The following is a 288,358-nucleotide window of genomic DNA, read 5'->3' as shown; positions in this document are numbered from 1 at the left end:
TTCTGTCCATTTTAATAGAAAGTAATCAAGAAATGTCATTAGCTGATGAGGCTGCTTTCTTTATGATCAAGGCATTTTTTAAGTAAAAGTGCTGAACAGTATTTTTTTTAACAAATTTTGTTTTTCATTAATGAAATAAAAATCTGCAGGGGAGGAGGCAGCATAGAATGAATTATATATTCTAGATTTCATTGAAATGATTTAGTGCTAACACATGCTTTGTGCTTCAGATGGAATAATGAATCTCATGTGATTTAGTACAAATGGAGTTTGAGCCCACTTCTGATTTCCAGGGGTGGGAGGAGGGCTGTTTATCAGAAGCACTAGCAATTTTGATTGTATTTATTTCTTACCTCTCCTCAGCACTGCACCTCTGTGCTGCTCCCTCTATACTGTATAACTCGACAAGTTCAGAAATAGGAAAATAAGATGCTTGTATTTTGCTTGTATTTTACTTGTCTTGCATTGCATTTGCTCTATAGATGAGCTGTTTCCCATGAGAAATTATTTTGCATAACTCCCTTAACACGCCCAACTTGCTGGCTATCTTCTAGTGCCGAAATACATCTCATGTTTGAATATGTAATGAACCTGCATTTATCCTGATTGTATCTGCAGGCTGCACACTCCATTAGTGAAAGTCTTCCAGATACCCAATATGATATTATTGTTTTTGCCGTAGTAAAAAGGAATAGAAACCTGCAAACTTGTGCCTCATGGCCTCCAAACTCATCTTTCTGTCCTCTGCTAGATACTCGGGGATTGTTTGCTTTCTCAGCACAAAAAATTCAAGAAACCAGGTGTGAACTCATCAGTCAACTACCTCTGCATGAATCTATCTGAATATTATGCTCCTTACATTCTTATTTGTGTATTAGAAAGGTAAAGGTGATACATTTAGAAGGGTAAAGGTGATACACATCAAATCATGTCAAACTGCCTACAGATGTATTTAAAAGATCTTTAAAAGCTGTATTTGTAGTAGATCCTGTTGAATGCAAACATGTATGGAAGTGTCTTCCTTAGTTTATTACAAATTTTTACAGGTTACCATTTACAGGTTATCAGTTTAATAGCTAAACATACACACTTTAAGACCTCTTTAAAGCAAAGTTTGAGTGAAGGGCTACATTCAGTAATCACCCACAGCAGCTAAGGCCTGTGAGCACATTTGTCATGTCAGTGTCTCCATCCCATTCTGTAATAGAAGAATGCTGCAGCCTTCCTTGCTGTTACCATGAGTGGTGAGGAGAAAGAAACTTCTGACCCTACTAGTAGCCTGGGGGACTGACTTGTAGAGGCTTGATATGTCCTGTTCCTATCCATAAATAGTATCCATATCTCTAAGGTCTGCTCCTCTGTCACTCGATTAATAATACTCCAGAAGTAGTGTCTGCAGCAGATGAGAAGACAGACCTTGTTTTCTTCCTAAACATAGGCTTATGCCCTTCCATGGGGTTTCCTTCTAGGCCAGTGTGGTCTGGCTGTTCAGTGGCATCTTTGCTAAGCGTTGCTCAGAGGCTTAATTATGGGACTTCTCCGTGCTTTGCACTTGTGCCTGCTTTTGCACATCCGTGTTGCCAATCACTTACCTAAATCTGACAGTCATAAGCTCCCACTTGAAACAAGGTAAGAGAACTTATTTCATCCAGCTGGAACTCAATACCTTCAGAACAAGTTACGTGCATTTAGCCGTGGTTTGTATTTAAACTAGTATCTTGTCCTGCCTTATTCAGTTTCTGAAAGGTTAACATGTATTTCCTCAGGATCCACAGACCAGAGCAACATCCACCTGCTCATTAAATGAACCATTGAAGTTTATGAACACTATGTTCATAAGCTGGCTTTTTACACTACACCTAAGTGCAGGAAGATGAGCTACAAAAGAAGCTGTTTGTAATGCTGCATCTATTTAAGTCTGCAACAATCAATAAGGCTCTACTTAGACTCAGTGTCTGTGATTCTGTAGCCATAAACAGTAAGTTCAGGCATTTGAAAACTACTGGCCTAAAAAGTAACAATGGATGAACTTTTGAGTTAAAAAAAAAAAATCTTTCTGGGGATTTTTCTGTAGGTCAAGTGTAATGTGCTCTGAGCATCACCACTTGATTTCCAAAGCAGCTTCATGCAATTCAGAAGAATTTTCTTGAGCATAATTAAATGGGAATAAAACCCAAGGCTCTAAGGAAGATTAACCTCTGCTCCAAGAAACAAGTAGGAACCTGAGAGTATGCCAGTTACAGGTATATGAGCGTATGAAGAAGCAAGTGTTGTATTCTGAATGAGACTGAGCTGGGAAGTAGTATGCAGCTATGGAAAGAATCATTTGGAAAGATGTACAGAATTTTATTGAACTGTGATACTAGAACACTTTCAGTGTCGTTTTTTATACTAGGGCTAGGATGTGCTTAGTAAACATTTCTTCTGAATCGTGATTGATCTCTCTTTATGACTGGGTTTGTCAGACCTTTCCCACTGGTGATTTGGTTTGGTTATTTATATGTTCTCATATGAGATAGAAACAACAAAGAATAACATGATCGAAGTTCTTTTAGCTATTGCTTTTCTTGTAATGCTGTCAGAGACTGTATTGTCCAAGGCCAGAGGTCTGTCCAGCTCAGGATCCTATCTCCAATGGCCAGCCATAGATGAGTAGGACAGGCTTTACTTACCTGGTAAACTCTGTCCAGCACACTCTATTTTGATGTCTTTGTCCAGTACAGGTACCCTGGTGATTGGGGGGGGGGGGGGGGAGTCATACTGCAACACTGGTCCCATTAACAAGATACAGAGGGACAACAAAACATTCCCCCCCACACCCTTATTTTCTGCAGATAGTAGGCAAAGGAAATTTCGGACCTAGAAATACCCTGCTCTGATGGGTAAATACTTACTCTGATGTGAAGTAACTAAGCAATGTTGCCATCATCAAAAATCAGGTGAAGACAATTTGAGAACTTACTACACAGTGTCCAAGAAACAGTTGCTAGCAATGTTGGCATTCTTCTTCCATTGCTACACAAAATAAGAGTTTTGCATAGGCCAGCGTAAGTTAACTTAAAGCATTGTATCTCTGCGAGTAGAGTGGTGAAGGGATAATTCTTAAAACTTGCTAGCTTGGTTGCTTTATGTCTGCCCAGTCTTTTCAAAGTGGCACAGCCTGGAGGAAGGGCAAGATGGATACTACAGAGGAAAAATGAGGTGGAATGGGTGGATAAATCATGCTTCAGAAACGTGGCCATCGACTGCTCACCTTCTTGTGTCAGGCTGCAGGTAACGAGTTAAGACAGAGTCGGAGAATGGAAAGTGAAGGTGTGGAAAGTGTGTGTGATCTCTGAGTAGACTGACTGTCTTTAAGGATTCAAGGCTTATTTCTTTATAGTCTTATCTCAATCATGCACTTGTCCTTGATCCTACAGTGTGCCTGTGTGTATACATACATACACACACATGCACTCACACACCTATAGGTTTTTACTCAAAGGCTATGTACATATCCCTTGAGAATTACACATCCAAATTGAATCTCAGTGTTATTCATAGTCTTTGTGCCCGTACCCCCTAACCAAGACTCAGTTGCTTACTTGTTTCCCGACTGAATATACAGCTATAAGCTATATTGAATCTAAATCATATTTCCCCGTAACAGCATTGTCATGTGAATCTAATGGTTACATTACTGGGCTAATAACACATCGTGCAAGTCCTGGTGTCTCCAAATCCTGCAATGTTTACCTGCAAACAGAAGGCACAATTCTGTAGTTAATCCTTCATAAATACCCACTGAGAGATTCCAGCCATCATCAAACACCTATCTTAAATGTTTCTGTGAGTGGCTTCCTTCAGGTGACTCATTTTCTATACAAAGGACTTTTCCACAATTTGGCAATAGCATGTTATGTTGTGTTGCATGCGGTTACATATCTCAAGCATCTTTATCTATATTACATCTTACTGTTTTGTGTTGCAGGTAGCAAATGCAGGATATACAGGGTGGAGATACAGAAGTGTGGAGATGCAATTATTTCTTTTAGTATTAGACTTGAGCATTTGCTTAACTGAAATATGATAAGTCTAAAAATGAGAATTTGACCAAAATCTCCTCTCTCTTTTTGAATCAAAAAAACCCCACAAACCCTTCTTGTCTTTAAAATGGTGGGGTGGGGAGTTTGTTTGTTTGTTTGTTGTCTAGAGAGGCCTGATGTGTTGACAGTGCTTTTGACCCACTGTGTGAATAGGAGGTTTCTGTACTTTATTCATTGCTTCACTGATCCTGACTAGATGTTGCCAAAACCTAGGGATTAAATGACATGTCCAGAATACCATGAGGAAGAGTTTTGTCTCTATATTTTATAGGTGCAGAGAAGCTAGAAAAGCTTCAAGTTCTACTTAGAGATTTTATCTCACTGGTGTTCTGTATTTTATAAGAAGTCTGTTAGATCCTTTTCACACTTCTCATCACCCTTTTTATGTTCCTGATACCTCTGTTCCTGTCCTCCCTCTCAAATCTCTTCTTCCTTCATATTCAGGTTATTGCAGGGTGGCTACTGTGTATTTTCTTGAGTAACTCAATGTGAATCCTTTCAAAGACTTTAAATGTCACTCAGGCTGCTGGAGGGGATGTTGATGAGCAATATATAATTTCTTTTTTTTCCTTCCCCCCTCCCTTTTGTAGCTCTATATGAAGTATTTCTGCTTGGCAGCGTGGAGCTTATGTAGGAACACCTGAGTTTATATACAGTTTACCTGTCTGCGGTGCTTTGTGCTTCTAGAACCGAGTGAGCTCCACAGTTCGTCTCTGGTTTATGCTCGTGTTTGTTCCCTTCGTACTCTTCCATGTCTAGACTCTGGACCAGACGCTGGCTGAGAACTGAGCACAGCTGGAGTTCAGTTAATTAGACCTGTTTCCTTCTCTTACACCTACTATTTTTAGGGGGGGGGAAAGGTCAAGTTTCAGGAAACATAGGCAGAAATTAGGACCTATACTATAAGCATTGTCACTGTAACAGAAGAAATAGGAGAAATTGTTAACTGTGGAAAACATCAGACCTGGCTGAAATATATGGTGTTAAGTGCTGGTACAGTCAGAGCAAAAGAATGATCCATTGTCTTTGTTTCACAGTTTTCTTTTTTCAAACAAGGAGCTAGATTGTAGTGCTGAGATCACAATGGTTATACAAAAGAAATTGCTAGTGCACTTTATTTGCTTTCTCTGCTTGGAAAATTTTCAGTTTAAAAACATTTATTGTTTAGCAAAGATTGTCCTTGTCTTCTGCTAGATTTTGTCCAAGCTGTTCTAGAAGTGAATGCAGTGCTGTCAGGGGAGGGATTTTCTCTTTTCTAACTTTGTACGAAGGAGCTAGGCACCAGAAATCAGAAGGACCTTAGAGGAGCCATTCTGGTACCCAGTGTGTTTGCCCTTGTACTGTTAGGAAGGTGTGGTGCTCAACAATAACTTGTTCCTCCTGTTTAAATTGCACCCACGGAACAGGGGTTGTATTGCTTCAACCTGGGTTAGCAATTTTTGCACTGCAGCGTTCTGTTACCAACAGAGAGGAGTCACATCTCCACCCACACAGCCATGACAGCAGAACTATCTATTTTAAATAAGATTATACAGATAATGTCACACTGATGCAGTTAGGGTGATTTGTTTTGTTTTAGTGGGGAGAACGACACAGTGAGGCACTGGCTGGCCCTGCACCTGGAGCTCACGCTAAGAGTGCTTGACCAGTGGAGCCTTTTGGCATTCTTCTGCCAGTAAAGTGATCATGGCACGGTGAAAGTAGGGCAGAAACCTAGGGTAAAACTTGCTATGGCACCTTAAGTCGTCACAGAATTACAGCAAGGAGGGTATGCTGCTTTAGTGAGCTGCCGCTTAGCTTACGCTAAGAGTGAAAGTATAGTTGGCACTCAAGTGGATGAGCTTGGGGGAGTAGCTTGCGTGCACGCTCTGCTCTGGTGAATCTGCCACCAAAACTGTTGCTTAAGGTGTACGGAGGTGGTTGGCCACTAGGGCACTTGGACGAGGGCAATGAAGTTGAGAGAAAATATTAACTGAAGTTGCTGGGCTCAAAAGAAACTTTTGAGCATCAGCGTAACCTTATCAGTGGCTAACCTGCCTTTGAAAGTATGGTTTATACTCTAGGCACTTCTGGAAATTTTAACCCTCTTTTCATGAAGAAGAGAAGAACAGTTTCTGATAATTGTGTGATGGTCTTTTCAAAGTGTGTGTCAGAGATTTACTTCCTCCATCATGTTAATGCTTGAATTATCAGAAATCTTGCAGTTTTGCCAAACTAAAATTAGTGAAAATCACTTTAAATATTTTACAGTTGTGCCGCATTACACAGTAATTGTACACTTAATACATGATGTACACTACTACTTGCAAGGAAAGTTAATTTGCTTCTTAAATTAGCAAGTTTTGTTGGGAAAAAACTAAAAACTTCATACCTTGTATATGTGTTTATTTCATATTATTGCTAACAGCTTTAAGTAAAAAGGTCATAATTCAGTAAGGATGAGAATATTACACACTTAAACCTAGTTTAAATGTCCTTTAAACAGTTCTGAAAATGTTTCTCTTTCTTTATGACTCTTCGTTTGTGTATCCAATAGCAGTATGGACACCCAACAAAAAACAAAAAGGGGTCAGAACTCAAAACAATCACCTCTAGCAGTTAGTATGTATATTTGCAGCCATTAAAGGGAGTGAGACCCCAAGAGATCTTGAGGCATGGTTACTCTGCTGCTTGAAAACGTCGTGCTGTGCACGTATAAAGATTTTTGATAGTTCTTCTATTTTTAAGCCAGAAATAAATTAAGTCTTGCTTTAATTTTAAGTTGATTTGAAGTCAATAGGAGTAATCACTTACTATTAAGCATGTCTTTAAGTGGTTCCTTGACCAGAGATAATTTAAGGTACTTTATTTTCCTGAAATGTAACCCAAAGCTCTGCTGTTGCGTCCAACAGAAATCAACTTAATTCAGGTTGGATTTCTGACCGTTCAGTGTGGTGGTACTGGGGTCTGTGTATTGGACTGTTTCTAACTAGCATATTCCTAAAAATGTAAGTTTTCCTTTTCCAGCCAAACACAGCACGATACAGAATTGCTAATGCTCATAACTTCTGTATTAAACTAATGACAAATGTTTGATTAGTTTCTGGGATCCTGTGTGCTTTTGCAAAGACCTCTCTTAAAACACTAGCTACTGCGCTGTCAGGAAGTGTTAAGACTGTTCTTCTGGGGAGTGCTGTGTCCTGGGGTTCAGCTGCTCCAGCCTGCTGGAGTTGCTGTTTGCCTGAGACAGTCAGCTCCATGTCCGTTTTCTTCTGTGTCTTTGGATTTTGGAAAAAGTGCCGCCTTCCTATTGGAGGCCCAGGATAAGAATCTCAAAACATCCAGAGACTTTCTCTGTTGCTCCCACTTGTGTTTCTGACCATTGCTCCATACGGTGTTGCTGAGAAAGCTGTGGCTGTTTCTGGGCCCCTAAATCTGCCTGGATTTTTTTTCCAAGTATTTTCTGTTTCTTATCTTTGGGGACTGTGATGTGAACATCTAACAGCAGCAGTCTCAGTGAAGAGAATGTCATCAGAGGCCAGCTTGCACTTTATTATTGTGTAATTGTGTGACCCAAATACATGTCAGAGTTTGCCTCGGCAGCCTTTTTACAAAACTCTTTTATATTTTGACACTCTTTTCTGTCAGTGCTTTTATTGGGAATAGCGGGTAGCTGTGGTGACATGTCTAAAGCTTCCCTCTGCTTAAATTCCTGCCTATTAAACTGTGTGCTGTGGTCAGATATCGTGAAGATAGTTGTAACATGAACAGTGAAAGGCTTGAAATAGGCAATCATTTCTTTATCCGTAGCATCTTTCTATTTCCAGAGAGGAAGAATATTAATTCAGGGAGACTCTACAGATATCTGGTTGGGTGGTAGCTTGTTTGTGTGTGTTTTTCTTTGCTGCCTCCCCCCCCAGCAAACTGTACCAGCAACAAATCCACACCTACTTTAATTCAGCTTAGGTTTTTTTTTCTTCTGTCCTATCAGTGTTTCTGGTGTTTTGTTTAATGCAAAAATCTGGAAAGTTCATGTCATATCCCTTTAAATTTTTTAGGCAGTAGCATAGAAATCAGCATGTTTTCTTCAGGATACCTTTCAATAAAATTTAGCCACCTTTCAAAAAAATCAAACCTACTAAGTAATGAGCACTAAAAGTGCTGATAAAGCCCAGGGGGCAAACTATCAACCCACCATGTGATCAGATCTCCAATTACTTTCTTTCCCCCTTATTTGGAACTCAGAAATGAATTCTCCTAGTGACCTGAATTCTGGAAAGCTGGACACTTCTGTCCCTGTCCTGTGCTCTGCTGAGGGTTTCCCAGTTGTGCGAAAGATGACCTTAAAATTCTCAGTGGTTTCTGCTAGCCTTCCCTCTCTTGCTTAAGCCCTCCAAGGAAACCAAATACATGATCTAGTTTAACCACATGGTGGATATACTCACTTCTGTTTTTACTTGGTAGGTGATGGTTGTCTTATTTGCCCTTCTGCTTTGTTCACCTACTGCTTTTGTGGAGGTAAGATCATCTTATCCCCATCTTTCACATGCCTCCTACCTGTAGCTTTTGCTAACAGTTTCCTTTGCTGTATTAAATGTATTGCAAACTCTTCTTGATTTAAAATTAATAGATGCCTTTATGGGTTATTCATCTGGTGCTGAACCATACCCTTTGCTCCTGTGAATTTGTAAATCTCCAGTTGTTCCTGTGGTCCACCATTTGCCTGCTATGCTAGTTTTCAAAACATTTGAAAAGTTGTATTATTTACTGCAGTTGCTACAAGTTTCTTTTCCTAAATGTGTAGTATAGCCTTGGCTTCTGTTGTTTTGCACTGATTACCATTCATATGCTGTTGGAGGGTTTTTCTGGGCATAAGCTGACTTTGTACTCTCCATGGTATTTTTCTTTAGGATGCTTTCCTGTGGTAGAGTTCTTCATCACTGTGACAGTGTCAAAACATCATGTCAGAGCACTGTGACTAGACTAATCCAGAAACTTCAGTTTGCTTTAAATGCCTGTTATTACAAAACAAATTTCAGTTGGCTGTGCCAAAAACTAATTCTGGGTCTTTCAGCACATCTGAGGGTCTTATCCCAGATTCATCCCAACAGCAACTGAGTTTCATATAAAGAATTCGGTTAACACCTGCAAAATTGCTAGATAGGCTGCTGTACTTTTTTATTTTTCGTTTAAAAATGTCTCACCTCTCCTTTTATATGGAGCACAGTTCTCTCCAAATGCCCGTAATACAGCTTCTTCTGCCAAGTTAACTGAAAACTATTAACATCATCAAGTGCTTCAGAGTCAACTATTGTCAGAAATAAAGCTACTGTTGGTTTTCTTTTCTGTTTTCACTTGCTGCTTGTCGACCAAGAGAGAAGCAGTGTTTAAATCTTTTTCCTTTGTCTCCCATGCCTCTGGAGAGTTTCAGTTCTACTGCAGCTTATTTGTGGACTGCTCTATTTGTGAAAATTTCTGTAGTTTATTTAGTTGTGGTACCATTTGTTGTTCAGGAACCAGTTACAGTGAAGAAAACAATCATAGGGGTCCTCCATCTATCAGCAGCTGCTTCCCAACTGACTCACATTGTTTAATGTGAAAGTCTGCATATTATAGAGCACATTCCAAATAATTTAGGCCAGAACCTAAGTTCATTATAAAATCGGCCAAAATTTTCATTAACCAGCTCAAGGAAAATAATAGCTAGGGCTATTCTAAAATAAACTGTCATTCAGTATTCCTTCACCATGCCATGCTTCTCAACCCTTGTTAGTCATACACGTATCCCCCGAATCCTTTTTTTTTTTTTTTTAGGCAGTGGGAAGTCTCAAAATGAGAAACAAACTTCTTTCTGAGCTAACTTCACTGCACAGATATACTTTGTCATTTCTGGAGGTACTGTCGTACTGGATGGAAAACCAGCTTTTTCATTCTCCTCTTCATCTCGTCTCTGCAGATTCATACAAGTAGCCAGCAACTGGTGACCAGTAAATATTTTATTATTTTATACACCATAAAATAGTTCATCCAAAATGTATAATTAAATCAAAAAAAAATTATTCATTTTAACTAGCTTTTTCAGATTTCTCTGTAAAGTGAAATATGGGAGAGGTATCATTTGTCTTCAAGGAACTTATCACTACTTGAATAATAAAATTCAGAAGTAGGAAAATGGCTATTACATGTGAATAATTGTGTTGAGTGTTTCCCAGTTTGCTTATTTGATGCTATATCAAAATATATTGCAATGTAAGCCATGGGATTGAATATAGAAAGATTATCTTTAATTAGAAAAAAACTTTTATTCTCCTTTAGATAATGCCTATCAAAAATATATATTTTGTAAAATATGCACTTTATTCAATTAGAAAAGCTCAATTAATCAGCAAGAGCCAAATGAGTTCTGTTCAAACTAATGAAACATAACACCATTTACTCCCTTCATACATTCATTTCTTTAGAGGTCAATTTTGTGACTGTGCTGCAGTAAGGCTATTTCAATATTCTTTTTTTTTTTTTAATTGTGTTCCAGTCCCAGCATTTAGAGTGAAGTTCCAGAAGGATTAGTCCATCTTGCAATTAGTGCATGTAAAGCCACCAGAATACCTGGTAATAACAGCTTCCAACAATAATGGATGGTTATTGAAATAGAATTCTATCTTCTGTAGAAATAGTGGGGAATCAATAAATTATTATTCTATAAATTATTAAATCTATAGACATAAGATGACCATAAGTTGAGTTCCTTCTCACTAATTGAGGACATACACCCATTGTTACCATCTGTCTATTAATTTAATAATTTAGTGAATAATGGATGCTGCTAATACAGGGTTGAACATGATGATATCCATCTTCAGTGCTACTCCAACATTAATGAGCTTGACACCACATCAGTCAACTCCATCCTTCTGGCGAATGTCTTTATTTAGCATAGTCCAGCAGAAAGTATTGTCTGGACTTTTAAGTCTGGCGTGTCCTTCACTTCTGACAATTATCTGTTCCACCAAAAATTTGGCATCACAAGAGACACGTTTGGTTTTTCTGAGGAGTGGGTTGGGGCAAGGCTGTAAAATGGTACCATGAAAATAAAGAAAGGGAGGGAACGAGGCTGATGTGTTTAAACAGCAAAGTAATCCATTGTAAAACTTCAGACCTGCTGTGGAGAATCACTAGCTCCTGCAAGAATTACATTATTCATGTAGTAGATACGTATACCTAGTAGATATTCCATTATTCACATAGTAATCTTAAGTTTGATAGTAGATCTCCAGATTTGTTCCTCATATGAGATTGGAAGAGTTGTTTAAGCTCTCTTAATGCCATCTTCCCACATTTCTAAAAAAGATGAGCATTCTTTTCAGTCTTTTCAAACTCTGTTGCATCTAGGTTTTTGAAAAGTAGCATATTAAATACTATACTTTGTTGCTGATGAGAAGATATCGCTTGTCTCAACTGCTTATCCAACTTTACAATTAAACCAAGTTTTACTTAAACATAACTCCTGAATCTAACAGAAGTCATCAATGTTATTTCCAGTGCTCTGAAAAGAACATTTTCTGGTGAAGTGAAACTTCAAGATAGCTCTGTGCTGTTTGGTTTAACACTGATGTACATCATTAAAAGCTAACCCAAACCAAATGAACACTTACGTGTCCCTGTGACCTCCTGGTTTGTGTTGTACAGAGCACAGACTGGTTCTTGCAGGCCATATTGATTATATATTATTGCATGCGCCAAATGATCTTGAACAATCACATTAACTAGATAAATGGCCAAAGTACATTTAATTGAATTCACATGCCTCTCTGCAATAAAGTAAGGAGATGTCAGAAAACAAGTTACACTTGAATTTGTTTCTCCTGTCTACAGTAATTAATCACAATTTTGTTTTTACTGCTAGATAATCACAGTCATAGAGTCGATGATGATATCAAATGTATGAGGATGTGGGGGAAAATCCACTATCAAGAAAATTAACTGAGTTATAGCAGGCTTGGATCTAAATGAATAAAAAGGATGGAGAACAAGCATGAACTATCATACAATAGTAATAACTTAAATGTAATAGTTCACAGTTTTATGCATTTGAACTTCCATTAGTAAATGGAGACATGTAATGGCTGCAAATGAAAAGTGATTTCATCATACAGTGGATGTTATTAAGACTTAATATACAGTTACCTGTGCAAGGTATCTGCAGCAATAAAAATGTGTTACTTATCTCTAGCTGATCTCTGGCTCCAGGTCAGTGACTTCAACAAAAACATTAAAGCACGTGCATCTATCTTATCCAACAAGGCAAAATTAAATATTTAACTATAAGGACATGCTGTGGGACTTTAGCATATGCTTTATTGTTTTGCTGACTAAGGATAAATTGCAAAATCCAGGTGCTTACCTTACTGCCAAAAATGTTTTGAAATTGCTAGAAGATTTTTCTGGAGCAAGATCTTCAGAATTTTACTGCCATTGTCCAGTGCACATGGTAGGTCTTTGATGGCATCTGCAGTTGTGGTTAACAGCATACAAATAACTTTGATATAGCTACAACTGTGGCAGCATCAGCACGACTGGCCTTATACTCTTCTTGCAAGGAAAAGTCCTATTAAAGGTATTCAATAGGAGTTTTCCTTGTAATTGAATGCAATTTTGTATTCTAATTTGGACTGAACTACTGTGATTGGAACCCATGAAAAAAATGTATAAACATTCTTTTTTTTGGGGGGGGGGGATGGAACAAGCTTGTGATGAGCAGCAAGCAACGTGTGAGGAAAGATAAAACCCCAAATAAATCCCATCTTCCCCCAAACCCAAACAATAGGTATGTTAAACTGAATTATAGTATCACGTGTCACCAAAAGAAGTGGGTGAGACTGTTTTCTAACATTGACCAACAAGCTGCCATAAGAACACGTATTTTTCTAGATGTGGCAACAGATGGCTCCACTTACCAAAAGAATACAAACTTACTTATATTTATATTCTCCTAGTCTTGCCTTCAAACCAAACTCGCTTGCAACTGAGCCCATGGGGGCAATTAAAGCACAGCCTGTGGTTACTGTGGGTTTCAAGAGAGGCACACTTGCATCCATGAGTGGTCCTTGCTGTTTTTACCTTATGCAGAGAACTGTTGGAAAGCCTGTGCTACTGGTTAGCCCTCAAAAAGGTTACTGAAGTAGAAATGAAGTGACACATATGCTTTGTGCTGTCATTTTAAAGAAGGATGAATTTTACCTTCTGAGCAAATTGTGCTAAATATGCAACAGAAGCTCTACCTCTAAATCAAATATGACATATTTTAACTACAAAGGGATTAGTTTTACCACTGCATATGCCTTTTAGAATTGTAGAATGTATGTTTCCTGTAAAATATACAGTATACACATTATATTTGTGTGTTAAGAAAAATAAGGGGGAGAGGGAGAAGGAGACAGCAATGCCAGAATAACACCCAGATATGTTAACCATGAAAGTATGAGTAGGTAGCAACATTATGATTTATTTTAATAATGGCATGGAAATAGACTTACCCTGTCATAAACTTGTGGGCAAGCTGTTTTTCTCTTATGCTAATCATAAATCACCATTTTGCTTTTATGCTTGAAAAGAAACACCTCGTAGTACCTCAGGCTGTAACTAGGGAAAGAATAGTTTTCATCCAAAGGTCAAGACTGAATGTTACAGAAATTTCCATTTTTATGCCATCGGGATGCGGATAATACAGTATAGTATTTAGATCCAGATCACTGTTAATAGCTCTGGTGATAGAAACTCCCCTAAGGGTGAGGGGGTTTAAAAAGGAAATGTCAATGCCCCGCTCAGAGAGAAATAATTTTCTGTGAGACCTAATACTGATTTAAGTGACCACCATTGGGATGTCATGGTACATGTGTGTGATGTATCATCAATACTGCAACCACAAGTAACATTTATCAGAGACAGCTGCAAACCAGATGGAAAATACTGAGTTTCTCTAACTCCGTTCATTAAGATGATCTCGGTTAAAACCCAGGAAATCTTAGAGAGCTCTGAAACATAGTCCTCGGCTACTGTTAGCCCAGTTGTTATATTCAGCCTAGATCTTGGTCCTTTTTAACTGATCCCATGTCACTAACAGAGAAGATCAAACAAAAAATGTTACTATGCTGACAATGCTGTCACTGTCTGAATGGTCTGGGATGTAGGTGCAACACAGTGAATTTTGGTTTGAAATTGGTCCTATGATTATTTTGTGGGCTGATATGAAAAATACTTGATATGGCTTGTGAAGTTGCCGTGCTGTCTTGCAGCCTATTAATGATATTACTGACTATCCTTGCCTGTGAAAGGGAGGACTGTTGAATAGGTCATAAAAAAGTACATCTTTGCCTCCTCCTATCAAAGAATATGTATGGTACTCTGAGAGTAACAGCTCAGCTTTTTTGAGAATCATGCTGCTGTTCATTTTTAGAAATTTTTTGTTCTTTTGAGGGCCTTGGAAGAGCAGCTAGATTCAGGAGAGCACTGTGACATCTCTGGCCACTGCAGGCGTGAGACATATCCTTTGGGTTCATAATTTTAACTTATCACAAACTCAAATGGGCAGAAACATGGGAGAGAGTCTATATATACAAAGGCGATGTCTTTTATTTAGGAATCAGTCCTGTTTATTTTTTCTTCTGCTTCTACAGATCATTTGGTTTTAATGAAGATGAGATTTTTGTTATTTCTGTGAACACTTGTCACTACTAATAAACTACCAGATTACTTGGATCCTACTGGATCAATTACAGCTGGTCCCATTCACAACAGCTCCAAATGCACAAATTTCTTGGAGGTTATTTGTTCCTTCTCCTAGACTGAGAATAAAATTTCTTCCTTTTAACCAGTGCTACAGCTTCTCTCAGAGGAACTCTCATCAAGGTCACCTGCCTGCCCAATTTACATTACTTATTTAGCTCACATATTGCCAAGATAGAAAAAAAAAAAGTTAGGTTTGTGACAATTTTTTGGCTACCTTTATAGAAAACTTGAATGATTGAGTTACAGGCTGACTTGTGTGCTCTTCACCCTTATTGATGCTGTAGAGTAGAAGCACCTCTAATTTTGAGATAAGTCTTCATAATTCTGTTCTGGAATTGTGGATATTTCAGAATTATGTTCCTATTTGTTTTTAAGAGATTCAAGAAAGCATCTAGAAACTTGTTTTAGATGTGAAATGGGAATCTATTTTACATGTGATCTGTTAACTACATGAAGAAAACTTCCAGAAGTGCAAATAACCTGCACTGTACTAGGATGTAGTATGTAACTATACCCCTGTGTCTGATATTACTGTTCTGTTATTTACCAGGAGAGCTCTCAGTAGAACTGAGTCACTATTGTACTATTATATTAGGCTCTGCACAACATGTATCATGCTACAGTTCTCACTGCCAGCATTCACTCTGGAAAAGGGAATCTTTTAAGTTCTTAATAATAATACCTAATTAACTTAGGGCTGAGGTGTTTTGAGCCTAGTTCAGCGTTGCAGGTCAGATAGAGGAGTGAAGTTTCTTCCTTGACTTTGCACAGACATATTAAATGTAAATAAATCCTGCTCTGTTTGTGGGTTATAGATAATTTACAAACAAGTATCCAGGAAGGGACTTGGAAGAGGAAAGGGCCCTGGTTTCTCCTCTTCTACACATCAACCTCAGTCCCACCCTGGTGGGGCTGCTGTGATGTTCAGAGCCAAGGAAGATGCCCTCATCACTGCTGCCACGGTCTTCTTCCCTAGTGCTCACAGTCTTTTCCAGGAAAACTTGGACTTTTTCCTGAGTTTGTCTGAGAGCTGCTTCCAGAGCAACACAGTATATGCATCACCTTTACTCAGGGCAATGTCTAAAGGTGCCATCTATTTCTGAAACTGTAACAGTAATAATAAAGAACAAAACAGACTAATGTTGCTACTAACCATGGTGTAAAATGCTAGCAGTCTGTAATGTACTGTAATTAATGCTAATAATCACTAATTAATGCATATTTTAAGTGATGAGAAAGAATGTGCTTTCAAAGTGCTGCAATATCAACTGTCTGGTTTTATCAGTGATTTGACACTGAAAATGCTCACCAAAAAAAGCATCTGTGTCTGTACCACAGTAGATATCTTGAGGGCTATGCAGAAGTCAGGAGACATTACTTTCCTGCAGTGTCTAGTCAAACCTCAAGAACACAAGTATTGTAGACCACAGAAGAAAGCCCATATGATTTTTTTTTTTTTTTGCCATGAAGATGCTTTGAGTAACATACTAATCAGATACTCCGATTCACCATTTTGCAAGTTTGTTAAGAACCATTTACAAATAATAACATTAAAATGCCTTTGGAATAATGTGAACGCATAAGCCAGCCATAGTGTCTGCATGCACAACAAATACTTGCACGACTACAGTGGAGAAGATATTTTATTTTTTTAAAATACATTTTTATTAATAGGAAAACTTTCTGGTGGGCATCTCTGTCTCCTTCCATAGGAGAGCCTCTGACCTGCTTCAGCACGTGTGCTTATTGTTTCTATGTGTCTCAATTTCTGTGCCTTTTCTGCATAGGATGAGTGTCTTCTAGGTCTCAAAAGCAAAGCTTTCTTCTACTCATAGAGTTGCAACAGTCCTATGATTGTGGTATAGTAATTATACCATAATATCCTGTGGAGATGGTTACCCCAAAGCCAGTCATTGCTTCAGAGTGATTGTTTCTGCTCATTAACAAAGCCAGCTGTGAACTACATGTTTTAATCTGAATTATGTGATTGCATGAAGTGTGAAATCACATATCATTCTGTAGCATGTAGAGTGTGAAGAAACTTCAGCTTGAGATTCAATACTGTCCTACCTGGCAGGAAGGGCTGTTCTGCCTTGCCATGGTTTAGCAATTTATTTAGGACTTACTCAGGTACTAGAGTAGGCACTGACTGCCTCTGTTACTGTCTGGGCAGGTGATGATTGTCATGGGCCATGCCCAAATGTTAGTAGCATTTCCAAAGCAGGAGGAGAAAGTCAGTATGTGGGAGGGACAAGAGTAATTTTTTCATTAGATCCTCTAATTACTGACTTTCTCCTCCTGCCTTGGAAAGGTTAATATCTCCTGGAAATGACCAGAAGTGGTATCACCTGCCTAGACATTAAATAGAAAGAGTTATGAGTAGTTAAAACTACTTCTCGGCAGCTTTGGGATTAAAAAATTGCATGTGAATGGGAAAGGAGAGCCTTGTTTGCAAATAACCTCCCCCAAATGACATCAGATATAAAGGGAAGGATGAATATCCAGATCCTCAAGTGTGCATGTAACCTGATAGTTATAGGATGCTGTAGAATTGGATCTCCAGCCCTGAGTGTGTGAAACATCTGTATCAGTTTACCGGTAGAGTACTCGAGAAAAGAGAAGCCTTTGGGTCTAATCTAATTAATAGGTGGCTATAATATATGTGGTTTTGTTTCATTTCTGTTCACCAGTTTCTATAAGGTTTGCAAATGTGCAGTGAGTGTTTGGTTTCTGCGTGTGCCTGTCTTTACTCTTTTAAGGCAGTGACAAACACAAAGGTGTTCAATTCCTTTGCACCTGAGGAAACTTGAAAGTGCACCTTGCAATACGTCTGCCATGTCTAGGGCTCCAGTACAACTCTCTGGGATCCCCAAAGGTTAGAGGAGTGCTCAGGCTAGCTTAAGAGCTGATTGTGACTGAGGAATAAGTATTTTGCAGTGATCACTGCTAGTCAGTGTGAGCTCCTGGTGTGAGGCTGATCCTCAGGAATCCTGGGGGAACAAGTAGTAAATGATAAGGAATGAATGACATGTGGGGAAAAGCATTATGAATGTATTCGACTTAATTATAGATTAACTTAAGGTAGTGACTGAAAAGGGATGGCGGAACCACCATTTTTGTGGATGGAATTTTGGAAACTGTTCAAGACCACTTCTTCTTTGCATAAAATTAAGGCTTAAACTTTTTTAACTACCTGTCATGTTTATTAGAAATCTGAAGTGGGGTTTTGTTTTCAGTAGGGTTTGTTTTCTGTTTTCCTGTTTTCTGTGAGAAGTTAGGTGTTTATAAGGTACTAGAAGTATTCTTAAAAGGAAAAAAAAGAAGAATTTCAAAGTGAGACAGCTCCCCCCCCCTTTTTTTTAACTCATCTTAATCAGTTTGGGGTGTTTGCTTCTTGACTGTATTTAAACCTACTCCATTTGATTAAGAGAAACCTTGCTTTCGAAATTCCTAAAAATTAATCAATGTAAAACTTAAAAGCAATGTAAATTTTTAGTTTGGCACTATGTTTACCAACAGCTATAGAAAAGGAGTAGAACAATTTATTAGGCACCAAAAATATATTTGTAAAAGATTAAGTACAGACACTCTTCTGCCGAACAGTTTTCAGCTCAAAGGAAAGACACTGATTAGACTGACAAGAAGTGGGAAAACCAGAGGAGTAAAAAAGCAGGGCAGGGGCTTTTATGTATATAAATCAGTGAAGAAAAAGAAGCTCTTTCAAGATATTTGGAAAGGTAAATAGATGATCGTTTGACTATGGAAATACATAAAAATCACAAAGGGAAGAGAATATAATGATATTAAATACTGTTTTATGAATCATGCGTCTTCTGTTGTTTCCTTTGATTAAAAAAAAAAAAGAAAGAAAAGAAAAAAATGCATAGGATCAAACCAGTAACCTCAGTAACAAAAAATAAATCTTTCATGAATAGTTGTCGCAGTTCAGAATAGGAGCTCTGCCACCATTTCTGGGTTTCTGTAATGATTTTCTAAATTTCTGGAAATGGGAGAGTCGGGTCAGTCGGGGAACGGAGGTCCCTTAGAGCTGGGGGGGGGGTTGCAGTCACAGCTCTGAGCTCTGCGGCGGGTGCCTTGTGAAGCATCTCACACCTGAGCCCAAGCCGGGCAGCTCTGGTCTTGGTCATTGCTCCCACGTTTCCAGCTCTCGTCCACCCACACTGGCAGCTAACAGAGAGCCTGGAAGCTCTTGAATAAGTATTTCCCTTAGGAAGCCAGAGTATTGAAATACATTGACCCATAAATCCCTTTTATGTTTCCAATGAAACATTTCAGTTATACTGAGCTGAATTTAAGGCTGGGATTTGGGCCAGAGGGGAAAGAAGGGATGCATGTTTTCTCCATGAAAAATTTTGAAAGCTTCTTTGGACAAATCTTCACTCTCTATGCGATAAACTTTTGCGTACTCCTGATCAATATTCAGGGACACCGGAGTGAGTAACGCTAGCGTGCCACAGCTTGTCCCAGCGTGGCTGGCAGGAGCGGGAAGGATACGTTGGCAGTTCTGGCAGCAGCGCTAGCTTGGGGAGAAACGCTGACCCAGGCAGGCGGGTGCAGGCTGGCTTGGCGTTTGGTGCTGCTTTAAAATCCCCGTCTAGCTGTTAGTAGCCCCTTGTGACTGTGAGCGCCTGTGACAGGAATCAGCCCAGAACGCTGGGTGCAAGTGGAAATGTTTTTGTTTAGGAGAGGCTGAGCAGCAGAAAAGGGGCATAAACATTTCTTTTTTATTGTATATTTAATGAGCTAGGGAGAACTGGTCAAGTGGAGCCATACTTTTTTACTTTCTTCGTGTATTTACCTTATAAACATCCGAACCAGCTTTGAATTTTCTTTCTGGTGTTTGAATGGTTCAGGCAGAGATTGCTGAGGCTCTGTTTACCATAGCTCAGATATGAAACAGCTGTTAGGCTTCTGGATTTTTGTAACATTGTTAATATAATTAGGTTGCACACCATTCACTGTTCCAATCTAATTTTTGCAAGGATGCTGCTTTTGACATTCTTTGGAGAACATCATCTTCCTGCTGCATATTTGAAGTTTAAACATCTTTTTCTACCACCTGAATGATTTTCTTCTGTTTTTCTTTTGGAGAAAGGTTTCTGTTTTAGAACTTCGTCTCACAAGAAATCGTGTCCCCCAAACATTCCCTGCTACATGCACATTCAAAGGGTGCTCAGTTCAGAGGCAGAAGCCTAATTGTTAGTGAGTCACTTGTAATGTCTGATTCTGTTAAATGTACTCCAGATGAGATCTGGGCAAGAATAAAAGGAATTTTAATTCTGAATTCCGGAGAAGAGTTTTGTAGTAATAGTTTGTCCAGACAAGGAAGGAAACCCTTTCGTGGTTTGCACGTGAACTTATTGTTTTAAAATCTCCTTTCAAAAGAGCAAATTTCACTGTTTAATGTAAACTGCTCTCCAGTTGGGTTTAATTCAGGATAAATGTTTTGGCTTTTTCCCTACAGGCTTCATTTGCTATTGACACACATACAATGGTTTGAATGTTATCTTGTTTTTCTTTGTGTTCTTTAATCACCTGCTGATCTAGTATTTCCTCCATTTTTTCTTCTTGTGTAAATAATCCCTGACCTCGGCTCACCCCTCCTTGCACGCTGCAGGGCTCCTGGAAGATTTACATGTGGTGCTTCTCTCTCCCTCCCCTCCCCTGCCCCACCTTCCCGCCCACACAGTGGCACGGCCTGAATGCTTGTTAATGACATTTACATATTCATGAAAATAGTCTTAATATTAAAGTTTACAGGTTTTTTTTTTCCTATGTGCAAACCATTCTTAATGCTATGTCCATATTAAAGATTAGTCTTCTGGCAGTGCAAATGTGCTTTACATACAGAACAAAGACAGCTTGTATGTGTGTTTCACCTGTCATCTAATGATCTCAGACTACTTACGAATTTGATTCAGGTAAGTTTCATAACCATCTCCCATGTTGTATGAGTGAGGTAAGCAGCACATTCCTCATTTCGCAGGTGCAGGCAAATGAAGTGACTTGTTCATGAACAGACAGTAGTTCTGTTGCAGAGCCCAAAATGTCTCCTCTATGAACCCAGTCCTTAACAATGAGACTGGGGGTGCCTGAGAGAGGATTTTGCTGGACGTAACATCTTCTACAGAAAGCTTGTGCAGAACAACTGCATTTTCAGATTACATCCAGGAATGCTGTGGCTTGCATGACTAGTACAGGGGGCAAACCCTAAGACTGCCAGGGTCCTGTTTTCCAGACACTCCTTGAGTCTACAGAAAGTCTTAAAAATGGGGCTGAAGGAGCCTCAGGAACTTATTTAGTCTATCTCCTTGTCCCAGAAAGAGGTGTTCCTGAGAGATTTTTGTCTTACCTGTTCTTTAAAAGTCTCCAGTGATGGACATATTACAACCTGTATTTCCCAACTGTCTTAATTTACCTAAAACACACTCATTGCAGATGTAAGCCCATTTTTGCTTGTCCTAACCCAGCAGACATGGGAAAAGGTGCGTTTCCCTTCCTCCGTGCCTCTTTTTCCTCATTTTCATATTTGAACATGATCATAAAGTCACCCTTCTTACAAAATAACACCGGTCCTTAGCTCATTCCTTGGAAGCTGTATTTCCAGCTCTCTAATCTTTCTTCTTGCTATCCTTTGGAGTTTCTCACATTTCAAATTCATGCAAATTGGCTCCCTATTAATTGATACTCCCAACAAGGTCTTTTGCTTTGTAGTTGCTTCATCATGTAGTTTGGGACATTATATCAGCTAATATATGAAATCCAGAGCAACCACCATTAAAGAAAGTAAGGAAGTAAGGAATTACACTTGTCGCACGTTGTTTCCTGAATTTCATTGACGCCCATTTAAATACTCCAGTTTTATTTCTGTTAGTGGATATTTTTGAACTCTTTACACTTCTGTCCATCACAGCCCCCTTCTGTACTCTGTGTAGGTCATCTATCTTGTTTTTTGTTTGGCTTTTTATTATTGTTATTAATGTTGCTTTTCTTAGTGAAACTTAATGTATACCTGCATGTAAGTTTTGACTTTCCGTATTACTTTTGGATTACCTCATCCTCTTTAACTGTGTCTCTTAACACAGCTCTACCCACTTGAATATGCCTGATCATAACCTAAGAACAAGCCAGAAACACATTGCCAGTGAAAACTCCACTATCTGGTGAGTAACGTTTTAATGCCAGTGTTACTGTCCCTTATGTTATGAGCATATGAAGAAAATCTTCTTAGAACTCCCTCTGAGCACCTTTCTCAAGCCTTTCCCTGCATCTGCTGCCATCATCAAAAAACTGCCCAAACCTACTGCTCTTTAGTCTCTGTTTTGCTGAAGCTCAGAGGATGTGCCTGTGCAGAGCTACTTTAATTTAGCTAATGCAGGTAACATTTTAGTGCAATCAGAGATCCAGGCTTCTGGGACAAGAATTCAAGTCATCTGTATTTAACTGCTTGTTTTCATTACGTTTTGATAGTATTTTGGCTATTCTAGAAGATTAAAGTTAACATGAGAGTGCTGCATTGTGTTACAACTCTCTTTTGCTGTTTAGGCATAGTCTGTAGCATCAGGAAACAGAAATTTCTCTCTCCAGTGTTGTCAATTATCTCCATCTTTTTGTTTATCGTTAGTTTCAAAAAGGGAATACCCCATCTGAATCTCCAGAAATATTACTCTAAAATTTTAATATATAGCATATGGTATCGTCCTCCTTATGCTCTACCTAAAGCCTCCATGAATTTACTTTTTTTCCCAGCAAGCCTTCAAATATCCTGTTTAGCACATGCTCAGATCATCTGCAGTGACCATTCTACTTCTTCCCACTCCCTCTTATTAGACCGTCCTGTTTTCTAAGATCTTTATATCCTAACCTGTTGCTTAATAACATAAGTTCTGTTTCATGGGTACAATCAATATTATCTTCCCTTATTTCAAATAGTCACAAAATGCGTGTAGCTTCAGCCCTGGTAGTGACATCAGTGTTTACTAAAGGCTGGGTTTTTTTGAGTAACCACCAGTCCAGTCACCATCAAGTCAACTGAAAGTCTCACTCCTTCTCTCTTAAAATCTATAATACAGGCCTTTAAAACAGGCAGATACTGTAACTACAACATGAAAAATGAAGCCCAGAATGCTAGAAGGATCTTTTTTTGAATACAAAAAAAAAGTATTTTTTAAGTCTAGCTTCATCATTTTGTTTATTTCTGATAGCAATGAATTGTAGTGTGCTGCTGATCTTAATACCAGCAGGTTAAAGGTATAAATGAAGGACATTTCTTATCATTAGTTCAGCTCAAAAGGATGTGCATCATAACCACATTTCTAGTAGACATTTGAGTGAAGATAGAATAGTATTTCAGATAAATAAAGGGAAACATTAGTGTGCAGATGCAAAGGGAGCTTAAAGCTTTTAAGGATTTAATAAGATTATCAAGAGACACAGAAGAAATTTAAAGAATGGTACTGAAGGGGCAGGGGGGAATGTAGTGAACCACGTAAAAAGGTAGTTTATCAGACTCTAAACCTTAAAGGCACGAAATGAAAAATGTAGTAAAGAGAATAATTAATGTGTAAGGGAGCATAGTACACTTCAAACATGGAAATATACTAGTTAAAATCAGATTATTTAAGTAATTCAGACTAGCTCCTTTGTGCTTTTGTGCTGCCCATTAGATATCTGGAGAGGGAGCAGATCGTCTTGTTTTTAAAAATTTAGTTTGGTGTCATGTGTGAAAGTTGAGCTCCCTCTCTTCCCTCCTCGAAGTTGTGCTTATTTCTTTTATTAGCTGGGACTTAAATAAAATTTACAGTGATACCTTGGTATATAGTAAAATGTGCTCTAACTTCTTGGGAATGTGCTTGCTGCTGATACCTGTGGAATGCTAACAACCGAGGTTAACAATCCCAGACCTGCTGCATGGAGGATTTCACGCTCTTCGGACAAAAGCCACTGATTTCAGATTTGTTCTGGCAGGAGTCTGTGTTTTTTAAGCCCTTTGGTAGTGTATAGCCGAATGAGCAGAACTCCAGCTTCATCGTATCGCTCTCAAAGGAATATTTTTCCCAGGAACAGCCGCCTTACTCTGTCAAGGGAACTAATGAAACAACACTGAGCGTTTGTTAACTAACAGCATTAGTGAATAGTGAGTAACCAATTTATATGGCATGCAGCAGCTCTTTATGAAAGCCTTCATATTTTGGTGTTGTGGGTGTAATGATGAGTGTTATCACAGCCATCGTCAGAGACAGACTATTCTGTTTATCTATTCATCCTGTTGAAGTAAGCAGAGAGAAACATGGGAACCATATAGCAGAGCAGTAGATTGGCATATGATAGTAAGAAATCTGCTGCAGCTCTCGCTGCTGTTTTGCAACTGGTTAGAGGCACAGACAGCTTAACTGTTGACAATTTACGTGGTTTGGTTTGTAACAGCCGCTTTTCTGCTGTCATAACTAAGGACAGCAGATGTTTACATCAACAGGGGAATGTCTGAAAAGCAAAACAAAAGCCATCCTAACTGCCTGATTGCGAGCCTGGTTCTGCAGCCAGCGATACGGATGGGCACATCTAATAGCGTCACTGCAAAGAGAAAAGGCCAGTGCTCCCTTGGTGACAGATGAACAGATGTCCCACTGAGCTCCAGCAGGGGCTGTGGGTAGTCACAGTTCAGTGGTCATCAGCTGGCTGCTAATGTGTGCTGTGCAGCGGGTCGCTCAGAGGGAGTGACCTGAGGCAATAGTTCCCCAAAAGAAAATATTTTGAGCGGGCTCCCAGGAGTCAGTGAGGGTATGGCAGTGCCCAGTGCTGACATGAAGCGTTGTACGAGGCACCATGGCTCTTTCCATAGCGCAGTGTTGCACTGGGAAAGGTAGCTGCCTCGCAATGGGACGTAGCTAATAGTGCGCTGAAGTTGGCGTGCTCAGCCGGGGAGTCACTTGGGCTGCTGAACTCATGGGAAATTCAAAGGTAGGGCTGTGGTTTGAATTGCGCAAAGCCATATGGGAGTCTTTCTCCATTAAGGGTGGCAAAATGAAATCATCCCTCTAAAGTAGACCCTCACGTCCTTTCCTTGGAGACTAGAGCATGAAATCTGTCTTTTTCATTTAAAAACAGGAGCAGATGGTGCTGCCCACACCTCTTTCCAGTCCCTTTTATTCCTTAGTCTTTTTATTAGCAAACTTGCACAGGACGTGGAGACCTAAACATGCTTCTCTCCCTCATAATCTCAATGGAATTCAAACTTACATTTTTTCATTTCCTCCCAGAAGAGTCCCCCGCCCGCCAAGTTTAGAGATAGTCTGGATAAAGGGCAATATCCATTCTTGCCTGTGCCAGCATGCAGAACAAAATGATAAATATTTACAGAAACAACGTGCAAAACTCTCCAATGGTTAAAGCACATGGTTCCATCTTTTACTTGTTGACTAAAGCAAGTGATTCTGTATTTCAAGCTAGGGAGTCTTATTTAGCCCTGTGAATTGTAAACGCTATTTTTTTGTGTAGAGGGTACATTTCAACAAGAAGCATAAAGAGCATTTCCACCCAACAGCAGCCACAGTCCTGATGATTTTAGCACTAGCTAATATGTTGTAATGGGTTCAGACAGAAGGAGGAATGGAGCTTCTCTATCATTCCTCCTCTTGTAATGCTCGGTTATGGCATACAACAGGAGGTGAAAATGGCAGTCACATCTATCTTTCAGCAGATGCCAATCCAATAAGTGCTCAAGGGAATCTTAGGATATATAAGCAAAAAAGAACACCTTAATTTCTGGATCCTGATCAGGACTGGGTCTGAGGTAGGCCAAAAGGCTACAGAAGATCTGGGCATTACCCAGTAGCAGAGCCTTAGACAACCAATATACTTTAAGGTAAAACTGGGATACTTAAAAATTTTAAATGCTTCAAGGGTTCAATGATGTCTTGGTAGACAGATTTCATAAGCAAAGTTTTGGACATGTCCAGAATATGGACACTGAAGTCCTGTATGTGTTTACAATGTTATTTTTTGTTTCTTTTTTGGATCTAGATGTGTTTCCTGTTTTGCCAAATATCTGACTTCAAATATGGGCAACACCAGTTGTGTGAAAATACCCTGCCTTCATTTTTAGAGCCCCTGATGCTTTGGCCCACCTCTCAGAAATATTATAAGTCAGAGTGCAGTTATTGAAAGGGACACATCTGAGTTCCTTTGAAAAAAAAACAGAATAAAGTAACATTGAGAAGGATGCTGCAGATTGAGGTCAAGGTACTTTTATTAAACAGAACCGTTCAGTGACTACTTGCACACTCCATGCCTTCTGCCAACTCTATTAGCTACTTGCTCTGAGGAGTAATACATTCAACCGAAAAAAGAAAAAAAAAAAGAAAATACCATTCCTTGTTCAAACATCCTGCAAATGCCCATTTGAATATATTTCTACACAAATTCCATATGTTGACAAGCTTGTATTTGAGCAAAATGGCATTTCCTAATCCTGTATTTGATTTTCTCTGTTATGGACTAAATCCAATTGCCTAGATGGGAATAAACCTTAGTAAAAGATTATATTTGTCTTTGTTAATCATGCAGAACACCCACAGCTCAAAAAAATACCAACGTGGGATAATGCAGCCTCAATATCCATCCTAGCAAATAAATTCTAGATGAAATGGGCCCCATGCTAATAGGCAAACTGATCATTTCCTCATGCAGGAAAACCTACAGTAAAACTTTATAGGGTGTGTTCTTCTTTTCCTTCATGATTTTCTGCAGAGATTTTTCACCTATCTTTTCATTTCCACAAGCCCACATCATTTGAAAGATTTGCATAGTTCATCAGTGAGCCCTGTGACTTTCCCATTTTCCTCACAAAGATGACCTAGATATTTCTCTGCGGTATCTGGGCCTCATTATGGTTGGACAGAGTCATTCTGCTGCAGCTGCCCTGGTGTGAGTTGTGTCCTATGCCCCTGAGGTTTACCTTTACTGGGAAATTAACCTGCTAGAACAGGACTTTGAGGAACTGTGCTAACGAATGCACTCCTAGCATGCCTTATCCTTCTTTCTGCTGACTGCAAGATCATCTTTAGCATCAATCTTAGTTAATATGACTCTTCAGTATTGTGAGACCCTGATCTTCTTATCCTAAGAAAAACAATGTCTTAGAGGAGCAATGTTTTCACAAAGATGAAGATGCACAGGAAAACAAGTACGTCTCTGTACTACTTTTCTGCCTGGAGACCATGAATGTTTGTTTATCTGCCTGCCCTCCCACTCAGTGCAGAATGGAAGATCCCTTCATGGAAGGTGACTCAGTTGGTGTCTAAGCTCTGAAATAAAAATGTCCAGTTCTGTGTATTCCCATTGCTGGGTCTGGAGGCTCACTACAGGCCAGCAGTTGGAAGTACATTCCAGATCTTGGTAGGACTGGCTCTCACTGCCTACTTTCTCTTTCAAAATCATCCCTTCCCTCTTGGTGAAATAAATTTTTCACGTGATATACAAGGAGATGATAAACTGAGGATTCTGCTTTTCATCTTGTCCAGTTAATAAGCTAATTAACAATATTGACTCACACACTTACCATGAACAAACAAGTACCTTTTTTTCTCCTAACTCTACTGCTTTCCTTCTACACTATGATCTTTTACCCTTTTTAATTCAAATTCAGTTTGGTTTAGAACACATTTTTGTCCATCAATCAATGTTTCCCACCCTGTATTCTCTTTAAACCAGGGTTATCTCTGTCCCTGAGTTATTCCTTGTTGATGAGTGGGTCATCATCATTTGTGTAGACCCATATGACTGAAGTAGAAGTGGCTAAATTGAAAATATGTTATCTGATTAATTTACCTTTTGACTCTGTTGGTGTTTGCCTGTTGTTAAAAAATCAATTGTACTTTATCCAAATGATTTGTTATTTTCAAAATCCATTTGCCTTTATTTAGTAGATTTCTTTAAAGACAAAAGACTTACCGTGGTTCGTGACAACTTCCACAGTTGTATTAGGCAGGACAAAATAAATTTTTAAGCAGAAAAACACTTGTACACCAAGGCACAAGCTGCCTGACTAACTGCAAAACTTCAGCTGTGGTAATCCTTTTGCATTTTACTGGAAAACATTTTGGTAATGATGCCTTGTAGGACTGGGATATTAATTAGATGAGTCAATAGTTTAATCCAGTGTACCAGTTCTTATGTTCTAGTCACAAACACCATCTAAGAATCTTAAACAGTCCTCCCTTCAAATATTATATCCAAATTACCTGTTTGTATCACTGATGATAACCAGTGACCACTGCAGCAAAGATAGATAATAGTAGGAAAGAAGTAGGACTTCGTTTTACATCTCTGACTAGCCATTGCTCATCACTTGAACTGTGGGATTATTCAGTTCCTATCACAGAATACTTTCTCCTTGGAAGAAGAAAAATAGGAAAGGCTGAGTATTGACTAAAAAAATAAATGTTTCAGAGAGTCTTATAGGATTTGGGGGATATTCAGAAAAGTTCTTGCAAATAAATCACTGACGAGCTGAGTATACATGAAGGACTAATTCTGACCTTCTTGAATAACTATAGCGCCAACTTGGTACTTTATGGGTATGCTAATGAATGACTTTTTATAATATTTTACTAGATCTAATTTGTAGCATTCTTTCATGTTCCAGGCAGCCAAGTTACTTTTCCCTCCTAAATGTAGCTCTAAGATTACCTTTCCCTTGTAATCGCCTGTCAAAAGAATGTTGTGAAAGCGTGATGAAGAATGATGTACTGAAGTACATTTTATGGAACTGTGTGCAGCACTCTGTGATATTTTTACTTTCAAGTACAGTGCTAAAGGTTCTTTTTAAGAGAACTGAATGCTCAGAAGAGGTGCTGTGTTGACTTTGAGCAAAAGGAGATAATTTTTTTTTCAAATACAACTAATACCATCCAAACAATAAATGTACAGTCTTTCAGAAACTGCCTAACCAGTGCATCTCAGCTGTGGCATAAGGAACTGTCTCTTTGTAAAAAAAAAGTGATTAATATCCCACAGTTACCAGGAACCTGATGTAAAACCCAGTTGTATTAACTGGAATACTTCCAATAATTTCTGGAAATTGCTAGAATGGAGTAACGTTTTAATTCTGGTTTCATCCAACACAATGCTTTGCAAAATTTACATATTTTGTTTTGTGAACTTTAACATTTGGGTTGCTTTTTGCTGTTTCATTTCCAACTCTTCTCCCAAATCAGGCTTCATTCACAGTTTCATTAGGGTAGCTATTTTTCACAGTGAAAAATGCCTAAATGGAAATTGCAATGTTTTTGATGGCAAACCCATGTTTTCTCAGAAAAGGAGTCTATTTTTGCTTGACACCTGTCCCATTTCTCTGGGAAAATAGACCAATTTGTGAATTTTCAATGAAATCTGAAGAACCTTGAATTTCAAGCTCACTTTGTTTTGTTACAATACTTCTGTCACACAACCTCTTGGAGCTGGACCAAGACAGAGAATGTATTTCACATATGCCATTAAGTCATCGGGGTGAAACTCTGGCTGAACTAGCATCAGTAGTTTTTATTAATTTCAGTGAGACAAAAACTTCTTTGGTGAGCAGGCAGCTAATGTAAAAACGTATCCAACTGTCAGAGAATCTGGAAATTCTCTTTGAAGGTCTCCACTACCTCTCTGGCTTTCTGTGATCACACCGCCAGATGAATGGTTGACTAGCATGTTCATAGATAGAGGATGTCTCAAACACATTTGTATGAAGAATATTCTCCATGAATATTTGTTTTATAAGTCCTGTCCTAGCTACTTCAATTGCATTTTATTTTTTAGCACTTCAGAGTTATCCAGAAAAAAAGTCAAAAAGGAAGAAATCTAGGAACAGAACCATGAAACTTCTGTAGAGACTTTACTGTTTCTGTTTTCAGAGCAGACTTCATGAAGTCCACAAGCTTTACAGATGTCCTCTGTCCTATGGGTTCCACTCCATAAGTTTGGTGATCAGCTGTTTGTGGAAATGTTGGATGCAATGTAAGAGGGATGCTATGAATAGAATTCCAGAGAATGTCACAGTAGTAGAAAAGACATGGATGCTTCAGGTAGGGTTTTGGCAGAGGAGGGTGTGAGGAGTAGTCCAATCATTTACAAATACAGAAGTTCCTCTGAACCCAGTGACGACAGTCAAGGTCTGTTCTTTTGGTTGGAAATCTTTTACCCTCTTTGTCCACCGCTTTCTGAGCTCAAGAAGCTGTCTCGCATCATGATGACTTCCTCATGACTGTTCTGCTTTTAATGCCACATTATGCAAATTTCAGTTCATAGCACTTGCTTTTACAGAAAAGGTAAACATATGTGGATTTTTACTGAATCGTAGCTATATTGTACATTGCCTTGGACAATACATTCCTTGTTAGTTATCCCCTGTGATGGTAGGCCTAGGTGTTCTTTTCTCTTAGCTTGAAAGAAAAGCACTTAATACCTGAATTATCTCTATCCAGGAATGTATTTGTCTTTGGATCAAATCCTATTCTGACAGCAACAGCAAATAACTTTCAGCAAAAAAATCTTATTTTACTAGGTTTTTTTTAACTAGTACATAACAGAAGTTTAATTTATTTTTAATTGTATAGAATGGAAACAGAACTTGTAAAAAGAACATTGTTGTACTTTGTCAAATTGAACTGTGAGCAAATTTGTAGTGCAGACAACAAATTATGAATAGCAAATAATTTGCAAGCATTCCATAGGCTGAAATGATACATAAAACATGGATTTCTAAATTATTAAATCATGACTCATATGCTGTGAATAATGATTTACAGAGAGTACAAAAAGAGAGAAATTTGCTAGTATTAATTGATTGCTGTTGATGATTCTCTCAGTTCAGACCCTCATGATCTGGGCAAGATTTAAATTGGTAACAAGTATTCTAAGTGTTGGAAATCTATGGAAGATACCTCCAGAGCATCTAGTCCTCTTCCTATGAGTTTTTAATTTATTGTGTTCCCTTGACTTCAGCAAGGCTTTCGACACTGTCTCCCATAACATCCTCACAGACAAGCTCAGGAAGTGTGGGCTAGATGAGTGGACAGTGAGGTGGATTGAGAACTGGCTGAATGGCAGAGCTCAGAGGGTTGTGATCAGTGGCACAGAGTCTAGTTGGAGGCCTGTAGCTAGCGGTGTCCCCCAGGGGTCAGTACTGGGTCCAGTCTTGTTCAACTTCTTCATCAATGACCTGGATGAAGGCACAGAGTGCACCCTCAGCAAGTTTGCTGACGATACAAAACTGGGAGGAGTGGCTGATACGCCAGAGGGCTGTGCTGCCATTCAGAGAGACCTGGACAGGCTGGAGAGGTGGGCAGAGAGGAACCTCATGAAGTTCAGCAAAGGGAAGTGCAGGGTCCTGCACCTGGGGAGGAATAACCCCCTGCACCAGTACAGGTTGGGGGTTGACCTGCTGGAAAGCAGCTCTGCAGAGAAGGACCTGGGAGTGCTGGTGGACACCAAGTTAAGCATGAGGCATCAATGTGCCCTTGTGGCCAAGAAGGCCAGTGGTATGCTGGGGTGCATCAGGAAGAGTGTTGCCAGCAGGTCGAGGGAGGTGATTCTCCCCCTCTACTCAGCCCTGGTGAGGCCACATCTGGAGTACTGCGTCCAGTTCTGGGCTCCCCGGTACAAGAGGGATGTGGCACTACTGGAGCAAGTCCAGCGAAGGGCTATGAAGACGATTAGGGGACTGGAGCATCTCTCCTATGAGGAAAGGCTGAGAGAGCTGGGCCTGTTTAGCCTGGAGAAGAGAAGGCTGAGAGGAGATCTTATCAACGTGTACAAGTATCTGAAGGGAGGGTGTCGAGAGGATGGGACCAGACTCTTTTCAGTGGTGCCGAGCGACAGGACGCAAGGCAATGGGCACAAACTGAAACACAGGCAGTTCCATCCGAACATGAGGAAAAACTTCTTCACTGTGAGGGTGACAGAGCACTGGAACAGGTTGCCCAGAGAGGTTGTGGAGTCTCCTTCTCTGGAGATATTCAAAACCCGCCTGGACGTGATCCTGTGCAACGTGTTCTAGGTGACCCTGCTTGAGCAGGGAGGTTGGACTAAATGATCTCCAGAGGTCCCTTCCAACCTCAGCGATTCTGTGATTCTGTGATTTCAAGATTGGTTTATGTGGTCACTACCAGGATTTGCAGAATGCTCATGATGACATTTATGTTTATTTTGAATAAGAATGCTACCTTAGCTCTTAAAGGCAGCATACCCTTATTTATTTTTATGTAGTATGATTTTTATGGTTAAGCTTAATCCTTATTAGTATTTGTAACTTTCCTGCAGACAGTTCTGAGCACATAAGTAGATTGTGTTGCCTGCTGTTTCTTGTTCCAACTGATGATTAGAAGTCGTGCTGAAATCAAAACATTTCCAGCTAAAGGAAAAATTTTCATTCACAGACTAATACGTGGTTGGATGCCTAGTCCTAACTTTTTAATGCTTCCATTAGATGCCTTTAGGCAAACCAAAGGTGTTAATAAATAGGACAGATAGCGAAAACAATCAAAACCCTACTGAAATAGCTACAGAAAAGCAATGAAAAACATTTGCCAGTGCTCTGGACTATTAGACATGCATTGCAAAGTCACTGCACAGTGTAACTATGAAGCAATAAGATCACTTACATGCAAAACTGAATTGCTTTGTAAGGCTACATTTACAATCTGCACCTTTTTTTGGCCTAATATTCTCCAAAGAGATTAAATTGACCTGGGTCCCAGTCTCTGATGTGACTTCAGAAAATGAAGTGTACCATTTCACAAGTACTACAAGATACAGAAAATAAGCCATGATCTGGCCTAGCTAAAATTGCTAAGAAAAGCTGACAGTACTGTAATGGGAAGTCCCATGCACTGGCAAAGTAGTTTCCCTAGCCCAAAGGGATAAGAGTATTTTATATAATCTAGAAACCAGTGTGCAAGAGGGCAGGGGACCCTGGCCTTTAACTGTGCTACCAGCCCAGTTTAGATCATATTCCAAGAAATTGTGGCCCTAAGAGACTGAGAAACAGATTGTGTGGCAAGAAACAGGAGAAAACCCTTGTGTTGAGCATGAGGAGGCAGGTGAGCATGAGGCTCATAGTTGCCTCTGGATGCTGAGGCAGCCCGCAGTTGGACAGGAATAGCACTGTTTCTCTGGTTGAGAGTAAACAGAAAATCTTGTGACAGAAGTAGAGTGGGAAGAAGCAATATAGAGTAGGGAGCCACAATGCACAGCAATGGCAGAGAGACCAGGAGGGGTGCCAGAGGCAGAGGGATAAATTAGGGTTCCCAATTCGCAGTGTGGATGGTAATGAGTGGAAAGCCCTCAAATCCATTAATGAGCACCTGGCCAGAGTGGTAGGAGCGGAGGTGAGGAGGCTTTTAAGAATTTTAAGACTTTTGTCTCTGCAAGCAAAAGCCTTTCTAGGAGGGCCAGCATAGCAGGCTATGAAGCTGTGCAAGATTGCTTTTGTTAATGAACAGAGGATCATGGCCACTTATAAATATCAGGAAGCCTTGCCAACAGGTATTGAGGGATGCCAGAGGGTTTTATGGCATCTTGAGGGACAGATCCCTGCATGCATGATGCAATCTTTGTGGCTTTTGAGTCTGCCCTCAATTTTGGACCTTGACAGGCTGTGTGGAAGAAGACTGACAGTGAATTGGTGCTGATGCTTTGTAAAACCCAGAACGTAGTGTACTGGAAACCCTAGCAGTGTTGCACATTTCTTATCCTGTCTAGTTATAGTTTGGCTGTTCTAGTGCGATGTCTCACATTGGCAGAGAAGTTGAGAACTGGTGTCCGTGGTCTCCGCTCCCCTTTTCTCTGTCTGATGTCAGTACCTGTCTTAAAAGCATCGGAAAGTTATAATTAGAATAATTTCACTTTGTACAAGGGTATGTGACTTTACACCTGTATATGTGACTTTTCTCTCTCAGTCTTTCTCCATTTTCTTATCAGACCATCTCACTTGATTGCATCACTTAGTGTTTTAAGAGAACTATTTATAACTTTTAAAAATAGTATGTGAAATTGCCTTTAAGAGATTCTTTAGTACACAGGCGGGTAGATGGCTGCATATGTGTGAAGAAGAAAGGAGAATAACGTGGTTTTGCTTGTTTTACTAAATGATCAGAAGTGTGTTTTCCACAAAATTAAGTAACTTTTATTCCACATGCAAGTCACAAAGTCTTGTTGGTATTATTTATGTGCACTCTGCTAATTGTGTCCTCAGTGTGCTGGGCAGCACTGGTGGCAGCATTTAATTATTTCACAATACCAAGAAAGTATTATAACACCACCAAGCACAGAAGGACTGTGAAACCAGGAGATTGGTGGGATTTCACAGGGCCACTGCCCTCCTAAGATGGCTGGTACTGTAGGAACTTGGAGAAAGTGCCTTGCCTCAGAGCAGCTAAAGGCTAAAGAGAAGAACTGTAGGGAAGAGGAAGGTGCTTGATTTGCAGCGGCCTGCAAAGGTTTCATGAGGGGAAGCAAAGGAGAGGAATGGTCTAGGGGATAGCTGAGGTGGATCTTTCAGGAACAGAGAGGGGGAAGTGGGAGCAAACAGGCAATCGTGACAGCAGAGCAGATGGAGGCAAAGTGACAAAACAGTCTCATGATGTCGTTGCAGCTCCAGTGGCTGCTCCTGCCAGCTTTGGTATCTGCCTGCCTCTTCCCAACAGCCTCTTCACTGCTGCCTGCTTACTCACAGCTGGCGATTGTCTCTGTGCACCTGCATCTGGAAAGTCTCTGCTAAGCTTCACAGAGCTGCTGGATAAGAAAGCCCCAACTGCATTTGCATCTTTCCTCTCCTCTACCATTCCCGTTTCAGGGCACTGCTCTGTATCAGCCTGCAGGTGGGCCTGGTGGATCAGGCTCTGACTGCTGGCCTGCAGCAGTCTGGGCATCCCTGCAGCTTTACCTTTCCAGGAGCAAAGCCCTCTCGCATAACTAAAATCCCAACTCTGAAACAAGTTCTTAACAAACATGAGCACAGCAGAACACCTAAGGAGGCTCTGACAGAAACTAAGGCTAGAGAAAATGAAGATAGCTGGGCAGTGTTACTGCAGTGCTATTTTTTTTCTGGGTTCTAGTTTAATTTATTCTTTTATATGTCCTGAACATTTGTAGATTTGATTTAGACTCACTGTAAGGCAGGCGATAGTGCAAGTACAGACTTAAGACAAGGAGGAAGATGTCAGTTATTCATTTATTCCCTTGGTGGGGAATAAATCTGCCCAGGCAGACACGCTCATGTTAAAATGGAATACAGGGTTAACGTTGTCCCATGTGCTTATCTAACACATGGATGGACCACTAGAAAATTCATTGATTTTGAATGCTGCTGTCTTTTAACAGGTTTTGGAGGGAAATCCTGTTATGACAAAGTCTGATTGTTCTCGTTGCCCACTGCAATTTTATTTCACAGGAATGAATGAAATCAGGTTTCTGCAGTCCTTCAAATTGCAAAACCCCTCCCCCAACTTTGTTGTTGCAAGTGATGCATGCTTTTGGGGGGGGGGGTGTTTTTTTTTTGCTGAACCTGTATGCTTTAACAAAAGAATCTGAACTAACAGTGCTAAAAGGCTTCCCAAAATTATTTGATTCATCTTAAGAATCTACTTTTCTTAAAGATATGTTTATTTAAATCATGTGATGATCAACATTTTCACTGCTAACTGCTCTGAAATATGAATCTGGAGTAAAACATCTCCGCAGACATTAGGTTTGTTTGTGAAGGAGGACTGGAGGCAAAGGTAAAATTTCATAGCAGCCCAAGTGTAGCTCAGGGCCTAGGTTACTTTGCAATCTTCTCTCGGCACGCTGGCTTTATCATGCAACTTGGGACTATTAGATCTGCGTGACTGTAGATCCGCAGCCCTGTTTGTTGCCCTGAGCCCTGACAATTCTTGTCCTGTTTCAAAGTGATCTGTTGGCATGGAGGTCATTTCTATTGCATGGAGGAAGTTGAATAAACTCCTCTCTGAGTGGTATTTTAGAATTTCAACTTCTGTCTTAACACTAGAAAGGTCTACACTGTGCATATCCATTTCACCCCTCATACCTTTGTCCTCGTGGGCTGATGTATTTAGAAGACTGAAGGGAAGTACTTCAGAAAGATCTTCCCTAGCATACATGTGTGCCCACAAATGCTCCCCAAAAAAACATATATGTCATATATCTATGTAAGGTATGCTCAGAATCAGAGAGCAGGGGCATTCTGGCACAGTATCCTTCCATTTGTCTCAAGCACCTTACTGGAGGGCATCTCTTCGGGGGGCTGATTCTAGCTGTGGGTGAGCTAAGTCACCCTCTGAAAAGAGGAGCGTCAGTCTCTGTCTGTTATAGGAGGAATCCAGCACAAGTGGGCCCCTAAAACTAGAATGGTGGTATGAATCCAGACCTTTGTCTTCCTCAAAATAGAGGCATAAGCACTAATGAAGCAGGTATAATACGATTTGTTTGTTTTTTTGTGAAGTTATCTCTGATGACATGCACTCCTCCTTGTGGCTTACATGGGTAACAGGTATTTGAGCAAATGGAATGGAACTGTATAAATAGAACTGAAGTAGAATGGGAAATCTCAGATCTGAAATTCTGTCTATTCGGGGGAAACCCTGAACAAATTTTGCTTTAATTTTTTTTTTCACTTTTTGTTCTGCCAGTTACAAGTGTGTGAGTTCCATTGGGTTGTTTTAGTTTTGTTTTATGCAGCAGAACTATGCCAACATTTTTTCAAGCTACCTTTCCTCTTCCAAACAAAACAAAAAAGCTTTATAGTATTATTACTAATATTAATCAACTCCTGCACTTTCAGTCATGAGCCTGTAAATATTTTCCCGAAAAGCTTTTCCCTGTTTTTATTTCCAACTTTTTCCAAAAAAGGAAATACAAAAATTTGCAAATCTTTAACGGAGATAATTGCAAACCATGTTAAAGGCATATGGTACTGATGCTCCCATTAGCCTCAGGATGCTCTTTCTCCATTTTATTATACGCATGGTTAGTGTACCCAGCTATACACCAGTGTTTTATGTAATTTATCCAGACTTTATCTAATTTATAGTATCTATAGTGTCTACCTAAAAATATTGGCCTGTTGACATGCCTATGAGAAAGCTCACAGAATCACAGAATCGCTGAGGTTGGAAGGGACCTCTGGAGATCATCTAGTCCAACCCCCCTGCTCAAGCAAGGTCACCTAGAGCACCTTGCACAGGATCACGTCCAGGCGGGTTTTGAATATCTCCGGAGAAGGAGACTCCACAACCTCTCTGGGCAACCTGTTCCAGTGCTCTGTCACCCTCACAGTGAAGAAGTTTTTCCTCATGTTCGGATGGAATTGCCTGTGTTTCAGTTTGTGCCCATTGCCTCGCATCCTGTCGCTCGGCACCACTGAAAAGAGTCTGGTCCCATCCTCTCGACACCCTCCCTTCAGATATTTGTATACATTGATAAGATCTCCTCTTGGCCTTCTCTTCTCCAGGCTAAACAGGCCCAGCTCTCTCAGCCTTTCCTCATAAGAGAGATGCTCCAGTCCCCTAATCATCTTTGTAGCCTTTCGCTGGACTTGCTGCAGTAGTGCCACATCCCTCTTGTACTGGGGAGCCCAGAACTGGACGCAGTACTCCAGATATGGCCTCACCAGGGCTGAGTAGAGGGGGAGAATCACCTCCCTCGACCTGCTGGCAACACTCTTCCTGATGCACCCCAGAATACCATTGGCCTTCTTGGCCACAAGGGCACATTGCTGCCTCATGCTTAACTTGGTGTCCACCAGCACTCCCAGGTCCTTCTCTGCAGAGCTGCTTTCCAGCAGGTCAACCCCCAACCTGTACTGGTGCAGGGGGTTATTCCTCCCCAGGTGCAGAACCCTGCACTTCCCTTTGCTGAACTTCATGAGGTTCCTCTCTGCCCACCTCTCCAGCCTGTCCAAGTCTCTCTGAATGGCAGCACAGCCCTCTGGTGTATCAGCCACTCCTCCCAGTTTTGTATCGTCAGCAAACTTGCTGAGGGTGCACTCTGTGCCTTCATCCAGGTCATTGATGAAGAAGTTGAACAAGACTGGACCCAGTACTGACCCCTGGGGGACACCGCTAGCTACAGGCCTCCAACTAGACTCTGTGCCACTGATCACAACCCTCTGAGCTCTGCCATTCAGCCAGGTCTCAATCCACCTCACTGTCCACTCATCTAGCCCACACTTCCTGAGCTTGTCTATGAGAATGTTATGGGAGACAGTGTCGAAAGCCTTGCTGAAGTCAACTCAGTGTGAAACTGTTAAGGTACAGGATTAAAACTGTCTTGACACAAGCAGGTTAATTTTGATTCTATTTAGATTCTTGGAAAATTAGAGCAACAATTTTGGATGAGGGAAAGGGACACATGCTCATGATATGCTAACTTAAACTAAAAAAAACTAAAAAGAAAGCCCACTTTATTAACAAGAACAAAAACAAAATCCCAGAAGATTGCAGACAAAATAAAGCATAAAGAGGGTACAGAGTCTCTGAAATAAACAGGGAATTTTTCTTGAGTTGGGTGCACAGTCAGAAGGGCACAGGCTGAACCTGGCTACATCAGTATGTCTTCTCGCAGAGAGATCTAATTCTTATTTGTTCTGCCTGAGAAATATCTCATTTTATTTAAAGAGAGCTGAAGATAAGAGAATGCAAGATAGAGATTCTTCCTCTTGGGCAGAATCAAGCTGAGCAAAGGGAGAAATGTAACCCAGCTGTCTGCAACTGTCATGAGTCAGAGCTTGTAATCATTTTATAAAAGCATGGGCCATTCACAGTGATACACAAATGCCTCTTTAAGATTATTCTATTGCTGCATGACCTCTCGGTGACCTGGCTGAAATGGTCAACCCATTGAATTTTTGGCAAAATGCAGTTATTTTCCCACAGATGTGAGCAAATTAGCTAGATGTGCACTGAGCTCGGACAGCCGTGAACTCACTGGGAAAATGTCTGCAAAATAAGAAAATCAACCTTGGAGAGTATGGGGAAAATAAGAAAATGAAGAGCATGATAGAGATCTGAAAGGTTATTACCAAGTTATATTTCAGTCACAATATTTCTACATTATCTGACAGGGTTTACAACCATTTTAATAAACAACAATTGATACTTAAATCCAAGACACATTTCAAGTATGTCTCAGTTGTGATGTGACGTAAATGAGCCTTTTAAACGTAAGAAAAATCATGCAAAAGACAATGAATTTGTGGTTTTTTGAACATAGGTGAGACAACACTTAAGCTGCCTTTCACCTTGAGGTAGATTTCTTGAGGTAGAGAGGCCTATTGGACCAGGTGTAAGTTTCCTGAGAAACTTTCCTCTCAGGAAAGGACTCTGCTGACCATTTGGCGACTCTGGTTTTTCATTGTGTGATTTGGAATGATCCAGATCTCAATGTCCAAAATGAAGTGAAGCCACTTGGCCTGGAAATCTCTTGAGTAAGTTTTCGTGTGTGTTTAAAGTGTTATAACGTAACCCCTATCCATGAGCTATTCATCTGATTTCATTTTTGAAGCACCAACACTTAAGCAACTCGAAGGAAAAAAAGCAGTCACCTCCCTTCTTCCATCCCAGGACTACCTTTAAGCACAAGAAAAACAAATGCCCTTTTGAGATTGATTTCAGCAGTTTATGAACTGATTCCCTCCCATGATGGCACAGGGGAGGGGAAGAAGTCACAGGCTGCAGGACAATAGCATTCACATGAGGGTGATGCAAGAGAGATGTGTCCAACCTCCTCTTGCGATAGGAGGCAAGGAGGAAAACTTCTACTTTTGTGGGCCGTCTGCATTATCCAACAATATGTGGTCTGGTCAACATAAATGAATACCTCCTAAGAACTGCTGGGTCTGTGTGGTGTTATAATGTGAGAGACAGAGGCTGAGCAGCTGTAACCACCCAAGAATAATCCCTAAAGACTATTATGTGTAAAATGCCTTGTTAGTGTTATGCAATCAAAATCATAATAGTAAAAAGCTGGAGTCAAAGTACATATTTGGCTGAATACAAGGGGTGCAGCAGCCTGCTGGAAGTTTCATTTACATCTAAATTAGTGTAGCCTATTCCTGAGTCAGGAAAAAAAAAAGCCAGAAATTAAGTAAACTGAATGAAGGAGTTACGTGTTTAAGAAGGAATTGTGTTAAGATCTTGGATAACTTTGATGTAACTTTAAACCCATAAGGAAATAGGGACTTGTATAATGAAATGTATCTTTCAAGTTACATGGTACTATTAGTATATTTATATCTTTCACACCAATATCACAACTTCAAATGCATCTTGAAGAAAAGAGCTGCTGGGTCCAGATATAAAATCAAAAGCTGGTTGAGATCTATGCCCCCAAAAGGTCATGCATTCAACAAAGGCATGAACATGTTTTTTGTCATGTGCTGTGTTACTTACCATATTTTGTATTCTATCCAGCATGCTATACTTGTTGAAACTATTTATAAATATGTATGTTCATTGGATTTTTAAACAAACAAATTGGAGATGTGAGTTTTAAAAGCTTATTTGAAGGTAGTAGAAAGCATTTGCTTGAAGAATGATTTCTTTGGCTAACTAAGCAAGCATCCATTACTGATAGCTGTGGCAAGTGTGCCATGTAATTAAGGTTGTAAAATGGTTTCCATTTAAACTCCAGTCCTGTGCTGGGATATGCCAGCTCAGGCTCCTGTGTTTCTGGAGAGTTCAGTTGGTTTCAACATGACTCTTAAACAGGGATGTGTGGGAAGTACTCGGCATAAGTGGGAACCCACACGTGCTCTAAAGCAGCAGAATTGCAAGGAAGTGTGTGGCAAATTAAAAAGACACACACATGCACGTGCATGCTTGCACAGCCACAGGCACAGTGTGGGGGAAATAGAGATCTCTCAGATTCTAAAGCAAAGTCAACTTGACAGTCAGCCTTCCCAAAACATTTTATTTTGTTTCCTGTGACCACTTATGCAATGAAACACAAATATTTGCCTGTCTGGTTGAGGAGAAAATAGCACTCTTAAGTATTTTCATGTGGGTAAGGAGACAAACTAAACACCTGAAGCTCACAGCCTGGAAGAATGGGGAAGTGAGATCAGTACAGACTATGCACTGGGGACAGAGGATGGTGAGAAATTAAAATAGTAACTTAGATAACAGTATAATTACAGATAGAGCGATAGGGAGGAGAATGAGCTAGCATGAGTGACCCTAGAGAAAGGGTATGATGAAACAAAGTGGTAACATAATCAGACCTTTGGCTAAGAAACTTGAGTGACTGAAGTTGAACCAGGCTCTGTGACTGCAGCCTTCACAGACAGATCTGTGGACATATGTGTGAAAGATACTGCTTTGAGTAAAATCCACTATCCTTTGTATTGCTTCATAACACATACCCTCGCAGGGTGCACCTCAATCCTTGGGCATGAAAAGATAATAAAATCCAAGCAGTTGGCTAAAATATAATGCTGTACGTGGTAGAAAAGGTAAGGTATAAAAATCCCTGGGTCTGGCTGCCTTCTGCCACCTGTTTTGGTTTATGGGTGGATGGGTTTTTATTTTTCTTTCATGCTGGCATTTTGCTAGCGCACCAAAGTTATGAGGCAGTTATCCCCTTATTTCTCATTTGGTCGCTAGAAAGAATTAAACTCTTCCAAGGATGCAGAGGAGCCCAAGGATGATTCTGACAAGAAGCCTGAATTTTCTGTTTTCAGACTCATTTGGGAGGGACTTCTCACTGTAGGCTGTTCCCTCTCAGTTTTCTTCCTTTTCTAAGTTAGAACAGATCTGTTTCCTTGATGATCATTGGTTCTAATAGTAGTAGAAATTTAGGGCTTGTTATTATCATCTCACAGAAGACCCTTAAATAAGGAAATGGTATTACAAGTAATGGTAGTCATTCAAATGATGGAAGTTGTGCCAATGCTGGCGACCTTCAGGTATCACCAGAAAATGAAACAGAACTCTGCAGGCACATTCCTTGTTTGAAAGAAGTGTTCAAGTTAGTTTTTAACTGATGACAATAAATGAATGGAGAAGGCTGAGGTTAAATTGTGAAAAATAGGACATTGAAAGCTCAGCATTAAACTTTAATGTTTCTCTTCTTTGTTTAATAGTTTTTTCTTTGTAAAATATTAGAAGCTGCTTTTCTCAAAGGAAGATCCCTCAATTCCACTAATAACATTTTAAAATGCTAAAGACCTGTATCTTTGAGTACAAAAGCATTAACTAGTCATGCATTTTGAGAAAGTGGCTTATGTAACTAAAGTGATTGCACTGGCTGGAACCTGAAAGAGTCTACCTTGGGGACTGTGTCTCCCAAAACTTCTGAGGCAGGGAGTAATAATACCACCACCTGTATTGCCATGTGTTCTGTACAATTTAGGCTGTGATTTTTCAGAGCTGTTGAACATCTTCAACTTCCCTTGAAATAATTACAGACCTACAGAACATCTTAGAAAGTTTAGATTTGACTTTGGCTTCCTTGTGGTTCAAAGGAGCTTTTATTCAGTCATTTAGACTCCACTGTAGTGTTTATTACGTATTTTCAGATATGGATTCAGACTGAGATTACAGACTCCCCTTAACCTTCAAAATTTAGATATGGGGAACTAGTTTGCATCCGCCACTCAGAAAGGATCTCTTGGTAACACCCACCAGCAAACTTGGTTTGCAGAAGCATGGTTGTAAGTTTCAGGAATCTCTGATTTATAATCCAAAGCCAGTTGCATATTTCCTTATAAGCCATTATATCTAACTATTCAGAGAAAAATATTAACTCTGATTTACTTTTGCAAAATGCATTTTAAAATATTTTACATCACCATTTACAATACTACCCTAATAGTTGCAATACAGACCCTGGACACACTGTAGAGTTTAAAGGACATGCCATAGGGACACACCATAAGTTTAGGGGAAATGTTCGGACTTTATCAGACACCAAGATGCTGAAACTTCAGAAACTTTTATTTATACCTGCTTCTAGGTGTAAAATATAAAGATTAAATGAACTGTCCTATTAGTTTAATTTAGAAATGTGTTGATGCTTTCTGGGTGTTATTTTCCTCTTAGCCATCAAGCGTATTGAACTTGATGCAGGGAAAGCGTGACGCCACAATTTACTTGGTGGTGTTTGTAGATTTTAGGAAATGGAAAAGGCCTATTAGATCACCAAGTCTGCTGTCCTGAGGGGATAATGAAAGATGCTACCTTTTTCCACTGTCGCATCCAGTTGATCGTGAAAGCCTCGGCTGATGGAACTTCCATCACATCCTGCAGCTTGAGATGTCTCACTGGGAGAAAAATAAATGCATCTCACAAGGCACTCAGAATGTGGAGTCTCCATCTTACAACTATTCTGCTACAATAAATTTGCAGGATAGACAGGAAATGTGTGGGGGGAGAAAAGGATTTTATGACCTGGCCAAGTCACCACAGGACAACAGTTCCTTGTATAAGGGCCCTTCACCCTGAGTGCGCATCTGACCCTAATAAAAATGCAGCTGCAACAGTGGGGGTTGCCAGCCAGAGGGGAATTGTCAACTCCAAAGTGAAACCAGGTGGCAAGCAGCCTGGTAGAAAGTTTGGAAACTGCTGCCACAAATGATAGAGCTCTGATTGCTGTGCTTTTTAACAGCAATTAAGGGAAGAGCAATGTTATAATAATACTGTTGAACACATTATGAGATGGAGGGTGAGTAATACCAGGTTAATGAGATAACAGGCAAAACTATGGTATTGTTATTGGTCACTGATCAGTGATTTACGAAAGGTATAACACTGATGATAAAACTTCTCCCAGAAAGTGTAGTAATGGTGCAGTTTTGGAACAGAAGTTATGGTATATGTCAGAAATGAGTAATGTTTTGTGCTACTTTTTTATTTTCAAGCTTTTGTGACACAATGTGAAATCCCGTGGTATAAGTTTGCTTCCTTTAGTACTTGAAGGGATGAATGTAAGATAAGAGTAGGAGGAACTTTTGGGATTAGCAAACAACACTGGGAAAGAAATCAGGGTGGTATAGTGACTTTATTCTGGATAACTGACAGCCTGTGGTGTGGTGTGGTGTCATTCTGTAGTGAGGGAACATCTCAGCAAGAGCTCCACCTCCTCTCTCTAAAGCTGGTAGTTAAGCCAATTAAAAGTGCACAGAATCAGCTGCAACATGTGCTTCTAATGTACCCCTTTAAATTGAATTATTATCCTCCAAGCACACTGGAGCAGTGTGTACTGTGTTAATCAGGCACCAAGCAGCCATGGACAACTTTGCTTCTTTTCTTGTTCATGTCATTTGCAAGGATAAATGGAAAGGTTTCTCCTTGGGCAACTTAAGGAAACTTTCAGATGCCATAGGGTGTGTCCACTAATTTCATTAGCACATTTGTAATGTGTTGTAAGTGTGGTGTCTAGGAGTTTAGACTGCTCAGAAATTATCAGCATAATGCAAGTAGTATCAGAGAAGAGCAAACCCTATACCCATGCCCACACAGGTACGCAGTGCGGATAAGCAGAGAGGCAGCTGCTGCTTTCCAGAGAGGATAAATACAAGTGCTGTAAAATTTGGAGCCAGTGATCATAGTGAGTAGATGAGCTCAGTTTAAAGAAAAATAATTTAAGGCAGGTCTTTTCTGCATCCGCCAGTTTGCAGAGCTGGTATTTTTCATTTGCAGTAAGCTAGTGTGCCACAGAATCGTGAGGAAATGAAGCAGGAGAAAGTGAGCTGAGATTTGTGAAATGGACAAATACTAAAATTAGTAAAGGCAAAGACTTCAGCATTATCCTCTGAAATGTTATATATGTAGGCAAGTATTAAGCCAGAGGCAAATCTGCTCCTGGGATGCATAACATGCTGCCAGATTCGGAAAATGAGAAAATCAATCTAGTATCAGTTGTTGCCTAGTTCTACTCCCTTTATGGGCTTGTATTCATGTATGAAAATACAGATCCTCAGGTTGTTGTGAATAAGCATTAATTCACTGCTTTCAGTGTGTTTACACCAGTTTACTCCAAGTGAGAGACTGGCCTCCACCTAGTGAAGGTAACAACATCAGTGATTTGTCCTTATTTCTCTTTTATGAGAAATGTATTCTAACAGATGAAGAAGCTAAGTCATTTGAAAATACAAATAAGATAGGTCTGCCTCCAGAGCTTACTGACTGCAACCACTGTTGTTACTTCTGCTGCCTCCTGCTCAGTGGGAAAACGTGCGTAAGTTCGCTTGTGCAGATAAAGCCCAGGTGAACTCACATTAGTAACATCCAGTATTTACAGTCTGGTCGTGTTTTATTTGTTCAAAGAGAAAGAAAAGAAATTTCACCTCACATTAGAAGGTTTTGGTTTTGCCATATATGTCGGGGTTGGTTGCTTGCTTTGAGGGGTGATTTTTTTTGTTTCAGTCAGTTCTTACCAGTCCAAGGCCAATTAAAACAAAAGGCAAACTGAATGTCCTTGTTCTGCAGCTGATGACAGAAACTGCCAGGCAGGGTTCCCAGTGCCTCAGAAGCAAGAACAAATCTGTCTGGGATCCTACAGACACTGCTTTGTTTTGGCAGAAGTTCGCATCACTGCTGTTGTTTCAAACAAAATAGGTCAGGGTCAACAATTTGGTGTTTTTCAGTGAAACTTTGTTTCCTCTGAGAATTTCCAGATAGCCATGCCTTGACGTACTGGAGTTAAAAGGGCTAAACTACCATCTTGCCAAGGCTATTTCTCTTCCAAATGCTTGATGAAAATACAGTACCACAGGTGCTCTCTACCTTAACCAGAACATTTCAGAGCATTTGACTTTCTTCTGTTCACTTGACGCTCCTTCCCCGTGTTGTTGGTCCTATGAAAGAAAGAAAGAAAGAAAGAAAGAAAGAAATGAAATAAAACAAGGTGGTCCTGCAAGCATCTGTGGAAGGGAATTTTTTGCATTCCTTGCTAAACATGAAAGCGTTGGAGAAAGAAGTGACTGGAGCTTTACTCATGGGAATGTTAGAGACCAGTTCCTTCCTCCTTCCTTCCTACTTGCTGTTTGCTTGTGGGCAACATGTTTGAAATGTGGTCAAATAGTCTGCAGCACGATAGAGAAGGGCAAGCACCTGGAAAGCAAATGGTCCAGCTTCTTATGAAAGGAGCCCTGAAGTCTGGTCAAGGCAACCTCAACAAAAGCAATAGACCAGTTACTTGTGGGAACCCTGGGAGTGGTTAGACAGTTGTCTTCAGGAAATCGTGTCTTCTGCAAACTGTAAAAGGCAAAGGGAGAGAAAGCTACTTTGCCTTCCCTTCACAGAGCAAAACCTCCTCTGATATTCCAGCTCTTCTCTGCTGGATATTCAGGGTCAGGGCACAGGTTACGTCCAGTGCGGTCCTGCCCCTTGGAGGCCTCTGTATAGCCATGGGAGAAAACAGAAGGACTATTCCTCACTCCTTGGCAGTTTATCTACCTTTTCTGAGTCTCCTGTGAAGCAGTAGCAAAGGGTCTGTGCTTATGTGTAAAAGCTAGTTATAATTTAGTCTTGTGCAAAATTCTCTTCTCACCTCATGCACTTGAGCCTAAGATAACACTGATTTTCCAGGTTACAGGGGGGAGCTTTGTCCCTATGTTTTTGGTTTGGTTTGTATTGCATGTTCCAATCCATTCTAACATTTTTTTCCCATTTTTCCTTTTCATTCTGTTCTAGTCCTATATAAAATTTCAGATAAGTCTTGTTTCACCTGAGTCTTCTCTGACCTTTCTTTACAACAGAAATGTGGTCAACAGTTTTGTTTCTTTCAACCTTATACCATTCCTTCTTCCCCGCTGCCTTCAAGATTCTGCTCCAAATGCTCTCTGATTAACTTGTATGTTACCTTGGCTTTTTTGGCTAACTGGGAGTGAATCCTAAAGTGCCTCCCATGCACCCCAGTGCTTTCTGCCCTCGCACATTCCCATGCAAAAGTTCCTGCCAGAGACTTTGAAACAGTATCCAGTCATGTCTCCATCACTGAAAGCTGTCTTCAGACAGGAAATGGTTAATAGCTTTTGATTTAAAGGCAGGCAGTGAGGGAATGGACGTTTTGGGGTTGGTCGTTCCAGTCTAAGTGTAACGTGTTTTGAGCGGTTACTCTGCTTTACTCACATCCCTGCTAGGTATTATTGTTTGCCACTGGGTGGATATAACTAGCTGTTGTTTTCTAGTGAATGTGTTTCTTACGTATTTCTTACGAGTGACAGCAAACACACATTTTCCCATGTGTAAATGTAGAGTCATGTAAGGTTTGAGCTCAGACTACAGTTAAAATGACATTGGTATACGGAATATGTAAGTATAAACTGTCAAAGTGCATTTCTCAGAAACCAGGGCTCCCTGACTCTGGTCTGCAGATATTTATATACAGCAGGATCTGGCCACTCACTAAAATTGTACATCTGGTCATAGAAAGCAGCTTCAATCTGCTGCTCAGCCTTGAAGGAGTGCTATATCCCTTTTAACCAAAGGTGGGGGGGGCAATTTCACACACTGATGTGCAGTGATCAGTTGGACATATCACTCAAATGTGGTTGTTCTAGCCTTTCTTCATGGTTGATCTTTTTGATGCTTCATGTCTTGGAAAAGGTGTTTACATTCTTCTTCAGACATGTTTCACAGTGTGAGGGCTCCTTCAGTCAGACCTTAACTACACACAGAAGATAAAGGAAGTGTGTGTTGGCCCAGTGACAACATGAAGAATTGTATCATAAGCTTCAGGTTATCTTTCATACTGTAACTGAAAGTGCCTGTTCACTAGATAGTATTTTTGTTGTGCTGGAATTTGCATTAATTCTCTTCTCAGGTTTTGCCTTTTTTGTTTTGCTTGAGTTTTATCTTTGTTCTGTTGAGAGATGTACAATTCACTTAAACTTTAAACAGAAAAAAGGAGTTGTCTGTATATTCAGTTTTTGGAGGGGGGGTTCTATCTATTCCTGTGTAAAATAGGTTGTAAATATTTGACCAAAATTCAAATGTCAGCTTTGTAGCCTGAATACCTCATCTACAAATTAAAGGCATATTCACTTCCCCACTTTATCATACAAGGATAGAAGCATTGCCTCAAAATCTAATTCCAGCTTTGAACTTCTGCCAGAGATCAGGCTAGCAACCTTCCTGATCTGATCAGTCCAGCTTGCCAGCCACAGATGGGCCCCTATCACCTCCTGTCAGGCTGTGCATTAACGTTGTCAGTCCCAATATCCAATTAAATGAGCTCCACTGGGGCAAAACAGCACGGGATGCAGCGTGCTTTTGATACTTTCTCCACATCTCTAGGTGCAATTATTTGGCTTTGAGGAGGAGACTGTGCTCAATCGGGATGACAAATTTCATTATCAGTATTAATAATAGTAATAATCGTCATAACAATACTGGTCAGCTCAGAGCCTGATACAAACCCACTGAAGCATCAAACAAGCTCTTATTATGGAGTGAAAGCTTCCAGAGTGGTGTTTTGTGAGGCTTAAAAACCACTACAAAGGGTGTGTAGTTAGATTTCAACCTTGCCAGCCTTATCTCTGTTACTTTAGCATCATCCTTCTCACAAAGCAGTGGGCATCCTCCTTTTTCTCTCTCCAGTCAGCAGATATCTCCTCCCTCTTGGCCCCAGCCCTCTTTATTTTCTTAAGTGTTTAAACATGTGAAGTAATTTCTTACACATATTAATATTACTGAAGCCTGAAAAAAAGAAATCATCCAGACAGTGTTAAAGTTGCTTGTGTTCTTCAGTACTCATAGTAAAGAGGATTTTGAATTCAGCTGAATGGGAGCTTCCATTAATGTGAAAGCCTTGCAGCTCAAAATCATTTGGTCTTATTAGGTAGGAGCAAGGATGGGAAAAGAAAAAAAGAAAGTGATGCAATAGCACTTTGCACATAACTGCATTCACACACTTGAAAAGCATTTATTTTTGAATAATGTTCACAAGCTCCAGCAAAGGGAAGAAAAAAGAAGAGAAGTTGTTGCCCATTTATCAACTGGAGATTTCATTTTAGCACATTTAGGAACCATTGTTGCGCCTCCATTTCCTCCATGTTAGAAGCTCATTCTCTTCAAAGGGGGAAAAAATGTGCATGTATTATTTTTTGAAAAGAAGACCATATTCTATTCCCAGTCCAAGGTATAGAAAATCTGACTGTACTCAGGGCTGCTCCATACTGCTTCCTTAACATACGTTGGCCTTGGCCTGGAAGTTGATCTAGCAGGACTGGGATGAGGCTCTGCCTCTGCCTTTCTATGTCATTTGCATTCTGTGTTGTAACAGTTAATTTTGATGTTATTTTTGTGTGCGTCCTCATTTTCTTCAGCTTTTTTTCACCTTCTTGAATCCATAGAAATTAGAAACCCCACAGAAATTAGAAGTTGCCCATTCTCTTGTTTTGTCACTTTTACTCACCAATAGGTTTTTTTTTTTTTTTTAGTCCAAAGTCCACCGTTTGGGTCAGAGCAACCCTGTAAGGTTCTTTTACTTCACTCATACTCTGAATTCAGTGAGAAAGTGTTTGAATCTAGCTTTCTAGAAAGCAACTTCCCAATCTGCACTGTGTTCACATATGCATGGAGTTAGTATCCAGCTGAGGCAGACAACTCATGATACTTTTCTTTGACCTAAGAGCTCATGTACAAGAACCCAGATTCTAAAACAAAGAAAAGTTGTTCTGCCTTCTAAGTGCAGACGCTATTGAATTCCCCTTGATGCTCCAAAGTGGTCTTCCAAGGCAAGGTACAAATGTTAATTTGGGCAGTGTAACGGTGACAAGTTGATGTATGTTCCTCTGTGTGTATTCTACAGACAAATGAATCCGTTACAGCCCTCATTAGTTTAAGCATCCTGTGTTTGGGTCTGAAAATCCCTGCATTGTCATTCCTTAGACAAGGGGACAGCTTCTCCAAGAGGCTTCTGTGAGGGTATCACATCAGGAACCTTTTCATTTCGTTTAGTTTTGGTTTTATTTTTGTTGATTGCAGGTCGTTAGCACCCAGAATTATTTTTGCTGTTGCAAATGCTCGGAGAGAAGTACAATATGACCCCCTGCAAGCTACTTGGCTGGGTTTCTGATGATAATGGTTTTGTTTAAACAGGTGTTACCAAAGACATGGAGATCAGGAATAGAATGGCTGTAAGGGCTTGCCAGGAGGGTGAACAGTGGCCTCCATGTGGAAAGTTTGAATGTAATGTAATTATCAGGGTATTCACCCTGGCAAAGGCTTGGAAGCATGAAGGAAAAGAGAGTCCAGTCTTTTTCCACCTGACTGCTAAGTAAGCCCATTTGAAAATAGGTTCAGCACAGGGCTTTCTCCCTCATAACTCTCTTTTCTATTTCATGAGCCTGCAGCAAAATTGTAATCCTTTCCAAATCCCTCCTTTAGTACAGCTGCCTACGGAGGGAGCATAAAGCCCGGTAGCATTTTCAGCAGGAGTTCTGGACTAGTACGATGTTTCGGCAAAGACAGTATTAACATCTGTTTATCTGTGGTTCACAGTTTAAGTCTCAGTGGGAACTCATCTGCTGGGGGAAAGCATTTCAAGGTCAAGTGAGAAACACACTCTGCTCCACCCCAGGTCATGGAGGGTTTATTTTCACTGTGTCTTCGTTGTTTTTCCTCCAGCTAAACTACAAAGTCATCTGGATTGAAAAATACACGTTGTTCATTGTGCGTGAGACATAGGTATACCATGTGTGAGAGGCAGCACTGTCATTAACCTTTTCTCCCCTTACAGACAGTTATAATGCCTGCCATGAATTCCTCTCTGAAGAGAAAGGTTATGCTGATATATAGGCATATATATTTTACATATATATATATATATATATATATATATATAAGGCTTTGATGGGAAGATCTTTTGTTCTTCCTTCTGTCTTCCAAATGCAGCCAGTTATCTTTGCCTGTATTGGTGATTTTGCCTGTATTGGGCATAAATCATTTCTGCTGAGCTGCAGTGGGCTTTCCCCTTAAAAGAACAAGAAAACCCTGGTTGTGGGTTCAACTGATATAAAGTTGGTCAGGTGGCAACTTTAATTTGATCAGAACATTTTGTAATTGTGAAGCTGAGGTTTGTGCTCGGGTTGTAAAGGTTCGAAGTCTTTGCATAGACTCCAGGGTAGCACAGAGCAGTATTTATTTTAATGTTATTATTTCTACACATCAGGAAGTGGCTGTTTGTTCTTAGGCAGTTGAAATGGAGCTAAGCACTACTGTTAATATTTGCCTTTCAGCGGGTTTTGACGGTGACCTTCCTTCCCCAGTTCACCCAAATGAAATTAAAAGATGGAAGGAGAAAAGTTGTAGGTTCTCGAAAAGGACTTTCTTCAAAAGTCATGCAATAAGGCTGGATTTTAAAATGGCGCTTGTTAAATTTATGATCACTAATAACATTGGTAGTTACAGTATGCAAGCAAAGATAAGGCCACTCTAATTTCATGCTTCAGGAGCTGAGATGATTGCCCACGGGGGGTCAGGATGGATATTTTCTCTCCATGCATATACAGCACCGTACAACTGATTAGGACCCATAATCACCCACACACTTAAGGACATGCCCAGCTTTAAGCACATGCTTAAGTGCTATGCTGGACTGGGGCTACCAAGCTTTCTCATAACCATGAGCAATATTAAGAATTCATGTAGCATTCTTCAGTTTCCAAATCTAGAAATACTGAACTAAGTTCTGCTCATACTGATACAACTCTGTTCAGTTCTGCCTGGTATCTTTAGGATTGCCGATGCCTGATTGTGTTGCCTGATGCGTTACATAACATGTTTAAATCTCTAATCTTCCCCAAAAGGACTACATACACAAAACATGAACAATGCAAGTCATCCAAAATACTCTGGGAGTATTCCACTAATATCAGTAGCTTTCTCTAATCTTAGTTTTGTGATTTTTTTTTTTTTTTTTGAATTTCTAATATAAAGAATCATTGGTGATCAAAGATAGGGATAACACACTTGTGTGAAAGGTAAAAACCAGTAAATTAAAATGAGTGTCTTCATCTAGAATTAGAATGTTTGTGAGAAAAAGTGGTGGAAATGATAGTAGAAACTAGTCCTTGATTTCAAGAAGTTGCCTAGATATGTCAGGAATTTAATATAATGCAAAATTTTTAAAACACTTCTGTGAGAGAAAAACAGGAAGTATTGCACTGTTCCCATCTGACAGATGAAAAAATGAAGGCAAAGCAATTAAATGTCTTGGCCAAAGCCTTAGAGTGATTTGGAGAGATTGTGTCATTTGCCAGAATGAGAAGCTAATTATTTGATCTGTCTTAAATGACTGGTCCTGGCTGTTCCCATGGGAACAAAAAAGAAACTAATCAGGTCATACCTCTATTTGCTTTACACAAAGAGGTTCTATTGTACTGTTGAGTGGTAAATGTTTTACAGTACAAGTTATATTCACATAGTTGTGAGGAGGAAATTTTAGTGATTCTGGTGCAGTTGGATTTGTGGTAAATAGTATGATGTTTAGAAATTTTGACATCATAAATAAAAGCAGTACTTCAGCCAAATATTACCAGCCTGTATTTCCTTAGTGGCCCAGACAGCCTGCAAATCACAGGATTTGCCTTCTTATGTCAGTCAGCCTTTGGATAGAAGAAGCAACCGTTTCGGCATTGCATCCAGAAGAGATGTGCACCTTGTGCAGGTTTCATTTGAAAGAAATCCATTTATTTTGGGGTGGACTGTTTGATGTTAGGTCACTGTAATTTTCTCCCTCACCCACGTGCTCCTGTTGCTACTCCCCTGGGTTCCTCCAAGGAGTGAGAGTACAGTTTAGCACTTTCTCATTCTGTGTATTTTGGTGTTATTAAAATCCAATGTTTACACATTTTAAAAAGCAAAGATTTGCAAATACAAGGCAGACTGTTGGCATTTGAGTGAGACTGTCTGGCAAGCCAGATGCCACAGACAGAAATGGGATGCATTTTTTGCTCTGTCCCTGAGTTACAGCAAGAGAGTAACACCATAAATGGAAGACATTTGTATGCCCTCAGCCTTTGATCAGTCTCTGGGTATATCATTTCCTTACAGCATGCGATGTCAGTTATATGATCCAAACAATATAGCTAGGGCAGGCAACAATAATAATCTGAAAATCGCTGCTTCATCCTGGCAGAGAATTGCACACAGTGGGAACTTGACTGGTCCAAAACTCTCTCTGACTATTCTCTTATATGGTGTTTTATTGAATTTCTAATCTGTGGTGGATTAAGAAATGAACTCTTTTCCACAAAGTGTCATATCAATGCAGTATCAGCAAAGCAGCACTTGAACAGGTATTATACCTATGCATTTTGGCAAGGGAAGAGGAAAGGGGTTGGTGAGCATAGTGGGGCTATTCTTACTGCTGGCTTGCTAATAAATGCCTGCCTTCCCTCTGTATTTGTGATCTCTGCATCTTGAATTGGAAGCTGGGAGATTGACACTTCTCTGGCTGAGATGTAACATGTTCCAGAATTTCCTGCGTAAGAGCTGCAGCGACGGTGTTTTCAATGTACTGTAGGTGACAGCCTTAAATTAAACCATACAAAGAAATTAGTCACACCAAAAGCTCAGTGTCTCCCCAAATTTGTTGATTCAGACTGGTCCAATTTTGAGCAATTTTCTTAGCAAGCAGCAGTGTTTATTCTCAGTAGTGGCCATTCATTTATTCCCATTAGGATAACATGGGTTTTGGAGCTAAAAAGTAGTAATGTGACAGAAGCCAATTACCCACTGCATGCTTGGCTACATGGGTATGGGGAACACATGCTACCTAGCTCAACGGTGGTTCTATCCACCAATTTATCCCTAGAGAGAAGGGTTATAAAAGACACAACAGGAATCTCTGTTTAGTGAGACCTATTTTTAAGTGATTTAATTTCCAATAGCCAACTGTGAGTGCAGGATTTTTTTTTATTATCACCATCCTAGAATGTTTTGTTGCTCTTTTTCAGCTGTGACTTTCATTTTTATATAGCTTAATATCCAGCTTTTTGTATCACCTTATGGTTAAACATTTATAAACAACTGGAGATTTTGAACAGATGAAAAAAAAGATATATATGGAATAAAATTAGTTGCAGACAGTCTGTGAAAAGTGGGCCTCAAATCTTCGACTTGAAATGTGGTGGGAGTAGGTGTCCCACATCTGTAATCATGAGTCTGATTATGCCTTTGTTACAGTTATTGAAATTGGATACTATGCAGAAATAAGCAGCTAGGCAGGAAAAAGACACTTTCATTTTCTCTTTAGAAATTGACTGTATTAAAATTTGAAGTTCAAGAAATGCCTGTCAAAAAGCTTTGTGTTTAGAAGTATCAACAGTCTTCATAACTTCTGCCCTGTCCTTCACTCTTTCTTTTTTTTTTTAGTCTTTTTCTAATGTTAGGTTGGAATTAATACTTCCTGATTTTATGATTTTGCCATTAGTTGTGCTTTAAAAACTTACTTTGGTCATGTTTTGGTGGTAGCATGTCTCAGAATGCAGCATCCCTGAGGAACTGAGCACTTAGCCTGTGTTATATTGCATCATAATATGATATAACACAGCTTGAAACACACACTCCAAATCTGTGCCCTAGAGTACAGTGTGATTACCTAAATAATGACAGAAAGAAAATGAGGAGGTTTCAGAAAGTTAGAACTAACTATCTTCTGAGGGCCAAACTGACTTTCCCATCAGGCCCTCCTCCTCAGCAACAGGAGCCAGGAAAATAAAACTCCGTTGGCTCAAGGTGCAACATGTTGTGCTCTGTTTGTCAGTGTAGGTGGGATAGATGGACTTGGGCTTAGAAGGACATGGGCTCTGCTTTCAGAATCTAGCCGTGTTCCCAGCTTGCTGTTGAACCTTCTCACAGCTGACAAAGTTGTGGGAGATTGCAGGAGGCGGGGAGGGTGTGCTGCCGCATGACTCCACCATATTTGGGGAGCAGGCATACCTAACAGCTACCCTGAGCCCATAATGGTGGGTAGAGGAATGCTGGTCCGGGGGGCAGGATAAGATTTGCGATTCTGGAGGTATGATTTTAATTCCTTCCTCCATCTCAAGGCAGATGTTTGATGTTGTAAGTTGCTTAACTCTATGATTCTGCACTTGTTCATGGCAGATAATAGTAGAACCCGGTTTCCCTGGAAAGAAAATTATGAGAGATTATGAGAAATAGGGGGTACAGAGAGTTTTGGAAACTGGAGAGATAGAGTGCACTGAAAGCTAGTTGTGGAAATCCTTATAATAGTTGCCCTTGAATTTCGGTTGCCTGGTGTTGGTAGCCTGGAATATCCTCACTGCTCGTTTTTTTTCCTCTCCGACGCAAGCGCCCTCCCAGCAGAGGCTCAGGAGCTTTGCTGCAGTAACTCTTCAGCAACAGAAATAAGAAGGATTAATGGAAAGTTGCTAGGGGAAGGAGAGCTCATTTGTATGCACTTCTTGATAGACATCCCCATTGCCGAGCCCTTCTTCAGAGCACACCAGCAGACTCTGTGCATTTGTTTCAAGCCAGACCTGACTTGTCTGACATTGGGCTAGCAAGAGAATAGGAAGCTGGCATGTATTTCTCTCTCTATGATATAACCATGATCCAAGGCTTTCCTTCAGGTGTTTTTCTGTAAAACAGCAATGAACAAGAAAAAAAGGAAAGAAAAAATTGATCTGACGTTTCTGCAGTACTTCCTTGTCCCGAAGGACAATAATGTTTCTCAGGATCTCTATATACCCACCACAAGTGAAAAGCAGCTACTTCCCAGGCAGCGGATAGCAACCAAACAACTCCAAAGGTAACCACCATTAGAGGAAGGACATTTGAGCTACCATTTGCCCAAGGACATTTAGAGGAAACCCCTGCTGTTATGAAGAGTGCTGTGGGACCATTAATCACCAAGGCTCAGAGCAAAATGCTCGTTGATTGTTCACAGAAGTCTATGTCAGTAAGAAAAATATTGTGTTCTCTGATTTTCCGGAGAAGTACTCAGATGTGGGTTACAAAAAGCAGGGTAGCAAGGAGATTCTCTCAAAATAGGATGTTCACCACCTGACTTCCTGAATTGAAAGAATCACTGGTATATTCCTAAAAAAAAGGCTAGAAAATGTTAAGTCAACAGATTTTTCACAATTTTGTTAGTGCCATCTGTAAAAAATGGATGAATGACCCTGCTATAATGAGTGATTTTGCAGAGAGAGAGACCATCAATCACTGACCATTCCTTAGCTATAAGCATTTGTGAAAGAGGTAGATAGCTTCGAAAGGGAATACTTGTTGCTTCACCTTGGGTGACCTGATTTTAAACCTCACTTGGGTTAAACTGCACTTAATAATGTGATTTATTTATTTATTTAGATAAAAAAAAAATGATGCCTATTCATTGTTTTAGGCATCCCAATAAGATTAACCATGCGATAGATGAAACGAAATAGTGTGTCAACAGCATTAAAATCCATTCCAGCTGCCCAGCCAGTCACTTTTTCCCTTCATTTTCTCAGGTGCACACACCCCACCCTGTCTTTAACAAAGACACTCAGGCAGCAGTGACAGTTTTGCCCCGGTAGGCTAGGGATAGAAATGAGGCAAAGTTTCTAGGGAGAAGTATTATCTCTTACTAGACCAACCGATGCTGCTGGGAGGAAAAAAAGAGGAAACAAAAGCCAGGCTGATACAGGAGGAAGATATATTGCATTATCTCCCATAGTTTCTGTTTGAGACCTGAAGATGGACTTGAAAACCTGGAAGCTTATCTGTTATTGCTAGTTGTATCAGCTGTTTGGACCATGTCTAGAAAGTCATCAAATCCAAGCTATTTTGATGAGCGTGTTCCCGTGTTTCTTCAAGGGAACATCCTGTCAGCCATCCCTTCCTACCTGGAAAAATAAAGGAAACTTGTATTTTTCCTGATGGCATTGCCGGGGCAAAATGCTTCTATAAGAGTTATAATCTGGTTGAGGTGTTACAATAAAATACTATGCAATAAGTGATGGTCGAGAAGGGACAAGGTGATGCTACAGAGATTGCAGTCAGGTGACAGAAGAGCTTTACTATTTGTATTGCACCAGATCCTACAGCTCAGGCAAAACTGGGGTCTTCGGTGTTCAAGGCGCTGTAGAACTAGAGTAGATACCTCCAGCTTAGGTACTAAGCAGATCAGAAGGCTGGCTTGGTGCCTAGGCTCCCTGTCCATTAGAACTATATGTGACAGAAGAAAGACCTGCAGTTGGTGCCTAGCAGCTGCCTGGTGTTCATGGGAAAGACTCAGCAGAAGGGTAACAGCCCATTCTTGTAAGGTGGAAGGCAGGGAGGTGCCACGATGCACTAGACTGGTCTCCTGAGAGTCGTGCCACACAAGTACTCTTGGAAGGAGAAGTGCCGGAAACCACTCTTTTCTAAAATAAATAAATAAGAAGAAAAAGTGTCAAATACATAAAAGCAAACCAATGCGTCCTTTGATACCTGCTGTTTGTGTAACTGAGTAGTAGTGAGAAAACCTACCAGGTCTACCAGGCTGCTATGTGTAGTCATTCATTCAAATTCTAGTCTCCTGCTTGCCAGGAGCCAGTCCTAATACTAGGTTGTAGGCTCAGCAGATGGAAGGAGAGGGCTTGCAACTGCTGTGTGACAAAGGGCATTTCTGGCAGAGTGGAAGAAGATCTCTTCTGTAGCTATTCCTAACTATTTCCAGTAACATGCTGCTCTATCTATCGTCCAAAATGAAGGCTCACTCAAACACACAAAAAGGTGCTGGGGAGATACCCCTCTAGTGCCTCTGCAGCAGCCTCTCTTGCCTGATGAGAGATTGTGTCAGTGGGATCGTTGCTTTGGCAGATACAGTGGATGTAGCTGGGCTACATCCATTTGATTTGACTGGTAACCTTCCCACTGCCACACACATTACCAAAATTTATACCTCAGATGCTGCACCTCCTTCCTTTAATTTACTGTTCGACTCTCGGAAGTAGCTGTAGTCCTCGTGGTAATGACATATAAGGTGAACACTAGCAAGAAGCACCAGAGCAGTGTTAATTGCATGGTGGGCTGCCACATGGTGGAGAGAAGGACAAGTCACTCTTAAAATGTGTAGCACAGGCAGAGGAGAGGACCAAAAAGGAATTAGTTCTATCTTACACTGGATTTATTTTATATAACCATATTTACATTATTGGATTTATTCCTTGTTTACATAAATGGAAGTAATACCAGAATTAGGTGCAGCTAAGGATGTCTGATCAGTTAGATGTTTGATTCCCACTCAAATGGGTTGCAATGCTGAAATTCTAATCTTCAGATAAAACTTATGCACACCGTTAGGTCATGCAAGGTATTTTAAGAAGGAGAGACCTACTATAATGCTTTTGAGCTGGAAACTTTGGAGTTGTCTTTGCTGTTCTTTTGCCTAGTATTTTCATGAGCATTTTCATTATTATGCTAGGCAGTAAGGAGTTAGCTAGTAAGAGAGAGAGAGAGAAATTTGAGGTTAAATCTGTGATAGCTTTAAAATCATGAACAATTTTGAAGTATAATTAAGTTGAAAAGGCCACAAAGGAAAGGTTTCTAATTTTAACATAAAATACACAGCTTTAGTTAAAAAAAATACTTGGCAAATTTTACAGAAAGCAATTGTAGAAACCACATAAGACTCGTAACTAATATATCAATTTTTAGAAGTCATAAAGATTGATTTTTTTCTTAAAGGACTTGCTAAAAGACTATTTTACTTTGAGTAAGTTTTCCTCTGCATTTCAAGTCTTAACTTTTTAGTACATTTAATTTTTTGTCTTGTATTATTTATCCAGAGTGGGAAATGTAACACACTGGGTGCTAGTTTTGTATAATTATGGATTTAAACACGAATTGTCCAAAGAGTTAAACCCAGATTGACTAACATTAATGCAGATAATTTTCCCGACTACAACATGGCTGTGTGCAAAGCCATGCTTGTTTAATTAGCTTAAGATCAGGGTTTAGGTCTTCTTTCACAAGTGAATCAGTTATCCATTGCCTATAAGTTGTACAGAATGCTAGCTAGATCTAACAGTGACAATTAATGAAATAAAAAATAAACATAGGCATTCATATTCAATTAATCTTTATACAAGGTATTGAAAATAAAAATGAGTATATAGACAGTTTGTTAGATACAGTTTACAGTGTTGGCTCACAGTAAAGATAGCCATGAAGCCAAACTCTTGTGATTGATTTGGAGCTCTCGTTGTCAGAGGCTGGAAAGGAAAGAGGCAAATTTGATGCTTCAGTGCCGTGTTCAACATCTCTATCTTTGTCTGTGTTAAGGCAATGGTTTTAATTCTGACACTGAGTTTTTTGGTACACAACAGGAGAGTGGAAAGGAAATCAATATTTGAAAGTTTTTCTAAAGTGTGGTTTCAATTAAGACTGTAGCAAAGTAATAACAACTTTAGTAGTATGATGTGCATTATTGAAAATACAGTAATCAAGACTTGCCACACTAGACCTGCAAAATTCTTTTCCTTAAAATACAGTGACAAATTTAACTATTGTAGAGGTGAATATTTATTTAATGATTAGGGTTTTTTATCCATAATGGTGCCTGCTTTTACATGATTTTACATATCTTAACCACTTGTTCACAGTCAATATGCTATGTGTAATAACAGTGCAAAATTCTCATTCTGAAGAACAGAAGAATAACTGCACTGATTCAAACCAAACATCAGTCCAACCTAGGATACTGTCTCTGATGGGGATTAATTGTGAATGCCTAGGAAAAAACTGGAAGTTTAGGACAAATAATGGTACCTCCTTGGTATATGCTTCCAGTTTTAGCTATCTCTAGGATGGGCACTCCTAAACAGAGGTATTTATTTCTGTATTGAATAGTGTTTGTTGGATTTTTATTCCATGAATTTGTCTAATTGACTTCTTTGAAATGATGTAAACTTTTTAGCATATACAATATCCTGTGACAATGAGATGTATTCTCTTCCACTGATAAATAGTACTGTTCTATATTATATATGGTTTTCTTCCCTAAATTAAATAGTGGTGTGCCAAATGGTTAGCAACCCTGGATTGCACGTACACTTCCATTGAAAAAAAGATTTGGTATGTCTTATGTTAAGCCATAGCAATTATTTCTGTGCAAGACCCAATTAGCCTTCAGCTGCCTGTGTAAGGTACGGGAGAAGTTTGATGCAAGTTCTCCCAGAAACACCTATATACAAGCATTATCAATGTATTAAGGAAGGGGCAGATGACAATTTGTAACATGGGTAATTGTCTTCCACTCACAGTTTCTTTTGCAATTTTGTATGCAATGGATTGAGGACTCCCTTGTTTAAATTGTATAAATCCAGAGTAACTACTGTGGTGTTTCATAGGTGTAACACAGACCCAATTTGACCCAGTATCGTTTTTATTTCCTGACCTCATCTGTAGCAGTCTTCTGCTAAGCAGCTGCCAAATTTCATCACAGCAGTGGGTGATGTTATCTCTGCATAGCTTTTGAGAGATACACAGCACTGAAAATACTATATTATGCTTCTCAGAAAAACAATGCTCAGGCAACATTGGTTTCTCAGCATGGATGCAATTGTGCAGTGAAACAGGGATTGAAGACTTGTGTAAGGTTACCAAACTCTGCCCCTCAAATAATTCACTTTTTGGTTCAGGTGGAAATTCTCAGTGGTGGATGTATGAAGTCACTAAAGGCCCTGAAGCATCCTTAGTTAATATGTGCTGCCCAAGGTCCATGTCACAAGATAACAGTGCAACTATTTAGCTTGCTCTTCCTTCTCCCTCTTCCTCTTCCTATTGTGGCTGTCTCCATGGTTCTCCATCAGTGCAGTAATGTTTTACTGACAGGGTGTCAACATCAGTTTGTTTGGTTTTTTTCGGACAGTGCTGGCATTTCCAGTGCATAATGGCAAGAACAGAGTAAAAACCTCAGCTAATTTTCAAGAGAAACCTGGAGGCTAGTTCAATTTGCTCCTGGACGACTTTAATTTATGTGACCAACATTAATTGTGAGTGACAGATTAAAAAACTCATGCAGGTACTGATCTAGGAAACATTTCAGCAATAACATTTTCTAATGGGTTACTTGTTCCTGAACAATTTCTCCACTGTATTCTTTTAGACAGAAAACATTCTCTTTCTGTTTTTGCCAGGTGCATCGTCCACCTCAGATTGCTTGGCTATGCCTACGTCTGCTGATCAAGGCAGAAGAAAGACTAGTCCTATTTATAGATTAATAGATTAATAACCCATGTATTATTCTTGACTATCAATGGGAGCTCTGAGGGAACTTCTTCCCTGCAGAATCCCTCTTGTGTGCTGTCAGTCAGGTGCTGGTCCAAATCTGTTCCTCCTTCTTCAGATATGCCTCTTTATTCTTTTCCTTTCTGCAGTAATCAGCAATTTCAGAAGTCATGATTTTCAGCAACTGTTGCTTAAAATCTGTACGCTAAATAGTCATGGACATACATATCAAAATGCATCAACTGGAGTAGCCTTAGGGATGTTGTAACTTACTGCTAACTAAATGGGCAGCATGGATAAAGATGGCTTTGATGCCTAGCTGGTCTGGATATGCTACATTACTCTGCTTCATCGTTCTGTCTCTCTTTCCTTTCTTTGCCTGTCTATCAAGCTTCATTGGCTGGGAGACTGCTGGAGAAGTGCACTGTGACCAATCTCACCAGAATGCCACTAGTTATGCACTCCCTAAGCATCCTTTCACAGTGTTTCAAATACACATGTTGCTGAAAGAAACCATGGGGAGCAACCAAGTCCCCTGGGTTTTCAGTTGTTTGGTACCACCAGAGTAATACAATGTGGCAGGAACATATTCTCTGATCTTTATTCCCTTGAGAGTCTACTAGTATTGTTCAATTAATGGTTTAGGTGGTTTGAAGGCTTGCATTAGAACAGTAGGCTGAGTTCACCTGTTCTTTATATGCTTTCATCTCCTAATTAACCAAAGATTTTATTTTATTATAGCATAGGAATATTCCTTACTGACCAGTTTGTACCAATAATTACTGCACGCAGGGAATAAATCTGGTTCTCCTATAAATGTAAAAATAGTCTTTGTCCCCACATGTCTTTGTCTAAGGCAGCCTGAGATCACTGCACAAAAGGGGAATAAACCTTTGTTACTTTACTGCAGATGTAATGGCTGAGCTTAAATGAGAAATCTGAAAGAATAAGTAGGCAAAAAACAGTATGGATGGACACATTGGTTTTCATCATTCCTACAGAGTCAGACTGATCTGTCCTAGTGGAGCTATTATAAATTATTTGCCATGAAACCTATAGTTAACTGAAGAAGGTCTCTGTATTTTGTATATCCCTGACTCTAGGAGAAGGTTTTGTCTATGGACAGAATTACTTCTGTTTGGGAACTCACCTGCCAAAGACAGCTGTTGGTACACAGTAGGAGCTAAAAAAATGTAAGGAAGATGGGTTTGGAAAAGAAAGGGTAGACCCTGAGGAGAGAAAGAAACTACTTAAAACCTTCGACCCCTGTCTGTCTGTTGCCTACCTAGAAGGGAATTTTGGGGAGAAGCAAAAAGTAGCAGAGAAAATGACTGCAAGCAAGTTCCCTGAGTCTATTCTCTAAAGCCCCACCATGTTATCAGAGGGAGTAATCTAGGTCCCCTGAATGACCTGGTTACAGTACTGGGATTTTCTGGTGATACTGTTGGATTTTTTTTCCTTAAATTTGGAGTGATGACCCTGATGGCATCAGTGTGGTCAGGCCATTATGAGAGAGAATATTTTTTCCTCTATGCTATAAAATATTAATGTCTTTGAACTCCATACTAATAAATAGAAATTAATAATACTGTAAAAAACAAGCGTCAGCCTGGCTTGGGTTCTTGCAAAACAAAGGGGCTTCAAATGTCATTCTTCACCCATCTGAGCGTACTGATCTTTACATGTAAATATTCAGGAAATAGTGCTTTTTAAGTGTCATAAAAACATTTATTTTGCAAGCTTGAACTCCTGAGCAAGGGTTTTGAAAAGCTGTCCTAGAACTTGTGAATGCAGCTCGTTAAGGGCAGTAATGGAAGTCATGAGAATGGAGAACAGCCTAGACTGATGGAAATGACAGTGCTTAGCATTTCAGGACTTTGGATAATATTTGGTTAAAGTGGCCTTGTCAAGGTTAATCTTCCTTGAACAAAATGAAGAAAAGATCATGCTTAAAGCCTTTAGCCTGATATTTATTTTAAAAGAGTGGTGGTTTTCTACTGACTGCTTGCAGTCAGTGGAAGTGGTTCAGAGTAGTGCTTCCGCAGTGCATGTTACCATTTCTACTCTTGCTTTATGGTTGCAACCCTGCCATCTTCTTCTAGCTAGAAGACCACAGCTTCTCCTTTTGAATTTGGCCCTTTGTGCAGTTGCCCCTGCTTCTGTCTTTAGATTAAATGTTTGCACCTTCCTTTAAAAAAAGGTTGTAACTTTAAATCATTTGCAAACTGCAGGAAGTGAGCAATGCAGCTATTTATTAGGGTGAACATTTCATATGGGCAAATGTGATACCAGTGCTCTAGACATCATGGGGGGTTTGAGCTGAAATTAAAGTTGCTGGCTTTAACTTGGGACTTGATACATGGGGAGATTTCTTCTCTGCGCCACGCTGTAGCATCTGTAATCCTTAAATTGAAGCTTTTTCATTATGAAAGACAGGAGCAGCTCTGGCGGCTCTGAGCAAACTGAAATTGCTGCCTGTCCTAGGGTCAAAAATTGCCTTTCTGTGGTGGCTTTGCAGGCTGCTAGGAAAGCCAGTGAGAGTATTTGGAGAAAGCTGAGGGCAAACTTCTTACAGCGATGATGGGAAAGGAAGGGATTTCTCTAGGTTGTTGCATTCCCATCGGAATGATTAGTTTAATGCTGCTGGATTTCATTGTATTGTACAAATTAATGAAGGTGCTGGGGGAGCCTGAAGTCATAGATATGTCTCTTTATTATTTTAATTCTAAATAAATTCTGTGCGTGCAGCAGCAGTTTGTATAAAAAGCAAGGGAAGTGGTGAAACTTGACAAGACTGCCTTCTAGCTACAAAATGACAGCTGCAGGCAGATGAGAGTTTATAACAGAGATTTCCAAGCACTGTTTTTCTATCATGCTGGTATCAAAACAAATACTCTTTTGTCAAATACATGTTTTGATTTCTATAAATAGTGACAAATTGGTATTACCTCAGTCTAGTTTAATATAAATTACCTGTGATTTACTTGTATTTGCCAAAGGGTCGTATTGGCCATGACCACAGAGATGAGTCTCCCGACGTTGCGAAAAACACCCTCTAATGCACAGCGCCTCATAGCGGTGCCTGGTTCCTGGGACGGGGGCTCAGACCACCATGTGCAGAACAGGGTAGCCCTATGCAGATGGAAAGGAAAGTAGTGTAAAACAGAGAGAGCAGGCTGTCAAGACAGCCGATTGCTCGGGGGGCATTTGTCCTGGGTTTCTTTGCTGCAAATAAGGGGCAGGCTCTAACAGAAGTAGGGTGTAGAGAGCTTTTTGGTTGGGAGTTGGCCAGGATTTCCATTACCCAGAAGGTGTGGCCACAGGGCTGGATTTCTGCAACTGAGCTGGTGGTTCATCTTACCTCTGCAACCCTGCCCTGAGGGAATCTCAAGAGAACCAAGCTATGTGAGAAGAAACTTTAGCTGGCCTGAAGCCAGACAGGGTAAACTTGCAGTCATATACTCTTTTATTTTGTGTGGCAAATTACTTTCCCTTTAAATAAAAATTATAGGGTTTATTTACTTGCCCTACTACGATTCTGTCCTGTTCCAGCTCCTTTGCATTGCCAACTGTACGTAGATGCATACATACAGCATAAAGTTAAGTTGGCAGCAAGCAGTGTTGCATAAGTGATTGAGACAAATGATAAAAGCCAGAAGCTCCTGACTTTGGTGAAGATCACCACTCTGGAAGCATTCAGTAATTCCTGGCGTCTATGTAACGGTCAGATAGTTGGCCAATTCTTGTAATGGTTTGCGTAATGTATATGCAGGTGTACCCTTGTACTTTTCACAATTTGCTAGAGTGAGTTATTAATGCATTATTTATAAGGTGGATAACGGGGCAATCAGTCTATGATTCTGCCTGTCTAGCTGAGCATACTGGAGATTCAGTTAATAAAAGGTAGTTTATAGCCCTTGTTGCTGAGAACTGATATTCTTATAGTGTTTATTAACAAAAAACCAATTCCTTTTTACTCCAAGTAGAAAAAAAATCTATGATCAGAGCATTTCTGTAATCAAGTAAACATAGCACCTTACAATGCAAGAGAATGCAGGCTTTTGCACTGCAGATTAATTGTTGGTATTTACAGGCTTAAATGCTAAAGGTTAGAATTCTGAACTCTGCATTAGTTTAAATTTAGAATGCTGAATTTGAGTCACAGAAATATGCAAGTATAACGAACTGTAGACCTTCACTCAGGGAAAAGGCAAACTTTTGAGAGGGGAGCTGAATCACTTTTCACTTACCTCAGTGAAAAACTGAAGTAACTCTGCAGAGGGCAGAATCTGCTCTTCAGTGTCTTTGATTATATATAAACTTTCTGAGAAAGAAACATTCAATACCAAGAACATCAATGAAAAAAAAACTGTTCTTAGCAGCTGTGCAGTGTACCAGTTCTTCTTTTTTCCACATTTCACCCCATGATTACACAGACATGACAGAGTTAAGAGGTTTGCCAGGCATGCCACTCTGAGAAGAACAGCTTGGCGCAACGTATCTATTTTCTCAGCAGATAAACATGATTTTTTTCCTAGCGGGTGGTTTCACAATTGTATTTGGGCAGTCAGCTTTGCATATGGATCCCAGAACACCTGCCACTCAAGAATATATTTATAGAAACTGTAAACTAATTAATTCCCTTAAACATCCCAGTGGTTTTTAATGACATATTATGATATTCTATCCAGCAGGGATTACATCACTGCTTTTCTGGAGCTAATTTGCTTACCTGCTTCCCTCTTTCCTTCTACCTTTCCTTTCTTCACACCTGCCTCTAAAATAAAAGTAACAAAAAGCTGGATGTGTTCCTGAAAAAACACATGTCAAATCCCACTCTCCTTGGAGACTTAGGGGCCTGCGGGCAGGTGCCTCCCTCCATCAGGAGCTCCTGGGTCTGAACCTGGGAGGATATCTGAGCACCAAAGCCCTTTCTTTAAGAAATAGTTCCACAAGCCACAATGCCTGCGGCTCGCTTTCCCACAGCTCTGAGTCTCCTGGCTGCAAGCTCTGACATTTAATAGTGAGCACACTCCTTTGCAACTTTTTTTATATCTGGGGCATTTGTAGCCTTTCTCTTTGTGTGGGTTCCCTGGTATCTAATAAAGAATGAGCTCAAACTGCAATCTCTCCCTCGGTGAGAAGGACAAATGTGCTGCTGTTTATCTGCATGAAACCTGTAGGAACTTGATACCTTTGAGACTACTGCCAACCTGTCAAATTTGGCAGAAATTGGCCGTGTTCAAGCAGTTATGAAGAGGGAAATGGACAGGCAAGCACATAATATGACTGCATAAGGTCATTTCCACAGGCACAACATATGCCAGGCTAAAATCTGAGAGAAATTTGGGCTTTTCTTCCAAAGATGGGAAAGTATTGTGTTCCTTCTCCACAATCGTTTCAGTCATCTGATAGCTCTGTGGCTCTATGCCTGTATTGCTCCTTCTTTTCCTGACCCAGCATTAAAATCCATTTTTCAGTCTTAGCAGGAGACCACCCTAACTTAGCTTACAAGTGTATTGTGAGTGACTGGTCCTTTAAGCTTTCCTTTTGGAGCACTTCATACTGTTTGACATTAACTATTAATTCGCTGGGTTAATGTGAGAGTAAGCATTGATTCTTCAGTCTAGTGAGTATGAGTTTCCCAGGGAATGAGAATATCCTGCATCTATTCCCATTTCTAGTTTATATTAGTACAGAAGTGAATTTGTGAGGAGAGGGAGAAAGGAAAAGCGAAGGAAGGAGGGCTCTTCACTGGTACACATGCTTCAGGTTATGGTGCAGAAGCCACAGTGCTTTTGTCCACCTTTTGTTCTTTCTATCTCCAGCCTTCCAACACAGCTCCACACACCCACACACAACCAGATCCTAGCTACACCCATATGTAATTGTTATCCCAGATGAGAGCTTAAATCTTACCAGGGCTTAGGTTGTTCTTGGTAGTATAAGTACAGTGCAGAATTAGCTCTTAGGGACTTGGATTCAATGTCTTCCTCTATTGTGGGCTTTCTGTGTACTTCTTTTGGAACCCCACTCTTCAGGAGAGGTCTTCATTTTTCTATGTGGACTACACAGAGGGAAAGTCGGGAGCCTAAATAAGCCAACCATGACCAATATCTTAAAGCTAATTGCTGTTAGGGCCTTCCTTCTGGTCCTCTGTGGCTCTACTTTCCTCTTCATAAAATGGGGATTATACTCTGCTGATGAATACATTACAAGACTATGAGTTGTTCATATAGTCCAACTACAGTAGCTTTGTACCTTACATACATAGTATGCTTAGGCACTGGATAAGCACCTTCCATGGATTTTTCTAGAATAATCTCTACTGCGAGCTCTTTGGATAGTTGTAAAATTCAATGAAAAAATTAGGCTGGTGTGCTGACTGAGCAGATAGCAATAACATCAACACATTTACTCACATAATAATGCTAAAATGCCTGAGACCTTAATCAGACATTATCCTACTGTGTATGACTCTGGTGTAATCACATAATTATTTATTTCATGAATATGTTTTCTTTTTTTTCAGCAGATACAGTATTTGAGCTATAGCATTTAACAAGCTCTAGTGAACACAATTCCATTAGATACATCACCATAATGGAAATGTGCAAGTTTCACCTCATTTTTACCAACCAGTAAAGGCAATTCATTGTCCTAATAACAAAACTGACTTCAGTAACAATAGATTTGACAGCAGAATACATACAGAGTTACTTCTGGGTGGAGAAGAAAGTGTTCAATTGGATAACAAATACAGAGCATAGCATTTTTGGAGGGAAAGATATTCTGGCCAGAAACAAAGGTGAAAACTAGTGGACAGAAGAAAGGGGCTGTTACATTAGTGAGTAAACTAGGATTCAGATACTTGGGCTTATTTCTGAGCTCTGTCTCAGATTTTCTGCTTGACTTTGGACAACTGAGCTGAAGATACTGCATTGCCACTTTACTTAAATGGGGATAATACTTTCTTACTTCCTTAGCCATGTCTGGTTAAATGCTAAGCCTTGTCAGAGAAAGACTTACTCTTACCTTGTGCCTATACAGCACCTTGCACACAAAGCATAGCTGAGGTCCCAAACTAGTAGTGTGGTATGAACAGCTCTTGACAACAGGAACCGTTCTCCAAAACCAGAAACAAAAATCAGCTGAACACTGATTTTACCTGCACACCAAAATGGCTCAATACACTAAACTATGAGAAATTCAATTTACCCAACCATAGTAACCCCATCAATCTAAACCCAGTGCACTTTTAAAGGAGAAAGAGAATATTTTAGACATCCTTTTCTTCTCAACAATTGCTGTGAGCAATGATACGCATCAAAGCTGTGACATAGGTCTGCAGCTCTCATTCCTAGCTGACGTTTGTGTTCATGCTATCTGTGTTTGTATGTCCAAGATATACAATTCCCAAGAATATTAAATTAAAAGCATATACTGATTGATTTACTTACTTTCTGGTGTCACTCCTTACTGTTTGGAATAGTACACGTGCTTGGCCTCTCCTGCATCTGCAAGATTAACGAGGAGGTGTTTTCTCATAATTTTTCTGTACAGAGCCCTCAGTGTTTGACTGGTCTGTGTACACCTTAACTCAGCTGAGATGAGAAATTTGTATTCTGGATGAGGTACCCACAAGGCTTCTTCATGTACTACAACATACTTCTTCAATGGATTAAATCGTTCTTCCTTTGTATGTTAACTGAGAGAGAAATTCTCATTTCAAATGTAATTTTCTCTCTACCAAGTATGAAAATAAATACAACTTGTCAGCTTCGTACTTGTCATGAGTCTACATCCTAAGTTAAGGATTGCCCGTGCTGGTAATAGCAAAAGTAACTTTATAATCCACAATATTCTGTAGCTGCATGCACAGAAGAATACGTTTGTCACTTCTGTATTATTTAGTCACTTTTTGCATCAGTGAAGCAACACTGTGGATATTTCCCAAAACAAGTAAAGCATTGTAAAGGTTTTAGCAAAGCCTTGGAAGTGACTGTAAGCTGTTTTGGGCTCATTGAAGTCCTATCTCAGATCCATCAAACTCTTTGTAATAAGACAGCAGAACACATTACACTGAAGACAGTTCAGGTGGCTCAAGAATAATTGTCAGCTGATTTCAATCTCTTTCAGTCTAATCTTTTTGTATTGGCCTGGTTTGTAAATAATGTGTATCAGGTTTTTGGGTGTAAACCAGTATTTGCACCTCATGTTGAATTTCAGTATTTGAGTGAACAATATGAATTCCCTTTTTGGCCACCAATGTCAGTGGGTGAAATGGGAGCCATTAGACAGTATACTTCTTTGTGAGCTGGACTGTTGTATGTAAGCATATTTAAAAGCATATCCATCTGAGGTGAATTCACATCATTCTCATTCCTCGTCCTCACAGACAGGTAGGGTTTTTTCTTTTTTTTTGTGACAAAGAAGTTTTGTAAATTTATTGACACTGATATTTACATGAACATGTGTATAATTCTAGTGTAACTTAGGCCTTCCTTGCTATATTACAAAAGTCTCTTCTACTATAGTTATATAGGTCTGGCTGTGTAGGAAGAGTCTTCTTCTGTAAGACAATATGTTGACTGAGTAGTTGCATCTGACTGGGTAGCTGGGCCATCCTCTGAATAACCTAGCTGAGCCAACAGAGGCTCTTTTCTGTCCGCATGCTGTTTCCACACAGTACAACACAGATAGATAGGACAGAAAAGGGGAGGACATGTTAAATTTTTCACACCCTGAGCCAACATACCTACATATGTGGAATTTTGAAATGTAGACTTCAGCAAAAGGATTAAATCTTTAATACTTACCAAAGAGCAGGTATCACTTCTGCAATTTGACAGAATAAACTTAGTTGTTAGCAGTATTTGGCCTAGGCTAAGCATCAGATTGTGGGGGTAGGGTTTAGATTTAGAAAGTAATTTCTTCATCTGTCTTCTTCCTTCCTGCTATACCTCATATGTAATAGTTCTTAGAATTAATGTGATATATCCAGGTATTGTTTCACACTAATTTGATGCTGTTGCTGTATAGCATGGAAAGTAAAGATGCTGACAGAAATCCAGAATGCTACAGGGAAAATTAAAAGCACCAAAGTATTCATTGAAGTACCCTTTCAATTTGATGAGTTGCCAAATGGAACTAGCTGGCAAAATTGTGACTAAACAAACTCGTGCTGGAATTTTCTCACTTACTGAATTTAAAACGTGTCATAGATAAGGTTTCATTTCAGCAAAGAGTCTCCAAGAAACCTGGCGAGGTGGCAGCTCATTTCTTGCCAGCTTCTCTGTCCTCCTCCTCAGCAGTCTACTAAGAAAACTGCGGCTGCACTGGCAATCTTGAGGCTTTAGAGCAACCAGTTGTTTTTTCCCTGACTGGTCTAAAGTCAAGGCACCTTGACTTTTTGCTGTTTGGGGCTTGATTCTGAAGGCAACCAGATTTCAAAATATGAAAATCCTCAGAGAGATAGAATTTTCTCTTTCCACATAGCTCTATTGACAAGACAACCCGACCATAAGGAGTAGTTCAAAGAGACTGGTTAGTGCTATTTATTTGAAATAGAAAGGTGATCAATAGGAATATCTAACAATGAAGTGGCAGGAATGTATTGCTTTATGATAAAGCGATTTTCAATTTGATACATTGAGAAATGAATGTAAAATGAAAGCCTTCAAGGTTAACTTAATCAAATGTCATAAAGCCTGTGTGATCACTAGGCCTGATCAGCTGTTTGACTGGCACTGGCACAGGCAACTTAAGAGATGAACGGATCATACTAACATATTGGAGTAAGGATATGGGTGAAATGACCTTGTATTGCTTCATGATGAATAGCTAAGCTACTGCAGAGCTATCAAACAACAGCAAGAGATTTAAAGAAAGACCCCTTTTACTTCAAAATGCACATTTCATCAGCCAGCAGATAAAAATGCTGATGGAAGAACTGTGTCTTGTGGAAAAGACATAGAATTGTGCAAAGTTTTATACAGAGAGAAGGGCCCAAGGGAATCAGCTTGCTCAGGTAGGTTGTTGGCTCTAGGTAGATGAGCACCTGTATGCCCCACAGTGCTTGGTATGAAAGCTGCAATTTTTTTTCAAAGGCAGTATTACAAAAATTCAAAGAGCAAATATTACAATTTCTGTTTGGGCAGTGAGAGGATTCTTACCCTGATTTGGTTAAAAATGTCATATTTTGACCAGAAGCTTTACATCATTGTCCAGGGAGCTGGCTGTCCCACCAACAGAAGAATGTATAAAATACTCCTTTCTATTCAACTGGTCACTCCCTGAAGTAAAAACATTTGACTGAGAGGCTGGCTGAGGCTGTTATCATATGGCCAGTGAGGGTGTCTCTGGGCTGGTAACAATTCAAGCCTTGTCAGTGGCAAGCTGCCTGTTAATTCCATTTCTTTGAAGTCCTATTTAGAGAAGGCACTGTGAAATCCAGAAATGAAACAGCAATACAGCTGTCAGCGTCTCAGATGAAAATTACCTGAATGAACTTTTTCTGTATTTCAAGGAGCCAGTCACTGAAACTCTAAAACTCACTTCGAGAAGAAATGTTTGTGCCACAAGCATAAGACTTGTTTTTCACAAGTGAATCTTTTGTTATCTTAAAGGTAGCTGCTTCTCATAAACTGCATGCCTGTGCTAAAGGCTTTTAAATAACTGAAAAATATGTTGAATACTTTTTTCCACCAGCAAAAGTAATGTTTAGCCTCAAATCATCAAAGTGTTTAGATAATGAATACCCATTGATTCCCCTGTAAAGGAATACAGGAGGAGAGAGATTCTCAGTTCTGATTTCTTTCCACTTAAATCATAGCTATAAAAAGTGCATTCACAAATTGCACGTTGGAGGCATCTCAGTTTATACATTTTATATTGCTTTTATTTTGACTTAATGGGCATGCTGTTAAGACCAAGCTCTCAGTGGGTTAAGAGGTGTCTAAGTGGATGCAGAGAATATCTTGGGCAAGAGCTGGAGAGAAACCAAGTGCAAAGCAGGTGAGCAGGCAGCATCCTGGCCGGTACTCAACTCTCCTGAAAGAGCATGTACTCTAGAGTATAGATCTAAACCCCTTGCTTTGCGTTAAGCTTAAGGGGTGCTGTAGCATGCCTCGTGTTCAAATTATGGACCCATTGCACTTGGTCTATTAACAGCAATATGTGCTCATCAGAGAATAGCCGCACGAATGAGTAAAGAGTTCAAAAACATGCGTTATGGTCAAAGACGCCAACAGGCTCAATCTGTTTATTCTAACAAAGAGAAGGTTAAGAGGGGCCTTAATCACAATTTTTAAGTAGCTACATAGGGAACAGCAATGTGGTAATACAAAGCTCATCAATCTAGCAGAGGAAAGTATAACGAGCCAGTGTCTGGATAATGAAGCAGGATAAATTTAGACTAGAAATCAGGTACAAATATTTAGCAGTGAGGGTATTTAATCTTTGGAAGAACTTAAACTTGCCAAGAACTGTGGTGGATTTTTCATTGCTACAATTTTTTAAATCTAGTTCAAACATAATTCAGGGAATCTCTATAGCTTATACGATGCAGGACATCAAACTAATGAATAGGAATGTTGCTTCTGGCTATATTGTGCACGAATTCATTCTGTTGCACAGAGCTTTCTGTCTCTGCAAAGGCAGGAAACTTGAAGTACCTGATCATGGATTTTGGCTAGAGGTATTTGGGAATTTTTCACCCAAATGATATTCTGTTGTGAAGTGTAATTTCCAAGGGGGAAAAAGCATGGTAGCAATTTTTTGAAGTGTCATATTTCCCTGATGGAGAATTAAAATTAAAATTGCTATTTTATTTCATGTTAGTTGACCTGAATCAGAGTATTGATTTTTGTTTTGACACTGATCTAAATTATTTTGCTTCAAATCAATATTAAATAAATATAAAATAAAATAACATTTTGCCATAGATAAATTCCAACTTTATAGAACTTATTTTCTTCTATAGGCTAGGGTTTTGATCAAATGAATATTCTCTAGGGCATTTCCTGGAATCATTAGACTCACCTGAGCTAATGAATGCTATGGATGGTTTTATTTCATTCCTGATGCCTGCTTGTCTACTTGCCATGGAGACTGCAGGCACAAGTGGATAAAGGGAATAAGAAGATGAAGTTTAATGCTAAAATAAAAGTGAACAACCAAACCATTCATTTTTAATAAATTCAGATGTTTTGACTGACTATGTCAAAATGGAACCCTTTGACATTTCTGAATGCATTTTATTCCTTTAAGTTTGTTTGATGTTTCTACCCTGCTTCAGGATCAAACCAAATCTTGCAATAGTAGAAATATCAGTGTTAGAAAGTCTTTGTTTTGCTCAGTTCCTGCTTTTGGTTTCATTGTTTGAAATTTTTGTCACAGATGACTGAAGTTCATGGCAATGCCAGGTCTATTATGTAGTTGTGTTTTTTCTTTGTTACAAAACAAGTAGATCTTGGAGTAAACTTTTATGGATGGAAGGGATGCATATTAAGATAGGTGAAACCTGAAGAAGTAGGTGAAACTTCGAAGGCTGAGCTGCTATAAGCAATTCACATAAAAATTAGAATTCTGAAATCCCTTGGCTCCTCATGCCTGCCCGTTTTCCCTGGAAGGCACCATCTCTCTTCCAAATTAAAAAAGCAAACTAGTTCCAGCTAGCCTTTAAAATGCCTTCTTTTCATTGCCCTTGAAAATATTGTTGTAGGCCCAAGCAGGCTCGGCAGTCTCTCTGGGCATTAAGTTAGAATTTATGGAGTTCCAGGGAACACAGAAAATTAAGTGTTGTTGGGCTTTCAGGACGCACTTCTGGAAGTAGAGACTGGTACTAAATGAAGTAAATCTTTTACAGCAGAGAGATTCAGAAGGTGGATATAGGAGGGATGCAGAGAGGAATTAAAAAACGTTATGAGAGAACTGTGGTAATATTACGTCAGAGAGTGGTGACCACAGCAGAAGAGAAGGCATAAGGAATAGTTGTATTAGAATTAGTTTAAAAAGAGGAACTATGAGTTTTGAGCATTATTTTAAAATAAAGTAGCATTTTTAGTATTTAAATTTTGTGTTTCATTACAGTGGAGGAAAGCATTCCTTCTTGTTTATTCCTCTCCTTTCCACTAAAGATAGGAAAAGGAAGTACTTTTAATAAAGTAAGATTTAGGTTTTCCTTATCAAGAGAAAATGGGAAAAGGATTTAAAATGATAACTTTTTTTACTGAAGTTTTCATTAAAATGGGAATATTGCTTTTTTTTCCTTCTCCTGAAGCTATAATTTAGATTTAGTCAAAATAATATGTTCGGCTATTTCTTTTCAGTTGACAACTTCAATTAAACAAAAAGTGTAAAAGAATTTAGAAGTTATGTTCTCACATGCAAGACAAATCATGTGACTTTTTTGTTGATTGTCTTGTTGATAAAAGTGAATTTGGTAAGAAAAGTTCTATTTTGAAGGAAATTCTAAACTTTTTTTTTCTTCTAACCTGATTAAAGTGCCAACATTTTGGAATTTTTTATAAAGGAGAATGTTCTGAAGATATTTTAGGACTTACACATTATCTTCCTTATAATGAATAATTTAAATGTGCAATTTATTAAAAATATGTATTTTTCAATTTTAGGAAAAGTCAGTGACATTGAATCATCAGGAAAAATGAATCTGACATTTTCAACAAATTGTTGCTAAAAAGTAGTTGCTATGTGGTCCCAGAAATCTAGTCAGACTTACTCTACTTCCTTCTCAAATCTTTTTAAAAAGGCATATTTTTGAGAATTTATCAGCAAACAATATACAGAATGCATATCTAGAGCAATTCAAGGTGGTGAAACAGCATATCGATCAAGTTAATCACTAGATAGATTGCTATTCACAATGTGTCTTGTCATTTGGTTACCTTATTTTCCTTGAGATACTGTGGAACATTATATAGTGTTATGTGGTTACTTGGTAAGCAGCTCAGGTCACTACTTTTCATTCAAATAAAATTATTTTTAATAGAGCTGATTGAACTATTGAACTGAAAGAATATTAATTATGAATTCAGCTGTTTCTTCTGTTTGTGAATCATTCATGAAATAGTCTTGATTTCTGTGAATGCAATTTTTATTTGCCAATAGTCACTGAACAGTTTCAAAGAATAACTTAAGGATTTTTTCGGGACTATTTGCCTGGACATTATTCTTTATTTATGTCAAATGATTAGTCATATGACATACTTCAAGCAACCTGACTGGAAGACCAACATGTCTTAATTATGGAAAAAAACAAACCCCAAAACTATCAAGAATTAATTCTGTTAAAACGCTTCAGTCCAAAATACTTATGCACAAAATGGTTAGGAGAGCATGCATCTGTCCTTTTTGCTTGAGGATTTGGTAACTTTGGCACAAATGAAAACTCAGCTCATTGAGCCAAATAAACTGCTATAAATCAGCTATGCATACATGGCAGATTTTATTTAATGGGAGTGTATAAAATATGGAAATATGTTTATAATTATAATCAAGCACCCTATTTTATATGACAGTGCTGATTTTGGACTCCCCTGAGGTCCCTTCTGGTCTTTACATTTAATGTATTAATGTAACATGCTTTTGCCTGTTGTTTTATGCCTAATTATTCATTCAAGATGTGCATTATTCAAATGATGTCCTGTTGCTTTCATTTCTGCTTTACTTGCATACTTTCCAGTTAACAGCACCATGGCACTTTTGCCCATGCAGAAGTCGGGCATGTTTTATCCCCCTCCATCAGAGCTCCACCTCCCTGTTCTCAGCCCACCCCTTCAAATGCAAAGTAAAAGCAGCAGCCCTTTAGGCCCAAGCTTTATGTCCTCAAATAACTTGGAAATTAATCTGCACAGAGGAGAAAATGTTGGGATTGTTTCTTGTTACCTCATTTCAAATGCTGAAACTAATTAAAAAGAAAAAAAAACCTGAAACAAACAAAAAAGCCCATTTAAGACTTTATATATAGTTGTAGCGTCCAAAACTTGTTGCATATGGAGTCTGCTTCAGTGCAACAGATGGCCTGCTGAGCTCTGACCAGGTTATTTTTATAAACCTTGAGTCCTGTTACAGGTTCATTAGGCTGCATGCTGCATCTGCCAATGTCTGCCAAGATACATACACACATTCACGGGGCTCACAGATAGCCTGTGTCCAAGAACAAATCTTTTGACTGGTTGATAATGAAAACAACTCTCCAAAAAACCTGAGAACTTTCTAGACATGCAAAGTGTTTGTTAGATATCTGATGTTTTGAGGGATGTTCTTTGTATGATTTATTATTTATTGGAGAATAGTATTGGAAATACTTATTGAGGGAAATAAATAACTTTAAAGTAATACAAAATAGGGTAGTATTTCTTCGTAAGGATTGGATCACAGTGGGTATGGATTTTTCCAAAGTCCTGATCATTTTCAGTTCCATCAGAAATCAATAGAAAATGCAGCTGCTCAACACCTCTCTAAAATCAGACCCTCTAGGAATCTGAATAGTAATGGCAATTACATTATCAAGGGCAAAATTACTAGACCTATAAATTTCTTGCTTCACAGTTATTCTCTGAAAAGTGATTTTCTAAAAACGATGTCTTGGGGTTTTCAATTTTAATGCAACTCAGGGACTTTGTAGCTCACTTGTTCATTTCAAGAGAACACAGTATTGCTGTTATACCAGAGACCTTAAAGTTAATCCTTCCCCCGCCACCCCCCCCCCTTTTTTCTCACAGGCATCATCAATGAAAGTTTTTTGGGGTATAATTCTATCTCTTAGTTGCCCTAGCTATCACTACCCTGTTACGAGAAGAAGGAGATAGAGGGCTATAGTTAATCAAACAATGAATATCTATCAACAATTTCATGCTATTGTGAAAAAAGACAAATACCATATTGGGTATGTAAACAAGACTAGCATTTGTAAGGCACATGATGTAATTCTCCCATTCTCTTCAAAAGTGGTGAGGCTATAGCTAAAATATTCAGTCTAATTCTGGATACTGCAGTTCAAGCAGGGATTGGGATTAGGAGAAGAGAAAATAGAGGGAGGTGAAGAGAAAACACTAATCAGAAAAGACTGAGGGAAATGGGTTGTTAAGTCTAGACAGGCTGTGGGATTGCTGCAGGTTGAGAACGGGCTGCCATGAGGACTGGGCAGGTGTAGTGTGTCCTGGCTGCATTACAGGGGTTGACCAAACCTTCTTAGGTCCTTTCCAGCCCTGTTTTCATTGATTCCATGCTTATTTTTAAAAAAACTTCCACAGATCTCATTGGCTTGAACCAAAATATTGCAAGAGAGGTTCAATGCAGCAAGAAAGAGCAGGATCTGTTCCTTCTCTGAGCCCACCCCCGAGCCACTGACCTATTTGCTACTCCTGGGCAAGAACATTTTCTCCCTTTACTTCATCTTTTTCACAAAAAGTCTTGAAAGGCTTTGGCTCTATGCTTGACCTGTTTGAGCTTGTTTTTTTCCTTAAAAGCAACAAAAAAAGAACCCCTAAACCTGCGCAAGAAAATGAATTTCTATTCTGTTCTGAAATGGTAAGAGCAGCTCTAATCAAGCAGTCCTGTTTCAAAACCCATTCTCACAGAGCTGCTTCCTGTAGATGTTCAATGTGGGCAAACTTCGCATTCACAGGCTGCAAAGGAAAACAACAGTGTGTAAAGACAGACATGTCTGGCAACTAGAAGAAGACAGAAAAAGATCCCTGGTAAAATGAATTGAAAGTAGGACTTCCTGTCTCACAAGGTTTCAGACTAGTTTCCTATTCTTAACAGGGTTGTAATGTTGAAGGTCTCAAAAATATTTCCAGACTAATGACCTAGGTTGGAGAGGAAAGGATGGGGTCAAATGAATTTTGTCATTGATTTCATAGCAATTCAGAGTGCTGTGTACTTTTCAGCCTAAATTTCCAAGTGTTACAGTGTTTCAAAAAAGTTTGTTTGAACTAGAATACCTCAACGGTAAAAATAATTTTTAAAAACTTTTATGAGTTATAAATGGGGGAGCTTGCAGAAGCAGATCCTTTGCCTGCAAACGGTTTCAATTTTGATGAATCAACAAAACAGATTTATTGTGGAAAACTGTGCTCATAACCCTAGAAACTTGTTTGAGTAAAATAGTAGAACATAACACTATCTGAATGTATAGGCACCCTCTTGACTGCGCCTGTATTTGTCACCTCATTCATTTCAGTGGATGCCTTGTCAGCAGGCTCTTGATTTCCAGATTTTTGTTGCAAATTACAGCTCTCCAATGTCAACTTTAACCTTGCTTCTGTCTTTTTGTATTATCTGTATTCTTCTTAATTAGGTGGCAAAATTCATTCCCCTTAAATCAGCATGATAGGGTAAGAGGTCTATATCCCATGCTCTTCAGTGCCAAAATTTTGTTAGTAGAACGGCATTTGATTCCCAAGAAATTGTGTTGTCCTTTCTTTGTCATAGTGTAGTCTGTGGTAGTTTAGACAACATCTTTGCTGACTTTGTGGTTTGTTATGACAGCTTGTTTGTCCCTCTGAGAGACAGATACCAACCTTTTTCTCATCTATAGTTATTCTTTGGCATTTCAGAATTTAGAAGGCAGCTGTGTTAAATACACTAGGAACCTCTCCTAACCATTATCAGAGAGACCTCTCCTTCTGTGTAATAGTACTTGATAAATCAGTATCATTTAGCTGTCTCTGGGCATGGCCTGCAGTTTTCTGGATTTTTGGTTCATTTCAGAAAGTGTGCCGATACTACAGGAAAACTCATTCCTAAGTTCTATTAATACAGAACATCTTTTTACTGCCCTATTTACAGGCCTCTTGTATTTATTATTGGATCAACAGATAAGAAGGAAGGGAGCAGAAGAAATTAAAAAAAAATGCATTTGCATTCTTTCACTATAAGGAATGCATTAAGAAAAATTAAGCCAGCAACAGATGATTCAGAAATAGTGTAGGGATCTCACAGCAGGCTATCTCTTTTGGGAAGGGCTATCCTGGTGAAGCCAAAATTATTTCTATGCGTTGCCCAAGCTTAATTTGGAATTAGGATCTATCTCAATCATTAGCAGGTAGACAATGAATTATTGAAAATTGTTTCCAGTATTTCCTATCCCATTATGTTAGGCCATGACAGGTTATGCTGTGCTTCATTGGGTTACATAGTATCACATTGAATATAAAGCGAATCCTATTTAACACAAAATGACTTGGAAGGAGTGGAGGAGACAATGCTCAATGCTGTGAGTGATTCTAAACAAAAGCTTTTTCACCACTTAGAAACAAAGAGTTGCTTTTGGTGTAGGATGAGATAACCATATCAAGTAGTCACCATAAAGCTACTAGCAGTAGTTCATTGATTGCAAATACTTTTGAGTACTTCTTGGATCTGGGCTTCACAAGTTGCTAGCCTGGGAATGCACATAAAATGCTTTATATGCAACCGCTTAGTATATGCCAGCTTGATTAGAAGGCTGGATGTGATACCCCTAATTAAAAAGTGAGATTACCAAGAGAAAACCCTGCTGAGATCCCATTATGATGGATATTGAGATAGTGAAACAATTACAATGGTAGTCCATATGAGTGTCAAAATAAATGAATGAAGTCTTGCCAGTGGAAATTATAACGCTGTTAAACAAATGAAATTAAATCCTGAAAACAAATAACACACATAAATGTGTCAGTTCTGCAGTTCTGACCAAAGTAGGGAAACTGAGCTGAAACTATTGGAACAGTCTACCAGTGCATTTAGTGGATATCAGAGCCACAAGCTGTTCTAGTCATGCCTGTGAATTGTTCTAAAATGGACCTACTGGTACAATAATATGCCTTGTTTCATTGTTCTGCACCTTTCATTTCTATTGTATAATTATTAGAATAGAAACAACCTGGACTGATGGAGCATAAGACAATCCGTTTTATCTCCTCTTAGCAGTCCTGAAGAGAAGCTGGGTTTGGCTATCTGAAAGAACTTCAACCATTAGCCATTATCAGCTTCAATATAGACTTCCAGGAGAGTAAATCACTGAGGACCAGATCATCAATGCCTTAATTTAGCAGAAGAAAATGAGCAGTACATATATCATGGTGAGAGGAGTCCTGGTTAACAGTGTGGGTTAAATAAGATTGCATCCATCTTTTGGAAACCTGCTCCCACAAGTTGTACTCAATTGCTTATAGAAGTTCCACTGCTTTCTAAGATGTTTTTTATTTTTTCTCAGCCCATTAATCTGTCATGATGTGATGGAATGTGCAGGATTCCAGAGTTGTACAAATATGGGAACAGGGCTGAACACACCAGTCTTATGCTGACGTAACTCCTAACCAGAAGAACAGCTCTAGATTTACCTCCTAAGTGAGGGAGAATCAGGAAGCCAGAGAGATTCAGTTTCAATAAACCACCGGTTAGTATAACTAGAAAGTTAAGAAGTCTAAAAGGGAACTTTTAGACTCTTAGGACAAAAGGGATACAAAACATTCTCTCCCTCTCTATGCTTGCCTTCTCTAGCTTTCTCAAATACAGGGAGTCTTAATGAGATGGGGCGCATGCTAATTTTTCATTACAATTCCACTGTGTCCTAGTTCATGGTCAAGACCAAATACAGCAGTTTTCAGGCATGTAAGATTTTAAGGTAATTTTTGAAGAACCTGGCTGGATAAATTCAGTCACTTTAGGTACCACAAAGGTGCTTGAGCACGCGCCTAACTGGAAATGTGCAAGCAGTCACACCGACACTGGTGGGAGCAGGCTTCTGCTATATCAATGTTTTGCCACTCTAGCAGACTGCATCCAGCTTCTAGGCTGCTTTTGCAGCTCAAGGAGTTAGACATCCTCCAAACAGGGTTTATAAGCAGTGGGATATTAAAGAGGGAGCCCCTTGAATAACAAATATAAAAAGTGGACTTGGGTATATAGATTAAATCCTCTTCCTCCACTTCATTCTCAGGCTTACAGTCTTAACTGCATTCCCAGGGAGATCCTTTCTCTGTGATTTAGAATTAGAACCAATCTTCTTCAGGTGATGTGCATTGAAGCACATTTTTTTCAAAAATCAAGGAAAGATTCTGCTTTCTTCCAAAAGACAACTGAAGAAAAGAAGCACCCACCCCAGTCCCTGTTTGTTCAATAGCTTTGTAGATAGAGCACTAATTGCAAGACAAGGAAAATAAAATCGATGCATTCTTTTATCCAAGGGATTTCAGACCTACATCTTCCAGGAAAATGAAGTACTTGGACACTGATCTTCAACATCCTGGGTGAGCCCAAAATGACTAGTTTACAGATAAGAAGTGGTAGTGCTACTACTAGGTAGTCTCTTTGTAGACTCTGATAGAAATTGGTGGATGATCTAGTAGGCCTGTTTTGAAATTATCAAAGACGGTGTGCACAGTTTTTGGCTCTGAGACATTTAGCACTGATGTACTCAGAAACAGAAAACAGGCTGCTTTGGAAATTCTTGCATAAAAAGTGTGGGCATCTGAGATTTTAGGTGGCAAGCAGCAGCTTTGAAAATGCCTTTTGTACTTTAGTTGTAATATAGGTACCTAAATTATTTTTGTGAGTATGGCTCATATTCAAATACTTCACTGAATCAGCCCTTAATTAATTGAAAATCTGAGAAGTATAAATGCATTAAGGGTTAATGTTACAGCAACTTCAATTAATGATCCAATACAATTCTGCTTAGTTACAAACACATTACAAAGAAGATGCAAAACAGCCATTATATGCAGTCACATATAATAGTGTTATTTAACATGTGACCCAGCGGCTTACATTATCTAGTGCAGATGTTTTCAACTGAAATAAGCACATAAAACTTGCCATCTCCTGGCACAACTGGTAGAACATTATTTCTGCCAGAAAAATAAATTATGTGCTGCACAGACATTTCATCTGTCACGGACATGATCCATAAAACTGGAAAACTTTTCTCTACTGCAAATTTGTCTAGGTGAAAAGAAATGAGAAGACAGTGCATTTTTCACCTTCATCTTTTATTTTAAATGTCTCTGACATATTAACATATACAGTTGTTAAGTCCCTTTATTATTCCTCTTATCTGGTAAGAGATCAAATACTATGAATTTTGTTACAGCTGGTTTTAAATAAAATTTCCTTTGATAAAGGAAGAGACAGGTATAAATACTAGAGCTCTGTTCCCCCCTTGTGTGATCCAACTTGATATGTAATTAATGTAATATTATATAAATAGCAAATGATTAATTACACTACTATCAACAAAATGAAACATTGTAGTTTTTAATTTGCTTAAGGATTTTAGGTCCAGTGTTGTTGACAGTCTCAAGCTTAGAGAATGAGTTTTTTCCACAAATAAATTCCTCTTGTAGTTTCAAACGGATAAGCTCCTCATACTTTATCTCCAGCTACCTTTTCCGTAGTCTGATCTATTAAGGAACAAATCTCACTCAAAAGCAGTGGCTGCATTTCTGGGTGGGTTAAATTAAATGTAAGTGCTCTGCAACTAATTTTTATGGCATTTTGGGATCCTTCTGAAATAAAGGTAGTGTTTAATGTTGAAGAGTCATTTTTAATTATAAATAGGAATAATAGTAGTGACTTGAAAGGAGTTCTTTTATTTTAGTAGGCAATAGTCTTATTACAAAATAGCAATAGCAAGTTATTTAAGTATAACACTAGTTAAATGTCAGACACCTTTGCTCTTAATTATTTTGCTTCATCCCACTGGAGCAGTAAGCAGCTGTGTTACAAGACAGTCAGCTACTCTTCAATAATAAAGATGCTTCAGTGTGCTAACTGTTAAACTCCTGGATTTGTGAGGACTTAAATCAAGATGTCTGAGAGAACAGGAAATAAACATGTAAGTGTAGTATTGGATACGATGAACTTTTCACAGAATAATAAGCCTATTGGACATAAAGCCAAACTTTTTTTTTTAGCTCTTTCTGCCTCTTAGAAAGTCCATCTCTATAAGAAATGATGTATCACCCGTCTCCCAGCAGGATTTAATAGTGAGTCCTACCTTTGGAGAACTAAACACAAGCTGCAATTTATGTCTATAGAGAAGGGGGAAGGGTTACTATCCTCTTCTGTCTACATTTAATTTGTAGAATTTCCCTTTCAGTACATTGGAGATGACATTTGCCTATGATAGAAAGAAGGGTTTTTTTTCACCAACTTTTCTTTAAGTTAACAAAATAAAAATAGAGCCAGATGCTAACTAGACATTGCGGTTCTTTGAAGCAGAAATCATCTTTTTCTTCCTGTTTTTTTGTGGTACTTTGCCCAATGTGATCATGACACATGCATAGTAAAATCACAGTAATGGTAATCTAGAGTTCACATTGACTTTCAAAGATTGTATATGATGCTATGTTAGGTGAGGTGAAAGGTTTGAATAGCTCAATATCCTGTGCCTAGCAATGGTCATTAGAGAATGCTTGTTGCACAGAGAGACAGAGTTCATAAGAAGGTGTATTGATGTCTTTGGCTTGGAGATTTTTTTGGTGTATTGTTCCACATCCAAAGTTGGATACTTTGCCTTCTGCTCTTTGGTGGTTTCCTCTTGCCTATCCTTCATTTTCATGCTCTGTCTGCTCCGTAACACAGTTGAAAGGAAGAAAGAAACAGGAACAGGTTGAAAGACTTAGGTGGCTGGTTTTAATCATGTGCCTCATATTCTCTGCTTTCCATTATACTGCCCTCTTCCTCCAGGCTACAGAACCAGGTGTGGAACATTACTACTGATGCCTTTTTAATTGCAGCATGAGCACAAGTGTTGTGTGATTTGGTGGTCTGTTGAAAGCCCTGGTTTCTGGACTCAAGTGAATAGGTAAGAAAACATACTTTTTAGTAAGTTTCTTAGGCCTGGGATTATGGAGAGAAAAGCTTAAAACTCCAACCTAGGTGTATTTTAATGGTGCAAAGCCCAAAAGAAAAATAAAAAAAGCAAGCTTTATTCTTCTTTGGCCATATGATATATTTGGGGGGAGGCACGCTCAGTTTTTAATACTTGTTGGCAACAAGAATATATCTTCCTTTTTGTAACCTGCCCCTCCTTTCTCATATATTTCTGCCAGCAGAGAATGAATGGAAAAAACTAGCAAAGAGTGGTGGGAACAATTTTTAGAAAATCCAGAGTGAAGAATGAAAGATAAAAAGTAACAGTATTAAAAATTTTAGAGCAAAGATTTTTACTGACTAAATAGATACCTTCGTGTGTGTAATATAAGGTAAGGTAGGAGAATATTTATACATCAAAATGTAATGCAATACAGAAATACGTGAAATTACTTTAAACAATTTAGTTCAAGTATCGGTAGCAATTTAGACCCCCATAGCATGGAGTTCAGCATGGGATAATGTATCCTGATAAAAAGTTAAGTGAGTTAACTTAAGGCCGAATGGTGTATTTCTGCACTGCACTGCAGCACAGGCATCCACAGAGAGTATAATGTTATGATTTGGTTATGAGGCATTGATTTGTACAAATTGCACCTCATTTCATGCATGCATTCTCTTACTGGTGTTGGTGACCTAAGACTGAATTGCAGTACTGCAATGGTAGCATGAAAATTTCAGAACACAGCCTGATCTCTCCTGCCTTGTCTGTCGTCGTTTGGTTAGCCACCATTAGGAAATGCATTAATAAGAATTTCTAAACCTCAAATAGCAGTTTAGTGTGTCTACCTTGGGAAGTTACCAACTAGATCTCAATCCAGACTTGCAGAAAGCTAAATATTAGTGTTCTGGTGACTGTTTCCTGGGCTTTTGGAAAAAAAACGGGACAAATTCCAGCTGAAATTCTTCTGTGAGGTTTGGGAGTGTGACAAATATGGGGACTTACAGGAGAAAATTACTCGAACAGTGATTTCTATTTTTGGTGCAACATGGCTCGTCTTCTGAGCAGGTTCTGTAGCTCTGGAAGGTCATGCTTCAGGTCAAGAATAGGTACTTAAGAAAACAGTGCTAGTAGACCTTACAGATAACAATATTACATAAATATGAGTGAGTAAGCACTACAAATCAGGCCTAAAATTCCCACTGATCTATATCTGCCACTGTGCTCTCAACACCTGTGACAAGAACTTGGATTTAAGGCCTTCTGGGGTTGCAGAAAGGCATAACAGTGAGTGTGAAGCAAGGCAAATGTAAAGGCAACTACAAAAATAGAAGTCTTTCCTGGTTGAGGCTGGGGTCAAATCCAAAGATCACTATTTCTGCAGTTTCCCTGTTTAGTGTTTTAGTTTGCTGGGCAATGGGCCTTGTCAATGGGTATGATTCCATGTTCAAACTTTCCTAAATTAAATAGAAAGCATAAATGAAAAAGACCCTTTTGGGATAAACTATTAGGATGATATGTGCTCCCTATCCCTCCATTATACAAGAAATGGGAGGTTTGTGATCAAAGCACTGCAAAAAGGAACCAAGATTCATGCTTATATCCTAGTAATACAAGTGACCTTTGTACGTGTTTTTTGTTTCTATGGGTTTTTTTTGGGTTTTTTTTGGTTTGTTTTTTTTGAAGGAGAAATTTATAGCGTGCAATTCTCTTTCTTTGCAATAGGAATAATATAACTTCTCTTACCTATTAGGCTTGCTTGGACAATTGTAGTGAATACTGAGATGCACCAGTGATGTGGCAGCTCAGAGAAATTATTACAAATAATTTTAAAACCCTGAAGATACATTATTCTCGTGAACAATCTTAAGTGAGAAAAAGCAATTATTTAAAAAATAGTAGAGCTTCTCAGTTCAACACCTTGTAAAAATTCTGTCTTGCCCTGTTAGGGGCATACACATGATATTTTTTGTAAAGTATTTGCAATAATATCTATTGAAGAGCAAAGCTGCTCTCCTCTGGCAAGCATGAGTAACGAGGTTGTCACACAAATGTCTTCCCTCTCTCCACCACCTTCTCTGGGATGCAAAATTTTGCCAAGGGTATGTGAAGAGCATTTGCTCACTTGCAGTTTCTGAAATCAAATGGACTACTGGTGACATAGGAGCTATTGAGTTCTAACATCAAGGTTTAAAAACAATTTCCATCCCCAGTAAGCAAACTTGAACAGATAAACTACTGCTTAACGAAACATTGTCAGGATAGATGCAGTTTTCCATGTCAATAGAAGGGGAAAGTATAAGTCAAATAATTTACTACTTTAGTATCTTCTATATCAATATCTATATAGATAGTTAATAAGTTGACCTGGTTGTTCTGATAAATGAACTGAATCTTTCATGTATGTTTGTTGGGGGTTTTTTGGAGGAGATTTTTGGAGGGGAGTATTATGAGGCTGTTGAAACCAAAAACTGAAGTTTTCATTTTACTCATAGCTGAGGTATGGATAAAATCAAGAGCAGCAGTGGGTTTAGATATTGAGGGCTTGCTAAAGATGAGATCCAACATTGTCCTGTAGTTGCTTGACCACTGCAACAGAAGAACGGGGAAGCTGTTGACATTGCATGTGCACCTGTCTAGTTGTTTAGAACTTCTGTTGATGTCCCTGCTTCCGCGTCTCATCCATCCTGCAGTTCTGTCCCAGGTGCAGATTTAGTAGGGACAGAGAGGGAACTTCCACTGTGTTAAGAACTGAACTGAGCTTGATCTTATATGGACATCTAGGGCAACTTTTTTTACAGGAAACATTTTTTAATCTGCCTGGTAGGTGAGTCAGAACACTGGTAGGAAGTCATCTGGGGTGGCATTATCCTTCTGAGAGAGGGAATGTACCCTGGTCCAGACCATCTACTGCTCAACAGAGTTGCTATGACCGTCACGGGAGCATAACTCCTGCTGCTTAAAGGTGACAGAGATGCCATTTTTGCCAGGGCATCCTCTCAGTGGATTACGTTGAGTGTTTCAGAGATTTCCTATTCAGATACTCAGTCCTCCTCTGTTAACACGAAGGAAGATGTGTGATAAACTCCAGAATTTGGCTTTTATTGCTTAGTTCTTAGTTCTAACATCCTTAGTTCTTTGGTAATATTCTGAATTTTTAACACAGATCCTCTGAATTTTTTCCTCTGGATTTTTTTCAGTTGCTTGAAGGACACTTGAGAAAGCATGCAGCTTCCCCTGGAAAGTACGTAGTGTCTGAGGGAGCACAAGGAGAGGCTTAAACCTACTAGCAGTGAGGACACAGAGGTCCTGTAGGCAATTACTCATTTCTGCTGGTCCTTTTTTTTTTCTTTATTTTTATACTAGATTTTATTTTCCTTTTGGTATTTCTCCCTATTCCACTCTCTTTTTCCCCAATATATTTTGTTGTTAAATGATTAAATGATTATCAAATGGGCAGAAGATTTTTCAATACTTTTGTTGCCACAGTGACTGGATATGAGGGCAGGAGAAGGAATAGAATTTGAGCATCAGAAAAAAAAATGAATCAAACTACTTTTGCTATTAGGGAACTTTGTCCACAATACACTTTTTTTTCTCCCCATTGAGATTATTTTTATGAAAAGGAAAACAAACTCTTGTGGAAAAGAGGGAAGGGAAAGAAAACTTTCATTTCTTTTACTAAATCTGTTTATTAAAGAATTTTCTAAGTTTTTAGGGTACCAATTTGGGACTGTGTCTATAGTCAGTTTTTACTTGATCAGACTCCTGTGTCCCTTTGAGTTTTAGAGGGGCTTTCTTTCAGCACTATGAGACTTGTGTATCGTGCTGGGGAAAGGAAAAACACAGTCCTGGGCTGTGACTTTTTTTTGCAAGCTAAGTGAATAGCTACATAACCAACAGTGTCTGCACTGTCTGCAGAGTGCTTGCAGCAGAGGGGGTTTAGAGGAGGAAAAGTCTGGAGAGAAGCACTGGGAAAGCTTCCCCACTGCCTCAGTGAAAGGCAACCTTACTTTGCGTACTGCTTTTTCCCTCCACTTGTTTCTAGTTATGTCTAGTGTGGAGAGAGGAAAAGGGGAGAGGCATGGAATAGTTTTTTTGCTTCCTCTTTTACACAGAAATGATGTCCAGAATCTCCTAGATAAGATATGGCTCCATCTCAGCAGAGAGGGTGCTGATTCAGGCCACAAAGTCTGCACACAGAGACTCTGAGCCATCTACAGACCATTCTGGTCCTGGTCCCTAGTCCTGTCCTCATCAACCCTGAAAGACCAATTATTCCAATTCAGTGGTCTACTTACTGTCAGAGCCTATGCAAATCAGACAGAATCAATCCCTCCTCCTGCCCTTCTGCACAGCCTCTCTCCAGATAGGTCTTCCATAACTAGAAAAGAGCCGAGGCTTCAGCTGGGACCTATAGGGCTCCAAGATCATGGGTATGAATTCCAGCTTGGTACCCAGCTTCATGCCTTCCTCTGTAGGCATTCAGCTCTCCCAGGTGGCTAGGAAGGAGGTGACCATGTTGCAAAGCAACCTGCTTATTCTCCCCTAAACCCCTTCATTTAACGTTTTGTTTGTTATGTGCTGAATTACTATGAAAGGTTAAATTGTTTAATGATGGTAGGTAATTTAAGCATCCACAACTTTTATATTTGCAAGTTGTGTTTCTAAATAGTTCAGAAACTGCAGGGGTTTAGTTCCAGAAGAATAGATTTTTGTATTTATTTTTTTTTTTTTTGTAATCAAGAGTTATGTTTTAAGGAACTTAAAAAAAAAAAAAAATCCACTTGATTTTTTTTTAAGTATCAAAATGGGATTGGAAATAACATCCTTTCCCTTAGTTGTCATTCCTAATTATTACTCTTATGAGGTCTGGGTAGAAATGAATGCATGGACAATGGTTTTGGTAGAAGGCATGAACATATTACATCTTGGAGATTAAATAGAAATACAGATGGAAAGCCAAGACTGGACAATTATTTCCCCATTTATAGAGTCTGGCTGATGTCTTTGTCAGACAGGTGTGCAGCATTGGAATAGTCTTGATGGGAACTAAATTAGCTGCTTAGTCTTTCCAGCATGAAGAATTGACAAATTGAATATCACCCAAGGGAATGGGATGGTTTTTAAGGTTTAGGACCTGGCAGTTAATGCAATTTTTGGAGTATCTAATTGACAGGCGTGAGGGTTCATAATATTTCTCTTCCCATGGAAACCTTATTTTTCTTTCTGCAATCCTGATTCTCTAACTGACTGAATACTGAAAAATGTTGAAGTTAAGGCAGAGGTAATCAGACATGTTATTATTGCTTGTCATTAGGTCATTCAAGCTTGTTTGAAAATTACCAGGCTCCATCCAGCTGCAATGTTGAATTCCAAACACTCGGCATTATTTACCTTTACTAGGGAGACATTCTCAAACCGTTGTTCCTGGAAACATCCACTTATCTTCCAGCATTCCATGTCATTCCAGGAGGTACTGATGCTCCTTTTTGGATGTCAGGCTATGGGAGCAAATCCTGTTCATGTTTGTTCTCCAGCCCCAGCCTTTCCTGACCAATTTTCATTTCCTGGGCTGCAATTGTAAGTTCTGTGCACAATCCTATTCTTTCATTCTAGCATTCAGGACATTAGCAGGAGACATTTCCTTAGCTGGCATTTTGCTTTGTGACTTCCAACAGTGAATGAATCTTTTTTTAGTGTGAGCCCTTGGTAGGGCTGCTATGGCTAGATTCATCAGAAGTTTCGTTTTTCCCTTTTTTTTTTTTTTTTCCCCCCTAATGGTCAAGGTTCAAGACAAAAAGGATTATCTCCTGTCTGCATTTATACCTATAAGCCTTGATGGGTGTTATTTTGGTTCATTTGGTTATCCAAAATGTGGGAGAGTCTATGTTAGGTTCTATATATTTGTTCTTTATCAACATTATTGGTTCCTTATTGCTTCAGTATAAATAGCAACTGTCATGCAAGGGACCAAAGAGCATCTTTAATGTATTCTGGTGAACTTTCTTTGTGGCGACGTCAAGCTTTGAAATAGGTAGGCTCTTATTTCTGCAGGAAAAGAGCAGTCTGGTAAAAGAGCATATTAATAAGGGGATAGGCTCAAATTCTCTACCCATCTCTTTCACATAGTTGAGGATTTATCTTATTCTGAGTATTGCTGTTAAAACACAACAGTATTTTCTTTCCTACAATTTCTTCCTCTCATTTTCTTTTCCTGGATTTACACTGATTCCTGCAAAGTCTGCCTGACTTTACATGGATGTAGAAATAAGAAGTTGCTGCATAACACTGATCTGCTGTAGTGACTGAGTTGACATTACAGTGGTTTGGATCCCACTAGCTGGTTTTGAAAATGTGGTTGTCTTGAAGGCTGTCAGATCCTATGTACAGATGGATGTCAGATGTTCAGTCTTGTCTAATTTCAGCTTGCCTCAGCAAGTATGTACATCCATTAAAACAGACACTACCTGGTGGATGTAGAAGGTCGCATGTCTCTGAATTGCGCAGAATTCATAAAAGTCTTCAACAACTGTGGAGTCCTCTGTCTAGGAATTACCTATCCATCCCCATAACAGACTGGTGATTTTAATCACTGAGAACAGGGATTAGAAACTTCTCCTATTCTGCTGCCTTTCACTGAAGGATCATCTTGAACTGGAGTCTGCTAAAGAAATTCAGCACTGAAAGCATGTTGCCACAGGGCTTGACATCCTAGATTTCAAAGAGCCACACTCCTCTATGTCTTTATTGCCTCTCTTTTTACAGGTCAACACAGCTAGAGAACATTGCCTGAAGTGACAGTGATGAATTATGTAGTATTGCTGTTAGTGTGAAATGGAGTGGCTATAATGTAATATATGAGCATCTTTGAAACATTAACCAATTCACCAATGACAGATGTGGTAATGAACATATGGAATTAAAGTAAATAGCTTTGTATGTAAGCAATCAATGATTTGTAACAATAAAACTTTGTGGTGTGAGTCCTCATATTCTCTATTGACTCATGCCCTGGATAAATTACCCTGTTTTACCTCTCACTCAAAAGCCTTGGGCCTGCGGATGTTTCTTCTTTTGCCGTAAACTCTACCCTTATCTCACTGCTTACGCTTGTCACTTGATCTTTCTCAGCTGTCCTTAACATCTCAAACCTAGCAAAAGCCAAAACTCCTGGTGTTCCACGTCTCATCTATATAGACCAAATACCCTTCTCCCCCTGAAGGAACAGGTTAACAAGAATGGTTTTATACTTTAAAAAGAACAGGCTTCCAAGTTTTCAGGAACTTGCTAAGTGGTGCACAGGGCAACCTCACTTTTGTCCTTGAAAGGACTGATGATAAGGTGAATGGTAAACTGCAGGAAGTGGTGAGGGTGTAGAATAGTCTGTTGCTCACTCTGGGAGCCTTGATCTTGTTTTTTTTGTTTTTTTTTTTTTTGGGGGGGGGGGAGGGGGGTTCCAGTCAACAGCTCTCAATCCATTTATTTCCTTAAAAAAAAAAAAAAGACTTAGGCCTGTGATCCAGTTCATCTATTATCTTTTCTCTGACAATATCCAAAGTTTTATAGGGAAAGTGCAAAATATCTGTATTCAGTTGTTTGTGTATATTAGTTATATTTGGCTTCATATTCTTTCCCTCTCAAAATGCCAAAATTAACTATTATAGTCCCGCATATTCTCTTCTATTATGAAGTTTCAGAATTATTTGAATCAGGAACTGGAAATCATATTGCATTCTTTCAAGATTTTCTTGCAACAATACTTGAATTTTTGCTCTTTATTCATTCAGTGTAATCTTACTTCATCTCCTGCTACCAGTAGTTTGTCTTCCCACACAGGAGTTATGTGAGAAAACAATGTTGATAATATTTTTTTCCCCCTTTACCTTCCCCCTTCCTTTTCCCCCCCCTTTTCCCAGTGACCTTTTCTAGCAATCCTTGTCTTCTCCTCTGCTTCCGATGCCTTCCTCTCCTTCTTTATTTTGCTTTGATTCCTTCATTAAACTTTCCTATTTTTTCTGTCTCGGTTATTTATCAGATGATATTGTAGTTACAAAATTCACAAAACCTGCAATGTGTAGACTGACTATACTACCAAAAGGACAGATGCTCTGCAGAACTGTAATGATGGATAAAAAGTAGGGTATCTTCTGTAAGCCCAGAGGCAGGATATCTTCTCTTACAGATCACTGTCTTCTAGCCCAGACCATTGCATTTTATGTTGCTGCTACTAAGTCATTCTCTATTTTAGGCAGAGCAGTCATAGGCACAACTTTTATTAAAAAACAAACTTCACAGCAGTTGTGTCCCTGAAAAATCATATTATTTGAAAAATAGGCTGTATTTTTATGTGTTACTGAAGACGGCACTTTGAGGCAACTGCATAAGCAATAGTTGTTCACCCAGGGTTAGCTTGAGCCGTATGGCTGTTTGCCACAGGCTGAAACTGCAGTTTGTTACAGCCTTACAGTATAAATTATACATGACAGCTATAGAGAAGGGTTTGAAAACCAAACTGGGGGAGAGGCTTGGGACCAAATCAGCCCTGAACAAACCATTTCAGACTCCTGACAGGATTCTTCACTGCAATGAGAAGTTTACAACTAAAAATGACTACTAAGGAGAAGAACTGAAAATAGAGAAGACTCTTAGAGCAGCTGTAGGGGAGGAAAGTGAAAATGAAAGGTCACTCTCTGAACTATGCAGAATAATGAAAGGCAGCACTACTCAGTTACAGCCTATCCTCTCCTGGTCACTCAGTTAGTGACCTGAAAATAATACAGATTCACAGTCTTTTCTCTCCTGCCAGTGTGGTCAGTGACCTTACAATAACATCCTGTAATCCATTAAAAGAAACCTATAAAAAAAACATTAGCAGTCCCACCCCTTGAAATTAAAGCAGAGTGGCAGGGAGTCATAAATAAAGGCTCTTCTAAAGTGAATTAGCCATCTCTGCATTTGGACACGAAGATGGGAAATATCTCTCAGAGGTAAAAGTTAAATGAATGCTGAAGTGACAAAATGAACAGAGTTGGTTATGTTTGGGATTAGGCTTTTTTCCCCTCCAAAATAATTTTTTTTTCCAGGGGCTCTCAGAGTGAAAACCAAACAATTCTCAATTGTCCAGTACAGTTAGATTCTCTGACAAAACATAAGCTCTCAAGGACAGTCTGGAGTTATTTATAATTGACTGATTAATCTCTTGACACTAACACTAAGGTCATTAAAGAAACGTGTCTGGAGGAGGATTAAAATGTATATTGTCAGAGTTTGAACTAACTCAGGCTCATGTCTTCTGAAATCCTAACTGTGTCAAAGCAAATTGTATTTCAGTACCAGGAAGCTGGAAATAACAGATGTATGGATAGAACATGTTCAGATGCACTTCCAGGTTTTAGCTAAGACAGTGCGTTTGTGTCTCAGACTTTATCTGAATCTATGGCTGAGAGTGAACTTAAGTGATTGCAGGGTAGTCTCAAAGAAAAGGAAGAATTGGTAAGTAACTAATTAATAGTGCTGTATGATATGGGTTTTCAAGGATATCTTATGAAATAAAGTGCCATGATAGCACAGCTTAATGGGGCTTGACCTAACAATGAAATACCATGTTCTGTTAAAGATCCTGCAAGCTGCTTTTGATTTTGTTTTTCCTTTAAGAACTGTTTTCTCCTGTCCCTTTTTACAGCATTGTGTCTGGTTATTCATTATACAATTTAGTTCCCAGACTTCTGTCTTTGGGAAAGAGGCAAGTGCCTCTGATTGTGAAATGATTTTTTTATCTTCCGACTGGATTTGGAAGAGGAGATCTGATAGGCCTTTCTAAGAGAGTGCTATGTGATAAGAAAAGCAGGGCAAAGACATCAGGATGTCTTTTGTAGGAATGTTCATAAGGAAACCTGGCACTTGGTTCTGGACCATTCTTTGAATAAAATGAACGGTTGACTGAACTTTCCATTCTTTCTTTGAATATTCAAGATTCTGGGGAGTTTTAATAATTTTTCTCATATAAGTTGTGTAGTTGATTTAAATCAGGTGCTTCCATTTTCTTTATTGAATTTTATAGTAGTTGAAAATGAACAAAGACATTATGGTTTACCCAGAAGTACTGTAGCTTATTTGCAAAGTCATCTTTTTCCTGGAGCATCCTTATACATTTAACTTCATTCTGGCTTTTGCATGTGTTTGAGCTTCCTCAAGCTTCATACGGTATCTGCACTCCCACCTGGCACAGTGAACTGTGTTGCTGCAACCAAAGTTAACAGTGGGAAGAGATTTCTAGCACTGTTTCAGAAACGTAAGCAATAAAACAGAAAGCTTGTGGGATTTGAGCAAAGTAATCATTGAGTTCAAAATGAACATATTCTGTTTTGAGATCAAAGAGCAAAGTGAATGCATCTGTGTGGGTGCTTGGGATGTAGTTTTGAAACGACGTCAGTTACGGGTCAAGAAGCACGGCTTGCTCCTATCAGGAGTATGCACAGAGCAGGCATGAAATTTTAACAGTTGCTTTGCCCCTTAGTGTAGAGAACATCAGAGAAGTGTGCAGCAATAGAAACAACATTCTGAACCTCTCAATTTGAGCTCAGTCACCTTAGTGGTGAGATGTTTCCCATCTCACAGTGCAAAAGTTAGTAAAATAATTTGCATTGGTAAATGGGCAATGAAGAAATAAAAAAAAAATTAGAAGCAGTTGATATGGCTTCTCACTAACATTTGTAGGTACTAATAAGTTTAATTATAATTATGAAATCAGTACAGAAAGGAAAAATACATGAGTTATTTTGTTTATTTTTTGGAGAAAAGTTAAAGTTTAACATCCTCTGCTGTAATTGTAGAGACTAGTATTTTGCTCAGAAGAGCTACAGACTGAAAGACATTTAACCTCATTATGCACTAATATCAGAAAAATATTGAAAAAGTAGAAACAAGGGTTAGGGGACTGAAGGAATTGATTTACAAAATAGAAGTAAAGCAAGTAGGTGCAATTTGCTTAAGCAGTGGCAGACCTGTGGATGAATAAGTCTACAGACATTGGAGGAGTGTACCCGTGAAGAAGAGAATTAGAATAAAAGGGGGAGTAATAGAATGAAGTCAAGTGGAAATTTAGGCAATACATCTTGGAAAAACTTCCTCACATTGAGATTTATGAGTCTAATAATGTCTCAAGGGAAGTGGTAGGAACTTCATCCGTTGATGTATTTAAAACTAGGCAGGACCAAAAGTAGTAAACATGCATTACACTTCTGTAGAGAAAGAAAATGTCAGACAGCCCGTTATGTCTTTTCCACAGATAGATGCTGTGATTATATGAATCTCGGTATGTATTCTTATCATATTTTGAAAGATAAGCACATTTGAACCTTATCAGAACTTGGACCTGGATGGGAGGGGAGACCTTCGAGGAAATTTTGGAGTCCTGTGGGAGAGTGACCTTTTTGCTCAGAATCAGTGGACAGAAACAACTTCCCCAAATCCTGTGTAATGAATAGGACACAAGGCACCATCACAGTCCTATCCACTATCTTGACTAAGATACCCATATCATCTTATTTGATGGGATTTGAAATGTCTGGTTTTTCTCCCTTCCAAACACAGACAGAATTCTTTCTGAATTTTGGAAAAAAAAATAAGGATTTTTTCTTTCTCTCCCTCTTACTTTCTTCCCCTTAACCTTTTAGTTCCATATGGGACAGAAGGGAAGCAAAACATTTTGTAAAAGTCAATTATTCCCTGTGATGTTCCCAGGTGAATTAGGTGTAGGGAAATTCTTTTTTCTTTTTTCTTTTTTTTTCTTTATTCTTTTTCTTGCAAGGGTTGTATTTCATTTTTGCAGATCTGAGAAGGATGAGCAAATCAGAAAACAGAGAAACACCCTAAATTAAGGATTTTTCTCTGGGAAACTAAGAACATTTTAAATTCACCTATTGTCAAGGATTCAATCTTATCCTGAAAGCAAGGAGAGATTTACTGAGACATTCATCAGGAATAGAAATGGGAGCCTATTTATTTTATGCAGGCAAACAGTGTTCAGTGTATTTCAGTCAGGCCGCAGCTGAAGCCGGCTTCTTCACTTGCTTATGCTGTTACATTGCTGCTTATGCTACACAGCAGGCTATGCTGGAGCTCACATAACACATCCAGTTGACATCAGTAGGAAGACCAGGGAGAGCGGTGCTGATCTCCCCAAACATGTTGCTTTGGCCGCTGCTATTAGTATGCTTGCTGAGCAGCACATGTCTAATTTAGACATCAAGTCAACTGCAGAAAGAAAGGAAATCATACAAAATACCTGCGGGTATCCTGTAATATGCAGCTGCATTTCTAAGCTAAACGTTCAGGCTTGAATTCTTCCCATTGACGGCATGGATGGAAGCTACATCTGGTGTACCTCAGCCTCTGGTTTCCTTATGCATTAAACTACAACTTTCACTGTGCGAACTCTTCCTGATGGAGACACTGACAACACAGCCTTAGAATAATCCTGTTTTAATAATGTTCCCATTTGGAGGCAGTCTGAGGAAGGTGTAATCGGCAGTCACGCTATGTAGTTGCTTGCCCCTTTAGGAACACCTGCTAAGCTTTGATCCTGGCAGCTGGTAATGTACTGCACAGTGTGTGAGAGCAGCTAAAAGACTCAGAGTGTTTCTTCTTTTTCACTGATTTTGAAGTAATTTTATCCCTCGCTTTTGAATCCTATTGAACGAGGGCACCCTAAAACATTTAAAGAACTTTCTGAGAATCTGTCCCACTGAGGTCTAGTTTTGATGAAGGAAAATTACTGGGCAAAATCATATCTTTTCTTTCAGGGATTTTGTTTAGTGTGAGCAGTTTATTTGTTAGAGAAGAAAATCCAGTAAAATTAGATGGATTTTGAAATGGCATCAAAAGTATAAGGTAACTGGTTAATCAGTCTGTTCCCAAAATGGGGCAGGAAAATTATAGCTCACAGTAGGAGTAATTCCCTAAGGGATGTGGTCAGCAATTAGCAACTTCCTGATCACTCTTTCACCCTGCTGTCACAGCTGAGTTGTAATGACACTCTTCCCATTGAAATACATCTTACTCCTTTAATACTCCAAAAAAGCCAGTGAGGTAGCTGATGGAATAAGGCGCTATTTGTGGGAACAGATTCTATATGCAAAGCACTGCATTACAGACATCTTTTCCTTGCATACTTTTTTTTTATTGCTTTTCATACCAGTGACTGTATCTGTTGAAGAATGTAACTCCTCCCATGTCAGAAACAATCTGGACTTCTGCTTCACCTTTAACAATGTGTGTCTTCTGTAAAAACAAAAAAAACACAAAATGTGTTATGTAGTTAAGAATTCATTACAGACATGTAGTCAGTGTCTTCTCTTCTTAATCCATAAACTCTGGTCATAGATCGGAAGCTGCCCAGCTTCTTTTTCTCCCTCTTGTTTTAGACATATTGCATTGACAGGTTCGTATTTTTTTCCGAAGTCGCACAGTTTGTATGTGTGTGCATGGGCGTGGGTGTGCGAGAGCGAATGCAAACCGTGCGGCAGACGTGAGTCACTTTGCGTTGTCGCCTGTTGGAAGGCACTCAAGCCCTAGGTTGTAAAAGTGTTGTGCTTTGCTCCCTAGATGGGGGTGCTGTGTGGTTCAGTGCTGCAGCTGCTGCTTTGATACTTGGGGCACTATATTAGTTCGGTCTTTTCTCCTCAGATAATGACTTTAAGTATACACTCGTGTACCTGACAGCAGAGACCACCTCTGCTGTAGAAGGCAAGCCACAAGCCTTCGAGGCAGCAGACAGGAATGTAGGTCCATAGTGTCAGCATTTTAGCTCTTTAATTCAGTGGGCAAGGGAAGCCAAAAGGAGAGAGATTCAGTAGAACTAAGGGCAGGCAGACAGGTCATGCACGTAAACAATTGCATGCAGGGAATGCAAGGGGATAAAGTAACAGAAATCAGTATCCAGCTACCTCTGTTTTAAATAAAAGTGCTGCTGGATGTGAACAGCAGAGAGAAGCAAACCTTTGCAGAGGACGTCTCCTTTCAGTGTTCTCCCTGATTATGCAGGTTTTAAGTGTTGTTAATTCAGATGGAATATGTCCCGCAGTTCTGCAGCTGGGTGACTGACCCACTTAAAGCCCTTCTGTGCCACCGAACTACTCTTGTAATTCTCTCTTAGCCAGTCCTTTAGGTACACTGTAGATGCCTCCCTGCCTCAGACTCTGATATTGCAAAACCCCTGTAGCTAGCATCTGCAGCAGATGGAACGCTTATCCTGGGATGAATATCCAGATGGAAACAGATCAGTCAGTCATCCCTACAAATTACATTTTACCACTCTGTGTGGTGTATACATCTGCAAATTGTTGGTAAGACTCTTGTATGTCATGTAGGAATGTCACTAAGCTTATAAAAATCTATTTTCTGTATAAATCTCCTGTGTATATATATACTGTTTGAGAGAGAATGAGAGCAAGAAAGCATATGAGGGCAAGAGATGAAATACAAATTCTGTTGGCTTGCATTTAGGATGCTTTTGTTAAATGAAACAAAGAATGAAGTATGTAAGTAACCTGCATCATCAACAGCTGCATCCTTCTTTACACAGAGCTGGTATGACTAGAATGCTACACTGGCAATGTTTTATGACATTTTGCACCACTTATTTCTCTGTGTTCACTTCCGTAGTCACCTTTCTCTGAAGTGTTATGATTATGTGTTTGATTAATCATGGCTGTCTAAGATTCTCAGAATTTAGGATAATTCCTTATATTGATCCACCATGTACTTGATACTTGGGGCATGTATGTGATGTGTATGTGGCTTGTATGTGATAATACTGTTCAAACACAACAGAAGGATGTCTCCTATCACAAGAATAATGTTTTATGTATGCATAGCATTTCACAAAAACGTGGACCCTAAACTGGCAGTAGATGGCAAAGGTTAGAAGCACATGTATAGGAATCACAATGTATCTATATCTAGATGATTCAGGGCTCCAAAAAACATAGAGTATTGTGAGTGATGATAAAAATTTTAGAGGATTTATCTCAGCCAATTTCATTCTACATGTTTAAATTCTAGTCTGGTGATAGTAACTGAAGAGCATTGCCAGGGTGAAGTTGGGAGTTTGCCATTAAACATTGATTTTCCCAGTATCTCACAATTACAGCAACATCTGTGCTAAATAACTTTTTACTGATAGTCTGCGGAGAGTTCATGGTCAATGTATCTCACTCAAAGGTCTCCTTCCTTACCTGTGAAGGAGGTTGTTGTAACGGTTATGCAGTATGCCACTCTGTAACAAGGACAGAGATTCAAGGTTGGTGTACTGTTGTTGTTCCTATTTATGCCATCTTTGTAGATGCTTCTTATCTTCCTTAGCTGTACCAGTGTATCTGTCTAGGTCTCATAAAGTATTTTCTTGACCGGAAGAGTTATACATCATTTATTGATTGATTGATACATCATTTGTTTTTCTACATTCATAAAAACCTGATGTATTTAAAAAAAAAAACCAAGCAAACAACATCAAAGGTTCAAGCGCATGATGGAGTTGTACAGTATATTGCTGCTGCTTGAGCGAAGAGAAGTAGTGTCTCGTTACAAAGTCTTTAGAGGGGACTGCCAAACTGACCCTTCTCCTATCTCAGTGCTCATGTTTCAGGGATGGCTTCAGGTAATGGTGAGAGGAAAAGATTAAAACTGAAATAGTCTGGCAAGCAAAATAAACTCCCCAAACTTACTGTTGCAGAGCAGATTATATCCAAGGTTCCCAAAATGCTTTACATGTGCTCATTAATTAACCAGTCTTTGCAGCACCCCTGTGAGATGGTTATGTACTATCTTCAGCTTCAATTTTATACATGCAGAGAGTTGAACCGACTTGCCCAAGGTCATACAATAACCCAATGACACAGGTGACATGAAAATGCAGGTGTCCTGCATTTCCATTTCTATGTTGGCAAGCTTTGTACTGAGTGTCTCTCAGTGCAGTCTGAGGCCTTAGTGGTGGGTTAAAATACCACAGTGCAGCACTTGCCTAATGAAGAGAGTTAAAGCAGTAAGTAGTGAAAAATAGGGATGGAGAGAAAAACTTTTCTCCGTCATTAGAACGTGCAACTCCCAATTCACTGCTGTCTGCTCTGTGCTGTCAAGGATCCACCCCCCCCCCCCCGATTTGGGGAGGAGGAGAAATAGTTGAAATCTGGATTGCCTGTCCCCACAGTCTGACTGGGGGCCAAGGCGTGCTCCTGTAGCCCTGAAGATTCGGCCAAACTATTTCCATAAAAGTTACCTGAAGTGTTTGTGAGAGGCCAAATGGGGATGGGAAGTTATAGGAGTAACTGTATGAAGAAACTGTTCTGAAAACTGTACAAGATAAATGCACACTTGCTTAGAGGGCGTAGCCTGGGCTTTTTTTGCCCCCAAAATGATAGTTTCAGAGAATAGTACCAGGGCTTGTGTTCTTTATAGATATCTGGGTTGCTTATTTTACTTACTACTTGTATTTTTAAAAGTTGCCTTCAAATTGCGCTTCTAAATCTAAAAGAATAAACTACCCTGGGAGCATTCTGCCTTGTCTGCATGATCTGTAATTCCAAAATTATCTGGAACTTTCTGTACTAGTATAAGTTGTTCTCTAGTTATTAAGCTATATTGAGGAAACCTTCTTTCAGAAATATCTCAGAAGTAGTGTAAGAGAAAAAAGAAAGGTTTTAGCGTATTCCTTTCAAACAGGCAATGACAACTTCCAGAATCTTCATAGAAGACAAAGACTGATGAAGCTCTGACATTTTTAAAAGCAGTCTCACACTTTTCCGTATATTCTGGCTTAACATACAATGTTATCTAAGGCAGAGAATTTTTGTACTTAATCTTAAAAGAGATAGAATCAGGAATTTCAGTAAATTCTTTTAAAGTGTTTGTTTACAAGGTTACAAGGAGTAACTGAAGGTACAATTCTGTGAATCATGGATCAGCTGTTTTTTGAACCCCCAATAGAGAACCACAGGATGTTTATAATGCTCAGAAAAGAGCTATTAAATGGATTTTTAAAGCATCTTTCCATTCATTGGTTTATAATATATTTATATTTAGCATTTCAGCTAGTATGTAGGTTTCCAAACAACTTGCTTGATTGAAAATTTCTGGATGCTCTTGTAACACTGAATATTATAAGCTAAGTGGAATATTACAGGATGATTCAGTCAGGAGATAATTCTCTTGAAATCCACTGTTCAGAATACTTGAAGTAATGTCTCCCTTCAAAACAAATATCCTTATGATTATATCAGTTTTCAGTTCAATACTTGCATGTCTATTGCATCTTTCTCTGCAAATATCTCTTCAGCCTTTTATGATCATTAGGTGATTTACTGTCCCTATCTTGGTGAGGGATGCCTAATAACAGTTGTAATTAATAATAACTGGCTTTTAGAGGTCATTCTACCCACCAATGAAAGATTATTATCATAGAGTAGAGCAGCTGGCTGGTGGCATGCAGGTGACAGTAAAGGGTGCATCAGAAACCTGCAGCTGCCAAGGGAATAGATAGGGGCAAAAAGTACTTCACTGAACTGGGATCTGGCCAAGATGCCACAGCAAATGACCTACCATGATCAAGTAGTATTATGGGAGCTTTTGCAACCAAGTTATGACATTAACAAGGCAGTTCCTTCAACCGTGGACAGAGGGAAGCATTTATGTCTGAAAGACATTGCTCCCTCAAATCAAAGCTGGAGAGAAAACTGTAAGGTTGCACAGGAGCCTTATGGACTGCCCAAGTCCTGTATCACAGTGAGGCCACCCCTTTCTCCTCAGCACATAATTTGCTGTACTAGGGCATCCCCTGGAACCATTTATATGATGGGCCTGGGGTGAAAGTGATCAACTCTCCTGTGTTAATGCTGGGTTTCTACCTGTCTTCCATGGTCATACCTCAGTCAAAACCCATGTCAGCAAAATTCCAAGTCATGGAGATGACTTAGAATACACCAAAGCATGGTACCAGTAACAGCGTAGCTCATCTGCTGGGATGGCATTCAGCACCTGGGGCCTGTCCAGGACACACACACACCTGGACAGGGTGATATAGGTGATCTCCCATCCATTTGTGGTCCCCCATATCCTCCTGCTCTTTATCAGCAGAAGATAATCCTGCCATCATCTCTTGGGTCTCAGCTCCATGGGAAATACCACTTGACATGCCTGCTGTTTCCTCAACCTATATAGCTGCCTGAGCAAATGACACAGCTCTCTGTAGCTTCTAGTAGGTGTTTCTTTCCTAGGCTGCATCTGCTATATCCAGCCAATTTCATCTGAGTCATGCTGCAGCTTCATTTCTTTCCCAAGTTGTTCTCTGTACCTTGGCATATTTACAGGCAGTTGTCTTTTCTCATATTCCCACCTGCTGGTGCATTCTCATTAGCCCTTTGTTTGAGCTATGTTGTTTGTGCATTTATTCTGCAGAACTCTGATAATATGTATCTGGGAGATCTGCCTCATGGTTAATCAAAAAATTTCAGGAATAGTAACAATACCTCCCACTGTCATGGTTGTTTTTGTATGTAAAGCATGCTCATGGACTTTCTTTACTTTCAGTACTTACAGTGACTGTTTTAGCTCCCCTAAATAATCAAAAGACAAGAAAGACAAAAAAGAAACAAGCTTAAACCACTTTTTTAAATTGCAACAAGGCACTTTTTATCTGATATATCTCCCTTCTTTGAGCCTGTACTTCAGATTTTGCATATTATATATGCATGGTAGAAAGGGAAAACAGGCTGTACACTGCTGTTTCGTGTATCGGCAACAAAACTGTGAGATAAATTCTGAATGCAGAATTTTTATTATTGATGACAGTGTAATTGAAAGAGCACAGCTGGATTTTTATATCATGTTGCATAGATCTAAATTACTACATAGATTATGAAGTAGTGGAGAGTCAACTGCTATCTCTTTTTGCATTTCCTGTTGTATTTATGGGTTGATCTAGGTTTTCATTCTTTCATTACTCTTTCCATTTTATTTTCTGGGAATAGAGATGTGGGGGGAAGAAGGGATATCAATGACAACATCCTTTTAGTCAGCTTTTCAGAAGGAACCTGCAGGCATCTTCACTGAAAACACCATTTGCAAAGTTGCTTCTCAATTTTCCAGGCTTCTGCAAGATCAGCTACAGGGGATGTTGAGGAGAGGAAGAGAACAACTTTTAGAAAAATATTGTAATATGTGATTTTACAGTTTTAACTTACAACAGCCTCTGAATTTTATGTGCCTATGTAATTTTCTTCAGATCGAACTTGCTACTCTCTTCCTCAGTAAGGGCTAGTATGTAGGCTTGCAACTTCAAATTTCATTCTTTTTAAGGCTTTTCAGAGCATATGTCCTTCTCTCCCACACCCACGTTCATATGAGTCAAAAACAGCTAAGTGCAATTTTCAAGTAACTAAGGGTTTACTCATGTATCCTGGATGTTTATCTGTTTTGGAAGCCTAGTCTGCAATGGAAAGGAGAACCATATTTAAAGCTTTTATTTTTTGTTGGCAATTTAAGAAGTAGGGCATAATGTTCATAAGCATCTGCAGGGCAAAATCTGCCTTATCCCAACTGCAAACCTTTTCTGAACCATTTCTTTGATTTGCGTTTGTAGAGCACTTTGCTAATTCACCTGTTCCTTATAGTATTTATGTCAGCAGCAGTAGAAAAGAATATTGGGTTTTCTGAAGGGCTCTAAGCTCTCTTTCTCCTCTGTGTTATGCTATTAGCCTCCTCAGACTTTGTGTTTTTTGTCATCGTTGTTGTTGTTGTTTAATTTCTGTTTAGATTTGGTTTCAGCACCAAATTGTTTCTAAATGGTTTCCTCAGGACTGTGTTCCTGAGGCCATTCTTTAAGGCTGTTACTGCTTGGAAAAGCCAATTCTCTGTAATAAGTTTACTACATTGCTCTGATCTCTGGTTTCTAGCAGAAGGCAGAGGCACCATGGTACAAGATCTCTGCTTTAAAAAACAAAACAAAACAAACAAAAAAAACCCACAAAACCCCCTGTCCATTTGAGTCTAGATGCTGCCACCTTCTGATTCGCGTGTTCAGTGGTTGTTTCTAGATCTTATTGTCCCCACTGAGTGGCTAAAGAGAGGGATCTCCAGGGTGATTTTCAATGGATATTCAGCATGTTGTGAGTAAGACTGAGACTTTCCTCAAAAACAGACTTGCCTGCCACTTATGAGCATGTGTTACAACAGCTTATGCAGCTTGGCTGCCCATGGCTATGTGTATGCCAGTGGGCATGAGGTGGAGCATGCTGGCTTGTGGCCACTCCAGAGAACCTTTAGCTGGCATGGACCCTTGCTAGCAGGTCACAGTGCAGCACCCATGTAAAGACAAGACAAATGAATAGGAAGGAAATGACCTGGATGTCCTCCTTCAGGAAGGAGGAGGTGTTTTAATTAGCAATGCAGGAAAAAAGTTCTGAAAAAGAAAGTGTTGGCATGGAAAGCTCCTTTGCTACACTGGCAATTGAATGCCACATCAAGTACTGCTTCACTTGTCAGTGCAGTAAACAAGCACTGATTTTTCTGTTGTCTTAAGATGGCACACTGTAAGCTATCTTGTTTCAGAAGCAATAACATAAGCAGTTCTGGAATCTATGGACCAATGCTGGGGCTGTTATGTGATGTGCCAATCTGCATATGTCTTCCTGCTCTTTGACCAGAGCCCAGAGTTTACCTGGAACTGTGAGCCATTACAATGTAAATTTTGACTTTTCCCTGCAAGAAAATAGAACCAGTGGGATGCAAGGGAAAAGGCAAATCGTCTGACTGTAATCTTACTTAGACTACCTACAGTAGATAGTGCTTTGCGGTCAGTCATTTCTTGCTGTTTTTCTGTTAGTGTGAGTGGGATAGCGTACTAGAGAAATGTATCCTGCACAGTAGATATGATACATTTGAGAGGCTGAAGACAAGTTATGTGGCCAACCTTTTAATAAATCACAATGTTTCCTAGGAGGCTGTATGCCAGGTAGCACTGGCCAAATGTGTTCCCTGTGCCACTCTATTGACTTTGGTGGAGTTACTCCAGAGATAGATTTGGCTCCTCTTCCATGCAAAGGTGGTGGAAGAGACTGTTTTTATTTAACTTTTGGCAAGGCTTGTGACTTAGTTGCAGTGTGTTTTATGGCCTTCCCTTCTGACATACACTTTTAAATATTCTTAATAAATTCAAATTGGAGCAAGTATCTCAGAATGCAGAAAACTAAAATGTAAGTTATAGCTTTGACCTATGCCAACTTTGGAGGACTCGTCAACCTAGCATTGGAAGTAAGAGATGAAGACCTCCAAAATTAAAATGAGAGTTAGGTATTTAATAAAAAAAAATTATACCTATGCATTTTATATCTTTAGTGGGTTACATAAATCATTCGCCACATTTTCTTCTGCACAGTATATATTTTTGAATGGCTTTTCCATAGAGACACCCTGTTATTTCTTTCCACTGAATATAGGTATAGATGACATTATCTTCCCCTGAAGTAACTCTTTGCAACTCTCTGCTCAGCAACTAATTGTCACTATTGTTACTAGTAGTACTAATAATACTATTTATCACAGACTGCAGAACAGTTAACTTCTGGATTTTCTTTAGCACTTGGTGGTACTGCATCTACTAAGGTATCAGTGAATATAATAGTGACAATATCTATTCCTTTTTATTCACAACACCCCAAAAAGTTATTCAAGATGGTCCCCATCAAACAGCAGTACACAAAAAAAGAAGGCTACCCAGGAGGCCATACAACCCAGGGGTCATAACTCTTACATTAGGGTTTGGTCCACTAAGTTGGAATGTCCAGATTTAAGTCTGTTTCTGATTTCAATAACATTGCCCACTTCTGGCAGGAGAAAGTCAAGTAGTAAGAGCAGCACTGGAATGCTGATTTGCCCATTTATCACCCTCCTCAGCTGCAAGGACCATCTGCGTGCCCTTAGTCCCCAAGGGCAATTGGTAGGGCCTTTGCTAGAGGGTCAGTGATATGGAGATAGACAAGATATAATGATAACATGCTTGGTTGCTGCTAACTCAGAGCAGATATGAACTGCTGTAGTTCTGATTGGAATACCAAATTCATCAAAGACTATTCATAAATGCAGGTCAATGCTGATAGCAGCATGTGCATTGAACACACCTCAACCTTTCAGAAGTACAAAGGGGATTTTAAAGCTCCACTAGGTCCATGGCTACCCAGGGTCTGTAATTAACTTTGGTCCCTCTTCTGCAGCAGAACCTAGGTCCTCAGTTCTCATCAGCTGCAAATTACAGAGGTACTCTAGAAAGGAGTAGAGTAGCTCTCTGAGTCTGATAGCCACTGGCACTAAGTAGAACAACCCTGATACTGCTCTAACTTTTATTTATTCATTTATTTATTTTTGAGTAGAGGATGTAGGAAATTCAAAGGAAAGAAGAGAGGAACAACCAAATCTGTCACCATGTCCTCTGTGGCCCTCACAAGCAGTAGGCGGACCTCTATTCTTGCTGGCCTTGGTTGGCTCAGCTCTGGGAGAACAGTCAAGGCGTAGGGTTTTCCTTCTTCTCTTTACCTCTTCCACACCAAACAGATGTGAACAGTTTTGTCTGAAACACAATTGGCCACCTTTCCTTCTGCAGCGCCTAGCATGGCTTCGCAGCAGTGCAGCTGAAAGTTGAGTGCAATCTAATTATTTCTGTTGAAACTACTGATCTATAAAGCTGCCGCTTCTTTTTACCTTATGCACCTTTTGTGCAGAAGCAAGATGTGCCTGCAAATGTAACATACCTTCAGAAATGCTGAAGCTAATAACATCCACCCTCCAGCATCACTCCTGTTAAATTATGCTGTCATTCCAGTGCATTCACACCGATATCATTCTGCTTCATCATGAGGAGATCCATTTATTATGAGCAAATCCGTCTCACGTACACACCAATTATTTTACATAGGATGGATTGGAAGCAGATCCCATAATTATACCCTAGTCAACCAGTCAAGTCTATAAACAAAATCTTTCACTCTCTTACTACCCTTTTTCCTTCCATCTATTATTCTTTGAATGTTTACGGGAGTTGTGTGTGCATGTTTTAATCCATCAACAGCCATACATTTTTCAAGCCCAAATACCCTAAAACTGTGGTTATTTTTCATAAGGTTTCCAAATGCCCTTCCTGTTTTCTTCTCCTGACAGCCAGAGCAGAATAAGCCATCATTAAAGGCAGCACAGATTATACTGCTAATTAGCAATGTGGTTGGTGCTCTGGAAACCTGCATTTTTTTCTGCTGCTGTTATTGGGAAAGAAGTTTAGTGGGGAAATTCCAAGCTCAGCCACTTCATTTTATTCTGTTTACAGTCTCTCCCTTGGTATTCAGTTTTTCCTCTGTTAAAACAACAGATTAATTTTACAGAATCAATGCCATCTCTGTCAATAAAAGGTTTAGTGTGTTCGTGTTTTGGGTTTTTTTTTTTCCCTTTTTTTCCCAAATATGCTGCTTTGGTTTGCTTGGGGGTTTTTTTGTGTTTTTTTTTGTTTGTTTGTTTGTTTGAGGTTTTTTCCATTCTGCCGCTGCTACTAATGCTAATATCTGCACAAAGTTATGTTATCTTTCTCACCAAACTTGGATCATTTTTTGGATCTCTCTGAGATGTTTCATGCAGTCCTGTAAATTTTGCCATGTGCCATTTTGGGAATGTTTGATCCTACAGCTCTCAGCCCAGTGACAAATGGCTTTCCAGGCCTTAGGTGCACAGAAGCAATAAAGGCCAGCAGAGACTGCAATATAGAACTTTATTGACCTGTAAAGCTTCAAAGGAAGATGCTGGTAGGAGTCTACCAGTTTCCCATGTTTCCCACAGATAGGCATTTTAAGAATGAGGGCTGTATTAGCTTTTAGCTGACTTGGACAAGAATTTTTTTCCTTTCCTGTAGAACTGTTAGAGATTTTAAAATAAATTAAGTCCAGTCATATTTGGGATCAGCAGTGCAGAAAACAGATTCAAATCCTTGTTCTGCCTAGTTCCTGTATCCCATATGAGCTCCCTAGCCTGCTGACTGCTTTGAGGTATCTAGTCTTTCATGGAATTGTGCTTCTACAGAACAAATCACCAGAGTAAGGATCTGAACCTGGGTCTCCCACGTGCCCTTTCAAGTGCCATCAATGATGGAATTAATTACACTTGTTCCCCAAGAAGAGAAAAAAGGAGGAATATGAGCCAAAGTCTTAATGCCCTTGCTTGTCTCTTCTACATCATGGCACGTACTTAGGTTCCTTCTTGCCTGGATTGACCAAGACCATCAGCAAAGTTTACACATCTGGCATACTTTTTGAGGGTTACTGCCCAGGCTTGTTCCTTGTTGGTATTCAGCCCAGCCTCCTCCCCTGTATTTCTGACTTCCAGTCTTAATTCCTGTGCCTTTATGTTAAGCCGAAGTACAGACTGGCACAGAAGCTGTGCACCAAGGAAGGAAGAGTTTTCCTCCAGTGCCAGCACTGCAGAAACCAAGCCATAAACCCAAGCAGGCAGTAGCATAGGAGGAATCTGGAGAGATGGGGGCCGAATTTAAGCTGGATAAGTTCAGGTCGTAGCTTGATTCTATTACTGAGACCTGTAAACCTGTAAGGCTATAGATAGGACATGAAGTACCTCAATGATTCAAAATATTACGCGCTCAGGGTAAGAGACTTGAGTTCCTAGGCTGCCTGTTTTGTGAGTCAAGAGAAATCGGTTTCTCCAAAAGGCAGTGCAGCACCTTGTGCAGCCTGGAGGTAGGACACCTGTGGGTCCACTCTACAGAAAGGTTCAAGTGTGGCATCAAGTGTGGCATCTCACAGCTTATCAGCTGTTCTCACCCACTCTTGTTTTTCTGCCTTTAAACACTGAGCTGTTAACCTTCGGTGAGGTAGGTACTACTGTAGCTTTCCATCTTGTATATTTATGTCAATAAAGCTTTTATTTAATGTATTTGCCACACTTGGATGGTTCTGCTAACACCCTTCTCAGAATAATTCCCAGTCTGCATTTGTCAAGGAAACTAGTGCTAAAGCTATGCTAGAAACAACCAGGTTTATAAATAGCAGGAGCTAGAACATTTAGTGGGGATAGAGTCAGTAATATAGTTGGGGGGGGGGGGGAAATCCCACTTTCTGTGGCCTCAGAAGGTTTCCTAATTTGTCTCTTTCCCCAGAGGAGAAAAAAAACAGGTACATCCAGAATTTCTGAATAGCAAGCTGAGTCACACACACTGCAGAAAATATCCAGAAACTCAACTAGTGGAGTAAAAGCTTAGCGACCAGAAGCTGCAACATCCTGATAATCAATGCTATGTCCTTTCTTGACTTATAAGAGTCTTCCTCTTTTTTTGTCTTTCGTTTCCCTGAATATATTAATTTGAGTGATGAAGCTTTCCAGCACAGTGTTTAGGAACAGATGTATTTGCTAGAGAGAAGCACCAGTGGGCCTTGGCACTGAAAAACAGGATGCTAACCTTTAAGATTGTTCTTCCTTGGCCTCTTGTGTCAGCCTGATTTCTAGCTGAGATATTTGCATTTTCTTTTGTTCAGCATTTGTAAAATGACTTTGAAACAGGCCAAAATGAGAACATTGAGAGTGACCCTTTTAAGTTTTGGACTTTAGGTACTATTTCTGATCTGTACCTAGAGTTTGGTCCTAAGTTGCCTGCACATCTGGTGACCTGGCTTTTTGATTCAAAAGGAGGAAAATCTTTTGCAAATAGTTTGCAAGATAGTAGCAATTGGATCAGAGCTAGAGTGCTATATCTCAAAAAGTGGTACTGAGGTTACTCTGCATACAGTCTTAGGGATGCAGCAGGCATGGTAGTGGAAGCTGTGTTTAGCACTGTATTCCTCTTGAATCTTTTTCCATGTTCAGCATGGTGATCTGTGAATGCTCTGACATTTTTGAGTATCTGTACTTCCTGGGTATGGATTTCTCAAAGTGCTGTTGAATATATATTTGAAGGAAGCAGTGACAGCTAGATGAGCAGTGGTATTGATGTTATTTTCTGGTAGTTTTTTGTCCTGACCAAAACAATATGCACATTCATTCTAAAATCAGCAAGTATTACTAGCCAAGAAGAGAAAGTGAATGTAGATTATTTTGCTTAGAAACTGATGCATTTTTTTAAGAGAGGTTAGCAGGGGCCTTTTCTATTGTCAGGGAAATTTTTTTTTCTTCATTTTGAGTCAACTGAAATAAATATTCTTTCTTTCTGCCATAGAGTAAAACAATACTGAAGACTGCTCGGGTAGCCAGGGCTTGACCAGTGTCCTTACTGGGGGTACACACTCTGGGGCGAGCAACTGGGTGGTATAGTGGGTGAATATGGTGGTTCCCCACAGTGGGAGAAATTCCCTCGTCTGTGAGGTTCTGCAGAGAAACTTCCAGTCCTTGGGTTGAACTGGGCTGCGATCATCTTTTAGTAAGCTTCCTTGTTGTGTGATGGGCATGGGTAGTGGTAGTTTTCAATACATGCCAAATTCAGACCGTGAATAGTTGTACTGTCACAGCAACTACTCGTATGCATAAATACCTTGCTGAACCAGGGCTCCAGAGAGGAGATGGCAGGGTTTTAGTGTACTACACAGTTTCCAGCAGTGTTAGTTCATGTTTTACAGACTCTGCTTGTTCTCATGTGCCTGGGTGGATGGACACAAAAAAAACATTAATTATTATCAAGATAGAGCCCTTAAATGCAACAGTTTAGCAAAGGACTGCACCTTTTAAACAAGACTAATCAGTTGTGGCAACAGAAGGGCACAATATATGAAGCCCTTCACAGGTCAGAGATTGCTGGCTCTGTGTATGGGCTGTGTTAGGAACCTAGCTTGCCTTCCTGTACATCCTGGTCAGGTTATGGAAACCCAGCTGAGGTTCACAAATTTGTACTTAAGCAACCAAAACTGAAGTGCTTTGATTTCTGAAGGTGCTGAGTGCCTCCTATTGACATCAGTTCAATTTGTCCTTCCTTAGTATAACGGCACTTTTTTTTTTTTTTCCAGATTCTTAATGTGTGAGTGGATTTAGGAGACTGCCTTTAGCCAACCAGATTTGACTTACATTAGTTATTTTTATTATTAAAAATACTAGTTATTTCTGCAGGCCACCTGCATCAAACGTGACATTGAACTGATCCAACAACTCTGTAGCATGCATGAGTAATCTTTCCCTGCTGTAACTGATGGATTTCTTATTGTCTGTGCTTTAAGCATGTTTCTCTGAATGCTAGCTAAGTTAACCCTGACAGTTAAAATCCTTAGCTGAAGTTAGTAAGACACTTTCATACAAAATTACATTTTGAGAAGTCATCTTTCAGCCCAAATTCAATAAAAAGCAGTGTTGGCACTTATAATACCTGTGGGTTAAATTAATATTCTAGGTTTCAAAAAAGCATTTTCCAGCTGAATTTCTCAGAATTAGAGGTTTGCCACTTTCCTATTTAAGTGGAAAACTAGCTATGTTGCTCTCTGATTTATGAAAAGGGGAAAATTTTGCAAATGCAGGGCTCCACTCACTCTTTGATTTGTAGGCTTTGCCCCTCTTCATTGTCCTTGAAGGCTTTGATTCATCTGATTGTCATTTAAGTAGCTGCCCTCTCCCCTCCCGCCCTCTTCTGTAGCTATAATTAGCTAAATATATAAATATTACTTCATTAGCTCATGGAGTTAAGTTACTAGCTAGTAAGTTTAGCATATGTGAGGCAGCTGGGTGAAGAGATGAGCAAGTTTTTATATACCTGCAAAAATAATTAAAAGTGAATAAAGTGAGTTTGCCCCATGCAAAATAAACAATTTCAATCTGCAGAATCAGTGTCCTCTGGCTTTGTATTATTTATAACTGCATGTTCATACAGTGAGAAGTGTGGTGTTTATTATTCTTCAGAACAAGATTTATAGAGACGACTGATGAACCACAGCATATGTGGAATGCCAGCTTCTAAATTTATTGGATTGCAAAATAAAAGACAGCTAAAATAGGACCATGCTGTTTCAGCAAGGGTAGCTGGTAAGCTGAAAAAGAAGGGACAGTATCCAGTCCCATGCCATTTAGACTACAGGGATTAATTATACTGAAAATCAGCACTAATGCAGTGAAGAATCAGCTTTTTTTGGCTCATAACAGCTTGTCTATATGGTATAAATTGTGAATATTTCAGCTCGTCTGTCACTGGGGGCATATAGCAAGGAACTAAGAGATTCTCTAAGCAGGAAATAAAGACAACCTGGCATTCACCCTTCACCAAGCAATACTGGGTCTCTCTAGTTTTTACGTAGCAACAAAACCCAAGCTGAATAATGATCCAGCAAATCACAGGTTGTGCAGTGAAGAAAATAAAAATCCGCAGAGCTTCAGGATGGCCTGTTGCCATCCTGGTCAGTACCTCTAATGAGTGGGTTCATCCATGCAGAACAGTTGACAGAAGAAATTCCAGGATGCCTCCACCTGCCATTCCCCTTTCAAACAGTCCTTTAGCAGTTTGATTCCCCAGGGTTACACAAAAAAAATGGCAATTAATCCCAGAAGAAGGATTTTGATAGACAGCATAGATTGTTTCACAGTGCCTGGAGCACGCTGAACCCGGAAGGTCACATCTGCATCAGTGACCTTCAGGAGAGGATGGCAGTGCCAGTGTTGGCCACGTCCAAGCCCTCAGCCCTATTCTACAGTGTGGCATTAGGATTTTTCTCTCGAAATCAATGTCATGCAGTAGGATCACCAAGTGAACCTTCAGCTTATGCAGACTGCTACCTGAGTTTGAACCTACAGTCCGCACACGGCTACCTCATCTTTGAGTTCCAATTTTCGTAAAGAGATAATCAGTGACAGATTTCTAGAACATCATATCCAACCTTGAGAAAATCAAAGGACTAGGAACCAAATGAGAACAAATCCCTGGTATAAGCCTGTTGGTTCAGCAGTCAACAATATCATTTATGCGGAAGTTTTATTCTGGTTTTATAGTGGTGTTTCGTTGCTGCATTATTCCTTAACAAAAGGTTCCATCATCCTTCAGAAACTGTGAGTTTATCCAGAGCCACTGTTCCAGCTGACTGGAAGGGGATATATAACAAGGAAGTGAGACTTTATGAAAGATAGCAAACAAAGGCAGCCATGCATTCAGTTTGCGTTAAATTTGGTTATCTTAAAACCTTGCATCACACAACCACAGTTCCTTTCCTGATCCTATAGTAAGAAAATATGTCAGTCTCTTCTCTGCAGTTGGTTGCCTGCCCGTGACTGCCCCATTTGAGATCAGATACACACTGAGGATGAGATGCAAAGATATGAAGTGAAATCAGAGGACCGCACAGAGAATCATCATGAATTAGCAGAGCAGATAAAGTCAACTCATTTAAAAAAATAAAAACTTCATAGAAATAGTAACTGCAAATTGACATTTGGATGGAAATTTTCAAAGAAATTCAATGAAATAGTCAACAGGGGTTCAGAAGAGAGATTGTCAATTCAGTTTTTTCAGTAGTTCTTTCACATCACATCATGTAAGCTGTTGTTATGTGTTTTCCAAAGAAAAGGATGATATTCATTTTTGGTCAGGAAAAGTACAGAGGAGATCTTTCCCAGTCTGTATGAGAACAGAGCAACCAATGAAAGGGTTGGGGCCCTTCAAGCTTGACTGACAATAGGATATAAGTGTGTAACAGAGTAGCTTAGTGAATTTTAGCCAAAGATACAGCTGTGTAAGGCTTGGAAGTTTCCAGTTTTGCTCTTGATGTGGTGGCTGTCATTTAATTTTACCTCACTGAATAGGTATTATAAGGCCAGGTAATCCAAGCTGGCCTTATGAGGTCAGGCTAGGAAGCTAAACAGATGAGGTGCAGTCTTAAACCAGTGCTCCAACAGTGACCCATGCTACTAAACTTTTAGCATGCTGCCTGGCACAGTTTTGGCCCATGGCGAATAGTACTTTTCCAGCCAGTGCCTGGGTACGATTTGGACAAGAGTGCAGGTCAGAAACTGTTTTAAATAACTGATATGGATGAAGCTGCCCCAAGTGGGGTGTAATAAAAAAGATAGTTTAGTCATATAGACATAAGACATACAGCCCTATTTGGACCAGAGAACTGACCCTGGACAACTTTATTCACTAGAAAAGACATAGTCATTCTTGCTTCAGTTATCTTAATTGTATCTATTGGGCAAGGGTGGTGACAGCTGTAAGAAAGCTGTACACTGGAAAACAAGTGTGTCATCTTTTTCTGTGTTTTAGTGCTTTTATGTTCTCATCTGGTTGTTTTTAACAAACTTTGGTTTTAGAGGAAGGCAGCAGGTGCCAAGGCTTTGAAGATTTTGCCTGCTCTTTTTGCGTTTTATTATTTTCCTGCGTACCAGGGACAGCATTTTCAATGAAAGGACATCACCATGTTATAGGTCAGCATCTGTTCACAGGTGCTACCATGTACGCTTCCTCATCCATCTCTAATTTGCTTCACAGAGGGCTGCAGTCATCTAGTCAGTCAGACATCTACATTGTGGTTGACTTCACCTGAGCGAGTCACCCCAGCTACCCTTTGGGAAGAGAAAGTGGCTGGTCCAGTAATCCATCTCATCTTAAAGCAGACACCTAAAGCAGATTGGAGAAATGCCTATTATAAAAAGAGCCTTGGAGGAGAGTCTTGGACGTAGATGCCTATATTGTAGACAAATAAAATCAAGTGAAGTTATTCCTACCCTAGAGGTCTTTAGTTCAATGTGGTCTCAGACTTTTGAAAGGCATGAATTTAATATAAAAAGATGAAAGCTCTGCTGAACCCTTCACATTGTGCTGTATTTCCGTGAAGCAGCTCAAGTCTCACAAACAGTGGATCTCTTGTAAAATCTCAGCTGGATTTTTCTTTGGCTGTCTTTACTTAGATTTGCCCAAGTCAGACGTGCAGCATGTATCTTTCCAAGGCACTACACAAGCGTAAGTATTTGCCATAGAATAACTTTATATTACATACCCTAGACACTAAACTGGAGATCTCTGTTACTGGAGGCAGATATCTCTTTCACTGCTTCATAACTGGTGATAAGCAACAAGTAGGAGCATTTGAAGGCTTATTCCAAATACCTATACCAAAGCCTAGGCGCTTGCTGAAATAGATTCAAACTTCTGCCTAAAGGATCAGGCTGTAAATCTCATGCAAGTTGGCTATTTACTTTTTTTTTTTTTTTTTAGACTCCTGGTATTTTGGGGTTTTGGTTGAAATAGAAGAATCCGTGTCCTTTCAGTATTTCAGCCAGACGAAAGCAGGAAATGCAGAGTAAATCCAAAATAAAACCACCAGCACCATTGTTAATAACTGGTATGCTCGTTAGCAAGCTCAGAAGAGATGCCAGAAAATGAATGTATGTATACAGAGACAGTAGCAGACTTGAGACCATAATTTGCAATGAATAATTTATTCAATTAATTTAGCCTGCTTTTCTGCTCAGAGAAACAGATTACAATTTCCTTAAATTTATCCATTATTCAAATGTGTTCAATAAAAAAAATATATTTTTTTTGCTCTATAGACTGATTACAAATATTCTAGTATTGAACTGGGCTGCTTAGCTGTGATTACTCAGAGAACTCAAATAATATTCTTTCTTTCACTTACTTTTTTTTCCCCTTCCACTAATTGGATGAACCAGCAAGTACTTATGGCTCTCACATTTGCCTGTGGGAATTTAAAATTTACTGTCAGCAGATATTCAATGTGGGCAGCTTTAAGGTTGCTTTCTAAGAAATTTTTTTCTGTCCAGGAAAGGTCAAAAGCAGCAGAATCCTGTCCCATTGATACTAAGGGTAGCTCTGGCCAAGAGCTATTACTGTAGGAGAAGCTAATTCTTTAAAAGACCATAATATCCACTGGACCTTATTTTATTTAGAGGTGTAAGTAGCTGGGGCAGGAGTACAGTTGCCTATGTTACACTTATTCTTGGCATGTTATCACCATGGCTATCAAACCAGGCATTTTTGCTTGCTTTTTTCCCTTCTTCTCAGACTAGCTTTCACCTCTCAATTCACTTTAAGTACATTTTACAAATGTTTTTCTGAACTTCCGTAAAGGCTGAGGCTGTTTTAAGATTCAGTTGGAATTTAAGGCTGCTGCTTTATTGACATGGCTTCTTCCAAACCCTAGCCACAGGTTTTGATTGCATTAAAAGGAAAACACCATGTGGAAGGAGAAAAAAAGAAAGAGAAAAGGAAGAAGGATGTTACTATCATTGGTCTTGAAATTCTTGGGCACAGCTGTATTTCACACTAACAGAACTGCACTAGTATTGTTGTTGCACACCTCCAAAAAAATGCAGGCTACACATATTCTTGAAAGATTGAGGGTATTTTGAAACATAAGTATATAAAACAAAAAAATTTTCACACTGGCTCTTAGGAGGAGTCAATCAGTTTCAAGAGATTAAAATAAAACCTTGAATAAATCATGTGTAATTCAGGATTTGGATCCAGAGAGAGAGATGTCACGAACCCTTAGCAAAGAAACTAGAGGGGGATAGTCCCTCAGAAAGGTGGGAGTTCTGGTATCTGCATGTAGGATGGAGACACTTACAGGCTGCTTATTTAGAGGTTTCTGAGAGACACGATGCTGGCTTGCAAGGGGGAAGCTGTGAGGAAAACAGCTCTACTCCTACCAATATGACGTGAAAGGCAAAGGGCACGCTGTGTCAGGCAAGAATCAAAACAGCAGGACTCAGCAGCACCTGCACAACAGTGACGTGGTCTCCAGGCACAGGAATAGGCCAGGTTAGTGCAAGATAAATTCAGGAGTCGTGGTCCGGAGTGTCTGTATCATGAAATGCCGTGTGAAAGGAGGAAGGGAAAAGGCACAGCCTGCGGGCAGCAGTGAGCAGCTGTTAGGACAAGGCCCTCCGATTCCCCGATCCACAGCTCCTCAAGCAGCTCCTGCAGGGTGGGGGTTAGGATGTGGCTTCCCAGTGAAGAGGAGGAAGGTCTCTGTGGCGGGACTTGAGCAGACCCCAAATCCTCCCAATGTTCATGCCTTCCTGAAGACGGGCGCCTCCCCTCTGTCTGCCGGTTTGGCAGCTCTGCTGCGGGACCAGTTAGAGTCCAGTCAGGTGGCTGAGCCACATGCTCCTGCAGGCAGCATCCCCCCAGGCACCCAGGTTAGCAGCAATGTCAGACTCTTGACATGCAACTGATACATCGTTCTGCAGCCCAGCAGGCGAGTAGCGTTTGCAGCCATGGTAATAATGAGAACTGGGACATTACACACAAAACCAATAGTCTGTTAGCGTTCACTGTGATTTTTAAGCAAATTCTTTTTTACTGTGTTGGCATCTTTTTTTGTGCGTGGGGTGTATTCTGTCTTGCAAACAGGAATATTATTCACAATAGTAAATATCAAATCTGTATTGCAGACTGATCTCAGGAAGGCTCTTTTTTTTTTTTTTTTTTTTTACACCCACTACTTAATCGTTAGCATTTGCACAAACTGCTTCTTCCATAGGTTATACTTGGCCAACCAAGGAACTGAAATGAACCCTGTGACTTGTGTTCAGTAAAAACAACTGAAATTTCAAATCTCAATGAACTCTGCACAGGCAATGCTACAGACAAGTGATGAATCTCAGTGCATACTTGTGAATAATTAATACCTTTTTAGGAGACTCCTGGCCTCCTTGTGGACATCCTACAAGAACCATCAGACACACTGTTGAGAGTTTTTTGTGTGTATCTGCCTGGAACTAAAAGTAGATCATGACTTAAATAATGCAAGCTTCAAACTAGATTAATGCTTATTTACTAGGAGCTCTGCAAAAAAGATTACCTTTCTGTCTTCCACACCATAGTTTTTTAGGTGAATGTCAGTCTACAAAGCTGTAAAATAATGGATAGTGATGCTACTCAAATGTCTGATGAACAAATGTAGCAGCATTTGATAAATGAAGTGGCAGAAAGCAACCATAAACAGAAGGAAACATAAGCCAAAGGCCACCAGTAGTCACATCAGAGCCTGGAATTGCTTCTAAATTTCATTAAAGAGGACAAAATAATAAAATATAAATAAGGCAGTACAAATGAACTTGTAAGACTTACTTTTCTTCAGGTGTAGAACCTCTAAAAGTGCTAAAGAGAATTCTTAAGACATCCCTGTTGGGCAGAGGACTATTTAAAGAAATTCTGCCCAAGGAAGGCTTTTTTTCTTCTTTTTTCCCCCTTTTTTTAATTTTTCTTTTTTCTTTTTTAGTCTTTCAGAATGTTCTGAGTACTTGAAAAAAGGCTTTTAATGAAAGTCTTTTTTAAACAATAATTGATGGGGCTTGTCTTTTGGTGCTGTAACTTTCTGGGTCCTGCATTTCTGGTCACACACTGTGACTGGTTTTGGGAGGCAAACAACTATCAAATCAGGTAGCAGAGCTTGCTTTGCCCATGGAAGAATCAGTGATCCCAGCTTTCCTTCCTCTTACTTTTCCACGTTTGATTCAAGATTGAAAAGTATCAGACCATGAAGGAATGGTGGAGTGTTCAACTTCATATTGTTGTAATTTTTCTCTCTAGTGTGTTATGAGTTCTACTCCTTATTTAAAAAAAAGAAAAAAGAAAAAAGAAAAAAGTCTGAATTCTTTCTGGTTCCATGTGAGTTCACAACGGATACAAGGAACAAAGGAAAATGTGACTGCAAGAGATAGTTGTATCATTTTACCTGCATGTGTCATGGATTTAGATGTGACATTTTTGGACTGCTCATCTGGCAACACAAGATGTATTGGAAGAACAGGGACAATCCCAAATCACTGTACTGTTTCTGCAAACACCCAGCTCAGCTGGGTGTTGTGCTGCCAACAGCTGTGACAGTGCAGTCCCCTGCCAAACCACTGGAATTGCAGGCAGCCTGGAATGGGCAGAAATTGAAGGATTAACTACAAGGAAGTTACTGCGGTTACCTGAAGTAAACTCCCTAGCACAAGGATCTCCTATCACTCTTGAAGTGTTATATTCTCCTAGGGAATCAGTGCAGCATACCTCATTTGCTGAAATTTCCTGCTGTACCTTGTACCTTCCCCACATTCACAGCCTTGAGCTTGAAGAGACTGTGCCAAAGTCTGTTGAAATCTTTCCGAGGGTATACTGGGAAAGTGAGCAATATCTCCAAATTCACGTGGGACAGCTTCTTCCTTTCTTCTCTGTTGCAGTTCATGAGTTGTATATGACTTGGAGTTAACTTGTTAAAATAGTGGACTCTGACTGAAGAGTGATGCTTTTGGGAGCACCAGTGAAGTCTGTGGGAGTTTTGGAGCATGGATGTGGGTTGAGTCCACCCATGTAAGATCATTGCTGGGGTTGTGATTCATTTTACTAACCACCTATTCCATGCTGGAGGTAGTCTGGCCTTGTTGCCTTTCCCGTTAATAGTAAAACTACCAATGAGTTTGCTGAAGAATTTTGAGGCCTTTTCTGGCCAACACTTTATCAAGATCCTTATTCTATGATTTCTGAGATTATATGAGTACATGGACAATTTGTGAAAATCACAGATGTTTTAGGCAATAGTTAAAACAGGAAGAATGTTACTCATATTTGTTATTTTCCTGTTTAACGCACCACATATTTTTGGGTTACTAATTTGAAAAAATGAAGAGAGTTATATGTTGTTTACAGCCCAGGAAAAATTATCAATAAATCGTGGAAGTGAATAGTTCATACGTAGCATAATCTAATAGTAGCTTTTTCAAACTCTGGATTAAATGCTAATAGAGTTAAAAAATTAAAAAAAAAAAAAAAAAGGAAGCAGTTAAAAGTTGTTTACTAATCAAGAAGGAGCATTTATTTTTTTCCTGAAAGTTGCTATGTAGAGATTCCTAACATTTGCTGAGCTTTTATTTTAGATGGATTTTTCTTTTTTCAAACTCTTGAATTGTGATTAAGAATATTTTGTATGAGTGACTTCACAAACAATTCAGCCTGAAAACTGTTTCCTGGTGGAGTGGTTTAAACAATTTGGGTACAAGACTGTGACGAAACTGATGGAGCATCTTCAACGAGAAAGTTTTCTTCATGCATTTGCTGCTTTGTTTGTGTGTTACCATTTCTGCCAAGGGGAGTTCAGAGCATGCAGCCTGTAAGGTCCAGATTGAAATTCACAGGGAGGATTATTATTACTAATGGACATTTTCAACAGTTCCAGTGTTGCTTCGTTTCCTCTGCTCAAATATATTTACAGGAAACATCTATTTTTACTTCACTCTTCTCATTATGGCTTCCTTGCCTGTCATGCGTACATGTACATATGTGACAAAAAACCCTCCTTCGTGTCCCCTGAGTGGTACCATATGCTGACAAAACCATATTAAATTCACAAGCCAGATTTCATTGGCTATTTGCCCTCAACTTGAAAAGCGATTTTTTAATAAATATTCCTCAGCACCACCGCTGCTTTCAATCTGCTTAGCCTCCCCCAAGGTAGCTAGTAAGTAGGAAATTTAGCTTTCAACCCAGAGCAGAGCCTCAGGTCAGTTGTTTGCAACAATTGCACAATTCCTAAATTAATCAGCAACCAAAATCTCACAGATTGCTGGGAAAATCTCTTTTCCCAGATGTGTTTTGCTCATCTTCATTTACCCCTGCTCCTTTTCCTCCATAAGCAGTCTGCAATCCATCTTTACTGTCCAGACCCCATTGCTTTTTTAGGAGCTTTCAGACATGAGTGCCCAGAGCCAGGAAGATTTGACATTTCAAAAGGTCTTGACATTGTTCAGAGGATTTTACCCAGTACTGGACAAGTGCACCCAAACTCAACAGTGGGGCCATTGTACCCTGCCAGTTGGATGTTAGCTCTTGCTTCACATCACTCCAGCCCTCCCTGCCTGACAACATGACTTAAAAGGTCATGGGTTCAGTATGGGTATTATATAGGCTGAAGCCTGCTGTGACTTAATAAAGAAAGGAAGTCTTTAGCAACAGAGCACAAATATTTGTGTTGCAGGACCAAAAATAATTTAAATCAGACCGAGTCCCAGGTTCGAACTGTGCATGAATTACTTGTGCAGCAGACATTTTTGGAGTCATTCCCTGTAAGTTTGTTTGGTAACTTATGCCTGTGCACTGCTCACTTACAGCAGATTGCAGCTAGAGCTTACTCCATTCTCTCTTCCCCAGTTCTTCCCATACCCCTCCCTGTCACACCAGTTTGCCTTTGCTTCCTATGTGACTGCTCTCTTTGTGTCCTAATCTAGCCTTTCATGCAGCCTCTCATGGCTGGAACAGCTTCTCCCTTCATGTATGCCAAATTCCTTTCCTCATCACAAAATGTCTAAAGATGTGACTGTTCAGCCCAGCATTTGGCTTGAATGCTGCTAGTGCCATTCTTGGCTTTGCGTGGCATGATATTGTGCATTTACGTTGCAAATCCAGTAGGGAAAGAAGCTCTCATTTTTTATCTGGCCCTGCAGAAAGGTCTCAATACCTTATTGCACATTGCATTCACAGTATGTTTTCTCTTACTCTGCAAGTGATTTAAGAGGACTACTTAGAGTATTGAATTTGTGATTAAGGAGCCCAGAACCTGTCCATAAAGCATGAAACAGCAATGGCTGCACCGTATAGGATAACTGGTCCTTCAAAACTCTTGCACTTAAAAAATGAACCATACCTCCTGGCATGCACCAAGGCAGACAGGTTAGTTTTAGTTAGCTCTAGCAATCTGACAGGTTCAGCCAAATCCCTTTCCCTCTCTTAGAACCTTTTTGTTTTAGTATTTGTTGCTTTACTATTTCTAAGATTAGAGGCTCATCAGAAGGTCTTAAAAACTGATTCTGAGTGCTTACTGAGAATCCTCAGAGGCATCTCTAGTGAGAAGCAGAATATGGAAAAAGAACTGGTACTTGTGGAGTTGGATGTACGTTAGTTACCCCACCTGCCGTAGAGTACTTCTTTATTCACAACATTGGCAGTACAAAGTGTGCCATGACATCAAGAAGTGCATCAGCGCAGAACTAAAATCCGTAGGATAACAGAACCCAAAAAGGAGGCAGGGTACATAAATCCAGACTTGGAGAAATCAAAGCTTCTGCACTTTCAGTAGGATCGTGACATTCAGTCACCTGTCTTGCAACATATGACAGAAACAGCATGAATAGCAATATCACACGACAGACAGCATGGATACATAAATAGTAGGCCTGTAGTGGATTTGCATGTGTTGCTTTGGAAAAAAAATATGTGCCACTTGTCTGTGCATACTGGTTTTCTGAAGCCATTTCCCATGGCTTTTCTGTCACTACTGATAACCATAGTGAAAGTAGGGCTGGATATGACAGCTGTGATGGTCATGCCCTACAGATACTAAAATACTCATTGTGTCATGGCAGATTTGCTAAAAGAAGCTAGCAAAAGACAATGTTTTGGAGACTGATTGTAGGAGCTGCTTAAGGTTTAAACTACAAAGTGAGCATCGCCAGGGTTCGCTCATTTGACATTTAGCAGGTTCAGGTCTTTAGCATAGTGTTTTTGCATTTTGTACTTCTACTGTTTCTAGCAGCTTGTGTTAGGGGATAAGAGAGGAGGTGAGAAGTAGCAACACAGGAAGGACTGAAAAATGCATTTATCAATTTAACATTTTCTTGACAGCAAGACCTTCTTTTGTGCTTTAGGAAACAAAAGTTAATGTGGAAACTGTGTGAAGTCTTTTGTGGGGATTTGCTCTGCATCCTGTCACGCTCTCCCAAGGACACCATTCTGACTGCAGGCAAGTGCTGCTGGATGGCATCCAGCTCCTTACCCCTCCTCGCCGCCCACAGCTGGAGTGACGAGGCAGGCTGTGCCCCGGCTGTGCTGGGTGCGAGCTAGCTTTGAATCAGGCTGCTTTCCTTTTTAATGAGTCTTGTTAGTGAAGTGTTTTACTTTATATTTTCCTGTGAAAGAACATGTGACTCACCGTAATGAAGCAACATGTCATTAATCCATCTGATTGCTGGAACCTGCTCAGTGAAAGGAATATACCTAGGAGTAGTAAGAATAATAGCAGTGTACAGCTCTGTGTTTGAATGCATACACACAAACACAGAAAGATCTTTATAGCCTAGCTACAGAAACTGAGTGGCCTCTGAGCTACATTTCTCCACTTTTCTCGGATTCATTTATCATGTGTACTACTGAGTGAGATTTCTTTTTATGGTTATGCCTTGGTTGTGCAAGAGTCTACAGCGTAAGAGTCACACTGTACTTAGACTCCCAGCCCCCTAAAGATGACCAAGTACTTTCAAATGTTAATTAAATTGTGCAACACCTTTTGTGAGGTTGGATTATTGCTGCTGTAACCATTTCTTTTTAAACAAATACATAGACTGAGATTAAGGAGTTTACTGAGGGTCATGTAAGGCGTCACTGAGGTGAAGAAAACAAAAAACTTGTCTCTTGAACCTTTTCTGCAACCATTAGGGACATCCCAGCACCACTATAGGGAGACTGGAAAAATTTAGGAGTGACAATTTAAAAACACAGGAAGAGACAATAGGAAATCTTATGAGTAGGCAAGTCCTATCTGTCAAAGGTGCCCTTCTTTTGGCTTTTCTGAAGTTAAAGCTAAATCCATTTAGTGTAATTAATTAATTACATTAATTTAGCTTAATTAATTATTAATCTAAAATATTGATTCCAGAATTTTCAAATCAACTTTAAGAATGATTTTAACCTGATTCAAGTCTGTGTCTATATAAATATCATCTGCAATTCTATTACACAAAACTAATATAACCATTCCAGAGCTTTTTCTAGATGACCCTATTACATGGGCAGGGGTTTGAAACATTTTTTGTAAAATACTTCAGTTTGGGGGAAAGAGCTTTCTGATTTTTATTAGGCAAAACTCCTATTGGCTTTAATAGGAATTTTGTTTGAGTGAAGATTAGTGGAGATCACAGGATTTTGTGCCCATTGTTTGTAGAAGGAAAAAGATTTTTCATCAAAGACAATGATGCTCATCATCTTTGAGTTCTTTTTTCCACTTTTTTTTTAGTTTAAATGGATAGAAGTAGCTGAATCTGATTCCCCTGTAGATTTGGTCACTCACGGAGATAAATGAATCTGCAAGAGAAAAAAGAAAAGAACAAGGAACCTTGTTCATTTCTATGTTTCTCTAAATCTACAGTATTATATTGTATCATCACTGATATTATTGTAAGACTAGTTTGAAAAAAAAAAAAACCTTTTGGTATTCAAACACTAGAACAAACCAGGCCATTGAGAAAGAAAAGAATTCTTTAAATTGTGGATGTTCCACTTCACCAAAAGGAGAAATCTTTGCATTCACTCCAGTATTGCTTCTCTTAATGTGAAGAGCCTTGTCATCTAGAGGATAAATTATCCAAATGCTAACTGAACTTAGCCACGACCCTTCATTGCCTGTGTTATAGAAAATACGGCAGATTCAGTCGTGAGGGAGTCAAGGCCGTGTGCTGAGCACATTTCCACAGTCCTCAAACATTTGGATTCCTAGTGAACTCCTTTTCTGCTTGCGTTGAAGTAAAAGCTTCTAAATCTGTGGCTCAAATGTGTTGCTGACCAGCCTGTTCTTTTCTATCTAGCAGTGAAAAACAGGCTTGACATTGCTGAGGTATTCCCTACACCCCCAAAGAAAATAGGTATTTTTTCCTGTCAGGAATTAAGTAATTGCAATGCTGTTCAACAGAATGAATGCAAGCTTACACAAGTATTATGACATGTGAATTGTATTTTCATGAAATGAAGATCATAAGGCAGTTTATCGCTAGTCCTAGCTAGAGCAACTGCTTCCATTTTCTGTAACCTTTGATATGGAAATAAACATTAAAAAGTCTGTTGTGAAGTTTCAGGCTCTAGTAATCCCCCTTATTATAATGACTGACCTATACCTATTCATCCTGAAGTTTATGCTCATTTAAGTTACCTCTATAGATAAACTCTACACATAATTTTGAAACTCTGAGCTGCTTCTGAAGAATTTAATTATAAATGTTGAACTCAGCAAAATAGCATACGTGTTTCTGGAGAGAGCCTATACTTTTGCAGACTCACAAAACATAGGCTTTTTTGATGCACACACCATACTTTCTCTGTTCAAAGCACCTTCTGAGTAACCACTATGTAGCTATATATCAAAGATGCTTATATCCAAATGCACAGCACAGTTATTGGGGGTGTGTGTGTGTGTGTGTGTGTGTGTGTGTGTGTGTGTATTTCCTGAGCTGTATCGTGTTTAATGAGTGACAAGCAAAGAGTGAAGCTTAGTTTTCTCTAATGTGTCAGCATCACACAAAATATTCTCTTCAGTCCATTGGGTATCTATCCTCTGATTTTAAGAAAGAAGAAATTACAATAATAAAGAAAAGAAGTGTTAGGTTGTGGTATGGCAGTCTTCCAAGTGGTTATGATAAACCAGCATTGTTCGCTGCTTGGGAGGTTAAACAGAATTATGCATTGTTCTAAAGCAGCTGGGGAGTGGTTCCCCAGGCTGTTTCGAACAACAGTATTTTAAGGAGGTATAATAAGATCTAGTATTGCTTTTAATTAAATTAGCCCAAAAGGCAAAAGGCATGTACTTGCTAATTTTCAGAACTGCAGCTGAAAAGCAAACATTGCCAAGGTGAGGGCAAAATGACAGCTTTTTGGAAGCAGCATTTGTGTGAGGGAGAAATCTTTTTATCTGGATATTTTTCATTAGACACTAGACACAAAATATTCCTGACTTAATGCTTTCAATAATTGACTTAGTGTTATTGTATATTCATTTCAAAGTTGTTGTTTACCATCCTCTTTTCTCATTGTGGGCAACGAATGGTGAAGATGTTGGTGAGACGCCACCACATGGAAAAAGAAATAATGCTTTGCCCCTGAGAGACCTCTGGCTAAAAGCTTGTGCACGTTTCCAGTATGCTTCTAGGTAAAGTGCAGCTTGAAGGATGAGAGTGACTATTCATCTGGGTTATTCTGGGACCAAACTTTTGGGGTTCAACTTTTCAGAGGGTGGGGGCACAGCACTTGCTGAGCCAGGTCCTGTCATGAATCTCAGATAAGGCGTTTTGTCATAGCATTTTGTGCAATGTCACTGGAATCTGGATGAATTCTGGATGTTTTAGTATAACCAAAGTATATATGTACATTGCACGCATGCTGTATAATAAGTGACTTTTGAAAACTAAAGCATTTCTTGAAATAAACTGCATATCTTTTGTTCCCATCCTTCTGATGCTTCAGGATGCAACTCAGTTGCTATAGAGACTTTTCATTTGAAATGAAGGAATGAAAAAAGGGCAACTTAAAAATCGAAAGGGCTGCTGAGCTCTTTATAGCTAGCAGGAGCTCATCAGCAGTCCACCAAATAGCCCAAAATATGTGAGAAGGCCACTAACCTTCCTACACATTGTGGAGCTTTCTCCCTTCCTACCCATAGTTAGAGGACCCTGTGGATCTGACTTGTAGCAGTGGGATACCCATCTGATAAGCCATAGCATAAGGAAAAAAGTACAAGTACTTCCCCAGATCTTCAGTCATGCCTTTGGCCCACTGGGGACTCTGGCCATTCAGTTGTAGATAGAAAATATATTTTCAAACTTTTACCAGAAAAAGGGGTAAGTGTCTTTAGTGTCTTTTGGAAAAGGATGACCTTATTGTTGAATTTCCTATATCTTTAGTATCCGAGTCCTCTTCTTAGCTAAGATTCTTAGAAAGACATAGGTGCTCAAACTCTTGATGTTTTCTGCAAGTCTGCTTTTGCTTCAGTCCAAACTGAGACAAATCCAAAATCCATCCAAGTTCATACAAAGTATCCTAGTGGCAGCTTCAGTGAGCTTTAGAGCAAGGCATATATATGTACAGGTAGACTGTTTGCATATATTACATGTTCTTTTTCTCCTTATCATCCAGTGTCAATGAGTGAATATTAGTGCTATGCTCTTGGTGGCTGGGTTTATTTCCATTTTTAAGATATATTCAGGAGACATTTTCCAATTTTGCATGAAAAGAAAACTGATCCATTTTCACATGTAAATGTATAATGCTCTTTATGCATTGTGTTACGTCTTGGGGATCCTTTGATTCCTCCCTCCCTCCCTCCCTCCACCTTTTACCAAGCCTCCTAGGGGGTGTTCATCAGCTTCTAACTTGATAATTACACCTTCAATTATTCGTATTCGTGCTTTTAGGTACAAAAAGCATTTATTTGATTAACACTGCAAAGTTGTCTCCCATTCTTCTTCTCCCTTTTGCATATATCATTGTTGTAACTCCAAGGACGCATTTTTGCTTAATTGAAAGTTCTCTGATATGACAAGAATCACTTATGTCTGGAAGAGAAGATTTTTGTCATGGAGGGAGGGAGAAAGTGTTGCCAGACCTGTTCTGTAATTATATCTGTTGCAATGAATCACTTAACTTTGATTTCTGTCTGCAAAATTGCATATTTATGGACCGGCATACAAAACTGTAAGACTGATTTATACAGCATTTATGTTTTTCTCTAAATAATAGGAGCAGCATTATTATTGACTTGATGATTTTTGCTTTCAAATGTTCTTTATTTCTGTCATTGCTTAGCTGCCATTCATTGGTTTCCTGCTGGTCCCTGAAGTGAAAAAAATAATTAGAAGAGCAAATGCTAACTGGACACTTATCCAAAGCTACCCAATAACACTCTCTCTAGTAACACTCTAGTGTTACAGTAGTTTCAATTCCTCTAGTATTTTGAATTGAATATTTCATATCATAGGGTAAAGGTAGAGATTAATTTTTCCCTATTTTTTACTTTGTCAGAATATTATGGATTGAGATGATATGCTGCAGAAAGTGATTTTACAGATGTTTTGTTTGTACATGTGTACCCAGTATCATCCTGGAATTGGCAGTTCGAAATAAGGGAAGCATCTGCATATAGTAATTGCCCCTCAGTATGATGATAAGAACTAGCAGTTTCCAACCATAAAGAAGGCAGATGTGATGCAGAGATGCATTGGGAGGGTGTTCCCAGTGGAGGTAGGGAAAATATTAGTGCTATTTTTAGGTCACAGACAGAGCAAATGCATCTTGTGTAGTAAGTGACTTTTATTCAAGAAGATGAACAGAAGCTGGGACAGTTATAGAGAAGGACTGTTTAGGGCACTGGAAGACTGAAGAGCTGTCTCACAAGAGAAGACGGAAAAGGCTTGGTTGGCTTAGCCTAGCAAAATAAAGTCTGAGAAGGATCTGATTGCTATTTATAATCATGAGGGAGAGTACAAGCCACAAAAGCGAAAAGACAATGTTGATAGAAGATTAGGTGGCATAATTTGGCCATGAATCGCATTTTAAACTTAAAACAAGTTTCTCCCCAGCAGAGGAATGGAGTGCTGGGATCCAAGAACTGAATGCGTGTAAGGTAGGTCTCAGTAAATGTCATTAACGGGATTACATGACATGGCTGAGGGGAGGGGAGACCAGCCTCAGGGACCTGCAGGATGTTTTCCAGCCCTGGGTCCTCTAGTCCTATGTTCATCATGGTGTTCTTGAGCCAATAGTCTGGCTGTGCAGTGAACAAAAATGGCACACAGTCTACCAAACACTTAATAACTTAAACGTGAAAAAATTTGTTGCATTCACTTCAGCTTTAGCTAAACTCTCCTGTTTCCTTGCATTGTGAAGAGCAGAAACAGGAAAGCATGTTGAGCAGGATTCTCTCAAAGAGAACAAACAAAAGAAAACAACAAATAAGTCTGCACAGATCTTTCTAAATGAGTGTGTCTATATACATTTGTACCTCTCCAGTTGGTGCATGTTTATACAGACACACATTTAAATTATTAAGCATATAGGTAGGTCTACATTATGTCACTGTGGCTTTTATTATGTTTGATGTGTTTTATTGTCTATCAAAATATCCTTATTTCCTACTTTAATTACTTTGTGTTTCCAATCTTCACTTGTGACTATAATCCTAAAAAAAAAAAATCATTTTCCCTTTTAAATAATTCTTTCTCTGCCTCTTGAATTATGGCTACAAAATGCAAAATGACAAATCTCAGGCTCATTTTCAGAATTCACTATAATGTTGTAAAGGTTTGCAGTAATGTAAACCCAGCACTGCAAAAAATATAGTTAGGTAGTCCATTCCCTTGGGGGTCTGGAAAACAAAAGAAAGTAAAGTTATTCTTGAAGGTCTTTGCTGGGCTTGTTTCTTTCGTGTGTAAAGAGCTTACCACATTCATTCATGCTTTCGTCACCTTCAGACTTGTTAGTGCAGCCTTGTGGTTACATAAGGTGACCACTGTGAAATTTCATCTGGTGTTGAATACTTATAAATATTTCAGACATGGAGCATATTAAACTGATCTTTCAGGATCTGTACTGTCTTAGGAATTTTTTGCTTGCCTGTATGCATTTGTTTCTTTCCACGGTTATTTATGGGGGATAGTGTTCATTCTTAGGAAGAACTAAGAGACTTACTCAATTCACCTCTGATTTTCTAGGGGAAAAAACTCCAGAAAACTCTGAACCTTTCTTTGATCTCTGTACTCTGAAATCTCTGGTCAGAGTCATTTTTTGAAGGATCTCGTCATGTTCTTTCCTCTCTCTCTCTCTCCCTCTCTGCTGCCTCCCTCCTCACCCGTCAACACACATAAAAGCCCGTAGATTTTCATCAGTTTTAAAGCTTAAAACACACTCCCAAAGCATTCTGCCAAACAGCAGTAACTTGGGCTGGACTTTCCAGATCACAGTAAACAGAGGTTTAGATTAACTAAAATTAGACTAACCTGTTAAGCAAGTGACAGCCCACCAACAGAAGTCACTATTGCTTTTCTATAATGCAGTTATACAAACCTTTGTACTTCCATGCTTGGGATCATGTAAAGCTCGTAAGAAGTCATTGGACCATGATTCCTGTCAGACCAAGTCACTTAAATTCTCTCAATCTTAATTTCCCCATCTATAAAATACAGCTAATAGCACACCCTAGAGTTTGCTAGTACCCATCAGGATAGCTGCAGGTGATGTTTGCGGAAGAAAAATACTGACTTCATTGCGCAAAAGAGGAGCCTAAGGACCTGACTTGAGAATCGTTAGGTTTTGAAGGGCTGCAGAGAGAGAGAGGGGAAAGGAGGATTGTTTCCTGCCCTTGACTGCTATGTACCCCTGTGGAAAGCTACATCAGCAGCTGTCTGATGATTCCTGAATGGTGCAGGGTGAAAGCATTGGTCTTTTGCCACTCTTCTAATCTCCAAGCCATAGTGGTGATTCCCAATTAATGAAACATATTCCCTAAGGTACAAAAGGCATCATAAGAGAGCACCTGCAGTCCAAGTGTTTTTGAAGACTGCTGATTGTGGATGTTAAGAAAATGTCAAATTTTCAGGCAGGTATCCCTCTGCCAGTCTCTTCAGTTGTGCTGCATGCCGCTGTGACCCGCTGCAAATCTTGGTCCTGGGTTCTTAGCCCTTGTGTCACTGGTGCCACTTGCCTGATCTCCACTTGCACGTCTTCTGAGCTCCTGACTTCTTTTTTTGGAATGGGACAATAGGTTTGCTCTACAGACTTAGACTGCCCTCCAAAAGCTGATTTCTTATGGAAGCAAGACTTCTGTTCTCACATCATCTCACGCTAATGGTATTTTGGCCTGCTGTCTGATTCCATTCAAATTTGATGTGCGGTAGAATGCTGGAACAACTTTCCTAAAAATTCTATGGAAAGAGGTGGGTGAGTACAGGAAAAAGTGCCTTGAAAAATGAGGAAGGCTTTAATCCTTGTTAGACATCCAAGAATCCACTGAGGAAAAAGCCTATATAAGCACTACAGCTGCAAGGAAAAATTCAGCTGGCACTTTCACCTTCTTAACTGCCAAAGCCAATTAGCCATGAGCCATAAATTTGCAGGAAATGAGGCTCATTAGTCTTGGTGTGTAGGGAACTACTTGTTTTACAGGGATTAGCACTACAAGGACTAAAATGTGGCAGGGGTGGGTGTAGAGTTTAGGCTCCTGGCCCCCACAGCTGTGCTTAGAGCAGATCCAGCCCTGGAAGCCACTGACCCAGCAGAGTTGCATGATGAGATCAGAAGCTCAGCCTTCATATAAAACACAGTTATTACATGGCCTGAGCCTACAGACAGTTCTCTGAGGTAGCCATTGACCATTTTGCTGAACTCTTCATCCCTCTCAAGGTGAGGCGAGGGCCACAGCCATTGGGTCATGGGAATTTCATTTGGACAGTATTTAGAGCATGTAATTAATGTCTAAATTAGGTGGATTTTGGTGATATGTTTCCAGTACACTTTTGATCTGACTGCTGGTTATAAAAGCACCATTAGGTGCCTCTGTCCTCTGGCAGCTTAAGACATAAGTATCTTCATATACAGCTTGCCTAACACAAAGTGAAGCAGAAACTCCTCCATTTCTGACTGATTAAAAAATGCTATCCTGAATTTTGAGGGTATGTTGGGCTGTATTTCCCATCTGTAGAATGCATTGCCTTGTAGAAATATTACCTGTAGATAATGCATGCTAACTTGCTAGGAGAGGCTGGAAAATATTGCTACGCATGTCCTGAATATTATCCAGTAACAGTGTAGTATAATTACTCTTTGGTGCAGTCTCATTTACAATGTCTTCTAAATTGCTTTAAAATTGGTCTTCTTGCTTTTGAAATGCTCATCAGTGAAGTAGGTTAGAGTCTACCTAGATCCTGCTCCACCAAGTTGCTTAAGCATGTGATTAAGTGCTTTACTTCATTGAGCTTTTAATGCTCAAATACATAAACACAACTCTGTTTCCAGAGGCAAATAAAATATAATGCTATGGCAGGTGATGAGGCTCGTATCTACAGTTCTAAGATGAATACGATATTGTTTAATTCATACTTAAGTCTGAAGGCATTTGAAACGATCAGTACCTTAATGAAATGATAATTTCATGCAAAATGTCTGACCATTATTTTTCCTGAAAGAGGCCACAGTATTGGCCACATATCTTTATAGGTCTCCTTAAAAATGAATTATTGGCAACTCTCTTTATGTTTGAATTACATTCCTCTCATCCCAAGTGAAAAACAAGCTAAAGAATGATTACAATAAGCCATCATTTTCCATAGCAGAATGCAAGGTAGCTTATACTGAAACATCTAACATGCAGATCCCCTTTCCAGTGCACTTTACATACCAATTTCATTAGCAGGTGGAATAGGGCAGCTATGCTAAATGAGTAAGGATTTATCCTTTCAATCCCTCTTCTCTATCTGATATTTTGCAACCTCTGTGCAACACTTTAACCTCATGATTCAACTGTAATGATGTTGTGCATTCCTCAGAGATATGTTTAATCTTTTTACTTAGATAAGTTCTTGGCTTAACGTTACAGTATCAGACAGCTGAACAGGAGTATGCATTTAACCTAAATGGCATATCAAAAGGAGTGTGTCTTTGCCCTAATATTAACCAGAATGGTTAGCACTATTAATCACTCGTCTGAGAACTCTGCTGGCTAGCAGAGATTCAAAATATGCCCTTGCAGAGCAACACAAGCCTAATCCTGCCCTCTAATCAAGTAGTGATATCATTTCAGCTGGAAGAAGATTAGGTCCCAAAAGTATAGTCGCTTTTTTTTTTTTTTTGCAAGTATTTGGGCTTTAACTGCCTCCCTATAATGGCATCTCAGAAGATAACAGAGTAATGTGCCACAGAGAGTTTCTTACAGCTTTAGACTTTCACTGCCTCTCTGGTCTTTGTAAGTGTCTGAAAAGGGGCCTGATTTTGAGAAGTACCAAACACTCCCAGCTGCCTGCACAAAGGCACGTCCTTCAAGACTGGTATATATCACTGCTGTTTTCTTGTGGTGTGAAGGCTCTTAAGAACATATGAATTAGACTAAAGGTCCAGATAGCCCAGCTGGATCCTGTCCCTAGAAATGGCCAGTAAAGGAGGAGTATATGAACAGAAACATTCAAGAAGTGATATTTCCCGCAGAACAGCCTCCCTGCTGCCTATCGTGATCTTCCCCAGCCTCAACTTACACATCCAGGGAATGGGTATCAGTGAAGGTGATGCTGGGGCTGCCAAGGCTTTAGCAAGTGTTTTTCCTCTGGACAACTTCCACACACAGCAACTTTTTTTTGGGGGGGGGGGGGGGAAACTAGCTGTTTCATAGTCTTTACCAAAGTGGACTCATTAGAGCTCACATTAAAACCTAAGGGCTGAATACTTCAGATAAATCTTATGGTAATCAGAATTGAGAGTGTGATAGAAAATTACCCCTCCTCACCTCTTGAACTGCTTTGGAAAAAAAATCGCTCTTATTATTGACTTAGTCTTGCTTTCCTTAAAAGCAGATTTTGGAAGGAGATACTGCTGTACTTTTTGTACAAATGAAGGCTAAATGTAGTGATAATGCAAAAAAAAAAATCTTTGGCATGAAAATGTTTTGGCAGTGAAGAATCAGTCTCAAAAGTTGGAATATCATCAAGGGAAAGAAGTTACATGTTTAAGACTGTGCTTAATTACATATTAAAAAGATTAAATTAGTCATTCAGTCAAACAAAAAAGGGGGGAAGGAGATGCTTCCTGGGGTGGAAAAATACAGCAGTTTAATAACATAGTAAGTATCATCACTGTTTTGTTATGATTGAAAGCCTTTGTTCCACTGAAGCCAGTTACAGCTTTGTTATTGAGTTTACCGGGATTAAGTGCAGGTCCCTCTTGGTTAAAATGAAGGTGGAAAAAGTCTAGGTAAAAAGAGCAGTAAATAGGGTAAATGTCTGAATCTGCAGGCATATTTTGTTGGCTCATGATTTCCATGAAGGGAAGGGTCTTTGAGAACCATTTTTGAAAAGTGATAATAAAAAGAGAAAACACTGGGCAGAAATGTTGTTATAGTGAATCAGCCATTGCTTGGAGTCTGGTGGGTGAGAAGGAACTACTAACTCAGACAATGAATTTGGTTTCTCTGTCTTCTAGTATCAGTTGCTATTCTCCTCTTCTTGCTTCCTATGTTCACATATGTAGTATTCAGCTTTTAGGAAGCTGCATATGGTATATCGTCTGTAGGAACACTATGGGCTTACCAAGGAGTTTGGGGAGATTGAACTGAGTTTGGGGAGATTAAAAAGAAAAAAAGTCCTGCACATTTCCTGTGAAAACTCTGTGGTAGTATTAGGCTGAGACCTCAGTTCTACAGGGCTAGCAAACTTTTCAGGAGAGACAGGACCTGAAAACTGCCTTTCTGACATATATCCTTCTGACAGCTATCCTTATCTCTTTGCATCCTTTACAGTTTCTCCATTTTCATTTCCCTCTTCCTTTCCTCCCTCTTTTTCCCTTCCTTTTCCTCTTCTATAAACTCCGTTCCCCATTCACTTTTCATTGTAGGACTAGAAAAATGGAAATTTTACTTCTGTTTTCTCCTGGGAGAAAGCCTTTGATAGAAATCAATATTATTCCTGCAGCGAAGACCCCATAGCAACATGGAATTGCAGTGCTAACTGAACAGACAGAGTGCAGCAAGGGAATTCCACATAGCCATGTGTGAACTAACTTCAGTTGAGTCACCCACAGAGATGAAACAGTAGAAATTAATTCTCAAAGTCTACACTAATTCTCAGCCCTTTTCAGGATTACATCAGAGTAATATAAATATCAATATATGTATTAATATATATAAGGAATTGCTAATAACTTCTTAAAGCATTCTTAGTGCTAAGGTTGAAAGTGAAGGGTGGCACAAGTCTAGAGATGGTATACCTAACCTATGTAGTTACTCTGTAAGTGAGACTGTAAAATTTAAGAATTCCAGTTTTCATACTTGGCAGTCTTTTTTCACATCATTTTCTCTGACCATTGCAATGGAGTACTACCCTTGGCTATATTTTGTGAACACACCTCACTGGACCAGGTGCTCGGCTAAGTACAAATCAGAACAGCTCTGTTGGAATCAGTGCAGCACTGATGATCTATACCAGCCTGAGGGTCTGGCCTCTAATGATTCCAGGAGAATATGAAAGCTACCTTATATCAGAAGTGAAGAGCAAGTAATTTAAAAACTAAAGCTACTTTAACCAAATCCTGGAACTATGCCTAAAATAATAATTTCCATCCTGTGTTTGAACTTAAACATTCAGGAGTTACTTTGCATTACTCAAAGGTTTACTTATGTTCATTGCTGCAAGAACCCCTCCTATAATACACACTACAACTGACATAGATCACAATCACATCAAAGTAAGTTAGACTTCAGAGAGGATAGACAAGAGGATAATTTTCACTTACATAGTTTCTTTCATCCAGGGAGTTCAAAAAGCATGTATTCATTAGCTCTAAACACCATTCCTTATGTACAGGTAAGCATAAGTACCAAGCCCACTTTGCACATAGATAAATTAATAGGTAAAACAAAACAGAGACAGTAAAATGCCATATCAGAATAACAAGAGGCACCCAACTTGCATTAATGGTTACAGTCTCTCTTTGCCCCAGCCCAAATTATTGCCCCTGAGGTCCGAAGGATTACTCCTAGCATCTGACTGATAATATTTAGGTCCTCCCACAGTGAGGGTTGGTTATTTGTCAAGGTGTCCTTACAATGTTCTGCATATGTGGCACATGAATCAAATATCAAACATAAAACCAGACACCAAATAGAGATATAAGATAAATGCGTATCTTCGGCAGAAACATGTATGCTGCAGTATTTCATTAGATTGTCACCAAAGTTCAAAGTGCAGTCTTTAGGGCAAAAGGTCTATGAACTTCTGGCTTCACAGAAGCATGTGACTTTGGGGTAAGCTTTTTGTATGTGGCTGCACTACAAGAGCCTGCAGTTCATGCACACTTTTGGAGGGAGAAAAGAAGGAGGAACAGCTCAGTCCATTGGTTCGAAGGTCTCTGTTGAGCAACAGACTAACTCACAAACTAAAAATAAGTACCTGAACTTAAGAGCAGAATGGAAATCTTATATAGCACTTAGAACAGCTGACCACAGTAGGCTTCCTAGGCACTGCACAGGAGAAGGTTCAGAGAGGTAAAAATAGTCAAATAAAACATTATTGATTATATCTTGGGAGCAGCTTCTATAAAGGAGCTCAACAACATACTTCTTGCCGAAACTGTGTAACTGGAAGGCACAGAGGATTTGGAAGAGGTTACAGAGCCTTTCACCTCAAGGTCAGTGGTTGCATCTGGCTTCGAGTTCATAAATAGTAAACACGCCATTACTGCTGACAGCTGCTGGTAGATCTTTGTTAAATAAGCTACCTTGAGTAGGTGTCAACTTTCTGGTAAGCAAACATCCTATGTAACAACTCTTCAGTGTCATTATCCCTAACTGACCTATGCAGAAAAAGAGAAGTTTTCTGGCTTCTGACCATTTTTATGGTTAGAAAAGCCAGGGCATCTGTGAAATTTATGAATCTGTTGGCTTGTCACCTTCTAGAAATCAATGTTGAACAGTGTGATTGAATGTTGGTCTAATAGCATAGAGGGAGGTTGCTTCATCACTGCAAAGGTCCTACCTCTTTGGGCATCTAGAGAAGACTTGGGCTTCCAGAGTGCCTTACATTCAGGTGGAATTCTTTCCAAAAACCTTTTATGTGGTGGAGGAAAGTGGATTGACCTCCTCAGTGAGGGAGCAGTGTTTTTCAGGACCTCTTTAAACAAGAGTAGGGGAAAAACAGAAAATAGAACTGCCTTAAATTTTTCAGAAAGAAAGATCTTTTCTATCTCTGAATAACTTTCAATACAAAATACTCAGATTTGTTGGTAGCAATCTTCTAGATCTAAATTTTCCATATGGGAAATTTCTTGAAAAATTAAGTTCTGCTTATTGAACAAGGAGTTATTTATTTTTCAGTTAAATTCAAAGGATCTGAGGACTGGAAAGATAATGAAGTGTTGAAAATGTGATGATATAGCTGCCCTGGCAAGATCTGCAGAACTGAACAGAAACAGAATAAAATGTGAAATCATTTCTGTTTCTGTGCATATTAGTATAGACAAGGAGTGACCACACTTTTATGTCAGTGCAGTTTCACCAGCACAGAATCAAGCTGAGGTGAAATTAGGTCCAAAGAATCAATTGTTTTTTTTTCATGCTGGCATCAATTTGAATAAATTGATACCAACGTCATTGCTTTATCTCTGAATTGACACTACCATGAATGAATGAAAACAGAATTAGAGCTACAGTCTGTTCTTATTTAGACAGGTATCCATGCAGTCAGGTTAGTTGGAATTTATTTTCAGAGCTGAACTTGGTGAGATTTTCAGATAGCATAAATCAGGGCACCTCTGTGTTGTATCTCCAGATGAGGATCTGGTCCATGAATTTTAAATTAGCCAAGATAGGTTATCTAAACTGTTTGCTAGAAGTAATAGAAATCCATTGAGAACTGGAAAAAAACATGTATATAAATGACTGGAAAGCCCATGTAGCTTAAAGAGAGTTGATCATTGGTTTATATGTAAATCTATGTACTTGTAAAACTTCATGAAAACTTAATATACCTCTCTTCTTTTTGTAAGTCGGTTTCAGAATACTGTCATGACTTTCACTCAATGTAAATGCCTTTCTCCACCAAAGCTGCATGTTTTGTATTAAACAATATTCAAATTAGATGCAAGAGTTGGAATAATATTATAAGGTAATGGTTCTTTTATCCACATTTTATCTCCCAGCTATAAATTTTATACGTTAGATTATACAACTCCCAATATATCTTTGTATAAGAGACCTCAATAAATCTCAAACCATTCAATACAGAGGAAATTTATTTGTTATTTGTGTCGTGTTTTATTAGTGCCCTGCAGTTCAGTCCTGACACTGGAGAGATTGTTCCTTTTGCCAACAAGTAAAAAAAAAAAAATCTTTGGAGCTTTAATTTATGGTAAACAATATATTTATTATTTTTATGCTATGCATCTTAATTCACAGATTCAGGTATTCCAGCATATTTGTCTGACTGTTCCTCTCGAAACTGTGTGACATAGTTATATTTTATGCCACTGATATAAGCTTCATAAATCAACAGTATTTAAGTTGAGCATGCATGGAAAAAATAGTATGTAAAAGATTTTATTTTCCCACATTGAATGTAAAAGCCACACAACAGTGATATGGATGGATAAATAGATAGAAACTCCCTTTACTTTTCAATCTCTGGATACCACATCTGTGTGGTACATTGTGCCAAACGCTACTACTGTTTCTGCTGCTTTTGTGTCTCAAAATTGCTTTGTAATTCATGAGCTATGCAGTCATCTCTAGCTCTTGGAATAAAAAGGTAGATTCAGTCTCTTGATATATATATAATGGATATAAGAGTATTCATTTTCTTTTTCTCGCTCTATAATGGATGAATGGAAGAGAAACCTGGCTTCCAGCTTGTGAAAAAAAAGCAGTATTTCACTATTATGATATAAACAGAAAGCTGTAGAGTAGGGCTGTGGGGACATAGCCATGAAATATGACATTTCAAGGTTTGAAGAGGTGGGGGAGAAAGAACCAGACAGTATTTGCAACCTTTTTAACCAATAGGATGGTGATATATAAGTAAATTCATGTCAACCATAGGAAAACAACTAAAACCAGGTCAGCAATTAGTCCTATTCATCCTTCTGATCCCTCCTTTCAGCCTTATGGTCTTAAGGCCAATTCCACAATTTAATGTGCATGAATTCCCAGCTACAAAAGTCTCTTGTACAGGGATTTTCATCCCCATTACAGTGAAGCTCTCTTGCTGGTTTAACGCAGTATTCCCTTAAGGAACTGCTGTTTTTATAATGAGACTTCCAGCTTCTTTCTAAATTATATGAATGGCTAGTTCTTTCTGTTCACCACTGCTCCCCGTAAAGGAAAACTGTGGTCTGAGTATGTGATGAGCGGTTGTGGACAACGGAGGTTTCACCCACCTTCAGCTCTGACTTACTCCATGTCCTTGAGCGAGCCTCCTTGCCTTACGTACGATGGAGATGATAATCCTGAACCTGACTTTTAACAAGGTATATTTCCTAGCTGAAGAGGAAATCCTGGTGAATGCTCAGCGTTGTTACGAGGCTGACTGTAGGTTGTGTGGTCAACATATTGGTGTTTCTTCATATGTCAAATTTACTACAAGTATTACCAGTCAACTGCAGAATTTTCTTCAAAAACAGTTTTACATTTTGACTAATTAAATTCAGTGTCATGTCAATTATGCTGACGTCATTATTTCTAATAAGAATTTTTAAAGATGAAGATTTCTGAAGCTTAAAAATCTCACTCTGATGTCTTTACAAATGAGAAACTTGCAATTTTCCTTCACAATGACTTTTCATTTCTGAAATGAGCTTTGAAAATGTATATTGAAAATAATTCTATTGAGTCAACATTGGACTGGAAAGTTTTCAAAATTGTATTCAAAGGGAAAAAAAGGAAAATACTGACTTTTGTCCCCATTTGAAAAGAAAAAATACAATCAGAACCAAGATAGGAAAATCTTTTTCTCAAATGTTCCTAACAAATATCCGGGTTTTTTTCCTGTATTGGTTCTCTCTGTGTCTCTCAGGTCTTTATATTTTAGGCATGTGGTGTTTGTCTCACTTTAAAGTCTGAAAAACCAGGGTAACAGAACATGTAATGGATGTAATGTCACACAGCGTGTGGCAATGTTTTCAGTGAAACCCTATCTGTCTTGGGAAGAGAACCATCCAGCCAAAAGGTATTGTCAGAGCTCCACACCTACGGTCAAATGCTGCACGGTGCTGAGCACACTGCAGGGGTTGCCCCTGCTGCGAAAGGCGCCGTGTCCTGTGCTGCGGTGCCTTCATGCCTGGGTCTGAGCCGGGGTCTGAAGACAAATTCTGTCCACATATCATTAGAGCAGCATAGGGGAAACTTAATCTCTTTCCATCAACAGCACTGAAAATAACCTAAAACAGCATCTGAGATCTGAAACAGGAAAATAGCCTTTCCAGTTGGATTGGACTGCCTGGTCCTTTCAGTTACTCTGCCTGAATCATAAAATACCACGGGAGAAGAAATACATCTGCTCTGAATTCTCTCCCCCCCACAGATCTAATAGAGGCTTTGGGGGTTTGTTATTTTTGCTATTCATATGTGAGTATTTTCTCTCTGTTTCCTTTCACCGTTTACATTTTAAGCAGAACTCCTTGAGACTTGTTTCAGTTTATGTTTCTAACTTTTTCTTTCATCCTGCCAGCTTCATGTATTGTGTAAGGTCAGACACCAAAAACAACTGCGCAAGTTCGTTAAACTTGTTGTTCCATTTCCAAGGGTTGCGTTTGACCTCCCCAAGCTCACTTTGTACCTGTATCAACAAGCCTTGCTGTCAAAACAATACCACCAACCTCCCCGCTGAAAAAAATGCTGGCGGTCCAGCGACAGGAGGGAGTTTGATCTTGTTACTTGCTGCATGTTTTGCAGGACCCCAAACCCTTTTGTGTAAAACTTTTCAGCAAAACTTTCCCACAAAGCTGTCAGGAATCGGTGCTGGTTGCTCACTACCAGCAGCGCAGCGCGTGGCGAATGGTGCCTTGGGGGAGGAGAAGGGGAAGGGACAGACCTTTGCGGGGAGCGTAAGGGCTCGTGTTTTCTGCCAGGCTTGGTCCGTCTTGCCTTTACCGTGTTTTCCAGCAGCCCCCCGTATTGTTTGATGGTCTCCTTGCGTCTCTCCTCAGCCGCGGATGACCTTGCTGCTTTGCTTTGCTTTTCTACATCTGGAGCATGTTTTTTCTGTTTCCTGTTTCAGTTGTTTCTTTCAGTCATTTTTCTTCTTCTCTAATTCCTTTTCAGGCAGTTTGAAACACTCCCACATTTTGTTTTTCCTCTCTCCACTTCCCTCTTTGCCAAGGCCCCGTTTCGAAGAGGCAGCCCTGTTCACGACAGTAATTGCGCCAGTACCTCAGTCCCACGAAGCCTGGCGAGTGTGGGCCTGTGTGCTAAATCAGGGCTTTAAATCTCTCGCTGTCCTTGGCTTTTCCTTTTCTCATGTTTCTTGTTATTCTTCAAATGAACAATCTCATTATGGGCAAAGCTTGTTACAGTGTCTAGAATTGGTCTGACAGGTTTTTTTATATTATGTTTTCAGTCTGTCGAGGTAGACCAAACCTAAAACATCAAGGTAGTGGGGGCTTGAGAGCATCCTGTTTCCAGTTGAGGTGTTGTTATTTGCATGAAAAGTGGAAGGATTTGATCAGAAATCAAAGCCGTTTGCTGGGCTGTTAGTGAGACGCAGACAAATTACTGAATGCACAGATAACTGTATATGGAGCATTTTAATTCTTGGGTCAGTGGTTCAAATCCATTCAGCCTGCCAATGGCAAAAATTCATTACTCTCTGATGGCTGCTTAGGACTTGCTTGAAACTAGTGGAGGTGAATGTGGGGCAGGTGGGGAGGGGTGCAGGGGGATAGGGAATTAAAGGGGAAAGGGTACAAGAGCAGGGGATCATCTTCTATCACCTTACATACAGCATCCACCCCTGCAACTGAGGGAGTTTGCATCTTTGTCAACAGCCTCAGCTAAGGAGGCAAAAACACGGGGATGAAATCGTAAATGAAGCTCTGACTCCCCTGCGAAGGCAGGCTGCCCCGGCAGCACTCCAGCGCCCTGCCAGGGCCCCGAGGACAAGCTTTCCCTGGCACAGGCTGCTGCAATTCTGGTGGGCTTCAGACTGCGGTACTGTCAACGTGCCACATTTTTAAACACATTTTAAAACATCCTCTGATGCTTTATCTGTCTCATCAGAGCAATTAACTGCTGGATGCTCTCTGTACAACAAAGGAAATTAATTAGGAAGAGTCAGATGCTGCGATACAGAGCAGTGACTGGGAGGACTGCAGTGTCTCGTGTGGGTTTTGCGGTTACAGCAGCCGAGCAGGAAACTGTTGTCATGTGTGGCTGGGTAGAGCTGGACAGAAAAATTTTAGTAAAAGGAAGAAAGTCACCTTACAAAAGCTCTGCATTTCTGCTCTGCTAAATGTTGATTTTCTATGAGCTATGAGACATAAAGAGTATGGGGACAGCACCCACCTGGAGATGCTCTCATGAATATTACCATTCACAAGGAGCAGGGAGAAGATCGTACCTGTGTATTTTCAGTTCCTAATACACCCTGCCTAGAAATCAAAGTGTAGTAGTTCTGCTCTCACTTCCCCCATCATATTTCTAAATGGATTTTCCCTGTAAGGCCCTGAGATGACAAACTTTGATCATAATCAGCCGACTTTGAAACAGACAGATATTGAGAGCCGTTTCTTTTCTGCGATGTATGCAATCCACTGACACGAAGCGAATGCATTTAATGTGATTGAGAAAAACAATTTCATCCCAAGAATGTGAAGTCAGGGCTTCTGTTTGTAAAACTTGAAGTACGAGAGTATTTTTCACCTGTGTGGCAGATGATAGGAGAATTCCCTTTTCAGTTACTCTTTTCTCCCCCCCCCCCCCCCAGTTTCTTTGGGTGAATCCCCGGAATTGGTGCATAACCTCCATAACCTTTGCAGGCTTCCTCGTTTTCAGAACTTCACTGTGGCCAAAGAGGTCAAAGCTTGGCTGGGCATCAGCTTTTTCAGCAATACCAACCAGGCGGAGTATCATTTCCCTAGTCAGCGTCTATACAGGTCTGCAGGGCTGTGAAGGAATGTGTAAATGTAGACCCTTGGTTCGACAGAGACCCTCCTGGAATGCAGATGCTATCCAACGACATGAGAAATAGGTTATCAGGCCTGGAAGAAAGTTTTGTAATAATGAATTTTCTTGGCATGTCTCCAACGCTTCTGATTCCAGGCAGACTGAAAATATGAATGGCATCCTGACCCTCTTGAAAGCCTCCCAATCACTTCATTTGGGCAAGGATTTCCCTCTTTTCACCTTTAGGATTCCAGCCCTCTTTGGCAGCACCGACTGTCAACTGCTGACCCTGTTCTGGTATTGGAGGGAGCTAGCCCATAACCCAAAATCTTTGCCAGTTTCTGTTGGGAACTGATCCTTTAAAGACTTTAAAAAGAGGGTAGTCTCTCTTACGTGGAGCGCAGGGGTCCCAGCCAGGCTGTGTGTTCTCACAGGAGCTGTGGATGATTGCGACGTTGCTCAGCGAATCTGTATTCCCGCATTGCACGCTGTCAGGCAGAAATGGGAGCCTGACTGACAGCAGACAAGAAGAACATAGCTACAGCTTCATTGGAACAATTTGTCCTGGGCAATAAAAGACAGGTGACAACGTATGACATCATTCCAAAAAGTGGCTGGTGAGGCAAAAGTTTCTGTGTAGGAGAGATTGCTCCCCTAAATATTATCAATAACTTCAAAGGAAAGGCAGATACAATAAAGGCAGGCAGCTAGCATTCATAATACGATTTTTTTAAAGTTTTCTCAAGTATTGATGGAGACCTTTTAATGCATAACCAAATTACCTCTTGAATGGATGTGGGCTGCAAACGAATTTTCTCCCTTGAGAGTCAGAATATTTAAAAAATACTATACTCCAGTAGCATTTGCATCTGGAGCCTTTCTCTGTTGTCTTATTGAACAGCAGGAAAAAAGTGCTGAACAGTGAAACTTTCGAAGTAAAGATAAAGAGAGGGCTGAAAGATTTATCAACTTGTATGTTGCATCATTCTCTCTACGAAGCATAGGCAAAAATGAAATGAAGGGGAAAAAAAGGCTGCGAACCATGATGAAGATGATTACAGAGAGTACAGAGCAGCTGTCAAAGCAAATATCAAGCAACATTAATAACTTCATAGCACATCACAAGACTGTCTCAAACCTTCCCCAGGAAACAAGAGCTTTTGCTGCTGCACAGGATAAACGGGACTAATCCTCATGTGCAGGTACTAGTCTTTGTCTGATATATTCCAGTGTCGCTTCGGAGCAGAACAAGAGATTTAATGCAGTTAGTGTGACTACACGTTGCCATCTGAGAAAAAATTTTGGTTCTGTGATTTCAAATACCTAGAGCTAGGTGGGAAAAACTGTTCTCAGTGGGGAATTCGCAACTTTTGAGCAAGCAAACATGCTTTTTCTTAATGTCTTTTCTTCTATGTAGAGGAAAGGAATTTTCCTGCATACAGAAAAGAAAAACAATGAGTGTTTGCAGCAAAGAGCTCATTTTTTTAGTCAAACTGTTGACATTTTTCTTTCCCTAAAAGCACAGCAAACTTTCACCTCATGCAAATTCATGAAAAATTATGCTTTGGGCCACAGTGTGGAATTTTGCCCATTTTGCCTTGAGCCTAAGCAAATATCTCTTCTCAGAGCCACAGAAAAGAGCTTGTCAGAGATACTGTCTGCATGGCTGGAATTCCTTAGCCAATATTTTAGGAAATTTTTCTTTCAATCAGATTTGCTACATCCAAATGATTACTCTGTGTATGTGTAGAGAAAAAATTCAAAATCATACATAAGCAAAGGAGTAAAATCATTGCCTTACAGGGACAGAGCAAATTGTCTTAAGCATTTTGGTGCCAGCATGGTGTAATCAGCTTATAAATTGGCACAAAAGACGCTCTCTGCCAGTTCTTCTGTTCTTCATTTACAGCCAGTAACCAAAAGAACCAAATTCTACTCTGAGCTGTGTTTAATTCTTTATCAAACACAGCTTGATTTTCCTACAGGTTGCAAAGCTGCTCAGGAAGGTATTTTTTTGATATTGCCTGTGGTATGAAACTGTAATCCTTTATGGTTTTGTAGTGCCCATTAGAAAGGGGTATGTTGTGTCTGACTAGCTCACCTGAATGTTAAAAACCAAACAAACTACAACAAAACTGTTACTGAGTGTAATGATGCTTGTTTGGGGTGTCAGTCTCGTAGTAGAGAAAACTACTGATCTAGCTGGAATTATTCCAAGCTTGTCCCCATTTGATATGAGCGAGTGGATCTATCTACTAGTTTAAATGTCCCCCCTCCCCCCTTTGGCCTGACCCTTTCTCCTTCACCCCTTGTGGCAACAAAATGCACAGTAGGACTGCCTGAAGTAGACACTAGCAAGTGTTTCTATATGGGCACTTATTTTTATGAGGTTCCACAAAGCTGACAAAAAGGAGAATTCTGTCATTTCCTCCTGTAAAACACAAACTGCATTCTTGCCCTCCAATCCCAATTACACCCTTCAGTTGATAACTCTGCTATTCTGTTCTTCTTGCCTCTGCCTCTTGTGTAAAATCTGCTGAAGGACTAAGCACTCATTTCGCACTGAAAGCAATTTCTTTTCAATGCAGATGTAAGGACAGGAAGAAAACGCATGCTTTTGGAGCCCTGTGAGGAATATATCACTCCACTCTCTGGGATATACTCTGTATTTTCAAAGGCCGGTTCCCATTTTGTCTAGTATGCTTCCCCTTCACTTGAACTGGCCAATGAGTCTATGGATGAAAAGATAAGGTGCAAGTCATTTTCTTTCTTTCAGTATTTTTTTAATGAAAGATGAGTTATTCTGGGAAAAGGAAAAGCTCTGTGTTTTTTTCCTGCAGTACTTTGCTTTTCCTACCATGTGGATAGTGTTAAAATTTGTGGGAATGCCCACTAAAACCAGCCAAACTTGAATTATCTGCTTGTACTAAATGAGCCTAGCAGAGGTTGTTCTGGCCTGGCAGGAAGGAAGTTTTACTGTTTCTCAGCATGCATCTGCTCTGAGGAATTCACCCTCTTCTGTATCCGTGTATAATGATTACTTAGACATAATTAGGATGGTGAAAGGGGAGGATGTTCTTCATTAGAACAAAAGGCTGGTAATAGCAGAGAAAAATGACTATCTCAGATAAAAGCCTGGCAACATGAAAGATCAGATGGGTTACTCACATCTAATTTCTCTCTTGAGCCCATATGGTCATGGTGTATTATACTATTCCCACTCAGCATGCTGGCGACATTTTGTTGGTGTCTTTCTTCTCTTATTAACTATATCTGCTTCATTAAGGCCAAAGACTCGCTACTTTAATTATAGAATTAATATTCTTAGTGTCCAAAATACCTTATTCTGCCTTCCCAGACAGCATAGTCTCTCACTAGCTGTGATGGGAATAGGGACTATAGGAGCCCAGAGGATTTTTTGTAAGTGATACAGAATTTTCAGTTGACATGAGAGCCTGGTTCCCTCCACAGATGAGATCTGGGAGCCTATCATAGAGTCTCTAGATAGGACTTGCACTATTTTATCCCCAAGGACTTTTGGAAATGTTATGCTAATGGTTCATTTTCAGAAGTGTTTTAGCAGTTCAGTCCTGTTAACTCTTGTGTCCTTTAGGCTCCCAAGCACTTATGTCACATTTGAAAATGGGACTTGGGATTCTGAGTCATTCAGGCAAAAGTAGTTTGTGTCCATAAGCCAGCTGGAGTTTCGTTTCTTAAGTGGAATCCATTAGGCAATTAGTGATTGGTGCCTTGTTTCAAGTGTGTGTGTATGTGTGTGGGGGGGGGGGGAGGGGTGATCAGAGCTTTCACACAGTATTAAGCTCTTTTTTCAGAATTAAAAGCATTTTCTTATCTTATTTTTAGTAGTATAATATATGTAAGTACTTGATTATCTTGTTTTTTAGGGAGTCTTGGCACTCCTTCATGCCAGTCTGGCCTTGCCTGCTGAAAGTCTCCCCATAGTCTACCTGTGAGATACTACAGGATAATCACCTCAGGAAGCTTCCAGCATGATTTCAAGAGTTTTTAAAGAAAACGGGAAGAGCTTCAGGAACACTTCAATAATTTGCATGCTCATATGAGCAGACATGAGCAACTTAGCTTATAAAATAGAACTTCTCAGCCAATATGTCTTCTTCTCAAAATAGCTGCATATTGGCAATGCCAGTAAAGTGTGTAGGCTCTCCAGTCAAGTTGCTTTGTTTTATTTATCCATCAAGGAAACATGTTAAATAGACAGGCAAGAGAGCTCCAAAGGGACAACACATACATGCGCCTATTGCATGTTTGTTTGAGTGTACATGCACACACATCTGTTGGTTCCCTCACAGAAAGCTGCCATAAAGATTCATTTAAAGCTTTTCATTGGCATTTTTTTGTAGTTCAGCTGCATGAATGTGATCTTCATTTCATAATGTAGCCTTGATATTTTCCGAAGTTTAAACACTGGAAGGGAAAATTTCTCAAGGCACTAATAAAGCTTTCTAAATTTTTATTCTCACGGTCACAAAATGCTTCTCATTTCTTTTGCTAAAAGCACTCCTCTGGGTAGAATCCCTGGTCCCCATCAGGCAAGAACAATAGCTAACCATGGTCTTGAGATCACGCGATAAAATACCTGTCTAAGTCTAAGGAACTTTATCCTTCAAGAGTAAGAAATCCTATTGTGCTTGGCACTCTTTCACCATCCCAAGGCTGCCGTGCTCCTTTGTGTGTTTTGTGCTTTATGTAGGTGCCATAAAATATGACACAGCTGAAAATATTCGTTTGGGAGCTTGGCCACAGACTTCGGCGGGAGTTGGAGCACGGGCTTGCTCAGAACAAAGATATGCAAAGAAAATATCTTATTTTGTAACAAAAAGAAGAAGCAAATGCAAATTCCTTACTTTCTGTTCAGACTGGAGGAGGAAAGAGTATTATTCACACTGTCAGTTAGCTTTAGAATAATTAACACAAACAAAAGTTTGGGGATCAGGAAAAACATTTATAGTTCTCTTGTTTGGGAAGGGATTACTCCTGAATGTGCTGCTAATCAGACTAATATATTTATGTTATATTTTGGGGGTAAAAGGGATTAGGTGGGAAGAATTAAAGAGATTTGATATGGATACCATATTTGGTAGAACTTCTAATGAGATTACTTTAAAACCACTGCCTTATGTATAGACTTGAGCAAGTCCAGAGACTCTAATGAGATCATGTATTCTGACTCCAGTAGGGTAAATGGTGCCAATTCAGAACTGTGGGAATAAAATTCATTGGACTCTGATTAACTCAACAGTTGTTGTGATACCCAAATTGGTACTTAGAATTGCATGTCTCTTGGAGGTCATAAGGAAACACTGTGGAAAAAGAATAGGGAGTCAGTTCTGTACCAATGGTGATGCATATTTATTTTCCACCAAACTAAATTTCATGGGTGAAGTTTTATTTTTCTATTTCAAAAAAAAAAGAGATTTTATGGAGGACTTTTTTAAAATGAACTTGGAGTTGAATCGATGCTCTATCCCTTCTGTTCATATGATTTCAGATGCTTAAAGCCACGGGATATGAGGTGGGTTATTAGATATGCCTTTCCAAAGAGGAAATGGTAAGACAGAAATGGCCTGCCTGAAGTTACAGTTTATAGATTAGAAAAAGGCAAAAACAATTAAAAGATGGAGACAGTTAGGGCAAATTACTTGCAATCAAGCTGCAACTAAATGAGCTTCTTGATGAGGAAGCCAAATTTATGTTGTTTAGAACCAGGAAGAAATGTTCACAAAACAAACAAAAAAAAGTTGAAGGTGAGCAAAGTGTTAGCACAACTGTGTACGGATGTGTTGATAAGAGAAGTTATGGGTGCAATTAAAGTTCTGGTCCTGGTTAATAAAAAAAATAATGGTAATTATAGAGAGTTTTCCTGTCAAATCCAGTGAGACAAAAGTTTAACAGGTGTAAGGCGGTATGGCTATATTCAAATATTTTCCCATCTGTTTTCATGTGGGGCCAGCAACCTCAGTTTTGACTCGAAACAAGCAAAATTTGGCAGTTCAAATCAAAACATACATTCTCAAAAAAATCTTTTATTTAAAGAAAAGATGAGTGCTGGGGCAGGAGTAAATATATTTAACACCAGAATTAAACATTTTGTTATTCCCTTTCATAAAAATGTGAATTACTTCTTCAGCAGCTCTTTGAAAAGATCTTTGAAAAGTTAAGTATATTCAGCAATGAAGACAGAAAGTCACACAAAGCCCTGGAGACATGTGAAGGCTTCAGTGTGAAACATTACATTTTTGTCTTTGTTGCTCTATATACATTCTGCATTCAATGTAGCATTCTTCAGTTTCACTGAATGCTAGTCATTTTCTACCTCTATTTATCTGAATGGAAAGACTTTAAAGACTTTGTAATTATGAAAGGACATCAAGCAAAGCTATCCTTTTTCTCCGTTCTTACTGCATTGGAATGGTAGGCATAACACAGTAGACAAAAGCAAGGTATAATAGGGCTTCTTATTGGCAGTCAGAAAGTACAAGTATTTGTAGAAAGAGATAATATTCTGCTGACATTTTCTCTTGTCTTCATTCCTCCAGTCCTTTCATGCAAAAAGTTTTGCATGAACAGAATCTTGTGGAAATAGGCAGGTGGAGAGAATGAAAACTTTGCAGTCCTAGAAATGCCAGAATTCACAAGTACGAAAGTTTTGACAAAAATTTGAAAGTGAATATCCTTGTCATGTTTCGAACAGTAAGTGAGAAGCCTGAATCCCTAAGCTCCATAATCTTGCGGAGCATTCAAGCACTAATGATACTGTATATATCATTTGCTGCTCAGCTGCAAACAGTGTTTATCATCTGGCAAACTTACATAATGTTGAAATGAAGAGATTATGATATGCTGGGCCAGTTATCAGAAAATACAGCTATTTGAGAAGGGAACATATCCCACCACAGTCAGTAAAAATAAATTAAGAATATGTTTTTCCATCCATTTGCCATAGAGTGTAAATTTGTGTGCTTACTTTTTTTAAAGTCTTGAATTTTGAAAATGCAAAGCAGATTTTGTAGATATAAAGCTTTTATTCTGATACTGGAATAAGAACAGACTTTGGGAGTAGTTAATGAATAGGCTTTCTCCTTGCTCATAGGTCTTGCCTCTCCTGAGTTTCTATATCCAAAATTGTCCTGCTGCGTAAAGAAGTGACTCATATAAAGGAGATTGCAGTTTGGTTTGTAATCATGGACTAATATTTGGCCTTAGCTCTGCAATAGACTGAAAAGTGGAGCAGGCAGCCATTCTATTTCCAAAATCTCACATGAATACTTTCACCCTAAAATGGAAAGGCATCTTTGAAGGACTTCAGTAAAGCATCTTTAAATCTGAGCTGACATCAAAATATCAGTCCTAAGCTGATGTTAAATTCAAGACCTGTTTCACTACTAGTCTGGGAATGAAGATTGCTTCAATATTTGTTTAGTAACAGGATGGATTTTTAAGGTTGTTGTTATAGCTTATCTGAGCCTAGGAAGCCCCTTGGTGAGGGTGCTGGAGGAATAGTGGTTTCCATTCCCAATAAAGAATAGTGCAGGTTATATTTTTTCTGAGGTTGAGGCAGGGAATATATAAATATTCCAAACTACTCTGGACCAGATATGAAGCTGTACATCTGGTAGGACTATTCTTTCTGGATAGACTCACTGAGGATCATGATAGTAGTTGAAGAGATCCAGTTTTGAAGAAACATTCCTTCCTCCAAGTGGATAATAACTGTTTAATTTGAGCCCACATATTCCCTGAAATTATGGTCAAGAAGCTTTTCCTCTCTGCTGTCCTTATAAACCTATCAATGTTGCTCTGATGTGTGCAGTTTCCCACCTTTTATTTTTACAGTTTTGCTTATATGGCAGGTATGTGCTTAGGAGCTGTTTTTTATATCGTTGTTTCACAAATGTGGTTAGGATTCTGGTCAGTACACATAAATATACAGTATTTATTTTTACATTACATGATAACTCATATGCTTAAGGTTTGGAGAATTATTAAAAGAAGCCTAAGTTGTGTGAAGTTTTATCATCATTAACATGCCTTTGCACAGTCCTTCATTCTGTCTTTTCAGCTTGATGTGGAGATAACCAAGGGAAGGAAGATAAGACGGGGAGAATCTGCTTTTATTTTTCATTACAGTAATAAGGGCAGCGTCACCTGTTGTGAAGGATTGCAGGCAAGGTGTGAGATTAGAAAGAAAACTCATTTTCATTACTTGTGACTTGGGCATTATTTTAAATTCCCTGAAGATGAGGGGTTGGACGATTAGACAGTTGAATAATGTGGAAAGTCTAATGGCTTGGAACTGCTGGAGAGAAAATTTGGATCCTCATTTATATACTGATTGTCTGAAAAACTGAAGGAGGCTTTGGTTAACAGAACTGCAGGGAGATATTAGGAGTCAGATATTAACTTAATGGCAGAGGCATGGTGCCATAGCGTGAGGAGTAAGGCTTCGATTTGCTCTAAATGAAGAGAACTACCAGGATCCCTCTGAGAGCACATTTACCTTAGCCCGGATTCTCCTTTCAGCCTGCTCAGCAGGGAGCCAATCCACAGAAACCCTTGAGAAACAGAGCAAGGGAGGAAATGGCTGGGTATATTATAGTGTCCTCCTACAACTTTTTCTCCCCTTCCTCTTTCTGTTAGGACTTCCTCAGTAGCTAGCTTTTCCATACGCAGCATTCTCTATCCTCCACAGACAGGCCAGGAGTGAATGTGGGGCACCTTCAAGCAAATACGCAAGGAGCTACACAACAGGCTCCCAAGAGGAAGAAGGCAAACATTCACAGCAAGTTGCCATGCAACTTGATAGAGCAGTCACCTGCATCTCCCAGTCTCCTGCAACTTCCCAAACCTAGCAGAAAGATCAAATGAAAAAAATCAGAAGGGAAGGTAGAGTGAAGGCTGGAGTAACATGGTCACCAAGGGTAGTCACATTTGTTATGCAGCCAACCTGCCAGTCACAGCAATGCAAGGGAGGAGAGTAAGAATGGTATGGGTGGTTGAATGGTTGGAATGGTATGGAGGGTTGGTAGCACTTCAAAAAATGTTCCACCTTCTACATGTGGACCCTCTTCATTTTGGAGACCTTTATTAAAGAGCTTACTCCCCACTGTATTTTAATTTGAGAAAGTAATAGGAAGCACCATGTAAAGAGATGCTAGATGGAAGTATCTGTTTCGGAAACTGTTCAGATCTGTTCAACTGCACTTGATCCTCATCTTTGCTGAAGCTAATGCTGAAACAGCCCCACTGAATCGTGCTGAATGTGTGATCTTTTGTAATAATAGCAGGCTTATTTCACACTGCCCAGCTGCTCTGCACTGAAATGAACAAGTGGTCCAGCAAACATAAGACATTTTTCCAGCTTCTCTGTTGTAGAGAGTAGGACAGAGCTTCAGTCAACCAGAAATTGCTATAATATTGGCATGACATGGAAAAATTGAACCATTAGAAGTGTTTTCATTGGAGAGAATAAAAAGACATGAAATGTACCCTCTGCTGGTAAAGCGTGATTAGCTAAATGTTTTTCAGGCATACAGAGTATTTTGCAACTATTCGGTGCTGCAGGCTTTCCCAAACCAAAAATAACACTTCCTTCTTTCCCTGTCGAAGAAGTCTTCTGCTGCTTCACATTTCATTAATACACTTCAAATGTGTCATTCTCTGACAGCACGGATACTTTCAATGCAAAGGAGATGAATGTATAGAAGGCATGAAAACAGAATGTTGAAACTGATAGGGAGCATGTATGCGTAAGTGAGGATTTATGCATGACTGCATACAAAGTGAGGATGGTGATATGTACATTTATGAACATAAGAATATCAGAAGGGCCCTGTTAAATCAGACTAGTGGTCCATCTTGCCCTAATGGGGGCAGAAAAAGACGCTGTTTAGGAAGAGTACATGAGCTGACCCACATTCTGTTGTCCATCTGTCTTGTACTCCCCAGTGTCCAGACACGAAGCATTAAAGTTGTTAGAATATACAATCGTGTCTAATGCTTCTCATATCCACTTATGCTTATGCAATGGTTTGTTTCATTTACTTGATAATTACATTGTCAGCAAGCAAGCTTTCCTTAGAATATTGCAATAATTGTTTAATTCTCAGAATGCTGTGCAGGACCAAAAATAAAAAGAAATAATATTCCTCCCTAGAAGTTTATGCAGCAGAATGGATGCATTCAGCAATCTGGAAACTGAGAATGCCTCAGTAGGTTTTTCTACTTTTAAGTAATACTTAATTTTTATTTTTTTAAATATTAAATTAAGCACAGATTAAAGGTAAGTTAATATTAATGTTATACAAAAGACTCCCCAGTCTCATTAGTGAAGGCAGTTGTTAGATAGTTCTAGGTTTAACATCATTTTTATCTAAGCTTTGCAATTCACCTTTTAAATATACAGATGCTTTGGATCAAGCCAGGCAAACATTTGTATTCGCCATATTCTATGGGTGCTTTATTACTTTTATTTGCTCAGTTAACAGCAATGCTGGAGAAGAGAGAAGATAAGGTCACCTCTGATGCAGGCTTCATACACAGTCACGAGTTTGCTAGAGCAGTTTCGTAACTTATAGAAAAGTTATTTAATATGAGATTTTGGGGAGAGAGAGGGGAACCTTAATACCTACTAATTGCCTGTAATAGCATGTTTCATGACAAAATCACTGTTTCACAGACCACAAAAATTAAAGACTGCTAGGAGATACATTTGTGCTTCAAATAAAAGCTGGAAAGGTATTTCATTGCATCTATTCTAAAATGACACCAAAATCAGATTATTTGTTCAATCATTTGAATCTTATCTCTTCCATGACAGAATTACACAAAAGTGTCTTAGGATGCTATGAACCTTGGGTTAGATCTTTATTCTCCTAAACCCCTAAAACTTGAGCCTTCAATTGCCATGCCTAGATGGAGACACAAATGGGAGGGAACTTTCAAAATAAAGAAAACTCTGGGTGTACCAGGTGAGAAGTATTAAAATAAAAGGGACTAAAACCAAATCTTTCTCTGTTCTGACCCCTCCCTCCCATGGAGGAGCCTATCTTCCAGTCTTGATTGGTAGCTCAGTGACTTGCAGTGGTTTCCTGGGTTGTGACACTCTGCAGTTCCCTCTGGGCCTTGAGGAAAACCTCCTCCTTTCCATCCCCCCAGGTCATGGTGAGTGTCTGCACCCTGCTCTTCTCAGGAGTCTGTTCTCTCCGTGCATTCGTCCTTCTTCCCCCTTTGCTTCTCATCTGGAGCTGAGCATGCTCCTTACTTCTCAAGGAGGAGATGATCTCTCCCTCTTTCTAGGGGGAACATTTGACCTAGAGGGAGCAGCCAAGCCAAGGGAAACAGGCAAGCCTTCTGCCTGGGGCATCATGGTATGCAACACTCACAAAATGAGCTTAGAGCAAACCAGATTAAATGCTTATCTCCTCCGTCAACAAATGGCACTGAAAATGCCTTCTTTCTTTCTGCCGTAAATTGCCACTGTGCCTAAAAACTCACAAGTTGAAAGCCCCATTGAATCTGTGGTGTTTGCACTGTGATCTTTCCTAATAGATGCCTCCATATGTAAAACAAATAAAGCCTTGCTGGGTAGAGCTCTTTACATCTACTTATGTCAATCCATCCTACAACATCAGATAAGTAGGCCTCTGTAGACACAAGCACTGAAACACATAGCTAACTTTCAGCTTTCAGTATTTTCCCACTACTCTTGCTGACCTGGAGTCCAGGTACTACAGATGCAGGACACAGTGGTCAGACTTGAAGTCACACTGGCCAAACTGCCTTTGGGAATTTTTATTTGTGCCCCTCAGGCCACTTCACTCAGCAGCTGTTCACTAACCTCTGCTAAAGCATCACAGTCTCTTTTTCCAAGAACAGGGGCCAAGGCAGGAGAGGAGAAGTTGTAGCTGCATCTGTTTGGGGCCGTTTCTTCTCCTCCCTTCATATGCAGGTGCAGAACCCCCTTCCTTCCTCACTTTTTTCCCCAAAACTGCAGCAATAGTGACTGCCTACAGCCTGTGTTAAGCAGATGCCAGAGTAAATGCCAGAAAAAATTGTAGACCTTTTGGTGAAGTGCTCCGTGACTGAACAGCTGTTTTATATCTGCCAGGAAGAGGGTAGAAAGAGACGCCCCCAAGCCAGATTCAATCCCTAGAAAACGGCAGGACCTCACTGCATTGTTATGCAACCATATGCGTTGGGGAATAATTTAGAATGGTTCCTTTTTACCAAAATATCAATAAAGCCAGTAAATGAAGGCTTGCAATCCCTTATTTATTGGTTAGGAGTGTCTTCTTCATTTCCTCTGCCATTAATAGATTATTTATATTCTGATGAAAAAAGGTGACACTTGTGTTTTCATGCCACCTGGAGAAACATCGATTACTCAAGGGTGTATTATAAAGTGGAATTTGGAGGTAAAGGACTAAACGACCGCTCAAGAAAGATTTGGTCCTTGTGTGCTTTCCTTTCCCTTCAGTTTCTCTCCTGTTTTATTGTAATGCTGTTGTTCCTTTTTTTTGCTGATGTCTCTTACTCCTCCTGTGTGTCATCTTCCCTCCACCTCCCCCCAGCTAAAGGGGATTTTTAGCCTGGTTTTCTAAGGGAACAAGGATGCACAGTTGTGTTATTTGTCTTCTTCTTCTCCCATCCAAGCAACTTGCAAGCCCACTGTCCAATTTCAATTCAATTTTGTAGAAGAGGCATGACCTCAGAGTTATTAATTTACTGTAAGTTCTGTGCAAATGGGTTACCAGGAAGAGCAGAGATCCTATTAGGGTCTCCCACGGAGGAAACAACTAAAAAGCTCATCCTTTATTAGACACCTGGGAATCTACACAGCGGGCAGACCCAAGGATCGTTCGTTCTGCTGCGTACAGAGGAACCACTTGTTCTTTCAGCTTGTTGTAAGCTACCTACCTGCTTGCGCTGAGTCTGTTACATATTTCAAATGATGAAATGGTGATAGGAAGGAGGTCATCAGACCTCAGACAGTGTACATAGGGTCTACTTAGAGGGATGCTTGTTTCCCACCTGCAAGCTGCTTGGGTTAAAGGCTGATACATCCTCCATCATGACTGTAGAGAAGAAACATCAAAACCACCCAGGATATACCCCAGAAAAGAGAGGAAAACACAAAACAAGAAGGATGTGCATTATTAAAGGTAGCACTCTGCAGTCTGGAGGAAATCTTGAGGGAGCAGACAGATTTTGTGTGTACTAGCCAGCAGATTTATCAAAAATCTCAAAGGAAAACATTCTTTCTAAAAAGGAGGTTCTTTAAGGAGGTCTGCAATATAATACTGTCTTAATTCAATAAGAATGTAGATGAATTCAGATCATACCCAGGGCTCTCATGAAGCGTAGTGGGATAGGAAGTCTTTCCTCCTATCCTTCTCCCCCAAATGTGTGTATGTGAGGAGCAAGAGAAGTGGGGTTGTCAGGTGATCTGCCTTAATTTTCCCCTGTTTTCTTTCATGGGGGTTCTGCACAGTGCAAAACCTGGTGTACACACTAGTAACTGGTAGGATGCTGAGCAAATGAGTCACATGGAGTGCGGGTTCCTCCTTCCTTCAGGCTAGCAGCAAGCAGTTCTACTTGTCATACTCTGGGTTTTGCCCAGAGCCAACCTTGGCATAGTTGGCAGACCCTCCTGGCCAAGGGGGATCCTGCTGCTCTGGCCCAACTTACAGCTTGGACCACCTGTGTATGAATTAATTAAGAATGAACTTTCTCATTGCTTATGTTGCACGCTTTTGTGGCATGTATTTGCTCATTTGTTTGTTTGTTTTCCCTTCAAACATGCCTCAGAGTTTGGGGGACAAAAGCATTCTCTACTACCAACATTGCTGCTATTTTAACTTTATCATAGGGGTGTAGGATCAGCTTTGTAAGTTTAAACTCTTGTGTTGTTTTCATACCTTGCTTTATCGTGAAACATGACCTTTTCAGAGTCCGGGATAGAAGAGGCTGGCTGTTCTGAGTCAATATAGTATAATGATGGGTACAAACAGATAAAAACAAGAGACAAATTCTGCCTCGTGGAGGTCCAAACCATTAGGTATGTTTCTCTGGCTGAGGAATGAATCAAGGATACAATGCAAAACATTCATCCTGTGCTATAATTGGACCATGAGGTTTTACCTGTTGTGTGAAGCTCGTAGAACTAGAAATAGAAATGGTTAGGAAGGCTTAGGCAAGAGTGGGAATTGGAGAAAACACATGCTTCAATAGTGTTTTCAAATTAAAAAGGCAGGTTCAGATCGAAAATAGACCGTTGCCAAAGGGAGATTTGGGAAAGACTGTTTTTCCAAACATCAGAAGTAATCCTGAATTATGATAGAGAGTTTTGGGATCTAGAAAGAGCCAGAGGGAAGAAAGTAAACCCTTTAAATGTGACTAGGGAGTCTTTTTCCTTTATTAGGTGAGCAGTTGAGCTGTCAGAGAAGACCCATCTAAAGTTTTCTCTAAAGACAATCAAGGCATATGATAGTCTGTGTGGAAAGAAGGGCTTAGCGCTGTGTACTTAAACCTGCATCAGGAGTTAACTGTGACTGTTTCAGCCTTAATTCTACCAACTCCATTCAGCCACTCCAGGGAGTGTTTTTGTGCTTGCATAATCCTCCATCTCCTTTGGAGGGGAGCGCAAGCTGTTGAAGTATAATGGTGAATTTGCACTTGCCTGTGTATTACAGCCAATTCATTATACAGCTGCTCTGAACCTTAGAACAGGTAATGGTTTTATCAACATTTTATTAAAGGGAGACCAAAAGAGAGGAGGAGGTTAATTCTCTAAGCATCTTACCTCCACCTTTATTTTAAAAATCCATTACCTTCCTCTGACTTTTCTGTGAGTATCCTTTCTTCAGTTATCCGTTATCTCGACGGCTGTCCTTTGTCTGAAGACTATTACAATAGTGCCATTAGCACTCCTTGCTGAATGGGAGCTCTGGGTGAGATGTGCTGTTAAAGCAAGGAGGTAAGAAACTGGAGGGATTGTCTTTACTAAATAAAGACTATTACCCTTGGGTACTGCTCTGGTTTATGCTGTTCCCTCTTCCCACCTTTGCACAGTTCCAGTGCCTTCCATAGTTTTACTGCTGGTTAACGTTGTGAGAGGGATCAGAATCGGTGCCAGTGTCTTTGAGGAGTTAGGTAGGGCTTCAAAACTTAGCTGCTATGTATGAGGTGAAATCTGTCTATCTGAGGCGTGTACCTACGTTACCACATCCCTGCACATTTCTGTTTTTCTCCAGTAATGTAAGGAACAAAACCACTAAGGACTGAGCTTGTCCTTAGGTTTCTCTGTGGGTATTGCAGAGCTGCAGTCAGTCACGCTGGTGTGAAACCTGGGTGGTGGGACACCTTTGGGCTGCAGGAGCAACCATGCAGCACTATGTCTTTACCAGTCCAGGCAGCTGGGTCCGCAAAGCCACTGTGACTACCATACATCCTTCAGGTATGCGAGGTGCCATGCTGACAACAACTAATCCTGAGGGGAAAATTCCTTCTTGCTTGGTACTTGCTTTGGACTAGATCCAAAGAAATCACTGCAGGGAATCCCCTCGACTCCAATTTGTGTGGAGAATGGAGATTTTGCAACTGAACAGATTACACTGGGATAGTGTCACTGGGACAGTAAGAAAGACTGACCCACAGCTTAATGCATTTTTTTAATAATGACAGTTAGTGTGAGCTGGAAATGATGGGGTTGTGAGAGCTGAGAAACCCATACCTCTGGAGGAAATTTGGAGAAAGAGACAAAGAAAGTGCTTTTTCGCCTCCAATTTGGAACACGGCAGACAGCTGTGTAAAGTTATTTGTGGGCCTTGAGACTGTTCTGGGTGAGGAAAGAGGACTTTGTTTCTGAGAGGAAGCCATAGAGACATTTAATTACAGTACAAAAAATATATACAATAAACAAGTCTATTTTATTTTATTTTTTTCAGACAAATATACTAGAGAGCCCTAGAGGGAAAATATATTTTAGTACTTTACAGTTACAATTGCAATTTATGTTAGTCTAGTGTCTTTCATACAAGAAGTACCATATCATAAAACACTTTACAGTCTGTTTATCAATACAATAAACCAAGAATATTGCTCAATTTACTTTATTAGAACTTGCTGAGAGATACAAAAATAAAACCAGCTTGGATTGCTGATACTTTTTTTTTAGCAAGAGAAACATTGGGAGGAGTAAGCATAACTAGATATCATTTTCATTATGAAAGGAAGAATGTAAAAAAGCTTCAAGTAATGAGAAAGGTTGATCTGAGGACGGAACTCTCATTGAAGAAGTCCAGGAAATGGCTGTTTTTCAAAGTACATCAAGAAATTTTAGTGAAGCTTATACCCAAATAAAGCCATTGTAATACCACTTCTTCTGTTTGCTTGAATTGTAGGATACTTACTATTTGAGACAAGTAAGGTTGGAATAAACTGGATGGGAGTTGTTTTTATGTTCAGCACTTGCTGGAGTTGGGTTCATTAAGTATTTTTGTGATACTGCAAAATTTTGTGGTAAAGCTTCAGCAGGGGAGTTCATACAAAAATTCATGAAGTAAGATGAAAAAGGTCAGTTCTGATAGGCAACAATTTGTCTATTCATATGCATATTTGCCAAGCACCAATAACTAGTGTCAGAGTTAGTCTCAAATACATCATGGGCAATAACTGGCTTCACTCAGAACTTAATAAGATATGGTCATGAATTTCTTGTGTTTGAAAACACTTTCACTACTTTGAGTACAAATGCTTAACCTGTCTCAGAAGTGGTTGCCAGTTATTTTACATCACAGACACTCATCGAGTGCAACTGGGTAATGAACAATTACTGTACCCACAAATAGATTTTATTATGCAGTGATACTATGTATGTGTATATACTTTAAATGTCTGAAAGCCATGTTTTCCTAGTTTGAGAATATAAATACAAATATGCATTAATTGCACAGAAGTTTATTGAATACTGTTCTGCAACAGTGTCGACGGAGAACAGAATTAAAGCTGTTTGGAAGGCTTAAATGGACGCTTCCATACCTTAACAGGTTTTGATATTTTGTAAGCTTAACATTGGGGCTTAACATTTTTTAATGCCCAGTTTGGAGATGATTGAAGTATTTCATAACCTGCTTACTATTCATATTGCAAAAATTACTCTCAGATTTTGCTCCATCTTAGCATTTCACAAGTTTTCAGTCTGTCTTCTTTTAAAATTAATTATAGGTATACTTGTTTTGAAATTTTTTGGCACAAAAATTTCATGCTGTGTTAATTTTTTATAAATTAAAATACTTCTTCTTCTTACATGACTGTCCATCTGTCTCTGCAGTGCTGTTTTGCATTGCTTTGCAAACAATTGTTACCACTAAAAGTACTGCACTTCAAAACTGTGATCAAATTAATATACATATCATACTGTACACTTTCTGTATCATTAAGTTAGGAAATACCAATGGTAACTGAATGATATTCATTGACAAGATTAAAACTCAGAAAGGCAAATATCTGTGCAATAACAGGAGATTAGAACAAATAGGTTAGTTATACACTAGAAAAAAAGGCCAGTACAGGTGATTCAGTGCTGCTAGTTTCAGTACAATAACAAGTACATTCTCCTTCAGGTTACCATCAGCAATGCTTCAGTAATGCAAGTATAAACCCCAAAGGGCAAAATGCAGAACCCAACCAGATATCTGGAATTCAAGTGTATATATCATCCAATGTGAGGTTCCCAGGTACAATAAGGTCAGTTTTGGAGACTGAGAAACTCGAGTTTTGAAATGAAGGATTATTTAGTTTTCTAATTGCTTCAAACTCTTCCATGTTATTTAGTAGATATGCGTTCACTAAGAACAGTCTTTCACAGTAACTTCCAGACAAGATGACATCAGTACGACACTGCAAGAACTGGAAGAGCGGGTGCTTTCTATTTGTGTTTCTGTCAGCGTTTAATTGAATTGTCTGTGAGGAATTGCTAGGCCTGGAGCAATTACTACCAAGAGCAGAACTATTAGTTTAAATCTTCCATACCCTCTTTCTTCTGTAGAAACCACTTTCCATAGGTCTTGTAACTTCACTTGCTTCCACAGAGTTACTCATGTACTTCAGCACATGCAAGATCAGGTCCCAGGTTGTGGTTGAATAAGTAAAACTGTAATTTCACCAATATCAATTTTTATCGGGGTGCCGTTTAAATTCCAGTGCTTCTGTTTTCTGATTTTCAGAGTTGAAGTTGATAAAACATATGCATGTTTGACAAAACTTCATGGAAAATGAAGTTTAGTGGCTTTTCATACCAGAATGAAAGGTCACAAACATAATTTTCCAATGAATTGACTACAGACCCATAGACTCCACTAGAAAGAGGACCTGCGCTGTTGTACTTAGCTTCAATTATTGCCTGGCTAACAGAAAGCAAAGTAGGACTTTTGGCTTCATACTGCTAAAGGACCCCAAATGGCAATGTTTTACACTTGCTTTTCACTTCTTTTGCATATTCAAAGGTGCAGACTAGTGGCAGCCCAGACACCAGAAGTGTCCTGAATCAAATAAAAGCTCATGTAATCTATCCTGCAGGTGTGCACTATTGCTAATTTTAGTGTTTGTACCTATGGAGGAGATGATATTATTTAGCTTTCTGAGAGAAGTGGCCTCCTCTAGGACTCTCTCAGGCATGTTTTCAAAAACTGGTGATGAAACAAAATAGCAAAGCAAGAGTAGGGGAGAAACAAATAAGGCAGTCAAAGCAAATGGTGACAAAAGAAGTCCAACATCAATCAAACTTAAAATGCCGCTAAAGAAGAAAATGTTTAATATACCATCAAAGAAGAACAATTGTGCTATTAAAGAAAACAGCCTAAAAGAAGGAAATGAGAGATTAATCCAGAGAAAGAAAGAAACCATCATAGCAAGGTGGGAAAACCTAGAACAAAAGGTAAGAAATGAGAAGTGTCTCAGTCTCATTCAAATATGACTGTGTGTGCAGCATTTGGGAGTAACAATATTTGGCTTTGAAATTTGCATTAAAATGAAATCTTGATCACAATAGAAGGAAAATGAAAGGCACATGTGAAAGAAAAGGAACACAGAGCAGACAAAGGAAAAGGAAAACATCAATGACAAATGAAGAGGAAAAATACCAGGAAGAGAGAGTAGGATACTAATGAAGACAGAGCACAACAGTGTAAGTGTGAACAGACAAACTGTAGAAGTGTGTCATATACTGGAGATGTCTATCGTATGGAAAACGAGAAGGCAGAGAACAGGAGATCAGAGGGCACTGGATGAGCTGGCGAGGGAGGGAGAGGAAAATGTGTGCGACCCGAAACCCAGCAGGGTGGGAAACAGAATGATTGAAGACTATGGGAGATAGTTTGCTGTAGAAAATGTGAAACAATTTCTAGTGCATGTGTGGCTTAGGTAAACTTGTTTAGATTTAAATGTCTATTTTAACATAGAGTTAGATGGACTGGTATTAGTAAAGCACTAAGTTTATTCACACTGATAAAAATACTTCTTTGGTACTTTCATCTTTGCTTATGTGAAAAGTCCCTTTTGCCCTTCAATCATTTAATGTCTCCTAAATAGAAAGCAAGTTTGAAAGCCTTCACAAACAGCAAAACATTTCCTTTCATCAGATACTAAACAATTACCTACCCCCCCCCCCCCCCAGCTCTAGCCAAGAGATTGGAAGCACATATAGGCTTGGAGGCTGTTCCCTGAACATATGAAGATTCAGCTTTCCTAGTAATTTTCTCCAGTTGCAAAATGCTGTTAGCTGAAGTGCTTCAGCTGATGTCCAAGAAGATAATGTTGCCTTGGATGCTTCTTAAGATAGTTTTAGACTGAATCCATGCACACAAACTCAAATTCAACAGCTTAAAGCAAAGAGTCGGTAGAGAAGGAAAAAATGAGTTTTACCCTTTTAGAATGTATTCTGGGATATGGTATGAAATAAAAAGTGTCTTTTTTGTTTGGGGGGGGGACTTTTGGGGGAGGGGGATGTTACTGAGACTTAATGTCTGTAAAGTTTAATGTCTTTCAACTGACTTTGAAACTTGTCCAATGTGTATCATTGAACAACCTCTGAGAGAAGACTGGTGTAATCGCTGTTTGCACCAGATAAGAGTGTCTGATCTGTTAAAGTTAAAATACTAGTTAGAGTCCTCCATAAGAATCCAAGCAAGAAGCAACCCAAATGTGAAGTAAAATAGAGAGGACAGCAGCATCATAGACTCACTCCCAGAATAATGTAGGTTAGAAATGACCTTCTTCCCCCTTCAATATCTAATCAAAATTTTCCTTGTTGCAGCTAGTGCCTGCTGCCTCTCATCCTAAAATTGTGCACCTTTGAGAAGAGTCTGGCTCTGCCTTCTCTATACTCTCCTGTTTGGTGGTTGAAAGCAGTAATATTATCTACCATCTCTTCTTAAGCCTGAACAAACCCAGCGCTCTCAGCCTCTCTTTGTACATTATGTCTTCCCCACCTCTCCCAAAGGATGTTAATCCTAATAAAATATACTAATACTAGGGTGCAAATACTTCTTTAAAAAAAAGGAACTGATCAGAGAATAGTTTCTTTTTTTAATTTCTTATGTTATCAACATGTAAGCAAGTGCTCTTTACAGCATATACTGCCAGATTGTATCAGGAAGACTAAAAAGACAGGATTCCACATGCAGCTTGTATATAGATAAAACTATTCTATTACTTTATGTAGGAAGAAAAAATGTACAAATGTAGCCTCATTCTCTGAGGCATAAAGTAACCTTTAACTCCCTGGGTTAAGAAATAAATTCTCTCTAAGCCCGTAATTTGTCAATATACAGTTACTCATACATTGTGCAGAAGTGTCAGAGAAAGGATACCGGATTAAGTAGTCAAAAGGCCTGTTGTTTTTTTTTTTCCTGTGTCCTTGTTTAAAAAAAGGTATAAGAAAGCACTTAGCCGCCCCTGTTTGCCCTGACATTTAATACCTGCAATGTGTTACAAGCCTCAGTAACAAAAGACCATCTTCGTTCCCTGCTTTTGAATGAACCCCTCTGCCTCTCTGCACACACGCATTCCCATTCTTGCCTGCACATCCAATAGGTGCACTTAAAAAACATAGTGTTTAAATAGTTTGTGTTTTTCCTGTTGATTCAGTAACCAAAAGTCAGAGGTCCCTACTAAAATCTGTGCAGCTTAGCCCTTTCAGAGGGCAAGAAGAATCTATGGGAGCCTGTAGGAAAGTGGCCACTTACACTATGGCTAGAAAATATTTCTGTAGATGAGCTAGCATGTTGGCATGCTGTGCAAAATACAAAATACTGACTTGCCTTTCTTTGCTAGCTTCCTGGGGCTGCTGAGCAGGTCTCCTGCGTGGTGCCTGAAACCACAGCATGGAGAAGCTATTGTTGCACAACACCCACAGCGTCCTATGCCCAGCCATATAAAAGTTAATTTTCTATCTTTTTCCTTGTCACCTTTGTGTTTTAACTTGCACAATTGCATGTCTTCTCAGAATATCCTTTAGCAGTGCAGCAAAAATGAGTTTCATAGAGCTCCAAAACTGAATACTATCAAGGTCTGTCAAAAGTATTTTATTTGCCTTTATAAGCTGGGATGGAGAAGTTCAGGCTAAGAAGAAAAAAAAAAAATTACTCCTGTTTCTTTAGTTGTTGTGTTGATCACTGACTAAAGTGACCTTGATTTTCCAGAATTTCACTGTTTGCTCCAGCTCTGACCAACTCTCCATAGTTTGCCAGAGTTAATACCAATGGGGGTGCATTCATTTACCTGACAGGCTTACATACTGCAGTTGGCTTGCCTTCCACGTATGTGTATCCTCCTGAAGAGTAGTGCTGGCAGGATATATTTTCAGTTGTGTTCATCATAAAGCGATGCCAATCCTGAAAGCCGAGGGGAGCTGCTGCTTGCCTAGAGAGGTGGCCGTGTCGCTGAGATCGCGTGCGGCAGCGGAGGAGGTGGTGGTGGAAGGAGCAAGCTGGGAGGTCAAGTCAGAGAAGATGAGGGCAGGGAGTGGAGACTGAACTTCAGCTGACCCGCATGGGCCAGCACACACCTGCCCGCTTCCAGTGCAGCCTGACTTCCTGCCATGAACGATACTGGGCTTCATCGGACAGCCGTGGCACTTGCATTTTCTCTCCCCTCTCACCATTAGGGCTGCTATGGGTCCTTGATGGATCATGGGGGCTCCTGGTTTTCCTCCTGGCTTGGCTCCGGCAGAGCTGTTTAACATAAGCTCCTGCTTTGTCTCCATAGAAGAGAAGAGAGAGGGATTTCGTGTTTGAATTTCTTCAAACTATTGTGAGTCCCAAATCAAACTTCCTTTATTTTTTTTCTTTCTTCTTTCACTGCAAGGTTTAAGAAGGGACACCCGGGCCTTGCAAGCTGAAAAATGAGTGCGAGTGTAAGGGGAAACAGATTGTAAACACCATACTTGCTTTCCTTGAGACTGCACCAAAAAGAGGCTACTCCATCTAGCAGAAAAATGGTTGGAGTGGAAGGACTCTGGCCAGGGTCGGGTCTTGATTTTTCTGGCTGTAAACAGCTGTACTGCCTTTCAGGCCCGACTCAGTTGTTATCTGCTTTACGTGGTCCTTGCAGCTGTAACCCAAAGGGGCCCCAGTGTGGAGGAAACCTAGCTTTGCCCCTCGTGACTGGACTGAGACTAGCAGTTCCTGTAAACCACCAACAGAATGACTTTTTCCTTCTTTGATCACCGATGATGTGGATCGAGGTTTGAACTAGCAGCAGTCCCTCTTCCCCTTTCCCTGTATCATGCAATGCCTTTATTTATTTTTAAACCTGCATAACTGCTTTCAGCACAGACTGTTTGGTGAGCAATAGGTGAGGCAGTGTCAGATGAAGATGGAAGTTCATTCAGAGAGCACAGAGCTAATCTCATAGCCTGGCCAGAGTGACAGGCTGATAAATGGCAATTAAGGAGTGTCAGTGTTTGCCACAGATCTGCTGACACGTTTCTCTGCCCCCCACCCATGCGGAGAATAGCCTGGCACCAGGCTCGCTCTCTCAGAGGTTGCTCTTCCCCTTTCAGAGAGCATGAGAGAGTATTTTATATTTTTATATCATGCAGCATGGAATTAGAATATGAATAATCTGTCTGCTCTGGCAAGGAAGTGATATTTATGGGTTGTCATGCCAAATATATGACAGATCACTGGCAGAAGGTGTGCGGAAAGTGAGAGCTGTGCAAAGACCAGCCCACTCCCTGATACGTTCAGGATCAGTGTCACGGCTCTCCACTCCTGTGGAGAGAAGGCAGGATGGAAATTGCAGAACAAGTAAATCCCTGTAGGCTGAAGGGTTTCCAGCAACTGGCTGGAACCTCTTCAGGCTAGTTTCAAGGATGGTGCTTGAATTGGGCTCATGTGACCTGAGGAGTCATCTGGTATAAAGCAGGGAAAAGGATTTAATTACAGAGAACAGATAATCTTTGTTCTAATGCCTTTAACACTATCACTTTCTCTGCAGCTGCTTTACACATAATAACAGCTTAGCTTTCAGTACAGATATATATTTTTTTTAAAGGCAGTATCTTCCTGTCTCCACATAAGTAGTATTGGTTTCATTCATTTAAAGTCATCACTTTTCAATGACTACAGAGTGTTTCATCCCATATCATTCCATAAAATAGTCTTTTAGGAATATATCTTTTCACCTTTATTATTGAGTCAGCAAGTGCCCATGAAATGGAATTGCAAATGATTCATGCAGAAAGTTAGCAATAAGCTGTATTTCTTCTGTTGATATGCTATATTGACCCTTAGGACCAAGACATAATACATATTATAATCTTAGGTGTCTTTGGGGGAATGTAGAACTTCTGAAGACAAGAGCGGGCAATAGTGATTCCTTCGGAGAGCTGAAATCATTTAATGACAAATTCATATGCGTTGTTAATTGTGCTTTACACCGGGGACTGGGTGCTTCAGCTTATTGGTGATGGACAGCAGAACATTTTTTCATCTCGAATAATGGATTTAGTTCGCTTCCACTGGTACCGGAGGCAACTGTGTTAAAATACTGGCTTTGCTTAAAAAGCTTTTGTAATTTAAGGCCAAGACTGTTCTTGAAAATGTGAGTGGTGTAGCAGTGTCAGAAAGGGCATATGGTTTTGTGATGACATTTTTGTGCCTTCAAAAGTCCGAGGGTAGGCATAGTAAAAACATGATTTTTTTGGTAAATCTTCTTTTGGCTGGTATGGTTTACAGGGTAAGCTATATCAACACAAACAGTTGGTACTAACAGGCTCTCTTTTTCACACTGTGGGAAATACTGGCCTCAGTGAAGTTTTAACCAGCATTTAGAGGTAGATGAAGGGCTGAATTTTGGAGGCAGGCCTATCTTTGCAGCGCAGTAGGCATTTCTTTCAGTCCGGGATGATGTATGCGGGCGAGGATGCATAACTGTGTGCAGGATTATCCAGGATGCTCACCTGCATGGCCGAACGGAGGAGTTTCATCTCCCAGCCTGTCAGTACTCTATCAAGAAAGCTGAACTCACCTTGAGAAAAGTCAGATGCAGACTCTGCATGGCAGGAGTAAGAAATCGAGTGGCAGCATTGGGCATCTCCTTGTGGAGGAGGGAAGGGCAGAATCTCTCATCTTGGGCACAGTTGTCTCATTATGTTCTGCCTCAACGTGGACTCTTCTGGCTTACTTATGAACTGTACCTGCTGCAGCCAGGCTCAGAGTTAACAGTTGGAGGTTAAACAACATTTTTTATCTAATAATTTACTTGATTTTTTAATGTTAATGTGTAAACTGTTCCTTCGTAATTCAGAACTTCTTATTTGCAGCAAATCTGCTGCTGGGACAACACAGGGAAGGGCTTGTGCAGGGGTTTCCTTGCCACCCCAATTTCTACTTTATAGGCAGCACAGAGCAGGCCCTTCAGGATCACAAGACATCATGAGTTCTCCCAAGCTGTTGGGGAGAAAAGTGATTCCCCTCCACCTAGTACACCAGAGAAGCAGGAGGTTAATTTTATTTGAAATTCCCTCAGCTAAGCATTTGATCTCAACAGATAAGTGAGCTGAACCACCACAGCAGATGGATTGATGCTCGAAATCCCATGACATGAGGCTTATAATACCATTTTTTCAAACAACAAAAACACTAAAGTACTTTCTCTGTTTTTGATTAACTTTTTGCCTCAATGAGATGTAATGCAAGGCCTTGGAAGATGCTTACAGGCCTTTAGCACCATGAGTGTTACAACTCATGGGCATCTGCAATATTAAGATTTAAAAATAAATTTAGAACAGACCCTTAAAGTTAGCTTTTCATCTGTGCCCAGAAGAAACTCAGTACAGACCAGCAGAGCGCAGGCATTCAAAGACACACGTGTATCTTCTGAATTCCAAACCTAAGCAGATCAATAACAAAAGGATTTATCCTCATAGCCTCTGGATATGGATGATCAGTACACTTTTTCTACATTTTTTTTTCCTTGAGATCATATCTTTAAAAAAAGTTTCTGCTTTTTGACAAGGTGTTCTGCATTCTTCCTAATAACAGCTTCAGGCAAATGCATCTGTCACACAGAATGAAAGGCATTTTAGGGGGTTCGTCCTAAGTGAAATATGATGCCAAGATGGTGGCAAAGTATCAAGTCCTCTGATACTCAGTCTTTAAAAATCTGTTAGTTTGGAACAGGTGTCCTGAGTTTCAGGAGGTTAATCGAGTGATAAACGAGTAGGTTGACCAGCCTTTACTGTTGTGGGAATTTTATTGCTCAAGCCAATAATTAAATTGTCCACACACAAACCACATCACAGTAAAAACACATTTATGATAAGATGGTCTTTTTCATCTTGATGAACCAGGCCCCCAACTCTTCTGCAAAGTGTGTGTGCCTGTAGGTTCTGTGCAAGTGTAAGTAATCATTTGTGTTGTTTATAAATTTTATTATTGTAGTATCTGTGCATGCAAGAGTTGCACAATAACAGAGAAGAGCACTTGGTGTCCAATATTTATATTACAGAACAGTGAAGAGAGTGAGTTTAAAGCTACTTCTGGAAGGAATCAACACACCTTCAAAAAAAGGTGCATGGGGCTTTGGGGCTCAAATATTCAGTCAAGGGGCAGTCCAGATAACAGTGGTTACAAATAAAATGTATACTTAAATATGAACAGTTGGATTTAGTCATTGGTTTTTAAACTGCTAATATTTGTGCATTTTTTTTAATGTCGACAAAAATTGTATCCTCAAGAGGTTACTCAAACACGTAGCTCTTCGCAAAAGTGCAATTAGACAGGATCTCAAATTAAAAAAAAAAAGATAGCATTCCCTTTAGGTCTTCCTGGTCACACCCTGTCTTAAAATTAGATTTTCCACTATTAGAAAGTTTCAAGAGTGACCCCCCCATCACTCTGGAATTTCAACAATACTTAATTACAAAGGCTAAAACTTCCCAGAGCAGTTGTCTTTATCGTTGAGTCATCCTAGCTCTACAGTCTGATAAAAATCTCAGGCTACTCTTTTTATTCATCTCTCCATTTATCTGTCTGCCTCTGTAGATACAAAAAACAGAATTACAAAAAATATATATCGTATAATGCTGGAAGTTTCCTCAGAGGCAGAAATCACCTCTGCGCAAAGTGTAACCATGGAAAATTCCAGACAGCAGAGGATGCTTTCTTTTCCTTCAGAAAATGAGCAGCATTTTAAAACAAGTACAATAAAGGGTATATGGACACAAGCTCTGTTACAGTAAGCAGTTATAATAAGCTTCATTTCAGACGCTCTTGAAACGTGGCTGCTGCAGCAGGCACCAGAACCAGACAGACCTGTCCCGATACTCGAAAGAGTAAAACCAGAGCCTTAAATTTACACTGTGACACTTGAAAGTGAAGAGGAGTTTCATCACATCTCCTGTTGGAATTGGAGAAGAATTTCCCTCCAGTTCTTCCCATGGGGTGAAGTCTCATAGGCACACATCACCAGTGAGAAGCACTCTCCTTTTGCTCAACCCTACTGCTCATGCTGCGGATAGCCCTTATTTATGCAGGACCCTGGGTCCGCCCCATTGCGTGCTGCTGTAGGGGTGGGCTCGCTCACAGTATGCACTGAGAGCACTCAGGTGCAAGCAAGGTGCAAGTGGGCAACTGTGCCGTGAAAACTGCTTTCTTCTCATTCCAATCTCTTCCCGGTGCCTTTTGTTTAGTAAAACTACAGGGAGGCAAGGGAACCCCAGCTTTTGTTTAACAGCTTGCTTATAAATACTGGCTGAATACGTTTATTCCTGAAGTACAGATTTTTCAGTCTGCAGAAATACAGCAGCAATACTTTCCTGTGCATTTAGCCTGACTGGCCTCAAAGTTTTACTTTGTGTCGGGAGAGAATGATGTGCCCCTGCTGAAATTCTCCAAAATATATATTTTTTTTACTGATGGAGAAGAGCCAGGGGAAGGGGGAGCAAGTGTCCCCATGAGGGAGCTCTCACTGCATGGGAAGGAAAAAGGGGCAATGCTCCCCATGCTTTTAGCAAGTCCTAGCCCACACTGACAAGCTGTCACTTTATTCTTACCAGATAATGGAAGAGCAGTATATCCTGGCTCCCTTTGCATCCCATAATCTTAACCAGTGTACAAGGAACAAGCAGTCTGGCTTGTAGTACTTATAAAATATAACCTCCGTTCTTGCTCTCCAGAGATCAAAGGTGGCAACAGACCATGGATCTCTGATTACGTCCAGTGGTGCCATACTGCCCACTGGCTAGATCCCACAATGGTGGGGCAAATTTTTTGAGAGCGCCCAGCTTGTTCTCAGGCATGTAAATACAGGGTCAGGTTTTTTCATTTCTCTTGGGTGGTCAGCAACTTTCCTCTCTTGTATAAGTATCAATGGGCATGGTGGATGCTAAATAAATATGGCAGTTTTGCTAGGATGCCAAAAAGGGAGCTGATCTCTCAGGATTATCTGGATCCTAGTTATGGAACTTGTAGAAAGCCCATCACATAGATGTAGCTTTGTGTATGCTGTTTTCCTTAGTTTGATGGAAATATACGGACATCAAAAGAGGTTGGAAAAATAGGAGAAAAGAGAGAAAATGGAGTAAATCAATACTATGTTGTATATTGAGTGTTGAGTTTTGCCTGCCGGATTCTTCTGGGGCGTTGTGTTGCCAAAGAGATGAGAAAATTGGAGAGTTCAGTAGGAAACAGGAAATATGGGGAGTGAAAGGAAAGACTTCAGAGAAAATATTGGAAGGATTAAATAATCTAATGTATCACTAGGTAGTCACTAAGGAGAAAAGACATGTTAAGAAGCTACAAACATTTGAAGCATGCATTTCCAGGAAGGAAAAAAGTTATTTGGTTTGATGCACCCAGGTATGATCAAGAAGTATGTGTAGATGAAACTTAAGGAGATGCATTTAGATCAAAAATCAGGTTAGAGTTTTTAGGTGGCAAGATAATGAAGTATATGCAAAGTAACAGCTAAAACCCCCCAATTGCTCATGACTTCTGAAAGCAGACTGGTTTCCACAGGACACTTTCCAGTATTTTGTCCAGTTCTGCTCCTCCACAGAGTGAATGATTTAATAGATTTTTATACATGGAGTATGGCATGATTGAGCTTAGTTAGGCTTTAACTTAACACAAATTTTTACAGATGAGCTCTTGAAGTCAATGGTTCTTGCATATGTTAACACATTTATTTTTGAGGTTGGACTGGTTTCTGAAGGAAGAGTCTCTTCAATGGACAATGACTCTATTGTTATGTTTGCCACTGACCTGCTGAGTGACTGTAGGCATGTGACTTTTGCTTTTCTGTCTGTGCTTATGCTGCACTTTGAACTGAGAGCTACATGTGACATGCCTTTCCCCCAAATCCTGGGTACAACTACGGAAATAGCTCTGTTGTGCTCAGGTTTGGGCACTGAGGGAACCAGAACCATGTGGAGCACACCTGCTGAGTAGTTGGGCATCTAGGCACCAAGACAGAGGGTTTATTTTGCAGGCTGCCCATAGCCACTGTGCCTTTTCCATTGTGTCTAAAATAGCCAACATTAGAAGCAGTGGTTATCTCTTACATAAGGTGCTGCCAGAAACTGGGAATTCCCCCGGCTCTTCTGTAATAGAAAGAGTCATGACTCATCTGAGGAGACTTCTGTGGTTTGGGAAGATTATTGCTACTTGCTGCTCACTGCAGGAAACAGGTTGAAGGCTTTTTTTGTGTGTGTGTGTCACTTTCCTTATGTTTTTTTCATTAGCCTTAAATTCTGTGTGGTGGATTATAAGAAAGAAAACAGTGAAGACGCTTGTTTTGGGTTGGAGGAGATGCAACTCACATTCTGCTGGTGGAGCTGGATTATTTAGTCTCAAATTTCCCATACTGTGGGAAATCAGAGAAGACAGAGAATACACTAAAGATGTGTCCTCTCTCCTGTTTCTTCTGATTCCAAAATTCTGCAAATGTTTGTGTCTCAGGCTTTGGAACAGCATAAGTAATGAAATCTGAACCTGGCTTCTTAAGATTTACTGTCTGTAGATGTGGCTTTGCCCCCCCTCCTGATTTGAATTGTGTACTTTAGAGACAAGTAGCAGTCAAACGTTCTTTCTGTTAAATTCAATCACAGTTGTTTTGGCTAATTTGTAACATCTATAAGCACTGTAAATTGTGGCAGTGATTTTGAGAAGGTGCCACAGAATTCCAGACAGAAAATCAACATGCCTTCGAACAGCTTTATTCATTCCCTCTTCTTTCTCTTTCGTTCCTCATATACTATTGCTATATATTGTTATGAAGTGAATTCATTGTATTCTTTGTAACCCAGTAATAGGGGAAATTATCTTTGTCCTTTTTCTGAAAGGCCTTGTTAAAGGATTCACAACTCCTTTGATTAAATTAAACAGCAGGGTAACTTGAGTCACTCAGCTGTTACTTCACCTGTAGGCATAATTATAATTAGTAATAAAAAAAGTACTCTGGAAAGTTCCTATTGCCTGGATTTGTTCTGGGAACCATATGTGTTTATTAATCTCCTAATAAGAATTCAGGGAAGAAGTGAATAATAAAAGAAAATATTAATTAATGCCCCCTGTCCATGCCACTCCTCTCTTTCTATTACAGCTCTGTCGAGTGCTCAGCTGCAGCCCTGCTACTTATGGATGAATCACAAATACTTCTTAGGTTTGAGGATGGCTATCAAAATTTAGATGCTCACTGGAAATTTTAAAGCTCTGTCTGTCATCTTGCTTTTCCTTACGCCCCTCTCTTACTCTCCACTTGTGCAAATAGTCAAATTTCTCTTCCGTTCCCTCAGAATCCTCCGATTCCCTCCTTCTAGTAAAAATCCAGCAAGTGGTGGCTCTATCAGGCCAGAACCGAGCCCATTCATGTTGCCCTGAACAGGCTGCTGTGAACAGAAAGAAGCTGTGGCTCGCAGAGAATTGTTGAAACTCTGAAACACAGCTTTTGCTCAGCATACAGGTCACAGTTCGGTTGTCAGGCTGATTTAATTGATCCACCGCTCCAAATCCTGCTGAGAATGGCCAAAGGAGAAAGTTGCCTGAGGCTCAGGAATCTACAGGGTTCATTGCTTTGTGGCCTTTTCCATCGCATCAATACCCATGGCTTACTATTACACCTCAAAGATTCACCTCCTGAGTGTAGAAGCTGTTTTCATGCCTGTACCTTTCTGCATCGATGTTCTCCCGGGTTGCGTTGTTCCCCACTGAACTGAGGGAGCTTTTCCAGCATATGCAGTTTGAAAATACAGTTATTCCCTCTGACTGGATCAAAACAAACATTAGGAATGTATTGAAGATGAGAGAGAGAGCACTATGTGATAGGTTAGGGGGAGTAGGAATATAAATAAGCATTCAGGTCTGGTTTACCCTAGTTCAAAAATTAGGCTTAGTTGATCAGTTAGTTCAGTCTTTGCTGGATCAGGCTTAATGTAAATTTGCGAAGCTTATTTGAATTGTGGAGTAAGTCATACATTGATTCCCTTTGCAAGGGAAGGGGGGAAGAATGAGAAAATGCTCTCTTCTTTTTCTGTGGAGAGCTTGCTTTGTATAACAGTTTGCATTGAGATCACAGAATCACAGAATCACAGAATGGTTGAGGTTGGAAGGGAGCTCTGGAGATCATCTAGTCCAACCCCCCTGCTCAAGCAGGGTCACCTAGAGCACATTGCACAGGATCACGTCCAGGCGGGTTTTGAATATCTCCAGAGAAGGAGACTCCACAACCTCTCTGGGCAACCTGTTCCAGTGCTCTGTCACCCTCACAGTGAAGAAGTTTTTCCTCATGTTCAGATGGAACTGCCTGTGTTTCAGTTTGTGCCCGTTGCCTCTCTCATCCTGTCACTGGGCACCACTGAAAAGAGTCTGGTCCCATCCTCTCGACACCCTCCCTTCAGATACTTGTACACGTTGATAAGATCTCCTCTCAGCCTTCTCTTCTCTAGGCTAAACAGGCCCAGCTCTCTCAGCCCTTCCTCATAAGAGAGATGCTTCAGTCCCCTAATCATCTTCGTAGCTCTTCGCTGGACTTTCTCCAGTAGTGCCACATCCCTCTTGTACTGGGGAGCCCAGAACTGGACGCAGTACTCCAGATGTGGCCTCACCAGGGCTGAGTAGAGGGGGAGAATCACCTCCCTCGACCTGCTGGCAACACTCTTCCTGATGCACCCCAGGATACCATTGGCCTTCTTGGCCACAAGGGCACATTGCTGCCTCATGCTTAACTTGGTGTCCACCAGCACTCCCAGGTCCTTCACCACAGAGCTGCTTTCCAGCAGGTCAACCCCCAACCTGTCCTGGTGCCTGGGGTTATTCCTCCCCAGGTGCAGGACCCTGCACTTGCCTTTGTTGAACTTCATGAGGTTCCTCTCCGCCCACCTCTCCAGCCTGTCCAAGTCTCTCTGAATGGCAGCACAGCCCTCTGGTGTATCGGCCACTCCTCCCAGTTTGGTATCGTCAGCAAACTTGCTGAGGGTGCACTCTGTCCCTTCATCCAGGTCATTGATGAAGAAGTTGAACAAGACTGGACCCAGTACTGACCCCTGGGGGACACCGCTAGCTACAGGCCTCCAACTAGACTCTGCGCCGCTGATCACAGCCCTCTGAGCTCTGCCTTTCAGCCAGTTCTCAATCCACCTCACTGTCCACTCTTCTAACCCACACTTCCTGAGCTTACCTATGAGGATGTTATGGGAGAGAGTGTCAAAAGCCTTGCTGAAGTCAAGGTAGACAACATCCACTGCTCTCCCCTCATCTACCCAGCCAGTCATTCCATCATAGAAGGCTATCAGATTGGTTAGGCATGATTTCCCCTTGGTGAAGCCATGCTGACTACTCCTGATCACCTTCTTTTCCTCCACATGCTTGGAGATGGCCTCCAGGATGAGCTGCTCCATCCACCTTTCCAGGGATGGAGGTGAGGCTGACTGGCCTGTAGTTCCCTGGGTCCTCCTTCTTGCCCTTTTTGAAGACTGGGGTGACGCTGGCTTTCTTCCAGTCCTCAGGCACCTCTCCTGTCCTCCATGACCTTTCAAAGATGATGGAGAGTGGCTTAGCAATGACATCCGCCAGCTCCCTCAGCACTCGTGGGTGCATCCCATCGGGGCCCATGGATTTGTGGGTGTCAAGTTTGCTTAAATGATCTCTAACCCAATCCTCCTCCACCAAGGGAAAGTCTTCCTTTGTCCAGACTTTCTCTCTTGTCTCCAGGGTCTGGGGTTCCTGAGGGCTGGCCTGAGCAGGAAAGACTGAAGCAAAGAAGGCATTCAGTATCTCTGCCTTCTCTGCATCCTTGGTCACCAGGGCACCCACCCCATTCAGCAAAGGGCCCCCATTTTCCCTAGTCTTCCCCTTGCTACTGATGTATTTGAAGAAGCCCTTCTTGCTGTCCTTGACATCTCTCGCCAGATTTAATTCCAAACAGGCCTTAGCCTTCCTCGTCGCATCCCTGCATACTCTGACAATGTTCCTGTATTCCTCCCAAGTGGCCTGTCCCCCTTTCCACTTTCTGTATACTTCCTTCTTCTGGCTGAGTTTTGCCAGGAGCTCCTTGCTCATCCATGCAGGTCTCCTGCCTCCTTTGCTTGACTTCCTACTCATAGGGACGCACCGCTCTTGAGCCTGGAGGAGGTGATGTTTGAATATTAACCAGCTCTCTTGAACGCCCCTTCCTTCTAGGGCCCTAACCCATGGGATTCCTCCAAGTAGGTCCCTGAAGAGGCCAAAGTTTGCTCTCCTGAAGTCCAGGGCTGCGATCCTGCTTAGTGCCCTGCTGCCTCCTCACAGGATGCTGAACTCCACCATCTCATGGTCACTTCAGCCAAGGCTGCCCCCGACCTTCACATCTTCCACCAGTCCTTCTTTGTTTGTTAGTACGAGGTCCAGCAGCACACCTCTCCTTGTTGGCTTCTCCACCACCTGTGTCAAGAAGTTGTCACCAATGCTCTGCAGGAACCTCCAGGACTGTTTGTGCCTAGCTGTGTTGTCTTTCCAGCAGATATCAGGGTGGTTGAAGTTCTCCATGAGAACCAGGGCCTGGGATCGTGAGGCTACTTCCAGCTGTCTGTAGAAGGCCTCATCGACTTCCTCCTCCTGATCAGGTGGCCTGTAGTAAACACCCACAACAGTGTCACCCATGCTAGCCTGCCCTTTGATCCTTACCCATAAGCTCTCGACTTGCTCTTCATCCACCCCCAAGGCACAGCTCAATACATTCCAGTTGCTCTGGAATCCCTATAGGGTACTTAATTCTTCAGGACCAAGAGCAATGTAAAGCAAACATTGGCCTGCAGTTTCTAAAGTTTGTAAGATACTTCCAAAACTACCAATGTTGTCCTCAAAGTAAACACACTAACTGTAAAATGTGAAACATTTGGTGGTCCTAGGTCATTTCATACCTTTTACATTGCAAAGAAATATCTTATTAGACTTCTTAGCTGTCTCATCTTAGAGGCTGATGATTAAGTAAGCTCCAAAACACCCTCTAGTCCTGCTCTTAACAGTAATCCCCCTGAGCTTTGTTTAAGGCACATTAGGGTTTCATAAAAAAGGACCCAATCTGTGCCCAGTTTTGAAGATGAAGCTTTAATTTTCAGGGCTGTCAGTCTAGCAGTTTACACAAACATTAAACGAAAACCCATCCACCTGGAGTGATCTCTTGATAGATGCAGGAAAAGGCTGCCATATCAGCTCATATATCTTCAGCCTGTCAAGGGTCCTGGCTAGTCATTCTCTAAGTCATAGTATGATATCAGGTACTAATAAATCTGCCAACTCAGACTTACCCAGGTTTGCTTTAGTCAAAAGTTTTAAACGGTATACTTCGATTTATTGCCAATTAATAATCTCACCAGCTCAAATGCACTGCTGCTCTAACATGGCCATTTGAGCAAATCAAGGGACTGCATGACAGACACAGCTTGTTAACATCTGATTTTATTCATGTGTGACATACCAGCATGAATAATAGTTCCCTGAGAACACCTTTAAACCTCACTATGTTTTCTGGTTCTTGAAAGTGAAGAAAGATTTGCAGTTTTATTTGTTTCAGTGATTTTTAGTTTGATTACATCAATGATGTCAAAGAAGAGTTATTTCCATTGCACAACCAACTTTATTTGCCAACCAGGAAAACAGTTAAAATACAAGATTTTCAGTAACATTTCAAAAAAAAATTCCCCCAAATACTAACTTACACAACCACCACCTGTCAAGTTGCGTAGCACCTGTGAGTGATCTGTGTGGCAAGGAACAGAATCCAAATTCTTTCAATAATCAATTTTGTGTTTTTAATCAACTGGTTATGATTGCTACTGTGATATGTACAACCTAGTCAGGAGGGCAGAATGTGTATTTCTCAGCAGCTGGCTTTCTGAGACGCTTGCAAACCACCAGGAGAGGGCAAAATATGGGGGAACGGGGCGGGTACAGACCTCACGAGCTGCCTGTCAAGAATCTTTTTGTGTTATCTGATCATGGACAGGTTTGTCTGCAATTTTGAGTGAGGCGTAAGCATTATTAAATAGACGTCTTGTGTAAAAGAACACTTTTCTATTGCAAATTTAACACTTGACTGACAATGCTGGAGACTGAGATCTTCACTGTCCCCATGGGAGAAGCAAATGTCAGGCAGTAATCGATAGTGTGCACTTCCTCCCGCAGCTTTCCTCATATGTTTCTGTCCAGGTGCAGAAACCATGCTCGGAGCAAAAAATTGGTTCAGTCTTTGGGCCCATTATGGATCTCCTGTAGTAGCTAACAGTTAGGCAGTAAATGGTCAAATATTCCCCAATGAAACATTTCTATTTTTCTGGTGATGAATTGAGAACAGGCAAACAGAAGGGATCAAAATAGCCTGGAGAGGATGAAATGTATCCAGCACTCCAAGGTAACTTCACCATCTGAAGAGGAGGTTATTTGGAAGGAAACTTGAGAGGCATATGCAGAGGGCTAGAGCCGGATGTGGGAAAGTGCCGGCATAATCCTGTAATGCTGCAGGAAGAAGAGCACTAAAGTTCAATAGAAAAGAATTGGCCAACAGATGAGCGGAAGTGGGGATTTGTGAATGTCTACACAGAATATGGAGAAAAAAATGCCTGCTTAGAACTTTCTATTTAGTGAGAGGCCTCTACTCATACACTTCTTTTCCTGGTCACCCTGTACTCTTTTTCTAGTGATTACTAATTAGTTACTTAAAATCTTCTGGGGGCACCATGCACTGTGTACGCTGCAATTTTCTCTGGGGAAAATTGGCTAAAAACGATCATTGGCATAACCCTTGATGCAGCTATAGGGAGCAACAGTCCAGAGACATGGCTTGCGAACTGTATTTTAGTCTCCATGGGTACAGAATGAAGCCATGTATTTGTGGGTGGAAAAAAATGTTGGGAAATGAAATAAATCTGTTTTTCCAGACAAGGAACAACAGGTATTTGCAAACAGTTTGGGCTTCCCCAGTCAAAATCTGCTGGGCGGAAAGCAGTGGCTTGCATTGAAGTACTTTCACCTTTGCCTGCTCTTTAATCCTGAGTTGCCGTATTTTCTATTAAATCTTCTTCACTTTGCTAATGCCATTTCTGCATTGCCACTTCCAGTTCATGAAACCCTCCTGTTCTTCTGAAAGTCTCCGCTGCTACATGAAGCAGCCCCAGTGATTGAAGACCAGGATTTCTATTTTTTCCTCAAGTGCTAAATGTTGCATTGCACTTAGAATGAGATTTCTGTCCAAGACAGCTTAAGATGTTCACACTCACGAATGAACTGCTTTTGAATTAATGCTATTGCAGTAGATCATTGTGAATAAAAAATGACAGGATACTTGGCATTATAGAAAAAAATGCATCCCTATTTTGTTAATCCAGCACCTAAGGAAAACTTAGTAAAAACTCTCTAAAAGTTTCATCATTTCCTTGTTTAAGACAGAAACTGGTTACATAGCACAAATGAAATAGATAGAATGAAAAGAAAAAGGGAGTAAAGAGTTGTAATCTTTCTGTCTCAGGCTGAGATTTGGCTATTGTGTCAGTGCTATTATTTATTGTTTCTGTTAAAGTACCATCCAGATGACGTCGGGCCTCCATCATGGTCGAGGCTGTCTCAGAATGTAGTCCCAAAGCTAGAAAACTGTTTGCACTGCTTGCAAATAAATGCAGGCTTCTGACAGCACAGCTACTGAAGTTTGAAAACATGAAAAAACACCAGTTCCAAGCTCCTGAAAACCCCCACATTTTTTAAGCAAACAAAAACTGGAGAAAGTTTGACCAACTCTCAATGTGACTGCATATTAGCTGCTTAAAATGTTTCCTGGGACTGATTCTTAGCAGAAGTATAAAATGGAAAAATTCACTTTACATGATGAATGTAAATCAGTAGTTTAAAACTGTAAAATCAGTGTTAAACACTGAACTTCCTGTGGCTTTGATATGATAAAAGAGCAAAACTTTTGAGGCTTCTTCTTCTCTAAGCCTTCCCTAAGCAGAAAAAATGTCCAAAAGATGATTCTCCTGAAGCTGTAAGGTTTAATTCTAATATAATCTTTAATAGTCACAAATCTATGGGTCTGGGCCAACACACCTGGAAGTAAGAGTTGCTTTTTATTGCTGTGTGCCATTTCAGAAAAGCATGTTTCACTGTTATATGCGAGACAGTAATCGTAGCAGCAAAGAGCAAATCTGAACTTGAAGACCTAGGTTCTATTGTCTTTATTTGCCTGGCTGTAAAATGGAATGGATGCCTTTGTTTATAATGATTATGATATATTAGCTCACTAATGAAACATTTGAAAACAGGTCAGCCAGAGTTGCTCGTTTGTCCTTAGAATTGCTGGGTGCTTCTGTAATGGTATTGAAATAGTACACTTGGAACAGTCATCACCTCAAACCCCTTTTTCTTGTTACTTTCAAAAGGGAATATCATTTTTGCTAAAGAAATGGATGTAAATAGAGAAACATATAGAGCTGAAATTACTCTCTTTTTCTTTATTGATGCATTAATTCCTGACAGTAAAAGACTGTATTATGTGAGCACTAAGAAAGTAAGTACTGTATGAAAGCCCATAGTAGATTCAATATTAAGGAGCAAAGAAAATATGCAGGGTAAGATTTATTCCAGGGCTATGAATGTTGCTTAAGTGGCATCATTCCAGGGACAGCCCTTGAAGGCATTTGCGCTTCAGCAAGTTGCAGGGACATGGGGATAAACGAACACTTGCCACTGTCTATGGCCAGATAGGAGGTATATGAGGCAGATCCTGCAGAGTAGCTGACACACGGGGCATGGCTTATCTGGAGTAATTTATGCCTGTATCCTCGAGCGTGAATTGCTTCCTGTTTCTCCTTTTCTCCCAATTTGCCAGTCAGTAGTTGCTGACTTAATTCTCCCCCTTGTTTAGCAGAGGAAAAGTGAGAATCTGTGCTGAACCTATGAGCCACCCTTTCTATTTCACATACTCTGGGCAGGAGAGAAAAGGCAAATATGTTTGGGTAGCATAACCAGGCATGTCAGAGGTGTGCTCTTACTATCCCCGTGTGGGAATGCAGTCCGGCAGCGTTCCCATGAAGCAGTGGGGTAAGTGTATTAGACTCTTTATCCAAGCAAAGCCAGGGCTCCAATTTCAAAAGCATTTTTTTCCTATTTCCAAAGCACATTTATAAAGCCGGTCTGCATTTCACTGTCACTTGTACCTCATGCCAAGGTGGTTGTTTCAAAATCAACTGGACCAAACTGTCAGCAACGTGTGAAATCAGTAATATGTGAAATGATAGTTTCTAACTACCTGTTGAACAGGTAGGATAATAACACAAACCAGTAACAGTCAGTGCTGTTTACAGTGCCACAGTACTTAGTGCTGCTGAGGTCAATATAGGCGCTAGCACGTACATGCGCCACAAAATGAAAGGGGCACCATCCATCAGGAGTATGATCAGCTAGAAAAAGCAGCTGCTTGAGCAGTTCAGGCTTGGTTTCCTTCAAATTTGTGCCCCAAGAGTGATGTCCTGAGTAGATTGTTTGATATTTTATACTTGCTGAGTTCACACTCCAACCTTTCCCTCAGCAGAGGCTCTAATAAAATCTATCTTCATTACCCACCTCCTTTTTTCACTACATTGTAGGGATGAGTATCTCTGACAGCTTTATTCCTCTGTGAAATGTGTTAGAAATTAAGTCTCAAAGATTATGGGAAGAATGGAGAGAGAGGGAGAGAGGAAAAGGGGCACATCCACATAGGCGTGCGATATGCTCACTCACATGCACCCTTCCCGTAATTGCATGTTTCACTTCCCACAGGTACCTGGCCCAAATGAGTTAGAGCTAGCTACAAACTCCTCTGTCATTTTTTTCCAATAGTTTTTGTTTGAAAAGGTCGGCAACCTTTCCAGGATGGTATACCAAGTCACGTTTTAATTTTCCAGATTAGAAAGGAGCACTTGGAAAGTTCCTGGATGTGTTGTGTCAGAGAGCAAGGGGCTTCCAAGAACTTGATCTGCAAAAGCTCAGGTAAGGGTATTAGGAAATGCCTCTAAGCACTGAATACGTAACTTGATGCAAGTGAAACACTGGTAAGCACCATCTCTTCCCAATGCATCCCTAAAGATGCTTCAGTTCCCAGCCCTGGGCTGGTCCCACGTGCACCATTCAAAATCTGCCCTTGTTGACCATTAGATTAAAGAATCATTTCTTTTCCTTGCTGCAGTAGCAGAACTTTCCAGGTCCAACAGAGGAAGTAACTAAATGATTTTTATATAGGAAGCAGTGAAAATAGCTATTACTGTTGTTAGTATTTTATTCAGTTTCGATCACATTAAAATGCCTGCGCCAAAAAACCTCTGGCAATCGATGGTATGAGATCTTGTCAGAAGTAAACATAACTAGACAGAGGAAGAGCTCTGCACAATTGTGATTTTTGAATTTTTTTCCTTCCTCTTCACTTTCTTCTAATTACAGCAGTCTTAAGTGTTACCTGGTGCAGTAGTAGTTTAAAAATAAGTAAAGAAAAGCTAAAAGTGTTATTTTTAAGTGGACATGTCCCTTAAGTAGCTTTAAAAATGTGGAACATATTTGTTGGGGGGGATAGCAGGAGGAAATGACTTATCTTAAAAGACATTAAAAAACTGCAGAATCAACTTCTAGTTTGGCAACATTTTGTCTATGTGGAAGAGACTCAGGGATCCAAGTAAGTTAGCTTTGCTATTTCATTTTAGTTCAGTTTAGAAACCCTTCATGTTAGAAATGTCCGTTTTCTTTGTAGGTAATTATGGTCCACAATAGGACTATCTTCTACCCAGCTGCAGTTTATTTTGAGTGGTTTCAGCGTGTGCTGAAAAGGAGTAAGTTGTCTTTTTGTGCTTTTATTAAGACTATAGAGATATGCTTGCTAACATGCTCCTTGATGGTAGGGTCTGCTGGGCTGAGCTACATTTAGTCCTTTACGTTTTTGTTTGTTTGTCTATTTGCTGAATTCCTTTTTTATGTATTATCTATCCTCCTTAATTCTGATAGTACTGTCTCACAGAGATTTTGAAAAGGAGAACTGCATTCTGAGCTCCTGAACTAGCTGCTGTTGGAAAACAGCAAATACTTTTAATTCAGAAAAGAATGTGAAGCATGTACAGGCTTTATTGTTCTTTTTTACTGGTGTTTGATTTTTCTGATTTTTTTGGTTCCCCAATGCGTTAGTGTATTATTAATACCCCTATCTAAACATTTATGTGTAGGATTTGATGAGAAGTCATTCATATCCAGAAGGGATGTATTATTGCTGAGTTGGAAAAGGCTCTTACTTGAGGCTCTGTGCTGCTAGAAAGTCTTGAGTTCACCATTCAGGGATGCACCACAGGAGTTAGGATTATGTGTGACTGCAGAGATAACAGTGTTAGCACCCCACGTTTAGTAAATAAAACTTTGTGGGTGGGATTTTGGGCTAACTTCACTCCCACCAAAGTCAAACTGGAGTTCTCCCAGTGATTTTGATGGAAGCAGAGCTTAGCCCAGCACAAAATGCTTTTGAAAATCCCTGTTTAGTAAAAAGCAGTATGGGAGGGAAATTCTTGATATGAGCTGTTTACATTTTTGTGGGATATAATCCCAAACATTATCAGGGTTTGAGTCATACTGGGTAAATGGCTTACAATGCTTATGAGTTATGTCATTCCTCTATCATTTTATTAGTAAATCATCACACATTTTGTCTGACTCTTGTCACGTTTTCCCACTTCACACTAGTGGCTTTACCCCCCAGCAGAGGAGGGCAGTAGCACTGATTACTTTAGTGTGAGTGAGGCCATGTTTACCCTAGAAAGCTTGCTGCTACAAATTTTATCAGTGTACAACAGCTACTTTGCCTGTTCTCAGAAAACACAAATTTTACTGCTTGATCTGATGCGCTCTCTTACTTTGTTCAGTCTCGAGGCTGGTTGGTACAGCGTGGTCATACAAGTGTTCACCAAGCTACCTTCTGCTGGAGTATCCTGCGGGACAAGGGTTTTGAGCTTTACTGTGAGACCCCAGAGGAGAGCTGAGGAAATTGTGGGTAGGTGGGGACAGCTTTCCACGTTCTCTTTGCTTTACTATTTAAAATCCCCGGTGTTCAACAACTACCTCTCCCAGCATGATCATGGGTCCTCCTTGTGTGGATGTCTGTTTACAGCTAGGCTACAAATTCACCCGTACCTGGTGTAATATAGACGACTATTGCTGCTACAGCAGAGATGACGGGATCTCTCAAGGAGACAAAGCCGATGGTGCACAGGAGCACTTCACCGGATGTAGCAGGTGACATAGTTGGCTCCGTGCTAGATGGCTCAGCAGGGAGCAGCACCTCTTGGTCTGGTAAATGGGGTGTGCAAGCACAGCGTGATGACAACCAAACCCACCGTGGCAGATCTGACAGCACCCTCAAGGAGGGAGGTGCGGAGAGTTTTCCCCCAGCCCGCTGGCGCAGGCTGGTGGTGTGCGTGCTCTTTCTGGCTGCGCTGTCCTTGCTCTGAGGACCACACCAAAAGGAGAAGTCTGCTCCTGGAGCCAACCAGTACGGACTCGCTCATAAAATGATTTTTCATAGCCTACGCTACTCTCACTGCCCATGTCCGCACTGCCAGCACGTTTCAAAGTGGCCTGGCTGCACGTGTGACGAATAGTGCTTGGTGTGATCCTTCTGTTATTCTGAGGCATAATTTCTCTTTTTTTTCTTCCTTCCTTTTTTTCCACTTCCCAGTGCCTGTACTGTCAAAAGGCCTACATTTCAGCCTCGTGTTTCCTATAGCCAGCAGTGAACGTTGCGTGGTAGAGGGTATGAGAGGGAGGGCTCAGGGCCTGCCAGAAGAAAGTCCTGAGGGCAGGACGCCGCACTTGGTGTGACCCATGTCTGTGCTAGCTGCCTGAAGGGGATGCTGGAGCCAGCTGCCCTGTTAGCTGAACCGAGGGCCCCTCTCAGAGGGACCTCGTTGTTTTACTCCATGCCCAGGCCAGGGGACACACTTGTATGCTTTTAATAGATTGAGCAGGCGAGAGCGCAGGACTGGCCTGCATCTGAGGCTAGCAGTTTTCTTGCTATGGTTTCTGGCTGTGTATTGTAGAATATCTGGTGTAAAAAAAGATGAGGTCATGACTGGATTGACAGGGGAATGGAACAAAGTCATTGGTGGGTTTTCAACAGCAAAGCAGCAAGCAGCAAGCACCAAGCAGAGTCACTGAGGAGTGCTGTAGCTGAGGAATTTACCACTTTACCACTGTGTCTTGACATGTGCTTGACTGTTGCTTATTTTTGGTACTTTTACTGTGTACATAGCTCAAATATTTATAATGTTATTGATTATGTCAGAAGGAAGGAAAAGGTGGTATAAAACATCTCCTGTTTCTCCATATATTTACACTGAACTTTATCACACATTCTTACTGTATGCAAAAAATGAAAAAAAGAAATTAACTTAACTTGTTCAGAGCAAAGAAGAGAGTCTGTGGATTTTAACATTACCTGTTAACTGTCCTTGCATCACTGAAGGAAGTACAAGCTGCCTGCAGTGCCAGTTTGTTTACACATAGTCGCAGTTATGTTTTCTCCTAGCATGAGATGGAGTGGCTAAGGACTGATGAGTGTCTCCTCATAAATGTCATCAAGACTGTCCTCAGCTTAAAAAGTGATGATGTGATAGTGGTCAGCAAATGCTGCGCAGAGAGAGAGGACTCTTCTTGCTCCCTTGCATTGTGTGGCAGACAAAAGGAAGTCTTCCTAGCGTAAGTTTAACTGGCATTCTCTTTGGCATCTTTTGTGACAGCTCAGTCTGCTTGGAGTGGGAAAGCTGGACTTGAGCTTATAGGTCTGTGTTTTTCAGTGCACAAGTTCTGGGGGCTTCCAAAGAAACAAGACCTCAGGCTGAAGTCTGTAGTGAGGGTTTTCAGGGAACATACTTCTATGTCCTTATGATGTATATTTTGTTATGCTCAGGGGCCTAGGTCACTATTTTATTAATTTATTAAATGCATTCCCTGTATATTTATGTTTTACAACAGTAGATGCTCTACCAGGTGGCTTGCTTTGTCTCTTGCTGTATAGCTAGTAAATGTTTTTGAAATAAACTAGCTACTTTCTACATTCAGTACTTTATATTTTGAATGCACAAAGAAGTGCCATTTTTAAAGAAGATGTGGGAGAGGACAGGTTTGTGTGCTGTGAATGGGGAAAGGATATTAAAAATGTAGAGTTTTATCTGTCTAAGCATCTTCCCCTTGTCCTCATTTGCTGGCAAGTTTCAGCCTACTGTATCTCAAAGGGCCACAGACCCAGCGCAGTTTCAACACCCCCCCCCCTTCTCTTCCCCAAATACTCTTGCTTCCCATTCCATATTCGTAGTGGAGGCCTCCCCAGGCCTGAGGAGGTCTTGGATTTACCCAAGAGCACAGAGCTGAAGTGATGGTCACTTCTTCTCTGGACAGTTGTCTGTAAGTTCATTATAAGGAGCTACTAGAGAAAGAGGCATTTCCAAAAGACAAGGGAAATGTGTATAGGTGTTTGCAGTTTATGTCACACTGGCATCCAGAGTTGTGAAATTAAAAACCCTCTTTGGCAGTGTCACCATCACAGATACAAATGTTTTATGTGATTGCTTCTAGAGGGCTCCTGGGACTCAGTATGCCATCCATGCAGCATTGCACTGATAACTGTGTGTTTTCTGAGACCTTGTGCTATCCAAGGAAGGGGATGTGACCAAGTTCAAAAGAGTAACAAATCTGCCATTTTCCCCAAATATCTCTGCTGGGGCCTGCCCACTAGTTTTTAAAACTTTGCAGTGTGAATATGGGCTCTAAAAATAGTTGTCATCATGCTAAATATGGCCAAGAAGAACGAGCAACTGCAGGTAGAATGTAATAGTACATTTTGTAAAAACATGAGGTATTCAGCATAGTCGTTTTTCAGTCCATAACAAGGAGGCACCATGAGTTACAGTACCATACAGTTATTCTTTTAAAATGTGGTTAGATATGTTTGTTTTATGAAGCTTCCCGTATACTTCTTTGGATGCAGGCTGTGTCTTTGTGCAAAAAAAGACAAAAATCTGGTTTTACTTGCCCCGGAGCTAGCTGCAGGTTTGGGAAATAGGTGGTGTTTGCTATGTGACAGCTGATTTTTTTTTCTTGACTCTTATAAACACTAAAAACAGGGCTCCATTGTCTTATCAGTGCTAAATATAAATAAATTCCTGATTTGGACATATCTTGAAATCTTTCTTGTGTCAGCCACTTTTCATGAGAATAACAAATGTACAATCCAGGTGTATTTCACAATAAGATCAGAATTTATGACCTGATATATCTAATGTTACCCTGAACAGGTGGATACTTCCAGCTACAGTAAACATCTCTGACACTCTAGCCAGCTCTTATTTTGAATCTCAGTAGTTAAAATGAGAAGCTAACCTAAAATGTTTTAAAATTTAACTTTTCAAAGTGTCCAATTTAGGATTTGCACTAAGGCCTGAATAAAAAGACCCTCTCCATTGACTTCAGTAGGCTTTGGATAAGGACTATATACTAGATGGCACTTAGGGTAGATATTATGTATCATTTCCTGTACTGAAGGAATAATAATAACTTCAGCTTAAACATGTATTCAGATATTAGAGGAGGTCACACTAAATGTAGCTACTGTGTTTAAAAACATTTAGACTCAGATGAATGTTGAGGGCTCTAGTTCCAATAATAGGCCTGCAGAAACCTTTTAGTTGAGGATCCTATTTAGAAAATGTATGTAAAGAAGAGGAATGTTATGTTTAGAAAATGTTGGGTATTTAACAAGTACGAATATTCAAAGTCGCACATTGGTCAGCAGAGATCCTAAATAGTTGTTGACTTATAAAATGCCACATTAAACAGTCAAATGCCACCTTAATAACTCTGTAATTGTATAGCCAATCACAATCAATGTACTAATCACTGTTAGAAAATCTAACACTTCCTCTTCAAAATGTTATCCTGATTATTAACATAATCAATATCACATGTAGCTGTAACAATTGATAATAATGAAAGGCTATTTAACACTTGTGGATTACTGCATGGCTTCACATTCAGTACAAATGTTTTCCACTTGATCTGAGACCTGAGTCCTTTTGAATTTGGTTTTGTTTTTTAAAGTAGCTAATCTTCTTGAGGTTTAGTTTATCTGTCCCCTTCCCATCCCACCCCACCCCACAAAAAAGGCTGAGGTATGGCAGAAAACTAGACCTAGTATGTTTTTTTTCCCCCCTCACTCTCATTTTTTGGCACAGCTTCTAATTCATTATTCATGCTTCTCTAGATTGAAACATCTGACTTTTTTGGCAGTTATCAGCCCTTGGACTTGTCCATCACAGTGGAATAAGTGTGGCAGATGATACATTTTAACTGAACTCATGAAGTAAGATCCTTCTTCTCTATACCACACTAACTGCTAACATCTCACTCAGGCTCTAGGTCCTGCTGAGGAAGGTCTATACAGACAAATAAAAATCATGGTCTATCCCAGAGAAGCTCACAGACTTGTCTAGAAAGCTCTGGCTGAAGACAATGGTAGCATTTTCCACATGGATTTAGCCTAAAATATGTTAATGCCTGGAGTATTATTCCCCCTACATTTGTGAATTAGCAAGGAAGACAAAATTTTGTTTGTATGTACTTATTAAAATAAAAAATATACATTTTCCTGATGTCAGATTTGCACTTTGGAGTCACTGTTTCCTTCAGTAAGATGATATTTGATATTGCCATGTGAACAGAAGCATAAAATCCTTTCATGCGATTAAATAGTATATATCTGTAGGTAGCATTATGTATATTAGATTTTTCTCTGTTAATACGTTTTTCTCCCTCTGTCCTGTTGGTTACTGTGGAGTGGAAAATGTGCTGATTCAACACCCATTCACGTAATGGTTGTTATATTCCCTGATATTATAATTGGCCAAATAATTAAGTTATACTTGCTACAGAATTACAACAAGGCATAAATTGCCTTAGAATTTAACATTAAGGATGCAGGAAAATAACTGTGAAATTAGGTTCCTCTCAGTAATATTTACTCACCTTCTGCAACATCAAGTCCTCCAAAAACTTATTGTACTTCGAGGCTTTGTTACACTGACAGGCAAATTAGAGACTCCAGAGTAAATTTGCTGCAGGGCTGCAAAAAGCCTAGGGGAGGTGACAGTAGTGTCATGCCGCGGGAAGGGGGACACCACAGTGTCTCCCTGCAGTAACAGCTGGTCACTTTGGCAGTGAAGTTACACCTGCGAGACACAGACTTTAGAGACACCTTGCTCAGTAATATTATCAATACCTGGGTGTAGAGCAATGGAAGAGGAGGAGTCTCCAAGCTTGTCCTGCCTGTGACTTCCCAGCAGGTTTCGGCTACTGTCGCTTACTCTAAGAAATTCGTTTAAGTAGGGAGGGCTTTATGTGTTGCAAAGCATCAAGCATATGGTTAGAGCTCAATAAATAATAAATGTTCCTGGTAATATGAAGATCATTTGGGGAAGTCCGTGCATTTGAACATTTGTTACACATAGTCGGGGTGGAAATGGATTAGCAAAAAAGATGCAAAAGCACTGGCATCTTTTCTTTTTTTGCAGCGCATCTGAAATAAATGTAGTGATCCCAAGAGATTTATGAACTTCCAAAGTTTAATTTCAGTTTCAGATGTTAGGTTGCTACTATGCTGAAACTTGATCTGTAAAAACAGAGCTAGAAAACTGCTCAGTGCCTCTGACACAGCTATTCTTGCAAGATGTCCTGTAGTGTTTTTTTATGACTTGTGATGCTAATGGCTGAAGGACATAAAATAGATATTTAACTATTTCAAGCTGTTCATAGAGTTCTGATTTGAGTTTGATTCTGTATGAAAGGAGTTTTATAGGAAGATTCTCATGTTTTCTGAAATAGTTTCTTTATCCTCATTAATTCAGCCTCATGATTTTTCCCAGGAACACCATCAGTATCACTGGACACCATGTAGAGGTATCAAATGGGAAAATGATGATCTAGGGTACATACCTAGTGTAAACTTGTGGGCTAACACAGGATTTGTAGCTTATGTCAGCTTTGCTACTTGTTTTCCAGCAGCTTCAACAATAAGCTTAAGTGAACTAGCAAGAACCCTGTTGGTTGGGTTTTGAGGTAGCAAAGTAAGTGAAGTAAAAGCCTCCAACCAGCAGCAACAGGTGTTGAATCAGGCCCATGGAAAACCAGTGCTCTGGATAATGATCAAGAAGGGGCAAAATGAATCACATGCATCTCTCCATTTCTGTAGAGAGAGGGGTGAGGTAGGCTTTTTCAATATAGACAGTAAATGCCTTGCTTACTTACGCTGCCACCTGGCTGGAAAAGAAGACCTGGACTGTGACATCCCTCTCTGTGACTGTTTGCCAAATACTTTGTTAGACATGCCACCTTGTAATGCACAGTCTTTCATTGCAGTGTCCCCTGAAAATAATTCAAACCTGGTTGTTTTGGGTTTAACAGATGTAGTAATAGAGTCCCTTCAAACAGCTCAATTGAAGGTGATGACTGTGATTAAGTGTACACAATAGAAGAGATGAAGCAACTTACCAAAGATAGTAGCGTCAGCTATAGACACCAGGTCTCCTGGCTCCCAGCCACCAGCAGTACTAACCAGACATCAGGCAGTAAATGTCAATCACTCAGGCAGGGGTAATCAATGGTGTAAATTAAACAGCTATAAGAGAGGAATTTTCTTTCTTGCTGAATTTGCATAGCGTTGAAGACTAACAATTGACAACAAAATGGGGCATCTTGTCCCCAGCGTCAGACACTTTAAAGTTGGAAGATTTAGTTAGATCACTAAATCTGACTTGTTGAACACAGATTTTTTCACCCTTTCATCCAGGAAGCCCAGTACTGAGTTTTAAATTGGTTTTAACTCATAATCAGTTTTAAACTTTCACCCAGTCACCCCAATATTGAGTTTTGAGTTTAGGTCCAAGCAGAATCTGTGTCATTTCCTAGAAGGACATCCAGATTTCACCACCTCCCTTGTGAAATGAGTTTTTCTTTTAAAGAGCATGGCTGTTTGCAAATGGAGAGCTTCCACGGTGATGTTGAAATGCTTACCTTTGCAAGCACTGGCTAAGCTGCAAGTTAATACATGGTTCTCCTTGTGCCTGCAAGCAAAATCCTAAGTGTACCGTTATCAGTGTCCTTCTGCCCAAAGGCAACAGATAAGGCTTGCTTGTTTTCTGCAATGGCTCACTGTCTGAACAGCAGAGGTATTTTGCCTTCCCTGCCAGCAGTCAGGCTGAGCTGCAGCAGCCATGCAGGTGAGCACACAGTAAGGAAACGGAAGACACATTTAGAGGGAGATATCTCTAAAACATCAAACAGTAAGGTAGCACAAGCCGAGGTGGAAGCAAACGCTGGCTGATGAAATAGTTAAAAGGTCTTTCATTAACAGCAATGTTTTAGTGGCGAGACAGATCCTGAACATTGGTTACGTCTTGCACTTCCTTGTACTGTGCCTTCAGGCACTGGCTGAAATCCTGACCTCAGTAAAGATGGAGAGATTTTTTGCCTAACAGTGAAAAAATGCCCAGCCCTGCCTGCTAACCAGTAAAGCAACCAGCCCCAAGCGTCCACACCTTCCTGCAAGACCTGTAACTGAAAAAATTACATCGTTATGCTAATGACATCATTAAGTGTGTGGAGCATAGCGACTCAGCAGCTGTCCTGAGCTTCGAGGAGGTTCTGCTAGCACCAGGTTGATGGCAGTAGGCAGGGGACTGTGAAGAGGGCTCCCAGAGCCCTCACCTCTGCTTCCACTGCTCAAGGAGACCCTCAGTCTCCAAAGCAGCGCGTCTACTTCATTTCGTCCAAATCCCTCTCGCTGGTTTGCTTTGCTTAAAAAGCCCTGAAAATTTTCACTTAGGAACTCAACTTATTTATTACCTTTCAAGGTGTTTTTTTACTCAGTTAATACAAATAATAAGTATCTCTCTGCAGGATGGAAAAGAAATGCACTCCAGCTGCCTGAAAATACTGGGAAGAAGTAAAAAGAACTGAAAGTGTTTTCTTAAATTACATTTGTGGCAATGGGTCCTTATGCATACTATCATGGGTAACATAATGCAAATTGCCAAGGCTGACAAAGCTGCTGTAGAGACAGAAGCTTTCAGCTTTCAATCCTCAAGTGAAATGGAGATTGATCTAGCTCCCAGCTTAGCAGTTAAACAGATTTTGCCAATCTTCATTTCTTATAAAATCAAAATAAAATGACATATTCCTTTATAATAACATAGAAATGCAAATATATATATATGAAATATAATCAAATTGATTATTTTAAATAGATATGTAGTAACAAATAAATGCATAAGGAAACAAAATCATTAATTGATTGGGCTTCTTATTATAATGAAACTGTTTGCAAGGATTAACAGCTCCTTTCTGAAACACTGAACTCTGACATGGTGTTTACATTTCCATATATTTTTAATGATCACATAGTTTACCATTTGAATAAAACAGCACCATGTGCTTCAGTTGTATTAAATACTGAAAACATTGAACACTAAATATGGAATAAATTATCATGTAAACATATTTAATACCAGCAAATCCCTCTAATATGCCATATCACTTCAGTTTTAATCAGCCAGGACTTTACTAAAATGAAATGCCTCTTTTTATTAACTATGAAGTAAAAATGCTTAATAGGAACACTTGAAAGAAGCATAGGCTGGACACAAATGTTTTTGTTTTGTTTTTAAAAAAAGAAAGAACTTCTATATTTCTAATACAGATAGAAACATTTCCATGACTTGGTTTTTGCAGGGTGGGTGTTTTTCTTATTATTTGAAGTGCAAGTGTTTTGTTTTTTTTTTTATTTAGATCTTCTTTCAGAGCAAGGAACTATGCAATAGAGCATAATAGAGCAGAAGAGCTATGCAATAATAGATGCATCAGAGACAAACAAGGGCTGTACTTTGGCAGTTAAGATGGGTTCTGTAATTCCACTGAAGCGTCAAAAGTAAACCACTGAAAAAGTAGTGAAAATTCATCGTCTTTAACAGCAACCTATATAAGGAATGTGTTTTTCTAGTGTACAGGTTAATGGTAGAGAGTCCTTTTAATTTTAGAATTACCCAGCACAACCTAGAAACTATTTTCTTATGCGATCAAGATACTTGCATGTTTACTGTACTCCAGGCCTTAGTGGAAAAACTATTTTGCTAGCACTCCTCTGCTGATGAAAGACATTCTTCTTGGTGAGTCTCTTGGCTTTTGTGGTCCCGTCCTTTGAGTGTTAGAGGGAATGCTTTGAGTAATAAATAATGAAATCTAGGACTCTGTTCATTCTCTTCCAAGACTGCCAAAAGGACTTTGACACCAAATACGTCTTTCAAAGAAATGACATTTAACCAAAAGCTTGATCTGTAATGGGATACTATCTAAATCCTATAATGGAAGTAATTTACCAGATTGGTTTGGAGGCATATTAAGGCAATACAGGAGCCATGGTCTGCATCGCTGATAATGTTATCCATGTACTTGCTAGTCCATTAGCAGAGTGATTCATCTGAGAGCAGCAAAGGGCCAGGCCACTCTCCCAAACACACAAACATCCAGCCAAAAGAGACCACAGAGGTGCCGAAGCAGCTGTTCCCTCCCCTGCTGTACCTGCTGCTGGTGGGTGAGGGAACAAGTGGCCATTCGGGCTCATATTTTTAACAAGATTATGCGTGCCTCCTTGAAAAATGTCATATGAGGTGGATGTGTTTTCCCAGAACCTATTACATGGAGCTGCAGTCCCATGCTGTTTAGTTAGGGACAAACCTCAAACAAAATACGCAGCTGTGAACTGCTGAACTTCACCTGGCATTAGCCAGCATTAGCAAGCCATGCTCCAATAACTTCAGCAGGCGGAGCAGGTTATTTCAGGGAACGTATTCTCTGTCTTGCATAATCACAGAGATCATTTCTCGCTCTCCCTTCACCCTGCTCCCTGCCTGGCCCAGCCGGCAGCTGCAGGAGCACCAGCTGCATTGGCAGGGGCAGGCATGGCCCCAGGCGCACGAGTGCGGGGCGCCTCCTTGGCCTCCAAACAGCATGCGGAGATGGCAGTGGGGTCCGGGCTGCAGCTCAGCTTTCTCTGGCCGACTGGGTTTGGGGTTGTAAGGGCAGCAGGCGATTTGGCAGCGGCTCGGAGGAAAAGAGCCTGATGGAGACTGATTTCGTTCAGCATCTGGATTATAACCAATTATGTCAGTGCAATATGAATTTGTGTGTAATACAATGAGCAGGTCCAGCTGGTACGAGGGAGGACTTAAAAGTGCAATCAGAAATAAGAACAGCTCATCAGCCTGAAAGTAACATAAAACTACACTTCAAATATATATAAATAGCAATGCTCAAATAATCCCTGAAGTGCCTTTAATTTATTGAATCCTCCTAAGTATCAGCATCACTATGGTCAGGTAGAGATAAGTGGATTAGTTCTGGATATGTGCATCTGAACTTATATTTCACTGCTCAGATTCACACCTTCTGAATTTGGGCCTATCATCATGTTGTAGGGCTCAGCTATCTCAATTTGCTATGGTTTAACCTGTCCAAGATATCTGAGGCGAAATAACAACTCAGTATTCTCAGTTCATTTTCTTGGGGGGATACAGATGTTCCGTGTGTCTGACAGGGAGGGGGAGTCTCCTGTAATCCCCTGGGTGATATTGCTGTTCATCTCTATTTGTTTCCAGCAACAGGGAAACACTGCCTCACTTGGCATGGCCAGAGAGCTGATTCTCACATTAATTGGTTTTGTTCTGCCTGTCTCTATTTATCTGCGTGTCCCTAGTAACTCTGACATTGGTTCCAACAGTGTAGGCATTTTGGCATTCTGCTTTTCAGTGAACAAAACGGGTGACAACAGCCTTCATCAGTGTTGTTCCCCAGCAATATTAAATACAGATATGAGTCTGACTCAGGATTCTACATTGCTTGACATTGTTTTCTGCCAACCAGCGGGAAGGGGGATATTCATGTTTAATCTTTCTCTTTACTGCTAAAAATTCATACCTACTAAATTTAGGCCTATTGTCAGCTGTTATTACATCAGGGATACAGTGTCTAGAGAAAATAGGTATGCTCAATCTCCCTTTTTGTGTTAGCATCTTCTATTAATGCTTTCTCTTCAAAGTGAAAATAACAGTAAAGGCGTGTGCCTCCACCAAAATAAATAAATCTCTGCCTAGTCTGTTCCAGAAGGCAATTTTCCTTTACCGCTCGACTGTCCCTTTTCACTTGATTTGGTTTATATCTTTATCTTATTTCTTCTCCTTCCAAATGCAGGGCACAGATTTGGCTGGTGCTGTTTGCTACAGTGTCTGCAAATTCATGTTCTACTTTGCCTTTGATTTTTGCATGTCTTTCTCTGTTTGCTCCTTGCCTTTACCCCGGGATCTTCCGTAATGCCAGAGTGTCATAGTTGTGCGTTGGCCTCAGGCTGGAATAGATTGGTGTTCTTAGCAGGAAAATGCTAAAAGTTGATTCTGGATTATAAAATGAGGCTTTGTATATTTTGTATCATCTGATCTTTTAGGCTACAAAGCTAGCCAGTGATTGGATTTGAGAGGAGCGAAATCTGTCCACTCCCTGGCCCGTCTCTCTGTGAGGATGTAGGAGATCTGTGGGCCAGGGAAGACCTTCGGGCTGGCTCTCACTCCCGGGGGAGCAAGAGCCCATGTGCAGCCCATGGCAGCGTAAGTGGTAGCTCTTGGACCAGGCATCATCAAGGTCCCAAGAGGCTGAGATGTCTCCTTGACATCAGCCTCAGGAAGTTTCTACTAAGGTGGATGCTCACTGACTGCCAAGCCTGTCCAAATGCTGATAGGTGTCTGCCGTGTTCAAAATAAGGGGTAGCATGGGTCGAGTCCTTCCTGAGCAAGCCCTCTGCTTGCCACCTCAGCCTGGGTTGCATTCCTGCAGTGTGGCACGGGATGGCTGGGGCGCTTGGCCTAACACACAGCAGTGCTCGGTGAGGTTGCTCGTCATGCTAACGAGACGAGCTCAGCAGCCTCAGGACAGTTGTGAGCTCTTCTGTCTCTTCCCTCTCCCCTTGCACCTCCTTGTTTTCAAACGCACCCGGTGCACTGTCAGGCACAGTGCTTCTGATTTCTGCATTGTGGTTTCACTGTCAGCCACCTCTGAGTTAATTGAAAAGTGTTAAAAACATTAAGTACTTCAGAACCTGTTATTGTCAGAAATGAAGGTACTTTCTGGCAGTCTTCCTTTTGGCTGGTGTCATAAGTCAGTAGGTACCCTTGGCTTGCAGATTTTCTTACTGTTTCAGTGCTGGATTGGCTTTTAAAGGTTCTGTACTGTTCTGAAATTACTTGGGCAGTAGCTTCGGCATAGTGAAATTGTACCTGAGGAGCCAGTTCAGGTAGCAGCCTAGCTGGGGCTCTACCTTAGGGTAAGCTGACCCACAATCAGGGTTTTTTTTCTGAACCTGGGAGGTTCCTGTCTGTTCATGTACTTGTGTGCAAATAGACTGGATGTTTTACATTGTACCGCAATTGCTGCTCTGGCTAAAGAGATGACCTAACTTTGGTGTTGGGCAGCCATCAGTGTGAGCGGCCTGCATTGCATGGTGAGAGCCCTTACCCAAAGCTCCAGCTGGTCTCACTTGGCTTTGGTGAGATTTCCCCAAGAGTGCAGCTTCTCGCTAAGATGCAAGTGGCTGTCAGTGAAAAAGACTTTTTTTCCTGCAAAGATGTCTTCGGGCCCAGGGCTTCCCAAAGAGACAGAGGGGAAATTCTGGTTGTTACTCTATAGAGGTTGAAAACGGTGGGCTCCATCCTCTGCCCTGTGTTTGCTCATGGCAGGAAAGATGCAACGGCCTCCCCAGGTTTTGCTTCCCACACACAGATACTCCCACCCTCATCACTGCTCTCTGTGGCTGTATATGACCCTCGAGCTAGTTCAAGGCTTCCTGTTAGCATCAACCAAGCTGAATTAAAAGCCTGAGGAGGGGCATGTCGTGGGAACCAGGGCAGCTGAGGAGGAGCGAAGGGGAAGAAACCAAAGGGCAGAGCTGGTATGGAGAATTTACAGGCAGCTGGGCTGCATCCGTTTTGCGGTCTCTAGCAGGTGGCTTTCCTGGTGACAGCCAGGCCCACAGTTTCAGCAGAGTGTGCTCCATGCAGGACTCAGGAATGGGGAGAGGGAAAGGGATGTTCCCTCAAAGATGCCTTTTCTCTCCTGTAAGCAGGAAGAAGGGAGAGGATGGAGGCAGAACAGTTTTTGTGGCTATTCTGGCTTTTCCCGGGAAAAAAGCCTCTTAGAGACAACAGCACTGGGACAGGATTAGAAGAGCAAAATACCCTTCAGACAGGCAATGTGCTTCCACTTTGTCCCCCTGACACAAACTTTGCAACCTCCTCCAGAGAGCTCCTCTGACTGGGTGAATGAAAGGAAAGTTTCTGCCTGATTTCGGGATATCCCCGGCACTGGGCTGGGCTGAGCGGGAAAGACCCATACGTTTAATTCCCCTCTTTACAGCTGGCCACTCTCCTTCAGCTAGTGTCAACCTTTTCTCTTTGAAAGACAATGACAACCTTGATATTTTTCCGTTTCTGATTCTTCTCCAGTATCAGGGTTTTACAGAGTAGGTCAAATATATTAACTGAAATTAATTCCATTTTGTGTATTTTACCATCAAAACAAATAGAGTTATTGGATATTTCTGGGAAATAGATATTCTGATTTATTTTAGTTGTCTGGGCAATGACTTACTGGCTGTTCACAAATGAATGATTCTCTGCTCGAGGTAGCAGTGGAATTTCTCATTACGGTCACAAGTCAGAGAGGGGATTTACATTCTTAAACTTACTGATATTAACCAACCAAAAACCCTGCTCATACTGATTTTTGAGAAATGCAAGTGGTAGCTCCCTGTACGAAGAGAACCTCTTTCCCTATCCACCTCCTGCCTCCGAGTGTTGGACGTAGGCTGCAACACTGTAAGCACAACCCTGCCTGACTGTACTAGGAGATCACTGAAGCTTCCTCTCATGAAAGAGGGCTACTGGGCACAAGCTGCCCAGGCACACGCAAACCTGTACTTACTTAGCTTAGCCAACATGAGGACTTGTTAAACTACAGTAACTAAGTCACAGTAAGAATCTGTATTCTGTTGTGATTTTTTTTTTTCTTCTTGAGGAAGACAAGTTTTACTTTCTTTATTCTGCTTGGTAGTAGTAATGACAAGATGTAATCTTTATTCAAATGAGAATGACAAGTGTAATTACAGCTGTGGTCCATAATTTTCTGTGCAGCACTGGTTAATGTAAATAATGCAACATTATTTGTTAGATTTATGTTCAGTGCTAACACCTAGATCTGTGAACATTATCAACATGATGGCATTAGCATACCACTGAGTGTTGAGAATACAGAGACACGTTATAGACATTTCCAAATGTTGCTTGAATCCACTCTAATTTTTAGGTGCTGAACATGCAAATGTTGCTTCCCTGAGGCCTCTTCTAACATCAAGGACAAGTAATTTATACACGCATTGGCTTTTAGAGGCCAAAAGATTGTATTTTTGGTTAAATAGGAGACTTCAGATAATCATGACCTTCCTAAGGCTGTGCTTGTTGTATTTACAATCTATATTTCAGATACAATTAATTAACCCTTAGTAGTTTGTTACTGTCGAGACAGCCAAATGAATGCTGATCATACACATAATTACCACACCATATAGAGTCACCACATATATGTGCATGAGCATATGTATTAAGTATGGGCTTCCCTTATGAAATTTGGATACTGGTTTGAACTTCTTCAAAGCTGGAGAAATTTTGTATCATTGTTGAGCTGGTATTAGCACTGATTTGGTAAATTCATCTGTATGTTCTGTGTACAGTTCACTGTAGTATATAGTATCTGTAGAATTCAGTCATTTACTTTTTTGTTTCCTGTAGCTTTTGGATAACTTCTATAATGACATTTTTATGCATGATCTCAGTGGCAGGCAGTATTTCCTTCTCTCTTTTGGAAAAGTTCAGTATCATTGAGCAGTTGTTTTTTTTCCATTCAGCAGGAGAAAAAACATCACAGCCATCCAGGTTAGAAAGGGCTGTCGTGAATCTTGTTGAAGGTTGAAGCTGAGAAAGATCCTGTACAGTGTAAGGCTATAAATCCCTGCTTATACAAGTACTAAGAATGGTTTCAGGATCAAGCTTCTGATACTAGAGTCTTTTATTTATAGACTAGGGATTACCTGTAAAATGTAGTCAGAACTCTTCAGATAGAAAGTTTCCATCAAGACCGTGAAGCTAAAGCTCCATGCAGGGGATGCAGGGCAATGGCATGTCAAGATCCTAGCTTGGGTCCTGAGCGTAGCATAGCCGCATCAGCACGGTGTTGATCCTGAAATCACTGTGCTTCTAAAAACAGAAAAAGAGGATGTGTGCCTGACAGCTGTGTACATGTGTGCTTTCCCCTGGCAGTCTGAACAGAAATGATTCTTTGAATGGGGAAGTGGCTCTGTGCCGATTCACCCCCCAACCTTACTGTCCCCAAACCTGTACTTTCTGGGAAGTCTCACCTATCTGCCCTATTTTCTCAGAGGCTTTTCCGTGCCTTTCTCCAGCAGACTTCCCTCCTGCTCCCCACTCCCTAAGCCCTCTTCTCTGGAGCTCTCCTCATTCACTGAACCCCAGAGCTTCCCCCTCACGCTTGCCTCCGATGCCCTCACCCTTTCCATGGAGGAGTTACTCATGTGACCACTCCCACCACCCCCTGCTGTCCCACTTGCCCCCCCACTTGTGAAGTGGGTGGAAGTGCCAAAAAGAGGAAGTGTCCAGGAGAAAGAGGAAGTCTAGCAACCTTCCCCTCTCTTTTCCCCACTCTCACAGAAAGCCCCATTTGTAAGCACAGTAAGTTTAGTCACTGACGTGTAGCGTTGCAGTGGCAGATCCACATTGGGAGGTGTAGACTACAAATGGGAAAGTCCATCTTTACTTATTGCTTTCCAGGACTAACCAGATGCTATTCTCTTATAGCTCATAGGTATGTGAAGTTCCTGCCCTGTATGGGATAGAAACCAGCAAAAACATGAAGCAAGTCCATTGTTCCTCTTAAAATCTTGTGGGAGGTTTTTTTCTTAATGTATTCTCTTAAAAAAGCAAGCAAAATCCTTCAATAATTAAATTCACAAAATTTCTAATGTGACACTAAGGCTTGGATTGTAATTTCTTTGCCCTGGAGAGCGACTATTCACTGCGGTCAGCAAGATACAATGAAATGTCCATGAAAATGGGCAAGGAGTTCAGATTCTCTCCCTCCTCCTACATAGTTAGGCACACCAGACTCAAGAAATGCAAAAGTTAAAACTAAATTCTTAACTTGCTATTATATCCAGCAACAACAACAGCACGCAGAATAATCCCAAATGCCTTCAGAGGGTCGGTTGAGATAAGCAACCAAAAGTTCATCTGATATAATCTGAGAAGTTTATCTAAACTTCTTGCGTCTGCATAATTGAGTTTGAAATCTTGCAAGAACAGGCTTGTTCCAAAATGTTCCAGTTTCCAAAATGTTAATCTCCAGTGACCCAGAAGAAGTCAACAACACTTGCAGTCATACATAATGCTTGCTGTGTTCAGATATGGCATTCCTGCTATCTTTATAAATGGCATCACCATAGCATAAGCATGGAATGAAGATTTGAGATGCAATAACCTTTCATGCTTCTTGGCTTAAACAATATCTTCTCTTGTCCTGTGCAGCACATAATACCAGGTTTCAGGCGACTAGTTTTAATCAACTGATCGATGTGATAATCAAAGATTGGGCTTGATTCAAATACCAAAGCATCAAATGTTATCTTCAGTTTCCAACTCCCAATTCATATTAACCTTGTCTGTTGTTCTGTAAAGTTTATTTTCCCAAGTTCCCTTCTGAAACACATCATAGCGTTTTGTCTCAAAAGCACTTAGTGCCAATTCATTTCTGCTAACCCACATATCAATAAAATTAATCATACCATCATCTTATAATGATACAGCTCTTCTCATGCTGGAGGATCTCTATTACCACACAAGTGAGAAACTCCAAGGGGCTAAGCAGCCTTCACGCTCTGCCTCCCAGGGTATAATCCTGAATCTCCCAACACACTTTAAGTGAGTAGTTAAAGGGACTGAGGCATTTCTCAGATGAGCAGAGGAGCCTGCCGGTGGCCTGCTGCACAGTGGAGTTTTCTGCTCTCAATTAGGCAGCTTTGCGTTGCCTCTTCTTCCAAGGGAGGTCATGGAGAGGGTTTTTCACCTCACTAAACAGTGCCTAAGGGAGAGGGATTTTTAGACATCAGCCGGCAAAGCAGGAATCATTTGCCTAAGGGGAGGAGAAGGGGAACTTGGCAGCCCAGGCCTCAGACTTCAGAGACTCTGCCTTGCCGGGTGCATAGGTTCGTCTGGCAGTGGTGGTCTGCCTCTGTTATCCACCTGCACGGCAGGAGAGGCATTTTGAGTGCAAACTGTGTGCTTGATTCCCAGGGACTTCTCCAGCAGCATCCTCCTGAGCTGTTTATTAGGTGCTGAGAGGTGGTGGCATTGCTGGAGCTGCTTTGGAAATGTTGACACGCAGCACTGCTGCTTGTTTTTGTTGCCTAATCCACAATGTGGAAAATGTCAGTAGCATTTGCTTGAAGGACTTGACTGCCTGTTTATGTGCCTGAATTCCTTTAAAATTCCTTGTTCCTTTAAAATTCCTTGTTAATTTAAGTGGTGCGAAAGTAAGAGTCGGCAAGGCCACTGCTATATGCAGGTATCCTTTGTGGTCACAGAGGGAATTGCAGCTCCTCTGAGGAGGGGAAAAAAAATCAGACACCAAGTCTGTAGGACAGAAACAGAAACATATGACAGTGTATTCAGGCAAATTTTGATAGGAGTGGTGTATCTGCTCCAGACACAGACTCAGGTCCTCTTTGATGAATGGTCCTGAAGAACAGTCCCAGGAGTGAGTGACTGACCGAGCTGCGGTGTGGCAAGGTCCTTCTGCGTCTCGAGGTGCAATGTCCTCCCTGTTTTCAAATAGCCTGATCCAAATGAACGAAGGACTCACAGCGACTGCAGTCTGGCCATGCCACTTTCTTTCCTTCAGCTGCCATCCAAGCCCCTCATCCTCCCACCTGGTTTCTGCAGCCAGGGAGAGAACACATCCTTCCATGACAGAGGCGAATAGATATACATAATTCTGACTTTTATAATTCTTTAGAGGGAAATTGTACTCTTTATGCCAGGTTGAGAGAGGGCTTCTTGCACAGTGGTGTGGATAGCAGGAGGCTGAAGGCCCCAGCAGGGAGCGGAGGCCCCGGCTGCCCCATGGCATCACAGCCCTGCAGCAGCATGCCATGGCCACCGACTGCTGCAGTCCAGGGGGCACAGCAGGAAGTGTTGTGACCGGGGGGTTCTGTCACCACCTCCCCTTGCTCAGCGGCGGATATAAAGGCTGTGGACACGGTTCATGCTTCTGTGTCGAGGCGCTTGTTGCTCCCCCTGGCAGGGCTTCTTCCGCTTGGGTCACCCTACTGGCGCTGAAGCCTTTCAGGAAAGGTTGGTGCGCGGGTACCAGCTCTGGCTGATGCGAGCTATAGCATCTCTGGGACAGCAATTTTGTTAGCAAGACATCTCTTTACATTTCTCAGCACTCACAACTTTATTATTTAACTTCCGTTTCTAAGGGCACGCTACCTATTCAACCTGACTGCCTTTGGAAGTAGTGTGGGAAACCAATTTTATTTCCTCCTCCTTATAAGGTAGGAAAGGGGGAAAGATAGAGCAAATCGCTTAGCTTATTTCCACTGTTTAGGGCTGGATGTAAACTCTGGCAGAAGGGACATCAGCTGATGCTGGGGTGAAACACATCTCCTGATATTGAGTTTCCTCTTGAACAGAGGCCCCTAAGAGGAACTGACAACTATGCTAGATGCATGAAATGATCTCAGAAATTCCGGGCAGTAAAAATGCCCCAAAGTTAATTACAATGCTAAAAATCACAGAAATCCCCCTCCCTTGCCCTCTTGGCTCTGCCCTTCATGCCACCTCCACACTGCATCTAGCACAGAAGTCGCCCTAGTCAGGGCAGAAGCACCATGTACCTGGGGCGAGAACAGAGAGGGAGGGCTGAGATCCCTTTCATTTCTTTAAACATAAAAGTCAAATGCTGTTCCAGCTTCTGCATTTGCTGAAGCCCAGATGATGGTGGTTTTACTGAAGTTGGTGGGGTGGAGGTGGAGAATATTTAAAACAGGTTACATAGAAGCATTCATGCTCATGATACATCACCTGGTTTTTATAACTTCTCCCTGCCAGCCTAGAGACGTATGCGCTGTGGTGTTCCCTTATAGGAGAGGTGTTGGTGATTTGTTCCACAGGTTTTGTGCCTTGAAAAATGCCATTGCAGAGATCTGGGGGGGGGGGGGGGGGGGGATGCTGGGGTGTTTGGGTACAGCTGCACAAAACAGTCCTCGGGAAGGAAGAAAAATTAAATGAGGAATCAGTAAAGTGGTATTTTCAAGTTGATGTTTTCTAAACTGAACCTTTACATTTGAATTTTGTTTTAATTGAAGAAATGTTCCAGTAAAAAAGTTCATAGAGGGTTAAAAAAAAAGCCCTCTGAAATTAGACAGTATTTTTGTTTGTTTCTGGCCGAGTATAACTGGCATTTTCTCCTCTTCACATTATTTTTTTTTTAATTTACTGAGAACACTGTAGTTTACGGTGATTTTTCAGTTTTCCCAGGGAGTGGATAAATAAAAGATACTTCCTACACTGGATCTACTAAAGCTGCTGACTAGCCCCAAAGTTATTCTTTTGGGTAAGTGGGAGAATTCCTTCACAACAGGCTGCTCTGTAAATCCCTTTAGCTCGCAGCTAAGTTACTCTAGTTCAGCGTGAAGGGTCAGATAGGGCTCTATCAGCTGAAGCAAGTACGAAAGCATATATATTTTTTTAAAGGGGTATGTAAAGCAAGTAGAAGATGACTCCGTCACTTAAAAGCTTCATTGATTTTACAAGACTGAATAGTTTTTTTCCTGTTTAACGATAACTGTAATGAGCGGAGACTCACGAAGGAAATGCAATGATAAGAGCTGGTTTTGCAAGGTGGGCTCTTTTCTTCCCTCTGAAGAAAGGAGTGCAGAGTAATTCTATTTACAATGTTATAATGGCTATTCCTGTGTTATTTTAAAGAGCTTTAAGGGATGAAAACAGATCTGCTAGGGAAAGGTATATTAGAATTGCCAAATAAGACGCACATGCCTTGACTTTAGAGAGAAATGTTTTCCTTTCTGTTTTTGTTAAAATCCTTAAATATTCTATGTGTATGCTGGCTAAGGTGTTAGATTGAAGACTGTGATTATCAACTCTGGATCACACATTCTAGTGTATAGTTCCCAGGTCATGAAAAGCAAATGCAAGATAGTCTTTTTCAGAGAACCAGCACTAATCCATGGGCTTTAAAGCTTTTCCAGGGGGTGTGCATCAGAGAGGCATGTTTTACTACAGCAGTTTTCATTCTGGTGACATATTGGGGACAACTACAATACACAGGAACGTAAAATCTCCAGCTAATTTTTGGCTGGAGAAAGGACTGTATGGTGACCATGCAAGTCTGCACCTTTATGACTTTCTGCACAAGCTGAAAGGCAAGCATACACACGTGAACCCTTGTTGAATCCACCTCCCTCAGGGCACCCCTGTGAGCATCCTTCCAAAGGAGGCAGCCAGTGCCAGGGCAGATGGGGACTGCACGTGGTGAAGGGGAAACGGTAGGTTTGGTGGCTACCTCCATGGAAGCGATACTGAACATTGGTGGCAGTCCTCGGTAGCAGCCCTTTGCAACCTGTCTCATGCCAAACGCTGACTTTTTTCCTGCTCTGTACACTGCCACTGTGTAGCAGTTACCAGCCTTTTCCCACGTACATGTGAACTAAGTATAAGGAGGCTGCCGCCTCCCGCGTGGGTGCACGAGACTCTGTTGCTGAGCAGCTCCAGTTCAAGAGGATCGCTCTTGCCGGGTGACTTCTGCACCCTGTGCTCTCTCACGTGAAGCTGTGAATATTTATTCTTCCCATTCCCCCTGCTTTAGTCTTAAATACAAGTTATTCAGATGTGTTGTTCAGGCTCTGTCTGTGATAAATGCAAAACTGCAGTAAAGATCCACAGCAAGAAAGGAGGCAGAATACTGGGAAAAATGGACCTTAAAACTGTGCGAGAGGCCCTTTAGTTATCATGTTTAATATTTTCTGTTACCTCATGGTTAAGAATTGGCAGTTCTGATGGAGTAACTTATAAATTAGACAGTAGGTTCATGTCTGATGGAGAGAAATTTGGCTCTAAAAATAAGTGAGTAGCAAAAAGCTTTTGAGGTATGGGCTCAAAAGGCCTCTGAAACATACAATATATAATTAAGTCTTCTCTCTCCTGCACGTTTCAGTCTCTCTCTCACAGACATGTGCATATTTAGCTGATTAGTTGTAAATTATGCTCCATTCCATAGCTCAGCTTTATGTTCCTCTCATTCAACAGAGGCAGTAAAAATATTGATAAAAAGTGCTGGTTAGACTGCTGCTATATAAAAAGTGTCTGCAGGTTCCCTGATTTTGGGAAGTGGGTTTTAAACTTTGTGGTTTACATTTAGAAACAAACTGAAAACTTCTTTTTTGTATTATTCTAGTTGTAGTTCCGAATAGCCTGACATAGTGTTCTCTTATTTTTCTTCTTATGCATTTGAGATCTGACCTCTTTATGAAAGACTAAGTGGAAGGATCTTGATGAAGCTGCATTCTATGAAGTACTCATCACCTTATGAAAAAAAACCCTTATGACTGACTAAAGCTGCTTTTACAATCTAAAAATGTATTTGGAGAAAATAAACCTGGTACAAGTAGAGATACAAAAAAGATTAACTTCCACTGTTACTTTTTTCCATTCAGTATTCTATTTGTTGTTTTGTCCAAATACAGCAGTAAGAAATTTTAAGGACAGTCCAGAAACTTTAAAGACAAACAAGTCAAGCTCCAAGAATACTGAAATTTGCTTTAAAATCCAGCAATTTGTAGCCAGGCTTTTTACATCAGCATCTCTACTGTGCCAAAAGAAAGATCATTTAGTGGAAGAACTATTAGAGGAGATATAAAAGGATATGCAAAGCCTGTGACATTTAGGATGGTGATTGCCCCTTGAGGTAAATTGGGTTGCTCTCATCTGTGAGGTAACTGCAAGTTTCAAATTATTACATTTTTGTAAAGGTACAGTAACAATTCTGATTCAGTCTTATTCCCAAGGAGGGTTTTGCATAAGTCCATTTTCATCATCTGACAAGTCATACTATATGACCAACATTTCTATAACATAAGTAACAGTGGAACTCACTGGTCCTAGATATTGATAGAAGGGGTGGATTAACAGAAATCACAGTGTGGATTCATCTGCAGTAATACAAAAGAGCTTTAAATTTCCAGGAAATACAAACCTGTTTACCCCAGAGCATTAGCATCCTGACCTGAAAAAAATCTCTCCCTGTGATTTAGGACTGCATGAGTAAGAAAATTATTGGGGCCTTCCAGGGACGTGTACTGATTTAGGCAGAAGTAACTTATCGGAAATCTGTGGTGCTACCTGAATAGAAAACTGTTGTGAGAGCTGGGATGTAGCATCCTGAGGGTGTGTCTATACTGCTAAATAAGTGTGTGGAGAGAGAAGGCTTGGGCTCTCATTGCCCCCACTGCTTTGTGAGCTGCTCACTCCCTGGCTCTTCTTTAAGTATTCCAACTATTTGTTTCCAAGACAAATCTTCCGTAGAAATGGTACTCTCTGACTTTGGGGCCCGAGATCAGTTCTTAGTCTTCTTTTATTTAGTAATATCAACATGACCTCATTGACCTTAATTATGCGTTCTTATCCATCTCTGATCAGGGAAGCATTTAAATTCCTACTTAGCTTTGATCGTGGGATTCAGTACTTCTGAAATATTTTGGATGGGTCTCAAGGTAAAAACATGCTCAAGTGCAATGCTGAAATGAAGTGTTAAACAGAAGTCTTAGGTGCTACTGAGGTTATGATTTGGTTTAATGCAGGCTGAAGCCAGGGGTCTTGGGTGCGTGCTTAAAGCAAAGCACATTATTTTGCTAAATCAAAATCATTGTCTATACTTTTCTCTGAAGATTTTAACTAATGTTAAAAGAAGGATACTACGGTATATGGTTCACTGGTTTGTTTTGGTAGAAAATTCCTGTCTGCAAAGGAAACTGTCTGGTTGCATTGCAAACTTGAGCAGTATAGTGTTCAATCGAAGTTCACCTGTGGGAACCTGAGCTGTCTGAGCACACAGTACAGTTGTTATGGAAAATGTGGTTTTAGCTTCAGTAGTGTAACACCTGGCATGTCCTGAGGTTGGTTCCTTTCTACCTTTCTGGACACCTGGGAGTGAACTCTCATGAAGGTCACCTGTAAGACAGAAAATACTTGAGTCTGGCAGCTCCTGCTGTATTAAAGAGCAAGAGGCATATGGGAGAGAGAGAAAACTCACAAATTCAGAAAGAATATTCAGACTCAGCTCAACTTCACACATTAAAAATGTTTATTCTCAGGTTTCCAATTAAAGAGGGTTTTAGAATCACTTTAATAGATTTCAAAGCTTAAGAAAGACATATATATATATATATTATATATATGCAGTTGTTTACAATATCCTACACATTTTTTTTAAATCATGAAAAGATTGCAAGCCTACAACACTGTGATTGTATCTGAGGCCTTAAAGAGGATATCCATTTTTCAAAAATCTTGCAACATAGCAAAATATGATGTTTTTATAAGTCATAAGTTACATGTTTTTAAGCAGTGTAGTGATGTAACTGATAAAGGGTCAGAATAAATTATTCTCCCTTTTCCCCCAACCAGATTATTTTAATTCCTTTTGAAGGTTGTGTTTGTTTTTCTTTTTTGGTCCAAGCTCCAAATATATTATCAGCTGACTAGAATAATTTGCTGATGTTACAAATCATTATTTTGCTATACTTGCATTCATACATGTGAAATACTGAGATCCTGAGAAAAGTTAGATGTCCTCTGAAATTCTGCTATTTGGAGAAAATTTAGGTTGATACATGTACTCGAAGTAGTATGTTGGTTTATGCTCTGGATGGAGCATTGTTAAAATGCAAATTGTTAAAAATAGCACAGTAGCAAGAGTAAAAGTAGGAAATTTTCAGACTCAAGTAAATGGTACTAAATTCATTGTTTGACCAATTAGAAGGACCAAAGAAGAAAGACTTGCAACAATAGCTGTCAGTGTAGCTAGGCTGCCATGCAGCAGCAGACATTAAGCATTAATGGAGCTTATAAAATAAAAATTGGAGGTGCCAAGATGTTAAAAATATAAATTAAGATGTTATTTTAAGATACTTTCTGCATTCTGTTAATGTCCAAAATAATGAATTAGTAGCCTGTTTAATGACAAGGACCTCCACTGGTTTGTAATAAAACTCAGCTGAAAAATGTGCTCAGCTGGACTGTGGATATCTAATAAGATTCCCGGTGCTGGAGTGTTATTGCATCGTTTATGTAAGGCAGCTAGCTAAACATATTCAGGACAGAATTCACAGGGGCAGGTTAGCACACCTAAGCGATATTATTGTTTTGGCAGCTACCTGAGTCCATCCTACGAAATGACTCACACAGCTGTTTCCCCAAGGATGCTCAGGCTGATTATAAACTCCTTTCCACAGGATCAGGAACAGCTTTGCTGCTGGGGCAGCACCAGGGCCACTAAGAGCAGAAAGTGTGCTGGTGCCCAGGGTCATTTCGGGCTTTCCTTTTTCCCTCTGCTCCTAGCACTTTCTCTGTTAGGTCCAGACAAAAAAGAAGAAATTGCAGCACCCCAGCTAAAGGGCACCTAGCCGGTGAGAGTACCAGGATCTCTCTTGCAACTCTTGCTCTTGGGTGTAATGCTAGCCAGGTACTACAAAGATAGTAATTGACTGTACTGGTAATGGCTCGCAATTAAAATACATGTATCTGGAAATAGCCTTTCTCACTTCCACTGCAACATCCTACTGGGAACTGTGTCCTGGGATATAGGTCTTGTTTGTGTTGGGGAAATTTGTGCGGATTTAATTCACTTGAGTGAGTTTCACCTGTGACACGGGGCTGCCACATTGTCGCTGCCAGTTTTTTCCAAGGCAGGCATCTAGCTTACGTGCTCTTTCAGTATTCTCTTAGAGGTGGTGCTTTGAATCCTTTCTAGGAGATCGATCTAGTGCAGGAGAGAGATGCTGTGTTAGGTAATAAATACAGACAAATCCATAACTTGAGATTCTGCTCTCCTTTGTAGAGAAGAGTAAATCAAGGAGTCCGGTGATGTCTTTTCATTTCCTGCAAAACAGGACTCAGGGCCCAGTCTCACGTGCAGTTATATAGCTTTACTGTCACCGGTGAGATTATGCCAGTGCAAGCTGCGTGAGAATAAGGCCCATGTGAGAACACAGCCATGTCTGAGGTGGCTGGATGATGTGTTAGTATGCAGAGCAGGCGAAGTATCTTCTCAATGCCTCGAAAAGGTGAGTCAAGACCACCTTTTTGCCCAATGATTTCACGTAATAACCCCTTGCCTGTTATTTTAAGTTTCCCAGGTAGCAATATTGTGTCCCCAGCTCACAGCTGGTGTAGGGACCTGCTTTACCCACTTGGACCTTACCTTGCTGCTTTGGCTCACGCAGGGTGAGCGAAACATCCTGTGCGGGCTGCTGGGGCCAGGCAAGGCCGTTCTGGGTTCCCTTCTGTATACTGCTCTGCTAATGTTTATGCAGCTGTAACACCTCAGATGACTCTAGGTGTCATTTCTGTCATAGAGCTGGTGTAACCAACTGGAGAAGCCAGAATGTAGATTTTAAGTTTCACTTCTTAGAGGCCTTTTAAGAATAAGCTTGAAAATGCACAAGCCAGTAAGCTCACAATAAAGCACCTAATGTGTTTAGTAATATGACTCTTATGACAACTCTCTAAAGTATCAAGACTAATGTGATACTATGTCCTCCTGGCATATACCATGCACTATGGATTTATATATATCATTCTGTAAAAAGCAATAATTTAAATCAATCTTCCCCAAAACGACCCTCTAAATATCTCTTTAGTAAGTGACTTTAAAATATTGAAGGAATATTCTTTAGGCTTTGAGCCTCTCTTCAGGAAGCTAGCAAAGCAAAACATAAAGTGAAAGCATAGACTTCCCATCAATAAAAAGAGATAATTAAAGAATTAGGTGAGGCCCGAGTCAGCTTTCTACAAGTGATACAAGGATAGTGACCTTGAAACTGAAGTGGACAAAAAGATCTGTTTTCCATGAAGTGCCTTGTAAAATGGGTGAAAAGGAGGGAATGAGGGAAACCTGAGTGCTGATATGACTCTGCCTGCAGGCAGCTGAGGATTGTAAAAGCTTGCCAGGTGCCTTCGACAGGTAAACATTTGCAGTTTTATAACCTCAGTATTTGCAGCATTCAAGGCATTTCCTGTGTTAAGTATTGGGAAGTACAAGTAAATATTGCCTGTTCTGAGGTGAACTGCGTATTCAGATGAGGTAAAACTAGCAGGCTTTTCATGGTCAGAACTGGTTTGCAGACAAACCACAAAAATTCCCAAAGCTGCTGTCACACTTTTTATTCATTAGGAGCAACTAATATTTATTCCCAGGGCTACTTGTAATAGTGGTCATTTTATGGCCCACACAGAAATAGAAATTCCAAGTTTGGGTAAGGTGGCTGTGACTAAATACCAAAACAATCGAAACCAAACTTCTTCAAGTAAGCCTTCCCTTTATAGAAAGAAGTGGCTTGTCTTTTTTTCTTTTTTTTTCTTTTTTTTTTTCAAAGTTTCAAAAAGCATGCTGAATTCCCCCACCCTACCTCATATGTTAATTTTGTAGATATCTATGAACCTTTGCATTTTCCAGTACCGGGTGGCAGCCTAGAGAGAGTGCCGGAAAGCAGAGAGAGGTTGTGAAAATGGGTGGTCTTAGAGCAGTGGCTAGAGTATATCAATGCAATTGCTCCATCCAAGTAAGCAGAACTTCATCGATTTAAGGCTAGATTTGCCTCATGATTGAATTTTGTATGTCTTTAAAGCAAACACTGTGCATGGCATATGAAGCAAAACACAGTACAGTTACTGCTTTTTCTCTTAATCTGTTTCTGGTTCTTTCAGCATTAAGAGGTAACAGAAAGCTCATACACATGTGCGTGCACATGCATACACGCTTGCACACACAAAGCCTTTTCTTATGAAATTTTCTTTGTAATTTTGCAGGCTCAGGAGGTCTGGATAATTCAGATAAAGCTTCAGAAAGTATCTTTAGATACCTTTAAGAGCTATCTTTAGATATCTCTAAATATCTTAGTTTAGATGTTTATTGTAACCAGCCTTGAACTCAGACTTCCCCCATCACTCAGGGAAAGCTCTTTGTACAGGAAGCCTGTTCATGAGGTAGCATCCGTGCAGGAGCTATCAGGTCAGAGCAGTGGCTGTGTAGCATCCTTTACTTCAGGGTAGAAAGCTCACCATGTGGCTGCTTTGTTTCCAGTGGATATAATGTAATTGAATCAATTGCCCTCACAAGATATGGCTGTACTAAATGGACATACATCATTTATTTCTGGGTTTTGAGGCTTGTAAGGAGTGGAGGGCAAGGCCCCCATGGGTAATTTAGTTCAGTCTGTCTTGAAGAAAAATGAGTTGAAATCTGACCTGAGGTGCTAGCACAAATCAATTTAGTGGTTTTAACAGTCCCACATGGATATCTTCCTCATTTGGAAATTATCCACTGATGAAGGTTGCTGTCACTCTTTATACAGCTAGGCTACAAAGGCAGGTATCTTCTGAAGTAAAGGTCATTGGTAAATAACACATGAGATTTAAATACAACTGACCTAGGCTAGGCAAAGAGATAGTAACAATTCTCGTGGTGTGGTCAGAAAGAAAATCATGAGGTGGGAGAAGAGTGAAGAACAGGAGAGGGGGCTGCCAAAGGCTGGTTTCTCAAGACGCCCAGTCCTCAAGCAACTGTGAATTGCCATGAAGAAGTGGAATTTGTCTATCTCCCCCTTCCACTATTGCAGCAGGAACCAGGGAAATTCGGTGCCTGAACGTCCTGTGCCCTAGTTTTCCTTTGCCTCTACTCCAACGTCTCACCAACTCTCAGATAGGTAACTAGGGGATTTTTTTTTTTTCTGCTTTTTACGAAGAACTAGGGCTAAAAACCTTCCTCTGGATCTCTCTGGACAGACATCAATACCACTAGCTGTTTTTTGTCTGATTCAATCTGCGCAAAGCTTTCCCAACAAAACCAAAGTGGGTATAACTTTGCTGCTTTTTCCTTCATAAAAAAGCCAAAATCTAGACCTACAGCAAAACAAGGCCAAATTCCAACAAAAGATGGGCCAGTTTTGGGAGCATGAAAAAGTGAAGTGCCTAAAAGTGAAATATTTCATCTGAGCTAACTCTCTGGGCTTCCTCTTGCTAGGCAGCACAGGATGAATTCCTTCCTGCAGGTGTTTTTATTAGAATGTGTCTTCTGGTGGTGTCTGTCTCTTTCCATTGCCAATAGATCCTGGGTACCTGGCTTCACAAAATGCCAAACATTTAGAAGGCTAAAGATGGGTTACATGCATAGATCCTGTGATTGCTGATAAAGGAGTTATTCTTTGAGATCAATGCCTGCCTTTGTATCATTTTTGTTCTGGAGTTGAGCTGATCATACAAAGTCTGGATTTAGACTCTGAATTCCCCCTTCCCTGGCGCTAATGTTTTTGGGATGCCAAAACTGGAGCATACCATTTTAGAGCTGGAAACAATTTATCACCAATTCATCACCTTGTCAGACAGTTTGGGAAGAGTTTTTCAGACCCTTCAGACTATTTTTGTCTCTGCAAGATTGTTTCCTGCAGTCTGTCTCCCAAAGCAGAAACTGAAAATCTGGCTTTTCAGAGCTATTACTGAGTTCATCCTTCCTTTAATTATTGATGTACTTGCTTTCCTACATAATACGTTGTAAAAACCCTTCTTATTTTTCTCAACCCACCTATGCACTTCCATGTCTAAATCCACTTCTTTTATTTCTTGCTTGCTTCCTTTCCTGGGTGTTTCCTTTCCGATCGTTACGGTTTGTAGTGCCACAGCTGCATGGGTAAATATCGGTGCTGCAAAGAAGTCCCGACAGTGAGAAAGTTGAAGATCACTGTGGAGAAAATGGGGAAAGAGGAGGCAGCATTTTCAGAGAGATGGGATTGAAATACAAGGATAAGAACATCTCCTGACTTTAAACATGGCTGATATTACAAAGTTTCAGAGTAGGAAGAGACAGAAGTGGGGGACTGGCAGAGCCAGCCCCTGTGTGCTTTGGTGGGAAGGCTAAATTATGACATTATCCAATTGCCCGACCATGCCAATACTGGCAGTACAGCCTGTTTGTCATGCCCTCTTGGTAAATCTAGACTTTCACACCATGCCTTTCTTTTCTATTTCTCTCTTTCAGTTTCCACTAAATTGATTTTCTTTTCTATTTCTGCACCTTGGAAACTTAATTCTTTGCCACCTAATACCCTCTTAGTGCAATCCCTGTACAGACACATTAGGTCAGAATGGAATTATAGAGATGCAACACACAAAACCCGTACTGAAAATTTTCCATTCAAACTGGTTTTGAATGGAAAATGTGGATTTAAGTCAATGCATAAACAAAAAATCCAGAGCCAGCTTACAGAACTAAATTATTACTGAAAATTGCACCCCACAAAATTTCTGATTTTGTACAGAAGGATTTTATTTTTCATTTATTGAACAAAAAGGCAACATTTTCATTTGAAACACCCCTCTTTCTTCTCTCCCTGTCCTATTTTTTTGACCAAAGCAACTCAGTAACTCAGGCTGTATCTCCTGTTACAAGCAGCAAACCCATCTCTGTTCTCACTTCGAGTGTCATAGCTCACAGTCACTTATTTGAAGCTACTCTCTAATTCATCTTCTCTCATTTGTTCCCTGCCTATTGGTAAGGAGTAGATCAAAGATGGCTGCTTTCCTGTGAAATGGCAAATAATATTTCTTTAAACACAGGATTGCTTATCTTCAAAAACCTTTTCTTGTCAGGAATCCACAACATGTAACAGAGGTTTGACTGCAAACTCCCAGTGTGGAGGTTGCTTATAGGGGCTAAATAAAAAGATGGATTAGTTGCTTTTTTGGGATCTGAGTGTTAATTGGCTCCCTAATAAAATCATCTAGTTAAACTGTCTGCTCTGTGGTGCTGCACCACAGTGAAGAAATTTTTGAAGGCACCCTGCTAAGTTGATTGTGCTTCTAGATAATTAATTGAAATGAAGAAAATAGCACACACCAAAAAAAAAAAAATAGAAATAGAGGATTTTCAGCTGTTCTTCATCACACGAAGTTGCAAAGATTAATTCAACTGGTAAGAAAGAGAGTATTTTACTGAAGGACATGTTTCTTTGTCTCAAGCAACAGGATTCTGCAACTGCTTCCTTTGGGGAGCCCCACATCTCTAAAGCTGCAAGGAGGTATTTTAAATCCGTTAAAATACTTCGAACAAATATATATATTTGTATGTATGTATGTGTATGTATAAAATATATATAATGATTTTATAAGCATTTGAAAAAACTTGTGAGGGTAGTTGCAAAGCAAAACAAAAATGGTTCCTATTTTCTCCATTTCATATTGTTCACGGCTTTTGTCTTCCTAAATGGCAGTCCTGTTGGTATATATCTTCCCAAGATGATTTAGCTTTGTATTTAATTGTTTTCTAAGTGTATGTTCTTATCCTGTTGGTAATCCTGCATTGGAAACTCTTGCTCACGCTTGCTAATATTCTAATATTGATTTTGTTTCCTTTTCTTCTGGCTTTAGTTACAAATTGCACCTTTTTTTTTTGCTTGGAATGTTTTAAGCTGATTGATTACTGAATGAACCGAATGCACCTATGAGCTAAGGCTTGATTTAATCCCATAAGTACTAGAGATTTCAAAGCATGCAGACTAAAGTTACTGCACCCTCTGGAAATAGGGGCCATGGATTCATTTGCTGAATATTGGAAGGCTGTGCTGCTGGATAGCCCACTTGGGCTCAAGTGCCCATTCTAGCTGAGGCATCCCTATCCCTATTAAACCCTGATTTCTGTCATGGTGATTATATCAGTGGATTTCTGTGCCTGTCAGAGGAAAGAGATCTATTTGTTTGCAGTCCCCTTGAAGAAGTGAGATCTACAAATTGCACACTCTTTAGGGAACATGACTGTGAGCGTGTGTGTGTTACTGTGTTTCCTTTGTAAAGAAAAGGACAGCAAAGAAGGTTTGATAAGTCATTCACGTGTGTGTAAAACAATCTCTTGGGTTAAAAAGGAATGGGGATCATATTATAGCTAAAATATAAATTATCCTCTGAAGTCCCTTCCTCTGAGAAAACCAAACTTGCTTTCATGCAAAATAAACTCTTTATGAAATTGATATTGCAAACAGTGTGCTTGAAAGTATTTTGTCTACTGCTAACCTTCGATACGAGGTGGGTGACATATAGATTAAGCCTGTGCTGCAGTGAACTTGATCAGATATGTGGCGACAGGCAAACATGTCTGAATCTGAGATTACAGTTAGGCTCGGCTGTAACAGCAGGAATCATCTGGGGCATCTATTATTGAGGGTTCTGTACTGTCACACTTTGCGTAGAAATGAGAAGATTGCAAACAACACAGCTGGTGGAGATGTGTTATTGATACCCCTTCCATTGCTGAGGTATGACAAATTATTAAAAGCCCCATGATGTGTGCATTCCTCTTTCCAATTTTTGGTTGACATAACCACAGAATACCAAATCTTCAGTCATGAGTGTCATAATTACATCCATCTCCTCCTGCTGCTACAAATGAGCAGAGGGGAAAAGTTCATTAATCAATTATCTGAATTTTGGAGAGAACCATAGCAATGATAATCTCCTGTTTCCTGTAGATCTGAAATATGCCTCCTTTCTTCGGAAGTGCTTGCAGCTCCAATCTAAAAGGGGAGCACAGAGTAAAAGGAGGGGGAGAGTGGAGAGGACACACACTTGACCTAGCAGCTTGCATTTCACCAGCAAATGCTAATACAAAGAAAGGCCTAAATCTGTCCCTATCTAAAAATGTCCATATCTCTCAAAATCTGACATGTGCGTGTATGGATGAGAAAGAACATAGGAAAGAAAAAAAACCCTGAAGAGCTTTCATGTTGTTCTGTACGATGACCTGCTTTCAGGGTTTATGCATCTTACCTACTGGCAAACTCTCTTGAGCTTTGTGGCTCGGAAAGTTAAGCTTGTATTACTAGATCTTGAGTACTTTCCACAACCGTTTCCTAAACCATTACACTCTTCCCTATGACCCTCTTCATCGCTTGGCCTCATTGTCATGTTCCTGCGTTTCCTTTGGCAGCCACTGTTGTGCACCGTTCTTGGAGCAGAACGTCCTTTTAATGGCCTGGCCTGCTCTTGGGACCATCATAGTTTGGGAGGACTTCGCTGTGGAGGGATTGTGGGGAGAGGATGTGGAAAGAAGTTGACAAAACTGCAGCTAAAAATGCAAACAAGCAATGTCACTGAAGAAGCTAGCAAGAACTAGTATGTTTGTTTAGCTCTATTTCAGAAGCACATACTAATGCACTTCAGTGGCTTTTCTGCTTGTGGAGTAATCTTTAAGGCCACAGTGCGACACACACTGTTACTAGAGGGAGTGACAAGTACATTTATCAAGGGTAGCAGCAACAAACCAAATTAAAGCACAATCGTTACTATTTATTCCAAGTTTTAATGCAGCAAAACATTAAGCACGTGCTTAATGCTTAAGTTCAACAGAGCTTCAGCCAGTGCTGAGAATAGGCACGTGTTTAAGTGATTTGTTAAACTGATGGCTGTCTTAGATACCTGAAGGCTCTGGAGATACCAGACTCTGGGATTTTGCTCTCATTACATTTCTGTACAGTCCAAATCCCTTTTATATTACATACAAAAAGGTGATTTGGCTACAGAGAAACTTAGAGTGAAGCTGTAGGAAAGTTCTCTTTTTTCCTCAAATCACTTTTTTATTATTATTGAAATAGGAGCAAACACAGTGCATTATAATCTGACAAATTGTTGCATGCCCTAACTATTGAAATAAACTAGGGAACAAACATCTTTTTAACTCCAAATTTTATTTTCAAATTTTTTTAAGTTTTTCTCCCCTTTATAAGTTTCTAGTACCCTGCAATATGGGAAAATGCAAGTAACTAATTTAAATGCCATAAATATGCAGGGCCATTAACTGGAAGACTTTGTAGAAATAGGGATAAAATATCAGCCTTAAATTTCAAAGAGTACAGTAGTCAGTTCAGATAGTGTTCAGGTTATGTTTTTTATTTAAAATTCTTCAAATCTTTTATTCTCTCTGTATCAAATGGATCACTGTCTTCAATACTTAATTATCTGCACTATAAAAAGAAACTCCCTTTAACAGTTAAGAAAATATTTAAACAGCTCTTTTTTTTTAAAGAACTAAAACATGATGTACAATGTAAAAGCTAATCTTCTACTGACGTATATACATGGAGGTCCAAATAGGGATAAGAGAAATGTGCTTTCTCTGATCTTGGCAACTTTTGCAATCAATTTTTAGGCTATCATTTCATGGGTGATTTAGGAATCCAGACAGATTTAGCTACATGAATATATTTGCAGTCATGGCCTTACCAAGTGGTAGCCACAATTTGTTACTTTTCCAGAAAAGTATAGGTTAGAACCAAACATGAAGATCCTTCTCTCATTCTGGAAGATATAAGTAGAAGCTTTTGAAATTGGCAGGTGTGGGATACTTCTTCTGAAAACTGTGGTGAGACACCGGAGCTCTCTGAGTTCGAATATTCCCAGAGGATCAAGAGCTGTTCGCATTGCCGAAGAAGCAGTGGAGGCCAAACTGAACAAGAGTGGGACAGAAAAGTGGGACTTAATTTTTTTCCATATGAAATCTGTTGCCAATAATGTCTTGGCTTTGGGAGAACGTAATAGAAATGTATTCTTGGAGGTGCCTTAGTCCTAGTTTTAAAGGTATTCAAGGTCTTTAAGGTAGACTTGCTAAAGGACTGGGCTTTTAAGAGAAGAATGAAACATGGGACTTCAGGAAAGTTTCCCAAGATATATATAGTCTGATTGTTCACTCAGCTTTACTTGCCTCCTTCATGACCTTTCCATCTTGTTTATACCCTCATCAGCAAGAGAGCATTTTCCCATCTTACCTGCTGTTTAACTGCCAAGCACCTATTCTGTGTTATCCTACATCCCCTCTGCTTAGGACACATATTACTTTTTCATTCTCAAATGGCATAGCATAGGAGTGGGTCAGAGGAGACCGCACACAGCAACTGTTGACTCTTTTCAGGTTTCCAGTACATTGATTTGATAGAGGATCCCACAGCAGCTTGGAGTGACCGTGGTCAAATATTCAAAAGAAGTGCTTGCTATGCAAGTCACAGAACCTCATCAAGAAAGGCTTACAGAGGAAGTACTGGAGTTTAGAAAGAAATTGAAACTTCCTGAAAGCTAATCTAGGAAGACAGACAGTGAGACAGAGTGGATTTTTTGACATAAAACTAGAGGTTTCCAAAAACCTAGGAGTGTCCTCTGATTAAAACCTGCCTGCACTTTTGCATTTTGACTTCTGCACTTTCCTAGTTTGGCATAACCCATGTATAGCTTTACCTGGGAGAAAGGCGAAGGGAAAGTGGTACAGAGAAAAGGGGTGAATTAGGAGAGCTTCAGGCACCTTATTAACCCACCGTCTCATGCCACAGCACTCATGCACACTCACTATGTGGAGAGGCTTTTCACGGCCACTTCACGCCAGGGTTGAGCAGCCTGAGACAGGCTGTGCTGCTGTACAGCTGCCAAGGAAGGTGTTTTTCTCCCTCTTCACTGCCGTCCATCCCAGACCTCTTTCTACTCCACAGTCCATTACAATGCCCTGTTACAAGACTCACCAGAGCAGAGACTAGCAGAAAAAAGGGATTTCCATATCCTCATTTAAGTTAGATCCACTCCTGGAAGCAACCGTTGAACAAATAAAATAAAATTCTGTAAAATATTATGGAGCATTGCAGGAGTTTCTGTAGGGTTGCACTGCTGAAACATTTTCCTTGGAAGCACCAAACAAGCTATTAAATACTGCTTTTGAAGACGTGGTACTCAACAGACTTTGCTTTGATGTCTGATTGCTCCCGTGGCATGGAGTACGTAGGTGGCTTCAGCAGCGCATGAGTGAATACAGCCCTCTTCTCCTGCCCTATAGACGCATCCCTGGGACTAGCAGGCAGCTTTAGTAACAACACCTGTCCTTGCCCTGGGTTGTCGGTAAGTCATGGTGGTCGTTGAAATTTGCTGTAGATTTAAATCACAGGAAGCCTGGTGCAGCCTGCTGAGACCTCTGGCATGGTGTGCTCCTGCGGGCTGAGTGGCATCACTCCCCCTGAGTCCCCTCTCCACGGAGGGTGAGTGACAGGCAAGGAGGTGCCATAGGGCAATGCTGGCACAGAGGGAGGCCACACCTGGAGAGGAGCTTGGAGGAATGAGTGCACTGCTGGCCTGGGGACAAGGGCATGCGGGAAAGGCAGAGGGACTGGGGACAGGGAGCAGAGGGGCAAGTGTCACACAGCAAGGAAGAGACTTGTCAGATCTGCACTGGCATTTTGTATTTATAAACCATGCTGTGACTGATGATCTCTGCAATAAAATTCCTACCGACTGCAGGGGCTGCAGAAATGACCCTTCTATTAAGGGAAGAAAATACAAACAAAAAAGGGAGGGGGAGAAATCAGATTTCTTAGCTCTAGGGTAGTAACTCCTTAGCTGAGCAGTGTCTTCAGTACATACTCGGGAAGGAAGAAGCTCTCCATCACTGTGTTGGCTTGCTATGGTGCAGAGTGACAGTGACCAGCACAGGAAGGGGTGTTTAGCATTTTGGGGCTTTGGGGGTTTAAAGGTGGGCTAGTAGCATTTCCAACAAGCTGCATGAACCTCGGCTGGCGACAGCCCCTTGGATATGAGTGGGCTCTGAATTGAGGGATGGCTTCTGGCTCCCACTTCTCACCACCAGCAGTGACAGGTGGGGGATTTGTGGGTGGGGGCAGCTCATGGGGGGATTTGTGAAAGAAATTGAATTAGTGTGTGTGTAAATAACTACCAGAGGGAGAGGTGTTACTGCCATGTCAGAGAGATACAAGACCATCATCCTAACCAGCTGATAAACACCCAAACACAGGGATATTTCTCAGGACAAGGTAGCAGGGATTCAGTGCAGTATCCTGAAGCACTGGCCTGAGAGCAGCAGTCACAGTTCTCAGAGCAGTTGATCTGTTTCCAAGTCACTGCCTCAGAGGTGACAACGCCTGTCCCTAACTCCAAGGCAGCGTGAAGTTACGCTAATGCCTCAGGTCTGTGATCAGAAGGGAAGGAGCTGTGTCAACACAGAAAATGCTATTTGCTGACAGGTTGTTAGAGAGAAGGAAGACGCAGGCAGGAGCAAGAATAGAAATAGTTCTCAAGCAAAAATGGGAGAAAGGAGAGAAGAAGATTGATTGATTAAGTCACAAAAGACAGAAAAAGTGAAGGGAAAAGTAAGAAGACTCTTAAATCGAATATGCCTGCCCTTTAGAATAGCATTGATAAAGGCTGGAGATGCGCAATGTAAAGGTTGAGATATATCTAACCGAGGGTCGCATCTGGTGAAACGATAATTTATGGTTAGAGAATAGAGTGTTTGGATGATGTGAATATCATTTCTAGACTATAAGGTATTAGGGGGCTGGAGGGAACATGCGTCACTTGATATATGAAGCAGGTGCATGAAGACCATCCAGCTATGAAAGAAAGAAAAAAAAAAAAAGCAAGCAGCTGTTTATTGCTTTGCTTGCTTCCCTTCCCTCTCCTGCTTCGCTGTAGGGAAATCAAATGTAAGACTTATAATACCATACACATTTTGTTCCCCATTAGAATTGACAATATAAGAAGCTGTACCTTCAAGATGTCTTAGATTTTTAATGAAGGTGTTTGTTAGGCTTCACAGTATAAAAGCAAAAAAGATTTAGAGGTGTTTGTTCTCCAAACATAGTCAGGTCAGACTGGGGCAGAAAAGGGTGAGAGCGATTAAAAGAAACAAAAAATGGTAAGAAAAACCTGGATAGTGACTGAATTAATCAAGAGAAGTAGGACTGTGCTGAATGAGCAGACTTTTCTCCGTAGATGTATTAATATTGTAAATTGTAACAGTAGGTGCAGCGGCCCAGCCTCTTAGAAGCTGCATCTGTTTCTTTCTGTCAGCTGCAGAATCAAATATAGTCATTAGGAAACAGACGGGTGCACTGTCATCTCCGGAGTGCATCATACTAGTATTAACTGGAACCCTTGAAAAATAGCTAGATCATTCCTTCCTCCTCCTCCAGTTCCGTAATTCTCCCTGATTTCTTGCCTGTCTGTGAGCCTGCCACTGATCAGCTCTGCACATGCCTGCTCTAGAAACTACAGTATGTGGAGCATTTTCTTGAGTTGCATTTTTTTTATTGAAATGTCTTCTTTAAATCCCATTCTGTGCAATTGTTTATTTTTCCCCCACATCAAACAGGGGGGCAAATGCAAGCCCCAAGTATAATTTACAGAGAGGTATTGTTAAATCTTTCATCAAACTCCTTTGCTTAAAGCCTATAATTGTACTCTGTAGAAAGCCAAAGTGAATTTGCTCACGCCAGAGAGCATTGTGTAGTAGAAAATTGAATTAAACCCATGCACTTGACAATGAGAAGGGCTTTCTTTACCTGATGTAGTAGTGATTTGTATTATGTAATATATGTAATTATTATGTAATTATGTATTTATAATATGGAATATCACGACCTAATGAGATGCTTGTCACTGCAGTGTTTCCAGGGACTCTCAAGTGTTATGGAGAAGGTGGTTGGCACAGCAGTCTCTTACCAGTGTCCCAGCATTGCTGGAGGAAACAGTACGTAACTGAACAAAAATGTGTATCCCTTTTCTTATTCACTGAGAACACTGTAATGGTGTTGAGGACTCTGTACCTTGATTGTTTTATACAGAATCATGAGAAAAAGCCCAATGTATGTGTAAAACAACATGACCTGTGAATTAGTCCAGGTAAATGTCCAGATATACCAATGACAGCCTATGTGGCAATGTCTGTAAGCATGTCCATGACTGTAAAATAGTCACTCCCCTTCATACACCTCTTTGAGAATGTCTGGAAAACACTCTGTCCTCTCTGTTTATTTGATTTTATTGATAAAAGCAATATTTCTGCACTAATGTGATACAGTATCCTCTGCAGTAGATGATATTATTCAGGATGTCTCACTGTCAGACCAGCACTTCCCTGAAGGGTGTCATATCTCAGCATTATGTATGGACACACTTCTGCATTGGGGAATTAAAGCTTAGCTACCATTTGTACCTGTTTTGATCCCAAGGAGTAGATGTGCATGTATATACAAACCTGCTCGACTGTGTGTGGCGGGTAGAAAGAGAGAAGGAGAAAGAAGATGAATGCACCCTTCTTTCCTTGGATTACTCTAGGGATTTTCTGCAGGACATTGTAAAGCATCTGTGAACTTTCACATTTCAGAGCTGGGATTTACATGGTGAGCAGTGGGGTTTACTTGTTACTTCTCTGGATTTTCCTTCCTCTTTTCATCAGATGCCGTACTCTTTCTTTTCTTCCTGTTCACCTCAAAATAGATGCGCTTACAGTCAGAAATTCCTGAAAGCTGACTTGAGTCTTCATGAACTAGCCAAAAAAAGCTAATGTATTGGCTGAGTGCAGCACTGAGTTGTATTTTTCCCTGTCCTTCCAGGCCCAGAAGTGAGCTGGCTTCCTGCTCGGTTACTCCTCCTTGCAGTGGAACTCCTTACTCAGTTGTAGGCCTGACTGATTTGCTGTGGAGGAGATTTGTTGCCGGAAAAAGCATAGCTTTGTGGATTTTATGAAGTTGGGTCAATTTCAGTGAAAAATACCTCCCAAAGGAAATTACTCTCTTCTTTCTGAATTCTTTCTGTCTGTTATGAATCGTTCACCTCCAGGAACCCATTGTTCCCAATTTTGAAAATTTCTGCCTCTTCTAAGTGAGAGACTTCCCTCTATGGTGGTAGAAACTCCCCTTATCCCACTCTGTTTCTAGGACTTACCCTATGAAATTTCTGACTGCTTCCTGTACGTGTGTCATTACAGACCTGTCTCAAGGGAATTCTCAGCCTCTGTCTCATCTTGCTTTGCATTAGTATGAACTTTCCAGTGTGAATTGGTTTTGTGTCTCAGGGAAATAGTGTAAGACCATCAGCGAAAAGAGGAACCTGCTGAAGTGATGCGGCCAAAGCCAGAAGACTTTTTTCCAAATAAAGAAGAAAAAACCCTGAAGAAACCACAAGCCAGTCAACTCTCTGAATTGTGCAAGAAAAAGGACTACAATTTCAGAGGAGAATGGAGAAAAACTCTGACTGCTGCTTACAGCTTATTTCAGCATGAGAGGAGAGTGCTGCTTGTAGTTCGATCAAAAGCGATAATTGGAAAACATACATTAGGGTTTCAGTCCTTTTGTGACTGAAAGCTTGTGACTGAATTACATCTCCTGACATAAGAGTCGGGCACCAAGCTGCTCCCTTTATATAAGCTCACTCTGAGGTCATCCTTGTTTGGATTATATCATTCTTAAACTTCTTTACCCCTTTTGATACTAGTAGATCCCTTCTTCTCAAATCTCTGTCCTCTTTGAGCCTTCCCAATCGTAAGTCTCTCCTCCTCACTACTACTCTTCTCCTGTGGTGCTCCTTACCTCTTGCCTTGCCATTGGTATCTCAACAGCCCTTCTCTACCATCCACTCCGTGTTATCCCTGTATGGGCGTGTCTCAGGTCTCTGTGTCAATACATTTCAGATTACCTTCCCACCTCTGCCTGCCTCCCTAGTGTCTGCCTTCTCAGATATCATTGGCGCTTACTTAAATTCATTGTGGAAAAAAACATATTCCTTATTCACTCCATCACAAATTCCTCTTTCCATGTTCCCCAGACTCATTACCTTAATGGCAGCCTTGATTTCCCCCTCTTTTTAATTCTGCACCTTCAGGTCACTGCTAAATCTCAATCCTCCTTCCTTTACACCTGAAATTTCTCTTTCTATATCCCAGTTCCCAAATTCATAATGTCAGTCTGGTATTGCTCAGGGGAAGGTTTTGTTTAAGGAACACTTCTTTCTCATAAAGAGAAATAGAGCAAAGTGTTTGGGCTTGACTTTCATGGGACCACAGAATGAACGATCAGTCTAGTAGTTAGGAAAAAATATATATATAAAAAAAACTTTTTCACTTGCACACAAAGTAAATTTAATCCAGCACTAGGTAGAGAACCCCACATTGTCATTTTAGAGTTTTGTTGTATAAAATAGGGTGTTATAATAGGTATGGCCCCATTCCTAATGTTAGCTGGGTCGCAGGTGGATGTATTGTAAGACAGAACGGACGATGTTGCTTTTTCCCATTCAAACCAGCTGGGTTTGAACTGTGCCCTAAGGCCCTGGTTCTCACTTCAGCAGATGTGTAGGTCACCGCCAAATAGCTTTGGGTTTGTTTGCTTGTTGCATTGTGCCATATGTCAGCTGCTGTGCCTGTGCAAAAGCTGATGTAAGCTTTGTGCTCTCCTGGTGCCTGTGAGGTATTTCTCCCCTTTTATGAACTGGGTTTGGTTGCAGTTTCACTGTAGAGTTTGCAAAGCCGAGCTGGTTGAAAAAAAAGGGGGGGAGGGCGCAGCTCAGTCAAAAGGGAAGTGGTGAACAGCAAGTGAAACTGCTCTGTCTCCTGCTGTGTCCTTGGTAGGTGCAGATGAATGGCTTTGGGACTGCTGTAAAAACAGGGGGGAAATGAAGGTATAGGGGTTGTGTCCAGGGACAGCAGCACAGCATGACCACAGGTGCTGCACTGAGGTCCTCTGGGAGACGTGTCTTTGAGCAAACATCCCCGCTCTGTATTTTTCGTATCTGTTGCCTGGTTTGGGGATGCAGGTTGAGCCAGAATATGAGTGTGGGTTTGCTAACAGATGGGTGAAAAGTGGGAATTGCCATGTCCTTGCCCCTGGACTGTCTGCAAGGGCTCAGGAGTTCATGGGGCTGGAAGAAATACAGAAGAGGGAAAAGCGGCCACACACCATGTAGATACCAGCTGGGAAGTGGACTTGTTTAGGAGAAGGCCAGCCTGACGCTGCTTGCCAACATATCAGCTGTGTGTCGTTGCAGACTTCAGGAGATTTGAAAATGAAATCTGTTCTAAAGCTGGGCCTACATACTTCACATGTAATCTGCATCTCCTTTTGGAGCAGTTTGGATCTATCTTCCTCCTCTGCCAAAACGGTTTTTATTTCCTTCGTGATTTTTTTTCAAATTCCTCAAACTCCAACGAGAAGCCCAGCAGCAGCCTGAGGATCATGATGATCCTGCAAACCACTGTTGCCAAAGCGGTGGACAGCAGTGACCCACAGTGCTGAAACCCCACAGAGCCCCCTCCCGTCACTGCTCATGTGGATCTAGCAGGCACCCGCTGGAGAAACACGACAGCCCGACTCCATGTACCGCACTGGATCTCTCTCCCGCAATTGCAGCCATTACATGTCTTTTTTGCTTACAATCCAAAACAAGTCCTTCACCTCCTGCTGATGTCCTCCTGAATAGACCTACAAATTCCTCATCCATCAGCACAGATTTATTATCTGCATTCATCTACAGGTTGCAAAAGCCTGATGGTAAATCCGCTTTTCCTCCCTCCCTACTGCACTGCTAGGTGCTCCTGGAGAGGGAAGAACTTAGATTGGCAACCGCTTGCTGAGATGCTTCCTATTATTTTGCTTATCTTCCTGTAAGTGTGTTCAGAGCAAATGTTTAGTACGCTGCAGATAATGTAGTTACCGATAATGGATCCTTGCTGCTAGGGGACGTGCAGTGATTTACTTTCATCGAATTAAATCAGAACAGGTGTTGCCAGCTCAATCCGGAATCAGAAGGTGAGCAGGTGCAACTAAGTTGCATCTGGCAGTGGGAGCAAACAAATCTAGGCCAGAGAATTGTTGAATGAGGTGATTTTTAATTTGGTGCACAATCTGAGCAATTTGAATCAGCTTTCCAAGTGTTCTTCTGCACACCCCTCTCCTACATATTAAAAAAACAATGACAGAGGAACACTGGCAGAAAACAGTATTTAGATTAGGGAGTGTGGCAAATAATGTTTCTTACACTTAAGGTATTTTCTTCATCTTTGATAGGGAGCTGTGCGTATAGATACGTTCCAAAGTGGTTTTCCTCATTTTGGAAAGGCTGAGGAGGAGATCATTGGAGCAGAGACGGGGGGAAGTTTATGATACACCGCAGTGATTCCACAAATCTGTGCCTGTGTGTCTGTTTCTGCACTGCAAACTGCCTCCCATAGGATTGACATTTGACTGCAGTAACTGCAGGTTTCCCTTAGGAATGCTCTGACACTGCAGAGCAGTTCATGGATGGAGCCCTGCTAATTTCAGGGTTAGATGTGGGATAGGACCCATGTTTCTTCCTTAGAAGAATAGTATCAGTCAAAACTTTGGCAATGATCAGTGTCTCTATATTTGACCCTCCATATTTGGCTAAAATAGATGTTTTTGAAAGCATGGATTAAGCCCTCTTCTTGCTGTAAGTAGAAGTGTTTTTGATTAAGCCGTTTTCAACCAAACTGTGCTCAGTCAGGTCAGTAAATCACGCAAACAATGTTAATCACTTTTTGGGCCATGTTTAATGGTCTTAAATTGCCTTAGAAATTGCTTCACCTAATTTTATTTCACTGGGGCTCTACAAGGGGTCCAGCTGCAAACAACCAGGCTCCGAATCAAGGCTTAAGAATATGAATTACTGCAAATACCTCGGTAAAGGTAAGAAGCCAGATCCTTGGCTCATATAAATTGGTGTAGCTCTGCTGTTGTCTGTGATGTTATGGTGATTGATACCAGCAGGGCCATAATACAGCTAAAGTAAATGGTCTGCAGTTTTAAATGCCTGCTGCTAATGGGTCCTGTGGTAAGTCAATGGCTGACTTGTTAGTTTCTCCTTAAAATGGACTCAGAAGGTACATTAATGGAGAAAAAGCAGCTTAACAGACCAGTGCCCAATGCAGGCAGCACTATAGCCAGCATAGCTTACCACTGCATTTAGGAATAGGGCCTGATCTGGTACTTTAGCAGATGTCTACACCAGTATGTGACAGGTCTAAGATAAAGCCTAACGCCTGGCCCAGGTAAATCAGTTCATATCTGCTGCCCATCAGCTGCTCCGATTTACCCAAGCTGAGGATATGACTTTCTGTGCGTTGGATCTTACCTATAAGCATCTGGGGCAGGTGTCAGGCTCTTGAGAATTAAAGCCTACCAGTAACTTCATTCCTGCTTTTCAGCCATCTTAAAGTGAGGATGGTCTTGCATGCCCTTCTGGTGGAATTAGAACAAGAGAAAGAGCTCCTGAACCTCGGCAGGAGTAAGTCTCCCTACCCTGTCAGAGTGCTCAAGTATTCCAGTATTTTTCCTATCTCACACCAGGGATGAAAGGTCCACTTAAAACTTGGATGAAAATCCCCAAAATAAAATCAAGATGGGGCCAAACTAAATATTTTACTTTAATAATGTTCAAAGAGTATATTTTGATTGTGACCTTTCTAAGTATTTGTTGCTTCTTAGTACAAAATGAATGTGGGTCTTTTGTTTTTTTCTTTCAATTAGGAAATAAAACTTTTCACTTTAAAAATGTCAAAACAGCAGTTCTTGGTATTCAAAGGTTCTTCTGGATTTTTTTAAGCTGAGAGACTTGTTGAAATCAAGCCTTTCCCATCAGTCAATTTCAGTTTTGGCAGGTCACTGTTTTTTTCATTAGGGGTGGAAGCATAAGAAAAGTTTAGCCTAGAAATTCCTGACTGCTTGTAGGAATTGATATCTCAGATTTGAACACCTACCTCCTTACATAGTTTTCAGCCCAGTAAAATTAGGCTGCACTGGGCAATGGAGATGAAGGAAGTGCTGGGCGGTTTTCTGCTCATTTTTAAAGGAATACTTTTTTTTTTTTTTTTTTGGCCAGTGACCAACATGACTTATAGACCCTCTAAGTGATTTATATTCAGTTTGCCTGATTAAGTGTCCTGAGTGAATGCAATTTGGTTGGAAATGGCTTAATGAAAAATGGTTTCTTTATAGCATATATGGAGCTTAATCCATAATGTTATTATCCTAGATGCTTAATGCTATGTTTTCAAAAATCATTCTGATTAAAGTCTAATAAGGATGAGACCAAGGCACTGTCTGTTGCCAAGGTATCTGCTAGAAGTGTGGTGCCCAGGGAAAAGCCTAATGGCTTTACTTCACAGAAGGGCAAAGAGTAACTTTCTGAAACGAGAGGGTGGAGAAACAACTTCATGGGTTCCCAGCTCAGATAGCAACACAGGTAAGTCTTTCAGTTGAAAGCAGGGAAATAAAAACAACCTTATTTAAAAAAAAAAAAAAAAAAAGGACACAAGAAAGACCCCAGAAGAAAACCAGCTCACCAGATGTCTTACACCCAGTAAGATTACTGCTTGTATTCTAATTCTTCAGACTTTATATATTTGGCTCTTCAGAGGTCCTGAGAAGAGCATCAGAAGGTCCTGCCTCTTTGCGTACGGGGCTCAGGAAACCTGGTTTCCTGCTTTGAGCTTTTTGGCAGTTGTCATCAGATGGGTGTTCAAAACTCAGATAGTTTTGCACAGTGTTTTAAAGAAATGAGCTGCACTTAAAATGGCTTTGTTGGGGTGGGGTGGGGGAGGGTAGTGATTAATGATGTATTGTTTAAAAGTGTCTAATCCTCATTTAAGTGTTTGTTTACAACAGTTTTCTGCTAAATGCCACCGATCTTGAATGATTCCTTGAAGACATTTAGGCTCCCTGAAGTGAAATGGAGTTAGAGAATTCCTGCTTTTTCTTTGGTTGGAGGTTGCTCTGCAAGGCAGACTTTTCCGACTCACAATATACCAATATATACTCAATAAAGATTTCACCTTTATCAATGACACAGGCTGAAGTTTGAGGAAAACTGAGGAATTCCAGTTCACCCTAAAACTGTGTCCACTGACAGCATGATGTTACAGGAGCTTTGGCACAACACAACATCTGATTCTGGCACGTTTTGAGGATAGTCCCCTGTGAGTAGTGTTCCCTACTTATTGATTTTATCTTTGCATGCCAACTCCTTGATAGAGGTAAGGGTTTTGCCATTTCTCTCATAACATCCACATATGGATGTTACGGAATATGAGCTTGCATCTGATTTTGGTACAGGCAGTATAGCCTATAACTCAAACAATCTTAAATAAATCACATGCCTGAGTATAGCACAGTGCGAAAGTAGTGGAATCTGTTCTGCTCTTAAGGGACACTGCAGAAAAGACTGTGTCTGGAAGCATGTTCTCCCTCAGGCTGTTTAGGGGACACAGGGGTGTATTTTCAGCCCTATTAGCACAGCAAGGGTGGCTTCCTGCTGTAACACAGCCCATCTTTACAGGCAGCTGTGGGGATGTTATGCAGTGCCATGAACCTGGCTGCTCTGAAGCGCAAGGGGCGTATTCCCTGCTCATGGGGACAGCCCTGCTGAGCAGCTTCAGCAGGGCTTTGCAAGTACGGTGACCCTTCACATGCCACAGCCAGAATGCCACTTTGGGGGGGAATTTCCTGGAGAGAAATACAGACCCTTCGTATTTCTGACACTAGTGGCCAACCTCCAGGTCCATTCATGTCTCATAATGTACAGGCATAACTCTAACACATTTCAGGGACGTTAATCTGACTGTGCTTGTCTTGTAGAGCTGATCTGATCTTCATCTATGCATAAGCTGAGAGTACAAGGTTTCCAGATGTCTAGCAACCATTGCTACATGTCCAGAAACCATGGACAAATGACTTAAGACCTCCAGTTCCTTTAGCTCAGAATTTCCAGCTGGAAAAAGATACACTGGGGAAACCTGGAGGCATGACACCTTATCCTACCTCACCCTTATCCCATTCCATGCCACAGCAAGGAGACTTCCCACTTTCATACCTACCAGAGTTGCATCACTTGTAACCAGGGTATGATCATGTGCCCAAAGACACCAAAGTGGCAAAACTCAGGTGAACATGCCCAAATGATACTTACCCCTCCACAAACAAAAAGGATTGCTTTTGAGGCATGTCGGGTATCAGCTGCACACTAATCTGCTTATCTCAGATTCGTACTTCAGCTCCAGGTAACACAGGCCTTTTTCCTTCCTCTGTGAACAGATTTCTGCTTCTGCAGCAGTTCGGAGTAGTGGCTGCCCTGCCAGCTGCAGAGGGGTATAACCGTCTGCCAGTCAGACCTGCTGCTTTTCCTGCTCACTTCTTGCTCTCCCAGCTGTAAATCAGAGCAGTTCCACTGAAGGAGAGTAACATGTGGTACAGAAAAGGAGTAGTCCAAGACTTCGTGATTATTTTTTTCCCAGCCTTACTTTGTCACTTGCATCTTTGCAAAGTGGTTCTGAGTGAATGCAGAGAGCAGTCAAAAATAGTGTTAAATATGTGCATTTAATGTTGTGCTGGTGTAAATGATTATACAGGGTGAGAGTGGTAAAGAGAGGCTGGGGCTTGCATTTGCACTTGTTTTACCCTGTTTTGTATTGTTGTTTTACACTGGCTTACCATTCAGCAATTGCGTTTGATATACAAGGAGGGGAACTCAAAGTCAGATACTGGAATTGCATTAGCAGGTTAGATATCTGGGGCATGTTTGTGTGGTTGGAGGAGAAGGAGAAGCATGGTCAGGCACACAGGTGAATATTCCATAGGAAAATGGAATAAATGAGAGTCTGGAGGAATTAAATTTCAAATCAGTATTGTCTCCTAAACTGGCTATTGAAGAAAAGACCGAATAGTTTAAAAAAAAAAAAATTGCTTTACCTTAGTAGGTCGTGTAGAGGCCCCAATTCAGAAAAAAATGCCCCGAGTTAAGTGTTTGCTTGACTTCAAGCACATGTTTCAATGTTCTCCTCGGTATGAACGAACTTACCTGCCGTAGTTCTTCCCAGAAGAGAGGCCGAGCTGTTGAAGCAAATGGTGAGATATTTTCACTGAGGCAGCAGAACTTTCCTTCCCTTTTCACTTTTTTCAACAGCCTGTTTATTTTCTTTGAGCTCTGGCTTGGGTTCCTGTATTTTGGCAATAACAGGCTTGACCGTTCCTCGGGTTGTTCTCCCCCACCACTGCCACCTCTGAAGCAAAGTCTGTTTTTTGTACTTTCTGTGTTTGCAAGCGGGAGAGTGGAGGAGTCACTCACAGAGGTAGCCAGTGGTGCTTACTAAGTGTGCCTGCCCAGTTGAAAGTAAGGAAGCATAAAATATTAAAGGGAACAAAATGGATTATTTGTTATTCCTGGGGGGATTCTGCACTTAAACTGATGCCCCAGAAACCCAGCTGGAATGTTAAATGAAAGCCAGAGGCCCCCCACAAGCATGTCAGCAGAGAAAAGCTCCTTGCAGTGAGAGCCTTTGAAAATTAGAACTAAAAAATAATATTCTATAAAAAGAAAAAATCTCTTAAGAAAACAGAAAGCAAGGAAATTAAAGGCACTATAGAGAACAGCCGCAGTACTTAGGTTGTGAAAGGGTCCGTCAAGGAACAAAAACCTTACTTTTTCTACTGTACAAATATACATGCATGCGCTTTATTCTCAGTGCCCTTAAGTTTGCCTCGGGATCACCGACAGGGTTTTTAAATTAGCAGAGGGGTGCTCACACCACCCTGCAACATCCTGATGGCCTTCCACCAAAGTGCTCTCTACATTCAGGGAGAGAAACACGGGCTTTCTCCATCTCCCTTTCTTTCTCCCTACAAAGTGCAAAGAAAACGTTAGGGAGAAGAACAAGTGCCAGTCAGGATCCTGCAAAATGGCATTGCTTTTTTTTTTTTTTTTTGCTCTGCTTTTGAAGTTACCCTGTCTCCCTTCTCCTCATCCCAGGCAATCCACCTTGTCTTACACAGTTGAGTGCTATGTTTAGGTTCTTCTTGCTTTGTTTTTTTTTAAACACCAGCGAAGCTCTGTCCCATTAAACTTAGTGAGGATTCAGTCATAAGGGACAAAGGACTTGGTTCTTCCCTTTACGGGCCAGAGGCTCAGAGTGACCTAAACATAAAGCCCTGGAATGACAGCCCTGGAAGGTTATTCTAATTCTAAAAATAGAGATAGCATTGACAGGAGTTGTGCTGACTTACTGCCTTGCTGATATGCCCCAAGCCCCCTCTGTGTGTGGGAAAATGAACCATCTTTGTGTTTGTTCAGTCACACACCTCCTTGCTGAGGCTGTTGATGAGTTTACCAGATGCTACCTACTCTGGTTTTATGTCAGAGTGACCAGACATCTGGATTGGCCACAACAGTCTCAGAATACAGCAGTTTGTCCTAGTGTCCGGAAGGAAGCCTTTGAACACTGCTTTGTCCTGGATTTTTGTTCTAGGCACAGGCTTTTCCTTGGTTTTTCTCTCTGGGCATTTATGTGTTTTCAGAGGGTTGCATGAAATGACACAGTGCACATAAACCCCCTGTCCCAGCCCCAGTGTCAGATCTTCCAACTGGGAAGCAAGAGGGAGAAACGGTGTTCTTCCGCTTACATGAGCCAATGTCTCTTCTGCTTCCCTTATTAAAAAAAAAAAAGAGAGAGAGAGAGAGAGAGAGACTTAGGCTATATTAGGCACCATTCCATTAAAAAATAATCTGTATGTTTGACTTTTAATTCAGAGAAAACAAGAGTCTATGAGAGAACTGTACATCTTCTGTGTATCAGCTGCAAACGACTGAGAATAAAATGGGTGTCATGTCAGCAGGCGAGCAGATGCTTTTCAAGCATGTGAAGTTGGTAGCCAGATGCACCATAAGGATGCTAGTGGATCTGGACACATGCCTACCAAGAAGTGAACTGGCGCCATCCACCCATTTCACAAGAGCCATGAGCCAGGCTTCAGATTACAATGATTTTGATTATCGATTGAATTGGTTTGCTTGATACAGTATTCACAATGTCTGCTCTCCATTTACTGATGTCCTGTGAGCTGTCTGAATCACTAGCATTTGCAATGTAACAGAAACGCTTGTGCAGTTATGAACGTGACACACTCAGTGTAAAATAAATATATAGGTTTCTAAGGTTGGGGGCTGGAGGAGGCTCAAATAGCCATTAAGTAATTCTTGAGTAATTTAGACTTATTTCTCAGATTAGCAAATTAATGCAGGTATTCTGGATGGAAAGACTGCTAATCTGTCCTCTTCATCATGTTTTTTCCTAAGAGTTTAAAACAGGATATTAGGACTGTGCTATGTGGAAGATATGACACCCTGGAACCATCATGGCTGTCGCTATATGATGGGAAGTATATTTCAAACTTATTTTGTGCATCTGTTCAAATCTGTCCTAGAACTTAACAGGGAAAATGTACTGAACATTAAAATGTCTTCACTAGTAAAAAATTATGTTATCTATTCAACAACTCCCAGTGGGTCTTAGCGGAAGGTTTTTTCAATCCATTTTTTAGTGTTTGGGCTTGAGTTGTTTATGCAGGTTCCTTGCTCATGAATTAAACTTGGCACATCTCATCTGCAGAACTCACAAATTGATCAGATTTTTTTTAACAAAGTAGATAAGTATTTGGACAGTAGAAGTCCTAGGAAAAGTTTGTGTACTTAAGAAAGGTTGTTGGTTATTCACTATAATGAATCAATACTCTGCCAAATCTTTACTGAATCAACACCCCAGCATGAGGTTAGGAGTATCCATATTCTACAAACCCCTTGGTGTGTTGTGTTTTGGAGAAGGCATAAAAGCTGAGAAAAAGCTGACTACTAGTCATTAAAGAACTCCAGGGAACCTTAAGCGGAGAGACCTTGTAACAGATGGTCTGGGCAAAATCCTAATTCATGTCCGATATTCATCTGTCGGTGTAGATCAGTGTAGCTGCCTTGGCTTTGGTAATACAAGAGAGATTTGCATCAAAAGGCTCCCTGGCTCCGCTTGCCTAAATAGTCCCCTGTTCTTTTAATTGGATATGCTATTTCTCATTCCTTCAGTGCTGAAAATAGAGAGCAGCTTGCACTGTCTGTGTTTAAGGCTGATGGGAATTGAGGAGTGTGTTTTCTGAAGGCCTTATTACCTGTGGTCAAGTTATCTCCCCAGTTTTCTACAAACTGTGGGAACCTCCATAGGAAAAGGTGATACAAATACAAAGGTGTAATCAGCTGCCCTTAAAGCAATCTGTTTTTCTTTATATACCAGTGGGAAAATGGATGGCTGAAGTGAATGTCAAGTTCTACTCAATCACATTGTTAGCATTTTAATACTCATTTGTCCTGGTGTATGTAATTCAACTAATTGCAGAGCAGTACATAGACAGGCTTCAAATCTCACCTACTGCTACTGAAAAATTGTAACTCACAAGAAATTATCTAACTACTAGTTATTGTGCCAGAGTATCTAAGATGTACAATTAATTACAGGGGAATAATTGTAGTATCTCAGATACTACTGCTGATAACTGGGCTTGACTTTTCAGTTGCTGCTACGTACCTGACAATTGTTCTTGAAATGTTTCTTCAAACTAGTTGTTTCTTTATCCTCAGGCTGAACTTCACCGCAATGCTGAGAGCCAGGAAAAGGCTTATATAACTGTATGTGCCACTTAACACCGAGGTTATGTACTCAACAGTAAATTTCATCCAGATAACCAGATTTTGATTCCTTGCTCTGTCCCCTCTCTTCTGCTTTCACAGTCAGAGGAGAATGTGGTGGTACCCTTCCTGGACCACTGAGGCCTCTGTGAAGGTAAGGCAGTCTCCCCATGGCATGTGGGCAATTTGGTGCTTAAGCATCATGTACCGTTAAAGGTGTAGCCTTCTGAGGCTTAGGCAGAGTGTGGTGTCATCTGGCATTTCTGCTGTTGCAGAGGTCCCCCCCAGAGGGTCTTTCGTCCACTTCCCAAGAGAGTAAATAGTTTAGAGGCACTTCTTACAACCTAGCCTAGACCTGCTTCATTGCATTGAGGGAGCTGGTCCCTTTAGTTATAGCGATACTAAAGATCCCTTATAGTTATAAGTATAATGTAGGCATACTCAATAGCCATTTTTTTTCCTGTTCCCTCAGGTTCATGATGTATATTGTCCTGTTTCTTGTTGCTTCAGTGAAATAACACCAAGCTTCTGTCTTACATCTCCCAAAGGGAACCTAGCTGAAGTCAAGAATTTCAATGTAATCAGTGGATTGTTTTAATGCATGTTCATCTTTCATTATTTTTGAGTATCTTACATAAGATTTATAGGATCAGTAGTTGGGAGGGTGGAGAGGTGTTATGTGTCATGTCATCCCTAGATCAAGCTGTCTGTTACATGGAATCAGCATAGCAACCCCTTTGTCATGATGAATGATTAACAGCATGGACCTTTAGAGAAACTGGATGTGCCTAAAGCAGGTGATAAATACGCTTTCATTTACCCTTAGTTTTACTTTGTATTTTGGTTTATAAAGTATAATTCCCCTTGGTAAGAATTCTCCCTAGGATAATGGTGGATTTATTGTGTTAATAGTAATGATGCTGATTGAATGCGTTTCCAGCAATGTCCTAACACATTTCATCTGCAAGTATTGAAGCGCTTTCCAAAAGCAGGTATCTTCTGTTTTTGTGACATGAGGACTAAGGCATAACGAAGTTAAGTGACTTCTCTGAGGTCATGCAGATAGATAGTGTCAGAGTCATAACTGGGATCCATCTGCTGTGAATCCCAGTCTGTTGCTTTATTGGGCAAGTCCAATTCCCAGTTTTAACAGCTCATTATCTGGGTCCTTCCAAATAATCCATGTCATGCATTTATGTACATCATTACCCAAATTATAAGGACACTTGTGCCAACTGGAGATTCAAATGAGGTCTGCAAGTAAACCCCTAGAGTTAATAAACTACTGATCTGGCAAGGGAAAAAAAAAAAACAGGGAAAAAATAGTTAAGGGGAAAGAATTTCGAGCAGCAAACATAGCAATTACGAGCCTCCACAGAGAGTGCAAGTTCTGCACTCAAAGACAGTGGTTTTTTGACTAGTTCTAGCGTTGAAAATGTCAATGAAAAAGTGCAGGAGTTTCCAGGTGATGGTTCTGCAAGACAATAAAACTGAGTGTACTTAACACAAAGCATTGTACCTGCATATGGCACTACACTGAGTCAAAGGTGTTTATGTCATCTTTTGGATAATCTTAGTCCCATGAAATTTATGCAGAATGGGGTATTGTGTCTCTACACCATTCAGTACTTGACTGTTCATTGGCCAGCCAACAGGCCAGTTTACCAGTCCTCCCTTCCTGCTCTCTGTTGGAAGGTTGCAGGATATTCCTTTATAGGCAAGTTCTGATTTATTTGTCTTATTCTTTGCTTGGACTCTTGATGGCCTAGGATCTTTTTTCAGTAAATGTATAACAGGATGGCACCACTGATTGAGTCAGACTCAAGGCCATAACAGAGGCCATATGGTCAATAAACTTGTTCTCCAGGCTTATTTAGCTGGGCCCAGGAAAAATACTGGATCAGTTTCTGATGGGAGGGAATCATCCTGCTGACCCTGGCTCCGAGCTTGTGGAACGGATGGCATTTGCTATGACATCTAAAGGCAGAGGCACTGATCTATTTCAGAGGAGTCCTGGGGCCGTACCTAAGACCAAGGTAGCCTACATAAGGCCATAAAGGCCTATATCAAGGATAATGATTAGTTTGCCAGGGCTCCAGAGTGGGGCTGCTTCTATGCCAAGGTCTTTGGGACCTTGAGCAGGGAATCTGTAGGGGAGCTGCATTGTATTCCTTACATTTCAAGGACAGCTCTACTGGGTAACATCCAATAGGAGGAGGTTGAAGATGATGACGATGGAAGGATCTTTTTTGGCTAAGGAAGTCACTGAGGATCTGGAAGGAGCCTTTTTGGAACCTGGATATTTATGAATCTCTGCTGCCCCAGTGTAATGCTTAGGAGCTAGAAGCTCCAGTTGTCTTCTTGGCCTTTTGCTTGTTTTTTGTTTATTGTTTTTGTTTTTGTTTTTCCTGAGTGAGGTGCCAGATCTTCCCTTTGCCAACAGAGGGTCCTCAAATTTTCATCCGCCCACATCCCACACTCTGCCCCTACTGTTTCCCAGTGATACTCCTAACCATCTTAGCCTGTTGTCCCTTCTCTGTTTGGCCCAGACCTGCAGCGTTCACAGCATCTGATTCCTTCAGGCCAGCCCTTTCCTTAACCTGTCATGGTTGGAACCATCCAGAGGCTGTTTTGAGGAAGCACATTGAGGCACAGACATTTAAATCAGCTTTTTTTCTCTTTGCAAGCAGAAGCATCCAAGAAGGCTTAGTGTTATATAACTTTCATAGTATTATTACTCTTGATTATTTGTATTACTGTAGTGCATAGAATTCATAGGTAAAGAAGAGACACCCACTGTGGCAGGGACCTTACAGAGTAAAAAAAGACACTATTTTCCCCAAAGAGTTTAAAACTAATTACCCTTTTCCATTCAGGACATGGACTCTGTACCTACAGCAAAGGAAAACCTTGTTTGTTCATTTTGCCTAATTGAATTTAGAATAGACAGTTCAGTTTATTTTTCCATTAAAAAGATGATGCCAAACTGAGCGCTAACATACATGAACTACAAGCCCTCTATTTTTAGTAAGGGAGGAAAAAGGTAAATGCCTCTGATGAATTTGACTCATCATGGTTGAAAAACAGTAAAGATTTATCTTAACTGACCATAAGTAGAGTGGATACTTAAAACACAAGCAAGCTACCTCTCAAGCTGTGGGAGATATATTATCTGGAATATGGTATGAAAATTTGACCAACACATTTACCATACCCTCTAGGAAGCCCTGTGATTAAATTTAACATAGCTGACCTTGTTGTCTTAAGTCTAATGAGCCAGAATGGATAGAAATGTCCTTGATCCAGCTGGTGTTCTTTAGTGTCAGACTCTATTCTTCTCTGATTTATCCACCTTAACCCCACCAGTGGTGCGATTGATTAATGCAGTGGCCTGTCACCTTTCCAATGGGATTTTTGGTCTGCTTGGTGGAAACTGAAATTAGACTCAGCTGCTTGCAGGGGCTGCAATACAGGGAAACCCTCTGTGCCAGAGAACTTCTGCCTAACGAAGCAAAGTCCTGGTTGTGCTCTAAGCCCTGTATTGATACAGCAATGAAGCTGCCCACTACCCACCATAATGAAGTTTGTTTCAGAAGTGGCGGGAAGCATCCCAAGGAGAACTTCTACAGTATTTGCCTGTTACGGCAGATGCTAGGTCCCCTGTACTGTGATAATTCTGTTTTGTAACTGCTCTTTTAGATAATTAAATCAGTTTCTACATATTTGTCATGACTGTAGCCTAAGTACTGTGCATCATGTCTCCAATACAAGCTGCCCAAAACAAGAACAAAGGAAAACAATTCTCAAACAAAAGGATTACGAAATGCATTTTTGCTGCCTGAGTAACATTTCTGGTCTAGAGCTGTTGTCCCCACTCCATTAGATTTGCCTTTACAGCCATGAAACAAGCATGAAAATTTTGCAAGCAAAATTTTAAGCTCTTTCTGGCATGTCAGATCTTTCACCATGAAAAAGAGATTCACCCCTTCCTAGTCCCAGAGGAGCAGAAGACAGCTGACTTTGCCCATCTGAAACTGGCCAAGAACCCATAGGCTACAACTAACTGGGACACACCACAGCTTGCAGTTCATTTACTCCTAGTTAATGCTGGCTGAGGTTTGCCCTAGGAAAAGAATGTGACAGTTTTCAAAATGTCTCTCTTTATCCAAATAGCTGAGATAAATCGTTTGATTAAGAGGTTGTGTCATATACAGGGAGCTACTTAAACCTGGACTGGGAAAACCAGTTAAGGACAGGCTTAAACAGTCAGCAGCTCTGATCTTAGGCATATCCTTATAGGCACAGGGTAGAATATCACTAACTTCTCAGCATCCCTTCCCATTCCTGGTGTTCACCTGCAAGCATGTATTTATGGGAAGAGACCTGGCAGAGCTCTGCTGTGTTGTAAGGGAAGAAAAACAAACCCAAGAGGTGCCCAGCCTTTCCTCTGGGCAGTCAGGATGCCTGCAGGATTGCAAACGCTGCCACCAAAGCCGCTGGCAAATACCCCAAACTGTCATCTTCTTGAACTCAGAGTGGGAACGTCAAGTCAAAGTGTAACCAGGCCAACAGCCAGCAATGCAGGCTGTACTTCAACTAATAGTGTGGAGGACACCTCTTTTAAAGAAAGAAAAATCACATCTGTTTTTTTACAGTTCAGAGGAAGCTGAGGCAGCGAGGCATAGCATTACCATAACCACTTCATGCTGTTTCTTCTGCATCCCACTCTTGGGCTCCCCTCATAACTGGCACTCTCAGCAATGCAGGCATTGATCAAAGTGAAATCCTTGTTGATGGAAGCATAGTGGTCAGTTCAGCTGAGCCAGAATATCATTCTCATCCCCCAGGAGATGATCTTCATAGAGCAGGCTTTAGGCATTTGGAGACCAATATTTGAAAGAATTTAGATATCTGATTGCATTTTTGAATGTAACAATGCCTCTACATGGCTCTGACTCTGCAGTGTTGAAATCGCTGATACTTAATCATTGACTTCAGTGAACATAGGATCAAGCCCCTGCAGCAGAAGAGAGAGGAGACTTCCAGTGTTGCTGCTAATGTGCTACCTACTCTTTATGAGTCAAAGGTGTTTATGAAGGCATTCTCTTTATTTATTACTTGGGAAATGAAGATTTCTTGAGCAATACCTTGTCTAAGAAGGCTTTAGTTTTCAGTCTCAGGTGCCTGCTTACTTAATTTTTTTATTATTTATTTTTCACTTGGGATGGTGGTGAGAATCCAAAATCAGCTTATTGTTGTTGCTGTTATTCTCAGTGTGTTCACTTGGTTTGTTCATTTTGCTTATTGGTGGTCAGTCTCAGTAGTACATGTCTCCCCAGGTGCCACAGTTTTCTTGAACTCAGGTTTTCGATAAAGCTTGAAGGCCCTGGTCTAGCATTACGTTTGTTCATGTATGTTCCCTTAAGGCGGTGGGTTTTCATTCTGAAGCTTAAGGGACTGTTCTTATACTCAAAATTAGACTCTAAAATATTTAAGCAGGAGCATAAATCCTGTCCAAACAGTGCAATAGGGTTTCCATTCTCTTCTACAGGCAGTAAAGGGCCTGACCAAACCTCACTAAGTCAGTGGAAAGACTCTTTGACTTCAACAGAGTCTGGATCAGAGGCAAATGCAGAAGGTATCTGTCTTCCTAGGCAGGATTTCAGTGGTGGTACTGTGATTGTCAAACTGAAGTAGATGGAAAGAGAGGCACTGAAAGTAAATGTCAAAGGAATGAAGTATGGGTAGAAGTAATTTAATTTTCATTCTTTTGTTGGGTTGGTTCATTTCATCTGGAAACTGAATGCAAACTCAGCTCCAAGATCTTTGCAAAATTGTCCAGACATAATAATATAATTTGGGTAAAGAAGTGGTCCACATTTTCTTGATGTGACAACATATGGATATTAGCATTTTTTCATTTCTCCAATCAATAGACATAAAACATGCAGAAGGAAAACAAGTCATGCAATAGGACTCTGATTATTTTTTTAATACTGTCAAGATTTTATCAGTCAGCAAATGAGATAAAGAAAGCAGGATAAGTCAATTTGAAATAGCATTGGACAGCAGTGAAACAGTCTCTGCTCCTCTCTATTTGTATCAGCTTTTGGATTTCTTTTGTGCAAAACTTCTAATTTTTTAGTAAGCATGGGGAATGGAAGGAGAGAAGGACTCTGCATTGCTTCTCTGCAATCCCATCACTAAAGCTACTCTTTTAATTTCCCAGAGGTTACCAGCATACCAACATCTTTTTTATTTTAATTTGAATTACGAAGAGTAGGAGCAGAGGGATCTTGTTCCAAGACCCTTTTTTTTCTCCTTGAAAAAGAAATTCTTCACAATTAAAAATGTCTAATTAAAAGTCTTTATGCCATTTTTTTTTTTAACTAAGTCAGTTCATACATCAATCTCTCTGGAGTGGCCAAGAAGGATAAAATTTGCTGTGTAATTGGTTTGTGACATATGAAAAAGGTAAAGGTCTGCATTAAGTTATTATTTTGCAACGTTCCCAAGTATTTGCCCACCTGAAATTACTCAAGTGTGGCAAAAAAGTTAACAGAATATAATTTGATTTCTTTGTAAAGAAAACGTTGGAACACTGTGCTGCCCCGAAGCAAACAGTACAAATAACAAACAGAGGCAAAAAATGCTAAGATACAATTAAGGAGATGCAATATATGTATCTCAAACTTGTAGTTAGGGCTGACTTAAACAGAATTTATTATACCAGACACATTGCATTGCAAGTGAATTCTCATTTCGCCAAAACACTAACAGATGTTTAATCAATAAGATGGACCATAAAGGGCAGCACAATTAGTAGGTCTGAGAAATGCTCTTGTGTGATGTTAGAAAGCTGTAATTATGGACCAGATCTCATAAGTGTTTTGCACAGATGACACATAATACCAATATTCTAGCTTATAGGAAAAGCTGTACAGCACTTTTAATACAATTACAGGCACAAAGAGACAACAGCCCTGATCTTAGAGAATGCATTTAAACAAATATCAAAACTGTCACTGATTTAAGAAAACAAAAAACAGCTCCTTAGATCCAATTCTCTCTTTTATTGTTACATTTGCTCAGCATCTTGAGAGAGCTATTAGGAGGGCACAAACAGCCAGCCCTCCTTCCCCCAACCTGTCCCCTCAAATACTCCAGGCATACTGGGAGTCCCACCCTAAGGCAGAAGACTCAGATTTGCCCCAACCTGCTCCTTACCCTTAGCATAACAAGGCATGTACTGCTGGTGCAAGCAGTGGTCGAAAGCAGATGAGAACATCTTGAAAGTGCTCTGATTTAGACTGAGGAGACAAGACCTCTAGATCTCACCACTAGCATGTTTTTGCATTATACACTTCATAATGACTGGGCTCCCAACCGATCAGGAACACAACATAGTCCCTGTCTTCTCTGTTATTTAGCTCCTATGGTAGGAGGGAGAGGTTGCCTGGGCTTGGAAGAGCATGAAAATGAGGATTATTGAAGGAGCAGTCCTTGCTGTTCTGATAGTGCGGTCACCCTGTTCAGCACACAAGCAACCAGAAAAATCTTTGGGCTCGTGGTTGTGATGTGCAGTTTGTTGCCCTTTCTTCCCCAAGAAATCTGCCTGTATCTGCCTGAATCTGACCTGAAAAAAAAGTGAAGGTAGTCCAAAAAAGCATTGCCCTTCTTAAAATAAAATGAAAGCCCTAGATGTGCTTCCTGGTCTTCAGTTTCTGCAGCACAGAGAAGCCATTGCTTAGATGAGCGTTCTCCCATCTGCACCACGTTTGGAATCATAATCCACCTAAATTACAGGATTTCAAATGTGTTGCCTTTGTGCATGAATTTGAGCTTCCATATTTAATGGTCTAAAGAGATCAATACAGCAATGTTCAGCGATCTGGAATTGCTATACTTAACCTGTAATCACAGCTCTTTACTGAAACTTATAGCTGGGCTGAAGCCCTTCAAATCTTAGATTAATCAGACTCATCATAGTGCCCCTGTCTATAAATTCCAGAAAGGCAGATTTATTTCAATATAGTGAATCATGGAGATTTTGGCAACAATCTGAAGAGTATGTTTTGTCCATGGGAAAGTGAGGGAAGAAATATAGTTGGATGGATTATGGCAAGGAAAGAAAAATCCCCTTCAAAGGCCTCTTCTACAACTTCATTAATAAATAGTCAACTGATTGGCTGGTGCAATGATAGGCTTCATTGTAGCTAATGAAGCTCCATCAATGTATGCCAGCTGAGAATCTGACCAATAATTCTTCATGTAAGATTTATAAATAGTCCAGAAGAAGTACGTTGGCATAAAACATGAACAGTGGCCCTATTAATGCATACTTTTAATTTAGTTTTTCCGAAAGAGCATACATCTCATTGCCGCAGGCCTGCAATAGTACAGGTCATTTTATCCCTTGATGGCTCTCCCAGGTGCATCCCATAATGAGTGTCCCCTTAAGTACGGTCCCAGGCTAATCCATACATGCTCATGAGCACCTCAACTATGAAGAGGGATGAGGCAGCTGAACCTCCAGTAATAATAGCATCTGAACCTGCTGGCTCTGTTCGTCAGGTAGTCAATGCCAAATGCTGCCTATAATGGGTTTTTGTGTAAATCCCCTCTTCTAGGTGGGACTGCAGAGAGCCATGTACAGCCAACTTGTGCTGACTGAGCCTGAAGTATCCTCCTCTTTAAGAATGTGACGGGGGTGTGTGGACTGGGGATTCTGAGATCTCGCAGGCTTACGGATGCCAGGGAATAGCTGTTGCTCTATTTAGTGTCTCAGAGTGGTAGAGGATAAATATTCAGTAGTTTGGGGTGTGACTTGCAAAATGAATTGCAAGATTCATATACTGCTATGGTAACTACTAAGCCAACTGAGTTGTGTCACCTAAATTTAGGAGGTGGTCTCTTCATACCACCTACCCTTTTTTTCCCCCATAAGACAAAGTATTTAATGTTACTTTAAACTTAATGACATTAGTAATATATCACTTACTTTCATCTCTCACCCAGGTCCAAGCCTAAACACTCTCAGGCAGATCTGATCTGTACTTTGGGCTCCAGACCTAAAAATATACCAGACACATGAGGTTCAGAGAACAGTGTTGCTGGGCATGGGTGCATGACCTCTGGACGTGGATACAGGACCTCAGCTCAACCTGCTGACTTCACTGGGGACTGTAACCTTCTCCCAGCTAACAGGGATCCCTGCTACTCCCTGGGACAGCACCTTTCATCCTCACTACCCAATGGAAAGGGAACGTTGGTCATTGAGTGGTGTCTCAGCATCCTACCGTAAGCCAACAATTCAACCAGGAACAGGTGCAGAGGAGGCTTAGGAGGATATTCGGGGGAATGGAGTGGCTGCCTCATGAGAGGAGACTGGGAAAAGCTTGGCTTGTTTAGCCTAGCAAAATGAAAGCTGAGAGGGGATCTGATTGCTATCTATAAATACATCGGGAGGATAAACACCAGGGAGGGAGGAGAGCAATTTAAGCCAAAGGACAATGTTGGCACAGGAACAAAATGAGTCTAAACAGGCAATGAATAAATTTAGGCTGCAAATGAGAGGAAAGTTTCTGAGCATCAGAAGAGGGAGTTCCTGGAACAGCCAGAAGGGACTAGCAGAGCCGAGGGCTTAACTCTTTCTGAGGCAGAGTATTAATATGGTGCGGGGGCCTTTGTTGGCAGGGAGCTGGGCTTGGTAACACAAAAGGTCACTTCCCATTCTCTCTTCTGCATCGACAAATGTGTCAGTGGGTCTGTTTCTAGGTTTAAGCACGCTGCCTACTCAGAATCCTGTCCCGCATGCTTCTCTAGGTAATAATGCAGGTTCTTCTGTTACAAATTTCAGTGTTGTTCAGGCTTTAGGCATGCTTGGCTCTGGTGAGAACGATGCTATGTTTCATATAGTCTGCGCAAGTCAGAAATTCCAGATTTACCCTGTATATGAATATATATATAATTTTAAACATTATGCTGTTTAAAATGGTATCAACTTTTATGAAATTGAAGTAAAAAAGCAGTAAAAAAGTCCAAAGTTTAAAAAACTGATAAAGAAGAATTTAATGCGGTTCTGATACTGATTAATTTTCATAAAAGCCTTTTTGGAAGCACTCAGATTAACTGTAAAAATATTTTTGGATTATTTTTGATACTCTGTTTCATGACACTGTATTTTTTATTTCCAGTCAGTACATAAAAACTTAACCTAATATAATGTAACTCTTAAGGAAAGATCTAAATTTTATTTTTGTGAATGGGAGCTCTTTTCTAATATTTGAGATGGCATATACTACTAGCACAAAATGGCTGGGATTTTTTATTTTCCCTTCTGCTGCCTTGGTAGTCTTTGCCCTTGGTGCATACAAGTTTCTAATTTCCTATAAATACACACACACACACACACACACACATATATACACACACACACACGCCTATACATAATTGTGATTTTTGATGTGTTAATTTTTCCTGAGCCCTTTTCCTCAGAGATCAATTTGGGCTCATCTGTGCTTTACTAAGTTTTCAACTACCAGTGATACTTACCAGCTTACCAGCACTGTCAAGTCCTAGTTTTACTCAGTTACCTCCCATTTAGGGTATTTACCTGGTGGTATGTGGGGCATAGACTCAGTTCCTCTCTCTGCCTGAGGGCATCTTAACTCCCCAGCACCTCTTTTTCCTGGTAATGTTTCCTAACACTTAGGTTTATCATGTATTCAAACAGGTGGAGGCGGAGAGCTGTGCTCTCAGTTCTTCCTCTTGGTGTTACTGCATTTAGTATAAATAATTGAGCTGCTTATATTTTAGGAGAACATCCTGTCCACCAGCTACAGAATCTTTTTTTTTTTTTTTTGCTCACCAAATATTTAAATATGCTGCTCAAACTAGAGCAGTTTGAACAGATGAGCCTGAGGGAGGCCTACTTCAGCATGCACTAATAACTTGGTAGTTGAGAGACTCACTTGAGAGGTAGGAAACCTTGGGTCAGATCGTTGCTCTGAATCTGTGAAGTACAAAATATTTTTTAAAAAAATGACCTACTTTAATCTGTTTTCTATTTTCATCTGTTACAAATGGGCTCTTTATTATTATTCAATCAAACCAATATTTTTTCCCAACTCAGCTGCCAAACTGAACACAACATTTCATATACATTATGCCCAGGCATGATGGGTTCACATAAATTCTTTCACGATGCTTCAGTATATTTTTGTCAAGTCAATAGCCTAAGTGCAGCAACTCTACACCATTTCACACATTGTAAGTTTTAAGATGTGGAGGCACTGCACAATGTAGTACAGTAGAAAGATGTTTGAGCTAGCTTTAGTTATCTTGGGTACTAAAGCAGAAGAGCCACATTAGCATGATACCTCGCAAAAGTAGAGTAAATTAGCCCTAGAAATGTTGCACCCATTACTGTCACTACCAATTACAATAATTAATGTTATTCATCTCTAGGCTGAGGATTAAAACTGAACTAACCCGTTAGTGACTAAACGTCATTGCGACTACAGGGTTGTTGGATTGCCTGTGTGAAGGTGGTGATTTCATTTCAGTTCCTATTGGCAAATGGCCATGTTCTTTAAATGAATAATAAATGAATACACAGCAAGCAAAATCATGGCTCCCCGGAGCTCTCCATTAGCTGTAGCAGTGCAGGACACAAACACATTAATTGTTGAAAACTTTATCATGATACAGGATATTTCTGGTTTGGGATATAGAAGAGTTTTGAGAATGGATCATGGAGATTGAGAGTAGCCTGTTTATCCTTCAGGAAATCCCTCCAGAATAAGGGTGTTTGCACCCTTATTTACAAGTTTCTTACTAGCTGAATGGATATCTGCTCCAGAGTTGCTTGCTTGTTCTGTTTCCTGTTCCATTCATTAAATGATCAGTTACAATAAAACACACAGCATTAAGAATTAGTTTTGATAGGAACAACCCCTCAGTCACAGCACATATATTACTATAATCAGATTATTTTATGCATTTCCATATAAACACACACTAACTAATAAGTTCACCAACACTGTTTCAAAAAGAAAGAAAAAAAAAAAAAAGCTTAAATTTCAGCTAGGGACCCATTAGTTGTAATTTGCCAAGCATAGCTAGCAAAGGAAACCTCAGCCTTATTCAATGTGTTAAATAGCTACTACAATTAGGCAATAGTTAAGTCTCTCTAGCTGATTTACTTCATCTGTCTGTGGGGTGTTTTCCAGACCCTGACCTTTTCCATCTCCATACTCTTAGTTCCTATATAACATACCCATTGGCAAGCTGACATGTTGTGACCACCTAAATACAATTGCTTCTTGCTTGCCCTTTGGTGAATGAGACAAGCAAAGAACATTAAGCTCTTTAAGAAAGAATGCAATAATCGTGCAGTTTATTAATGAGAACAGGCTGTATATTAAGTGTGCATCACTGCATTAATCCCTAGGTTATTTGCCAGTGTTGGGTTGGGTTTTTTGCATTTTTTTTAACACGACTGTTTCTACCCACTGCACATGAACAGAGGTGGGCAAAAAGCTTACCCCTAAAGCAGAACTGACAACATTTAGTTATTAGTCTGCAAAAAGATAAAGAAATATTTGCTCTGTGTGCTACTGCACAGTGTAGCCAAGAGGGGAAAATAACCTTGTGGTCCTGGCAGAGAGGAGCTCAAGGTGAAAGAGCCTATGACCTATGGTAGAGCCTCTCTGACCTATGGTATGGTATCATCGTTTGGATGAGTATTGAATATGAGCAGCTCCCTTTGCATCACACTTGTTGGGTACATGGCGTGCTGCTGATCTGGAAGAAGATAAACTCATATGGAATAAATTCTGCTTTTCATTTGCTTTCCAGCCATGGCCCCCGATTGCTGCATTTTTGTCCTCTTTTTTGACCTCCTCAGCATATAGCCATGTCCTGTTAAACTCTTAGACTATCATGTAAACCTAGAGAAACACATGCAGGGGTGAAATTTGAGGAAAAATGACTAAAGCACTGATCAGTGCACGTGCCTCTCAAATCCTTAAACTTTCAGGCTGAAGTCCACATGCTCTCAGAGACAGGATGAAGGTGTAAATGATGATTTACTCCCACAGCTCCTCATAGGCTTGTCTCTGAATTTTGTATTACAGTATTAATAGAGACACAGCTTTCTAATTGCGTTATATACATTATGTTACATTTGAGTCTTGGTAAAGTAAATTAATCAGGCATGTCTAAAAATAATGACCGTGGCTCTTTAAGCTAACTATGCATCTAGACTGTAACTCCTACATGGTTTCAGTATTGCTCATGCTCATAGACAAGTGAGACGTTCATGCTGCAATATTTAGACCCTGTAACACTTTCAATATTTGAGGTGCTAATCCGCTAAGATGCTCCTGATAATCATCTTCTCTATGCTTTATTTGTCCTTATTAAATTACTGAAACCCCTGGGCTGGGCCCTTTGCATATCTGCCTATATCACCCTAAGCACCCCCATTTAGCTCTGGGCATTTCCCTGTGGAGGGAGGCATTAAAGCTGTATTTTACATCCTGAGAAAGATTTGGCAGTGTCAGTCAAGGTAAGTATAATTGCATCACCATAAGTCTGTCCAGAAGGCTATAGGTGAGGTGAGGGCTCCACAGGGGGTACCTGGGCAAGTGATGGGAAACGTTACAGGGATGAAGCTGCTCAGGTCTTTGTTTCCCACCAGACCAAGACGGCTTTAAACTCTTCTGGGAACCCATGTGGTTGGCACTGCTGGGATATAAACAGCTTGTCTCTCACGTACCCTGCATTCATCACCTCTGCCCAGGTCCTGTGATTGCTGCCCAAGCCATCCTCACGGCTCCTGCTGTACTACTGGCCACCAGAAGCCTGTGGCTTTGGTTATACCAATAAGAATATATCTGATTTCTGAGATTAGAGGAGAAGGGTATTACTTTTTCTCCCTGTGTTGCAGGGAAAGGGTATTTTTCAGTCTGTGCCAATTGGAAAAGAACTCTCCTGAGACTGCATCCTATAAGGGAGTTTATTTACTCTCTAGCAAAAGAGTTACCCAGCAGTCTGGCTTCTGCCTCTGTTGCCACGCTCTTAACGCTGCCTATTCAATGCTGGAAGTTCAGTAAGCTGCAAAAAAAAAACCCATTGGAGGGACATGGGTATAGCAGAACTAACTGAAGCTCTATAGTACAGAGAGAAAGGAAGCTTTCTGTTCTTAACGCAGTAGTAAATCCTGCATTGTACAAACTGCAGTAACAATAATAGTCAACTGACACCCCACACCTCAACACCAGATTGAGCCATGACCCAGCGAGTAGGGGGGCTCCAGGTAATCTTTTCTGCTCTTCTCTTCCCTACAAACACTGAAGTGCCACTGAATTCATAAAGTCCTTGTTGGGATTTTCTTTTTCAGTCGTCTCTTTTGACAAGACACAGCTGGCACTTTTATTCAGCATCCATCAGTACGCTAGTTGCAATGGCTTACTGCAGTCTTTTTGTCCCCATTGTTGCCCTGCTTTCTGTTGTGCTGGCTGTTAAGTGAATCAATTTGTGCAATTAGTACTGGAGCTGCAAAGTGCCTAATAACAGGGAAAACAGGATCCTGCTTGCTGAAGAAACTAGATGCACAAAGCGACACAAGCAGCTAGCTGGGGGATCATGGCATGTAGCATCTGACACTACTGCCTAAGAATTCATGAACAGAAGCAGAATATGCTCATTGCAGTCTCAAGGTATTTGGAGGCATTATAGGAGTAAAGCTCTCAGAGAGCAAAGTCTGTAAGTATATGAGTAATACCACCAACTATAAGTTTATCAGAGACTTCCGAGGCATGCCATTCAGCTTCAAGGCAAGGTATGTGCTTGAGAATCAGAAGAACTGGTGTTTAAATAGTCATTGGCTAGTATAAAATTTTTCACAAAACTAAGGTTGCTAGAGGACATTTTTACCCAAATAAGTGGCAGTTGTTCAAAAAGATAGTAGCCTAAAAATGGCGATGTGGGTGCTTTGCTGGCACAATGAAAGCAACATGAGCTTGCACAAAGGGATAGTGCAAGTGGCCCGACTTTTGCATTTGAAGCCTGTGGCAGCTGGAATTTAAGAGAGGCCACAAGCCAGACTCCAGTTGTATGCATGAATGCAATTAATAGCATGGTGCAGATGTCCAAGCCTTCAAAAATATATGCGGAAAGGCAGGGTCACAGTGTGGAGTGAGTGATCTCAGCTATATTGTGCTGGTCGGCTTGGTGAGGCCTTTCTTTTAGCCCAGGTTGTCTTATTTGATGAGCAGTCATCAATGTGTCCAGAAAGAGTTCTGGATGGATGGTCCTGGGGCCCTGATGTGGAGGAAATTTGTGCTAAAATGCTGTTCTGTCCTTTAGAGAAAATCTTAGACTGACGTAGTCACACATAGCTGTCTACATTTAGGATCCAACATCAGCACCCAACAAAATATGATTTTTTTCATGGTTTTCCACTGAATTCACTGAAACTGCTCAGATGTGTAAATGTTACTCAGCTGCATATGTATAGTGTCAGGACCTCCGACATATTGGACAAGTTAATTATGAGGAGGTCAAAATGTGATGAAGCTCAAGTTGTCATTGTAAAGTTTGTGTTAGTTTTTAAATATTCAGGCTTCTCTCATACCTGGACAAACTGCTTTAAGGTTACCAAACCAGTCTCTAATATTTATGATGTGTCTTGTTCATGTCTCATTCTTGACATTGTCTTGAATTTATGGAGTCAAGGTGATGGATTTTTTTCAAGCACCTATAACCCTTGCATCTTAATGTGTGGTTAATGCAAATGCAGAAGACAAGAATTTGAGGGTATACACTGTAAGGCTGAAAAGTTTAGAAGCAAACAGTTCTTATTTTGTGGGTAGAGATGCACATACTGGATATACTGCCAATATTCTCTCAATATATAAGTGATATGACATGCTGTATTATAGGACATTTTGAGTTTTTCTTTGTTCTTCTTCTTTTCTTTGTCCTACTCCTGCCATGCAAAATTCTTTTAGCCATAGATAATAAGGAGTGTGTAGGAAGCAGATTCCTAAGTTGAGCTACCATTTATATGCCAAGCATCCATTCTCTTTTGGTTTTTAAGAAAAGAAACAACCTTGTGCCTTTAGCTTTGTACTAACACACAGCTGACGCTGGTTGCGCTGCTGTCCCTCCCATCACCACCAGATTAAAAGATGTTCTGATATTTATGAATGCACAAAGACACACGTCTCATTTATCTCCAGACCTGAGGCCCCATTATCATTATTATTATGTCAGCTCACTTGCTCAACCTGAAATCCTTGTGGTGAGAAATTAAAGAAAAAGGTGTAACAGAGCAAATATCCTTTAATCAGTTGCCCTCTGACATCTCTCACTCAGAGGTTAGAGCTTGCAAAATGAATCGGTGTAATAACCCCAATATGTACAGCAGATGGCATGGACATTATAATAAAAGTAGATGAAATAAAACCTCAGATAATTTCTAATGATTTATAACTATTGATCTCACTAAAACATTTCTGTTCCTTCAGGGAGGGGAGCAAAGAAAAAACAGAAGCATTAGCTAGATGCTTTATTATGTATTTTATACTTTTTTCCCTATGTGCTGACCTGAAAAAGCCTTGCACATAGAAAATCTCTAAGTGTTCAAGTAAAAAAACTTTTAAATAAAAGTTTCGATACGTTTGCTATGTATTCCAAAGAGTTTAGGTAGGATTTTAAAGTGATTAAAAAAATAAAGAAAAGCTTTATGAAGTGATTTGGGGGGGGAACCACATCTCTTTAAATTGCTCAGCTTTATGGGGCATATCCATCTGCATCAGTCACATTGCATTATGTTGTTTCAGAAAATGTCATAACATCTTGAAAGACATATTTTTCCTGAAAACCAGTTTTACTTAAGTGGTAGGGTATGCTGCTCACAAGAAAAGTGCAATTAGCTGGCCATGTATGACAATATAGAGCTGAAGGGAAAAGAGAAAAATGAAAGACAAAAAACTTAATTCAGCTGGCCTATAAAAATAATATATTCTGAGGAAGGGGAAAAAAAATCTAAAGAGCAGTTTGCCTGAATGTGTACTAGCAGGCTAAAGTATGTCTAGCCCTTGCTTTAGACAAGCTCAATCTCAGATCCCAGCCCAGCAAATATTTTTCCCCAATGGGGTCTGCACATATGCCACTGTGATTGCTGAAATGGGGAGTTTTATTTCCAAAGTTTGCTCCAAACCTCAGAAGATAAAAGAAATAAATCTACAAAATATTTAAGCATAACTGAGTTATCTGCTGGTTATGTTCTTCCCAATTCAGGGAACTATTTGCACAGCTTAACTCTGTCTTCAGGTTAGCATTTGCTTAATACAACTGACCTCGAAACTACTTCAGCACACAATGAAAGTTAAGCACTAAAATAGGGCTGTTGTGCAGACTTAGGACCTTGATAAATTATTTAACTTATTAGTGTAGCTGAGAATTAATTCAGATAAAGAGATTTTCCACCCATTAATTTACATATCTCAGCAATATCTCATATATGCACCTAACAGGTGAGTTAACCACTTTTTTATTCACCTGTATGCCACTGTTTTACTTAGAGGGCTGTAAATCTTTTTGTTCCAGAGAGGAAACAGACTTTCAAACCCCTTTGGCAGGCCACACTAACATAACCATGAGCACTAATTACTTGGGATAAACGTCATATGACTACATGATTCGCCATGCAGTGTAAAACCCTACCTGGCAAACTGGGTGGTGACTGAACTGCCAAAATGTGCATTAATAGTTTTATTAATAGCTATATTATCAATATTACGTACACTTCAGTAAGTATCTAAAGTTCCTAATTGGAGATTAGCATCTCATTATGCTAGGTGCTGTACAAACTTGTCAAAAGGACATCTGTTGAAGGATAGCACTTGTCTGAAAGGACTTAACACTGCCACATGCAACTAGCATTTGCTAGCTGCTCAGGAAATTTTGGTGCTATTTCCATTTTACTTGGTAAAAATGCCCCTGTGCTTTACAAAAAGCATCTGCACCACTTTAGCACCATTTAATCAAAGTCAAATTTTCCTTACTGTGAATAAAGATACAGAAATACTGACAATTTTTGCACTCAAAACTCCGGTGACTTTATCAAGAAAAACCTGCCTTGAACCTCTCCCTGCCAAAACAAAATGGAAGAGAGACATGTGACAGGCTGTCATTATAACCATACAGCAGAAGAAAATGAACAATCAAAAGAGGCTCCAGCCCAGAAAGGCTGGCAATTTGCTGCACTCACCTCCTGGCATGCTATTTTTACCCGGCTGCATGCTGCAAGCCCTGTGTTGGGGTAAGGCTGTGCAGGGGGAAGCAAAGCTCCCGCGGATGCAGCAAAGGCAACGAATCCTACAGATGGAAGCTAACATTGCCCCAGAGCAAGGGAGTAGCTGGACTGGGAGAGGTGGAGTGGCAGACCTTGGATCTGGACAGCAAAGTTTGTGTTTGTGTCAGTAGGGTCCTCTCGGTGGTATGAAAGTCTCTACCTTGTGCATGCCAGAAATGGTAGTCAGCACCGATTAGTGCTTTGATGGGCAGGGGAAAGACAGCACTGGCTGTCGAGGTGGGTTGTGCCCTCTTCCGCCTGCCCAAAGTGCACACTTGGCACAAAGCTAGCTTTGTATGCAGTGCTGGGTGAAAATGTGTCCCCCCCAAAATAGGAAATGTCTTTGTCCAATCAATTATCCTTTCCATTAACATTTCAAATCAGACACTTACTGAGTAATTACTCTGTCATTTCAGCAGTTTCATTTGGAAACAGCAGGGTGGAGTTATACTCAAACTGTATGAGTTGGTCTGTCAGGTCACATAGCATCACTCCAGAGTAAGTAGGTTACCCGTGTATGTGAAGGGACTCTGCCTATTTGAGCAAGACCTGCTACTTGATTTTAGGCTACCTGTCTCTTCTGACCCAGGTCTTCCTTCCATGCTTGAAACTGGATTTTGCGGGTGGCTTTTTGCAAGACCTTTACATTTTGTGTTTTCCTGATGTGTCCCTAGGCAAGTAACAATAAACCTGTGGTCTCATTTTTCACTGTACAATTGCTAACCCATGTCATACTAGATTGTATAAGGTTTGTAATGTGAACTGGGTGTACTGTTGAAAAGCCTTTGTTTTGTAATGTAGTTCTTTTCATTTAAAAGTCACAACATGAATATAAAGGAGGAACAGAATCTTCTTTCTTTTTTAATCAAAAAAGATCAAAGCAACAAATAGACTTTTCCCCACCAACCCAACAACAAAAACATTTGTAAGTGGACCTTTTGGAACGAACAATTTGGTGAAAAATCTGAAAAAAATGTAGGTGCTTTTCATTTTCATGAACATTTTATCTTTTTCTTTCTTTTATGAAATATTTTTCACTACCCCTCTTTTCACATATTTAGCCTTATATTGAAAGCTCTCTTTCTAGCAGCTTTTAAAAATTAAAGCATTAGAGAGAGGCAACAAAAACAACCAAAAAAAAAAAAAACCCTAACATACCCTCAACCTTTAGTCAAGCTTCGGTGGGGCTGAAGGATGGTGTTTGTATGACAACCCTTGAAGAATGTCTCCTGGGATGTCCCTCCTGAGGGAGATGGTGGCTTCGAAGCTGATAAACTCTTTGTGGTATGGTAAAAACAGAATAGAGTTGGTTGAGTGCCAGAAGTGCTCTAAATGTATCCTCCTGCCCTGTTTGAAGCCACCCACTTTTCTACAAGGTGAGTTTTTACAATAACGCAAGAGGTGGTCATGCTGATATAATTCCTACTTTTCCAAAAGGAGGGAGAGAACCTCTACAGCTTGAGTAAACGAGAAAATTTATTGTTCCTCTGCTTTGGGATTCTTAAAGGTTAGGAGGGGCAGAAATCACCAGCAGTTAGGAACAACTGAAAAGAAGCCATTGAAAAAGACAAAAAGAAATAATATAAAGGAAGGGAATCATGGCTGGATCTTGGGTATTGTTTAGCTTCCAATGAGCTCTATGGCTGTTTCTTCAATCATGTTTTTCAGACCTCCCCCTCCCACTGTGTTAATGAGACGGGAAGTGACCTGCCTGCTTATTTTCTGGCTTTGTACTTACCAGTGTGGGTGACGTGCTGAACGACTTGATTGTGCACCTTAATGTAGATGAGATCCACACACTGTATGACAAGACACTTGTAATTTCTCTGTAAAAAAAGCATGTACCAAGTTTCAGGGTTTTATTTGCCTTGGGAAAGTATTGGCATTTTCTCTCAAGCAGGTTTTTCTTTCCTTACTCCGCAGCATGATCATCAGGCATCATGCTGAAGTGGCACGTATATTATTCTCATTAACTCTCTCAAATTTAAGGAGGAATGCCTCTGTAACTGTGTGGGGCTAAATAGAAATCCCCTGTGAACGCCACACATTTCACTCCAGTCAATATTTGCAAGCCATGAACAGTTCACATTAGTGCCATTTCCATTTGCTGAGGAGCTCTATGTTCTGCTTGTTGGAACAAGGCTAATTTTGCTCTTTCTTTTGCAGCCTATGGCCTTTGTCTCCCGTGATTTTTCTCATTTTTGAATGTTACTGGGGAGTCTTGAGTTTAGCCTGAAGAGGTTATTGCCACCAGTGGTACATCTCAGAGAATGTGTCTGGGATGTCAGACATGTGGGTTAGTGCCACTTACATGATCTTGTGTCCCTCAGCAGGAAGTGTTTTTTCTGTCCAGCATGTGTTCATCATCTGGGTTTCAAGTGTTGTCTGTGTTCGCCTTTGAAGTATCTCTGTGGCCACAGCAAATGCCCAGGCTCCCTGCAGTGAGACAAATGTGGAATCGGGCACTGGGAAATGTGGGCAGCTGATGTAGACGCAGGATGAGGTGTGTTCATGATCTAAGTGAGTTGACGGAAGAAATGAGTAAGAAACAGAACAGGATATAACCCTTGATTTGGAGTAATATTGGATCTGCCCCAGCTCTGAACACAACTGCCTCTCCTTTTTCCTCCTTAACAGAAAAAAAAACACAGAAGATTCCCTTGGAGAACACAGTGGGCTAAGAAAAAATAAAGCTAGACTGAAACCAATCGCTTTTCAGTTTATGAGCTTTCCAGCTCCTTCCAAGATCAACATGGCAAAACAATACAGCTGCATACCTGCAGACAATATAATGGCAGAGCAAATTGCCCTCACAAAAGAACTCCTGTGCTGCTATACCTTGGAAGATTCTTTTGAAACACCGTGGGAGAGGCGCATGGATCACTTTGACATAGATAGCAAAAGCATTTCTTTGTGCATAGGGTGAAATGACAGCTTTTAAACCATGATAACAGCCAGGAGCTAAATGTGTAAGTTTTGTGAGACATAACAGGCTTTCAAATCAAGTAATGAGCCTTAAACTGGAGGATGACACCAAACAGTTGAGAAAGGAGCTGAACGTAATGCAGGATTCCTTTCCCTAGTCCGTACCAACTTACCCTTCACATCCATATAGCTAAAGCTTCAGTATTTCTTAGGTGAATAATGTACAAATGGAGAATGAATATTTGAGATTACAGCACGTTGATGTGGAAATGAGGGCTTGACTGTGTTGCAAGCAGAGCATGCTCTACTTTCAGTTTGAAAGACAAAACCAGAGGAGAGGGTTCATTATCAATGAGCACTCGTACATAGCTCTCTGCTGCTGCATGTGATGAGGGGTATGACTGTACCCTTTCAGTCAAAATTTGTTCTTCCAGATAAAAAGCCCTCTTTCTCCTAAATGAATTGTTTCTGCTCATAAATGTGTTTGAAATTTTCCATTTTTGAACAGAAAATGAACCATCTTTTTATGTGAACCAGAATATCTTTCATTTAGGTAAAAACATGTTTTATGTTTTCAAACCTGCAAAATTTGTTTTCAATCTTTTATTTTTCACTAAAACCAGAAAAAAGTAGATTAAATCTTGGGAGTAAACTGGCTTCTTCTAATATTTTTCTTTTAAAGTATTAATTATTTCCTGACCAGCTTTTGCAATGAATGTGTGCTCAGCTAGGCATAAGCATTCTTGGACCATGTGTGCTAACAGTATACTCCTTTGGCAGCAGCGAGAAGTCTCTTCAAAGGAATTCATTTCTGCTGCCAGCTCTCTCCTGACACTCTGTGTCCCCTTGCAGAGGGCACTGGACAACTCCATGCCTCTCTTCCTCTTCCCAGACTTTGTCATGTTTATTCAGATTCTGATCTCCTCAGAGGTTATATCCTTGGAGATACTAGTACTGTCACTAATTCAGTGGCACCCTGATCTCCCCTATTACATCTCAGTGAAGCAGTAATCTAAAAAAGAGTTGGCATCTAAACAAGAGCAGGCATGTTTCTTAAATAAAAAACCCTGCTGTGCTGCATTGCACTGCTGCACACCTGACTGCTACCATGTGTACCTTTGTGTGCTGTGTATGTGTGTTCTGGTTCAGTTTTCTAACCTCCAAATCATGAAATACAGCAAAGTTGACAACTACATTGAATATTTGTTAAAGGCCAGTAGAAAAGATCCCTGAGGAATGTCAACTCTGCATGAAACATGAAGCATCCATTGTGTTAACTTAACTCGGTTTAACTGCACACAGACAAGCTACCATTTGGCTTTTTTTTTTTTTTTTCTAATTAGAGGGTGCTATGTGCAGTGCATCCCACCAACCAGGAATCAAGGAGCGCTATCCTGGGATTTCTCACTGACAGTGAAGGTTGCAAACTGTCCTCATTAGCATGCAGCCTACTACAGGAAGTAAGTGAGGCTTTGCATTAAGAGGGGAAAGAGTCTGTGCCCCAGAATACTGATTGCTGTGAATGGGAATGCTCCAGTGGAGGGCACTGGGTGGGAGGATGCTTTTGGGGGCCGAGCATGAGAAGGTTTGGCTATTTCAGGTCAAGCACTTCATTTTAAGGGACCCCTAATCAATCTATAGCCTAAACCTAATGAGTGCATCTTTCTACTTCTCACAGTGAGTGCCCTGGGAACTGGGTTTTCTGTTCTGGGCTCGGTGCTTCAAGAATCAGGGGTGAGCTTGAGCTACCAAGGTCATATCCCAATCTGAACTTTTCTTGCAAAATGACTTCAGGATTTTGATTTGGCTTTTATGGTAATGTGGTGGGATGGGGGCAGAATCCAGCCAAATGAAAGCCTGCTAAGCAAGCACCACGTTGTGATCTAAGCCATAAGCTTGCCATTTTAAGGGCTGAGGCTCAGTGTCCTCTCTGATCACCAAAGGAGTATGTCTGCATTAAGTGGCCAAATCACTCCCAGCCAGTCCGCAGCTTTTTCACACATAAAAAAAAAAGTCCAGCGAAAAAGCAGTCACTACCTCCAAACTGAGCTCCACAGTCAGTAAATACAACTGCATACAGATTTTCTTCACCCCTGCCGGCAGCATGTCCTTGGATCTGTCAGAGCTGATTCCCCTGATCAGGTAATGCCTGAGCTCCCTGTTGCCCCCGGCTCCCAGGGGAATAGAAAGGAAGGGGAGAGCAGTAGAGGGAAACATAAGCTACATGTCTTCTCTCCCTGCCAAGCTCTCACACTGTTCTCACGTCTCCAGTAGTGTCTGCTGTTTATTTCGAGTCGTGATAGAAATTTCGGATAGTGCAGTTCAGGTTTGGGTCTCAAAATTTATGCATGAATGAGGTAATATACTTGGGGGGGGGTGATAATAAATTACTTTCTGTATTACACTTAGTGTTAAAATATCATAAGGTTACTCAGGCAACCTAGATATCAATATGCATATAACCAGCTGGGTATTGAAACAATTACTGTTTTCAAAAAAGCATTTGCATTCTGTACCTGGTTATGAAAGTGATCTGCTGGCACCATCAATCAGTATTTGCCTCACATGTATAAACCTATTACTAGAAATAAAGGCTTGTAATTATTGCCTAAAAGCTTAGGTGTTTGTCCTGCTTTCCCATCGTGATGGTGGTTTTTAACTGGGATATTGGTGCTTATTGATCTACTCCTGTAGTGGAGGATTTTCAGGGCTGCCTTTGGATATACTGTGTAGAGAAGGCTTTTATAGAAAAAAAATTGTATTAAAAAAGGAGAGTCTGCAGGTTGTGCTCAGAATTTGCTCTCCATCATCGTCTTTGTCAGCAGCAATGCTGAAATTGAAAGGTACAGTCCTTAAAGAGAGGGCTGCCCTACTCATTTACAGGGGAAAAGTTATATGTATTATATGTGGTTTTTCACAGGCCTCCCACAATTGCCTTTTAAAGCTCTTCTACATATCAGTTTCCCTCCGAAGCCACAGAAAGGGTCACAGCAGTTGTTGTTTGAAGATATTTAGCTGCCCTTCTCTAGTAAGTGCGCAGGTCTGAGATCCAGGTAAAATAGACTATATTTTTTAGTTTTACAGGTTGTAGAGAGCTGGAGGTTAGCCTTTTTCCATAGCTGTTTCAGAGCCAAAACTTTCTGGAAGGAAGAAGTAACAGCTCTGATAATATGCTTGAAAGCCTTACACTTCCAGGGCACTCTGGACAATCAGTTGGTATTTAGTTAAAGACTTAGACTTATATGAGTTAGAAAAGTGCCTGTGTAATATTAGATGGAAAATGCAACAGCAGAGGTATCAGGTTAGAAAGCAGTACCTCTGGCCATGCTCAGAGATGTAGCCTGTGTTTCATTCAGCTCTGCAAGAAGGTGACAGAAGGAAAAACCCCGCTGTTGTAACTGGTAAGGGCTGCCCGCCCGTGTCAGAGGTCCTGCATTTCTCCATCCATGTTCCAGAGGAAACTTGTTGCACACCGGGTAACGAATCCCCGATTTGGGACAACAATGAGACACAGTAATGACAACTTACATGCCAAACAAGTGTTCATCTTGAGTGCATTACTCTTTTTTTTTTTTCCTCTCTCTCCATAGAAGTTAATGAGAAGAGATAGATTTACAAAAGTTATCGCTGAACCTGCCTTGGCGATATTTGCAAATTTCTCTTGGTGTCTATTCTGAGCGAAATATGGTAAGGTAGGTAAACCTGGCCCAGTTCATTTCCACACATGCTTTATTTTATGCACATGAACAGTCCCACTGAATTCAGTGAAACTACAGAATTCTTTAAATGAAGCACTTTTAGATAAAGCCCTTTATAAAACTGAAACCCAGAAACCTGTGAAACCTGACCTGCAAAATTTTGGCCTTTGGATATCAAACCCTTCTTTCCCCATTATGCAAAATATGCCAGCTTACTCTGGAATTGAGGTGTAATTTTACAGAGAATTGATAACTTTTTCACGGCCATAGATTACTAAATGTATAGATTGCTTCTCCACCCTCAAAATCACAATACACCAATGAGAAACTAAGATATCATTTGGTATAAACCAAATGTTTGTTCAGTCTTTGCAACACAATGACTTCTAATGAGCACAGTCTGAAGACTATTTGTAGGATTAGTGTAGACATCAGATAAGTGATTTTGGAGGTCATAGTTTTTGGCAGCTTAACTAACAGTACCTTTCAGGAGACTGATTTTCAGAGGGCTGGTAGCTTCTTAATGCTTTCCAAAACTGGGGCTCCATCAGCAGGGATTTTGAGGAGTCTCTGATTGGACACTGCAAAGTGCTTTGCCCTCTGCTGCTAGGGCAGTAAGTTGAAAGAGATGACAGAGCACTATGGATAGGACATTCTGCAGCCCTATTTATCTTCAAAGAGTTCCTAAATAGCTGCCTTTTTTTAAATCATCCTGGTACCAGCACTGTTAGGTCACTTTTTATCTCAGTTAAACCACTTGAGTAAAGGAATCATTATTTATGAATGTACTGGAAGGATCGAAAAGAATCTTGTTTTCACACGCCTCATTCTCTCCAAAGTTTTAATTTTAGTAAGGATTGGATCTGCAGGTTTTGGTCACAGCTGTTAAATGCACTGCTGTCATGAGAAAAGCAATGAAGTACAGTAAGAACAATAAAGAGCAATGAAGAGCAGTGAAGAACAGTAAGGAGCTGATGAAGCTTGTTAGCAGGTAGCATAGGGAAATCTTCTTGACTGATGGGGGAGATTAGCGAGCAGGATTGTTCAACACATGATCTCACTGTATACATGTGGTTTCTGATACAAGAAACTTGAAGACCAGCCCTGAAAGCTTTGCAATTTGTTCTTTGTGTTGAATGCCCAAGACTGGTGTTACAGGGTGTGCTCTACTCCTCCTAGTTGTCAGTGAAGGGCACTCAAGAGCACTCAGCAGCTCTGATGTTTGTGAGACTTGTACAATGATTATCGTTGATCATTACCAGTGGTGTTCTCGATGTTCCCTTAGCGATAACAAAAGGAATTATAGCCCATTTGATCCTGCACACTACCTCTGTCAGTTGTTCCTTCTTCATGCTTTTGAAAGCATGCTGAGACAAACCTATAATGCAGCTGGCTTACAGTTCTGCATTTAGCACTTGGGGAGTACCTGCCTAAAGCCCATTCTGCTTATGTCTTTAAATAGTCAGAACGTGTAGTCCTATGCCCAAAGGTCAGTATTCGTATTTGATTATTTTTCCTAGAGCTGGCAGAATTATTAATACCTATGAGTTGCCCACGTTGGAAATTTTCCTGATTTCTAGTAATTTATATCTTACACACTGCTGGTACAATATATGTTTGAAAATAATTTATGCAAAGAAATATCAGTTCATGCATTGCTGATTTTGATTAGTCATCACTTGCTGATATTTTTGAGGCATTGCAGGCATCTGAATCACATCATGCTATTTCTGCCACCTTATTGGATAACTCAAAAATATAAACAGAGGCCTAGTAAAGGACCTGTAAAAATATGTAAACCCACATGGTTTTGGTCTGAATTTTCAGACTAATCAGCAAACCTAAGGACATTCCAAATGGTTTACAAACTTTTCCACAAAACAATTAGGAACTGTCTAAATTATCATCATTACAGCTGCTCAGAATTTTGAATTTCTGATTTTCTGGGAAGTTCTGAGGTCTCTGAAAGGTCTGTTCTGATACTGGAATGAAAATTAAAATATTTACAATTTCTAAATGAAGAGGAACCCCAAAATATCTCATCTTGGAATTATCAGTTATGAAACAAAACAGCCAGCTGTTCTTGACTCATGGTACTACGTTGGCCATCCCGAAAGATTCAGGAACTGTCTGGAAAGCTCCCAACTTAAAGCAAGCAAGCTAAATGCCCTGGAAATCTGAGATGTAACTGAAGTTTTCTAGGCTTCCAGGATTCTGTATACAAAGCCAAAAAGTACGGCTCCTGAAAGTGCTGGAAAAACCGATATGATGATTGGGCACAACCCTAGAACAACCGGCTTTCAAGCCACCCAGCAGCTCAGTGAAACTGAGCTGTTTCTGCAAACGTTTTGCTTTGAAGGAATAACATTTTTGCTCTTTAAAAAACCTTGTATTGCAAAATATCTGATGAGCTCAGCTGATGAGTTATTTCGGTCCACAAATAACTGTGGAATTATCACTTTAAGTTGATTTGCATAAATAACCACTCTGTGTGTACTGAAAAATTCTAGTTTTTAATATGCATTTGTCATGAAATTTGTTTTGATTTGCTGAAGTTTGATTTTTACAAAGTATTCTCTAGAATTTCCACTGCATTTTGTTTTTTGTACGCATAAGCATCATTTTTTCTCAAGTAAAAGAGGCTGCGCTTTGCAAAAAGCTCTATTTCCCTTTTTTTGAGATAAGGTGAATGAATGTGCTGTTTAATTATTTAGAAAGTATCAGTTAATGGACTTCCTATAATCCAGGTTCTTTCTTATATTTTCCAGAGCATCCTTCTCTGCCTACCTGTATGTGGTTCCTTTCTGTCCTCATAAATCAAGTCTCATGACCAATTGCAGGAAAACCTGGGGAACAGAATGTAGCGCTGTAAAAAAAAATTTTTTTTCTTTGTATCTGGTCACCATTCACTTCCATTTAAAAAATAAATGAAAATGAGGTAAAGCCAAATAATCATGTTCTTTTTTCTATTGAAGTAATTTTCACTAAAGACCTCACATATTTGACTATTGCCCTTTATCCTGGCATCTCTATTTCTTGGTTTTGTTTTGTATAAATGGAAAAGAGCATGTTTAACTTTGTAATTCAAAACACAGCTGAATCATTGACACTTCAATCAGCCTTTATTGTGTTGAAATCACAGTAGGATATCCCTTACTCAGACTGTAGCGACACTAAAGCAGAATTGATTTCAATGTAAGAAGGAAGGGCAATCGTATGCAAATATATAAATCTCAGTGCAAACAAAGGGAAACATGCAAACAAATTTGCTGTTGGCAGAGTTTGTTTTAATTTTCAAATGTAATAAAATAGAGGAGGTGAAAGGAAACAAAGAAAGAAACAAGATTAACTAATCAAGTCACCTGCTGACTGAGGTCTTCAAAATCATGCTGTTCAGAGGCACTGAGCATTGAGATCAGTTACCTGAAAAGTGTGAATGCTGCAGCAGAGCTTCTGTTGAGAAAAGCTTTCTCAAAACATTTAGAAAACATATTTAATCCTAAATGTTCCCGATCCAAATGTTACACAATTGAGTACAGATCTATGATGTGAAAGCAGTATGTTGGCTTCCATCCACTAACGAACTTAATGTTCAAACAAATCACAGTGTTGTCTAAAGTGCATGTTACGAAAGTAAGTACCAGATGAAGTTAAGGTGCTCTACAAATGTATATGGTCAATTAATTTCAGAGGAAGCCTGCAAGCTTTCACACCTTAAAAATTGCTAAATTAGCAGCATAGTGCAAAAATAAACAATGAAAAGAGAAAGGAAAATGTGAATGTAGTCACAGTCCAAAAAATTGCAAAATTCAAATAGTAGAAACTGGTGGAAATGCCTCAACAAGATGCTCGGTGGATTACTTTCAAATTACTTTTAAAAATCTGTTGTTCAAATCCCTGTTCTAACCGTAACTGAAATAAGCCTGATGACCTGATATTCATCTGCAATGGAAAGTACTCCACATGCTAAAGACCTCAGGAGTCAGAGGAGGTTCAGCTTGTTCCTAGGTGACTTGGAGCATGCAGGATCCTCATCCATTTATAGGCCCAGATCCTACACTCGTTCTTCAATGTGTTGTCTTATCTCAGTACACACACAAACCTGACCATTAGGTTTACTTGCAGCACATCTGTGGAGGAAATGTAGCAACATATTCACATGGCCAGGAGAATAGTACGGAGTCTGTGGAAATGGCAGAGTCAGATTTATATAAAATTCACCAGGAAATGGTTGCTGTGTCAGTGAAGCACTGCGTAAAAATGTACCCACACATATCCATATATACCTGGACTCCAGCTTTTAGGGCAAGGTTGTTATTGATTAAAGATCCTCCCTGCTTATGAGATGAATACACATTGCAGCTGCTAAGCTGAACTGTTGGCTGTGAGTAGGAAAGGAGTGCACGTGGGATGACCGATCCATATGATGAGACACATTTCAGTCCAATCAGAGAGCTGTTCTTATCTGAAGCATATTGACTTCCTCATTGGTCACAGGCAGATGTGTCATCATGCTTACAGGTCATTCCAAGTTGTGATATATTTCTTCCCGTTGAAAATATTTCTGTTTCCCCAGGCCCATTTCATCAGGATGAGCCATCCCCTCTCCCAGGGACATACTGTAACCATCTGGCCATGTTATCTTAACCCATCCGAGTGGCGGAGTCACTGCATGTGCTATAGAGCATCAGTTGTGAAGGACATAAGACAGCCTGCAGGGTTATGTTGGCTTGGGGACTACTGCTGTAGTGCTCCTCACACCACTTCTCCTGGGCTGAGCTGAGCTTCCCCGAGCCAAGGAGTCCGCCATCCGCTCCTCCACTCCCCGCTCATGGGGGTGCCATGTGCCAGCCTACCATCAGGGCACAGCAGCTCAAGGCACCCATCAAAACCCCAGTCTGCTGGGTGCTGTGCAGATTCAGAGCAAAAAAGACCATTTCTAACCAAAAGAAAGTATGGGCAGAGAATAACAGAGTGGACCTAGTAATGCTAACAGACTTTCTTAGCCCCTCCAGTAGGGCACAGAGTGCTTTGTAAGTTGTACTTCACAGGTCACACTGTCTGTATTAAGCCTTCTTAGCCTAAGTTAGGCCAGAAAGGGAAGTCAAGGGAGGACAAATCAAAGGAAAAGATCATCAGTGAGAGTTAGAGTAGTGGCTGCAGTAACCCAGAGCAAGGTCCACCTAGCCCTGCCCCTGCCTGCTACAGTAGCCATATGTCGCTGCAGAAAGAAAAGTGACAATATGGCAGTATATTCGGTGCCCCTTGAATACTGTGGCAGCCTCCGAGTGTGTTCAGCTCAGGGGATGTCCTGACCCTGTCATAGTTTGCCTAGTAACTCTCAGTAGATCTATTCCCCAGTGACTTGTCTTGTTTGGAACCACGTCAAATTTTGCATTCACAGATTTGTTTGCATCCATAGCACTGTGGCTGTTGTTATGTTTCAACTCTCAGCTATGACTACTTCCTTTGATTTCTCTTCTAAGATCTTTTTGTGTCGTAATGTAGGTTAGAAGACATAACAGGTAAGGCAGAACTAAAAAAAACAGAAAGTTTGCCTGTTGTGACAAGGAATGATGGAGGTACTGAACTCTTCTTTTCTAACAGCTTTAAGTGGACAAGAGGTACAAGAACAAGTAACCTCTGCTTAATTCAGCTTAATATTAGATATAGTCTGTCTATAACAGTGTAATAAATTAGGAACATCTGCTTTCCACACCATTATGAATGTGATTTTATAGGTGTTTGGCTCATAAAAAAAAGATTCTGCTGTAAGGTGCTGTTCTTTCAGCATCGAACTCATGTTAGTGACGGCTTTCCTACCCTCAGGTGCAATGAGAACCTCACTCCTTTGCAACTTAATATCTGAAACTTGAGCAATATTTATTCCTAACTGCTCACTCACCTGTCAGTGTTTCCTAACAACTTAAAGGTTACACAGTTTTAGTATGAATAGTCTTTTCTGTTAAGTTTATAAAAATTATGCAAGATACATATTTCTTTGTCATACTTGTACTACATTATTTTTAATTCATTTGCTGTATTACATGGTTATTATTTTCTGTAAAGTTGCTTTCAAGAAGTACTTTGGTTCTCTGTGGCTGGTTTCTTGAACTCTTTTGGTTCCCAAATCATCCTTGGGGCCAGTATCTCAGGTCCTTTTAGTCTGAGCTTCTAAGGGCCTGGCCCTCCCTCTCTAATCAGCTCTCACTTCAATCCACCGTGTGGGTGTCTTACAATACAGGGGACTCCGTGTTTTTTAAATGAAACTGGTTCTTAATATTAAATGAAACTGGTTCTTAATAAAGCTATCTGCAGCTGCAACTCCCATCCCTTCCACTTCACAGAGACGAGCTTGCTGTTGTCCTCTCCGAACGTTTCACACGTGCCTCCCCTGCTTCTCCTTCCCAGATCAGTACATCCCCCATATCTCCCTGGTGGTCTTGGCATGTTAACAGTTCATGTACAAGCAAAAATAAGCAAGCTGCGTGTCAAAAGTTTGACTCAAAAAGAGTCATGGTTTATATCAATTTTATTTGGTTGGTTGCTCTCCTATTATTTGAGAGGAAAAGGGAGTCAGAATTACACTAGCTAAGAATGCAAGGTGAAAACAGGCCATGCTTTTCAGAAGGATATAGCTATTCCTGTAGAAGATCATGGTTTTCCCATTGCCCTAATGTAAAGATCTGTAGAAGCACTCTTGTACCACAGGCTCCTTTTGACCATGCTCCTCGTTCCACAGCTGCACATTTTAACCTGCTCAGCATGCATCACTTACTTACAAATTACCAATCTGGCAGCAGAAGTTCACAGAAGGGACAGTGCTATGTTAACAAAACTGGGCTGTTTATTCCCTTTCTAATAACTTTTTGCTAGAAATGCAGCTAGTTAGACCATCCTGTCCTATTCCCCCTTCAACCCTGCATATATGCTTCAGAGAGTAAGCTAGGCTGTTGCTTCAGTAAAATTTTAGTTCTTGCTGAAGAGTATTTAATGGAAGACCGAGCTAGATGATTCTTGTAAATCAATAAGACACACAGGATCAAAAAATGAACTCACATTTAAGTCATCTTTTGGGGAAAAAGAGTCAACACTGACAATGTATTCATCTTAATGAGGACAAATATTTATACCAAACAAAATTAACATATCAGAAAATGCAAGAGAGGCATATAATTAACAAAAGACAAGGGAATTGGCATAACTCTGATAAATTCTTCATTAATAAAATAACTGTTTTAAGAAATTGGTATATTTTATTCATAAATTTTGTAGAATTTAGCACACTAATTAAAAGACATAGGCTCCATAGCTATTTACATGGCAATTAAATCCACAATGCCAGTGACCTAGCCAAATTAGTGTTGGCCCCAACTTAAAAGTAGACTGTATAAATAAATAATTCACACCCTCACTAGAGCTTTTGCTTAAGCAAACAGTTCAGCGTAGAAATTTCTGGGAATTATGAATGACTTTGATGTGCATTAAAAAATACAACAAAATAAAATGCAAAATAAAACACCCCAATGTTTTATTAGAGACTCACATTCCAAGATAAGTTATGTCAACAGTGATAGGAAGAACATGAGCACAGCAGATGATAACAGTCCAGTGTGTCCTTTTAAAGCTACCAGATCTGTTTCAGAGATCCTTGCACAGCAGAAGACCTGCTCATACAGTCCCTTACATGAGTCCTTCAGCACCCCCAGACAGTACCTTTGATTCTGACTGGGTCGCTTAACCTGCATAAGACTTAGCAGGATTGGGGCTTGCTCCAGTTCATGTTTCTAGGAAGAGAGGAGAAATCACAAGCAGTGTGCAAAGAATAAAGTGCCAGAGCAAGGGAGGGTAGAATAGACACAGTTGCAAATTATCATTTGATGCTGTGGGGAGTTCCTCTCCTTCTGAGAGTTCGAAATTTGACTCTTCAGCAAGGAATAGCAGCATGCAACATACCTGTATCACCGTAGGTTGACCATAGCTTCCTTGAGAAGCTCCTACAGGGGTTAACCAAGCCATTAATGTTGCTGAAGTGCCAGCCACTTGCTTTAGGAATTGGGTGCAAAGTGGGGCGCTGCTGCATCCTTGATCAGATCAAGAAAATCAGCTTGGTGTGGCTTATGCATCTGAAGGTAGAGCTGCTGCTTGCCGATGCTCTGTATCTCTCTATGCTTAAGAAGAAACCCAGACAGAACCACCAGCTGGTGAAACAGACAGCAGCATAAATCCTAGGAAAGACTGTCCAACCAAGGGAAGCAAACAGCAGGAGTGCTCTACATAGCACAGGTCCTCGAGCCAGATCAGGATGAGTCCAACGTGAGACAGGCAAGCGGGAGCCAGGAGCTGCTCTCGCATTATGCGCTTCCTGTCACCAAGGTTGTCCTTTATCTCCTATCTTCCTCCTTCCTGGTGCCTGATGCAAACTGTGCCCCATAAGCGTTCAGTCCCTCAGGAAACCTGCCACAGGAGAGGGGAGGAAGAGAGAAGCACAAACCAGAATTAAAAAATGCAGCTTTAATATTAACTGTCACTTCTTAGACAGAAGTGACTGAGTTTTGTAACTATGGTTAGGGAGAGGCATACAGTCAATTTAAAGCCTATAAACCATTCTGGGTGCATCTCAGACCTTAAAGCAGATCTCAAATGGGAATTTAAGCATCATGCAGATTATCTGCACAGAGGTAGATTTCACCACTGTATCTGTCCACTGCATGGTTTATACACTAGACTAGATCGTATGAAAAAACCTCTGTAATCTTTACAAATCAAAGCAGCTGCAAAGACCATGAAGCATGTCCAGTCTGCTTTGAGCAGTTTTTTTTCAGCAATGTCCCACATGAGGCATAGAGTTTTGTTATTTACTCCACACAGAACAGACCACCACCATTTTTATGGCTCAGGGTTACTGGAATGTAGCTTTCTAATTTCTTTACAATTATTTATAGGACTTAATATTTGCAAAATGTTTCTGACATAACGATTCACCCAAAACACTGCATATAATCCTAGGTCCTTCAGTTCCAGAAAGATACTGGTAAGTAGAAGACATTCAAAGAAAAGTAATAGAAGTGTTTATGGCACTGGAGGGACTGATTTATGAAGGGAAATTACCAGAAATAAATATGAACATTATGTTGCAGCTTTGACCAACCCAGAATGAAATGGGAGGCTGATGTGACAACAACGTATGTTTTTTTTGAAAGGTGCAAGTACCATTTATGGAAAGGAATTTGTATGGGTCATCCAAGGGCTAGTAAAATGAGATGTAAAACTGTGGGCAGAAGATTCAGGAAAAAAAGAAATCAAAATGATTAGTTAGCAGAGTTACATTCCATGAGAAGTGATTGAATTATTTTAAACAAACTTTGGCAACACATTGGAGGCTATACCATAAGGGAAGATTCCTACATAATCAGGGAGAGACAGTTATTAATGTTTTGTATCTCTGATTTCAATGATTCAGCACCCTTGGCTTCATCCTTTTTTCTTTTGCAAGTATCTTTCTTTTCTTTTGCTTCTTCAGGTCCGTGGTGTTAAAAGTCCAGCTTTTTGGAGTCGTCTGCAACAATGAAGGTCTCTTTTTATTATCACATATCGTTCAGCTAATAGTTGAAGTGCTTTTATATACTGTTCAGCAAATGGCTTCATACTTCTACACATGAATGGCCTGTCTGTGTGCTGGTTATAACTCAAGCCATTCCCTTAACCATGAAGAGTTAGCACAATTTTCAGGGGGTGTACACAGAGTCAGCCCCCTCTCTCCCCCTCCAAGCTTTCCTCTGCAAGTTCAATGAGCTGAAGTTAGTTCAGCTTTTAGGTCCAAGCCAATGAAATGCTGAGTGTCCTCGGTTCAGGCTCACAGCATCCTTCAGGACTGGCACTTCTGGTAATACTTCAGTATGGAAAGGCATATCAGTAAATCATAATATATCAAGTCTGGTATTGAGTTTATTCCATAATAAGTTGTTCCTGATATAGCTCTGCTGATTTGGTCTCAGTCTTTCCTGGTTTTCAATATTTTATCCACATGATTGAAGGCTCTCAATGTTTTGATAGAAGTTCCAGAACAAGAAAGTGATCCTGATATTGGCCCTGCTCTGCTTTCAAGCCATTGCTGCATTGCATTGCATGCAATTTTTCTTGGAATACACTTTTCCAGTAATGGATTCAAGCAAACATCATTTCAGCCAAGGTCATAATTTTGGACTGAGCTAGGTAAAACAGCTTTGTTTATGCGCGATTCCAACAGAAGTTCTTACAAAGATAGCAGTTTCTAGTGAGTATTATCAAGGCTAATTGCAACCTGATCTTGCGAGTTCCCCACATCCTATTGGCTTTGGCTGGAGTTAGCAGTACATTAAGGAGCCTTTTGAACCACAGTCCCAGTTAAAATGAGGATCCAGTTCCTGAATGGAAGTTTTGAGCGTTCTCCCAGGGTTAAGCCATTAGTAACAGTTTCAAGATCATTTCTTTATAGGAGCTTTATTAAAGCACTTTATAGACGACTAATATCATTTCCTCACATCTCCTCAAGAGATCCATCCCTCTGCCTGGAGGGGAGATCAGTGTTACCTAGCTCATCCATAACTGGTGCTGTCTAACCTGTCCTTAGAAACCTCCGGTGATAGTCCCCCTCAGGAAATCTGTTCCACCCTTCAGCACTCCCAGCAATAGCAGGTTTTCTAGTTACATCTAATCTGGATCTTTCTGGTTGTGAGAAAGCCTGTAACGTAAGCCTGTTGCTGCTTGTCTTCCTTATCTTGTGAACTGGAGAACCAGTTATTCCTTTGCTTTCTGCTACAGTCAGAACCCATTCAATCTTCTACCACAGGTTATATTTTTTTTATATTTCTTCGTAAACTCCTCTGGATTTTATTTTTCTGTTTCTATTCACATTTCTTGAGCTATCCAGCCCCAAACTGGACAAATGTCCAAATATTCAGCTGAAGCTTTATTCAGTTTTGAATAGAGGACAAGGTATATTTCACATATTCCCACTTATACATCCTCATACAGCATTTGCCTTTTCCACAGCAGCATGACCTTGCTGGCTTTTGTTAAGCTTGTAATTCATTATGGTCCCCAGATTTTTTTCTGTAGAACTGCTACCTAGACAGTTGTTTTCTAGCCTAAATTTATTCAAGTTGATTATTCCTGCTTATGTACGGTCCCCTTGCCCCTGCTGAATTATAGTCTGTTTTTATCACTCCAGTTCTAGCACCTGTTCAGATCATTCCAACTTTAACTGTCCTCTGATGTACTTGCAGGTCCACTTAGCTTGGTTATCATCTCCAAGTTTTAATAAGCACCTTTTTCCCATCATCAGGGTCATTAATGGAAATATTAAGTATCACTGGGTCATGGTCAAACACTTGTAAAACTCCAGAATCACCTTGCAATTTGACCAGGAACCAGTCATGTCTTGTCTGCAAATACAGCTTTCCAACCAGTTTTATAACTCTCCTGTAAGGGTTTCATCCATTCTGTGCTCCCCTAGCCTGCTTATGTGGTCTTTCAGTGATACAACGTCAAAAACCTTATTAAAATTAAGATATGTGTATTGCCTTCCCTAGCCGCAAAGCTTGCTACACTCTTCTGGAAATAAGAGTTGTTTGACATGGTTTGCCACTAACAAATCCGCACTGGCTATTGGCTCACCTTCTTGTTTTCTTTCATGCATTTAAAACGAGGTTATTCACTTCTTTCATCCAGTAATTTATCTTCCTCCCCTTTTTATAACGACAGACACTTTGTTTGCCATTCTCCTGTCATTTACATGCGTTGTTTTCTGTGAATCATTCCTTCCTACAATCTCTTTTGTGGGTTCCTTTTTATGTGCTTTTTGTCAGATGCTGTGATTTGTTGAATCAAGCAGAGACATTGTATGACTCTATGTTCTGTGTTGAATCAGTTTCTGTATGATTTCGAATAAGTAACTTCAATGGCGAAAGTGTCACAAAGCTAATTTGCTGGGATCAGTCTGATTTTCCTAACTTTTCTATACATTGGCTGAAACAGAAGCATTGAAAAAGAAATATCTTTTAAGCCACAAACATGTTACTTTCAGATAATGCTCAAAGGAGGCTAAGACTCTTACAGTATTCTGGTAGGACATAGAGCTTTTAGTCTCTGAAACAAAGAAGACAATGATTGTTTCCAGGAAAATCCAGAAGCTTCACTAAAGAAACTTCCTGCAATTTTTTTAAATTAATTATTTCATTAATTTCTAGGGAGAAGAAAATCCAGTAAACTGTAATAAGGCACTGCTCTTTTGATAATGTAGGTTCCCAATGTTACTTTTATAGTGACAAAACCATTCTTGGCCCCTTTCCGAATATTTATAGACCTAATATAATGCCTCTTCACAAGTGCTCTCAAGTAAAGAGCCAGACCTGCAAACTCTTGCACATGTGCTGAATTCTGCTATGTGAGGTAGTTAAGTATGTGAGTGTTAGCAACAGCAGAGCCCCAACTTAAGAAGACTACAACTTAAATCACACTGGCAGACCAAGCACCTGCTGCAAGTTTCACAGACATACGTGGATGTCTGTGCAGGACTGGAATCTTTACAAGGCAAGGAGGAAGGGAGATAACATGAGGCAGGGTGGAAGAAGTCCGGCATAAAGCTGGGAAACTGGACAGAGCAACTTGGAAAATTAGTTTGCACAGTCCCTCGTTACATTGCTGTTTCTTTTCATTTGTAATAGTTGAAAGTAAGTTTGTCCTTTTTTTGCTTCTAGAGGCCCTGAGAAAACACCAAACTCCATTTCTCTTAAACCACTGAGAATCTTGAAAGTGACTTTCAGGATAGTCAGGTTTGTGAAACTGAAAAAAAGAATAAGTAAATTAAATTCAGTTTTCTTTCTTATACGAATGTGACATTTCAATATTACAATGTTTTCAACAGTATTCTTGGCTGAAAAATGGGAGAACAAATTGTGAAAACTTGCTTTCTGTTGGTGCGGGGAAGTTTTGAGAAGGAGTAGCTAGCCTTCTTGCCCCCATGGGCCGAAGGAAAGCAGGGCTGGGTGCCTGGGCTCCCCTCGTTTCTCCTGTATTCAGCACTGAAGCATCAGGTCCATACAGCTGATGTGCCTCCACTATCTGATGGGATCTGATCTTCCTCCATGTACACGTTGTACAGTTCACCGCCCCATTAACCTGGCCAGGGTGGCAGCCTGTGCTCATGTCCTTCCATCCATGCTGTTGACCTCTTTCCTCCACCAGCTGCCCCCAGAGTTGTCCCCTCCCCGGGAGGTACCACATCTCAGCCCAAGCATCGTGTGAAAGACTGATACGTCATCCTGGTTTGGCATGTGGGCATAATTCACCAGTTTATTTCAGGGCTCCCCAGCTCAGACAAGGGAGACTCCAGCTTACCAGCTTTGGACCTCACTTTTCCACCCCTTTACATACCCACACCTTCTCCTATAGTGCGAACTGTAGTTACCTGTGACCTACCCACCTCTTTCTCTGCTGCTGCTTCCTACCCATCCCCATGCCTCCTACCTTATGCTTCCCTGTGCTTGCTCACTGCAGTCCTCTCCCCCTCCTGCCTTTCAGCCTTCCTCCCTGTCTCCCCTCCCTCCTCTTTTGATGGGTGCCTTGCCTATGTGTGTGCACAACGTAGCCCAGCTGCAGCGGAGAAGGAGGAACATCTCCCTGGCTAGCCAGGCTGAGCAGGAGAGCCTCCAAGCCCACCTGAGACATACCTTCTCTTACTACCTGTCAGCCCATAAGACATGCTGCCACTCAGCTGCTAGCAGACCATCTCCAGACCAGATGTTGTGCGAGTCTGGTTTAATTTGGTCTGAGCTGTGGTGCAAGCTTCATTTTTGTGTCTGTTTTTCAAGTGCTTCCTTTTGTTGCTCTGTGATTTTTGTACTTCAGTTTGTATTTTAACCCTTAATCTACTGGTGACTATTCTGTATATATACCAAAGGCTGGTGCAAGCACTCTTACCACACCATTTGTCTATCAGCATATGTGCATGCAGCTGCTTTCCTTTCTGTTAGTTTTATGCCAGTGTGCAACTTAATTTAGAACCATTACTCAAACAGAATTGGCAGAGCAGAAGAAACTAGTGCAAATTTTCAAAAGCATCATAATTACACAGGAAACCAAGGCTCCCTTAAATTGCAAAGGACTTGGAAGAATTTAGGTGAGAAAAGCAAGTTAGCTGCTTAACGCTGAAAACCTTCAAAGTATGTAAGTAACTTAGGACCAGCTTGACAAAAGAGTTTTAGGTGTTTAAAACCTGTATCTTGCAACATCTACAAAGGTATGGTACATTTTTTTAAATCTCATTAGGCATTCATTTTTAGGCACTTAAATCATAAATGATCCTGGCATACTTTTGAAAATGCATTTCTTATACATTTTTGCCCAGTGTATGAGGCATGATTTTTTTTCCTAGTTGGTGGCCTCCACGGATGTATAAAATTTCTTTTAGTGTCAGATGATTGAAGAGTTTGATATGATAACAGCAGGTTATAACCTAATTCTTAAATGTTAATGATGTCTTGAGTTTAAACAATCTATTCTGATGTCATTAAAAATGCCCAGGGAGTCCTGACATACCCTCCTCACACTTGTAATACATGTTTAAGAAGCCAAGTAGAGCAACCCTTCCCACTGCAGCTACCAGGTGCAGATGAGCTAGTCAGGCAAGAAGTCTTCCTTGTTATTACCTCATTTCTTCTTGTCCTGAGACTACCTCACTGTTAGACAAACTTCCTGAGCCATCTGCAGTACACAGGGAACTGAAGCTATAGAAGTGTGGGAGGGCATATTATGGAATACAATAAAGCAACCCCCTTTATCAACACTTACTACAGAAAATGAGAGCCATTGTCAGTTGTGCTGCCAACAGTCCTGTTGCAAACAGCCCCCCCCCACACACACACACCAAGCATTGTGCTGTCTCTCTGTACAGCTGACCTCCTTCTGAGTTTTTGGAAGTGCTGCTCGCTGTGTACCACCAGCTGATGCCAAAAGGCATTACAGGTGCTTGGTCTTTATGACTGTTGAGCCCTTCATTGATGTGCCTAAATTTGGATTTGTGTGTCTCACTCAGATATGAATATTTTAGTCTATTACTTCCCTCCCCCAAAATGGTATCTTTATAGACTGACATTTAATGGTACATTCGCCCAGAAGAACAGATGAGATGTCTGAAGCAGTTAGAGGAAGAGCTATTTTCATTTCTAATAGCAGTCAGGATATTGGGAACGGATGACGCATCCATCAGCTAAGTCAAACTGCTGGATTTTCCTGATGCAGTACAGACTTCTATTATAGCCTTATTGATAGTGTTCTGTAATCTCTCAATGATGTGTACCATATACCATAACTGACGTGTGACCTTTCTTTAGGGAGAAAATGAAGTCCATGAACAAAAGCTGGCTGTGCTGAGCCACACACCGGGGTTTGTGGCATAGCTGGACATTTTGTGATTTCTCCTGTGTATGCAAAGAGCGAATGTCTGTGATCGCTACGCAGGAAGGTCTTGTGGCTGTGGAGTTCCTTTTCATGAAGGTGAAAAATATCTGAATTGAAAAAAAACCCTTTTGCCCCTTATGTAAGCATCCCTTAACAGATTTGTATCCTGCTGTAGTGTCTTGGTTTGCTCCAGCACTCTTTCCTACCCCAGGGTGGGATCACCGCTCTCCTCCTCCCATTGGGTTGGCAGGGCCAAGGGGATGGAGAAAGGCCTTGTTTCCCCTATTGCCATGCATGGCTGGGTGCATGACACCATCAGGCAGGTCTGCATGAGGTAGTTATGACTGGCCAGTTTATTCACCTTAGTCCTGTACTAAGTTTGTAAAGCAGGCATCACCTACTTCTGAACTGGCAGGGCCTAGATTAGCCTTGACATGCTGCAAAGATTGGTTTGGATTCCTTCGCTGGGATTTTCTCCTTGTTGCTATTTTTATCGGGGATGGGTCTTGCCTGGTTTTCACTCAAAGACAGTGTTGTAAACTTCAGACATCACAGCTGAGATGATGACTGTAACAGAAACATGCTTTTCGACCAAATGTTCATAAGACTGGAAGTCAGCGCAAAAGTACTGCAGAACTGTTGTTTGGCTGTCTGACAAAGAAACTGATCATTTTTTACTGTAGCAGAATAATTGCCTTATAAGGTTACTTTAAAGTTGTGTACTATATCTAACTTTCTATTTAAATAGCCAAGATAAAGGGAGGGGAGGGCTAGAGGGTGAGGAAACAGCATCAAGGCTGTCTGTAATAGTGTGTTTAATTATGTTTCTCTTTTGCTTTTGAAAGAGGAATCAAGCTTTTTTTTTTTTTTTTTTTTTTTTTGAGAGCAAAAGGCAAGAAAGTATTTCCTTCTGTAGTACCTAGGGCCAGGATCAAATTCTGTTCACAACATAGATATACCATTTTCCTTGTCTTCAACAGGAGCTTCTCATGCATCTGAAGATAGCCCCTAGGCTCTACAAGTTTGATAACTTCCCAGCCAGTGAGTGGATGTTTCTCTCCTCTCAATTTTTATCATTCACTGAATATCCTCCAGACACATCCTTTGTTAATCAGAAAGCCTAAAGAGAAAGTACCCCTCTCCCTGAGCCCCTGCTCATGTATGTAAAAGGCAAAAATGTTTATGATATTTTCATGTAGAGGATTTTGATAAAGATGTAAGATGTTTGCTGCCTGCAGCTTTATTTTTACGGTTTGCTTAGCTTACCTGAGAAGTACAGCATTTGAGAGTACACAACTGTGATTTTGTTCATGAGTCAGGGGGTGGGAGGGATCAGTATACTGGTCAGTCAGTTCTCAGCTCTGTAGCTCCTTGATTTGTAAGTGACCACTCAAAAGTAGGAATGTAGAAGCAGGTTTCTTTCTTTAAGGGAACATTTGAATTTTGTCTTCAGAGATGCTAGCTTTTGCCAATTTCTTGTTCATAGTCATAAGGTATAAAGGCTGAGCTATACATGAAAAAATGTAAGTGTTCATGTAGCTAAAAACTGCAAGCAGGCAGTCAAAGAATATGAATAAGAACCCCAGTAGAGTGCTTCCATGTTGTTTTAATTCTGGCATGAAGTTACTTCCAGTGGAAGATGCTGCAAGCTGAAGTTTTCTGTTTTCCCCAAGAAACAGACACAACATAGTTGGCGACAAAATAAACCTCCCACAGATTTCTCTCAGGCTGTCTTCACCAGCTGTAAAAGAGCTCTGCCTAAATAGACGTAGATCTGAAAATCTCCTTGGCCCATCAAGGTCCCCTCCTACTGTTTCTGACAGTAGTGTCTATTTTGATTCTAGATTCAAAGAGCTGGAGAAAACATTTCTTGCATATTGTCATATTAACACCTACCAGGTCAGACCAATGGCCCATCTGCTCCGGAACCTTTAATGAAATCCTGGTCCTGTCTGGTCTGTTCAATAAACATGCATCTAGTCTGATCTTCAGAAAAATGTCTAAATTAGCCCAGAAGAATAGCACTACTTTTTTTCTCCAAATTTTTTCAAAGATTACAGATCTGTCTCAGATATAAAGGTCTACAGCATAGGCACTGGAAAGACCCCACTCCAAAAATTTTGCTGTTGACTTCAAAGGGATCTGCATTCTTTCATGGGCTGCAATAGCAGTTAGCATCAGAGTCATACTGAAAAGTGTGATACTTAAAAAATTAGATAATTATATAATCTTATGCCTCTGAGGGAAGTTTATTTCTAACCCAGGCAAGTAGGAAGTTGCTTATGGCCTAAAGCAGGAACACTGCTTTTCTTTAGAATGTAAGATGACACTGGGTATTTTTATTATTCTTAGATATGACTAATTCCTTTCTGTATCCTTCTTTGCCTCAGTCTTGTTGAGGTCAGCAAATATACAAATATTGCCTTTTATCAGTCTGACAGTTATTACCTTTTTTACTTCCTCAGGTATCTCCTTGTTCTTCTATTATGAGATAGAGTGGAAAAGGAGCTCCTGACCTTTGTGGAATCCTTCAGTATTTTATAGGCTCCTATCTGCATGGCTGCAAGGCCTAAGAAATGCCTATTTAAAAACATTTATTTTTCCTTGTTGTAAAGGCAAGATATCAGCCCTACTTAATGCGAGTATTACATGGAACAGTGATCCAGGCACAAGGTGGGTATCAATTGCAAATAGCTCAGTGAGTTTCTTGCTCAATATCAGTTTATGTGAAAACTCTCTAGAAGAGCGTTACCAGTGTCATTTCTCTGAACAAGGCCTATTTAACTTGCCCTTCATTTTTAGAGCTGTAGGAAAGAGTTGTCCCTTTAATTGGTTAATGTCCAGCCATGCATTTCACACGTTGTCAGAGGTCTTGTTCTGCAAGTACTTTTTCCAAAGACACACCCTCAGCTATTCTATTTGTCCATGCCAAAGAAATATGACACTCTTGCAAGAAATACGAAAGAGCTTCAAAAGTATTAGTGGATCCCTAGTCGGAAAAGCTGGTAAAGCAGCTTTTGTGATGATGGGACAAATTGGTCCTTGTAAAAGGTAGCTATTTTCCTTCCAAGTTTAGATTTTGAATTTCTCTCATCTTTGTTGCAAACCATTTACTTGTCTGTCTCTCACAAAAAATTTAAACACTGGGTGCCTATCCATACCAATGACTTTTAGGAGCAGTCATCTTGTGGGTCCCATTAAATATTCACTAATCATCTCAAGCTATTTTCCAAATATAAATATCTGTCTGTAAATTGTTAGCAGAAGCAGATGGGGCACAAATCAAAATTCGTACAACTCATATTTTAAAAAATAGTCTCTTTGTAGGGCTATAACAGAAGAGTTCATTTGAATGACTTACATAATAGATCAGCGGAGGTATCACTGCACAGGAAGTACCTACCAAATGAAATATTTTTAAATGGTTAAAAGAAACCTGGTTTATTCTACTAAGGGAGAAGTTATGTGCTTAGGCACCAATGACATTGATTTATATATAATTGGATATAAAAGAGCAAAATGACATTGAGCTTGCAAATGGGAAAAAATATCTTAAGAACAAGCGGTAGGATTCTTGGACACTTTCACAGGTTAACACTAGACAGGGCTCTTATATTTAATCTAGAGCAACATCTTCAAATCTTATCAAAGGATGAGATCCACTTCCTCAAGCTTCAGATGTCCAGCCCAGAAGTCTGGCATCTAGCCTGCTCTCATCAATGCAAAGATATGGGCACTTGCAGGGGATAATTATTGCATGTATTTGAGACTCCTGTCACAGGGTAGAATGAGTCACCCTCCACACAACTGTCTTTTCTTGAACACAGGGATGCTGAAAAGTTACTCTGGATGCCTAGCTGTCTGCAATTCTGATTCATGATGGAGTAATAAGGTGAGATGGCGCATTGACTGGGACATGATTAAGGGCTGAGGGCTGATACATCTCAGTTTTGATGGAGTGGAGGAAGGCGAGAGAATTGAGAAAGGGGGGATGGGCAGCATTAGGACCTTGTGTAGTGGGAAATGGGCGTGAGTTAATGGTCTTGGACTGGGAAGCTAAGAGAGCATATGTTATCAAGTATCTGTTCAGGCCATTCTGGGTGAAAAAAGGAGATGCCTCTAGGGAAGTCCAAGTTGCATGAGTGCATATTTTGTGTTTAGGGATGTAGGGGTAACCCAGAGCTATCAAGAGCTGTGCTGAATGTTGAGCGAATACATGGCCAAGAACACCGTATCTAGACACCCCCATCTTGAGACCCCCAGATCCGCTCTGCCATGCAATAAAAGAAGTACATGATGGGCAGATGTGATGCAGGAGGCAAGGTACCATATACCTGGGTCTGCAGAGCTTGCCAAGTCTCCAGCTGGATGAGGACAACTCAGAGTGCTGCTAAATATCAGTGGGGATAGACCTGGCATCCTGCTCGCAGTTAGGTAAGAACCATTCCCCCATGTTTTCATAAATACAGAACCCTCTAAGAGGATATGGGTACTAGGTGATAGTATCTTCCAGATGGTATCCTGGATGTGAGGCGAAAATTCAATCGCAGCCATTTTCTACTTGCTTAATTTTTTAGAGATAATGCTAATGCATCCTCAGTTAATTATCTTCTTCACCTTCTCAAAGCTTGCATTATCTGGCTTCAGAGACTTTTTTTTGCTTCCTTTTTACAGTCCATACATGTACAGTAAACGTCTTTTGAAGGCAAAATCATCCAGACAGTGCTATAAAAGCTGTCCTTGCCTGTGCAACATAAGAAAGCAACCCTGCTTCTGAGCTGTTGCATCACAGTATATGGATTTTTGCTGCAGTGATGAGATAACCACTTTCTTGCCTTTGCCATTGAAATTACTTGTAACTTGTACTGCCAACCCTTTTCCAACTGTGCAGCACAAATGCACAGCTATAGCTGTAGAGCTATAGGCAAAACAGAAGGACATTTACTTACTGCTTAAATTTTGGAATTAACAAAAGTGAAAAAGTAAAAGCATCAGAAGCAGAATTAAACTTCCTTAATCTTTTGTGGCTTGGTTGTCCAAGCCTAACGTAATTGGTGTATCTAAGCTGAGAGACATGGACTACCTTATCACTTCCGACCTATACTGTGTGTTAAGGCCATATCCTGCTCACATGGGTGTGGGTGATAGTTGGGTGTGCGCCATACATCCCATGCCTTCTGGTTTCATGTGGTGCTTGGACAGTCAGAAAGCCAGGGTGTAGATGTCTCCCTGGCAGGCTGGAGAGGCAAGACCGTCAGGGTGTTGCTGAGCTCCCTAGCCCTGCTTGTCAAGCAGAGCCTTGTGTCCCACGGGTGCAGGAGCTGTATCCTCAATTTCAGCCCCCATTCGCTGTCACTATGCAGATCCACCTCAGGAAATGCATCTGTTGTCATCAAGGGAGAAATTATCATTAACATTATAACTCCATGATGAGGCCTCAGGCAGGATCAGTGGCCACTGTGCTGGTCGTTCTCCAGATACATAAGGAAACCTTTCCTGCATAGACTCTGAATATAGGGCAGGACATTTCATGTGTCTCAAGGGGGTAGGTATCTAGTCAAGGGTTCTGACTTCAGAGTTTGGACACCTTTTTAAGCTCCTCTCTCACCTCAGTCCAAAGGCAGCCTCTCTTGGCTGACAGGGCTGTAGGTGGATACCTGATCATTTTAGTTGGTGAATCAAAAGCAGCTGGTTTTGACAACAGCTTCCTCATTTCCTTGTTGACTAAAGAAGTTAGCTCACCTAACTCAAAGGTTAAATGAAGTTCAGGTCAACCTTAAAGAATTAGGAACCCAACTTCCACTGAAAAAAAATCCCTGGAAGATGGAGATCTTCTTCCTTTCCAGCCTGTCTTTATATTGATTACAGTGGCCTTTGATTAAGGCCCTGAGTGATTTTTTTGCTAATATTTAGTGCATGCTTAGTAAATACTTGTATAGCTGAAGGTTAAGGAGCAGGTAACTCAAAAAGCTGAAGCTCTTGTTCTTCTCTGAATCCAAAGGAACAACAGATTCCCAAGACAGCACTTCTGGAGATTTGAACTCTGGCCTAGAAGAGACTGACTACAGATGACACGAACCCTCCTCAGGCTGACCTGGTACATCTCCTATCCATTCACAGTAAGCTGGTAGGGGTTTTTTTTGCTGTTTTTCTTAAGCAGGTTGGTGCTAGCTGTGGCTCTGTCTGCCCACAGGTGCACGCTGTGGTGGCCCATGCCAAGTAACTTTCGGTTAGCTCTTTTTGGCACCAGTAGTAGTAGCCATGCTGAGACACTCCTCAGTGGCCTTGAATATCCTTACCATCCTTGCTTGGCTTTCACAGCCCATGTTAAATTCATGGTGCCAAACCTTCAGCATTATCGGCCAGCTCAGATTAAGGATACCCAGAAATCGATATTACTGCCAGCTGCAGTGTAGGTATAATCCCAAAGTTTCCACAAGTATGCTGCCCTATACTCCTTGTGCTTGTTCTCTTGCAGGATTTCACTGTAAAAGTGGGATGATTCCCCCCCTCCCTTTTCATATAATCTTTTCTTCAGTTGTGCTAATCTCCAAAGGCTCTGAATCTAAAGAGCAGCCTCATTGATTTACCAACTAGATCAAGATACAGGGAAAAAGGGCTGGAAACAAATGTAAAATATATTGAACTGCTATGTGAAGAATGCATAAATAGTTAACATTAAAATGCAAAGAGCAAGTTAATGGTATGATTTCAGAATAGCTGGTGGTACAGCTAGAAAGATTAAAAATAAATAAATCCTCCTTGAGTATAGTCTGTCTCACTTTGGGCTTGGGTGAGCCATGAAGCTTGCCTTTTTTCAGAGATCAAAAAACTTCAGGCAAGCTCACGGCCATCACGAAACACAACAGCACTATTCAGGCTGCAGGAGGCACTAGGTATCCCCAAAAGCCTCTCCGTCTCCTCTGATTATTTAGTACCTGCCAGCCACTTGCGTAAGCATTAGTGACTTTAGAATGGATAACGAGAGATGGGCTGTTTATCTGGGGAGAGAGGGAGAGAGCAGAAGGGATTTGCCTGCATACAGCGCTCCTAACTTGTTTTCCGCCATCTGAGTGTTTGGGTGATATGGTATTTATAGACGCTGCTTCAACCAAAGGGAATGGTAAAAGGAAAATAAAAACATAATTCATGAAGCAGAGCTTGCCTGCAAGCAGCCTGCAGAAAGGTACGTCAAGGGCTGGAGCTGGGGGAGTGCAGATCAACTCCATGAGCGAAATGCCTCCTGCACCTACCACATGAGTGGCTAGAAAACAAAGGACAGAACAGGGGGCACTAAAGGGAAATGATAATGACTCACTGTGCTTCAATATAGGGATTATTCAGCTATGCAGTCACCTAACTCTCAGTCTTTTCCAGAAGAAGAAGGAAAAAAAAGACTTTATTTTCTTGGCTTCGAGAGGGACAATTTCACCAGATTTCATCGCAATCCTTCTGTGACTTTCTTTGAAGCTGAGCAGATAAACACTGTTATCAAGGTCTACAGGGGCTCTGTCTAAACTCTTTACACACATTTGTTCAAAATGAAAATGTGAGCTGGCGCCAAGCCAGGCTTCCCCCTTCTTTGCTCGCTTGCTTTCTGCACCCCCAGAGGCACCATTGATGCATACATGTTGCATGAGGGCTTTTCCTCCCGGACTTTGGATCGCCTCAGGAGCTGGGCTAATATTAGTGAGAGAAAGTCTAGGACTTCAGCTAATCTCAGAATGGTTTTACTTTTTATGGCTATCAAATTTATTGAAAATGTATCTTTCCTTTCCTAATTGCATGGCAACATAAGCGCGCATGGACTAGGGGGTGTGTGCATATCCTCTTCAGAGGCAATTTGCACAGCATCTGTTTCCTGTCACTTGCTTTACCTGTGCAGTTAGGTATAAATTCCTGCTGCAAGGCTGCTCAATTCATGTGAAAGGGGCACTGAGCAGGTGGAGGGAGGAAAAGTAGGCCATCAATAAAAATAATAAAAACTCAGAAGAGCTTTTGATGCCCTCTGCAAATCGGTGGCATTGTTCTTTTGGATGTCAAATGAAAACATGTTGTCATTTACAGGGCAAGCTAAGAGGACAGCTAAAAAACAAATGGAAAGGTCTTAACTATCTCATTGTCAGCTAAAAGCAGTACCACGACTATTGTTACCAGCATACCTAGTAAGCTTGCCGCCTGTAAATAGCGCTTGATTTATTTCACAAACTTCCAGATAAACCTGGTGCTCATTTGAATTACTGTTAGTCTGAAACATACTATGGCAGCATGGGGAGTACTCAGGAAACTAAAACTCAGGGAAATATGTGTGAAATGTGATCCTTTTACCATTTGCTACATACTGAATGCATGTGTCATCGGTACAGGAAATGAATAAGCTACAGACCTGGAATATCCTGTGGACCTAGGAGACAAGCTGTAGGTGATTTTTCACTGAGCTAACCTAATAATCTAGACAAGCTTTCAAAATGTGTAGACACTGCTCTCCTTATCCTGGCAATACCACCCACATTTTTTTTCTTGCTTCATATTTATTATTGTACTTAATTGGCCAAAATGATTGACATGTTTCTGCTTCAGTGCAAATTCTCCTGGGTCAAGAGTTGAGGTTTAGCAAGAGGATTAAAATAGGCCTTACTTGATGTTAATGGATTCTCATCTAGTACAAAGCAAGCAAGGATGAATACAACAATATTACATTTTCCAGTGGCTCCATTCATGTTTCCTCTCCCCAGTCCCTCAAATTAAATATATTCTTTATATTTCCATTTTCTGTGTGGCATTAACATGAGCATCTGATGTTTCCTGTGATGCACTTTGAAATGAAATGATTCATTATTTAATGAAGGACCTATTTTTCTTCCATTCATACTTTAGGAATGCATTTTTACATTAAATTGTTACTTTCTGAAGATGCAACTGACACAAGCATGTGGAACATAAATCACGAAGCAGATGGGGTTGTCACCTGTGAAGAGATTGAGAACAAGTTGTATTTCCCTCAAGGAATCCTATGTCTGTATGCCATTATCATGAAAATGTCCATTTTCTGGCTTGAAGCTCAAGCCAAAGGAATGTTCTGCCAAGTGATTACCTGCCTGTTTTGGCATTCACTGCTTGCTTGCTGTCTCAGAGCCATAAACTCCTCGAAATGGGACACAGAGTTCACAGACCGGGATTATCTAGGCGTGGCTGACACCATTAATACTATGGTAATTTTTTGTATTTTCGTTATTTCTCCTTAGCAATTAGAGGTGAACCAATATTTGAATTCTGAAAGAAAAAAAAATACCAATGACATTATGTAGTATAATTGTAGCAGTAAATGTGTGGATGGCAAAAATCATCCATGAGCAGAGGGCAGATGAGCTATCTAACTCTACAGGGCTTGGAGCACAGAACTTTAAGCAGCTGAAGATTTCTGTACCAGGTAGAATGATCGATAAAACCGCGTTCCTGGCACCACTTGTGTTTCCTGCACCCATTGCAAGCATGTGCGTATGCAGGTGAAGATCCTCTGTTTAAAAGGGTGTCACAAATTTTCTGAAATCTCACAACGGCTTCAAGCTGTCCGTCTTTCCATGGCTTTGTGAATCCTCGTCTTGTGTCTGAAATTCAAGTGAAAATTCTTCTCAGTAGTCAGGAGGCTGTTCACATTAAGTGCCAAACAGCAAGGTGCTCAGGAAAGAGTGCATTTATTTTTGCTTAATAACATCCAATTTTTACCTAGCATGGAGACTTCAAACACATAGAAAAATGGTCAAAATCTTTAGCCCTTTTTATCTGAGGCAGGGCTCTGCCCACAGCCCACAGCCTATTCCCCTTGGTCTCCCTGACCCTGGCTATCACAGAGCTCTCAGACAGAAATCAGAGCCTCTGGCTACCTGCTCTGGCTCTTTACTCTAGACTTCTATTTGCAGATAAGTGTTTTTGACCTTTGCAGTCAGAACCAGATGTCCATGGATGAACTGTGTCTGGAGATCTCCATAAAATGATTACCCCTAGGTGCTACCTGAAGAAGGAAGATTTGGTCAAAGAAATCCAGATTATCTCTGCCCCTTGCTGTAGTTTTTGTTCTTTTATTTCCTGTGTTACTATGAAAATTGGTCATGAAGCCTACAATACTGAGACAGAACATTAGAGTGGCTGGACATTTAATTTGACTCAAGATGGCATATATTTCTACTGTCTTCTTGTTTAAACTGCACTGGATTGTTTGTGATGGAATAGCTCTAATGGCCCATTTTCAAATCTGCAAGCAACTATATGACTGGTTTTTGGTGTGCTAGAAAGCTAGAGTAAGAATTACTGAGGCTTTGGAGAGTTAAAAGAGGAGATTAAGAGTAAACTACATTGAAGGTATAATAAAGAAAGCATAAATGAAAAAAAAAAACATTAAAGAGAATTGTTTTTGGAAAAAACAAATGTTTGGATCTTTTTTTCATTTTGTTATGGGGGAGAGCTTAAAAAGAATCCCCCTTAAAATTCTAGGTTTTACTTCTTACTAGCAGCAAGGCTAGAAACTCTCTGGGAAACTGTACAAAATACACCAATAAATGTTACTAAATCATTGATCAGTTTTAAATTGGTTTCTTGTGACAGAGGTTTTGTGTCATTTGGTATGTCACACCTGACTTGCATTTCCTTTTGCTGTGGTCTGTATATTAAAGTTCAAGTTGGAAGCAGGGGGAGTAGAGGTAGAGATAACTATGAACAGCCAGGAGTTCTCATCTTTGAAATGACCCTCCCAAGAGCTTTAAGTGAAAACATATGTAGACTTTTAAAAGATGTAAATAAATCCTTCAGAATTGTTCTAGAATTCTTACCCCTTTTGTTCAGCCTTAGTTTTAGCCAAGGAACTGTCTGCATTCTCAGTCTAAACATATCCCCTTTTTCTTTAATTTTTCATAATTAATCACACTTTCTGTAGTGTGCAATCCAACTGGGGCAGGTCTACATGACTGCCTTTCCATGTTGTTTTAAATCGAGGCCCCCACTGCAGAAAGAGGGAAGAAATCTTCGAGTCTGCCCAAGCAAAATATGAAACAAAACAAGATTTAAAACAGGTTTAAATGTCTCTGCAGCTTGCCTTGCCTTCTCTGACTCCGCAGCACTTGGCTGAAGCAATAAACAAGATCAGGCACTTCTGATACATTAGGTGCAGGTCTACATGTATGTGAAGGACATTGTGTCATTTGGACATTGTGAGTAACCCCAGTGTCTTTCATGCAAATCTCTCTGCATTTCGAGCAGTGCTTACATATCTTCCCAAATGAGAACTGTGATTTTCAGATTTAGCTTCAGTGCTCTCCACGTAATGTCAGCAATGACACGGCTTTCTTTTACATTTTGCTGGTGGTTTGAATGTGTCAGAATTTCATTAATAGTCTGTGACACAGACATACAAATTACCAGGGCATTTCCTGCAACCCAGGAACAGATGAACAATGATGTTCCCTAGCAGAGGTTAGAGGACAATAGAATCAGAAATGTTCGTTTGTCTGCTATAAAGAACTGACCTTGCTCATTGACCAACGCTATAATTGAAGCTGAATGGAGCTGTGGATAAGATTTGAAAAGTTGCTCAAGTTCTGTGCAGCAGAGACTTAAAAACTTGCCAGTCGCCAAAGATAACTGCTATTTGCAGTTAGATAACTTCAATATTTGTAATATTCGAGGTATTTCCTGTAGTAAGCACAGAAAAGTACAAATGAATACTGAAAGCTCTAACATAGCCGTGTCTGCTTATCTTAGGTAAAACTGACAAGCTTTCAAAGGCCACTGCTCTTTGTGCCTTCCTCTTCACTTCTGGTCACCTGAACGCAGAAGTACCAAAATAGAGATTGGCACAGAAACCAGAAAGGGAGGTTTGAGGCATTTCAGGTTTGACTCAAAGCAGGATCATATCTGTCATAAAATTCTTCATGAAAACTTCAGAAGAATTGAGTATTTTTATTAACTCTAAAAGTCTAATTAGTTCAAAAAGAACCTTTAACTTGGAGTTATTTATCTTAAGTTGATCACAATCTTTGAATTGCTTTTAGCCCACTTGGTAGCTAGGTCACTCTCTCTTAAACTTAATTTCTCTGCTGATATATAAAATGGTCTTGTGGGACAATGCAAATGAAGAGGTCTGGGACATACAACTTGTAGGTTCCTAATCTCATGAAGAAAACAAGGCCAGTCAATGCTCAGCGACCAGGGACTGCTACAAAAATGAACCGCATGCTTCAAGGGCCAAGGCACAAGGGACGAAAGAGTCTTCTCAGGAACTGGGCAGACTTATGAGGGACAGTTTCAAACTTAGACAAAGTCAACTTCTTCACCTTTTTCACTTGCTTAGGACAACCACAACAGCGGCTCTTCACATATATTCATTGAATGCTTTGAAAGAGTCTGCTAATCCCTGCTACATCTCTGAAAAACTTTTTATTCTGTGACCAGTGTCACAGTCTCTCAAGCATGAAAATATAGGTCAGGTAAACTTAGACCTCCCTCCTTTTGAGATTTTTTTTTTACTTATTTCTTACATCTCTTTAACAACTTGCTCTGTCTAGTGACATTTCCTTACTTTGTTTCCTGGGTTTACAACTGCAGTTTTACAGAGATGAGTTTTCGTGCTGCCCTTTCTCAGTTATTTGTCCTATTCCATCCCAACTTCATTATGATTTCTGTTTTCCATCGCTCTGCTTCTGTAAAAGTTACATGGCATATAGTTACACAGTGTATTTCTAATCTTTACCAGGCATGTCTTCAGAGTGAAGGAATTTACCATCTGAACTTTGGTTTACTTATATTGTTGCTTGCTCCTCATGCATTTTTTATTTTTTCCTTAGGAGGAAAAAAAGGCCTTGTGGAAGCAATGGTGTCCAGTATAATCAAGAAATTAAATAAAGCAATGTTTTAAGTTTCCCCCCCCAAAAAGAAAAGAACTTTTAACTAGAAGATTTACCATCCATCATGATGTCCACACGCAACTGCAGTTGCTGTGTTAGTCCTGTTAGCAACGCTAACATCCAGCAAGGTAGAGGTCATCTCTCTCTCACACTTTTCAGACTAAAGCCCATATTTGAGGTATAGCTTATATTTGATGTCCCTGTTTGCACCGTGCTTTCAAAATTTTCAGTGTAAACACAAGTTACAATAAGTGCTTTTCTCAGCGTGCAGCTCCCCTTTTTACCAGATCGTGCTGCTAAGAAACCAAACAGCCACTCCTTGCCCTGTGTGAAGGGAGAAGAGGCTGTTCAAGCAGCCCATGATCCTGTGAGAGCAAATACGAATGACTCACCAGTGGGTGTGGGTGCACTGTGGCCAAGGGGAGGTAATCCCACTTTGACATCAGGTGATAGATTTGAGAGAACAGACTTCTGTAGGTCCCCAGGTCATCTCATAAACAAGCAGTGCAGTTTTTGCTCCTATCTATGTATGAATACACATAAGTGCACTGAAACCTGGGAACTTTTGCCTAGATCCCCAGAACTGGTCTGGCTTCTTTC

General features: G+C 40.4%; 1 long non-coding RNA gene across 1 annotated transcript; it reads left to right on the top strand.

Annotated features, from left to right (window-relative positions):
- The first annotated feature begins 114,822 nt into the window (after nucleotides 1–114,822).
- On the top strand, nucleotides 114,823–262,262 carry LOC106490620 (uncharacterized). Its single transcript, XR_001293638.1, has 3 exons — nucleotides 114,823–114,870; nucleotides 259,314–259,415; nucleotides 262,190–262,262. It is a non-coding gene; the product is annotated as an uncharacterized lncRNA (long non-coding RNA).
- Nucleotides 262,263–288,358: the final 26,096 nt, after the last annotated feature.

The sequence above is a fragment of the Apteryx mantelli genome, chromosome 1 (assembly GCF_036417845.1).
Source record: "Apteryx mantelli isolate bAptMan1 chromosome 1, bAptMan1.hap1, whole genome shotgun sequence".
In the NCBI taxonomy this organism is placed as follows: Eukaryota; Metazoa; Chordata; class Aves; order Apterygiformes; family Apterygidae; genus Apteryx; species Apteryx mantelli.
Note: the sequence above shows the minus strand (reverse complement) of the source record. Positions and strands in the feature narration are given on the sequence as shown.